At 39.8% G+C, this 227202-nt stretch overlaps 1 protein-coding gene across 8 annotated transcripts; it reads right to left on the bottom strand.

The window, feature by feature from the left end:
* Positions 1-2134: 2134 nt before the first annotated feature.
* On the bottom strand, positions 2135-220258 carry LOC127574054 (microtubule-associated protein 4-like). Of its 8 annotated transcripts, none has more exons than XM_052022658.1 (21): positions 220236-220258; positions 219010-219102; positions 162776-163052; positions 159756-159830; positions 85180-85308; positions 81182-81313; positions 76414-76521; positions 75128-75238; positions 74286-74405; positions 64775-67402; positions 41776-41870; positions 40451-40651; positions 33234-33411; positions 32374-32436; positions 31067-31395; positions 28028-28150; positions 20178-20270; positions 17830-17911; positions 14816-14928; positions 11977-12142; positions 2135-9982 (listed from the first exon to the last, which is right to left on the bottom strand). In XM_052022658.1, exons 3-21 carry the CDS (start codon positions 163032-163034, stop codon positions 9978-9980), a joined length of 5010 nt encoding a protein of 1669 aa, XP_051878618.1. In that variant the 5' UTR covers positions 163035-163052; positions 219010-219102; positions 220236-220258; the 3' UTR covers positions 2135-9977. The 8 variants fall into 8 exon arrangements, with proteins under 8 accessions (XP_051878618.1, XP_051878617.1, XP_051878619.1 ...); XM_052022657.1 differs by lacking the exon at positions 220236-220258 and adding an exon at positions 219498-219646; XM_052022659.1 differs by lacking the exon at positions 220236-220258 and having other exon boundaries at positions 64775-67342; positions 219010-219229.
* Between the last annotated feature and the right edge of the window lie 6944 nt (positions 220259-227202).

Genomic DNA, 227202 nt, shown 5'->3' with positions numbered 1-227202 from the left:
CAACCCTCAGAAAATATTTTATCTTGTCTCTCCTTTAAATAGGTGATCCTTTGTATAATCAAGAGATCACTGTGTTTAAAAACATTCTTCCACAAAAGGAAACATCCTCTTCACCTGCACTCTGTCAGCAGCCCTCAGGTTCCTGTTAGGTTTAATCAAGTCCATTCTTACTTTTCTAAATTGTAGCAGACACAAGCCTAGCCTGTCAAGCCTTCCCTTGTAAGACAACCTAAACCTATAACCTAGTAAGTTCAGAGATGGTTTATTAGTCCAATACCTGGAATTCTTTCCAATAAGGAAATCTAGGGCACTTCCAAAGCATAAGCTTCTCTACTTTAGTTACTATTTGTGAGGGTAATTGGATAAAATGTCAGTATTCCTGATTACTTGCTCTTTCTACATATTAGCCTTTTGTGAATTATGCAGTAGGAAACTTAGATCCCTCGGCACTGGATGTTTTTTTTTAAGACAGACACACACACCCAACACTTCATTTGCCAAATCTTTGTCTACTCACTTCACCTTTATTTCTAAATTTGTAGCCTCTTGACCTCTTCACAGCTTACCTATCTTTGTTATCAACAAATTTAGCAACCAGAATTGATTTGAAGGCACTGAAGGTTTATGAATTAAAAAGCTGAGGACCCAGCACTGCTCTCTGGGGCACATCACACTGAGAAAAAAATATACCTACTTTGCTTTTCCATTTAGCCAGCCAATGTTCTGCCCACAGCAGTATGTTACCTACTTATAGCATGAGCTTCTATCGTCCACATTAACCTTTGATGTAGCACCTTTATCAAATGTCATAGCACATCTATCAGCTTTCTTTTATGCACAGTACATTACTTTCTTCAAATAACTAACAGGTCAAATGTAATTTTTCTTCCATAAAACTATGTTAACTATCATGAGTTTTTCATAAACTGCCCTGCCACATCATCTTTAATAAAAGCTAGTATTTTCCCCAAAGATGTTAAGCTAACTCACCTGTAGTTTCCATCTTTCTGGCTCATATTTCAGTTATGCATCATTCCTCAACCAGGATGTTCTTTCTAGTTGGGTACCAGGAAGAGGAATGGATCTAGACTTTTTTTTTCTGTGATTTGAAATATTTCCTTAAATTCAACCTTTCCATTTCACCCCCAAGAGAGGAACTCAAACAGGGAGAACTGAACTGAAAAATAAGATCTTTACAACATTAAATGTACCATATAAAAGCAAAATTTCCCAAGATACTTTACAGAAGCACAAATATACACATTGGACACCAAGTCAAGAAACTGGTATTAGGATTGGTTAACAATAGTTTTATGAAAAATAGGATTTGGAAATAGCTAGAGGTTAAAAGGGGGAGTTCAAGATTTTTTAGGCTAGGACAGCAGGTGGTCTGAAGGCATGTTCGCCAATGGCAGGATGAGGAGAGCAAGTAATGGACAAAAGATGAAGGGTAGAAACAAGCAGTAAAGTTAACTTCAACAGCAGAGGGGATAAAGATCTCCCTTTCTCCCCATGCTGATAACCCAGATGAACACTTAGTGCAAACATTCATTCAAAAACAAAATACTGTTGATCTTTGGAGGCCCTTTTGGCTCATTGGTGTCCCATAGCAGAAATTCCAGTAGTCCTGTTCCTTATTTCCCTGTATGGCTACAACATATTTGCTCTCACAAATGCCCATCAGTTCCCCTTTTGATAATTTCAGCCATTAACTTACACTACAGGGTAATTTACAGTAGCCAATTAACCTACCAGCACATCTCTGAGATGTAGGAAGAAACCTATATGGTCACAGACAGCACCCGGATCCCTGAAGCTGAAATTCAGCAGCACTAGCTGTTGCATCACCCAGACTGGAAATCTGAAACAGGAAGTGCTCCTTGACAAGCAGTATCTACAAAGAATGAAAGAGTCACCACTTCTCGTTGAAAAACACTCATTATTATGAACAATAGTGATCAGTTCTGGTGGAAAAAAAATCACTGAACTGAGATGTTAACCGTTTTTCCCTCAGATGCTGCCAGATCTCATTGCTTTCACCCCTGAGCATTAGGGAGGGAAATCACCACCAGCTTACCCAGCCCATGGGGCCACAGCACTCCAAAAACGCCAAAACACAAAATGCACACAAGGCTAACATCAACATTTAAGCTTTATTTCAAACCTTTACTTGTACAATAAGGACCAAACAATGGGAATTGAGTTTTGCCACAATGATGTTGCTTATTAGCGGCCAAACAGCAAAAGCGAGAAGAAAATTTCCAGAATATTAAACGTGTGCAAGGACGATAGCAGCAGCGGAAATACTGTACCACTTCACCCAGGTACTCACTGCTGCAGCCAGTTACTATTTTTAAAATCCATTTATAGATTCTAAAAAACCACAAAAATCAACTTGTGTTCCTTGGTCTTCAGTAACAGCTTACTTTTTTCCTAAGTCTCGCTTCTCATCTTGAAATGTAAAAATGACAATTATTTTTTTGGGGAAAGAATAGTGCCTCAAACTTGTGTTCTGTGACTTTAGCGGACGGATGCTTCAAACTTCTTCAAAGGGAAGTGATAATTTCATTAAAAATAGCACCAATGAATCGTAAAGGGTTCTAGCAAAATGAACTGAAATTTCAAGGCCATTAAAGCCTTCCCCCACTTAACGCAGCAAAAAAGATTGGTAATGGAATTTAGGAAAGATTTCTTTAGAAAATAAAAATGATTAGCATAAACTGCCAGACAAATTTGCCTATGAACTGCTGGTCCTAAATGCACCTCAGCAGAGAAGAACAATTTGGGAGGCAAGGGAGAGGAAAAAAAGAAAGTGGGGTCGGGGGGGGGGGGGGGGGGGGAGCAGGGAAAGCAAAAGGAGGGAAAAGAATATTTGGGTTCTAAGTCCCCTATAATGATCTCTGGATTTTTCTCACCTTTTATTACTAAAAAGTGTTTTGGCTACAAATTCCTGCTAATTCCCTTTTGTGTCACTTTTGAGGAAATTACCATTGTGTCGTGCAAGGGTGAATCTTTAGTGGACACAGATCCATCAGCGTATGCAAAATTAAAAGTGAGAAAGCACTAACACTTTCAGTCCTGTGCCATGGGGCAGCAATCTATTTAAACCATTGCTCTCATGAATTGACCCAACAAAAAGGTATTCATTCTGGCAATCCATACTACAGTGGAGGTCCATGATGTGAGGACCCCCCCCCCCCACTGTAAGAGAGCAGAATCAGTCTTTGACTGGAGGCTGAAGGTTAGAAATACAGGTTTCCCCTTTTATTACTTCAGTAAAGCTGTAAGTCATCCAGTCTCACTGCAGGCACTAACACGTTATTACATTCTGGGGGTGGAGGAAAGGGAACAACTATGATGAGGATATGCTGGTCCTGGAGTGGACTACAGTGTTTTCTTTATACAACAGAATCCACATCATTAAACATCAAGCACAATGTCTGTCAAACACACAGCCACTGCGGAATCAGACGCTGGTCACACTGGTTCTACAAACCCCAGACGTACCTGGCACAGAGTGCAAACCATCAGTGGATTGAACAAGTTATTGCTTTTTCCCTTCAAAGGCTGTCAGCTATAATTCCATACAGGGTTGCTTTTTAATCTAAATAGTACATGCAGGTTTTTAAAATTTAGTATTTCAATATTTAAAGGAACAATTCACAATTCAACAGTATTTCAATATTTAAAGGAACAATTCAATTCTCATTTTGGAGAGTACCAGTTGTGGTGTGACCACTAATCACACTGGTCAGTAACAAGAATATTTTTGGGGGTGGGAATGGCAGGATAAGGAAGTTGTGGGTCACATTAAACATCACCTTTGGAACCAGATGCATGTACATTGATTACTGGAATCTCAAATCAAACAAAAGACCTGCATTTATACAGTGCCTTTGTGTCCCTTTCAAACATTTCTGAAGTGATTTACAGCCAAGGAAGTATTTCTCAAGTGTAATCACTGTTGTGGGAAATGTAGCAGTGATTTGCATACATCAACTTGCCACAAAGAGCAATATAGTCATGAGCACTTAATCAATTACCATCAATACATTTAAAGGTCACATTAAAGGCCCTTTTGATTACTGTTTGCAGCTTTCCAGCACCCCACCCCCAACAAACACATCAGCTTCTGTCCCTCCAAGTGGCTCTGTAGATACCCATCCATAACCATATGAAGATTCAATCTGTCCAGACCATACAGAAGGTATGAAACCTAACACTTCCTTAAATGAACATGCATTAGGTACACAGGAGGCTGAGGTTGAATGGGACCCAAGGCTGATTTCACTAATCCACCTACACCTCACCATGAGCTTAAAAGGGCCGAATCCAATTGTGCAGTCCCTATTGCTGCCCCAATTACCTTAATTGTGCAGAGATCCAAAATCAATCCCCATTCCAATAGCTCTCCATTCCTCTCCAGGCAGTACTAGGGAGTATTAATAGCAGATTTTTAAAAGCAAATGAGATTCAGATGATGTCAAGGGTATAATTCCCAACTCCTGACACAGACCAATTCACATTAAACCACACAAAGGTAAGAAAACTAAAAAAAATACAATCACAGCAGCACAAACATCATATTAAAAATGATCTGTCCAACAAGTACACATGCACATAACATCTGAAATTCTCACACCTAGGAGGGTATACAATTCTTTACAAATGGGTGCATAAAATTTTAAGAGCGTTTTTCCAATACAATTGTAAACCTGAACCAATCTCTCTGGGACTGTTGGGACCAGAGCAATCCCATCGTTTTCCTGAAATCAACAGATCAATTCTGTGCAAATGTAATTTTTATGTACTGAAATGAATCTATCAGACGTAGTTCCACATGTAAACGTATTTTTTTTCTGGTAGAAAGGTTGAAGGGAAAAGCAGAGCAGATCAGACCAATTTAAATGAAGCCACTTCTAAAAGTCAACAAAACTCAATAAATGTCATTAATACTTTTCAGTTTCAAATCCAATTTCACCTACATCTGGGTATTAGTGCAGAGATTAAAACAATGATATTATAGCCAGTCATATTCTAGAACTACTCCGAATTAAGTATAAACAGCAATAGAATGTTATATATTTTAAAATACTTGAGTGATTCTGAATAGTGTTTAAAATGTTAAGTACAGGGTCTGAATGCAATTGCAATTGTAAGCTAACAAGGGGCAATGGTGGTACCAAACAAACTGGTACAGAGGCAGTAAATCCCTTTGAAAATGACATATGAACAATGAGTGTTAAGCTTGTTCTTTTCTGAGCAACTTTAGAATTAATAATGTCTGCCAAACCTTGATCAATAAACCAACATTGCTTCTTCAATTAAGATACATGACTTTACTTTTAAAGTAAATCTTTTGGTGTATGAAATCCAGATGCATCTCTCGTGATTCCTCTTTAACCTTTTATCCCTGAAATTTCCATCAAAGATACCAACATCCACCTGTGCACCCTCTGCTACAGTCAGTGCATGTGGAGCAGGGAACAGGTGAATGCCATGCCTCCAGATATGTCCAGACCTCACTCCATGTTTGCTAGAGCCAGAATAAATTAAATGCATTCCCTCCCTCTAGTGGCTCTCCAAAAACAAGGAAGACACTCAGTGGCGACAAAGCTTTACTCTCACTATAGATCATGTGAACAATTTAAAAATTCCTCAGAAATGAACAATGTTACGTACAGACAACTCTGGAGTCAGTCCCCAGAACCCTGCCTCTTTGGGCTTCAGATAACTATACCCTTTACCTGACTCTCTTCACCGAACTACAAGCCCTACCCAACACATGGTGAAGCCAATCTCAACAATTTAACTTTAATCTAAACTGTCCCTTTGGAGACCAATTACCAAACTTAGAACAAGCACTGCTTTGCCAATTATGAGGCCTAAACATACTCTAGTACACAAGTATATGATTGCACTCTGCACAGTTATTGTGTGTATGACCTTCCATTTTAGTATTTAAATTTAAAAACCACACAAAAGCAACACAGGCCCAGACTCCACTCATTTGCAATATTGTCATGACTGAACAACTTTAAAGGTCTCATTCTAGTTTGCTCTTTCCTACATATTGGTGCATTAAGTCTAATTGCTTTCCTATCCTTGACCCTTCATTTCATAAGACTCTGCACAAACATCACTTCTACATGCAGCTGCCATCCTGTTTACCAACCACCAAAAACAATTTTACAAATCCTGGCCGACTCCAACTCAGTCCCTCATCCCTCCTGGAACAACTTTTAAGGCAGTGCTCCATTTGACACAACCTTCAAAGATTATATTGCTTAGAAAAGAGTTAATCGTATCGTCTTTAAATCACTACTCATTATATAATAGTCAGTACTTCATCACCAAAGATTAAACTTGAAGAAATCTACAAGTTAAAACAATTTACAGTTCTTTTTAAAAACAAACTTAAACACTGAGGCGGAAAACAGAAGCTGCGAAGACTGTAAGAAATGTCTCTGGTTTATTCACTAACAGGACTTGTTCTTAATGAAAAAAAAAGGATAGACAATGGCTATGAGCCATATCCAAATGTGACCAATCCCCCTCCTCTCCTAGTTCTCCTCCAAACTGGGTACAACCACCTTGACAGTTGCACAGAGATGACTGCACTTTCATTCCAAAAGGACTTTAGTTGAAGTACAGGGTAAACTGTGTGTGTTTGTGTGAAAGAGACCATTAACACACTGCAGGGATCAGTTCCAGGACCCTTACTGTTGTCTACAGCAACATTCTGGATGTGAATGTAGGAGGTATGATTTGAAAGTTTGAAGATGACACACAAATTGGTGGTAGTGTTGATTATGACGAGGATGGTCTCAGACTACAGGATGATATTGATCAGTTAGTACGATGGGAAGACCAATGACACTTGGTGACTTATTCTGATAAGTGCGAGGTGATGCATTTTGTAAGGACTAATAAGGGTAGGATAGGCGCAAAAAAAGGTAGGACCCTAGTGAATGTACAGAGGTACACCAAGGTCACTCTGTACAAGTCCAATGAATCCCTGAAGGTGGCAGCACAGGTAGTTAAGATAGTTAAGGAAGCATATGGGACACTTGCCTTTATGAGATGAGGGAATGGAATATAAGAACATGGAGATTATGGTACGACTTTATAAAACATTGATTGGGCTACAGCTGGAGTACTATGTGCAGTGCTAGTTGCCACACTATAGGAAGGACATGATTGCACTGGAGAGGGTGCAGAGGAGATTCACCAGGACGTTGCCTGGGATGGAGCATTTCGATTATGAGGAGAGACTAGATAAACTGGATTTGTTTTCCTTGGAGCTGAGGGGTGGAGGTAGGGACTCTCACAACATTTAAGACAAACACTTGAATCGCCAAGGCAAAGGCAGCCATGGGCCAAGTGCTGAAAAATGGGATTAGTATAGATGGGTACTCAATAGTCAATATGGATATGGTGGGTCAAAGGGCCTGTTTCTGTGCTATATGACTAATAATGAGCTGCTCTAGGTCACTTCAAAAGAACGACTTACGAATATCTTGCAAAAGGTGCCTTTACAACAAACCAACATGCTCCCATTGCAACAATAGCTGCTGGGATTGAGGTATACCGTAAGTTTAGACATTTTGAAAGAGAGAAGTGGTATTTAAAATATTAAAATTAAACTTCCTGAGGGGGTGGTGAAGCCAGGAACTCACACAACATTTAAGTACTTGAAGATTCCAGACTGCGTGCTGATAAATGGGATTAATATTGATAGGTGCTTGATGGCTAGCATGGATATAGTGGGCTGAAGGGCCCAGTTATCTGCTGTATGACTCTACAGCAATCATTACCTGGAGCACAGACACTTTAGCCATGCATCCGTGCAAAATACCAAAAAACTTTTCTACTTTATATAACTAGGGACCTTTGCTCCTCTGTATAAGATTTATTTTAAGAATTTTTTTTTAAAGATTTAAAGACTGAGACAATTCTTGTAGACGTGGCATTCAAATGAAGGGTGTGAAGAAGTTGTCTTTGGTTAGAGGGGAGGGGGACAGAGGAAAGAGATTGGGTGGGGGGGAACAAAATTCCACTACTTCAAATGAAAACAAACACAATATCTGTGGACAGAGGAAAGTAGATTAAAGTTTCAATGACCAGTCTTCACAAGTACTGAATGACCTGCTGATTATTTCCAGCATCTTCATGGTTTGCTTTTTGTTTTATCCACTTTAAGCTGCTGTTTCACTTTAGAAGAGGAAAAATGCAGAATAGCAAAGGACATGTCAATGCCTAAGGACCTCGGGGAACCTGCAGGAATTCAGTCAGAATGGATAGATATAGCTCCTGGACCTAGAAGAGATCTCTCTATAGGGTATACAGTGGAAGGGAAAGATATTCTACAATTTAATGGATGAATTAATGTTAACCCTATCTGCCTTCAGTTTGGGTAACAATGAGTGCCCAGGCAAAGATTAAGAGTGTGCGTTTTAAAGTATTTCCACTTGGCCTCTAGCATCCAACAAGCTAGTGCCAACATCTGTACTTCCGCACAGTTCTCAGAAGTAGTTCATTTGATTTAATCCTACTAGCTTTCCATTTATGACTTAGCATCCAGCTCAATGACAGGTAACAAAATAGACCTCCACTGAAGTTCCAGCTTCAGCTTTGCAACAACAATTTCTTGAGCTGGAGGCAAGAATTAAAGGCAGATGCAGGGCTGTGGGGAAAGAGGAAGGAATGAGCCTAATTGTATAGCTCTTTCCAAGAGTTAGCACAGGTGTATTGGGACAAATAGCTTCTTCTGTGGTGCAGGATTCTACAACTCTGAACTCCAGGCTAAGTTGTATCACAGTGCACTGACTGATATTGACAGAAATAAGGCTCTTAAAAAAAATCTCTCAGGGAAGATAATGATTGCAATTTCTTTAAAAAGTATCTTCGGCAACAAACCCTTAAGGCTTGAAGATTGCTCACCAACATTCAAAAACATTTTACTTTGTAATAATATAGTTTTTGTCTTCCTCTACCAACTCACTTCCCCTGCCTTGTCCATTCCAAATGTGCAAATTCAATTTGTTCTAATTATCTGTATTTTTGACATACGATAATATTTACAGGAAAATGAGGCAAATAATGAAAGGATAAATCTAGAATATGGTAAACTTTAACAGAACATGTTGTTCAGAGTTTCATAAGCAATTAGACTCTGGGAGAAGAGCAAAATCACTTAAAACAAAATTTACAGTGCAAGGGCAGGCCATAGGTCAAGGACATTTCTCAAATTCAGAAGGAAAATGAAGAGAAAAGACAAAAACTTAGGGAAAAGATTTGTTTTAAAAAGTATGAGATATTGCCTTCATTCACTAATGCCATTTGAGAATGTGGGGGCAAGATTTACCTTCCCACAGTAGATGGGACTAGGGTGGTTTTATATTCCCTAAATCTATCTACCTTATCTGTCAAACTTCATGGTAAAATGATCCAATGTACTCTCCTAACCAGTCTACAATATAGTATTGCCAATTGTGGTTGTTCCATCCAAGCTTCAAGCCCACCTTATTCCAGAAGAATGTAAGTCTAATAGGTATTTGCCAGTAAGGATATATGTGGCAGAGATAACAAGGATTTGTATAAAGATTTTTTTCTATCTAAAAGATAATAAGGATGTAAAATGGCTCCCCAGCCCTGAAATAACTCAATAGGAACAGGTTCCTTTTAAAGCACAAATCCTGTTAATGATGCTAAACCTCTTGTTTTTGTTAAATGTAGTTTGACACAAACATGAAGATAAGAAGAAAGAATAAATTCACAAGCTCTGCTGTGCTAGAGTGGCAGACACATATCCAGCAGGAATAGCAAGCTGCGGAGATCCAAGGGAGCTGAGGCTTTCAGTTAGTGATGTGCTGCAGAGAGGAGAGGTGTTGTCCGAAACGGGGGATTTGTACACAATGTCTGCTCCGTGGTCTGTCCTGGCCTTGGCATTCTCACGGAACATCAGCTTGCGAGATTCAATCTGCAGAAGAGGAAAAGGAAAGGAGGATAATAAAATTTTCCCTACAAACAGAATCCATGGCACTCACTATCATCCTGGTGGCTTTGTAAATGCATTGTAAACCCTAGTACAGAGACACATTCACGAGGAAATTCCAGTGTTATACCTTTCTTGAATAGCACGTTAGCTGTTGCAGAGGACAGCTCAGTACTCCTGGGCTGGAATATGAAGGATGTGGGCGAATGGGCGGGGGAAGAAAAGCGCAATCACTCAGTAACCTCGGGTGGAAGGTCTATGAATATCAGGTACCGACAAGATCAGGATTTACTCTGATATCATTTGCAATCAAATTGGCTGCTGAAACCTGCTGCTAGGGCTCACCCATGGAAAATGATACAAAGTGACCTGCACACAATATATTAGCTCCTTTCAAGAGAGCAGTTTGTTGCAAAATAACTTATTCCAAAAGTTCATTGGACCAGCCAGCTAATGAACCAGATTTTTATTCCCCATAATCAAACTGATTCTTAAGCAGCTCAAAATTATATCAATACTATATTTCAAAGAAATATATTTCAATAAATTTTCAATGAAAGTATTACTCTGTAATTTATATTTTCCTACTTTGTTCTCTACCAATATTTTTCATCCTCCTCCCCTGCTGATACTAACTCTCACCAAGGACTAAGTTGATGCCCCAGCCACACTCTAGGACCTCATTCAAGTGGCAGTTCTTCAAATGCCAGTTATCATTCAGAGTATTTGACCTTCACAACAGAGATTAATGCTCTTCTTGCATGATGGCAGCAAATATACATTCTCCAACACCATATAACATCAGCAGGACGCCTTCCTCAAATTCTGTCTCACTCTTCTTAAATATGGGGTATTGAAGGAAGGGAACAGTGGGCCACATCCCTCAGCACACCACATATTGAAATATGGCAGTTCCTGGTTTACATAATTCTAGGCCATTCAGCTTCTGTTCTCACAAAAAGAGGTAATAAGTAGCTCTGCACTTAACCAAGTGCTTTAACCTGAAAATAACTTGCATAAATTCAGCAGACTGCTAAGTAATCCAAAGGTGAGTGGGTGTTGTGGCATTTGTAGCCCTGAGCATGTCTTGGAGACAATAAGAATGGAGGCTTTTGATAGCACGTGAGTACAAACATCAAAGAGGTCATTTATATTATCTGCTTCAAATGGTGCAGTGTAATTAGATACTTTTAATTAACACTTAAAATAATTTAAATAAAGGTCCCTCATTTCTAACTTACCTGATGCCTATTTCACTTGTTGTTATTTACTTTATTAATGCCCCATTGGATAGGCACAAGCATGGGTTGCATACAATAAAGGCTCTTTCACTCTTTTACTCCATGGTGGGTAAACCCTGGGTTAGATATAGAGTAAAACCTCCTCCACACTGCATCAAGCACTCCCAGGACTATTACAGCATGGGTTAGATACAGACTAAAGCCCCACCTGCACCATCCAATTGTACACTCCCACACAGGTGTACAATAGGTTAGAAACAAAATAAAGCTCTCTTTGTACTATTCAATCAGTCACACACTTCAGAATGTGAACACAAAAGGTTATGCACAGAATAAAGCTCCCTTTACACTGTTCAATCAAGTTTTTGGGTCAGGTACACCATGGATTAGAAACACGAAAGCTCACTATCAGCTTTTACATGGTTTTACGTGGTTTGATGCACAATCCTAACAACTTTCTGCAGCTCCAACCCCCATTATATCTTCATTCACTGTACAAAGAGCCTCCAGCCTTCCAAGCTGGCACAGAATTTTGTGACTATAATAGAGCCAACATCCATTAGTTTGGCAGAGCACCCACAGTACAGAGGAACATTTCATAACCTATTACCGCGATTCAATTTGAATACATTTCCCAGAGTGAAAGGCAAAGAGCAAGTTTACACTAGCACCTAGTTCCCAACTGGTCAACATTTTTCACGAGACTACACAGCCCTTGCAGGCCAAACTTTCACTTACATGTCTCCTGTATGTGTAACTCTTGGCTGTGAGTTTCGTCAGACCCGGCAGTTGGGTCCACCCCTACTCCATTTTGCTGTGTCCCACTCTCAGCTTGTCCTGTCAGTTCCCCATTTTCTGGAGTCTGACTGATTGTTGCTGATTCTGATTCTTCTTCACCCTCATTCTAAAAATAAAATCATGGGGTGAGGGTACAATGGTGTATTGTTATAGGAGGGTATGAAATGAAATGCAAAATACATACAAGATTTTTTTAAAACCTAAAATGTCATGATTAAAAAAAATCAAATGCACTGAATGACTGAGATAAAAATTGGGAACAATTTTCCAGGGCCATCCCAGGGGTACTGAGGCTAACTGGATTGCCCCTACTTGCTGAGATGTGGTCTATTACACCCATGTATTCCCAAGAATATTGGGACAGATTGGTGAAAGTGGGGAGGAAGAACGAATTCATCAAGCACCTTTATGACCTGAAGAAGTCCCAATGAGCTTCAAGCCCATGGTTTGATTTTCATTGCTGTAGTACAGCAATACTTCACAGTCATATTGTGCACAAAGGCCTCATAAAACAATAAGACAAATGATCAGGTGCTCTATTTAACAGGTTTTAGGTAAATGCTAGCCAAGAATCCTGCAGAATTTCCTACATTATTAAAAAAAATCATAAAATCTTTCAAGGATTAACGCCTAATATGAAGAACCTTAGCATTGCTTGGATTCTCAATTTGGATAACGTGCTCAATGTGGATTGTGTGGGGCTTGATTAAGTTTGTGGAGCTGGAGCCACAAAGGGCAGTGTCAACCTTGTCAAGAGCAAATGAGCCAAAGTAGTAAAAAGAATTGTCACTAAAGTAAGCTAATCTTTCAGATTTTAGGATGACGAGATGTATTTTTTTAAAGTATTATTCGATGGGGAAGAAATGAAGCAAATGGTAGCTCATTGTTCTAACAGAGGGGATGTAACACGAAGAACGAATGTGCAGTCAGGATATTTGAAACTGAGGAGGAACAAGTTCATTAAAGCTTTGGTAACAGACACAAGAAATTTGTGAAAGAGAAAGTAAGGTTGGAATCCATTCACTGAGAGCAAAGTAAAAAAAACTTTTCAGGAATACAAAAAGAGATTGAAAGACTGTGAATATCAGCACAAGATCTGTGGTTGAATGGGGTATGTCTCTCATCTTCAGTCCTCCAGTGCATTTTCCTTCCCGACCTTCATCTTAACATTGTAAAAAGACCAAAAAAACGGACAAAAAGAAGTCACAACAAACAAGATCACAATTGAAGGCATACTCTGTACCGTAATTCCTTAAGTGAAATTACGTGCACAGATTTTGTGTAGAAATATACAAGACCGGCACATTGACTGCATTTAAATAAACATAACACATGAAGATGATAATATTCCTGAATGCAGTAATTATATTGAGACACCAAATAGGCATTAAAATATTTTACACCTACTGACTACTTGAATTTTTCATTGATTTTTTTTATATAAAAAAAGGTTTTCTTGTTCAGGTTTGGCTCTATGCTTGCATTTAGAGTCTCAATGTACCTTGCTTTAGTGTCCATTATTTATGTATGATTAAATATCAGCAGCTATTTGGTCGTGAGGGCTTCGGTACCAGAATTTTACTGATTCTCAGCCACCCAAGTGCATCTCCATTCAGTGTCCCTGGATGGTGATCAGTTGCAGGGATGGTGGCTATTCTCAGTGTTAATCCAGGGTTTCTGACCGTTCTGACCTAAGGCAATAGCAATCAACATGGAATGTGAATTCAGCCGAGAGTTTATCATTCCAGTTTTTGTACTGTTCCAGGGAGCGTGTTTGCCCAATCAATAAAACAGAAAGGGGACTGAAGAACTAACTTCTCTCTTATGATTCAATCTTGTATGTCAGGCCAGATGTTACAATCTAACACCTTCATGACAGAAGTGAAATAATTGAATTTTTTTTTATAAATCAGTCCATAATTTCAAATTAGACCAGGGTGAGATAAGTACTTGTTTGGCAATTTAGTTCCTGATGGTTTCACTGATGAATGCACTAATCCTTGAACCAGCCAACAGCCGCCATAACCTGCAAGATGTGACACAGCCACAGCATAGAAGACAATGGGAAACTATGATAAGAAGCACAAGATGACAATGACGACTTAAGTGAGAGGTACCCTTCTGGAAGATGGAGGAATTTAGACAAAACAACAGAGAGAATGTGGTTAGACCCTACAACATCTCACACTTTGCAGCTTTAGTTTAGATATAGGAATTGGAAAGCAAAGGTGGATGGGTAAAAGAAATTAAGAAACAGTGCATTCGTAAGTAAATAGGGAATTGATAAGGGGATGGGGCACGTATGTAAACATCACAGGGGAAATTTACCACTCTGAACCTTCCCTGCTCAGGAACTTGTATCTGTTCTCATGAAGGCAGTGAGTCTTGCTAATCTAAAGCTTCATAATCCAGGCCACCTTCCTGTGCTGTACTCAAGTAGGCATTCTACCTGTTCGAGCATTGATTAGGAATGACTGCAGTCAACTGAATTACATATAAATTCAATCCTATCTTCATCCAACATCCAAAAAGCACTTTTCAGAAAAAAAGGAGCTGCGTTGTGGTGCATGGGTTGGGGGAAGTGGGCAATAACTGGAAAGTGACAAGGAGCAAGAACTGCAAGCCCAGAGAGGCTGAGGAACAAAGGTGAATGCAAATCAGAAGAGAGTACAGAGAACAATTTTGTTGCAGCATTTTCCCCAAACCAGATGCAGCCAACTGATACTTCCTTAGCGACTGTGCTGGCCTAGTTTATGTTACCCCACTGCATCTACCTCACCTTCACGTTGCCACCTCCTGGGGTATGGTTGACGTTGTCCAAGGACCCAACTTTTGACTCAGCTTTGTTTTTGAAATTGGTCTTGCTGGTCTCGATCTTCACATCCCCACCACCTAAAAATATTTGTGAAGTAAGAATATTATTTACAAAGATTACTTGCTACCTGACACGACTGCAAATTTAGGATAGTTTTCAAAAATAGTTCAAGTTTATTGTTGCCATAGGCATACATACACAGGGTGTAAATGCCATGAAAACTAGACTTTTGCTGCACTAGCAGCACAGAACATTACAAGATGAGGACAAACACAAGATAAATTATACATAACTTACATGTGTTCAAGATAAACAACGACACTAGTGCAAGATTGGGATTCTTGTACATTATAGATAAAACAGTCAGAAGCTGTGCATTCAGCCATACAATGATGGATACAGAACCAACCTGAAGCTTAAGCTTATCATTTACACAACACGGATGTCACTGGCAAGGCTACTGCCCATCTCTACATCCTAGGAAAGGTGGTAGTGAGTTGCTGTATTGAACTGTTGCATTCCTTCTGAAGGTACTCCCATGATGTTGTTGGGGAGGAAGTTCCAGGATTCTGACCCAATGACATAAAAGAAAAGTTGATATACTTCCAAGTCAGGATGGTGTGAGATTGAAAGACAATGGCTTTCCATTATGCCCATTAAGTTGAATAGAGGGAGTAGTGGGTGAGGAGGATGAAGTATTTTGAAAGGATAAGGAAGATGGGGAGAAGCACAAATAAATGTAATTTGCACTGCTTTCAACTGAATGGTATTTTTAAATTTATATAATCTTGTAGTTCTTTGTAAATTCAGTTATATGTGGGGCAATGGCTATCAAGTGGCACCTACTCACCGATAACCTGTTCACTGATGCCCAGTTTGGGTTTGGCCAGGACCAATTCTCCAGGCTCATCGCAGACCCTTTCCAAACGTGGATCAGAGTTGAATTCCAAAGTGAAGGTTCAGTTGACTGCTCTTAGCATAAAGGCAGTATTTGAACAAGTGTGGCATCAAGGAACCCTGGTAAAATTGGTCAATGTGCAAAGGGAAAATAAACTGCTATCTGGTGTCATTCCTTGCAAAAAAGGAATATAATTATGTTTGTTGTACACGAATCAGCTCGGCCTCATAACCACTGCATGTGCTTCTCAAGGCAGTGTATGAGACCCAAACATTTTTAGCTGCTTCATGAAATACCTTCCTTCCATCAGAAAGTCAGAAATGTGAATGTTTGCATGAAGTTCAACTCAATTTCCAAACCTCAGCAAACAAAGTAGCCTGAATGCTGCAAAACATTCAGACATGGGCTAATAATTGGCAGGTGACATTCACATCACAAGAGTGCCAGGCAATGACCACTTCCAATGATAGAGAAGCTAATCACCTACCTTGACATTTAATGACATTACCATCCATTGATTCCCCACTGTCAATAATCTGAAGTCACAATTGACCAGAAACTCCATGCTGTGCCTTAAGAACATATCAGATACTGGGTACCCTTTAGTGAATGGCTCAAAGCCTCATTGGTCAGGAGCACAATGGAATACTTGCCTCTCGACAATTCCAACATCCAAGAAGCTCCGTGTCATCCAGGACCTCTGTAATGTGTACCATGTAAAAATTGCAATGCAGTTACTTGCCTAGGCTACCCAGATAGCACTTCCCAAACTCACAATCTGCACCATCAAGGAAGACACAGGCAATAGACACATGGGAACACCACCACCTGCAGGTTCCCATACAAGTCACACACTGTGTATCATATATCCTACATTGTCTCTGGGTCTAGAACTCCCTACCTGGTAGTACCTTAATCAAAAGGATTGCAGCAGTTCAAAGAGGTGACTCACCACCACCTTTTCACCTGAGCCTTACCAGTGACACCTAGATCCTGGAAATTGAATTAAAAACTTAGGCAAAAAGCAAAGCAACTATTAGGTACCTGCAACATCCTATAGTAATGAAACCATGAACTATTTGTTTTGTTGCTACTGGTTGAGGGAGATATGTTGGCCAGGACATCATAATATCTCCTGCCCTCCTGAGATATAGTATCATAGTTCTGAGGAGAAGCACTTCAGCTGATACAATATTCCCTTGCTTAGTCTCTCAAATCCTGGAATAGATGTGAACCTATAATCTGGCCCAAGATGCCAATTAATGATGCAGATACACAATGAGTTGTTCAGTAAATTCCTCACCAGCGGTTATATTACATAAACTAAGGAGTTCCAATTTTGTATCAAGATCTCTGTTGTTGGCCAACCAGCACAGGAAGGAGCTGGTACACCAACTATTCTTAGTTTCAATGGACCAGGGAGCACAGAGGAGAGGCAACCTTGTACCTGGGAGCTAACCAAAAACCCTGCAGGGAAATGAGCATGGATATCATAACTGTATTGTATACCACAGCCAAATATCACGCTGACGTTGGTCTCACATGCGATGAGACACTGGAAGACCCTGACCACCGAGAACGATGCAGAGACAAAATTGGAAACTCCAGAAAATGGCTGAGGAGTTGGGAAATACATATCGTCTCAGGGTATAGGCATTTTAAAACCACCTTAAAACAAACATATGCTGTTGCCACCATCCTGGTATTACTAGACAACTTTCAACACATAGTTAAATAGAACAAATGGATAAAACTGATCCTTATTCAAAACCTATAATAAGAGTTGAACACATAATCTGTTCAATATTTCACAGGGTGCTGTGTTTTAAATGAGACATTAAGCCCAGGCTGTTTCTTCCAGTGGCTCAGGTGTACATTAAAGATCCTAAGGCTTTGTTCAAAGATGACCAGAGAGCTCATTGTTTTGACCAACATTCCATCCACAACTGTGCTCACAATAACATATTGAAAAAGTCATTATCTCACTACAATGTCATTGTACTTAAAATTATTGGCTGCCTAATACAAGCTTTAATTTTCAACTTTCAAGTTTAGATTATTTTGAATGTACCAATAGTACCTGCTTTGTGTTTTAGATTGGTCTTGGATCCACACTTTGATGATGCACGGCTCACGTCCACTTTGGCTTTTGGAATTTGCACCTACAGTTTTAAAAGTTGGAAAAAAAACACTATCATTGTTTCAATACCTTTAATAAGAAGAAATAGGAAATGTATCTGCAACTCATGCTTCATTAAGGTATATGAAATACTACATTGCTTAAAATGAAAATCCAGATTTCTAATTAAACCAGGTAACTAGGCTTAAGAGACTCATGTAGGATTAGACCCATTAGGAACATAGATGTTATATATTATATAAATACCCACATAATTATAATTTATTCAAAACTTAATGAAGAGAAAATAAAATAAAATAATAAGAGACTGGCATTCACATACTAGCACAGTAGTCTAGTGGTTATGTTACTGGACCAATGCCCAATAAATCTTGATTTAAATCTCACCATTTGGGACACCAGTATCATACCAGTGTGGTTGACTCAATTACTCCTTGGGCAAGTATACCATTTAATTGCGTCAGAGAGGGAGGCAGCACAGTACCACCTCAAGGAAACTAGGGACAGGTAATAAATGTGGAACTTGTCTGATGCCCACATCCTGAGAATGGATGGGAGTGGGGGATGGGGGGGGAAGGTCAGGTCTGTACAGCCTTTACATATTGGAGTATACATTTAGTATAGTTATAATTATATATTTTAGAAATTTTAGTGTATTTCGAAATAAACTACTTTCTGAACTGATCCATGAATAGAATTAAAGGTAACCATGCCAGCAACAGACTTTTCCCCAAGTGCAATTTACAAAAAGGTGGCTAGATAGAAGGGTGCCCAGGACATTCAGTTCCACGACTAGGAAGTCCAATCGATTGAGTGCATTTCCACACATAGCAATGAGTGATTGTGACTAGGACCTGCTGGTTCCTATTGTGCAGTATTCCACTGCAATGCACTGCTTCAGTCTGTTCAATTGACCGGCACTTCAAAAGATGTTCACAATAATATGGAAAAAGTTGGCAGGCTCCCTTTCCTGATGGACATTGATAGGTTACAAATAACTAGCAATTCCACATTTGCTTAAATTTGACCTCTAGGTTGCCAGAACCTCTACCAAAGCCACCACACCACTATACTCCGGGCAATAGCACCACTTCACCAAACTAATTTCTCCGTTTGCCTGGATATTTCCTCTTTTGGGGACTCTGACAAACAAAGGAGTTGGCAATCACTATGCCAGATACTTTTCAATATTACACCATTCTCAAAATGAACCTTAATAAGCATCATTCTTTGAGGTGAGGGCATCTCAGTCAATGCCAATCAAATGCACACAAACACAAGCTCCTAGCAAGAGTTGGTAGTGCAGTCAATAATAGTACCCAACAGTGATAACCTAAGATCAGCCATCACAACACAAATGAGGTGTCAAATCAGAGATCCTGCTGGCTATTTTCTTCCATTCTTACATGGTGATGTCCTGTTGGAAATACAACGTGAACCATGTTCAAAGTAGTGGAAGAACAGTGATTTAAATTACTAGTGGTGAACACATTAAAAGGCAGCTGTAAGATTTAACAGATTATATCCCTTGCAGCCATCCATTAGTACGTATCTTCAACACCACAACAACAAGCAGCAGCCTAGGCAGGAGGATCCAAATCACTGTCTTACTAGGATATTTGGATGTGTATATTTTGGAGCCTTAGGGGGCACTTTAAATTTAAATCTATTTCCCCTTAATTTCTGCCTATCTATTCATAGATTCTTACAACAAAGAGAAGATTCAACCCAATTTATCTATGGTGGCTCTTTGAAAGAGTAAACCACTTAATCCCATTCACCTATTCTATTCTCACAGCCCTGAGAGCTACCGTTCCTAATGAAGCTACAACAAAATGAACAATTCTTGTCTAACTTGCAGACCATAAAATCCAAGTACACTAACCAACAAATATGAAATACAAAGTTTTATGAGTTGTATTCACTAGGTTCAAGGCACACATGTGGCTTTAAGGCTGTAGTCAGGATTCACAGATTGTATAAAATGTCAGATTTTCATATTGTGCCCCATCAGAATTGTGGAAAAACACACAATTATAGATTCTTGCTTTTCAAATACATGGGCAATCAAAAAGGTGCACTTGGATTTGTACAAATATTAACATAAGAGACTGGAGGTCACAAATCCATCACTGGTAGTGACTGTAATGGCAGATAAATTACCTCTCATTGTCTGGTATGCTTCTTGTAAGTGCTACATTTTCATACATTACTAATAGACTAAATAAGCTTCATGAGAGCAATGCACAGAAGATTAGTGTAAAGAGAATCCAAAAGCCAATACTCACATTGCCACCACCAGGAACATGCTTAATGTTATCCTTGGAGCCACACTTAGACTGCACATGACTGTAGTCAACTTTTTTGTTCACAATCTGGACCTAAGACACATTGGACAAATCAATTCTACATCAGTTCCCTTTTTAATAATAACTTCAAGGTATTGTTGAGGCTTTCCTGTTATACATGTCACTAAGAGTTCAAGATTAATATCCTAAAGAAAAAATTTTCAAATAAGCAGATATTACAACTCTATCAACAACATTCCCAATGTACTGCGTGAAGATAATTACGTTTGAGGGAAAAAAAACAATACTATTCTAAGGACAAGAGCAAAAGTGGAAATAATAGTAAATTATTGCTCCATAGGTTTATTCAATATGTAAACACTTCTTCTTGGCCATGCCCAGTTTTGCAATTGCCCTTCCTGGCTCACATTTAAGATTGCCTTTCAATGGTATAGGTTTAGGAATGCCTTTTCTGGCTGTGTTGAGATTTGGGTTCCTCCCCTCCTTGGCTAGATTCAGACCAAACAGTTTTGATAATTTCTGAAAGGCAACATGAACATAATCTTTTTTGTGAAGTAATTCTAATCTCTTTTATCTATGGTGTGTTGGAGTAAAAAATCTGGTAAGGTCATTTGTTTATTTTTGTTAGTTCAAAGCAAATATCAGGACTAAAGCCATGTGCCCAACTTCTGGCTGCATTCAGCAAAACGGTAACCCTATACATTGTGAATATGGCAAAAACTGATCTCTCCAAGAAAGGAACCCAAACTGAGAGTCATGATAGGGAGAGAGAGGCTGTGAATAGAAAAACAAACAACTCTGAGCATTCTCTTGTCCTTTAGATGAGTAGAGCAATACTGGAGATGCCTCTATTATGATGAAAAAAATAGAGGTTCATTTATCTGCTGTGATGGATCAAGAATGCCATGGCATCCTTGACCAGGATCATGAAACTTGACCATTTTCTAAGTCAACATTCCTCATTTGACCAATACCTATGTCACACATCTCATTTTTGTTTGAAATTTGCCTTCATGACATCATTTCTGGACAACATGGTGGTGAGGCAGCTGTTTCATAGCTCCAGCAACGCAGGTTCAATTCTGACCTCTGGTGCTGTCTGTGTGGAGTCTGCACTTCCCCCATGACCATGTAGGCTTCCTCCGAGTGCCCTTTCCTCCCATATCCTAAAAATGTGCAGGTTGTTGGGTTAATTAGCATCTGGACATTAGGGGTAATATAGGTGGCTGATGGGAGAATCAGGGATGGGGAGTTAATAAGCATGTGTGTGAGAGTGAAGGGGACACGGGATTGGTGGGATTGTCCTGACAGCTGGCATTGACTCAATGAGGGAATGTTCTCCTTCTATGTTGTAAGGAAATATGAACAATGGTTACTTCCCTTTTGGGATACAGTAAGGGAGACATGACAGGTGATAATTCTCATGGCCCAAGCTACGCCTATCTTCTTGTTAGATACATGGAATCAGTCCTTGTTTCAGCTCTCTGCCTCAACTAATTTTCTGGTACATTGATAAATTGTATTGGTGCTGCTTCCTACACTCAGAACTCAAGAATGTCATTATTTTCCTGCCAATCTCCACTCATATTAATACCCATTACAAGTCCAAGACTTCCCCTCTATCTTTGGAATGCAGGAGGAAACTGAAGCACCCTGAGGAAAGCCACAATGTCACAGGGATAACAAGCAAACTCCATACAGACAGCACAAGAGATCGCAATGAAACCGGGTCAACATAACTGCGAGGCAGCAACTCTGCTAGCTGCTGCCATTAAGTCACCCTTTGAAGAAAACAAATGTAGATTGCATAACTGCTTTAATTGTGTATCCCACTGACCCTCTGATCTGTCTGTCCGTAGTCTACTGCACTGTTCCAATGAGGTCCAACGCAAGCTTGTGACACAGTATCTCATCTCCCATCTTGGCAAGTTGCAGATGCTCTTGCCATAAGCTTGCACCGGGCCTTGATATCGAATTCAACAATTTCCAGAAAGTCATCTTTTCTGTTTGTATCAGAACAGGCCTGTTCTGTTGTAATATTATGCATCAGTTTTTCTCTCTCCACATACACTCCCTGATAAACCAGGCATTCTAGCTTTCTCTTTTTGGTTTTAGGTTCAGTAACAGCTTTGTCCTGTACATTCCTTAGTTTAATTTTTTTCTTTCTCTAATCATCCTCATTAATCTATTAACCAAATATAAACATGGATTTACCTCAGTAACCCTAGTCACATCCTATCAGAGAGACATTCTCTTTGTCCTATCCATCCCTCCTCCCACATTCTCTGCAACTTAAAATTCATTTTCTCACATCCCCAGTTCTGACAGAAGGATTATCAACCTGAAAGGTTAATTCTGTTTCACTTTCCACATATGCTGCCTAACCTGCTAAGTGTCTCCAGCATTTTCAGTTTTCGCTTTTGTTGAATTTGGCAATTATATTGGGAGGATTTGGTAACTTTCGACCAAAACAGAACATTCTGGAAACACTCAGCATCTATGAAGATAATTATATGTTGAAGAACCTTTGTTAGATCAATGACCTTTCATCAGAACTGATGTAAGGTCATCAACAGAACAGGCTTGTTCAGACACAACTCTTTTTAGATGCTCCCTAATCAGCTGAGTATTTCCAGCATTTTGTGTTTATTTCAGATACTCAGCATCTGCAGCTTTTTGCTTTTCAGCAAAAGAATAAAGTTTGACTTGTATTTAGACAATCCCTTTCATAAACTCATGAAGCCCCAAAGTACTTCACAGCCAACGAAATATTTTTGAAGTCCAATCAGTAGAGAAATGTGGAAAACATTACAGTCATATGGGCATAGCAAACTCCTACAAACAGCAAAGCATTAATGACTAGATAATTTGTCAGCTATTGGACAGGGAATAATCATTGACAAGAACACTGGAGCAAACTCATCACTTCTCTTCAAGAAGTGCTATGGGATCTTTTCAATCCATCTGAAAAGAGCAGACAGGAGTATGTTTTAATTAATTGCTCTAGGTCAGGTCCACGTTGCATGGGCAAAGATTGCACATAAAACTTGGTGCTGGTCTGTTGGTCTTGTTATGGACTGGCATATTAAACAATCCCTTGCATGCAGCTGCTGAGGGAAACAGGCCTAAATTTTAAATTGGATCTTTAGTAAGATCAAGAAATTGGAAGAACTGAAGACTGGAATTGAGTTCTTTCAGGACAATGTCTGATTGATATGGATTAATCAAATTCTTCTGAACAAGGCAGGAGACACATTTATAGAATTCACACTAAATAAATTGGCTGAAAAGCTTTCAGCAGCAGGTTAACAATTAGGATTATAGCAGTTACCATGGCAAATCAAATCGAGCTGTTGCAGAGTTACTGGGAAAGGACTAAAATTTTTCATAATGCAAACTGGAGGTATTTATGTGAGAAAAATAACTGATGAATATGTTAAAAAAGGTGGACAACGAGCTGCTCTTTTACAACAGAATAGGATCAATATTTTCTTGATAGGTTCTTGAAATGTCATTTCAGACCTCTGATTATTGTGAGAGCTCACTCTAGGCATAACCCCACCTTCACCCTAAAAATATCTCATCTGTGCCAAATATAAATGGCAGTGACAGTTCAGTGAGAAGATCATTAAAGTAGAAGGCTGCAGTGCAGTAAATGATTATACATGCAGAGCTGAGTGTTAAATGTATCAATTACAATGGGAGCAGATTCCACCACTAATCCAGCCTCTGAGAAATAACATTGCTTCTAAGGCACTATCTGGATGTTCTCTCCCCCTTCTCCTACCACCTCCCAACCCCCTCCCTCCGCCGCCAACGCACGGGTATTGTTGTCAAATCAGACAAATCTGTGCTAAACAGAGAAGGAATAAGAGCAAGCAAGAATAAGACAGGTCTGTCATCTTTAATCAGTCTAATACGTGACCGTTTATGCACAAACAGACCTAACCCTTTGTGAACTTAGTATCAAATGTTAACTACACCATTCAAAAACATTTAGCAAGAAACAGCATTTTTTAAGAGCCTTATAGTAAGGATTTTATTTCCTTTCCTCTTATTACATTGCTTAAAAGAACAATTATTGGCAAAGAGTCAAATCTGATCATAAAATGCAGCCTCTATCATCTTTGTTTCCTCTTAGACCAATTTATGCTTTCAGATAAAGGACTGCAGCAACTGAATCAGCAACCATGACCATCAAGGAATGGATAGCAACTCCTCTGATCAGTGTTAATTCTGTTAGTTAATCTTAATCAGTACAATTGGTGCACCACCCTGGTACTAGGAATATAATGTAGGGAACAGAAATTATAGCGTGGTACAGCACAAGAGAAAGTCATTCAACCCACTGAGTTTGCAATAGAGGGGATCTCTGTGGAAAAATGTTTAAATATGACACATCAAATTCACAAAGCAATTTTGGAATCCTGGATTTTACAAAGAAGAATAGTAATAAAATCAGGAAGTTATCCTAAACATTAAAAAACACTATTTAGCCCAGCAGCAATGTTTTCTTTGAGGAAGCTTTAGAAAAGATTTCCTTAAATGCTTCCAGGTGTTAAGGATTAAAATGAAATGGGTAGATTGGAGAAGCTGTGGCTGTTCTTACAGCAGAGGAGACTAGGAGATTTGAAAAATTCATGAAAGATTTGTATTGAATTTGTACTGAATAAATAAAACAAGACTCTTTCAACCACCCAAATAATTGATAATGGCAGATTAAAGGTGATTGGCACAAGAGAAATAAACTACACAAGGGAAAACATCGGCACAACAGTTGTTGGGATTTGGAATACACCAATAGAGATATAGATTCAACAACTGACTTCAGGAAAGAGTTGGGGGAATAGGACTAACTGGATGCATCTTGAAAACAGAACACAGCAAAGACTCAGAGTCTCTATTTCCTTTTGTAATTTGGTGGAGTCCATAAAATACACCAAGTAGCATAACAGTTCCTTTATCGTTTCTAATATACAACCAAATATTTTTGTCTTTGACATCTCAAAGACAAAGACTCTTCCTAACAATGTATTTGTCTTAATCAAAATTGCACGATCTTCTTTCTTGCCCAGTGAAAAACACTATGATGCTGGAGGAACTCAGCAAGCCAGGCAGCATCTGTGGAGAAAAGCAGGCAGTCAACGTTTTGAGTCAGGACCCTTCTTCAGGACTGAAGATAGGAAAAGGGGAAGCCCAGTATATAGGAGGGAAAAGCAGAGCAGTGATAGGTAGACAAAAGAAGGGAGGTGGGGGTGGGCACAAGGTGGTGGTGATAGATAGATAAAGATATAGTGATAGACAGGTGCAGGGAAGGAGAGGACAGCAGATCCACTGGGGGATGGATCAGAGGTAAGGAGAAAAAATGGTGGGTAGAAAAAAAAGAGATAGGCTAGGAAAGGGAAGAAAAGAAGAGGCATAGTTGGGGTGGAGGGTGGTGGGGGGAGGGATGTAGGGATTACTTAAAGTGGGAGAATTCAATGTTCATGCCGTTAGGCTGCAAGGTTCCAAGATGGAAAATGAGGTGGCTGTTCCTCCAGTTTGCGCTTGGAATTCTCCTGACAGTGAAGGGGCCTGAGGACTGACATATCTGTGATGGTGTGGGAGGGGGAGTTGAAGTGACTGGCAACGAGGAGATACTTTTCACCCAAAAGGGTGGTTGGAATCAGGAATGCTTTGCCTGAGTGTGTGGCGGAGGCAGGTACTCTCAAAACATTTTAGTACCTTGATGAGTACTAGATATAGAAGGCTACAGACCAAATGGTGATAAATGGAGTTAATATAGATAGGTATTTGATGGTTGGCATGGACATGATGGGCCTGTGGAACTGTTTCTGTGCTCTATCACTCTATGACCTTGCATAGAGCCAGTATAGACATGAAGGGGGAAATGGCCTACGGTACTGCCAACTTCTGTGTTTCTGTGATGGGATGGATTAATTCAGAATAGACTCAAGCTCAAACCAGGGAGCTTCCAATTCTGCATGGCTCAGTGCTGAATTATGTATGAAGATTATCCAATATGTCTCAGGTGATGCTAACACAGCTCCCAGAAGATCCATCCCATTAGTTCTATTCTCCCTCTCCTCATTTCTCTATGGTCCTATTTTCCCCACTTACGCAAATGAAGGGGTAATTTACAGAAGCCAATTAACCTACCAGCACATCTTTAGAATGTGGGACGAACCTAGAACATTTGGGGAAAATGTGTAAATTCCACACAGGCAATATCTGAGGTCAAGATCAAACCCAGATCCCTGAGACAGTAGTGCTAACTGCTGCATCACCATGCCTCTCACGTCAATAGAAGGAATTAATACAAAACAGAAATCTCAATGTTTGAGCTGAAACCCTGTTGATAAAATGTCCCCAATATGAAAGTTAACTGTTTCCCTTTCCACAGATCCTTTGAGTATTTCCCACATTTTCTGTTTTTATTTCAGATTCAGTATCTGCAATTATTCTGATCTTCATATGGAGACAGAGAGTACCAATATACTAAATGGACACTTTGTACCTGTCTTAAGGAAAGAAAATGTCAAAACTAGCAAGGTACATTAACCAGAGGATGCATCTTGAGAGAAGCTCTGGGCATAATCTTTGATTCCTGCTTGAATTATGGGAATGGAGTCACAGCACTGCAAATTTTGTAAGCCGCTCACATAAGGAAACAGATATACTTGGTAACCATAGGCTAATCAATTTATCAGTGATGATAAAATTACTATGAACCATTGTCAAAGACAAAATTAATTCTCACCTGGAAAAGGATGGGTTAAGAAGGAACACTCAGCACAGTAATTCTTAAAAAATTAAGTAATGTCTGAACAACTAGCCCGAGTTCTTTGATGTAATAACAAGTGTTCTGATGAAGGTTGCAAACAGGAGTATTGAATGGGAAAAAAAAAATCACACTAGACTACGTTAAGCTTTGGCTAAAATACAATGTACAGTTCAGGTCCTTGAAGACAGTATAGAGGTGGATTAACAGGATCATACCAGGGATGGGGACTTATTACAAGCCAATGAAGTCTGAATTGTACTATTTACAGCAGATAAGGTTGAGCAGACTTGTAATAAAAAAAATTACTGGTTTTGATAAAGCACATTGGAAGAAAGTGTTTTCTCAAGCAAATGGATTAGTAACCCGAGATAATGAATTTAAAATAATTGGCAAATTACAGACCCTAACCACCCCCATGTTGTCGTGATCTAGAATACAGTAATTGAAAGGTGATGGAAGTAGACTCTGGAAAAGCTTTCATAGAGCTTATGAAGAAATCTGAAATAAAGTTAATAGATTACTATTGGAAAGAAATTTGCAAGGTTTATGAGGAAAAATTGATGATAGAGAATACAACTAAATCAAAGAGTAGAAACAAGTATTAATGGGCTGAATAGCCACCTTCTGTGATTAAGGGGAAAGGATGAGGAAGATAAGAGCCAAAAGATGTCTGCAGGCATTTGGGACAGGAAAGATGGCAGCAGGGGGTGTTGGAGAACAACAACGTGTCCTGGGATAGAAGAGTAGCCAGGGGTAATAAGATACAGCAGCGAGGAGATGAAGGGAGATAGTGATGGAAAGTAACGTTTTCTTGAAAATCCAAAGTACAAGTGCAAGCTGTTGCTGTTCATACAAATGCATAGCTTGACTAGATCTGAAGCTCCTAAAAGTAAAAGTTTAGTGCATTAATTCACTGCACAATTCAGTGATTTAAACAATCCACAGAAATGCTCAGGAAAAATGAATGAAATTGAAATGCTTACGTATGTATGCAACTTAAAAGTGAATATAACAAAAAAATTCATATATACTTTCATTCACTCACTTTGCCATTGGTTTGTTTTTGACTATCTTTCGTGGTTGTGGTTTTAGCTACTCGAATCACAGTGCTGGGTTCAACTTTTCGGTTCAATCTTACCGGCTCGGGTTTTTTCTCTACTGATTTAGCCTAAGTAGACAACCAAAAAGGGATGGAAAAAATAAACAAGTACACAGGCAAATGTAATGAGGGAGAAACTTGAGAGAAAATGTTCTGAAATGTAATAGAATCAAATGATTAACCCAGAATAGTCATTTAAAATACATCATATTAATATAACACAATAGATCAATGTTTTAAGAAATACTTAACACTTTTCACTTCCAATTGATTCGAACTCATTCTGAGAGTCATTTATGTACTCATATTCCAAAATATCTTTAGTCCATAAGATTGGAAACAATTGATTTACTTGCTTCTTGGTTCCCCCCACTCCCCTTAGATAATGCATGCATCTTTTTCATCCTTCTGAACATCCCACCACTCTTGTTCACAGGAGCATTGAAAGGTTATGGAACAAGGGATTTTCATTTGGTTCATCATGTCCGTCCCAGCCAAGATTTGAACTATTTAGGTTACTCCACTTCTCTAGCTCTTTTAGTTTGTGGCCTGTTGAATGCTCTCACAGGTAGCTTTCAAATGCAATGAGGGTCTCCATCTCCACCATCCTTTCGGACAGCAAGTTCCAGACCCTCACTGCACTTTGGATGAGATTTTTCCTCAACTCTCCACTATTCTTTCCATCATTTATCTTAAATCAACCTCCCCTTAATTATCAATGTCTTTGCAAAATGTCTTCATTGTTCACTCTGTCTAAGCCTCTCAATTTTGTAAACACCAATTAAATCTACCGTTAATCTTCTTGTTCCAAAAAGACAGACAACCCATCCTAGCAATTTCTCCTCACAACTATTATTTTCCTGTTTTCATTCATTTCCTTTTCAGCTCTCATTGAGTTTTAAAAGCCTCTCAATCCTCAGGCTTATTATTCATTTTGATAACGCTGCACATTTCTTTTAATCTATTTCTGTCAAGTTCTCTCATGAGAATCAATGGATATACACTTAAGGTTATGAATTATTTGTTTAGGTGTTCTGCATGAATTCTCTGTGAGCAGCACAAGTCTGAAATACCGTTTGGAATAAACATGGTCAAAGTGAAGTCACCATGCCCTGATGATACAGTATATATCCGGGGCTATTAAAAGAAGCAAGAAAGGAATTTATAGCGGTTCTGACCATCATTCACAATCTTCCCTCGCTACAGGAGTGGTGCCAGGAAATGGAGGATTATTTAAACAAGGGCCAGATAGTTTAACATCAGTGGTGGGCAAATGATTGGAATAAAATTCTAAGTAACAGTATAAATCTTCATTTATAAAGCCAAAGATGAGTCAGAGACAATCAGCACAGATTGATTTATGGGTAAGACCGGTCTGACAAGGTTCCACAGGGGAGTCTGGTCAATAAAGTAAGATTACGTAAGGGATTGGAACTAAAATTGGCTCCATAGAAGGAAGCAAAGGGAATTGTTGACAGGTACTACAGTGATGCATAGGATTTCCACAGGGATGGATAGGATTTCCACATTCCATATGGAGGAAGGAAGGGTGGAAATAGTGACAGAGGCTGGGAGGTGATAGGTGGAGGCAATATAGGACTGCAAAAAATGGAATCTGATAGGAACGGAAGTTGGTGCATGAATTCTATCATCTGCACCCTTTTTTCTGCCTATCACCTCCCAGGTCACTATTTTCACCCTTCCCTCCTCCATCTGCCAATTACCCCTCCTCACCTTTTTGGGGAGTGCTACATTTTCTATGATCCTATCATTGCCTTTCTACTGACATATCATCTACTCTCCCTAGGCCAACTTGCCATCATAACACTATGACTAGGCATATTTTTAAAAGTTGTTTTTGAATTTATCACGTTGTTCACAAATTGAATAAAAAATCTTCCCTACTATAATTCTAGGGGATCCTTTACTATAAGATTGCCAGCTAACACTTTCCCATTCAGCAGTCCTAATATTGGAGTTAATCCTATATACTTCTTTCCAGTACTCAAAAACAATTAGCTTTGTATTTACGGACTTCAATTTTGCTGATACTTTCACTTGATTTTAGGGGCCACATTACACAATTTATAATGGGATTAAAAACTTGCAGTGAGGCTAGTTAACAAAAATGGTAAGCATGCCCTACTGGGCTACGAACTCTGCTGGGACTATGCCATAAAAAGCTATATTATTCTCACAACCGTTAAATTAGAATTAAAAGTTGAATATGCTGGAAACAAAATGAAGGTTATTCAGCATCTGGATGGGAAGAGAGTACTTCTTGGGGAGTAGCCTTCACTGGTATCACATTCAGGTCAGACCTGGCAATGATATTTAATCTATTCTTTCAAATGTTATCTGACAAATTTCTTTCAGAAGTATACAAATTTTCAGAAATAATACATATCTACAAAGTACTTGGTTGATATTTCTTAGAATGCTTATAATTTTCAATAATACATCACAAAAAATGGATGAACTGGACAAGGAACGAAACAGAAGACAACTAGAAGGAAGCTCAAAAGCAACACGATGCACAAAATATTAAATCAGAAAGATAAATGTTCAATGAGAATAGTGGGAATAGTACAAAAATTAATGATGAGGAAATTATTATGAATAATGAATATTTAGAATAAGCAGCAAGGCACATATATTAGTACTTTTTAAAATAGAGCTGCACTTTCAAAATTTCCTGTATTACATGAATGTTAAGTAAAAGTACAAATGGCTGTTTTGCATTTTGGGACATTCTGAGGAAACAGAAGGCAATACTTAAACACAAGTCATTTTTTTTTAAATGGGAGAATTAGTATGTTACAGGGTTGAGCTTTGATGAACAGAGGAAGCTTCATTTTCCACTAACATTTTCTCATTTCAAATTTCCGATGCTCACTTCTCATTTAAATCCTCAACCAAACTTATCAAAGTGTGTTTGAAACAAATGACTGTCATTCATTTATCTTCAAATAGGAAACCACTTACCTTTCCTCCTCCAGGCTGGTGCTTGATGTTATCTGTGGATCCAATTTTTGATTTGACATTTTTTAGGTCTGGAGCTGGGGCACTGGTTGGTCGTAGTTGCTTTGGACCTGCTGCTACGGTGGGTTTTGAAGGTGTCCGGGAAATAGGTGCAACTCTTTTGGCCTCAGAAGCAGCTGTTGTCTTCAGAGCCAATGTTCTGGGCGCCCGAGGGGTGTTAGATGATGGAGTTCCAGGACTACTCACGCCAAGAGGTGTGCTTGGCGTACTTGGGGTAGTGCCTGTGCTCTTAATAGAAGTTGTGGAAGTAGTCTTTGAGCGACCAGTCTCACCTAAGATCAAAACAAAAAGCAAGCTATTCTCTTGACAGAAATAAATTGTTTCTAGATCAAGTTGATTTAGTTATGTGTTGAATGGTGATATCATTTCACAACAATGAACAACGCACGACAACTTAATTGACTAGATGCCTAAAAGTATAAAATACTATACTCTGCTCTTTCCTACCCCTCAAACAGCCCTTCACAAATAAACATCCATCTCTCTTGAACTGACTCCATGGGCAGTTTAGGTTATACTACACTATTCAAATTGAGGATTCCCCCCACTGGGAACAGGTCTTTTATCTGGTATAGATGACCACTTACATGGAAGCAAGAACATCAAAAACGAATGTCCAAAATAAAAGCAACAAATTTGTGGTCAACTCTTCAACCCAGCTCCTGGCATTTAGATGATCTGAATGCCACTAACATAAATCCACATCCAGGTTAACATTTGACTATGTGAGTTTATCCTTGGGTAACTGAACCATCAGATCAGAACTTCATGATTATCCCTAGTCTTTACCATTAGCAAGATATAGGAGATGGAAGGTTAGTCCATAAGATGGGAAAAATGTAATTGTCTTTAGCATTGCTGACTAGTGGGAAATAAAGGAGAAAACCAACTCCTGATCACAAAGCAGGAACAATGGTGGAAAGTAGATCAGTGCTCATTGGTTGAGGCCTCAGCAACACCACATATGATTTGAATTGTCCTCCAAAATTTATTCTCCAGTCAAAACACAAGAGGAATGCCAATTTAGATGAAGTACTAGAGGGCAGCTGGTGCACATGTAACTACATCCCAAGCAGGAAGTTAGCACATTCAGGAGTGTGAAAACATAGATAATTATGAGCTAATGCAAAATCATTGGTGTCAAGGATGGTTGGGATGTTGGGGAAGGTGGGGGGGGAGGTGGTGGGAAAGAGTATTGCAAAGAAAGTGAAATGCATAAAAGGAACAGTAATAAAACAAATGCACATTACCCAAGGGAGATTTTGCAGACAGGGACTTCCTGATTTCTGTAGATTTCGGTTCAGTTTTGATAGCTGAAAATTAAATATTTAAAGAGTTGTGATAATTCTACCAATCAGGTGCTAGCTCTAAGCTGTCCCTCCCTACTCTACTAACCTTGCCACTATCCAAACACTTTTTTTGGCTTTGGTAAGAAAAATAGCACCCTTTATAGATTTGGTCACGTGATTCTTGTATAGAATTGCTCAAGGGCTAAGCCTTGGCCCATTGTTATATGATGCAATCGCATGGCGTAAGACCAAAGAATCACAACATTGGTCACCAGCCTGAAAGATTCCATATTTGTACTTTGATACAAAATAGCCAATCCACACTGATCGTCAGTTTGGGAGAGGCAACAAATGGTTTGTGAGAGGCTCACAGTTGGAAGCAGCTAGGAATATTAGGTTGTTATTTCTAAATGTAATTGGAGAAAAAAGTTCGTTCTGAACTTATTAGGTGAGGGCTACTAATATTAATCAAGGAACATTGCTCAGCTCAAGCACACAATACATCCAAAGTCAAGTTACAGCAAAGCCAAAGACAGCAAGAAGCTCTGTCCTCTCAAATCTTTAGGAAAGCTCACTCTACTAAGCATTTTTAAAATTTCTTTTATTAGATATCTTCTGGTTAGGGCAACCAATCAGCAACTGAAAACTAGATTCAATTTGCTGAAACTCATCTTAAACAAAACCACCATAGGAGGAGGAAACTTTCATGTATCATCATAAAATGACAAATCTGAACCCACAATCTATAAGATTAAAAAGTTGCTAGCTTCACTGTACTGTCCCTTCAAATACCCAATTACATGAAAACTTTTTTAACGTACATGTTGGTCTTCTAGGGGTCGAAAGTGTGGTATTTCTTGGAGTTGACCCAGCAGTAGTTGCTACCTTTTGCAGTGATGTTGTACTGCTCTTAATAGTAGTGTTACTGGGTGTTTTTGTCACACCTGCAGATGGTGGTCTAGATGAGGGGGGCTTCGTTGGACTCTTTGCCTCAGTTGCCTGCAAAAATAAACAAAAAAAGATGTATGGCATTTGTAATGTAGCATCAGAATGGAGAAAATAGAGCCAGCTATGGATGACGAAACAGGTGCATCCAATGTGTACAGAATCTCAATACATCTCTCAAGCACATCAAAATAGTTCATACTGTTAAACACTTTTGAGCGTAATGGATTTTTAAAATAAACAATGCATCAATTTGCATACGTTAGGAGCCAACAAACACCAGTGAGATGGTAAGTTACAGTAATTTTTTGCTCTGAAGATTCTGCAGAGGAAATGAGACTGATGGGATTGCTGAATTAAGAGTCAGCAAAGACTTAATGGGCCAAATGGCAATGATTCCATAGTGGTGCTAGCTGAAGGATGAATGATAGATTGAACAGCAAGAAACCTGTTGACCTTTCTCAAATATTGCAATAAGATGTTAACATCCATGCAAATCCAAGCTCAGGAAGGTAGAACCATGGCGTAGTAATGATTTGAAAGACAGCTTCACGAATATTAATGTGCTATTACATTTCTTATCTTCTTAAAATGGTAATGTCAATTTGGGAAGGAGTGATTTTTTATTACATTGTCAAAAAGCCCATTTATTCTTGACATTTCCTCAAAAACCGTACAGATATTACTGGCGGGCATTTATGACAGTATGAGGAGCCATGCCCAACTATTTCTTGAATACCTCCCACTGCTGTTTCCAGTCTATTATTCCTAAAACGTACATCAGCCTAATTAAATTAACCCAATCTTACTCAAGTTCAATCTATGCCCTTTTCCAGAACCATGAATTCTGATCACTACTTCCAAGAAGCACTCCCATTGATATCTCCTCCATCTGCCAGGGTTCATTCCCTTAAACAAAGCCCAGAACTGTCTGGACTTGGTTTAAGGGAAGTTGATCAAGCTGCATACAGATTTTAAATATTTTAAAATCACTATACATTTTGTACAGAGTTAATTCTAAGGCAGTTGAAATCTCCTTTTATTATTACCTATTAATTTCCATACTTGTCAGAAATCTGCACACAAATTTGCCTTTTTACCTTCCTTCCTCCCATTTACCTCAGCAGTGTGCTTGTCCGTTTGGTCCAGTTGAACGTAAAGGGCTTCATTTCTCGAGCTTAATAATTCCTCTTTATAGTTGTAATAGCTTGGTAAACTAATTTTGCTATCTAAGCTTTCTTTCGCATTTCCCTCTTATCTAAAAACCCTGTACCTAAAGTACTATTAAAATTCTACTCTTCAAGGATTAATTGAGCTTCCAACTGAGCCAAGCTGATATACTGGCAAGTCACATAAACCACAATATTATAGGTTAAATTTCCATTCTAAGGTTGCTAGTTATAGTCTACACATTACTTCTGGCTTAAGCACTGCTGGAGAAGAACAACCAGGTTGGTTATAGAGTCGTACAGCATGGAAACTGACTCTTCAGCCTAACTCATCTGTGCCAACCAAGGTACCTAACTGAGCCAGTCCCATTTGCTTGTGTTTGGCCCATATCTCTCTAAATCCTTCCTATTCATGTACCTGTCCAAATCTCTTCTAAACATCGTAATTATTCCTACCTCTACCACTTCCTCTGGTAGCTTGTTCCATTTACCCATTATCCTTTGTTGTGTGAAAAACTTTCCCCTCAGGTCACCTTTAAATTTTGCCCTCTTACCCACCCTGGGAGAAAGACTGTGACCATCCATTTTATCTATGCCTCGCATAATTATATAAAGCTATATCAGCTGATCCCTCAACCTCTTTTGCTCCAGGGAAAATGGTCTCAGCCCATCCAGTCTCTCTTTATAACTCAAGCCCTCAGTCCTGGCAACATTCTTGTGACTCTTTTCTGCAGCCTCTCTAGCTTAATCACATCCCTCCTTTAATATGTCTAGATCGGCACATGATACTCCAAGTGTGGTCTCATCAATGTCCTGTACTACTGTAATATGAAGTCCCAACTCTTGTACTCAGTGCCCCGAATGAAGGCAAGTATACCATATGCCTTCTTCAGCTCCCTGTCTAATTGTGTCGCCATGTTCAGGGGACTATGTACTTGCACCCCTAGGTCTACAACACTCTCCAGGGCCCTGCCATTCACTGTGTATGCCCTGCCCTGATTTAACTTCCCTAAATGTATCACTTCAAACTTGTCTGAGCTAAATTCCATCAGCCATTCCTTTGTCCATTTTCCCAGTTGATCAGGATCCTGTTATAACCTTGGACAACATTCTTCACTGTCCACCACACCATCCATTTCAGTGTCAACCACAAACTTACCTTAGCCTGATCTTACAGCCCTTCTTAAATAAAGGCACAGCATTATTCATCCTCCAATCTTCTATTACCTCACCTGGCTAATGAAGATACTAAAATCTCACCCAGGGCCCCAGCAATTTCTTTTCTTGGCTCCCACAACATCCCAGGATACACTTGGTCAGGCCCCGGGGATGTATCAACCTTTATGCACCTCAATACTGCCAACACATCCTCCTTCATGATGTTGATATGTTTCAAGACATCACTGTTCTTTTCCTTGAACTCCCTAGTGTTCATGACCTGCTCCACAGCAAATGCAGATGAGAAGTATTCACTTTAGATCTCTCCCGTCTCCTGTGGCTCCACGCAGATGATCACACTGATCCTCACGGGGACCTATTCTCTCCCTCGTTACCCTTTTGCTCTTAATATACTTATAGGATCTTTTAGGATTATCCTTTATCTTATCTGCCAAGGATATCTCAAGTTCCCTTTCTGTCCTCCTGATTTCCTTCTTAAGTGCACTCCTATATCCCTCATACTCCACAAAGGATTCGCTGCAATCCCAGTTGCCAATACCTGACGTATGCCTTCTCCTTTTTCCTGACTAGAGTCTCAATATCCTTTGTCAACAGGGTTCCCTAATCCTGCCAGCCTTGCCCTTCACTCTAACAGGAACATGTTGGCCCTGAATTATCCCTATCTCACTTTTAAAGCCTCCCATTTGCCAGGCTCCCCTCTACCTGCTAACATCCTCTCCCAATCAACCTTTTCAAGTTCCTGTCTAATGCCTTTAAAATTAGCCTTGCTCCAATGTAGGATTTTAACTTGTATACTAGTCTTACCTTTTCCCATAACTATTTTAAAACCAATAGAATTATGGTCACTTGTCCCAAAGTGTTCCCTCACTGACACATCAGCCACTTGCCCTGCCTCATTTCCAAAGAGGTTAAGTGCTGTCCCCTCTGTAGTAGGGTCATCTACATATTGCTTGAGTTCTTGGTTCTGATCACTATGGGTAATCATTGCGACTTTAGTTGTGACATAAGCATGGTTGAATGCCAATTATTTACAGCGGCTGTTTCAAACAGGAGCGCTCTAGTTGTGTTAAAAAACAAAATTCAATCAGGCATATCAACTAGACAAGGACATGAACTCTCTATGGACTAAAAGGCTTTCTCTATATTTCTGTCTCATCCAAGATTTGGTCTTCTCCAAGCCTGATATTTGCAATGCATTTCCCATCAGCATCATGAAAATGCTATTTTACTTGACTTCTTAAGCCTATAATTCGATTGTTGTTTATTTCTCCTGTACAAAGGAGAATCATTCCAACCCTCACTATTCTCCTAACTCTCCATGTTCCATTGTGTCAGTCTTTAACCGTGGGTCTTTAACACTGGCTCATTCTTCTCCAACTTTAACCTCAGGTCTTGGCAATACAACCTCAGTCTAAGAAAGCCCCGTCCTCCACAACAAGAAAGATTTATTAGTCACATATGTCTACATTCTAGTATATTCTTCCTAAATATTTCCCCTCCATTAAACCTCGCAAAACCAATTTCTTCTATTTTCCTTTACCTACGTACTTCAAGCATATTGTTTTATCCCTTTTCCTCAAACTGCCCTAATGCCCAGATATCACCCCCCTAAAGACTTGATCATACACAAGAAGCTGAGCAGCCAGACAACATTCATAGCTTTTTATGTCATGGGCCATTTAAGATCACAGAAAAGTTACAGCATGGAAGGAAGCCATATGGTCCATGCTGGATCTCTGCAAGAGCCAGTTCATCTTGGATACCATGTACCTTAAACTCTGGGCCACCCCACAAAGTGGGACCTTGTCAAATGCCTTACCGAAGTCCATATAGACAACATCTACCACTCTGCCTTCATTAATCTTCTTACTTACCTCCTCAAAAGTAATTAATCAATTTAGTCAGGCAGGACTTCCCCAAAAGAAAACCATGCTGACTATCCCTGATCAGCCCCGGCCTTTTCAAATGTGCATAAATCCTACCCCTTGGGATCTTCTTCACTAACTTCCTTAACAATGACACAAGTCTCACCAGCCTGTAGTTACCTGGCTCATCCTTGCTGCCCTTCTTAAATAAAGGAACACCAGCTATTCTCCAGTCTTCTGGCACTTCACCTGTGGCTGACAAAGATGCAAAAATCTCAGTCAGCGCCCCAACTATCTCCTCCCTTACTCCAGCCCTGGGGTTTTATTAACTGTTGTATGTCCCATAACATCCAACACCTCCTCCTTATTCTTAATATTGATCTGCTCCAGATTATCCATGTACCCCTGCCTGAACTCCCATCTTCCACTTACTTCTCCATGTTGCCTGGCTCCACACATAGATCACCCATTTCGTCTGTAAGGGGTTTACTCCTGGTCCAGCTACCATCTTGCTCCTCATATACTTATAGAATGTCTTAGGATTCTCCTTATTCTTACCTGTAAAGGATACCTGCCCTCTTTTGCCCTCCTAATTTCTTTAAGTTCTCTTCAAACACCTTATTCCTGAAGAGGCTCCTTCAATCCCAGTCGCCTATACCTGCCATATTTCTTTTTTTTTTACACAGAGAGAGAGGTGGATATCTGAAACTCGCTACCAAAGGAGGTGGTGGGATCAGATACAATCACCATGTTTAAGGGGTATTCAGACAGGTACTTAAAGGCATAGAAGGATACGGACCTAGTGCACACAAATGGGATTAGGGTAAATAGGCAAAGTGGTTGGCAAGGATATGGTGGGCCAAAGGGCTTGTTTTGGTGCAGTACAACTCTCTGACTTGGAGAAATTCATTCCCTTGCCCATCCTCCACAACCCTGCATTTCGTTTCCTCTTAACCACTTATACTATTCCCTTTTCAATGTCACAACTGAACCTGTCTCCACTAACCCCATAACCACCCACTTCCCCACCAACCCCACCCAAAATGTTTTCCCTTGTGTCACTTTAGGTTCTTTTCCCAATTACCTTCATTCAGCGGCTGCTGATTTTTTACTTTTCTGCTAATGGGAACATACAATGATACTGACAGACCTGCTGAGTGTTTTCAGCATTTTCTGTATTTCAGATCTCTTGCATCTGCACTTTCTTGATTTTCACTTACCCTTAGACATCTACTATTGCACAATCAGAATGGGCATTAAGGCAAACAAAATAACAAAAGCAAAATGCATAAAAAAGCTGCTACTGAGATAAAGCAAATGTTTTTATTCTTCTCAGGGAGTTCCTCAGGATCAAGGATAATTTGCTTCCAGTCCACTGCGCTGTGGATTCTAAGGTAACTGATGAGGTCAATGTAGGAGCCACAGAGAGGGCAGGTGGTGTCCAACAGGGTGGACTAAAAGGTAGTTTGCAAGGTGATGCGTTCCTTCTGCTTTTCATTCTGTGTGCTTCTGATGCATAGCCTCAGCGCCATCCTGAATGCTCCATTTCCACTTTAACAAGTCATGGGTCAAAGATTCCCAAAAGTAAGTGGGAATATTGCATTTTTTCTCCTCAAGGCGATTTAGGGAACAACCTTGAGTCATTTACTTTTTCCTGTGACAGAGCTTGGAACAGACCACTTCGTAAGCTGGTGTCAGAAATTCAAACAACATGACCTACCCGATTGGAAGCTCCACCATTCCTCAAGGGAAAAGAAACAGTTCTACAGGCACATCAAGGCTGTGACTCAGGACAAAACTTGTTCTGTAAAGAGCAGCTGGCCCAATAATGCACTGACAATCATGACGTGCACAAGTTCTTCAGTGAAAGCCATCTGTGACCTAAACACTCAAGGTTCCATCCCATTGAGAGCCAAGGCTGGAAGTGAACTCCTCAAAAACAGGCAGTTAGGGTTGTTTGAGCACTCTCTGAACATGAGCAATCTTGACCTGAGTGACGTCAACTCCACAGCATAGCACGGTAACTTACGCAGTCCACTCTTGCCATCACTCCTAACTGACAAGAAGTCAAATGCTAAAAATTAACAAGCTTTGGGAGCCAACAGCGTCCCTGCTGAAATTTCAAACCTCTGTGGTGAGACCTTCAATCACAAATTTCCAACCTTGCCATTCACATCTGGAAAAGAGGAAAATATTCCAGGATCTCAGAGAAGCTGTAATTGTGACCATCTTCCAGAAAGGAAACAAATCAAACCATGGTTATTGCAGTGGGATCTCCCAGCTGTCTGCTACCAGGAAAGTCATTACCAGATCCTCGCCAGCCATCTTCTGCCAGTGCCTGAAGAGCTGTGCAGATTTTGTTGATTTAGGGGCACAGTGGACATTACTTTCACCACTCAAGAACTCCAAGAGAAATGGAGGAAGCAGCATCAACTTCTCTACACAACCTTTTCCTGCCTTTTGACTTCATCAATCAGGAGGGACTAAGGAACACACTCCTCAAAATCAGCAACCAATGAAATTCATCTCCATCTTATGCTTACTTCATAACAGCAGATAGGCCACAATCTTAACTGAAGGGACCACAACAAAGACAATCTCAGTGCAGTCTGGTATTAAACAAGACTGCAATATGACCAAAAAGCCAAATCAAATTCCATTGAATCAAGGGGATTCAACACACAATGAGTGGGAGACAAAAGTTTAGCCTTTTGCCCCCTGTTTCCATCACAGAAGCAGAGTTGAATTGTAATCCATATTACTATTCCTACTGAAGTCAGTTTGACTTAACCAACCTAAGCCAATGAAGGCAAGGGGGAATAATTAATTAAATTTAGGAAAATGAAAACAAAGCAATGACACCCACCTCCCCACCCTTACCTTTGGTTTCACATCTTTGTTGGTCGCAGAAGAAGACCGCGCCAGACTAGAAGGAAGTCGCTTGGAAGTGGTAGCTGCCGTCATAGTGGATGTATTGAGTTTTTTATTGGGGCTCGGAGCAGCTGCCGCAGGTCGCTTAAGGGAAGCTGAAGGCTGTGGTTTAGTTTTGGTTGGTGAGATCTTTGTAGTCAGTGTGCCCGGCTTTTAGATACAGCAAAAGGGAATAACACAAAAGTCGACAATGCCAAAGGAAACATGGAATTAAAAGAAGCAAACAAAAGACAAAGTAAAAATGGCCAATGGTAATTTTACACCAAGTAAATAAACTCTGTGGATCCGAGACAAATTTTAATTGTACAAAGCTAAATGTCATAATGTTCTAGGTTCCCTACAACACCCCTCGCCCCTGCTAAATAGATGCCAGGTCAGGAGGGGACAAGGTCTGAAGGGGAGGGCCAGAGACAAAAGAGTCAGGGGGAAAGAAGGAAAGTGGGAGGGGAAGGATGGAAAATGGTTCAGGAGAAAATAAGCAAAGAGAAAGGGAGGGAAGAGAGGGAGAAAGGGAAGAGATATTTACTATGCTTCTAATGCTTGGAAAGTCCAGGAGGTGGCACAAGTGAAGCACAGCCTTCAGTTCAGATTAATCATACTGCACTGCTCCAAAATTAAATAGGACAATTTCCAGACATAAAGAGGGCCAGATTTGGACACAAGCCATGGACGTCGAAGTTCAAGGGAATTAAGAGCAGACAATTTAAAATAAACCTCAAAGAAGCATTTTACCATATTAAGGGGAGTATAGGGAAGAGAGAGCAAGGGAAGGGTGCTGCTGGGGAGAGGCAAGGGAAAGGGGGGAATAGGAGAGATGCAAAGCGAGGGGATGTGTTTGTTCTGGGGAGGAAAGGGGAGGAAATTAGTAGGTAGGGAGGGAGTTCATCACCCATTACCTTGTTTATAAGCCCATGGGTGAGGCTCAAGTTAAGCATTGGATCTTTCACACCAACTTAATTATTCTTCTAGAAGTAGTGACAATATCCAGGCATATACAATTGGGCCAAATTTGGATACATTCTGTGGGGCTTTCAGTTTCAAAATATACAGAAGATAGCAGTAGACAGCAAGGAGCCAGTTTATAAAAACCTTGAAAGATGCATTTTACTATTTGTCTGACAATGTTAAAATACACAGACCAAAACCCATTTGCCTCAAAAGCACAGACTTTAGGGTTGCACTGATGACTAAAAAATGTTAACAGAAATATGGCTGTATTAAATAAATCATACAAAGCATAGGAAGATTGTTTTACAACCGCAATGTGTACCTACCTTTCCTTTTGCATCAGGGGTTTGTGGGTGCTCTTTGGAGACTGCAGCAGTCTCTTTTTTGTTCATGTCCTCTGTCGTTGCTTCCTCTGGTTTGGCTGCAGATATTTAAAAAAAATGTACAATGCATTCAGTGAAATTCCAAGGATAAATGGTTTACCCTTTGCTGCAAATCCATAGGTGAGAAGATTTAGAGACTAGTTTAAACAAAGATGTAGCGTGTCTACTGCGTATCTCCGCAGTGACAAAGAAAATATGTTTATTTGGTATCACCTCTGAAACTGGTAACCTGCAATATCTAGAAAGGCAGAGAACAGACGAATGGTGTCATCTCCTTCAAGCCTTCCTCCACGTTTCACGTACAGGTTCTCCCCAGGTTATGAATGCCCAACTTATGGGCGGCCCGTACATATGAACGAGCGTTTGGGAGATTGGAGGGATGGATTTGCCAGCTGCTGCAGGGTTGCAGGCTTCTTCTGCCGGGTTGGAATAGGGCATTTCCGCATTCCTTCTCTCCGCACTTCCCCCATCCCCAAGCTGCAACAATCAGGGGCTGGGTTGACCCAAGCAGAGCTAGGAGTGCTGATTAGTCAGTGAGGCCAGCTGGCATCCACTCTTCCTATGCCTGCTCTCTCTCCCATCCCAGCTGTTTCCATGATCCTCTCCCACACACCATTTTTGTTCATTTACAAATGTTATACAAACAGTCCCCAGGTTACGAACTGTTCTCAGGAAAGGAACCATGTCGTAATCTGCGGATTGCCTGTATAACATTTGAAACAGAAGCAGAAACCCACACAGCCCTTCTAAACTGCTCCACCATTCAATTAAATGATGGCTGATCCTCCACTCCAGTCCACATTTTTATCCAATCCCCTTTTTGAGTTTCCGAAGTGTCTACTGATCCCAGCTTTAAATGCACTCAAATGATGGAACATCCATATCCCTCAAAATGGAGAATTACTAGTATTAAAACATTGAGTAAAAAAATCTCATTTCAGACCTAAAGAGCTGAACTCTTGACCATTCAGCCAGAAGAAACAGGTGCTTAAAATCCATACTGTCAATCCTTTGTTGAACTGCACAATTTTGATGAGATCATTCTTCTAAACTTAAGTCAAGGCACACATCCCTCATCTTTGAAATCAATCTACTGAGTCCACACTGCACCACTTCCAAGGTGAGTATTTGAGAAACAGCCTCTTCTTTGCCACAATGATTCTATGACTATACATACTTCCATTGGTAGGCTAGAATTGAACAATATTTCAGGAGTTTGCAGTCCAGTGAGGTGTAGTCTTTCACAGACTCTGCACAGTTACAGCAAGATTTCCCCACTATTGTACTGCAATCCCTTAAAATTAAAAGACCTTTCTAATTGATAGCTTATAACTGCATTTTGACTTTCTGCATTTCACATGATATTCTTACATTCCTCTAAACCAATATTTACCTTTTTCTCACAATTTAAAAATATCTGTTTTGCTGTTCTTCGCCAGAACTAAAATAAATAATCACACATTTTTGCATAAATTGAACATCCTGCCACTTTGGAACCTTAACCAATCCATATCTTTTGCAGATCCTTTGCATCCCCCTTGCATCTCACCTTCCCCCTATGTATTGTACCATCAACATAACTGGACACATTACAATCTGAACTTTCATTTGATATTAATATAGGCCAAGGACCTAGCACAGATCATTGCTATACTTTTACTGCAGGAATGCCACAATTTGAACATGATGCAACTGACATTACCACCTAAGACAGGAGGTTACAATGCAATCATTCCTATGCATTGTTCATACACTGGAGTATGATCATCCCATACATGGGATGCATTAATGCAACCATCCAGGCACTAGTAATGCATTATTTCCACCAGCAGAGCAAACACCAGCAGTGATACAATGTCTTTTTCTCAGCTGTAATTCCACAGCGAAGGGTTCAAATTCCAAGAAACAAATTGAAGTTTTTAATAATTCTTAGATTGGGCACACTGGGAAGGCTGGAATTTATTGGGCACGCACAGTTGACTTGAGAGGCGTTTGATAAAACTCAGTAACTTGCCACACAAAGCAAGGTGTGGGACTAGAATCACAAATTACATTAGTGAACCAGTGGGAACCTCTATGAACTATGAAAAATTACCGGAAAAAGCCAATGAAAAGGGACTATATATAGATCCAAAGCACATCTAAATATCCTTTTAAGAATACGATAAGGTCCTAGGGAGTACTGAGGAATGGAGGGATCTTGGCATACAAGTCAAAGATCCTTGAAGCTGACAGTGCAGGTAGATAATGTGGTTTAGAAGGCACGTGGGATACTGGCTTTCATTAGTCGGGGCACTGAATACAGGAGCAGGGAGGTTATGCTCCAATTTATAAAACATTGGTTAGACCTCATCTAGAGTATGGTGTGCAGTTCTGGTCACCAAACTATAGGAAAGATTTGATAGCATTGGAGAGGATGTAGAGGAGATTCACCAGGATGTTGCATGGGACGGACCATTTCAGTTACAAGGAAAGAGTGGAGAGACTAGGTCTGTTTTCCCTGGAGATGAGGAGGTTAAGAGGGGACATAATTGAGATATATAAAATTATGAGGGGTATAGATAGGGTAGACTGCAGGAAACTTTTCCCCTTATCAGAGTTGAGTAAAACTAGAGGACATAGATTTAAGGTAAAGTGCAAGAGAATTAGAGGGAATCTGAGGGGAAATTTTTTCACCAACAGTGGTGAGTACCTGGAATGTACTGCCGGAAAAAGTGGAAGCAGAGTCACTCGCAGTATTTAAGAAATGTCTAGACGAGCACTTAAATCCCCTAGGCATAGAAGATGACAAGCCAAGTGCTGGAAGATGGGATTAGTACAGATGGATGCCCATTGGTCGGCCTATTTCTATACTGTATGACTCTATGACTCACTTCTATGAAATGAGATGCACGGGGTTACTATGGCAGGGATGGAGAGAACCAAAATGATATTTTTCTGGTTCCTGGAATTCTTTTATGTTATGGTTACCATGTTGCTTATCTGTTTTGACAACCCATTTTTATTAAAATAATTGCTCAACTTGCAATCCAAAAATGTCAAAACCATGTCTTGTAAAGTTCTGGGGATTCATTTTGGTCTGGAAATTTGAGGATCAGATTCCTGTGCAGTTGACTGTGACTATATCAAGCAAGAGAAATACTGCATCAAAAATTTTGTGATCTTATTACTTTACCATTTAATTGGTTATTTCTATTGCACTGCAAAACATTTTCTGTGTTAATGGAACTGGTTTCCTTTCAGTAGCCAAAAATGTCTTTCAGAAGCAGCCTAATTTTAGCTGGGACTACACTAACAAGTCCAAAGAGGGAAAGGTTCTCTAGGAATGGGTCAATGCTTGTACAGATTCTTCAGGTGAACATTCAAACCTGAAAGAAGAGGAATGGTGTGTGTGGAAGGTGGTTGGGGTCCTATAATAGTGCATAATCAAAAGCTTCAATCTTTATGGGGATTATAGGGGTAAGAGGGAATGAGAAATTTCCTTAAGAACTTCAATCTACATGCACAAGGAATGAGATCCCTTGGAAAAGATCAATATTTGCAAAGGAGAGGAACTCTGCAACAATTTTAGTACTTGTAGGAGGGGTGGGGGGGGGGCAAAATATCAGATGGGTTTTACAGGATAGCATCAATATTTGAGAAAGGAGGGGACCTCTGGGATTGCACCAATATTCTCAGAGAAGGAGCATTGAGCATGGTATGTATTCATCTTGGGCTTTCTACAAAGCTTGATAAACTTTTGAATTATCAAACAGGTTCAACTATTTAATGCACATGAAATGGCATCGATTTCTCTACTGGGTTCCTGTGAAGTATTCATTTGAAAATACAGTAATGCCTTTTTATACACTCAAAGATATCACAATCCACTGCAAAAACCCACACTCTTAATGGGTTAAATCCTTCACTACAGCCTATCTGTAGCATTGTTCACTTTGAGCAGCACGCAGAACTGACTGATTAGCACTTGTCTTTTCATTGACTAAAGGATTATTCCACATGGTTAAAAGTGAGAGCTCACACACCAATTATCAGTGCAGCAAAAATTAACAGGGAAGTTTTAGCTTTAAAATAGAGCTAGACCAACAAACAATACCCATTCATATATTATATAAAAATGGGTTAGTAACTTGTATATTCTATAGTTAAGCTCTTTGGACTAGTATAGAACTGACTTAAGGAATAAGTTTTGACACATTTTCTCTAAAAGTGATTCATCCTTGACAGCAACTCTCAATAGTCTATTTGAGATAATTTGTTTTTCCATTTCTTCTCTTAGACCCCTGTTGATCACATCAGAACCTCGCGCTAGTGCCTGTTCTTCACAGGACAAAATAAAAGACAGATTATTTGACCAAGTGAGGAAGGACATCAAGCTCAAAGCCATCTACATTTAACCACTTGCCTTAAGCAAAGAACACAAATAGAGATCAAGGACAGAAAATCACATGGTTTTTCCCTCTCTCTAGCCATGATTTACCGAGACATTTCAAGCACACACAGTGGCTGATATCGGTTAGCTCAAAATAGAGAGACCAGTCAGTGGCTCTCTTAATTTATATGATTTTTTATGTTCCACTCAGTTTGCTGCTGCAAACAAATAAGTGAAGAAGCTCATGTCACGTCATTTCAATTATGGGTCCACACAATCTGATGCCACCTGAGCTGTGGCATTAGCTCGTGCACTAAGGTCAAAACACTTCAACAGTCAGCACCAATATACTCAGAATGGAGTGGAACTGCGACTCAAAGAAATAATAAAACAGCTCATTCATCTCACAAGGCTAATAACAGCAATTCTTGAGCTGGAAACATAACAGTAATTTACTATGCAAAGTTATGAGTGCAAACTGAATGCACAGGTCATCCTTTAGAACCAACACACAGATTTACATTTCTATGACTCGTCACTTTAACATTTTGGTACGTGGTTGTAGAGATTGCACAGTATCTTTTCATGCAACATATTTTTCAACATATCAGTCAGGAGACTGTGCAATGCACATGATATCAGAGAAGAGTCTAAATCTTTTCAGAGGCACAGCTGCATATACAGCTTCCATCAGGAGCCATGGCTACTCTTCCTTTCCTTTGTCCCAATTATACCTCAACTGAGAAAACGTAACTCAAACACAAAATATTTAAAGTAATTTTCTGTAAGAATTTAGACTCCTTATTCTGCTACATAATCTTTTATAGCTTATGATCCCATTTCTCCTCACCTTGAATGTAGTCCAGCTTGTGGTAGGTGGCCATAATAGAATTGGGGGTTGGCTCCTTGTCCTTAGATCCTGTGGTCTCACTTAACTCTGCATTCTTCCCTTTTTCTGCCTTTAAGCTTTCAGCAAGGCCATGGGGAGCACTGGATACCAGGGGCTGCTGTTGTTCTGAAAAACTGGCATCAATTTTCATGCACCCGGTTTCTTGCTGAATACTTGTCTGTGCCAGTTCCTGTGGCGTTTGTGCTGCCTGTTCAGGCTTGTAATGTGTCATTTCAATTTTCTGAGATGTTTCACTGGCATTGCAGATGGTTCCAGTAAAGGCAGAATTAATCAACATGGGGTCATGTGGATTTTCTTGCAGCTGGTAAAGAGGAAATGTCTTGGCATTATTGACTTCAATTGTTTCTCCCCCCAGTGAAAGAACTTGATCTGAGCCCACTGAGGTTTTCTTCTGAAGGTTAGTGCAGAGACTGGTCTGCTCTTTTTTGCTGTGAAGCATTTCTTCTGGGATCTTACTGCTGCTGAACTCGGGGATTTTTTCTAGCTTCCCATGATAAAATGGAGCAGTAACACCATCTTTTGTGCCTGGAGTAATATCAAGTTCCTTATTTCTCTCTTTCCCATGTCCTTCATCAGCAAGCTGGTCAAACTGTAATTCTGCTGCAGTTTGATCATTGCCAAAGCTGTAAGCTGGGATTTGCTCCTCTGCCACAGTCATTGATCGTTTTATCTGTGATATTGGACACTTCCTGCTACTGGTAGCTGCAAGCTGGGTGCTGGGGGAATTTTCCGAGTGGTCCACTGAATTGCCTGGAGATTCGGTTAGCAAGGGTTCTGGATATTTCTCAGTGATGCCAAAACTTGAGGGAACAGACAAGTGTGAGCATTCTGACATTGCCCGCCGCATCATCTTCCTCTGTTGGGTAGCCCTGTTAGCTGTACCATCATTTACTAAATCAATCCTCACACCTTCATTAAGTTCAAGAGACTCATTCAAAGGATTGATATCAGATAGATCTTGCTCATAATCCACCATAGTTGGGGTTTCAGACTTTTGTATTGTTAATGTATATGCGGGAACGTTTTTGGATTGGATGTCCATTTCATTCAAAGTGGACTTCTCACCGCCCTTAAAATCTGCCATTTGCTTGCAGCTTAAGTCCATATTGTCTGGCATAAAATTAGGGTTCCACACACTAAACTCATCTTTCTTTATATTCTGGGCAAGATTACCAAATACAGTGGATGGATGTGTCATTTCAGCATCCAAAGGGTAAACTGTCAGCTCTCCATTCTTGTCAGTTCTCTCTTCCGTGATGTTCTTTTCCACTTCCTTCTTACCTGTCCTCTTATCCACAGCACTCACCTGCTTGCCTACAGCAGCCTGGCTCCATTCATTTCTGACCGGATTCATTTTCTCTATGTTTTGGTCTGAGACAGCGAGATTAGCAGAGGAAGAAGCCCAGCTTCCAAAGAATTCCTTAGACTGAGCCTCACCAGCCATGTTTTTCTGTTCTATGCCTCCTGCTGTCGTTCCAAAGAAGCCCAGTTTGTCTTCATCAGTGAGAGCAACATGCTTAATCAGACCATCTTTAGCTGGAGCCGATGCTGCTGAGCTTGACTCAACTTTCAGATTGCTGCCGAGCTGCTCCTCTGCCCTGTGCCATTCCCATTCAGACTGGCTCCAGTTCTTTTGAGGCTGCGTGCACGGATGTTTCTCAGAGAAACTATCAGCAGGCTTAGGTTTGCAGAGATCGCTGTAGTCGGTGCAAGGAGCAGGCGGCTGGTTACTGACAGACATCTCAGCAGGCTTCTTTTCTTTCTCTTTACACAGCACAAGCAATGCAGTCTGTACGTTTGCCTGACTGGTTATGTCTGAGAAGCTGTGACATCACAGCACACCCCCAGTATTCCTACAACAACTATTTTTTTTGCCTTTAATACAATGTATCCCTCCGCCAAATAAATCCAGCTGCTGCATTTCACTGTATCATTCTTTCTCCACATCCTCCCCCAATCAGTGTCTCTGCTTTCAACCTCTGGAAGCCCTATTATCATAAAAAGCTTCCAGAAAAGCACACGATAGCAAGGTACAGATTTACATATTTAAATTGCTATTGTGTAAAACAAATTAGATACGGAGAGGCCTCACTAATTTCATGCTCTTCACCTCAACATCAGCCTCATTTGTTTTCAAGATGGCCAATAATGTGACACAGCCAGCTGGCCTCCAATTAACCCTCTGAGTGCTGAGCCTCAATATACCATCATTTTTTTTTAATCTATTGAACATAATCTAACACGAGGTATTCTGTGGCAGCACCACATTAAATAACAGCAACATTCTCAGATAGAACACTTCTTAATACGTCTTTCTCAAATCATGCATTATTTAGTCTTTTCTCATTGCAAAATATTCTCCCCTCCCCCATCTCCTTTACGTGAGGATTTCTTTGTACGGTGCCTGGAAACAAGGCCTGTTATGGACACATACTTTAAGAGAAACTACAGAATTATACTTAGAAAGTCAGCAAGTGCTTGGTAAGTACAGCTTCTCTTTGATGTAGATTTACTCTGCCATTGTGCTAAAGCCATGTAATCTCAGTGCAGGCTGGTATCAAGCAAGGCTGCATCATCACCTCAACAATTTCCTTAGTCTTTCTCACTGTTATGCTCCACCTCAGTTCCAACAAGCTTCCCTCTTGGAGTAGAGCTAATTTTCAGAACAAATTGGAAGCTGTTCAACTTATGTCATTTCCTCATTGTAGAACTAATCATAGAGCTGTAGTACAAAGGTGATGCTTGTGTTTGCCCACATTCACAGGTTGAACTCCAAGTCATTGTCGACCCATTCAGTGAAGCATGCAATAGAATGAGTCTTACACTTAACATCCACGAAAACCAAAAGTCCTCTACCAACCTGCTCCTGTTCTACACCATTGCTTCCTGATAACAAACATTCACAATGAGACCCTGTAAAACATGGGCCATATTCCATATCTTGAGAGCCATCTTTCAACAAAGGTAGAAAAAGATGATGAAATTCACCATAACCTTCAGTGCATCAGCTCAACCCTCAGCCACGTGAGAAAAAGAATGTTTGAAAATCAAGACCTCAAACCCAACCCAAGGCTTGCGATCTACCAAGCAGTAGCAATCTATGCCATTCTGGGACATGGACCTCCTATAGAAGGTACCTCAAAACACTGCAGAAATTCCAATAATGCTCTGCAAAGTCCACCAAACCCACTGGCAGGATAAAGTGAAGCAATAAAGACCTGTTCTAGATCAACATCCTGAACAATGCGGCCCTGATAACACCAGTCAGTTCCAATGGGTAGACTGCATCATTTTTTGTGTCCAACATGCAACCAGATTCCCAAAACATACACCGTATTCCAGGCTCTGCCATGGCAAGAAATTACTAGCAGGGCAGAGAAATCAACTCAATGATGTTCTCGAAATTTCCTTGAAAAGGTGTAACATTCCAACTCATGGGAATCCCAGCCCATCTGAAAACAAAAACAGAAAATGCTGGAAATACTCAGTAGGTCAGGCCGCATCTGTGGGAGAAGAAACAGTCAGCGTTTCAGGTCAGAGAACCCTGATATGTTGACTGTTTCTCTTCCCATAGATGCAGCTTTACCTAATTTTCCCAGCATTTCTGTTTGTGTTTTAGATTTCCTGCATCTGCAGTTTTTTGATTTTCAATCTGAAGTCCATGACTCCTCAAAATGGAGGAGGAGCATTTCAGATGGCACCAAATGCCACTGTTATCTCCATCAAAATGGGACAAAACATCAATATCAACAGAAATGCTGCCACAAGAAAAATCAGTGCTGGAACTCTCATTGACACTGTGAATGAGGCTCTTCTTAGGCAGCACCTCACAGACAACTGTTGAGTTCAAACCAAAGGAGATGCAGAGTGTCCACTGCTTATGGACTGGTTTGGTCTACCATAATTGTCACCTGTAAACAGACTCTTGGCTTCTCTACCAAGAAAAAGCAGGATAACTATATAAACTGGAAACAACTAAGGGGATCTTAAAGAGGTACTTAATATGAAAGATGGAATATGGGAACAATAATAAACTATTTACTTCCTCAAGCATATTCCATCATTCAAGTACTCTCTTTCCCCTTTAGTCTTTAATGATCTTGAAGGTATATTAGTCTCAAATTTAAAACTATTTATAGATCTTGTATCAAGTGATATTTATACAAGAAAACGAACTTCTACCACTTGGTGTGCACAGCAATGCTTCCTAATTTCACTTCTGAAAGGCTCGATTCTAATTTAGTCTGGATTCTGTAGCTCTAGACTCACCAACCAGAGAATACCTACCCCATTAATTTCCCTTAATATCTTAAAAACATTGATCAAGCCACCCTCAAATATCCCCTCCAACAAATACAGACAGTTAACATTCCTCATAATTTAACCCTTGGAGTCTAGATATTATTCTGGTAAATCTAATTGCACTTACTCCCAAGGCTAATGAACAAAATCTAGATATGGTATCAGAACTTTTCACAGTATTCCAGGTGTGGTCCAATTAGACCTTTTGATAGTTATGGGATAACCTTCATCTCTTCTATTCCAATCACCCAAATATAAGAGCCAGTATTCTATAAGTTTTTTTGATAATTTTCTGTGATTGCCCATATTTTCACGATCTTGTACATGTACTTCACGCTTTCTTGCACTTCAGCTTTTATCCTCTCATCATTTAGAAAGCAGTATTCTTTTTAGATCCAATTTTGATAATATCTTATTTGTCCATTGCAAGTTGAATCTGCCACAACTTTGTCATTCATTGAATTTCTGATATTTAACATTTTCATCTACACTGCTTACAATGCCTATTTTTGTGACATTGGTAAACTCAGATATTTTTCTTTCTATCCCAGCAACTAAGTGTCTTATAAATACAATGAGTAATTGCAGTCCCCACACATCCTTGAGGGATACTACCAGTCACATCCTGACAATTTGATAAATCTGCCCATTATCCATGCTCTGTCATCTTCCCCTCAGCTAACTTAACTAAGTTGGTAATTTTTCTTCAATCCCATAAGCTTCAACATTAGCTTCTATTCCATGAGCTTCAACATTCTAAAAAGAAGAATTTTATCATTGCCTTCATGCAGTCCATGTAAAATGCATCCAGCAATTCCCTTTCAACCACCCCTTCAGAAAATTCACTCAGGTTCATCAGGCATGTCTATTCTTTATGGTCAACTTCATTTGCAGTCACTTCATCATCAAATTATAAACTCTTAATATTTTCCCACCACTGTTAAGCTAAACTGTCCATAATTCCTTGGTTTCCCTTGCCCCCTTTTTTAAATGGTCGAGTAATATGCACAATTTTCCAATATAAAGAGAGAGTTCTATCACAAAGCAAATTTGGAAGATTATGATTATGTTCCTATGTAATTCCTCTAGAAAACTGGGACTTTAATACTATTTTGTTTATGTTAACTTCATCAAGTCCCTCCCTATTCCTGATTCCCCAATTATTAAACACCTGCCGTTTTCATTAACAATATCAATAACAGGTTGTATAATGTCCCACTATCTTTTTCCCTAGTACAATGTAAACATTTTAAGATGATTTTGATATCCTTTGCAAAAGCTCTTTTCATACCATCTCTTGAATCTATTATTACCTATTTAATCATTTTGTTTTAAAATTGTTCTTTATATTTCCTGCAATTGCTAGATCTGTGTAAATTTCTGGATTGTTGGTGGCTTTTTCTTTTAGTTTTAAAATATTCTCTTATCTCTGCAGTTTTTTTTTGTTTTGACACTTTGGAATATAAAAAGATTCAGATTAAATTAAATCATTTTTGGATACCTCCCACAGATTTTTCTGTTTCGTCAATTAACAATATTACCATTAACCAATTTGTTTAATTTACTACATTTCTGAACTCTGTCCTTTGACACAAAAGTCAACCTTATTTAAATCTCTATGTATTTCTCCCTTTCAAACATTTTATGCTAAACACACATCTTTCTCGCATGAACTAATCTATCCCAATCTATATGAAAGATAAGTCTGCTTACTTTATACACTTGTTTACTGTCTGAATTTATCCTGCTGCCACCACTAGGTCTACACAATTCCCACTGAATCTAAGTTCTTAATTATTTCCAATAGCAACCATAAACTCTCCACCCTCAATTTTAACTCTTTTTGCATCTTCTCTCATCACTGTATTTTCATTCTTAATCACCAAGGCTGCTGCTACTCCTCTACTATTTTCCCTATCTTTCCTAACAACCTTATAACCTAACTAATTTATTTCCCTGTCCTGAACGTCCTGCAGCCAAGAAACTTACTTTGTTGTCAAGGATTCTGTGAACTTTTTTTATAAAAAAAATATAATTTTGGCCATATCTCTAACCTATCCTTGTGCATTAATATTTTACTCAAAAATCCAAACCCGAGAACCTGGGCCAAATCAGAACAACATAAAAGATTTTTTTCTGGTCAATTTTCTACTGCCAGGCCTCAAAACATCAGATTCATAATTTACAATGGTGACATTGCAAAACATATCCTTTGTTTTGCTAGTCCCACAGCAAAACTATGACACTCTCAATTCCTCCACATATCTTTTAGATAAGCCGTCAAGAGTCTTCGATTCAGTGCTAGGCATATAAATTGCTGTTTGCATATTTAGACATGTCAGGGCCATAAATCAAGAGGGCACAGAATTAGGGGTGGAAAAAAGAATTTGCATTAAAATAACAGCTTTGAATGAAGAGTGTCTCAAAGGACTTTACAGTCAATTACGACTTTTGTTTTATGTTTATAACTTTTCAGGAACTGGAGATAGAGACAAGGCAAGCATTTATTGTTCATCTCTAATTGCCCTAATCATCTCTAACTGCCAAAGGTGGTGGTGATGGCTTTGTGAACTGCTGTAGTCTTTCTTGTTAAGGTACTCACAGAATGCGGTTGGGTAGGGAGTTCTAGGATTCAGACCCTGTCACAACGAAAATCTGGCAAAATAATTGGGCGGGTAACTGCAGTGCTTTGTAAACGAGTGAATGACTGCAGCCACTATACTTGGTGGTGGAGGGAATGAATGTTTATGGTGGTTGATAGTCTGCCAATTAAGCAGGTTGCTTTGTCCTGGATGGTGTTGAGCTTCTAGAGAGTTGCTGGTGCTGTGCTCATTAAGCTTTTTTGGGGCCACTGGACTTGAGACTGATAAACCAGTATAATACACAGATGATTAAATGTTCTGGAATTTTCCTGTGAGGTACCAGATGCCGCATAATTGGGAGTAACACACTAATTGGTGTTGTGGCTTTTAATAGCTGGTGACCCTGGATTGTAAAATGTCAAGATAAATGTAAAAAAAATTTCCAAGTTCTCCTGATGGTATTAAAAGAAACTAATTATAAAAATAGAAGGGGTGTAAAGGCAAAAGTTATCAGTAGAGGGGGAGACACGGGATGGGTTAAAGGACAGATACGCGGGAAAAGACAACAGAACCTGAAAAGAGGGAGGGCAGAACCAGGAAAAGGAGAACATGTTAAGAGAAGCAGAGAATGAGCAGAGGGAGAGAGGCAGCAGGAAAGGTTAAGGGAGGAAAAAGGGCAGAAACTAAACAAAGTAAAATAGCCAAAGCACAAGGATAAAATGAGATGAAAAGAAATAAAAGGGACAAAATGAGAACCCTACAAATGGATATCAATAATATGAATAGAAGTGTAGAATATCCTTGTTTGTGCTATGTAGTATGACTCTTGATAATTCTCACACAAGGACATTGCAGACCCGTTGAGAGTTACTATCTACAACAATGACTATTTATTACTCTACCTCTACTTCCCATGTTTGCAACAATACAAAAGAAATCCACAGGCATTACACGGGCATAGAGTGGGGCATGCTACTGCTTGAGGAAGATACAGGACTGTGACCCAGTATGAGGAAAACAGTGTTGGGCTAGACAGCTTTCACACCTAGTCTGCATTAGCGAACATGCTAGGGACGCAGCTGCACACCACCATGGCCTACCACCCTCAATCAAACGGGTTGGTGGAACGTTTCCACCGCCACCTGAAATCAGCCCTGATGGCCCGCCTGAAAGGCCCTAACTGGGTCGATGAACTGCCTTGGGTCCTGCTCGGCATACGCACTGCCCCCAAGGAAGATCTCCACGCTTCGTCAGTTGAACTTGTGTACGGTGCGCCCCTGGTTGTCCCAGGGGATTTCATACCGGCCCTTCAGGGCCAAGAGGAACAACCCACGACAGTCCTGGAAAGACTGCGCGAGAAGCTCGGCAGCTTGGCACCGATTCCCACTTCACGGCATGGTCAAGCCCCATCCTGTGAGCCCAAGGAACTACAAGACTAAGTTCGTTTTCGTTCACAGGGGCACACCCTGGGCACCATTGCAATGACCATACAAGGGGTCGTTCCGGGTCATCAGGAATAATGGGTCCACCTTTATTTTTGATATTGGGGGCAAGGAAGAGGTCTTCACGACGGACCACCTCAAACCGGCCCATTTAGATCTACAACAACCGGTTGAGGTCCCAACACTCCGATGCAAAGGCCAACCTCCTAAGCAACGGCTAGCATAGCCCGCGAACCTTGGGGACCGTATCGCCGGTTCTGGGGGGGGGGGGGGTTGGTGGCTGTGTAGCGACTCACCTTCCGAGCAAGCGAGCTGGCGCTGAGCCGGGTTGCGCGTCGTCAAAGCGGTGAGGCCCAAGATGGCGTTGGGCCTTCATCTTCCCCGAGAGATGGGGATAACCCACACACGGGATAAGTTTGATGACGTAGCGCATACATCATTTCTGTTTTCAGTGGGTGGGAACTGTTCCTCTTAAAAGGCATGCACAAGGCGGGAAAATAAATCAGTTTTTGTTCTGCAGCCCACCGACTAGTGTTTTACTTTCACATCGCGGTAGCAGCCACTACATACCTATGTTTATCTGCTAATGCTTGCAGCAACACCAAAGAAGTCCACAGGCACAATTAGAAGATTTGCTTTTAAACCAAACCTCTTATCTGATTAAATCTACGACTTTGTGGCATTCAATCAGATCTTGTAATTAATTTTGAGACCCACAACAGGAAGAATCCATCAATCTAGCAAATTAAGTAACATGGAATCCACAGGCAACCAAAGGAATAACCATTCTAGTATATTCCTATATTTTTAAAACAATGACTCAAGTGAATGAGATTACAACATGGGTCCACATTCCATATCTATTTTGATTTACACCACTTCTTTTGAAAATTCCTTGCTTTTCTCTCTCCAATCAAATTTCCATTCCCATCCCTGTAATTAAATAGTCCTAAGCAAAGTCAGGGACATCCTATGTCACTGTGATGCATCATATCTTCACCTTTGACACTCCTTCCAATACTTCTGGTGTCCAGCTCTTGCTTGGCTCCATAAATCTATCCAACTGTAACAAAGTAAACCTCTTCCCACTCCTAGCACATTACATATGCAAGGTGAGGAGAAATTCTGCAATCAATACAGGACTTGCTGGTTTCAAGTTCAGAGAGTTACTTCAGCAAAGATTCAAAAATCTCATTAAAAAAATCTATTGGAGAACCTCTGGTAATATACACGAGGCGACTAATGGTCAAGGTCAGCTTTCACCCATCCGGTCTAGCTAAAGAGAGCTAATCTTGCTGGCCTTCTGCACCCTCAAGTCAGGCAGCGAGATCTTGGTGGTAGTTAGGCCTCTGGCAAGAGTGCTCAGTCTGAGCCACTGAAATGCCCTAGAAAGATATTGATAGCAAAGGTGAGAGCAGAGCTATGGTTTCTGGCATTTTAATAATTTTTAAGTGCCTCTAGCATTCAAAGACATTTGGAAACAATTAAAAATTGAAGAAAGTAAAAATTATTTAAGTTAATTAAAATTAATTTTCATGGTCACTTAGCTGACATCCGTTTCTGAAAATATTACCCCGACAACTCCAATTTATAAGAGCACATGAACATGAGAAAACAGGAGCATAAGCAGGCCATCTGGCCCTTCAAGTCTGTTCCGCTATTCATTAAGATCATGGTTGATCTATCTCAGTGTCACTTTCCAGCAACATCACTATATCCTTTGATTTCCTAAATGTCCAGAAATATGCTGATCTGCATTTTGAATGAAACAACGACTGAGCCTCCACAGCTCCCAAGGGTAAAGAATTCCAAAGCTCCCCACCCTACGAGTTCACTTCACTTTGGTCTCCTACTATGCAGCAATTCCTCAGTAGCAACCTAGTAAGATGGCTCTGGAATAAGACAGCTCTAGAGTAATACAGGAATCCGTTCGTCCAAGTTATGAAGAAAGACTGGAAAGGTTTGAACTTTTTAGCCTAGAAGAAAGGCAAAATAAACTTGATAAGAGATTCAAAGCAGTAAAGGATGTAGAAAAAATTAAGCATTTCATTTCAAATTACACTGCAGGCATAGAACTAAGGGGCAGAGGTCCAACTAGTAAAAGACAGCGTTGATGTTAGAAAATAAAATCAACATGTAGAACAAACTTCTAGATAGGAACAGACAGTGCCCCTGGGATAATTTAAGCAAAACAATTGTATTCTACAATGCCTCAGGAGAAAGGAATACGAATCTCTCAAGACAGCTGTTAAAAAAGAACAAGTAGTCTGTCTCATCTGTAATTATCCAGCATAGAATAATTTTCAAAAGAGCAGAATATATTTCTCATTTTTAATGGTAATAATGGATTGGTAACCAACTGGAATAAATGTCAATTTAACATCTTATCCAAAGAAAATACAGTATACCCTCAAATGAGATCCTATATTATGAACTCATTGGGGTGAAAATTGCTGGGTTGGATTTAAATGGTTCTGAACAGAATTGATGACCTTGAGCTGTTGAAATTTTGGTAGACCTCCTGCACTACCAAATACAAAATTCAAACCTTAAGCAAGTGACAGATGGCATTGCATCTTCATTACATTCCATCCCATTGCTAGACTTCATATGAAGTCCAACAACAGAGCCCTCTTTCTGGGATTCCCCAGCATTATTCTGGCCGTTAACTCATCCAACCTTATGTCAAATCAAACCTGACATGTGAATGGGACACTGCTTATTTCAATGGGGATTCTAGACTTGCAAATTAGTAGATAAAGGGGAAAATAAGTGACTTCTTGAAAACTTAAATAGTTTTTATTTTCTTCAATTACGTAGTTCTATTTTTAATTGTTTTCAATTGTTTTTGAACACTAGAGACATTTAAAAACTATTAAAATTTCAAACAGCTTTGTCGAAAGCTGAAGCTCTGCTCTCAGCTTTGCTGTCAACATCTTTCTAGGACATTCCAGTGGCTGGGACTCAGCGGTATATCACCAGAGTGTTAACCATCACAGAGATCTTGCTGCCTGACTTGAGAGTGCAGAAGGCAAGCCAGACCAGCTGGGTGCATGCTGACTTTGACCATGGACAGGTCAAGTAAAATGTAGCTCATTAATTGCATGACTTCCTACGATGCTGAACTACACAAATGCTCAGCTTCTCCTAAACACATTGAGATTATATTTCTCACTACCGCAACCCTCCTCTCTTCCCCACCCCACCCATATCTTCAAATCACTTGGCCAAATCCTAATTCTGCTTTCTTTAATTGTCAAAAATCTGTTTTTCTGCACATGCCTCTCTTTTTGCTCCACCATTGGTCCAAATAGCTACACCTAATCCATTGGTACTACTTGAACTCAACTCCACCTCTATTCTCCTTCCACCTTTAAAATCCTCTTAAAAGCTTTTCCTTCAATTAAGTTATTGGTCAGCTCTCCCACAGGAGCTAGGCATCTGGTCTTTTGACCTTCTTCGTAAAAGACCTTTAAACTTCACATCTGTTAATAATTACTGTATATATGCAAGCTCCGATGCTGCAAGATCACGCATTCATAGCTGCTGAATGCCTTGAATGAAAACAACTTGCTGGTCGGAGGTTTAGGTTCTGGATGGCAAAGCAAAAACTAGTGCAGAATGAGACAGCAAAATGTGATAACCAGTGGCAATTACATTGATCATTTACATTGAACCAACTGGGGATGAAAGGACATGAATTAACATGTCACTAGCCATCTTATGTTACAATGCTGCTGAACAGAGAAGAGATAAAATGAGTTATAGGATAAAAGTGCATGTCAGTAGAAAATATTAATAACTAGCTCTTATTTCTTCATTTTTCACAATGTGGACCTCATTGGCAAGGCCAGCATTTATTGTCCATCCCTAACAGACTCTGAACAGAACGATTTGCCAGACCATTTCAGAGTCAAGTACATTTCCATAGATCTGGAGTCATAAATAGGCCAGACCTGATAAGGATGGCAGATTTCCTTCCCTGGAAGACGACACTAATGAATCAGGTGGACTTTTAATGACAATCCAGTGTTTGTGGTCTTTACACAGACTGGTGTTGTTTCTAATTTACAGATTGAAATTAAATTCAAATGCCATTTCGGATTTAAACTCAAGTCCCTGGTTGTTGGTTGAGACCTCTGGGTTTCTAGTCCAGTAATCTGACTATTGTGCCATCACCCAAGGCTGTGTTGAGACCGTGCAGCTTGACTTGCTGCCAGCAAGATTGGCCCTCCACATCTGGACTGAGTGAATGCAAGCAGGCGCTGACCATGGGGCAGGTATGGCAAGATTCAGTTCATTATTGCACCTGATTTTCTTTATTTTAAAGTAGTTTGTTCTTGACATATGGACAAGAGTAGCAAGGGAACATTGACCATCTTTCCCTCATTGATTTACAGAATGAAAAAAAGCTTGGACCTAATGCAAGGCCACTATGAAGGGAATAACCTAAAGCTCAGCTAAAAAGATAGATTTAATTTTTTTTAATGTTATGAATGAGATGGGTCAATTTGTAAATTTGTAATAAAAAAAATCCAAATCACAATTTTATAAGGGCTAGAGTGGCAAAGACAACAAATTGAGTTAATTCATATACAAGCTGTATCTTATTCCCTCAAACAATATGCTGAAGGGCTGTAATTTTTGCTGAGATACAGAACTATTACTTTTTTCAGACAAAGCCCCAAACCATTACTCATCCACTCTAAATGCTATTTCTTAAAAAAAAATCTGAATTCACTCACTTGTGTGATGAGATGTTGCCATAGTGATGGCATTCATTTGCCTCAGTGCAACACAGTTCTATACTTCAAGAGAGACACAACCCCCATAATTAAGTACCTTCACCAGAGGCTGTCAGCTTAGCAACAGTCTTCCTGACAGTTCCTTTAAAACATCAAATAAATTGAATGCCTCATTCATTCTTTTACAACCAAAAAAAGAGACGATCCACACATCCTAAACTCTGTTTTATCCTTAAGAAACTAGCTTATTTGTCCGGCACCAAGTTCTCCAGCCTAAACATTCACTCCCTCCATCACAGGCGTACAGATGTTGCAGTGAGTCTCATTAAGTGCAACATGCCAAGGTTTCAACCACAGTTGCCAAATCTACATCCTCTACTACCCAGAAGGTGCATGGGAATACCATCATTTGTTTGTTCCCTTCCAAGTGACATTCTATACCAACTTGGAAATATATCACCATACCTTCATTGTTGCGGATTTAAATACTGGAACATCCTAACAATACTATGGATACATCTTCACCAAACGAACTGTAATATAAGTGGCCTCCATGCTACAGCCATTCAGTGTATGGAAATTCACCCATACAGTATTCACAAATCACTACCAAAATACTTGAGATATGGAATAATTTCTAGGAAAGCAACACCCCTGTAATGTGGGGGTCACCTGTATTTCAAGGCGGCAGCTTACTACCCTCCTCTCAAGAACAATAGAAAAGGGCGGCACGGTAGCATAGTGGGTAGCATGACGCTACTGCAGCACCAGTGATCAGGGTTCAATTCCCGTCGCTGTCAGTAAGGAGTCTGTACGTTCTCCCCGTGCCTGTGTGGGTTTCCTCTGGGTGCTCTGGTTTCCTCCCACATTCCCAAGAAGTACAGGTAGGTTAACATGGGTTTAAATGGACTGCATGGACTCGTTGGGCTGGAAGGGCCTATTACTGTGCTGTATAAATAAAGTTTTTTTTTAAAAGTATTGTTCTTGCCAGCAATGCCCATATCGTGTGAAAGAGGGAAAAAAAAACAGGATTTCAAAATAGCGGATGTCTACATGATATCTTTCTGAGCATGAAGTTTTTATTTGACTTCGATACATTCATTTCAATACATTCATTGCATCAGAAAGGTCAGGAAGATAGAAATAAATTGACTAACATTCTCTACATTACAACAATGATTCTCTTTAGTAATGAAAATTCATGAAGGGAGTGTATATGAGTGAGCTCCTACTTCTTAATCTATAATCAGATGAGTGTACAATGTTGTGCGTTAATAATCAGGCAACTTTTCTTAATATTTCAGCACAAAAGTAGACCAAAATGTTTGGGGATTAGCAAAATTATACAAAATTACAAAAGATACCAAAATATTTTATTTTAAACATATAATTTTGTTCAACCACCTGCTCCCTGCATTTCAGAATTCAGCTTTGGTTTTAAGAGGAGACACTTCCAAGTTTATTTATATCAAAATATAAAACCTGTGTACACTTCTGTCTGCAAAATTACAGATAAACAATGGAAGGCTGACCGTGATCAGCAAACAGTGATCCATCTGCTCATGTGCTACTTGAACTGTAAACAGAGCCACTTAACATTCAGAACATTGTGGATGGCACGAAATGTAGTGAACCACATTGGGAGAAGAAAAAAAGATCTGATGTCACTGGACTTTGCAGAAAAACAAAATAACAGAAACAATATAATTCTGCAAAGAAAGCATTGTTCAGCAAATTATCTCCCTGTACCTCAACTAACTACTAAAACTTTGGCTTCCAAGACTAGCAGATTTCTTTCTGTTATATGCTAAAAACTATATGTGTGAATCATGCATTCTATATCCTTTAACTTTTATGTATTCAATAACTTAGTATAACTTCTTATTCATTTAGCATTTACTTTGTTAAACTCATCCTGGATTTTGGATGTTAAAAATTACAATTTCCTAATAATAAAGGAGAAACTTCCAGGACTCAGTGGGTATGCCAGACCACCAGTGGGGTGTCAGAAAGAGCACGTTAAGAGTGCAATGGGTAGAGGGGACATAGGATGTGCCTTCTACCCATTGCACCCTTAACATGCTCTTTTTATGTTGATTATGCACAGTGAGGTTTGAAAATGTAAGATTGAAGGGCAGTGGTGGTATGTTTCCAAAAATTGCTACAGGACAGAAGGCAAAGATTATTGGCGAATGGCTCTTTGTGAGACCGAAGAGAAATTCACAGACATAAGGATTAAAATCATGCCACAGCATATGAATGACCAAAACTTTGGTTTATAAGGCAAACTTGGAAATGTTGTTAACAGTAAAGAAGATAGTAGCAGATTTCAGAAGGACAAGCACTGGTGAAATGAACAGATATAAAGCAGCAGAAATGTATTACCCTTAAGAGAATTTCAGCTTCTCTTGTCTCTCCCTGTTCCAAGTACCATTCAGGTAAATCAGCTCTGCACCCCAGCCATTACAAGTTATGGGGGTGAACAAAGTTCAGGGTTTTAATAGGGTTGTAAGGGGAATTGTGTGGCTATTTATTCAAGGGCCAGTTAACAGAGGACGTAGATGTACAATAGTTGCCAAAAGAATTGACAATAAGGGGTGGATGGAAAAATGGAGACAATTTTTTCCTGACACAGATTATTATGATCTGGAATGCACTGCCTTTCAAGGGGAACACAAGCAAATTCATTGGTGACTTACCGCAGGAAAATAAGTACATAAATAAATAGGAGGAATTTGCAGGGTTGATAGAAAGAGCAGGGGAGCAAAACTATATGGATAATTATTTTCAAAAAGACTGGCATGGAATGATGCCCAGCATCATTTTGTGATTCTGTAAGTGCAAGGAGCATCTCAGAGGTGTCAATGTTCTCAGGGATCACCACGTACATGCAAGTTTAAATCTACTGCTACACACCATTCCACTGAACATCAATCTTTCAACAGAGAAAGTCCAGCAAGTAAGATTAAAAAGTAGAAACAAAAATTCAATTTTCAAGATGACAGGAAGCTGCCCAACACTTTCAGGATACAATAGACCATACAGCACGGCACAGGCCCTTTGGCCCACAATGTTGTGCCGATCTAATTAAATTAGTAATGAAATCCCAACTAAACTAATCCCTTCCGCCTAAATATCCATATCCTTACATTTCCTGCACATTCATGTGTCTAAGAGCCTCTTGAATGTCCCTATCATATTTGCCTCCACTACCACCCCAGGCAGCACATTCCAGGCACCCACCACTCTTATGTTCCACAGCATATAGCCTAAACCATACTCTTTTTTAAAAGGCTTCATCAGTAAATGAGCTGTAATTTTTGTGACTATTTAAAGAGCAGGCCCCATTAGGAGATTGAATCCCAAAACTTCTATGCATCGTTAAAACTGACAAATAATTGGTCCAAATTGCTTTAATCTGTACAAATTGAACTATTTACTTTTTACTTATCAAAGGTGACTGACAAATATAGCACCTCTTGGTTTCTCCAGATGTCAACTATGATTTAGATAAAGTGCAACAGGCCACCTTCAAATTGTCATGCCTATATCAGTTATTTGGTAAACATTCTAAAATCAAACCCCATCCCCTTGGTCCTATATCTTAGCCTGATTCAAACATTTCATCCAATTTTACCTTAAAATCTCAACATCAGTCAGAATTCCTTCTAATCCTCCCCATCAATCAGTCACATATTTAAATTGATAGTTCATTATTACTAACTCCTCAGTGACTGGGTCACATGGCAGATAGGAAGAAATTAGTGAACTAAGGCAGCTAATCTAAACTTTATACTGATTTTGATTAAAAGGCAAAGTCAGCTGTTAATGGGAAATGCCTTTGTATCACGAATACAAAACACATGTCAAAGTAAAGCCTCAGTAATGCCTCATCATCCTTCCTGATTCATTGTCATTACTTTCATGGGACAATTTTTGTAAGACATTTTTTCTGTGTTATCTGTTAAAGTCTTTACTTAAATTGTATTGTCTTTTCCCCCCTATAGTTCCAAAGTCCAAGGTTTACAGTATTAATATGTGCAACTTTTTGAATTCATGATTACTGTATGCATGAAGAAGTCTCTACTACTGTCGATAACTAAAGTTGTATTGCCAAAAAAATTCTGAACAACTTTCCATTTGAGAAAGTGAGACACATTCCATTTTTCAACATACAAGTATGTAACATCCAGTTATATGGTTAGACACTTACCGTTTTTATTCTTCTCTTCTGCCACTCCCCTTAAATCAATGTAAATGTGAACTTAACTTCACAAAATAAGCAAATGCTATCAAAATCACTTTAAAACCAACCAAATGCCATGCTGTAGGTTATAAAGATATCCACTAAACACAAGCTGCTAATTTCATCCAACAGAATCCTTGTGGTTAGTAAGCAATGGATTAATTACAAGTTCAAGAGAAATAGTGCATGCAAAATGATGGGTGCTTTAGTAAACCAAAGGAAGATATCATGCTGTGCCATTACAGTCAGTTTGAAATTCCGATGACAGGATTTTGTAAGTTGAAGCCGGGGACAGGGATGGGGAAAGGGGAAGATGGAGAAGAAAAGTGCTCTTGGAACACACCTTCATCTTGACGAGGACCTTCATCCAGATGCCCCTGGTCAGACTGTGCATTAACATTTCCAAACTCCTTTGGTTCTAGAGGGTCATTATCTCCCCGTCGTTGGTTTGGAGCCTTTGCTACCTTCGGTTGCACCGAAGTCTTCAAGGCCCTGTGCTGTTCAGGAGACACTTTTGCACCAGTCTCCTTCTGTGAAATACCTTTAGTGAATCCTCGCTTTTGGAGGAGCTTTGCACCTCCTTTTCTCAATGGAGACTTTGGACTTTTCCCCTCATTATTATCCAGTGGTTTTGATGCTTCATGCTTCAGTGATAGGGGTGCAACTTGGTCAGTGCACTCTGAGAGTTTGATTTCAGTTTGACATTCTAAAGGACCCTCCATCATCTCATTCACCTCAGAACTTTGCTGCAATTCAGGGAAAGCAGATTCACTCTTCCAACATTCCAGTGGACTCTCAAGTTCTTTTATCTCAGATCTCTGCTGCGATTCAGTGGAAGTAAATACAGTACTGCAATGCTCTAAAGGAGTATCCACTACCCATTTCGCTTCAGCAGTATGCTGTAAATCAGGGGGAGTCATTTCTGTATTCACATGTTCCAGAGGGGTCCCTATCACATCCATTACCTCTGATGTCTGCTGTGACTCAAGAACACCTGCTTCTCTCATCAGAGGGTGTTCTGCTATCTCCTTCACCTCAGTTGTTTGCTCTAACTCAAGGGAGCCCATTTCTTTACTCGGATGTTGCAGAGGGCTCTGTACTATCTCCTTCATCTCTGACATTTGCTCTGGTTCAAGGACACCTGCCTCTCTGTACATACTGTGCAAAGGGCTTTCTGCTAACTTCGTCACTGCTGATGTTTCCTCTGACTGGTGGGGGATAGCTTGTTTAGCAACTTGCTCCAGAGAATGCCCATCTACTTCCTTTACCTCAGGCAATTTATTTGATTCAAAGGGAGTATCTACATTGTCTATAAGCATCTCTGCCATCTCCTTCACCGCAGGCATTTGTTGAGAGTCAAGGCCACCCATCTCTCTACTCAGGTGATACAGAGGGATCTCTGCTGCCTTGTTCATTTCAGATGTTTTCTTTGATTCAGGGGGAGCAACTTTTCTGCAAACAAGTTGAGAGTTCTCTACCATCTCCTTCTCCTCAGGCATGTGCTCTGACTGAGGAGGAATATTTTGACTAGCAACATTTTCTACACAAGGGTTTGCCATCTCCTTTACCTCAGGTACTTCCTTCCACTTGAGGGATGAAGTTTCTCTACCTAGGTTCTCAGTTAGGGCTTCTGCCATTTCTTTTACCTCAGATGATTGCTGCAACTCAGGGAAAGCATTTTCTTCACCTCCAAGTTTCAGAGAGGTCTGTGCCACTTCTCCCACTTTAGAGCATTCCTGCGACATAGGGACAGTAATTTCTCTATTCCCATTTTCTAGAGGGGTCTCTGCTATTTCATCCACCTTAGATGTCTGCTTTGATCCAGAGGGCGCAGTTTTTGGATCCACGTGTTCTATATAAGACACCTCCATCTCCTTCATTTCAGGCACTTTCATTGACTCAGGGGGAGCATTTTCTATATCCCCAAGTTCTAGAGAAGTTATTGCTAACTTGTTTACCTCAGACTTTTTCTGTGACTTGCAAGGAGCATTTTCACCACTCCACTGTTCTAAAGATGGCTGTATTACTTTTTCTACTTCACCTGTTTGGAGAGATTCAGGTATTACTTTTTCTACTTCACCTGTTTGGAGAGATTCAGGGGAGGTAACCTCTCTGCTCCAAGAATCCAAAGGATGCTCAGTCCATTCTACTTCTGAAATCAATTCCACCTGTGATGTGCTGTCTGAAAAAGCCACCTCTCCTCTCTGACTCCCTACTATGTCTGCTCTACGAACCTCTGAAGAACCCTTAATATCTTGCAATGGAGCACATGCCATTTTATCCCCGGCACTTCCTGTTGCCCAAACACCGCTTTGACTTGATGTGTTATCCACCTGTCGTGCTTTTTCCTTCATTCCTGATGTCTCCTTAAATGATCTCTCAGTGTTCAAGATGATTTCTTTGTGCTCTTGTATCACTCCAGCAGGCAGCTCTTCTAGACGTTGATCAGAAATAATTCTATGAACATCTTTAGCTTTAGCTGGAACATCCACTACAGGCTGAGATGCCTTTGGATGCGAACGCTTTTTCTTTTTCTTTTTCTTCTCCACAGCTACTTTTACTACTTGGGGTTCTTTGGCTTGTGCAATTTCTTTTACTTCATTTGCAAACTTGTCTTTCTCAGGATGTTCCAAAGGTGAAACTTCTGTAACTGGGGCAATTGTGCTTGTGGTGGTGCTGGTAAGTACCCCAGTGCCCTTTGCAAAGTCAATGTTTCTGGAGGTGGGTGGGAATGGTTCCGTGAACACAGGAGTTTCAGTACCATGGCCGAAGTTCTCCTGTTGCACGGTGCTCGGTGAGTTGTTTATTGGTGCTTGCAGTTGAGCATTAACTGTGACCTCTGTCTTCATCATGTTTGAAACTAAGTGATCATCCATTATGCCAGCACTGCTCAAAACTGGATCACTGCAGTCTACAGGGTGGAAAGATGTTTCAACTTGAGTCAAGCTGGTGAATGGTACACCCAATTCTTCTACACAAGGGAAAAACAGCAGCTAAATACAACAATATCATTATCAACTCAACAAACAAATGTATTCAGCGGTTTTTTTGCTCTCCTATTCTGTATGCTTCTACATCTGTGACACCAGTGTTAAAGAAGCAAGACCTGGCATAATCTTTTAAAGACATAGAAGGTAAAAGCACTGATTTCAATAACATTAAGCCATACCAGAAAGGCCCAAGTTCAATCACTACTATTTATTTAATTACTAATTTCATCATGGCAGCTTTATGGCTCAATTATTGAGCTCAATAGTGTGCTGAGATGTTGATAAACTAGTGTTTGTGCTCCTGATCTCTGGATACCTGCTGAAGATAGGGGTGTGCACTACTCTAATGCTTGGCCACTTGAAAGAAATACTAAATGCAGTATTTGTCTAGGATTTTCAGCAATGAAAGAGGTATTTTACTACTCGAGAAGAAATGAAAAATAAATTTTGACTTGGACGAATGGATAAAGACAAATGTGTCCAGTTTGCCCAGGGATGAACGAAATAATCTCCTTCCCATCTCCCAACACTGTTCGTATATATAAATTCTGTTAAAGGCAGCAATAAATCTAAACATAATTATTAGCATGGTTGGATGGTCAATTATGATTCAAACTGCTCTAGCTGACCCAATTAGAATCTGTCATGTGTGTCGGATTCCAGCTATTACATTAGCTCAAATAGTACTACACTCATTCAGATATCACTGCCTTCGTATAGCACAGTCCAATGGATTTTTATTTGACCAAGGTATATGCCCTCGTACTCTATTGCAACCAGTTTCTGCCGCTTCAGGAATAAAGGACATGGATAAATAACCAGCTCCTTTATAAACCAATTGTTCTTGCCAGTTCTTATAACTCTGCCTGATCATGTACTCAACTGTATAATTATGTGCCTTGATTTTTGGAGTACGAATTAAAATCAGAAAACATTGGAAATACTCAGCAGAAGATGCAGATTCTGTGGAGGGAAAAATAGAGAACATTTTATGTCATCAACGCTGAGTATTTCCAGCATATATCATTCTTATTTCAGATTTTCAGCATCTACAGTATTTTGCTTTCTGATTCATACAGAACATGAGTGAAAACCCCCTTTGATTTTCCTCTTCCACCTTATCCACTGTTGGCAATTCTACTTCTGTCGCAATTCATACCAGCTATCTCCTGGTGTGCATCACATGCCACATTGGGTAGGAAGTGCATCCTGGTGGCTGAGGGCAAGATGAGTGATATCACAATGGATAAAGGGAAATTTTTTTAAAATATGCAGTGGTAGACATAGCTTTGCAGACAACAGGATAAACCACAAAATTTTCAGGGAGGTAACATGAAGGTCTAGTACTCATTTTGATGAGTTTATTTAATAAATATGGAACAGCAAATTTTAGAATCTCCAATTGATGAAACCACAAAGAAACTCGTGGCAGAAGGAGCTGAGAAACTGGCATTTACTTAGCCATGATGTTAGGATGTGTCAAAGTTCTGCACATCCAATTGATTACTTCTGAGGTATGACTTCCCATTGTAAAGCAGGAAAAAACTTGCAAGATACAAGAAATACCAAAGAAATGAATTGATCATTTCAAGTATACAGTAGCCTACGTTACTGGACTTGACATTGAGAGATGTGAAGCATTGATTTGAAGATAAGCTCAAATCCCACCAAAACAGCTTGGTTAATTTTAAACTCTGAATTAAATGACAATTAAATATAGAACAAACAAAAAAAAACAGATACTTGCAATGATGAAATTGTCAGATTGTTGCTGATGACTTGTGGGGACAGAGATCTGCAGTATTACCTTGCCTAACCTATATGTAATTCCATACCCATAACAATTGGCTTCCCTCTAAAATGTCCTGACAAGTCAATCAGTTCATGGACAAAAACAGAAGGATGATGATGTCCACAGCCCATGAATAAACAATAGAAAGCACAAAATAAATTCACCATTAAGTACTGAGTTACTCAGCAATTAAACAAATACCTGATAGAAGAAAGCCAACATGCTTTTGTTTAGCACATTCATTTCAACTAATCGAGTCAATTTCTTTTTTTAAGGATGTCTTTATGAGGGTAAGCAAAGGTATACCTATCTATACTATCCAAATGGACTTTCAGAAGGCACTCAAAATACCACAAAAAAATTGCAAATGGAATTGGAATTAGCCTTGGACTTGAATTATAAATTCATTAGGAGAGGTAAGCAGTTTGTATCCAAACTGGCAGAACATGCTGCCCTTTTGTGGGATAAGTAGAATAGTTCTTGTTTTCAATCCTGTTCAGGTCCCCTCCCTCACCCCTTTTTCTGATACGAGGATGACTTTATTGGCATGTTTTCTACGCTTGTGGAGAGCTCAAAAATTTCATTTCCTTTATTGCCACTGATGTGTTTAGAATTAATTGAATACTGTAAATTACCCCTTAGTGTAGATTAAAGGCAAAATGAACCAAAAGGGGAGTTAATGGGCATGTGTGAGAGGCAATAAATTGTAGGGATATAGGGGGGAAAAAAGGGAGTGGGAACAGGACTAATGGGATTTCTTCGCTGGGAGCTGGCATGGACCAATCAGCTGAAAGGCAGCCTCCTGTGAGAATAAATAAAAGATTCATGATCAAATCCATCACAGTCCCACAGCCAACTTGACTACACCTCCTCACACCTTGCTTTCTGTAAGGAATCCATTCCATTCTCCCAGTTACTCCATCTTTGTCATACCTGTTGCAATGCTGAGACTTTTCACACTAGTGCTGAGATTTCTTCAGCTTCCCCTATTTCATAATTGACAGAGCTCTCAACAGCCTCTGCTCGATTGCCTGCACTACCTCTCTCTCACTCTCCTCTCAAGCAATCCTGTGCAAGGACAGGGGTCCCTTTGTCCTCACCTTTCACCCAGCCAGCTTCTACATTTAAAGTACCATCTTCTGTGAACATTAACCGCCTTCAACAATATCGCAACATTCCATCACCAGACACATTCTCTCCTCACCTTTTATCATTTCGAAGAGACCATTTTGTCTGCGACTTGGCTCTTCCATCTCCACCAACCACTGCCCTTCTCATGATACTTTCCCCACACAACTCAATAAGATACTATACATTCCTTTTTGCCTTTATCCTTTGCAACATCCAGGACCCAAACACTCTTTCCAGGTGAAGCAGCAATTCACATACCGTTCATCTAATTTAGTGGATTGCATTCTGCAATCAGGTCTACACTGAAGAAATCAAACACATATTGGGTGACTGCTTTGCAGAACACCCCCAATTGATCTTCAAGGTGACCCTGAGCTTCCAGTTACCTGCCACTTTAATGCTCCATCTCACTCAGATCTCTCTCCCTTTGGCCTCCAACAATGTTATAATGAAGCCCTACACAAGTGAATTAATGGAGTTTTAATGTACTTGATTAGTGACAAGTAACAGACTAATACGGTTTGTTGTAAAGCCACTAAACCGCTTGGGGTAGAGGGGGAGGAGTTGCTGTTAGAGACTTCACTAAATAATAAAGCTGGAGACTGGAAAGGGGCATTTACAAAGCAGGCAAAACTATAACAAAGTGCCTTCAACGTTAAAATGTGCAGGAGAAAGGAACAAAAGATTACAGGAGTTCAGTGAGACTTTAATAGCATTGAGATAATTTAATACAACAGTTCACAAAAAAAGTAGAAATAAATAAAAATGAACTTAGCACAGTAGTTGTCCTGGTCATAGGGTGCTAATAGTCCTGAGAGCGGCCCAAAACCTTAAAAAGAGCAGCCTGTGACATCATTAGGCATTTATAGGAGCAAGAGTATTTTACTGGAAATGAACATTCTAAAAGACTGAGAATCTCTGTGCCACACAATGGCACGTGAGATGCTATTCTAAGCTGGTTTAGCAGAGAGCTAACCCCAATTCAAACTTAAGGTTCAAGCAAGGCAGTGTCACTGCTTCAACTTACTTTTCTCTCTTTCCTGTTGCAATAGGTACCTTCACTCAGGAATCATTTGGAAACCAGGCTCCAAGTCATTGTTGACTTTTTCACTGAAATGTATGACAGGATGGCCTCTACAGTCATCTAGACAAGGGAGTATTTCAACAAGCTTCTGATTTATGCTTTGACATAGTGAAAACGTTTAGGGGAAATCAGACAGCAAGTCACTCCCACAGGTCATTGGTGCTGACCTGCTCTTGTAGCCATAGTATTTTAGCTATTCTAAGTCTCTGGCCAATGGTAAGCACAGCATGCTGATATGGTGCACCTGTCAATGGCTGTATATTAGAATGCAAAGGGGTGGTGGTTACTTTTTGTAGATGATAGTCCTTACCTAACCCTAGAGTGATGCGGGTGTTACTTAGCACTTATCAACCCATGCTAAAACACTGTTTTAGTCTTGTTGCATGCAGACATGTATCATTCCATTCATATTCCTCAAATAATAAATCATTATGAAATTATCAGTGAATAACCACACTGCTGATGTGCAAGGAAGGTCTGTATTAACCAATTGAAATTAAGAGCTTAATAATTGAACATTTAAAATTAGAAGTAGGTGTGACAAGGGAGAGAGCAGCAAACTCTTCTTAATTTATTAGAAGAGGCCACATATAAAAGGTGAAATTTTAGAAGAGACAGCTGGAGAAGCTACAAATATTTGTAGCGCATTAAATTCTAGCATTTGTGGTTAAGACAAATTATGAAAAAAATCATGATCAGACTGGACACGTGTATGAAAGAATTGGGGATATGGAAATAGGCAAATAACTGTTGAGGATAAATTTGGCCACAAACCGATTAGGCTATATGAACTGTTTCCATGTTTTAATTTCTATTTAGTGTTTTTGCTCATTGGTCCTTTCCATGACGCAACTCAGCAGCTTACCATTTTTTTCACAACTGAGTATCATAACAGGATGCACCCAAACCAACAAACTATTCAGGGAAAGGAGGGGCAGGCGATATAACAACTTAAAACCTGGCTCTAAGCCTATTTTTCCCCACTTCCTTCAATTTTATATACAGACAAAAATAATGTTTTTTTAAGTCAATGGATAGAAAACAAATTACCCTTCACATCCACTCCTTTCCTCAGCACCCCATTAATACCAAGCAAATAAAGGAGGACATAATACAAGTTATATTAAGCTATTGACAAGCTCTGAGCATTTTATTTTTTAAACAGTGGGGCAATCACTTAAGTAGGTCACAGTTAAAATCCAAAATGAATAACAGTCATTCCTCAATAACACTCACCAGATGCACACTTGCCACTGGCTACAAAGTGCACATGATATTGCTCAGTGACTTATCCTCCCTTCCACTGATGCAGCCATACCTAAGTCAATGCTCTGAAACTGTTCTTCATACAGTAAAGCTTGTAATGTGTAAACTTCTATCCTTCCACCATCATTCTTTGGCACATCATGTAACACCAGCTCACTGCACCACAGGTGCATACCCTCTTTCCTCCACCTAGTATGTTCTCATTATTGCCTGAAAGGCTAAGCTCTGATGAAGATCATCTTACACACAAGCAACTTTCCAGTATTCTCCCTATGCAGTCATTGTTCACTTGTACCTAGCCTAGGTAAATGCAGAAGATATCAGTCATGTGCCATCTGTCCTCATCAGATATCCATACCTGCACATTAGCAGAAGTAATTTGCTTTACCCCCTTCCCTAGAAAGTAAACAACACTCCCTTGGCCTTGACATTAGCTAGCTCAGGAAATACAGGGAAACAGCCCCGTCTGCATAGCTTAATACTGTACCATATGGCACATTTGCCAACTGAACTCATTATGACTATGCTCTGAAAAACAATCCTCACTACTTTATGACTGCAAGACACTGTCAAACCCAAATTCAGGTCAACCCTAATTCTACTACAGGTTTAAAAAGTTGTTATTTAAAAAACCCAAAGAGAAAGTGTTAAGGCAACTCTGACTGAGCTGTGCAGAAACATGAATAATTAATGTTTGGAAAAGGTATGCTGGTAAGGCCACTTTTAATTCCCTGAAGAAACTGAAGAAATCAGTCACCTTTTGCAGGTCGAGAGGCGCATACAGACCAGAATGGAAAAGGTGGAATGCTTCTTTCCTTAAAGGAAATTAGCATTGGCATTGAATTGTCACAACAATCCGACAAGTTTGATAGTCAATTTTCTGATGGCAAACCAGACCTAAAATTTAATCTCACAATTTGTCATGGTGGGATTTGGATTCCTAAATTCTGTGTAACTGAGTTCGTATCATTGTAATTAATGTATGAAGACCCAGTAATAAAAGCAATCCCTACAGCTAAATTAGGGAGAGAACAGTACATATAAAGTAAAACAAACTGAAATGCACTGTTTTAGTTTGATGCCATTCCCTTCCAGAGATAATTTTCTTTAATCTTTGTGCAGCATCCCTACATAAACATGGGCCCAGTAGCAAAACAGGCTAACTCTTGATTTCTGTTATTCCTTCCAAATGTCAACTCTTTCTTTTGAAGGCAAACATTCCTTGCTAGGTTCTCAGCGTATTAGTGCACCCACGATGAAGGCAAGTAGAGTCTTTAGATAAAAATCGAACACAGTAATATTGAAATCACACCCAAATCCAGAGTGCACTTGTAAGGTTAACCATCACAGCAAGAACATGGTTAATAATAACTCTCCACCCAGCCATCCCTACCCCACCACCACATTCTTCTACAGGGATGCAGAGATCAACTGAAACTTTAACTGCTACCTGAGTTGGTTATACTCAATTCAGCATGAATATGGGATTGAACCAAAGCCTTTCTGATATGTATGGCTCAGAATCATAATGGGCAAAAGTTCCTAACCAAATATGTCTAAGTCATACGAAATGTTAAATTTTATTCCCTACCTTCTATTGTCTGTGCAGACTCTATGGGCTCCAGAGCTGGTGTCAGCGGCAATTCAGCCTTTACCAAGTCTTGTTCCAATGGTTTTACTTCTGCAACCAGATTTCCTTCAAGTTCTGTAACTACAAAAGATAGATATTTACAAAACAAATCTTTGCAAACCATTTTTGGTCACATGGTTATACAGAGAGATGAAAAACAGTTTGTGATTTAATGTTAGTAATTTAATGTTAGCACTTAAAACTATAAATGTTTACAGCCTGGAAGGCCATCCAGCACAATGTGACTGCCCCAGCCCTACATCTTCTTTTACTTTAAATACTTATCTAATATTCTCGTGATAATACAATGCTCTCTGCCTCATTGGTCTTCATGATAAACCATTCTTGAATAATTTCCTGAAAATTTAAAATTGATGGCCACACATCAGTGAGTGTTTAGTGCCCACTTATCAACAATTAGAATTTTTTCTTTAAATAAAGTATTTTTGCAGATTATCATGCATTACAGAGCAACCAGAGTGGTACCCAACTTCATCTTTACCCAATGACATCTGCCTTTTCTATTCAGAAGTCATTCAAAGGCAACACCTTGAATCCTGGTTATCTTTCACAAAGAATTGCTGAGATCACTGCATCCCCTTTGTTACCCTGTCAGAAATCAGAGTTCCATGAGTCATATTTCCTAGAAACTCATTACCATGTAGCCCATTGAACTTGGCTCTCAATCATTTGGAAACTCAAGCCATTTAACAATCTTCTAAAGGTCTTCACCCAAAACAAGTACTGCTTCAAAAAAGATGTCAGCAACATGTGGAGAGTTGCTGTAATGTCATTCTACCTACTAGATTCCACCTCTGCTGGTGAAAGTGTCATGCTGCTGTTTGTGACTTCCTCCTGATTAGCGCAAAGGTCTTCTTCAAATGCTAAGGGTGCTGTAACTGCAGCCATGGAATCTGCACAAGCACAACAGAGAGTTGTAAGCCAAAGGAAAAGTAAAATGTGACTGTACAAGAGCACTCTCTTGAATGGCATCAGGAAGCACCAAGTAGTACAGACCTGAAGTCCAGAGTCTGATCTGGCTTAGGTAGATACAATCCAATACAACCAACCCACCACATTCTCAAGAGCATTTTCTTTCAAAAAAAAGTCATTACCCCTGTTTCAGCCATCACCCAGTAAGCTTGCAGGAATATGTCTGTGTGTATATGCAGTGATGAGAGATTGGGTTAATATAGGGTGCATGATCCACTGACTTGGCCCGACTTCCTGTAGGAACAGCCACTTAGAAAAGCGGTGCTGAGCTGCACAAGCTCTGAAGTCAGACCCAGTCAGGTATATCATCTTTAGGAAGGACTGAAAGAAAATCAAAGAATAGCTCCCAAACTCTCAATGTCCATGCTGCCCAATCTACCAGAAAATTCAAAAAGGACAGCCAACAATTCAGAATGGTGCTCTATGGCAAAGAATAGAGACACAATGGAGGCAAAGAGCTGGCACACTTTCACCTAAAGGATAATAAAGTTGTGTAATAAGTTCCTATGGAAAATACCTAAAGCAGACATACGAAATGGGTATATGTCTTTTGTAACCTCACGAAAATATATCAAACTAAAAGGAAGGAAAAGCAAGAAGCACTGTATCTTGCAATACTCATCAATAGGCAGACAAGCAAGGTTGCAATAGCAGCAGGGCATAGTTTGCAGGCTGGCTGCAAGGAAAAAAGATAAGTTTTTTCCCCAAAGACTGTTATCAAGATGTCAAAGACAGTTGTTGGAAGAAACTGCCAGATTCAGTGGCAATAGAAAGGTTAAAGACAGAATTGGGTTTAAAGAGTATTAAAAACTCAATAACAAAATAAGCTTGCAGCAGGAAAAAGTGAACAGAGGTGGCTTAAAATAACGAATGAGATGTGTGCTCCATTTAAAACAAGACAAGGTGTTCAGACTGAGAGAAACAAGACTGGAAAAAGATCCAAGGAGAAGCAATTCAAGGTTGAGATAGTGATTGTTAGATGTGAGAAATGAAGAATCTAACTTTACCCAAGGTAGAAAACTGAGAAACATCCGAGTAATCAGTACACAATCATAAGTCAAATGTTGAGTTCACTTCAACTTTTTCCTCTTTATACCTCTGGTTTTAAGAGTAGTATCAAGCATTTCTCCTTGCTGAGAAGCCACTTCTTCAAAAGAAAGCTGGACCAATTCTTGGCTTCCCTTTTCTTCAAATGTTGGTTCTTCTACAAGATGTTGAGGGGGAAGAATTTTCTTTTATTAAAACTTGGGTGACAGTATTATCATTTAAAACACATAGCTTACTTGTATAAAATTTATCTTCACCTCAGAGTAAGATTTTTTCATAACATAGCCCCAGCATTCTATTTTCATAACTTTCATAAACAAAGGCACAGAACACTAAGGTGAGGAGAATATGACAAACTTTTAGAAAACACTAGTTCTGTCACATCTAAAAGTATGGATCAGATTGTGCTGATCATCTGCACAGAACTGACAACTTGCCGCAACAGCTGATCAGCTTGTTCCAAACTTCTGTACCTATGCATTGCAACACGCAAATCAGGAATGCGCTGGATGTCAGATATCAGCCAGCTGACTTCTTACTCTGCTGCTGGATTCACCACCAAGTCCAGGGGTGGAGCTCAGTTGTGCTGAGCCAAGGAACAGCAGAGCTTCTAGACCAGCCCATGGCTGACATATGCAGAGTGACCTCATCAATTTGAATGGCGTCACCAGCCTTTTCTAAAAAAATAATTGCAGGTAATTGTTTGATTTTTAAATGTTACTTATTTTAAGCACCTTTTAAATAAATATATTCTAATATTTTTATTATATTTTTAAACATGCCTGATTGACATACCAGAGGCATTTAGAAACTGTTTAAAAAGGCCTTTCACAGCATAACCTATCAAAAGGCCATTAGTATGGTCCAGAAATAGAACAGGATCCACCACCAGAGGCTTAGATGCCACTTGGCATATATCATTCCGCCCCCTGCAGGATCCGATCCAACCCAACTTGAAGGCCTTGGAGAGGGTGCTGGACAGATTTCCTGAATATAGGATTTCTTTTATAAGGCTAGAAAAGCAAAGATTATTCTCCTCAGAGCAGGGAAAAGTCAAGGGGAGTTACAATAAAGCAATTCCAAATAATATGGGGTCTAGACCAAAATGATAACAGAAAGTGCTCCTATTAATGGAAGAGTTGAGAACTAGATTGCAAAGATTTAAGGTAAGTGACAAAAGAATCAAAAATGAAGAAGATGACTTAAAAAAAAATCACATGCAGTTGGCATTTGGAAACACCGTTTTATAGGATAGTGGAGGCAGATTCAATCATGGCTTTTAAGGGGAATTAAAATCAGTAGAAGAAAAAAATAGCATCTCTATGAGAAGAGGGCATGAACCAGCATTAGCTATATTGCTCTTGCAGAGAATCAGCACAAACTCAGAATGGCCAAATAGTCCCATTCCCTGCTGTAGCCATTATTCTGCAACTATTTGTTTAATGTTAGCCGGGAACAGCAGAAGAACATGGAAAAATGTTGGAATGGCTGTGCACTTCTTCCACCACTCACGTGGGGATTTTGTGCTCTGTATGAATGGATTCAAAGTTGTCGATACCATCCTGAATCGTCCTCCTCCACTTTAAGTAGCTATGGCCAGAGATCCCAAGAGTCAGTAGCAATGTTGCACTTCTTCTAGGAAGCTTTGAACACATCCTGGAATCTTCTGCTTGATCTGCTTGGTAATCTCCACCATGACAGAGCTTGGAATAGAGTGTGTGTTTTGGGAGTCTAGTATCAGGCACATGAATGATGTAGCTGGCTCAATGCAGCCAGACAGTAACCAGGACTTCAATACTGGGGCTGTTGGCCTGGGAGAGGCGTTACATTGATTCACCTGTTCAAAGAATATGGGAAAGCAGGAATAACTGCTGCCTGGTAGACCATGAGTTTTACAACAGGCCAGGCCGAGCTGGGGTAGGTCAATAAAGGACCCGTCTTATAGATGTTGAGTACAAGATCCATCCTCCTATGTTTTGGTAAACAATTTGGCAATATGTGGGAGTTCAGCTTCAAATGCAAGCATTATTTGCATACTCCAGGTCGACAAGATACTGCAGGGTGACCTTGATTCTGGAGTATAGTTGCCATAGGTTGAACAGTTTCCCCATTAGTTCTGAAGATTAGGTCCCTCCCTCAGGAAATTTGTTGGAAATGAGGTGCAACAAAGAATGAGAAAGATGGAATTTTCTAAAATACTGCTCTCCCACTAACCATGCTTGAATCTTCAGGTGCCATGAACATTTCAATAACTCACAAAACAGCCAGTGCACAGGAACATTGGCAAAATTAAGGAGGCTAAAACTGGGTAGATCCCCTGAAACTCAAGTTTCAAAAATAGTTGATAGCAGACATAATGGATGCATCAATAATGATCTTCCAAAATGTCCCAGGTTCCGAAATAGAGCAACTGGATTATTAACATGGCTACTTAAAAACCAAAGGAAAGTAATAAATAGAAAATTACAGATCACTTGGCCTAGTAATCAGCGAAATGCTGGAAACCATTATTGAGGTGGTGAATATTCGAATTAGGCAGCATCTACTTGGTTTTATAAAGGGAAAATAATGTTTAACTGCTCTATTGACATTCATTGAAGGCATATCTAGCAGGATTGAAGATTGAAATGGCAGAAGCCAGTGAATTTTCAAAAGGTATTCTTATTGTACAAGAAGTTATTGGACTGGGATTGTATGACATTAGCATGGAAGCAGCAACTTTTCCCCCCAATTTTTCCACAAAACATGGGCATCCCCAATTGCTCCTGAACGCAGCTTATTTCAAAGAACAGTTTAAAGTCAACCACATTCTTGTGGTACAGGAGTCACATCTAGACCAGGGAAAGGATAGCAGATTCTCTTGCAAGAAGGAATAGAGCATAAAAACTTGTGAATTTGAAGGACGAGAAGGCCACTCTGCCCCTCAAGGCTTCTCTACTTTTCAATAATTTCATGTTAGATCTCAAGATAGCTTCAATTCTACATTCCAATCCACCTATTTTAAATTTTCACCTACTTATTGAGGATCTGCCTTAAAAAATTTCTGCTGACAGTCCTTTGAGGAAGGGAGCCCTAAACACACACAATCCTTAGAAAAAAATTTCACCTCGCATTTGTCTTAAATAGACAATCCCTCTCCTACAGGAGGAAACATCCTCTTCATAACCACTCTCTCATATTTCAGGTATCAAGCTGATAAACCTTCTCCAAACTATTTCCAATACATTTACATCCTTCCATAACTAAGGAGACCAATATTGCACACAGCAATCCACAATATATTGAAGAATAAATTCTATTCTTAATTCCCTTCATAATAAACAATAAAATTATTTTAGTTTTCTGGTTACTTCCTGACCATAGCAGCCTTTGGCAACCCTACACAAGAACATCCATCTTGGAGCTCTTGCTAAGACTACACTTAAAACAGGGCAGGCACGGTAGTGCAGCGGTTAGCGTAACACTTTACAGCGCCAGCGACCCGGGTTCAATTCCGGCCACTGTAAGGAGTTTGTACGTTCTCCCCGTGTCTGCGTGGGTTTCCTCCGGGTGATCCGGTTTCCTCCCACATTCCAATGACGTATGGGTTAGGAAGCTGTGGGCATCTATGTTGGCGCTGGAAGTGTGGCGACACTTGCAGGCTGCCCCCAGAACATTCAACACAAGAGATGCATTTCACCGTGTGTTTCGAATTACATGCGACTAATAAAGATATCTTATCTTAACACCTTGGTGAAATTACACTTGGAGCACTGTGTACAGTTTTGGTCTCTTTACCCTAAAAAGAAACATATAATTGCCATAGAGGGAGTGCAGCAAAGATTCACCAGACTGATTCCTGGGATGGCAGGAATGCTGTATGCAGAAAGATTAAGTAGACTAGGCTTGTATTCTGTAGCATTTAGAAGAATGCAAGGACATATTGAAATGTACAAATTCTTACAGGGCTCAACAGACTAGGTTCTGGAAGGACGTTTCCTTTGGCTCAGGAATGTGGAACCAGGGCCTAGTGTCAAAACAACAAATAAGATGTGTGGGGCATTTATGATTTTGAATTCAAATGAACCCAATAACTGAGCGTCCACAGCCTCGTGGGACAGAGAAGTACAAAGATTCACTACTCTTTGCATAAAGACATTTCTCAAGTTCATTTAAAATAAAAATGAGTGTTGTTTCAATGGTTTACATTTATTTTTAAATATTAAGGGATTCAAAGGATATGGGCATAATGTAGGAAAATGGCATTGAACAAGAAGATCTGCCCTAATCTTGATGAATTGCAGAGCAGGCTCAGAGGGCCAAATGACACTTGCTCCTGTTTCTTATACTTGTTGTTAGCCAGCTAATCTTCAATCTGTGCCAATATGCAAGTTCCTGCACCATTTAATTTGACAATAACCTTTGATGACACAATTTCCAGAAGGCATTTGTAAGGTAAGTGCTGTAAATCAACAAGTACCCCCACATTCACAGCATGTTACTTCTTCAAAGAATTCCAATTAACTGTATGTCTCAGTCATGTTTGACTAACATTCTAAAACAAACTTTTATATTTAGTGCCTAGATAAAAAGGCAAACATTTGCTTTTTAGAGCAAATAGTTATTACCACTGCTTCTTTAGTGACCTGTTCCATTTAAAATAGTGTATGGCAAATCAATATCTTGCAAGCAATTTTCAGGAGAGCAGATTATCCCTGAAACCACCTGATTAAAATGGACTAAAATCAGAATTTGGTATTTGAATTTGGGCCTTTATGCATGAAACCAAAAGTACAAATCAATGCAAGATGATTCTACAGTCTTGTCACACTGCCTACCTGTAACTTCAGTCGGAGAGCTTAGGTGTTGCAGTTCTTGGCAAGACATTGTTGGGCCCTTTTTTTCGTGTGCAGGAGACAAAATAGGTTCAAAGTTCAATAGCCCCTCTGCACCAGGTCCTTCTATAGTGCCTGTAAAAACAGCAAAAATTTATTACAAATACCAGAAAGGCTCTTTTGGCAACCCTATCTTCTCAGAGGCAAATGGTCTTCAGCTGTGACTGGTTTCGTACTGAAGAATGATATAATATCAGGAGTGACTGGTTTAAGTTTAAATATTAAAGAATTTATGGCATTAACATCTAGGAGAATCACCACCTGCTTTTCTGACACTTTTTCCATTTTTCCATCAAGTTGCTCATTATCTTCTATAACTGGCCAACATGCACACAGTTAATGCAAACAGTTCCTAACCCCAGTTCCTGTTCTTCTCCACTTCAAATCAGCCATAATCATCCATATCCTCAAAACTTGCACATTTTACTTATCTGGTCTTGCAAATTATGTCCATTCACCAACTTTGCTTTGTTCTCCAAAATCCTTGAATGTATTGTTTGGCTTAGAGAAATAACATTAATGCTGATGTCCAGTGCTGTATGCGTGGAGTTTGCATGTTCTTCCTCGTGACCGTGCGGGTTTCCTCCAGGTGCTCTGCTTTCTTCCCACATTCCAATAACATGCAGGTTAATAGGTTAATTGGCAACTGTAAATTGCCCCTGGTGTGTGGGTGAGTGGTAGAGTATGGGTGCAGTCGATCAGAATATGGGTAGGATAAAAATGGGATTGGTGCTGATGGGTACTTGATGGTCAGCGCAGACTCAGTGGGCCAAAGGGTCTGTTTCCGACTCTATGGCTCTATGACCCCAAGCTTACTATCAACTCTCTTCACCTTCACTAGCTCTTCATAAAACCACAAGTCTGTTATTCATTTCTGAATGAGTTTGAATTTCTAACCTGGGCATCCTATTTGGCACTATGTTTAAAGTCTTATAGTCTTCAGGAGAATCATTTACTTACTTCCAACTTGGGACTGTTGCAAGCATTATACCTGCCCCAAGCTAATTTCTGCTGAAATCTTCATACATAATAGCATAAAGTTCATCCCTTCTTGCCTGCTCCACCTTTGGATAAGTCAACTTCTGATCTTTTACCTTATCACTGCTTCCCTAGGCTACCTCCATTTCCTTTCACTCTCATAATATACAAAAATCCCTCAACACTCTTGAATAAACTCAATCTCTGGTCCTCCAATATCCTCTGAGTAGAGATGTCTAAAGATTCATTGTCCTCTGGATGAAAGAATTATTTTCTCAACTCAGTCCTGAATTGGTGACCCTTTATTTTGAAACATTGACCCCATTTCGAGAAAACCCAACCAGGGGAAATATCATCCTTGCATCTACCCTGTCAAACCCTTTAAGAATTTTGTATGTTTCAGCAAGAGCTCTCTTTTTAAAAAAATTCAAGAGAATGTAGGACCAGCCTGCTTAATCAGTCATCAAACGACAATCTCCTCTATCCAAGAATCAATCTGGTGAACTTTCATTGCATTACACCAAATATATCCTTTATTAGATGGGACATCACACCCGTACACAATGTTTGAGGTGCAGTCTCACCAGGGCTCTCTTTTATTTCAATAAAATGTTTACTTTTGCAATCAAATCCACTTCTAATAAAGACCAATATAGATTTGCTTTCAGAATGGCTTTCTGTAACTTCAAGTTAGATTTGTGCTCTGAACATTAATTCTCACCATTTAAAGTAAAACTCTGCTCTTTTATTTTTTCTGCTGAAGTGGATGACATCATGCTTTTCCACATTATACTCCATATGCCACATCCTCACCCACTCATTTAGCTTGTCCATATCCCCTTGAAGCCTCTCTGTATCCTCCTCGCAATGGACACTGTCACCCTGATTTATAATATTAGCAAACTTGAATACATTATGCTTGGTCCCCTCTAAGGTCAGAAATCAAAAGATTTAGAACATTAAAGAAATCAAGGGATAAGGGGCTGGTGCAGGAAAATGGCACTGATGTGAAAGATCAGCATGATCTTAATGATTAGTTGGGCAATATGAGGAGTTGAATGGCCTGCTCATTCTTATGTCCTTACTATATTCATCCAATTCCTTAATCATGACTTTCCCTCCACTGTAATTGATAGGGCTATGTCCCATTCTTACACTCAAAGCAAGTCTTCGACTTTCATCTCACCAGCCTACACATTTCGCTGAAACTTCCACCACTTTCAGAGATGCCATCTGCTTACATGATGGTCACCACAATTTGATGCAATAAATAATATGCAAAGTACTCTGAAGGTTTTTCCATCAGGCATTATAAATAAAAGCCTTTTTTTTAAACTGAATATCACAAAGATACCAGAGGACATCAGTTTAAGGTCAGAGGAGGAAAGTTTAAGGGAGATGCCAGTGGTAGGTGTTTTTTTTCTTTTTGATATATATACACACAGAGAGTAGTGGTGCCTGAAAGGCAGTGCCAGGGGTGGTGGTAGAGACTGATACAATAGGGACATTTAAGAGGCTCTCCCATTCCCCATCATCCTGTGCGTATTCACCTATACCAGCTCCTGACTGAGCAATGCCTCAATTTTAAAATTCGCATCGTTTTAAAATTCTGTGTGATCTTAACTTTCTCAGTGTTACCTTCTGTCCTATGACTACAGTTATTTAGGGCCCTCCAACTTGGGACTCTTGCATAACCCTGATTTCACTAGTTTCACCCACAATGGCAGCCTAGCACTGAGGTACTACACACCAGAATTTTAGTTCATGGTCTGTACCTTTCCACCTCTCTTTCCTCCTATAAATTGTCCCTTAAAGCCTATCTTTTTATTCAAGATTAGGTCATCTGCTTTAGCATTTCTTGTGTGCCTCTTAATTAAAACTTGTCTGATAGTGGAATTAAAACAGAAAATGCTTAAAACATTCAGGCAGCATCTGTAGAAAGAGAAACAGAGTTGACACAAGAACGGGGTGGAGAATTAGAGTGGCTTTACTTTAGTTCTCTATCGCACGCTGGTCTCTGGCCTTCTGCACTGTTTATAATGAGGCCGAACACACGCTTGAGGAACAATAACGCATCCCCTGTTTTGGTACATTGAAGCCTTGCAGGCTCGATATCTAATCCTACAACTTCAGGTAACTCACTTTCTATACAAGTGCCCATTTCTACTGCAAGTCATTCATCTGTGATACTGGCTCAGTCTTTCTCTCCACATTAGTATAGTCTAACCTGCAGGACCCGTCCCACAACCTTGCTTTTTGCAACACATTATGCTTCTTTGTCTGTTTTAATCATCATCTAACCGCCCCCATTAATCTATCTGACCAGAGGATCTCTGCAATTTATCCCCACTGCAACCAAGACCTCACCCTACCACAAATATTTCCTTTGTCCTATCCATCCCTCCCCTCATCTTCTCCAACTTAAAACTAATTTGTTTTTCTCTTTCCCAATTAAAATGAATGTTTTTTGACCTGAAACTTTAACTCTGTCTTTCCACAGATTCCTCTGACCTGCTGAGTGTTTCCAGAATTTTTATTTTTATTTCAGATTTCCAGCATCTGCAGTTTTCTTTATTTTTGTTTTTATTTGATATAGTTCCTAGGGATGTATACAATGGTAAATGCTCTGCATAAATGCAAGTTCTTTTCTTGGAAAAGGATAGCATAATAAAAAAAAACACAGATCTTTCTTCCCTTTCCTCAGCTCCAAACCCAAACAAAAATGCACAGGAAATCTTGATGAAGGGTTCTGGGATGGGCGAAGGGGAAATGATGACTTCAGAATAACAAACTGCGAGAGAACCTTGCATCTTAACAACTCACTCAATTGAGGAACAAGGGGTTACAAGGCAGTGGGAGAGAAATATTTGAAAACATTTCTTCCTTACTTTTCTTCTCCAACATCCCCTACCAATCAAATAAAAAATAAATCTATGATCCTAAAATTTGACATGTATCCTTACCAAGAAGGCTGAAGGGAGATTCTGTGCTCATCTGTGCTGACTGCGACATCATATTCATTGCCACCTCATCTTCATGATGTTTATTACCAAAAGGCAACAGCTCTGCGCCAACTGAAACATTGTGCATTTCTGTAAAAGTACACAAAAGTTCAAAGTTTACCACCTATCCTGTTTCTCAAAAGCACAGCTAGTGAAAACAAAATAATTTTATAATAAATTTCAACTTTTTCAGCAATCTCTGCTTTCTTTCCCCAACAGAAGAGTCATGAAGATGTGCTACGATCTGTAATACAATTTCATCCCAATAATGGCCTAATCAGGTTTGCCTGGCAAACTTTCCAAGTGGAATTGTTTACTGATACTGATAGAGTTCATATATGAAAAATGGCAAGGAACCAGCTAACAGTGTTTGCCAACTTGGAACAGAAATAAAAACAAAAATTGGGAAAGCAAGATGCTGATTTTAAAAAATATCCACATGATGTAGGTATCACTGGCAAGGTCAGCATTTAACATTTCTCTTCATTGCCCTTTTGTTGGGTAGTTTGCTATTTCTAAGGACAGTTAAGAGTTAACCAGATTGCTGTGGATCTGGAATCACAAATGGAGAATTTAATCAAACCACTTGGGTTTTTACAACAATCCATTATTTATTGAATTTAAATTCCTAGCTGCCATGGTGGGATCTTGATTCATCAGCCCAATAACTTGACCATTAGATTAGAATATAGTCTCAGACACAACCATGGATTAAGAACTCATGAGTGCCTACTGACCAGTTCTTTCAAAGAAATTTTCCGCAGTGATCAACGAAAGTATATTCCAGCTAAAAGCAAAGACAGTAAGGGTGGGGAGATCCAGCCTTGGATAACTAATGAAGGCATCAAACTAAAAGCTCATGCATACAAAGTCGTCAAGAGTAGTGGGAAACTAGAAGATTGGGAAAACTTTAAAAAGCAACAAAGAACCACCAAGCAAGCAATAAAGAAAGGGAAGATAGACTATGAAATTAAACCAGCACAAAATATAAAAATAGATAGTAAGAGTTTTTATAATTATATAAAGCAGAAAACGATGGCTAAGTGAACGTAGAGCCCTTGAAAGATGAAAAGGGGGAACTAATATTGAGTAATGTGGAAATGGCCAAGGCTTTGAATGACTATTTTGTGTTGGTCTGCACGATGGAGGACGCATCTAACATGCCAAAGAGAGATGTTATGGATGTGATGGCAGATGAAGACCTCGATACAAGTGATATCATTAAAGAGGTAGTGCTGAACAAACTAGTGGGCCTAAAGGTAGGCGAGTCCCCTGGTCCTGATGCAATGCATCCCAAGGTACTGATAGAAATGGCAAGTTATAGTAGAGGCGTTTGTGGGAATTTACCAGAATGCTCTGGACTCTGGGCAGGTCCCAGTGGATTGGAAGACAGCAAATGTCACGTTACTGTTTAAAAATGGATGTAGGCAAAAGGCAGGTAACTATAGGCCAGTTAGCTTAACATCTGTAGTCTGGAAAATGTTTGAAGCTATCATTAAAGAAGAAATAGCAAGATATCTGGATATAAATGGTTCCATCAGGCAGACACAGCATGGATTCAGGAAGGGCAGGTCCTGTTTGACAAACTTACTGCAGTTCTTTGAAGATATAATGAGTGCAGTGGATACAGGGGAACGGGTGGATGTTGTATACTTGGATTTCTAGAAGCTGTTCGATAAGATGCCACATAAAAGACTTATCCATAAGATAAGGATACATGGAGTTGGGGGTAATGTATCAGCATGGATAGAGGATTGGTTAACAAATAGAAGGCAGAGTGTTGAGATAAGTGGGTGTTTCTCTGGTTTGCAATCAGTGGTGAGCGGAGTGCCACAGGAGTCAGTGCTGGGTCTGCAACTGTTCACGATATACGTTAACAATTTGGAAGAGGGGACCAAGTGTAGTGTATCCAAGTTTGCTGATGACACTAAATTGAGTGGAAAGCAAACTGTGCAGAGGATGCGGAGAGTCTGCAGAGAGATGTAGATAGGTCAAGTGAGTGGGCAAGGGTCTGGCAGCTGGAGTACAATGTTGTTAAATGCAAGGTCATCCATTTTGGAAGGAAAAACAGAAGATCAGATCAATATTTAGATGGTGCAAGATTGCAGCATGCTGTTGTGCAGAGGGACTTGGGAGTGCTGGTGCATGAATTGCAAAAAGTTGGTTTGCAGGTGCAACAGGTTATCAAGAAGGCAAATGAAATGTTGGCCTTCATTGCTAGAGGGATTGAATTTAAGAGCAGAGAGGTTATGCTGCAACTCTACAGGGTACTGGTGAGGCGGCACCTGGAGTACTGCATGCACACTTGAATATTAGCTTTGGAGACGGTACAGAGGAGGTTCACCATGTTGATTCTAGAGATGAGGGGTTTAGCCTACGAGGAGAGATTGAGTCGTCTGGGACTAACTGGAATTCAGAAGGATGAGAAGGGATCTTATAGAAACATATAAAATTATGAAAGGGATACACAAGATATCCTTTGTGTATATCTCGGCAAGGAAAGTTGTTTCCACTGGTAGGTGAGACTAGAACTAGGAGACATGGCCTCAAGATTCAGGGGAGTAGATTTAGGAATGGAGATGAGGAATAACTGCTTTTCACAGACAGCAGTGAATCTGTGGAATTCTCTGCCCAAGGAAGCAGTAGCAGCCACCTCATTAAATATATTTAAGATATTTATTTATTAGTCACACGTACATCGAAGCACATAGTGAAATGCATCTTTTTGCGTTACTGAAAATGTGCCGGGGGGCAGCCCGCATGTGTTGCCACTCTTCTGGTGCCAACATAGCATGCCCACAGCTGTACATCTTTGGAATGTGGAAGGAAACCAGAGCACCCGGAGCAAAGCCACGCAGACACAGTTAGATAGATGTTTGCATTGTAGGGGAATTAAGGGTTATGGGGGAAAGGGAGGTAGGTGGAACTGAGTAGAGAGCAAGAACAGCAATGATCTTATTGAATGGCGGAGCAGGCTCGATGGGCCAGATGGCCTACTCCTCTTCCTTCTTAGAACCCTAAGTGGTTACTGATGGCTGTGGATCTTAGGACAAAAATATTTTCACTTTTCTATTATATGGCTTTGGCGAAAGACTTAGTGCAAGTTGGTCAATCTCACAAACACAGTACAAAACTGAAGTTTGAGCTAAAAGGTGGCCATTCAACAACGAAGAGCAAAACATAACCAAAGCAAATGCACTACTCTGCCAGAAGAACTGGACTTACTGTCAGCAATATGTAGTCTATACATTTTTCTCCTTACATAGGTCATTAGATAGGTTTCATTGAGAATACTAGAACATAATCATAGGATTGTCCACAAAAACCATGGGGCCAGATTTTACTGAACTGGCTCCCATACCTAGTGTCATTCCCTCTGTCTCTTCACATCTTTTTTTCACCAGTCTGGATGCTTATGGACAAATGCACTAGCTCAAAACATCCAAGATTCCTGCAGCATAGTCTCAGCAGGTACAAGACCTTTGCAAGGCAATGAAGCAGCCCTGCCCCTGAAACAGTTCTAAATGACAGTCAACAATGCTGTTGTCATTAATTACATTCAGAAAAATGTAAAAGAAATATTGAAATAAATAAGTTAATCAAAGGATAATTAAAACAAATTTTTAAAATTAAAAATATTAAACTAAAGCAAAATGATTGCAAAACAAAAACTACTTTTGCCTTTGCCTTTTAATCTGTAACCCTACTATCCTCATTGATAATCAATAGGATCTCAGATTGTGTGTCAGATTTCTTAGACCCAACTGGCTCATCTTTATGTGGATGCCCACTCTCTCTATACGTCCATCCCAGACCAGGATGGTCTGAGGAGCCTTTACTTCTTCGTTGAACAAAGTCATATTCCATCACTACTCACCTTCATCAGGCTGAATTTGTTCAGCAATTTTTCTTTCAACTCGACTCACTTTTTCCAAGCCAGAAGTGTAGCTATGGGAACTCACATGCACCCAAGCTATTCCTGTCCTTTTGTTGGATACTTGAAATAGTCATTGCTTCGGTCCTATTCAGGCCTCCCTCCCTCCCTCAACTGTTTTTCCAATACAATGCTAACTTACATTATTTTTGCTCCCAATTTCCACCCTGCTCTCACGCTCTCCTGGTCTATTTCTGACTTTTTCCTTCCCTTTCTGGGCATTTCTATCACCATCTCAAGCAATAGATTAACTACCCATATCCATTACAAGCCCACTGATTCCCACAACTATTTTGACTACATCCCTCAATCTGCTTCCCACAAGGATTCCACTCTGTTTTCCCTGTTTCTCAGTGCCTGTCGTATCAGTCCACTTTTCAGAAGCCGTCTTTCTTCTCCCTTACCCATTGTTTTTCCTTTATTACATTTGACTGGTCTCCTCTATTTTCAGCCCCTTTCCTCTCAACCAGAACAAAGACAGGGTTCACACAAGAGATTCTGCAGATGCTGGAATCTGAAGCAACACACACAAAATGCTGGAGGAACTCAACAGGTCAGGCAGCATCTATGGAGAGAAATAAACAGTTGATGATTCGGGTCGAGACCCTTCAGCAGAAAGGAAGAGGACAGAAGCCAGAATAAGGAGGTCAGGGGAGGGGTAGGAGCACAAGCTGGCAGGCGATAGGTGAGTCCAGGTGGGTAGGGGAGACGTGGATGAAAGGGAGTGATGCAAGAAGCTGAGAGGTGTTAGGTAAAAGTGGCAAAGGGCTGAAGGAGGAGGAAATCAGCAGAAGAGGACAGTAGATAATTAAATAAAGGGAAGGAGGTGGGGAATGGATGGGCAAGTCATGAGGGCAGGGGAGGGGAAAGAGAAGGGGTGAGGGGCACCATGGGAATGAGGGAAAACAAAGGGGTGGGAGAGAAAGGATAGGGTTCTCCGTGCCCTCACCTACCATCCCACTCCACTTCACATTCAGCAGATCATTCAAAACTTATGCCACCTTCAAGAGGATTTACCACCAAGCATCTTCCCTTTCCCTCCCAACATTCTGAAGGGATTGTTCCCTGCACAATTCCATGGTCCACTCTTCTGTTTCCACCAACTAACCGCCTTCTTGCATCATTTTTCAATGCAATAGTAGATGCAGTACCTGTCCTTTTACCTTTCCCACCATGCAGGCACACAAACACTCCTTCCAGGTGAAGCAGAAAAGCAGTTGCATTTCTTCCAATTTATTGTACTGCATTTGGCACTCAGGGGATATGGTTTCTCCTACACTGGAGAAATCAAATGCAGACTGGATGACTACTTTGCAGGACACCTCCATTCAGTCTGCAAAGGGAACCCAGGCTTCCGGTCACCTATCACTTTAGTTCTCCATCCCACTCCAACAGAAACCTCTTTTGTTTGGTCTCCTGTATTATTCCAATATTAAACTTGAAGAACAGCACTCTGCTTTCCAAATAGAGATGTTGGATGTTGAACTTCCTCCTCTTAAACATAAGTGAGGACTTGTCTATAGACCCTGCCATGAATTCCACCCTCACCACCAATTCCTCAATGTCTATTTGCAATCTCTACATTCTTTTCAGCAGAGATTAATTTTGATAATACACTTTCAAGCAAAAAGATTGCTACTTTCATCTCCATAAAATCATACTCTTAACTCCCACCTCAGCTCATATTCTGCTGAGAACCTCAAACACATTTATCACCTCCAGACAAGTTTAATCCAGTATTCACCTAGTTGGTCTTCTTTTCTCCATCCTCCCAAGGATCAGCTTATACTACATTCTTTCCGGACCTATTATTGGGCTGCAGCTCTTCTAATGCCCAACATCTTAAATTTTCATCTGTAACCATCTCTAGCACAAAACTGAGGAATTTTCACAGATTTTTTTGATGCTGGTCTCTTGTGCACATCATCCCCATCACCAAACTTTAGCAATTTTTTTGATACCCCATACCCGTGCTCCAAGATTTATTTTCTCATCTCCTCTCACTCCTTTTACAGATCCTCCCAAAACTCATTTCTTTTACCAAGGATTTAGTTACCCTTCCTAAAGTCTCTTTATCTTTTATCACACCTATGTGAAATGTCTTGGGTCATTTTGAGTAAAAGTTCTTTATTCAGTGATTTGTTCATGGAGGAGTCTACATCTTAAAGTTGAATATCTGAAGTTTAAGCAGTAGGCCCTGCAGAACCCATCCATGCACCCTCCACTACAGCATTCTACAACTCCTGTGCCCCTCCCTCCCACCAATACTTTCCAATAACCTGAAAAATTACCATCTCAGTTAGCCTGCAAAATTTTGTGCCCCCAAAAAATACATGATGAACATTAAGAGGTGCAAGAAATATTTTAATGATAGTACTGCAGACCAAGTTTATCACTTTAAAATTTTGAGTTGACAAGAAATGCAGTCCACATTGTTTCTAGTTCATAATACTGTAGAAAAAGGACAGATCTTACATATACTGTATGTCAAGTTCAGATAACAGAGCATAAATCTGCTTATGGAAGCTGCTCTTTTTAACCTGTAAGTATACAAGGGAGGGTGCAATAGATCTCAAGTTGCAACTGAGGTGCACTTCACCTTGGTTGTTTGGTATTCCATGGCTATATTTTAAGAGCAGGGTTTTTTTGGTATCTGACCAGAATTTCTCCCTCAAACATCACAAGAACAAAGAAATGTCTACATACATTGGCACTCTTAAGGAGGAACTACTGAAGCAACACTGTATACCAACACTGCATTTTGAATGCATTTCTCTATGTAAAACAATTCTCAATATGACAGGTGGTTTAAAGATAGTTTTGAATATTTTAATCTTAAATTTAAAAACTCTGGCTCCCAAGATCTTGTTTTCTCCACAAAAAACACCAGTAGCTCTACTGCTTATACAGAGCCCAAAATATAGCCCCTGATACTATATTATTATGCAGTTGCACATATCCATTTACAGTCAAGCATTATGGATTACCTTCTGTTTTCCTTCTGTATCCATATGTGAAAGCACTTGAACTCAATTGTAGAGATGTACTAAGCTTGTTCAAAGGCTCAGTAGATAAATACACAATTAACAAGCTACCTACCCAAACCGAAGTAAAGGAATATTTTAACTTTATGAGGAAATTTTTCAGTTGCCAAACTAAATAATACAAATTTTGGGCAGTAAATATGACTAACTCCAATCTAAGGTGTCACATTAGACATGGGCTGTATCTGCTACATGTTCATATTCTCTCACCCAAAGCTGCATTAGAGTCAACAAGTAGAAGTAACAATGTAGACAGCCAGAGTTTATGTCCATGCTTATTTCTTTTGGATCTATATGCCTGCCATCCCATTCAAATGATTTATTATCTAGGCATGAAGTCTAGAAGATTTACTTACAATTTATTGATGCAGTTGTTCTTCCCCATTAAGACACCCTTTTCCCTTTGTAAATTCAAAGTATTGTTCTTCTATTCATTCCCTTCTGTAGTTCAGAAAATATTATTTTCCCATCATCCAGTTAACAAAAACATTATCCTTCCATCCTTCCCCCAATATCTAAACACACTGCAAGTTCTCAAGAGGCACAAAGGCAGGTGGATAATTAAACCAAGCCACATAGTACGCTGATATTAGATGACAAACCATCAGGTTGAAAAGTATGGAAACACCTGGATGAAGCCCAGGAAATAATCCAGACTAATTGGTCCAACTTGCTACAATATCTGTGCTATTTTAAGTAAATGTTTCTTTACTTATTATCAGTGAGAGGAAATGGTTTATTAAAAATATTTACATGTTCCTTATACAACTTTATACAGAAAAAAATGTTAACTGGATTCTGGTTATGCCTCCTTTTAGAGGTAAATACTCATACAATCCCCCTATCAATCATGTGAAATACGAGTCAGAACCTCTGAATTACTTTAGATTTTATTTAGAAAAAAACTCAAGATATTTTGCAATCAAAGCAACATTTATGTGCTTTAGCAAACTGAGAAAAGATAGATGGTCTGCAGATTGTAATTACAATTTTTCAGAAAATGTTAGGATCATAAAGGATCTGTTTTTGCTCTATTCCAGATGTGCAAATGTCACTATAAATCTGCAGCTATTAATCTCTGCTGTGAGTACATTAATCAAATAAGGACAGCTATCTCATCAACAAGGGCATCCACACCACTGCAGGCAATTATCAAACAGAATACACTTAAATGGATAGCCAGAAGTATTATTTAGGCCTATTGAGTTTTTAAAGTCAGAGTAAGATCCAAAATTATGGCTGTTTGCTCTGTAATAAAATTTATCTTCACAGAGCAATGCAGAAAGTCACACAATTTAAATACTAATATAAGAATTTACAAAATTTATAGTCATGAGAAGACTAAGTGGTTCTACCCAGCCTCAAATTTGAGTTTTTTTTAAATTGATGCATCATGATATGGGAACCCTCTAACCATCTGGAACCATGTAAAATCATCTGACCACAGAACAGTCACTAAAACTACTCAGCAGTGATATGTGGACCTTTTTTTTTTAAAAAGGACAGATCAAATGTCTGTAGGCAGTGCCACAAACCCAGTGTTAGCTGGACATGTGACTCAAATTTGAGGTTTTTTTAAATTGATGCATCATTAAAATAAGGTCTCATTTATCATATACCAGTAATGCTGATGCACATCATTTAAATAAGTAACTAAATTTAATTCACTTGGGTATGGATTTATTACAACTCCAATACAAAGTAAATTCCAATGATAATGTTTCAGGTTGCTAATGTAACTTTCTTTCTCCACAGATGCTATATGACCTGCTGAGTATCTCCTCACATTTCTTTTAAATCTAAAAATTACAGCTCTGTCCAGACTTGAACCATATAGGTTTGTTTCCTCACTTCTTCCATGTTCTCCAAATCACCATCAGATTCCTGCTGGGGACCATGTGTTTATGAAGACTGGGCCAGTATCTGCCATCCCAGCCACACAAAGTTTTCACATGGTCATACAGGAATTTGCCCACAGAACTGAATACCACAGAAAAAATAAAGAAAATAGAAAAATAAAGTCACGAAATTGAAAGAAATAAAGCCAGAGAAGAATAAAAATCAGAAAGTTATTTGACATTGCTTTTTTTTTTAAAAAAACAGACAAGTCAACAAAACTAGGAAGGAAACAACATAAATAGTATAGAATTTAGGATGTTCAGTTGAAAATGAGGAAGTTAAAGGTGAAAAGCATGCCATGCACATAGTAATGTCACAGATGTTCTATGGTACTCTCACCAGCAGAATGCCACAATCTCATGAACACATATTGCATGAGGAGAAAACCTCGGCCGCCATTCCTAGTGCAGTATGAGATAAAAGCATGCTGGCGGATGTGTTGTCCTGCAGTTAAGATGTTAAATCAAAGCACCATTTATCGCCTGCCATGCATGTAAAAGGTTTCAGGAAACTATTTCAAAGATGTTCAGGTTGATCTCCCCTCTGTTCTGGCCAACATTTGCACTACAATCACTACAATTAAAAGTTGTCTGGTTGATAGTGCATTGCTATTTGAGGGATCTTGCCAGCATAAATTATGCACTATGCCTTTTTCTAATATCGCTATGCTAAATATTAACTGCACTTCAAAAATCAATGGGTTTAAAGCTCAGGGTGTATCTAAATGTGTTGAATGAGCTCTATAAATGTAAATCTTTCCTTCTTTCTCAGGAGAGAAAAGAATGTAGTACAGTTTACAGTTCAGCAGGAATAAAGATAAAATTCAGAGACAGTGTCAAAAAATGCATCAATAATAAAAGTACTGTGATTAGAAGAATCTCCTTGAATTGAAATAGAACACTTTTGTTCCAAACTCAATCCTTCTAAGAATTCATAAAAATTAAGTGACAAAAGAGGAAGAAAATAAGGCTAGTCAACCCAAAACAGATTATAAATTAATGCCAAATCCATCATCTTTTATATCCATTTAGCACTTCTCTGTGTCAATCAGGAAACAGCAAAATCTAAAACCTTGAAGAAAGGGTGCCATACAGCAAAAACTCACAACCAGGTTGAACCTAAAGAGTACAGTGTAATGCCAACAAGATGTCTGGATCTAAATAGTTTCAGTGCATAGATGATTCTGCTTGATCGTACCTTCTCCCACCCTGCTTCCTGCAAGGACTCCATTCCATTCTTGCAGCTTCTCCACCTCATTTGTACATTTTCCACACCAGTGCTTCCAAAATGTCTTTCTTTATCCTTAACCATAGCTTCTCCTCCATTACAGTTGACAAGTTCTCAATTGTATCCATTCCATTATCATACTCGTGCTCTCACCCTCACTGCTCCATCTATAGCAAGGACAGCTAATTCCAATGAAAAGTCATCTGTGATGTAATTTTTTTTCTCTCTTCATAGGTACTGTCTGACCTTCTGAGTTTTTCCCAACATTCTCTATTTTCAGATGTTCAACAACAGCAATATAATCTCACATTTCCAGAATTGCCTTTTCCTCTCGCTCCTCTGTCCTCATCTATCTCCTTCTATTTACATGTCTTCCAGCTGCAATCAGCTGCAATCAACAAACCACCAATCCCTGCCAGCTGGCCCCACCATGATATATCATTCAGTCTCTCATCCTATCACACAAATTCCCTTTTCCCTTCTCTAAAATTTGGAAATTTGATTTCTAAATGTTCCTAGTTCTGATGATAGATCTTCAATCCAAAACAGTAATTTTGCTTCTCTTTCCACAAATGCTTCCTGATCTGCTGTTTTCCAGTATACTGCTTTCTTTTTAATTTTGTCTTGGAATCTCTGCTTTAGCTCTCCCATGTGATAACAGGGCTGAGGTACATTTTGTTGTGCATGGACATTGAAGAGCTTGAATTTTTCTCCACAGTGCAGATTTGTTCAAAATAATGAAGAGCTCTGTCAAAACTAGTGAGAAATAATCTCCTCTGGAAAGGAGCTCAGCAACCAGATGCCATTGATTTAAAATAATTGGCAGAAGAACTGGAGTAGAACTACTTTCATGCAGAGGGGTGTTAAGGGATGCATAACACACTGCCTGAAAGGAAATTTCAGAAGTAATTTTTTTCATAATTCAATAAATTTGGGAGGTTCTGAGGAAATTGCAGGGGTGTTGGAATAAATTGATCAGCTCTATTAAAGCCCTGGCACAAGCCCAACGGGCTAAATGCACCCTTCAGTTCTATAAGATTCAATAATTTAAACATATAAATTAGGTGCCAGATTAGGCCATTTGACTGCTCAAGACTGTGTTGCTGTTCAATAAGATCATCAATGATGTAACTGCAGCCTCAGTCTCCATTCCTGCCTTTGCCAGTAACTTTCACTGGCTCTCTTATTTACAACCTATATACTCTTGCCTTAAAAATATTTCAAGACACTGCTAGGATTGCGCTTTGAGGAAATTGCCTCATTTCTGACTTAATTGGCCAAACCCTTATTTTTAAGCGGTGACTTCTGGTTCTAGATTCTCCCTCCTGGAAGCATCCTTTCTCCGTCCATCCTGTCAATGCACCTCAGGATTTTATATTTTTCCAATTAATTTAGTTTCATTCTTCTAAACAGATACAAACTTAGCCTGTTCAACCTTTCAAGATAACTCATCCATTCTAGGTATTAGTCTAGTAAACCTTCTCTGAATTCTTTCCAAAGTATTTATATCCTTCCTTAAATAAGGAGACCGTCACTGTATACACTACAACAGATATGGTCTTACCAAGGCTCTATACAACTGAAATCAAACATCCCAATTTTTGTATTTAATGCTTCTCACAATGAACAATAACATTCTGTTAACTTTCCTAATTTGCTGCAACTGCATAGTTGCCTTTTGTGAATCATGCTGTAGGACACCCAGATCACCCTGCATCTCAGAGTTCTGTATTCTCTCATTATTCTGATAAAGTACTTTAATTTTTCCTGCCAGAAAGGACAATTGCATACTTTCCCACATTAGACTCCTCTTGCCAGATCTTTGCCTACTCATTTAATCTACCCATGTCCTTTTATAACCACTTTATGTCCTCTTCACAAGTTACTTTCCAACCTAGCTTTGTTCATACTTTCAACTCATTCATCTAAGTTATGTATATAAACTGCAAAAGGTCAAGGCCCCAACACTGTTACATCTTGCCAACTGGAAAAAGTCTAATCTACGCCCACACTCTTTTTTCCTGATAGCCAGTCAATCTGCTGTCCATGCCAACAGATTACCTCCGGTAGCAGGAACTTCTTAAATTCCACAAGAACAAATGATGTGGCTCCCCATCAAATGCCTTCTGGTAATCTAATTATAGTATGTTCACTGGATCCCTTTCATTCACAGCACACGTTACTTCTTCAAAGAACTCTAATTCATCAAACATGATTTCCCTTTCATAAAACCATGCAAACTTTACCTGATCACCTTGAATCTTTCTGTCTTGCTATGATGCCTTTACAACAGCTTCTAACATTTCCCCTTGACAGATGCTAACTACCCTGTAGTTTCCTGCTTTTTAATCACCTTTTAAAAAAAAATACAAGTAGTTACATTTCCTTTTTCCAATCTAATGGAACCTTACCCAAATCTAGAGATTCCACCTCTGACAGGGTTAAGACTGGTTGGGCTTCAATAATTAAGCCACACCAGAGCAAAGCTTAATAATCTGAATTAAGTCAAACTCCCTTAGTTAGTATCATGGGATAAGCCATGAAACATCAGCAGAAACAAACAGAACATAAATGGAACATTACCTTTGTTGGCCTTTGCACATCATCCATGCTATAAAATTCCAGACAGAGAAGTCACTCTACAAACTGTGCTTGCATAAGAGACAAGATAATTATAGAACTACTTTCATCTGTAACAACCGTATAACATGAGATATTTTGAAAAGACTTCACCCATTACTGCAGAACGCAATTTGAGAAGCTAAAAATGTGAATCATTCACTGTTCAATTGAAATATAAATATCTGAATTTCCTTGGAATGGCAGTAAATAAGCAAAAAATCACATAATTATGGAATTGTAATGACACAGGAGAAATCCATTGTATGCCCATTTTGTGTTAACTCCCAATAAAACAATCTAGTCAGTCTAATTCCCCTGATCTTTCCCTTTGCCCCTACAAACTATTTACCCTCAAGTGCGCATCGAATTCTCTCTTGAAAGCCCTGATTCATTTGGGAGCAGGCTCTTCAACATAAAAAGATCCTTCGATATCCTTTGTATCTTTATCCAAATTTTTAAATCTCTGCCTGCAGCCCTTAAACTCCAATGGAAAAAAAATCTATTTAACTTATCTAAACCAGTTAACTCTAAATATTGTTAACTTCATTTTTTCCACCATCACATGCTGCTGACAGCTAGCATTTGTTGGGTTTTTTTTTGATTTTCAATTAGAAGTAAAACTGCCATGTTGTTTGGTACAATATTCCAACAAAATGGGATACACTCAGAAAAGATCTGGTGATTCAGAATTAGGAATCCATGATTTGCTGTGAACCATCAGCAGCAGAAATGTACACAACTGCAATCTGTAACATCATGGCCTAACATATCCCTCACTCAACCTTTACTATCAAGCCAGAAAATCAACCCTGATTCAACTAAATGTTCAGAAGAGTGTGCCAAGGAGCAGTACCAGGCATATGTATAATGCCAGCTGCAAATTAGGACTACACGCATGCTGAACAGGATGCAATAGATAGAGCCAAAGATCTCTCAATAAATGGATCAGATCAAAGCTCTGCAGACCTACTACATCTAGTGGTGAATGATGTCAGACAATTATACGCTATCAGGAGGAAGAGGCTCCCATGTTATCCCCATCATCTGCAATAATGCCAGGGCCCAGCAGGCAAGTATTGAGAGAAACATTCAGCCAGAAGCACTGAATAGATATTCCATCTTGGTTTCATTTTGAGATCCCCACTGTCACAGAAGCCAATCTTCAATCAAGTCAACTCAACTCACTTTACGTGGCGTCAAGGCCAAGAGCACTGGATACCATAAAGGCTCTAGCTCCATACATCACAACTGTAATGCTGAAGACCTGAACTTCAGAATTAGCTGTGACTTGAGCCAAGATGTTCCAGTACAGTTACAACACTGGCATCCATCCAACAATGTGGAAAATTGCCCCAGTATATCCTGTTTAAAAAAAAGTGTAAATTAAATTGGCTAGTAACTGCTCAATTAGGCCTGTCTTAATTATCAGCAAAGTATTAGAAGGTGCAATTGACAGCACTATCAAACAACATTTACTTACCAATAACCTGTCTCACCGATGCCTAGTTGAGGTTTTGTCAGGACCACTTGTCTCCACACTTTTCACAGCTTTGGTCCAAATTTTGACCAAAGAGCGACAACAAAGCAGTATTTAACCAAGTATAGCAAAAAGATGCCCTGATAAAAATGAATTCAAAAGCCATCAAAAGGGAAAACACACCAATGGTTGAAGTCATGCATGCTCTTGACCCCACTATGCAACAACACAGACTCACTGTCTGGACCACAGTCCCACTTTCATGTTGCCTCATTTTGGTGCTGCATCAGAAGACTTTTATCCTTCCTTACAGATGTCAAAGATCACTAACATCAACAGGTTTCTAATTCCAATACTCTACCAGATCTTTCTCCCCCTTCACTTTCCTCTGACCTTATCTCTTTCTTCTCAACTCTACCACCTGCCACATTTTCACTATCAATTCTGATCTACCCTTCTCAGATCGTAAACCCTCTCCTCCTGACCAGAACAAGGACAAAGTTCCCTTGGTCTTCACTTTCCACAACACTAGAATTGCACTTAATGGTTTATCCTTCACAATTTCCTCATCTTATACTTATTATAGCACAGAAAATAGCCACTCAAACAATCGGTCAATGCTGGCAAGCAATCCTATTAGTTTTATTCTCTCTCTCTCCTTATTGCCCCAAAACCTTGCAACTACTCTCTCACACATGCCCCAAGCTCCCCTGTGATTGCTTTTGCCATTAATTTACACTAAGGGATAATTTACCTTAGGTAATTAACCTGCCAGATGTGGGAGGAAACCAGAGCTTGGAACATCTGGGGAAAATCGATGCAGTCAGAGAGAGAACATGCAAACTCCACACAGATAGCACCAAAGGTCAGGATCAAATTCAGGTCCTGTGGCTGTGTAGCACAGTAACTTCTGCATCCTTGTTCTGCCACTGACAGTGAGTTTCCATCACCAGACATATCTTCCCCTCCTAGTATTCCAAAGAGACCAGTCTTTCAGAGTCTTCTGGTCTGCTCGTCCTCTCAAAAGAAGCAGCTGGTGGTTGTTGGAGGTCAATAATCTGATAGCAGAGGGGAAGAAGCTGTTCCTGAATTGTTGAGTTTGGGTCTTCAGGCTCCTGTACCTCTTCCCTGATGGAAGTAACCAAGGGCATGTTCCAGATAGTGAAGGTCCTTATTGATGGATGCACCTTCTTGAGGCACTACCTCTTGAAGACGTCCTCAATGGTGGGGAGGGTTGTGCCCATGATAGAGTTGGCTGAGTCTATGACGCTCTGAGATCCTGTGTATGAGCCTCCATACCAGACTGTGATGCAACCAGTCAGAATGCTCTCCAACGTACATCTGTAGAAATTTGTAAGAGCCTTTGGAAACATAGCAAATCTCCTCAAACTCCTAACAAAGTAAGATAAGGTAAGATATCTTTACTGGTCACATGTACATCAAAACATACAGTGAAATGCATCTTTTTGAGTAGAGTGCTCTGGGGGCAGCCTGCAAGCGTCACCATTCTTCCAGCGCCAACATAACATGCCCACAATTTCCTAACTCGTATGTCTTTAGAATGTGGGAGGAAACCGGAGCACCAATCTTCTTCTTGATTGTATCAATGTGTTGGGCCCAGGATAGATCCTCCGAGATGTTAATGCCCAGGAACTTGAAGCCGCTCACCCTTTCCACCGCTGACCCCTCAATGAGGACTGGTGTGTGTTCTCCTGACTTCCCCTTCCTAAAGTCCACAATCAGTTCCTTGGTCTTGTTGACGTTGAGTGCGAGATTGTTGTTGCAACACTACTCAACCAGCCGATCTATCTCACTGGTGTGCTGCCTCATCACCATCTGAGATTCTACCAATAGTGGTGTCATTGGCGAACTTATAGATGGTGTTTGAGCTGTGCCTAGCCACACAGTCATGAGTATAGAGAGAGTAAAGCAGTGAACTAAGCATGCATTCTTGAGGTGTGCCTGTGTTGATAGTCAGTGAGGAGGAGATGTTATTACCAATCCACACTGACTGCGGTCTCCCAATAAGGAAGTCAAAGATCCAGTTGCAGAGGGAGATACAGAGGCCCAGGTTTTGAAGCTTGGTTATTAGTAGTGAGTGAATGGTGGTGTTGAATACCGAGCTGTAATCAATAAACAATAGCCTGATGTATGTCTTGCTATCGTCTAAGTGCTCCAAAGCAGAGTGGAGAGGCAGCAAAATTGCGTCTACTATAGACCTGTTGTGGCAGTAGGCAAATTGTAGCTGGTCCAGGTCCTTGCTTAGGCTGGAGTTAATTCTAGCCATAACCAACCTCTCAAAGCACTTCATCACAGTAGATGCAAGTGCTACCAGGTGATAGTCATTGAGGTGGCTCACCATGCTCTTCTTGTGCACCAGAATGAGTGCTGCCCTTTTGAAGCAGGCGGGAATCTCACACTGCAGCAGTGAGAGATTGAAGATGTCCTTGAACACTCCAGCCAGTTGGTCAGCACAGGTTTTCAGTACCCGGCCAGGTACACCATTGGGGCCCCGAGACCTTGAGGGTTCACCCTCTTCAGACATCAGCCTCCGAGACAGAGATCACATGGTCGTCAGATGCTGTGGGTATGCACAGGTGCATAAAGGTGGTGTTAAAAGTTGGGCCGAAGGGCCTGTTTCTGTACTGTTGAGCTCTAGGACTATAACTATATGACTCTAACTTGCCTCAATTACCATACTCCGACACAGTTTCCTTTACTCACTGCTCCCAAGCATTTTTATGATTATTTCCATTCATTATCCAATTTGAACCTCTGGATTTCTTTCATTTTCATCCCTTTGGCCAATGCCTTTCATTTATTTGAATGGGAAGTGCTGCTCATGCACAGTTTAACCTAGCACAAGCACAGTGGGCAGGCATTCAAACCTGAGAGCTGGGAAGTCTGCAGAAGTCTTCCCTACCACTTTGAACTCTACTGTAAAGTCCACCGATGCAGTATAGGAGCAGCCGCAGCCAAAAGCAGCAGAGTGGAAGGTTATGCTACCAGGATCATCACAGGATCCAGAAACTGCCAAAGACATATCTGGGTAAATCCCAGCATTAACTCTGGCACATATCTGCAAATTCCAGGCTAGTACTTTGTAGAAATTAGAAATCCCCTTTTTAAAATGATTTTACATATCAAAAAAATTAAAGCAATAGGAACAACGAGCATCTTGTTTTACTCTTTCTGGTCATGCTTAGCAACAAGACACTGCAGTTCATTTATTTAACACACAAAGATGGTCACGAATAGCCTTCTTATGTGCATTTACCAAAATCACATCTTTCCATTAACAGGTACAAAACAAAGCTAGCAAGTTGTCTTTGACATCAAACAGATCATAATTATTCATTAACAGAAGTTTAGAAAGACTGTCTAAAGTTGAAAAGCCGTGTAATTGCAGTATGTATTTTGTAAAATGATGATTTGCTGCCCCAGTCTTCAGAGCTGTTCATATCAAAGCAATTAAACTTCCTTCTATTTATCAGAACCAACATTAACACTTCAGTTAACAATAGCATTGCCTTTATATTATTGCATATAAAATATATACAGGTTAGGAGTATACCAATGCTACTTACATTTTGCTAGAACAATGAGCTGGTGACAGACGTCAGTCAATGAGCTCATGCTCTACATCTATAAATACCCCCTCTAGATCTTAGCACCTTGAACCAAAAGGAGCATTTGAAATTAGAAGTACTTTTATGAGGAATCTATTTTTTCAAGTCAACGCTGGAGATGGCCAACATCTGATACTTAGCTGAAGCTTACTAATCTTATCCCATCACAAAAGTAAAACACCACAGATGGTAGGAATCTGAAATAAGAACGCAAGTTTTTGAAAATACACAGAAGGTCGGGCAGCATATATGGACAGAGAAACAGCCAATGTTTCATGTCAATATCCTTTTCATCAAAATAAATTTGCCATTTATAAATTCGCCGATGACACCACTATTTTTGGCAGAATCTCAGATGGCAACAAGCAGGCGTAGAGGAGTGAGACAGATCGGCTGGTTGAGTGGTGGCACAACAACAACCTAGCACTCAATGTCAGCAAAACTAAGGAACTGATTGTGGACTTCAGGAAGGGGAAGTTGGGAGAACACACACCAGTCCTCATTGAGGGGTCAGCAGTGGAAAGGGTGAGCAGCTTCAAGTTCCTGGGTGTCAACATCTCAGAGGATCTGCACTATTATTTATTGATTGGTAACTTATAGTAATTTTTATGTCTTGTACTATATTGCTGCCGCAAAACAACAAATTTCATGACGTGTGTCAGTGATAATAAATCTGATCCTGAAAAACACATGAAAAATGCTGGAGGAACTCAGCAGATCATGCAGTGTCTATGGAGGGAAATCCATCATTTAGTCTCAGCCTAAAAAGTCAACTGTTCATTTTCCTCCATAGATGCTGCCTGACCTACTGAATTCCTGCAGCACTTTGTGTTCATTGCTCCAGATTTCCAGCATCTGCAGTCGCTCGTGCCATCAGCAATGCGCTGCTTCTGAGTTTTTTTTTGAGGAGCAAATTTTCTGACATTTCCTACAGTGATTACATTTCAAAAGTATTCTAATAACTATAAAGCATTCTGGAATATTCCCAATGCTTGGAAAGGCCAGACGTCTTTTTCCTTGTTTCTTCTTCTAAAGGTTTCTTTCATCCGACTCATTTAGACTTGTTGGATATTGCCTGTTTTCTCTCTTACCCAAATTCCACATTTCCTGTTTGCCATTCACTTCAACTCCCATTTTCCACTTTAACATGGCATGTGCAAAGTAAATTCCACTAAAAGAAAGTAAGCCTTCCAGATTTGTTAGGACTTTGGAGTACGCTGATCTTCTGATTACCAGTCTTACCAAGTCACAATACCTTGGCAGCATTGGCTAGTATGACAGACCCACATGCTATGGTCTGACATCATTATATATGGTCTGACATCATTATATTAACACAAAAAAAGCACCCATGGGTGATCCCTTGGGCAAGATAAAGGGCCAACAGCACCCAAGTATCCTATTGTCAGAACACCTTCATGGAAGGAGAGGGGGAAATTGCAGCAGGAAATACAATAAAACGCCTACATAGTTGGTCAAAACCATAATAAAACACTAAAGAGATTCACTTTTGAAACATTTCTAGTTAGAAATGTAGAGGAATTAAGGTGGACATCATTTGAAAACACGATTTTCAATTTTCATTCAGCTCCAGCTACCCTACATATGAATGTTGAATCTCTTAAAAGGTTAGTTGAAAAAAAATCAAGGATATTACATAAATGGAAATTTAACAACCTGGATGGAAAGTTAGATAAATTAGGGCATTCAAGTGTTGTCGGGAATGGAAAAAAGGTAGGTCGAGTATACTAAAAGTCATTGCTATTCCCAACTGCCCTGGGTTTTGAACTTTGATATGAAAACAGAAATTATCAGACAGAGGTGGGTTCAGCTAAGAATAAATAGTATTTTCTCAAGTCAGCACAATTAATGAAATGGATAAGTGGGTGGATGAGGCAAATTTAATGTGGATAAAGAATGGAGACACATATCTATCAGCATCCATTTGCAAAACTGTAAAAACCACGAGGTGGCGGCTGGGAACATATGTATGGATGCAGCAAACAACCTAGCTATTGTACCAGAAAACAAAATCAATCCATACATGTACCAAAAAAAAAACTTTAGTTAAAAAGTAGAGGTATTTTATGAGTAGGCTATGAAGGATGTCGATGAATATACTTTGGTGTTCAAATCTATGCTGTATACCATAAGGCCTTTGACCTGAAACATTTACTGGTTTCTTTTTCCACAGATGCTGCTTGGCTGAGTTCTTCTAGCATTTGTTTTTGTTCCACTTCACTTCTGCCTGGCCATTCCAGACACCATCTGCCCCTCATTTGGGTTGCTAATAGCCCCTGGGAATCGCCATCTTCTCAGAGGCCTATGATGTCATCAGGAGAGGCACATAAAGGCTGCGGCTGATTACCCAAGCTAGAATTTGACTCCTCTTGTCATCTACCCAAGTTGCTAAGGCTCTCCCAATGTCAGGCCTCTGACATGCTCCATAATGAGCATAGAACCATGTACACTGGGATGACATACCCTGGGACCAGAAATCATTTTGGGCTTGATTCAATATTTTGTGCCTGAATTCAGATCTAGGTCCAGATTGTACTCTAGACCCAGGTACACTGTACTGGTTAGCATGTGTCTATCATTATAAAGTGGATACCATACTAGTCAGTACAGATCTGTCATCACATAACACTGCAGTACAGTACTATTAAGGCAATGGCCTGTCACTGTACATTTCTGGGGTATAGTGATTGTGAATACAGGCAGAAGGGGCTGGCAAGCAAAGCTGCAAGAACTATGGTATTTCTGCTTTAAACATAATCAGATGGTGAGATTTTTAGTTATCTACAATTGAAATGAACATTTTTTTTTAAAACGAGTGGCCCTTGGATCGCAAAACTGGCCTTGCCCACGATATAGCTGTGCATCATCTGTTCTAAAACATATTTCCTTGAAATTGCAAGTTTTGATAAATAAAATCAAAGAATACAAGAGTACAAAACATTGATGCAGCTTTGTATGATTCTGTCTGATGATGCCATATCAACATAATAGAGACTAAATCTCTGACTCCTGCAGGTGCAAGGCCCGACCTTCTATGAATCACATATCTACGTCAGGAATTATGATTACTGTGCTGCTGGCCTTGCAACAAATTCAGTGCGAGTCTGCAGCAAGCTGCACATTCACTAAACGAACTTTACTTCAGAACTACTCTACCTGGTCTCCAGTATCATCAGGAAAACTATTTTTATTAAGCCGTTTAAACCTTAACTGGCCATCTTTATTCTGAAATACCACCCCTATGACAAAGGACAATTGAGAGGCTTGTAAACAAACCTGCATTAATCTGCTCTGGAAGATCAATGGATCAATGAGAAAGCAGGCAACACCAGAAAAACTATAATTTATAGAGTCAGAGTACTACAGAACAGAAACAGGCCACTTGGCCCATCTAGTCCATGCCGACCTGATCTTCTGCTTAGTCCCATCTATCTGCACCCAGATCATATCCCTCCAACCGCACACCCCCCCAACCTGAGGGGAAAAAGCCTGCATACGTTCACCCTATTTATATCCCTCATAATTTTGTATACCTCTATAAGATCTCCCCTCATTCTCCTGTGCTCCAGGGAATAAAGTGCTAACCTATTCAACCTTTTCCTATAATTCAGGTCCTCAAGTCCTGGCAATATCCTTCTAAATTTTCTCTGTACTCTTTCAAGCTTATTTATATCTTTCCTGTAGGTAGGTGACCAGAACTGCACACAATACTCTAAATTCAGCCTGACCAACTTTTTGTACAACTTCAATATAATATCCCAACTCCTGTACTCAATTCCCTGATTTATGAAGGCCAATGTGCTAAAAGCTCTCTTTATGACCCTATCTACCTGCAATGCCACTTTCAAGGAATTATGGATCTGTATTCCCAGGTCCCCTTGTTCTAGTGCATACCTCACAGCCCTACCATTCACTGTGCAAGTCCTACCCTGGTTTGTCCTCCCAAAGTGCAACAGCTCACATTTGTCTGCATTAAATTCCATCTGCCATTTTCAGCCTATTTTCCTAGCTGGTCAAGATCACGGTGCAAGCTTTGATAGCCTTCCTCGCTGTCCACTACAGCCCCGAGCTTGGTGTCATCTGCAAATCTGCTGATCCAGTTTACCACATTATCATCTAAATCATTAATATAGATGATAAACAACAACAGACCCAGTACTGATCCCTGCGGCACACCACCAGTCACAGGCCTTCAGTCAGAGAGACAACCACCTACTACCACTCTCTGGCTTCTCTAGCTAAGCCAATGTTGAATCCAATTGACTACTTCTTCCTGAATGCCAAGCGACTTAACCTTCTGGACCAGCCTCCCACGTGGGACTATGTCAAAGGCCTTGCTAAAATCCATTTAGACAATGTCCACTGCCTTTCCTTCATCAACAGTCTTGGTAACCTCCTCGAAAAACTCTTTATTGGTTAGGTATGACCTACCATGCACAAAGCCATGTTGACTATCCCTAATCAGGGCATGTCTATCCAAATACTTATATGTCCTGTCCCTTAGAATACCTATCAATAATTTACCCATGACTGACATCAGACTCACCAGCCTATAATTTCCCAGCTTATTCTTGGAGTCCTTTCTTGAACAACGGAAGGACATTAAGTATCTCTGCTAGGGGCCCTGCAATTTCTACACTAGCCTCCCACAAGGTCCAAGGGGACACCTTGTCAGGTTCTGGGGATTTATCTGCCTTAATTCGCCTCAAGACAGCCAGCACCTCCTTTTCTTTAATCCAGATACAGCCCATGACCTTACTACTCTTTTACCTCAGTTCTATAGTCTGTCTCCAGAGTAAATATGGATGTAAAAAATTCATTTAAGATCTCCCCCATCTCTTTCAGCTCCATGCATAGATGACCACGCTGACCTTCAAGAGGAGCAATTTTGCCCATTGCCACCCTTGTATACAAAACAATCAATTCAAAAACATTGTAGATATCTTAGAAATATACAAAAAGAGACACCATGAAGTCCCTACAGCAAAATAACACTCCAGTCAAAGCATATGCAAGCTATTGTCTATATTCAGTAACAGAAGGGATGAAGATGACCTAGTTTTCTTTTAACATAAAAATAGGATTTTACGGCTTGCAAATGAGAAATCTTTACTCCCATTCGTGCACATTATCATCCAACCACAGCAACAGCAAATAGCTTTTTGGATAAGTAAAACTAGAGCCCCCTCTGCTCTCTCAGCTGCATATAAAGATCCCATAGCACTATTTCACAGAAAAACAGAGGAATTATATTACAGTTATCACATGGTGATGCCAATCAACATTTATTTTTTACTCAACATTACTAAACAAAAATTATTTAATAATTACATTGCTATTGGTGGGAGTTCACAATGCATTAAATGGCTACTGTGTTTTCCATATTACAACAGAGACTATACTTCAAAAGTACTTCATTGCTGGGAGACACTGAAATGTGCAAAGATTATGAAGGAGCTCTAACAGTGCAAGTTTAGGAACAATGACAAAAGATTTTTTGATCAATGCCCTAGTTGCTTCAACTGAAAATTCAAATATCTAGGAATCTACCTAAATTGTGGGTTGAACTTCAAACAAATGCAGCCGAATTGTAGGCAAGGCAGACAAAATTGCAGAAAGTAGTATTTTACTTTTGTTAATTGTAGCAATTTGCAAAAGTCACTAGGCATATTTCTTTCTGTGGGGGACAATTCTTAAACTACATAAGCACATTTTATACTTTTACAAAATATTGAAATCATGCCATTTAATCACATCTGTGGAACACCTTACTTTTGTAACTATTGTTCATGCTTCCAAGGTTGTTGTGATAGTTGGAAGCCAATCATCTCAGCCATAGGACACCTTTGCAGGAATTCCTCAGGGTAGTGTCCCAGGCCCAACCATTTTCAACTGCTTCATCAATAACTTCAATTGCAAAGTCAGAAGGAGGGGCATTCACTGACGATTGCACAATGTTCAACACCATTCGTGACTCCTCAGGTAATGAAACAGTCCGCATACAAATACAGCAAGACCTGGATAATATCCAGGTCTGAGCTGATAGTAGGCAAGTAACATTTGCGTCAGGTAATGATGATATCCAACAAGAGAAAATCCAGCTATCACCCCCTGACATTCAATGGCATTACCATCACTGAATTCCTCCCTTCCAGGGAGTTACCATTGACAAAAAAAACTGAACTGGAGAAGCCATTTACACAATGTGGCTACAAGAGTAGGCTTAGCTTAACAGAAAACCAATCATTGTACTGTGGATTTGGCACAAAACACTCAAATATATTACTTAATCCAGCTACAAAATGTCTACTCAGAGTTAAGAAAGATAAACTGAATGTTGAGGAAAACACTTGCACTTATGCCGTGTGCCTCAAATTTCAAACAATCTCACACAATCTAGGAACACATGAACTCTTTCGGACCAAAAGAACTCCTCCAATCTGTTCAATTACATCCTGGCTGATCTGTATCCAAACTCTATTTACTTGCCTTGACACACTTTTTCTTAATACTTTTGGCTATTTGATCTCATACCTTCCATTATCTGGACTTGTGAAGCAAGCTCCATACTTTGCCTTATTCACCTCCACCAGTGAAAAGGTTCTCCATCTTATTCTTTTCAAAATCTTAGCTATTCATCACTTAAACGACCTTGATATATCCTTTACCTTGTTTTAAAATGGATGACTTCACACATTCCTGCAATGAAACCCATTTTCCAGCTTTGTTCACCCAATCTATCAAGGCATGATATGGAGGGATGTAAAAGAGGTAGGGGAGTTGCACTACTGATCAAGGAGAAAGTCACAGCTTCACACTGAGGAATAAGAGAGGTGCAATCACTATGATGGGATATTAAAGCCCTCCCAATAGCCAGTGGGAGCTAGAGGAACAGATATGCAAGCAGAGATCATCAAAAGATGTAACAGGCTAGTTGTAGTGGGAGATTTAACTTCCCCAATAATAGACTGGGACTTCCTTAGTGTCAAGGGCTTAGATCAGGCAGAATTTATTAGGTGGATCCAGGAGGGTTTCTTGAAACAATGTGTATGTAATTCAACTGGGGAAGGGGCCATACTAGACCTTGTATGGGAAATGAGCCTAGCCAGGTGATCAAAGTTTCAGTGGAGAAGCATTTTGGGAACAGTGATCATAATTCCATCAGTTTTAAGATAGTTATGGATAGGATAAGGCTGGTCTTTGGGTGAAAATGCTAAATTGGGGGAAGGCTAATTACAGCAGTATTAGGCAGGAATTAGGGAGAGTAGATTGGGAGTGGCTACTTGGGGGTAAATCCACGTATGACTTGTGGGAGACCTTTAAAGGCCAGCTGGTTAGAGTTCAGGATTCAGCATGTTCCTGTGAGGATGGAAGATAAGGACGGCAAGGTTCAGGAATACTGGTTGACAAGAGATAATGTAAGTTTAGTCAAAATGCATATGGAAGGTTTAAGAAGCTGAAATAGGACAAGGTATATAAAGGAAGCAGGAAAGAACTTAAACTTAAACAAGGAATTAGAAGAACTATATAAGGGGCAATGAAATATCCTTGGCAAGGAGGATTAAGGAGAATCTCAAGGTAATATAAATAACACTAAGAACGTAGCTAAGGAAAGGGTAGGTCCAATCAAAGACAAAAGAAGGGAATCTGTGACTGGAGCAAGAGGACGAGGTCCTAAATAACTACTTAGCATCTGTTTTCACCAAGGAAGACCTGGATGATGTCAGGATCTGAGAGGGGTTGATAGTTTTAGCGCATGTTGATATTAAGGAAGTGGTGATGTTGGGACTCTTAAAAAACATTGTCGATAAGTCCCTAGGGCCTGATGGAATCTATCCCAGGATACTGAAGGAAGTGGAGGAGGAGATTGCTGGGGCCTTGACAGAGATTTTTGTATCCTATTTAGCCACAGATGAGGTCCTAGAAGAGTGGAGAATTGCCAATGTTATCCTTTTGTTTGAAGAGGGCAACAGGGACAAACCAGCAAGTTATGGGCCAATGATGCTTACATCAGCGGTAGGGAAATTACTGGAGAAGATTCTTAGGGTCAAGATTTTTTTGTATTTGGAAAAACATGGACTTATTAGGGAAAGTCAGCATGGCTTTGTGTGGGGATAGTCCTGTCTCATAAACCTGACTGATTTTTTTTGAGGAAGTGACAAAGATGATTGATGAGGGTAGAACCGTGGATGTTGTCTACATGGACTTCAGTAAAGCATTTGATAAGGGTCCTCATCGTAAGCTGGTCCAGAAGGTTAAGTCACATGGGATTCAGAGCAAGTTAGTAAATTGGTAAGTTATATACAAAATCAAATTGGTCATAGAAGACAGAGGATAGTGAAGGAGGGGTGTTTCTGTGACTAGTGGTGTTCTACAAGGATGAATGCTGGGACCTCTGTTGTTTGTGATGTATATAAAAATGTGAAAATGTAGGTGATCTGATTAGTAGGTTTCCAGATGACACAAAAAATTGGTGGAGTTGTGCATAGTAAGGATGGTCATCAAAGGATACAGCAGGACATAAATCAGTTGGAAATTTGGGCAGAGAAATGACTGATGGAGTTTAATCCTGACAAGTGGTCAGGCATTGCATTTTGGGAAGTCAAATGCAAGAGGAAAATACACAGTAAATGGCAAGTCCCTTAAGAGCTTTGATGTTTAGAGGAATCTTGGGGTGCAAATCCATAGTTCCCTGAAAGTGGCAGCATAAGTGGATATGGTGCAATAGGTGGCATATGGCAAACTTGCCTTCATCGGTTGGGGCATTAGGTATAAATATCGGCAAATCATGTTGCAGCTGTATAAAACTTCAGTTCTGCCACATTTGGAGTATTGTCTATAGTTCTGGTCATCACTTTACGAGGAGGATGTAGAGACTTGAGAGGGTGCAGAAGTGGTTCACCAAGATGTTGCCTGGACTGGAGAATGTTAGCTATAACAAGAGGTTGGGCAAACTTGATGATTGTTTTCCCTGGAGCAAACCAGAGGGGCAACCTGATAGAAGTATACAAAATTATACGAGAGGCATAGGTAGTGTACTCACAATCTTTTTCCCATGGTCGAAATGTTAAATACTACAGGGCACAGGTTTAAGGTGAAAGGGGGGAAATTTAAGGGAGATGTGCAAGGCAAGTTTTTAATCCCCCCATACACACAGAATAGTAGGTGCCTGGAACACATGGCCAGGTGAGTTGGTGGCAGTAGATACAAAGGCAATGGTTAATAGGCATTTAAACAGACACATGAACAGGCAGGGAATAGAGGGATACAGACCACATACAGGCAGATGGGATTAGTTACATCAACATCATGATCAGCACAGGCATAGTGGGTTGACACACCTGTTTCTGTGCTGTACTGTTCCATGACTTCTTTGTATTTTTATGCTCTCATTTTAACTACTTACTATGCAATCAATCTGAGGGTTCACTGTGGTATTATCTAGATAATTGATAAATGCAGAGATAGCACAAACCCTTGCAAGGTACAACTTGTCACTGCCTTCTAATCTGAATACCTTCCTACTATCTCTACTCTCTGTCAAAATATCCAAAGCAGGAGTGCATCATTCCAGAATCAGATATATTATCACCGACTAATATGACATGAAATTTGTTTTGCAGCAGCAGCACAGTACAAAGACATAAAAATTACTATAAATTACAAAATAAATAGTGCAAAAAAAAAGAGGAATAATGAGGTAGTGTTCATGGACAGTTCAGAAATCTGATGGCAGAGGGGAAGAAGCTGTTTCTGAATCGTTAAGCATGGGTCTTCAGGCTCCTGTACCTCCTCCCTGATGGTAGTAACAAGAAGAGGGCATGTCCTGGATAGTGAGCATTCTTAGTGATGGATGCATTCTTCTTGAGGCACTGCCTCTTGAAGATGTCCTCGATGGTGGGGAGGGTTGTGCCCATGGTGGAGCTGGCGGAGTCTACAACCTTCTTGCGATCCTGTGCATTGGAGCCTCCCTACCATGCTGTGATGTAACCAGTCAGAATGCGCTTCACTGTACATCTGTACAAATTTGTGAGAGTCCCTGGTGACATACCGAACCGCCTCAAACTCCTAACGAAGTAGAGCCGCTGGCATGCCTTCTTCCTGATTGCATTATGTGTTGGGCCCAGAATAGATCCTCCGAGACATTGACACCCAGGGACTTGAAGCTGCTCACCCCTCAATGAAGACTGGTGTATGTTCTCCCAACTTCCCCTTCCTGAAGTCCACAATCAATTCCTTGGTCTTGCTGATGTTGAGTGCAAGGTTGTTGTTGCGACACCACTCAACCAGCTGATCTTCCTCCTGTACCCCTCCTCGTCATCATCTGAGATTCGGCCAACAACACTGGTGTCATCAGCAAATTTATAGATGGCATTTGAGCTGTGCTTAGCCACACAGTCATGAGTGTAGAGAGAGTAGAGCAGTGGGCTAAGCATGCATCCTTGAGGTGTGCCTGTGTTGATTGTCAGCAAGGAGGAAATGTTATTACCAATCCACACTGACTGTCATCTCCTGATAAGAAAGTCGAGGATCCAGTTGAAAAGGCAGAAACAGAGGCTGAGGTTTTGAAGCTTGGTGATTAGTATTAAGGGGATGATGGTGTTGAACACCAAGTTGTACTCAATAAATCAGTCTGACATACGCTTTACAGTTGTCTAGATGCTCCGAAGCAGAGTGGAGAGCCAGTGAGGTTCCTTACTGAAATGCACAAAAGCTATTTTCCTCACTATGTATTACAACCTGAAATATGACAAGTTATCAGTTATCTGTTCATCTGTTTAAAGTCATGTTATTTGCAAGAGAAATTTTGAACAGGACCCTGAGAACTACTTGCTTTTATTTAAATATTGCCATGGGATTTTTAACATTCACACAAACAGATAGCAAAACATATCTCTGGAAAGTTCATGCCTTCTCAGTACTGCACCCAAGCATAGCCTATGTATAAAATCCTAGATGTTGCTTGAGATATTGCAGGATGGCAAAATACAAGTGACTCCCATATTACAGCTGTTCAGGTAACAGCAATTTGCCCTTACAGATTTCACAAATAACCAACCAAAAATTTGAGATGCAGAATAAAACTCGTTCTCACAGAATTTATATGGAAAAAGTAAATAATTTTTTTCAACTCGCATTTCTTGACACATGCGCAGATGACATGGAAAAGTGCGATATGGCCGCTTTCCTGGAACACAACCCCCATAATGTAGGGACTTCCTATACTCTTATTTCTTGTAATTTCTCTTGTATTATTAAAATATCTAATAAAATTACTACAGGCCTAGTTATAAATCCTGAGCATTTTAGTAAATCAAGAAAGTAGATTAACATATTTTGCCAAATCTAAACACAAGCTGAAAATTTTGTGGATTGATATGTGGCCAACATACAGTAGATGAGGCCCTGGGGTGGATGCTTATCCCAGGTTACTGTCTGAAGAGTGTGTAACAAAAAATAATCCACAAGATCATCAGCATGGAAATGGAGAGCGTGAGGGCAGGGGTGTTGGGGTTGGTGGGGGTGGGGGGGGGGGGAAGAAGGTATGTGGAAATGCTCTAATTTTGAAATTTAAAGTTATAATTTTGCATTTGAAATTTAATTTGTAGTACCCTTTAAGTTTCAGTCAATATTAAACAAACTGCACACAAAATAGCAGTTAACAATTAATTAGGTGCCATTTACAATTGCTTGCCTAAATAGGTGGCAATTATTGTAAATAGATGCTGAGTCAATTATTGAGTAATTTTGGTGGGGGTTATAGGTGTAAATATTGCAAATATTTTTCACTGCTGCACAGAGTCCTCACAGAGCACATCCAATCTGAAAATAGTGCAAAAGTCAGGAATTTGATCAGTGTGGAAATCAGGTGCTGAAGGGAAAGAGTGTGCTGCTTCATGCCAATGATACTTGGAAATGGTTCAGTTAGTGGCAGGAAGAAATTTAAATTTCGTCAGGATCTTAGAGCACTTGATCCAATGGTAAAGCTATTATCTGGACCCCTAATGACTACCAATGTCTTTTACTTACAATCCAGTTTTCTTTTTAACTAATTAGCTAATCTATTAAAAGTTAACGTCAACATAAACTGTAAAGAAAATAGTCTAGTTTACACTAAAGACTAAAATCAGATCATTTCCAGATGTACCCTCTCTCCCCCCAACACTGGTAAACAATTCACAGCATATACTGTATATTCAGGATGACAATCTTTTATAATAACAAGCTTCTGAAACTGTTCATCCCATGACCACCCCAACACCAATCTCAATTGAAATCTATTCATTAGACTTGTTTGCACTTGTCAATATATTGTTTTGTTTAATTGAATGGTTACAAGATGGAGTAATAGTTCAGCATCTCATCTGAAAAGTTAATACAGGCACCGATCTGAATACTTCATTCATTAAACACCCAGTTCCTAAGTACAAGACTTTACTAGCACAGTAAATATGACATGGAGATGTGGGTCATAAAATCACAATATCAACCCCAAATATTCTACTGAAATTCATTGATCAGATGTGTGTGGTGTTTAAAGTGAAATAATATGTATCCAAACTTTTACTGCACAGACGCATTTTTACCCTTTAGCAAAGTAACCCCAAAAGTAGGAGACAGATAACATAGTTATCTGACCATTTAATTTGAGGCACAAGGCTAGTTTCAAAAGAAAAGTACATCAAAACTTTAAGACAGTAAGGTGCATGCATTTAAAAGTGCTCTTGACCTACTTTCACAAAATAGAGCAGGCATGAAACTGCAATAATATATCAATGTCACTCTTGACAAACTTTAACTCTCTTATGCTTTTCATTGATCCAAGCTATGTAAAGGGAAACATACAGTATTTATTTTTGAAAAGATGTGCAATGATACTGCAGAAGGCAGCTCTTGAATTCAAAAGAGCCCAATATCTGTAGTTATCTTCTGCATTTAGTTAGTAATAACATCCTATATTTTTCCTGAACAAAATAAGCTGTTCAATTATAGCTTGCAACTCTATATACAACAGTAAATTTGGTATCTGTAGGAACAGTTCTTTTCAGCACAAGACCACCATTTTGTCCACTACAAGAGGCTACCATTTGGCACATTATGTCAATACTTACTCTCACAATGGTACAATCAAAAGTTAATTGCAGTGCTTTCTCCCTATATCCTAATGTTTTGCTTAGCTTCAAATATTTAAATAATCTTTTCTTTAAAAAATGTAATGACCTTTGTTTCAACTGCTACACACAAAACATTCCAGGATTCAAAGACTTATGCATAAGGAAATCTCCTAACGCCTCTTCTTATCCTTAGTGACAATTTCAAACACTTTATTACTGACTCTACAAAGAAGATGTGATGTGTAGTATCATTTCCCCTTCAGAGAATTATTATGTACAGGAGGCAGCTATTTGGCCGCTTAAGTCAATTTCAAGTCTATCTCTGGAAAGAAAGCCATTCAGGAGAACTAAACTCATTCAAGTATTCATGACTTATTTAAGTACAGGCGACACCCATGTTACAGAGGGTTTGCATTCCTAGAAAACCATCCTTAACACAAACTATCTGTAATGTGAAACCCTATTTCCCATTAAATCCCATGTTATAAGTGGAGATGCATTCCTCTGGGATGTTTTTTCCTCTCAAAAGTAATGATAGTACTGCAGCTGCTGCTTCATAGTGGTGGGCAGCCACTTAAGAGATTGCCTTGTCAGTTTCCAAAGCAAATCTCTTAAGTGGCCAATTGCTGTGTTTGCGAGACAGCAAAATGAACCTACTGCGCTAAACAAAAGTCACATTATCCTGTGCATGCATCAAGAAATGCGAGTTGGAAAAAAAAGACAAAATTTATTGTTTCTATTGCATTTTGTGTTTAACCTTTAAATTAATTTTTATTAAATTTTTCCCCACATAAATTCCATAAGAGGGAATTTTATTCTGCATCTCAGATAACGATTTGTGAATCCTACAAGGGTGAATTTCCATAACCTGAATGGTTATAACGCAGGGGTCGCCTGTATTCATGATTTCTGCAGCTCTCAAATTCCAAATGACAATAAAATTCAAAAATACAACTTTCTTTCACTAGCATTTGTTATTTTAAAATGCTTTTATTTTTCTATTAAAAAAACCTTACAATTTCTCCACTTTTGGATCAGGCATTTCCACTGCCTCTCAGGAAGTAACTTGCTCCAAAGCTTCTCCTAGTGCATTTCTATTCCTAGTTATCGACAAATACAGAAAGAATTTCAACGACAATAATCTATAAATTTTCTCTAGTGAAAGCGTACAACTTATACAGATAGCAAAGTTCATTCTCCAACTCCATTAAAAGCAAAATATCCCAGATGCTGAAATTCTGAAATAATAAAATACTGGAAGTATTTCAGCAGATCAGGCAGACTCAATGAACAAAGAAAGAGTTACTGTTTCAAGTTGATTTCTTTACAAAGATGCCTATAATTTCTTCCTACAAGTTATAACTTAATTTTCAGAATAACTCTCTCACCATTCATCTTGCTGCATTACATGAAAAGATTACAAGAGTATAGTTGGAAGTGTAATAAAATATTTGCATCAAAGCTTTGGTAGCTAAGCCATTATTTTAAAGAGTTTCAATCTTGGAGGTAATTTTATTAATTACAATGAAGGCCAAATCAAGTAACTGTCTCACCCCTCCCTCTCTCCTCTTTATACCGGCTATCTCCTCCCTCCACTCTCAGTCCTAATGTCGGGTCTCAACCTGAAATGTCAACAACTCCCCCTCCCCAGCCCCCCAAGAGATGCTGCTTGAGCGGCAGCAGACTGTTTCGCCACATTCCAGCATTTGCAGTCTCTTGTGTCTCCAAATCGAGTAACCGTTGAACAGATTATTGTAATCCAATTTAAAAAAAAACTTTGGATTTTGCAGATATTTACTTATATTCCTGTAGACAGAACTTGCCTAAAGAAAGACTGGCATTGAGACAAGTCATTTTCTCACTGAAGATTCATCCAATAGCACTAGGCTGAAATCACATAAACCAGAATAAATATGGCAGATTCCTTTTCTTGAAGGGCAGTATAAAGTTAGTGGGGTTTTCACAACAAATTAGCAGCTTTTATAATCAGTGTTCTGGTGGCACCTACTGAATTCAAGTTGTCACCAACCTGGCGTAAGTGGAATCACAACCTACTCCCTTATAGGCAGTTATCAGTATCACATCTCACTCTCACAGAATAGTAATAAAACTGAACACTTCTAGGTTTAAATATGGCTTCTCCCAGGAATTGCCTCTGTGGTTTTATACAAAGGAAATGTACTTTAGCACAGCTCACAGTGCCCACTGAGTACAGTATCTATGGAGTGTGAACTTCAGTGAAGTAATTTAAATTGTGCAACTTTGTTTTAAAATAATACTTTCTTCATTTATTTAAGAACAGACAGGGCAGGTGATTTGTTGCTGCTGTGGTACAAGGGAGCCGATGGAAAACATTGTGATCACATCTGCAGCCCGAGGAACTTTGGCTCAGAGCCGATGAGCTGGAGTCTGAGACTTAGATGCCGCTATGCATCAGGGAGGGCAATGTTATCCGAACACATTATTCCAAGAGGCAGTCACACCCTTTGGATTAAGTACTGCAGAAACGATCATTCAAGAGAGACAAAAGGGTGAGGCAGGGATGAGAATTCAGGAGGTAGTACTGCAGGAACCACAGCCCTTATCAGTTGTCCAAGAGATACAAGATTCTTGCAGCTTGTGTGGATGTGAGCAAAGGTTGCAGGGAGAGTGAACAAACTGACCAGAGCAGTATGGTACAGGGGGCAGGAGTAGGAGTGGGACAGGCCAAAGACAGGGGTCAGTTCAAGACTTAAGCTCAATGAATTAAAAGAAAAGTAATGTAGTAGTGATGGGAGTCAGCACTGTTGGGGGATAAATATTATTCCCTGCAGCCAGAAGCATGAATCCGCCAGGCTGTGCTGCTTGCTCAGTGCCCAGATTAAGGGTGCCCACTGAGCCAAAAGAGAAACATTGAGTGGGAGGAAAGATCCAGTTACCATTGCCATGTGAAAACCAACAACACAGAAAGGAGAAAGGAAGAGGATGTGCTGAAGGAGTATGAGTAGCTACGGTCCAAATATAAAAGGCAGAACTCTGCTTTACTACTGGAGCCTCATGCGAATTGGCATTGGGTCAATAAGTTCAGAGAACTGAATGTACAGCCCAAAGATTGGTGAGGGGGAAAGGGGTTTTAATTCATGGGGCACTTGAACACACATTGGGGAAAGAGTTGTTGAGGCAAATTGAAACCAAAATATCCAGCACAAAAGAAGATTAGTTACCTGAAATTGTTGAATTCAGTATGGAGTTCCAAGGGCTTCATTGTGCCCTGACACAAGACAAGGTGCTGTTCCTTCAGCATCTTTGGAATGATGTAGGATGCCATAGATAGAGAGGTCTGAGTAGAAGTGGGACAGGTCAAACACAGAGGTCAGTTCAAGGCTTAAGCTCAAGGAACTGCACATCTTCCATCTGGGCACCTTGCAGCCCTCGGGGTACAACAGAGGCAGTCCCCACATTACACAAGGGTTCAGTTCCTGAGAACTATCTGTAAGACTATTTCTTCACAAGTCAGAAATATCCATTTGCTAAAGTAGCCCATATCTACATAAACTTGTTGTTTTTTCATCTCACTGATTTATCACCCTAATTAAACTAATGGAATACATACTGTAATGAATACCATGAAACATTTTATTATTACTAGCTTGAAAATGCTCTAAAAATGTGAGAATTTGCGTTAAGTCGGGCTTCCACAAATCAGGTCATTTGTAACCCCAGGAGCCCCTGTATCAAATTTGACAGTTCCAGGTTACCAGTGTTTTCTTGCTGGATATTTCAGCTTCACCTTGTTCCTTTGTTTCTTTTCTCTTCTGCCACTTACTTCCAGTATTTAAATTTATGATTATTTTGAAAACACTGACCTGGATTCTATAAAAGATAATCTCTCTGTTCTCTCCACCCCTCCCTCTCTTTCTGCAACTTAAAATGTGCTTGTTTTCTCACTTCTCCAGTTCCGATGAAGGGTCACTGACCTACAATATTAACCATGTTTCTATCTACAAATGCTGTCTGACAGGCTCAGTGCTTCCAGCATTTTCTGTTTCTGCTTTGGATTTCTAGCATCTGCAGTTTTTTGATCCAAATAGGGAAATTATTTTTCAATTATACAGGGCATTGGTGAGACTACATCTGGAGTACTGTATATAGCATTGGTTTCCTTATTTAAGGAAGTATACAAAAATATTGGAAGCAGTTCAGAGGCAGCTGACTTATGACAATAGGTTGGACAGGTTAGGCTTCTATCTGCTGAAGTTTAGAATAGCAAGAGGGGAATTGATTGAAACAAGAATCTGAGGGGCTTAACAGTGTGAACATGGAGAGGATATTTCCCCTTATGAGAGAATCTAGAATTAAGGGTCACTCATTAATGCCAGAGATGAGGCAATTCACCACCCCACCCTCTCCCCTCCCCCCACAAAAGGTTATTGAGGGAATGCAGACTTGAGGCTTTCATGACCCTTAGGAACATATAATGTTTCTATCGAGTCATCCCTCACTCTTTTAAACTCCTGTGGACACAAGCCCAGACATCCTACCATTCCAGGCATTAGATTAGGTAATGGCCAGAAACCAGACAGCAGGAATAAACTGATTAACAGGTTGGGAGGCTGTAACCAGAGGGGAGCTTCAGGAATCAGTCCTGGGGCCCCAGCTATTCACAATCTGTATCAATGATTTAGAGTGACTAAGAATGACGTTCAAGTTCGTGGATGAGACAACATTTGATGGCAGTGTGGTTTGGGAGGAGGAGGGCCTTCAGGAGGGGTACAAACATGCTCAGTGAACAGACAAGGACATGGCAGATGGAATATAATGTGGAAAAATGTGAGGTTATTCACTTAGGTGGAAAAGGTAGAAACAGTTTTTTTTTTAATAGTTCCTCAAAAGTCAGGTGTCACAGGTTTATTAAGCATAAAGTATGTGCAATAGTTGTTAAGCACTCAAAAGGCAGTACCTACAACCTCAACAATTGTCGTACCTTTACAAAATCAAATACATTACAAACTATGAGTTTTTAGGAACTTCTCTCATTCTATCATATCACTCACACTATAAGACTTTTGCATTACAAACGTATACAAATACTAAATCCACATCAGGGATATTAATTATTAATAATATTAATAATGCATACTTTGTTAACTTACTGATAGTCTTACAGAATTGCTACTTTACCAGGTGAAACAGACCATCAGTCACAATAAAAAAAAGGACAATAAATACCCAGAGGTTTTTCTAGCCATAACTATTTTTCCATATTTTATCTAACAATGGAAGCTCTCTGAAAAATATAGATCAATACTTAGTTAAAGCCTCTTTAGTTTTTCTTTGAAAATGACTATTGTTGCTGTCAGTAATCTAACAGCCCAGCTATACTTGACATAATCCCTTGTTTAATTGACGAGGTTAAAGTTACATCTTTTTAACATCAACAGTATAACAGAGGACCAGCATAACCTGATTAACCCTTTCTTTACAGATTAAGTCAAATATAAATGATACAAATCTTAAACTGACACATTTCTCAAAAAAAATTTAAAAAGTGACACCCAATCACCACTGATCCATTTTGCATAAATTAACTGTATTCTACACCAGCACTAAAGAACTAGATTTGAAAATTATTTGGGTAACATCAAAAACCCACATCACCAGAAAGAGAGTCATCAAATGACTGCATTCGATAGCTTTGTTGTAAGCTAACGCAGGGCAGAGGATTTCAGGCAGAATCTCTAACACTCTGGGGAGAACTCCCACGTCACTGAATGTCAAAATAGAACAATGCAGCTCGTTAACAGCTCTATCCCATTAATACACATTTATAGAAAAATGAATTTATCGAAAAATCATGAAGCTCTGTCACAGGCCATATTTAGCAAATCACCACTAATATTAGGAATTGTTTCTTTATATTAAACTACACATTTATATCATGTCATAATCTTAGCTGATGATCTTAAATTCATGCACCCAATACTACACCAGCGACAAACAAATCTGGCAACAAACCCCGCAACCATTAGTATTCCACCTCTACGTAATGTTCAAAATATTCCCTAGAGACAACTTAAGTTTGAAGGTCAAAAAAAATCTACAATTTTTTAAAAATACTTAGCATATATCCACTTGAAACAAAATATTTAATATTAAATTTATTAAATCCCTGACAACACCGCACAAAATTGGGGGAAAGACTCAGACGGCCATTACAGGTTCTCAGTACACAAACAGTTAAAGCAAGCTCAGTGATAGCAGAGGAGCTTTGGCGTATTACACAAAGTACTCAGTGGGGAAACATGACAGACAGCGAGAAAATTGCATTCTAAAAATAGCAACTGCAGTGCAATGACAACCTGAAAACTTCCATTATAAAAAAAACTGCAAAGAGAAATTGAATGCTGCTTGCTAAAATTCCTTAACTCTCGAGGTGCTGCATCAATTTTCAGTTTCTAAAAATCTGTTCTTTGGTAATTTCTTCTTGGCTACCTCTAGGACTATGTAAATAGAAAATTACAAACCAAATACTTTACAGGAAGATAAATTTATATAAAACAAATTTTCCCCCAAGTCTACTTTTCAAGTCTGTGCAACAAAAACAATGCCAATTTTATTGCTCATTCCTAGTTGCCTAAGAAAATGTAATGGTCAGTTGGCTTCATGCACCAAGACAATTTGGACAGTCTGAATCTGTTACATAGAGAGTTCTAGCATTTTGATCCATTGATGAAGAAGATGGCGATATATTTCAAGTGAACAGGTTCATGACTTGAAGAAATTGGAAGTAATAATGCACTTGCTGCCCTTGACCTCAGAATGGCAGGGGACCAATGGCTTGAAAGGGGCTTGAGAGAATAAGGCTTGATGAGCTACTACAGTAGATCCTATTGGCAGTATACATGCCATGGATGGGCTGCCAATTGAGTCAACTTCCTTGTTCTGGAATAGCATCCAGTTTGAAAATTGCTGCACCTGCACTAATCCAGGCAAGTGGAAAGTATCATGTCTTGTAGAATGGTGGTCAGTGGGCAAGTCACTCTTCGTAGAATACCTAGTCTCTGACAGTCTCTGGCCTACTCTACTAGATTTAAAGTTGATTTATCATCATTGCTGACCTCAATATATGATTATGGTAATTGCATTATTATTACTGCACTTTTTTTTAAAAAGACCTCCGAACATGTCTTCTACCACCTTGTCTGGACAGTCTCCACCTAGTGCCAGCACATACTTTGCTAACTACATGCTAATATTAAGTCCTGACCACACATTTCCCCTGCATTCATTGATCTACACTACCTCTCAACCCACCAATGCCTTGATTTTAAGATTCTTATCACTGCCCTCAAAACCCTCAATATCTCATCCTCTCTAGCCCCAATATTCATGAATCCTACAACCCTCAGATCCTCAAGTTCCTCCAAATCTGGTCTCCCCTAGATTTCCACTTTTCTTGTCTTTTCAATGGCAATTGTGCCCTAGATCCTCTGAGATGTTGATGCCCACAAACTTGAAGCTGCTCAGCCGCTCCACCGCTAACCCCTCAATAAAGATTGGTGTGTGTTCTCCCGACTTCCCCTTCCTGAAGTCCACTATTAATTCCTTGGTCCTGCTGACATCGAGTGCAAGGTTGTTGTTGTGACACCACTCAATTAGCTGATCTATCTCACTCCTGTACGCCTCCTCATCGCCATCTAAGATTCTGCCAACAGTGGTGTCAGCTCTACTTCATTAAGAGTTTGAGGAAATTTGGTATGTCACCAAAGACTCTTGCAAATTTCCACAGATGTACAGTGGAGAGCATTCTGACTAGCTGCATCACAGCCTGGTATGGAGGCTCCAATGTGCAGGAGTGAAAGAGGCTGCAAAGGGTTGTAGACTCAGCCAACTCCATCATGGGCATAACCCTCCCCGCCATTGAGGACATCTTCGAGAGGTGGTGCCTCAAGAAGGCAGCATCCATCATTAAGGATGCTAACTACTTGGGACATGCCCTCTTCATGTTACTACCATCGGGGAGGTGGTAGAGGAGCCTGAAGACCCACACTCAACTTTTCAGGAACAGATTTTTCCCTCTACCATCAGATTTCTGAATGGTCCATGAAGGCTACCTCATTATTTCTCTTTTGCACCACTTATTTATTTTTATAACTTATGGTAATTTTTGTGTCTTTATGTCTTGCACTGTACTGCTGCCACAAAACAGCAAATTTCACAACATATGTCAGTGATAATAAACCTGATTCTGATCCACCTAGGTAGTATCATTTTTATATAAACCAGATGAGAGGAGAAACTGAGTGCCTTGATACTCTTATATCAAAGACAGACATGGGCCCAGTGATCAACGAGTAGACTGGGCAATAGATCTGGACAATTGTATATTCTGCAACTTAAATAGAATTGGAAGATATTGTAATGACAGGAGAGGTGATAAAAATCAATTGTGCAGCACAAGGAAACCCATTCAGCTTAGAATCCACATTGGATCTTTCAATGTTAAGCCAAATAGTTTTCCCCATTACTGTGCAGTTTTTGTCCCTTCAAGTATTTATTCAAGTATCTTTTGAAATCTTCTAGTGTGTCAATTTCCAACACCGTGCATTCCAAATTATAAACACATTGTTTAAAATTAGTTCCCTCTTATTACCATTGCTTCTTTTGCCAATCATCTTAAATCCATGCCCTTTAGCTGAAGGCTTGAAAAATGAGAATATTTATCTTGACTAAATAAAATCACTTCACTATTTTAATTACCTCTATCAAATTGCTTCTTAGACTACACCTATCTAAAGAAAATAACCTCAACCTATCCACACAACTCTAATTCAGGATTCCAGAACAATAGAAAAAAGTTCTGGCAAAAAAAAACTACATTCAGAGAATGGAAAGACGGTCGCAGTTTCTGATTCCAGTGAAAGTAGATGATTGGATAACCATTCATGTGAAGAGCATTGAAGACTAGAACCCATGAGCCTGCACCAACTTTCAACAAGATCAAACAGAACTTTTCTATAAATTCCACTGTCCCTTCATCTCTTCACGTCACTCAGTCCCCTTAGTTCCCAAAAACAATCTTCCCAATCTTGGAAATACTCAAAAACTGGGTTACAGAATTCCCAAGTTTCATGAGACCATAAGCCATAGGAGCAGAATTAGGCCACTCTGCCCATCAAGTCTGCTCCACCCTTCAATCATGGCTGATTTATTTTTCCCTCTCAACCCCATTCTCTTGCCTTCTCCCCATAACCATTAACACCCTTACTAATCAAGAACCTATCAATCTCTGCTTTAAATATACCCAATGACTTGACCTCCACAGCTGTCTGTGGCAATGAATTCCACAGATTCACCACCTTCTGGCTGAAGGAATTCCTCCTCATCTCTGTTCTAAAGGGATGTCCTTCTATTCTGAGGCTCTGCCACTACTGGAAACATCCTCTTCACGTCTACTCTATCCAGGTCTTTCAATATTCAGTAGGTTTCAATGAGATCCCCACCCCCATCCTTCTAAAACGCCAGCAAGTATAGGCCCAGAGCCACCAAACACTCCTCATATGTTAACCCTTTCATTGGCTGGATCGTTCTTGTAAACCCCCAATGCCAGCACATCCTTCCTTAGATATGGGGGCCAAAACTGCTCACAATACTCTAAATGTAGTCTGACCAACACCTTTCAAAGCCTCAGCATTACATCTTTGCTTTTATATTGTCCTCTCAAAATGAATGTTAACATTACATTTGCCTTCCTTACTACTGACTCAACCTGCAAGTTAACCTTTAGGGAATCCTGCACTAGGACTCCCAAATCTCTTTGCACCTCCAATTTCTGAATTCGCTCCCCGTTTAGAAAATAGTTCTCTCCTTATACAGATGATCAATGTTTTGATTGCTCAACTTACATTATAAATGATGAATGTATTCACATGTTGGATACCGCCAAAGCTGTGAACAATTATTGTCATTTTTAAAAATTGCAGCATATTTGAGCTTAGTTCACAAAGTTTAATGATAAAATCATTACAAATGCTTTCCAAAAGATTAGTGAATAGGGCTTTAATCAAGTGTTAACTACTACAAAATGAACACAGTTGAACCTGATTTGGTCCCACTAACATTTTTTGTTTTCTACTTTCTCACCATTTAATCCTTGGATCTGCCTTTCTGATTAATGAGCCAGATGATGACAGGGTTAATAAAACCTGATTGTTCTATAATGGAGTAAGAACCATCTCTGTCAGACCAGTAGGACTGAAAATCTCTCTATAGATAAGCAAGGCACCCAGAAATGTGTCAAAATTGCTTGATTCTGTATTAAGCCCATTTCCAATAATCAAGAGCATTTTGTTTGGAGATATGTAAAGGAATTTTGGAGGCCAACATGTTGGCCTGGAGCTGGTGCTATCTGTTTTTTTTCTTGAACTGTTACAGTCCATGCAATGAAAGTGTTTACGCACAAAGATACCATGAGACAATTCCAGAATTTTGATCCAGTGATGAAGAAAAAAATGGTACGTCAGAGTCAGGGTGACGTGGTAGAGATTGAGAGTTTGAAATAAGTTTCTGAAGAAACTGTTCGTAAGGGATGTCCTCTAAACAGTATCTATTACAGCATCAATATATTGATGACATAGAGCAACAGGTGCTCTTCGTCACTAGTATATTGGAGGAGGTGGCTTTACACTGCCACCTCCAGCAGGTTACACCTTCCTGACTTGGAAATACATTGCCTTTCCTTAATGTTTGCTGGGAGAATCAACCGAGTATGGTGGAGATGCTTTTGGTAAGTTGGAAATGAACAATTCTCAGAATAATAACCTTAGCACTTGTCTCTGCTGCAGTTAAATGGTGAGCTCTCGTTTTGGCACTGGTTATGTCATTGCTTGTCATGGGGATATTCTCTCTTACTGGTGATGGTCATTCACTTGGACATGTCGCTTAACTGTTAACTACCACAGTGCCCAAACTTGAATGTTGCTCAGATTTCATCGTAAATAGGCATCATCTCATTTCTTATGTGAAAAATGGAGCTAAACTGTGCAATCATCAGTGAACAATCTCACTTCAGACCTTCAGAAGACTGCTGATGTAGCAAATGTAAATTGGAATTAGAATACCAGACAGTTTGAACTAGAACAAGGTAATAAGGAACCACTGCTTTGGACAGTTGAGTACTTTGTTAGGTAGAAAGCTCATTAGCCCAACGAGAGTTAAGAACTCAGAGTCAGAGAGTTATAGCAGGAAACAAGTCCTTTGGTCCACCGAGTCCACACCAACTATCAAACCCATTAGATAATATATTCCCAGGTCAGGATGGCATGAAACTTGAAGACAGCAGTGTAACCATGCAACTGCAGTTATTGTCTTCCACAAGTTCGGGAGGTACTGTCAAAAAGAAAAAGTGCATCTTGTAGGTATTCACAAGACTCAAGATATGACAATAATTTAAACTGGCAAAGGGAGTATCAATCTAGTTTCTTCCCCTGAATGGTGTCAAGTTTCTTGAATATCATTGGAAATGCATTCATCTAGGCAAGTGGAAAATATTATATCACATGGCAGATATGCTTTGTACCTGGTGGAAAGATTTTGGGGAGTCAATGGCAAAGCATTTGCTGCAAATTACCCAGTCCCTGACCTTTTAAAGCCACAGAATTTATATAGCCTGTCACCAATCGGAAATTTCTAATCAAAGATAATCGCTAGGATATTGATTCTGGGATGCTTCATGTCAAGAGTAGAATAGCACTCTATGAGAGCATGTCAGTTGTTGCCAATTAGCACATCTTGCCACAGTCAGCCAATTACATCTTAGTAAACTGGAAATTGTTAATTAATTGAAAATTATGCAATCTGAATATCCCCACATCTAACCTCATCATGTAGGGAAGGTTAGTGATAAAGCAGCTGATAATGGTCAATGCCTTGCACACTCCGCTGAAGAATTCCTCCAGCAATGCTGCCCTGAGAAACTTCCACAACAATGTGCTTGGGGGCCAAGGTGACTGACCTCCACAACTATGCCATCTTCCTTTGTGCTTAAAATGAATTTTACTGGTGGAGAGTTACCCCACGCCATCATCATTTGAATTGATATTTCGTTACTGTGGCTCCTTAATGCCCCATGGTTAAATGCTGCCAAAAGACATTCACTTTCACCTCACCTATGCAAATTGGACCAAGACTATATCAAAACCTGGAGCTGAATGGCCTTGACAGTCTTGATAACTAAGTGCCAATTTATGGAAGGCATCATCAGCATCCTTCAACACTTTGGAATGTCAGGGTAGATTGCTGTGTGGTAACTGGCCTCATTGGATTTACTTTCTGTCGAAAAGACATAACTGGACAATTTTTCCTTTTGGCATGTAGGTAAATGTTATGAAGCGAATCAAATTTTCTAATAAATGATTTCTGTAATGATAGGAGTATTGTATTCAGCTTTGGTTGCCTTGCTATAGAACAGATGGTATTAAACTGGAAAGAGTACAGAAAAGATTTACAAGATGTTGCCAGGACTTGAGGGACTGAGTTATAGGGAGAGGGTGGACAGGCAAGGACTTTATTCCTTAAAGTATAGGAGACTGAGGGGTGATCTTATAGAGGTGCATAAAATCATGAGGGGTATAGATAGGCTGAATGCATTCAGTCTTTTTCCCAGGGTTGGGGAATCAAGAACTAGAAGGCACAGGTTTAAGGTGAGAGGGGAAAGGTTTAAAGGGTGGTATGTATGTGGAATGATCTGCCAGAAGAAGTGGTTGAGGCAGGTACAATAACAACTTTCAAAAGACAGTTGGACAGGTACATGGATTGGAAAGGTTTAGAAGGTTATTAGGTCAAACGCTGGCAAATAGGATGAGCTTGGATGGGGCATCTTGGTCAACATGGACCAGTTAAGCTGAAGGGCCTATTTCCATGCTGTATAACTGAGTTCTATGATTAAGAAGGTCCCAGGATGGAATTTTTATATTTATTTGTAGGTTGCAAGTGCCACTGGGATTTCCATTCCAATTGCATCTAGACCGATGCAGGTTAACTTAACCATATTAATGAGGGTGAGGTGAAAAAGATGAGAATAGATATTTATGACAATCTGATAGTTCCATGGTGATCATTGCTGATATTTGCTTGTTTTCAATTTCATACTTAATCACATGAATAATTAATGCTGCCATTATGGGATTCAAACTTGCATCTCCAAATCAATACTAGCCCAGTAGCTGGAAATGCAAAGTTGATATTAGTCAGAATAGCCGTGACCTTATTAGATGACAGAGTAAGCTTGAGTGTACTACTACTGGTAAAATTGTACATAGCACTCTTGATGTAGTCTCACCAAAGCCCTATATGACAGTAACAAGGCTTTCCTTTCCTTACTATTATAATCCAACTCTCTTACAATAAAAGCTAAATTAGCATTTACCAATTTGCTTAAATCCCTTTTGCGGCATCTTTGTGTCTTCTTTACAAACTTTGGTTTGCCACCTGGTTTTGACCAATTGATAAATTTTGAAGCATGAAACCTGGGCTCCTCAAAAGTCATGATTAAACAGAGCCAACATAAGAACTTAAGTGTCTTGTACAAGTTATCAAATAAATTCTATTATTGTCCCTACTACTGATATCAGGCCAATTAGTCCCTATTCCCCACCACCCACATACCCCCCCTCCCCCATTCCCTTCGTTTTTTGGAAACTGGCTATGTCTGCTACCTTCTAATTCGCATTCTAAGATCTAAGAAATTCTAATGGTAAAAGCCAAAATATTCACAACTTACACGGCTACCTCTAAAATCCTGGGATTCAAGTTATTAGGCCCAGGCATGTGTCAGATTTTGGACCATTAATTGTTTCAGTACTTTACTTGTATTAATATTAATCACTTAGCTTATCAGAAGAACTGCAGTCCCACTAGTTCTGATATTTATTTTAATACTCTCTAAGGAAATTGTCAAAATATTTGATTTGGATTTGTTAAATTTCCTTATTGCCCAATATAATGCAAGGGCAGAAGAAACAAAAGCTGGAGTAGGATACTCGGCCCCTCATGCCAGATTCGCCATTCAATAAGTTCTTGGCTAATCTTTTAACTCAATGCCATTTCTCTGCACCAACCCCACATCCTTTGATTTTTCTCAATATCTAAAAATTTATTGATCCCCATCTTGAACATATTCAGTGACCAGGCCTCCTAGGCCCTCTTTGGTAAAGACCCACAAATTTCTGGATAGAGAAATTTCTTCTCATTTCTGCCCTGGATAACTAGTCGCCTATTATGAGACTGTAACACTTAATTCCAGATATCACAGCCGAAGTAAATCTCAACTCCACATCTGCCCTATTAAGCCACATCAGAATTTTGAACATTTTAATGATTGGCTCTGATTCTTCTAAACCCTAGAAAATATAGGCCCAGCATCCTTAATCTCACCTCATACAGCAATCCTGCCATTCCAGGAATCCTTCACCACATTCCTACTGTTATAAGTGTATCCTTCTTTAGGAAGGTGAGATCTGTACACAATATTCTAGCTGCAGTCTGGAATTTTTCCAGATAGTCAGAACTTTTCAGATAATTTCTCTGCCTTTAAGGATTCCAAACTTATTTTTACTAATCACTTCCTTTTGGGATATTCATAGAGTCATAGGGTTATACAACATGGAAACAGGTCCTTCAGTTCATGTCAACCTAGATATCTATCCAAGCTAGTCCCATTTGCCTACATTTGGCCCATATCCCTCCAAGTCTTTTCTATCCATGTACATGTCCAAATAGCTTTTAAACATTGTCACTGTACCCACCTCTACAACTTCCTCTGGCAGCTTGTTCCTTATACCCACCTCCCTCTGTGTGCAAGTTTCCCCTCAAGCCCTTTTTAAATCTTTCCCCTCTTCACCTTAAATCCATGTCCTCTAGTTTTAAACTCCCCTACCCTTTGAAAAATACTGTGACCATCTACCTTATCTGCACCCCTCATGATTTTATACATCTCTAAGATCACCTCTCAGCCTCTTACGCTCCAGGGGAAAAAGTCACAGCCTATCCAGCCTCACCTTACAACTCAAGCCTCCAGTCCCAGTAACATCCTAGTGAATCTTTTCTGCACCCTTTCCAGCTTACAATCTGTTTCGATAGTTCTGTGATTCAGGTTAGAGGGGAGATGATAAGGTGAAAATAAAAGCAAAATACAAAGCAGTGACTATTTATTTGATGGCTTGTTTTAGAATTATTCAGGCATTCGAGTAGAAAGTTCAGGTTGCGGTCAATCTCCTTTCTCCTCCCATTACATGGGCTGTATGGAGCTCGAAGCCAAATCAGTGGAAATCAGTGGAAAGTGCTGCACAATGAAAGGCTATTAAATACTGTGCCTTCAGACTTCTATGCAACAGCATTGTTTTTCTACAAAGGAATTCTGAATCCTGTCAAATAATTCAAAATTCTCCAACAATAATTTGCTGAGTTTCAAATATTTTATTTTGAAGATTTTCCCTTGGAAGATGATGACACATTGTTGAGCTCTCAAATACTGAGGAATTGCCTGATACATTACCCATAATCATTCATAATGTATACAATTTTGTAAGGGGAGATCCAAGCTAAATTTGACCCTTCACTAACATTATTGTCCGTATTTGAAAGGTTATCACAATCTTAATTATTTTGCAGTTCATTCTTCCCTTTTAACCTACAGAATGGCTAGATAGATAGATAGGATGAATGTACACTTTTTTCCCCCCAGGCTTGGGGAATAAAGAACTAGGAGGACATGGGTTTAGGATGAGAGGGAAGAGATTTAATAGGAACCCAAGTGGCAACTTTTTCACCCAGACGTTGCTCAGCACAGGAAGTCCCCGACTTACGAACGCCCGTACATACGAACCGACCTTTGTGGTCTTAACGACCTTCGGTTTGTAAGCAGGCCCGGACCCCAATCCTACCACGGCGGCGGTACACCTTCTTTGGCCCAACCCTGGGCCAAGTGCGCACGTGTGGCCAAGAAACACTGGACCAAGTACGCATGTGCGGCTGCGATCCCCGGGCCAAGTGCCCATGCGTGGCTGCGATCCCCGGGCCGAGTGCCCATGCGCGGACACTGTTCCGAGTTACAGACAAAATCAGCTTACGAACAGTCTCAAAAATGGAACTCATTCGTAACCCGGGGACTTCCTATATATGGAATTAGCTGCCAGAGGAAGTGGTTGAAGCAGGTACATTAACAACATTTAAGAGGAACTTTGATAGGTACATGGTAGGAAAGATTTAGAGGGATATGGATCAAATATGAGCAAATGAGACTAGCTTAGATGGAAATCTTGGTCAGCATGGACCAGTTGGGCCAAAGAGCTCATCTCCATGCTGTACGACTATGAAGATGAACAAAGCACAAATGTGATTTGTGCAGCTCACTTCCTGATGCTCAGATCAACTACTTATACCATTTCATTTAAGAAGCAAAATATTTCACCTATTCTTTTTGCTCTTGGGCATCTCCAGCATTGTCAATTTGGAAGCACTCACTGCCAGCAGCAGCCAGTATGGGCCCTGACACTCCAGTGTCATTAATTTTCAGGTCTGCGATTCAGGAGGCAAGTTATTACCCACTAATTAATGGGTTTGAACTTCCACAGTCACTGTCCTGCTGTTTATATTAACTAACACCTTTTATAGGGTATGCTAAGTAGCATCAAGTGCCCTAGCCTGGCATTCAGTTCATCTCAGTCCCAGTTCAGCTTACCAGAAGTGGCCCCCTGGGGGCACACATTCCATGTCTGGTTCCAAACCAATAATCTGGCTTCTTAACCATTTAATATTTGAAAATGGGTTGGGCTCATTTCATCCCAAAGACTTCTAAATATTCCTTTTACTAAATTAAACTGTGTAGAATGAGTGCCAGATATCCCAAGAGAAGCTACAGAGGGAACCAACTATTAGGTCATTTTGCCCTGTAACCAGATCATGTGAGTGAGTGACGTGGGTGTTAAAACCAATTGCAGACATTCGCCAGAACATTCACTGGTTATGCCCTTCCAGCTAACTGTCCTTCATCAATTTATTTTGAATAAAGTGCAGTGGTACAGTTGTTGAATTACTAGAGAAAGAGCCAGAGTTTGATCCAGAAACATGATTTTGAATCCCACCGTGATAGCCAGGGAATTTAAATTCAAGGAATTAAGTAAACCTGGACATTTTTTTTTAATGAAAAGTCAGCTTCATTAGCTGCAACCACAATTTTACCACATTGTGGTAAGAATCCATTTGGTTTACTAATGCCCTTCAGCAAAGGAAACTTAACTACATTAGGTGGGTCTGGAGTTGCATTTAGGTAACTTTTAACTGCTTCTCAGTTCAAGGATAATTTAAAAACCCTCTTTGGCAGCAATTTCATAGAGTCATGCTGTGAACAAATATTTTTTTTAAAAAAAAACCATTCCAAAGACTTCAGTTGCCTTACCTGCTAGTTTTTTTTCCCCCCATTCTTCTGCCAGAAATGTACATTGCTGGCAAGGTCAATATTTATTGGTTTTGCTGATTGATCTTGATCATATGGTGAGTAGCTGCCTTTTAGTGAAGGTACTCTCAGTGTTGATAGAGAAGGGGTCTTGAACTTGGACTCAGTGGCAATAAATGAACAGCAAAATTGTTCCAACTCAATGCATTCCAACTTAAAGGAGAACCTCCTAGTGATAGTGTTTGCCTGCTTCCCTTATTCTTATTACAGGTAGGGCTTTTGAATTTGGGACGTGCTGTTGGACTAGCCCAGATGAGTAACTGCAGTGCAACTTAATGATGACATACATTTCAGGCCACTGAACTGAGGCTATGCATCTGGAACACAAATAAACCCTGCGGAAGCAGCATTAGGAACACCACCTCACAAACTACCAAACTTTCCACCCTATCAGCCTGCGGATCCACAATGGCCTCATTAGCCACCTCAGAATCCACATAAATGGAGCAGCAGCAATTCCTTCTCAATTCTGAGGAACTGCCTGTATATATAAAAAAAGACAACCTCATCCAGGCAAGTAGAGAACATTCTACCACACTTTTGATATGGCTTGTAGATGGAAGCTTTGGGAAGTCAGGAGATGAGTCACTCATTGTAATACAGCAATCCTCTAACCAGTTCTTGTAGCCACTGTATTGGAGTTGCAAATGGAATTTAACATTATTTGCTAACACTGTTAGCAGTTTGTGCCTCACCACTTCGAGCCTTAAAGTGAAAGCAAATGTCATTGATAAAGCAACTGCAGATGATTGGACCTGGGACACTGACTTGGAGAATTCCTAGAATGGAATTGACTAGCCTCTAAAAACCATAACCACCTTCCTTCATGAGAGATATGATTCCAACCACCTTGACCCCAATGAGTGCAGTTTTACCAGGACTTATTGCCACACTCAGCTAAATGCTCCCTCATGTCAAGAGTAGTGACTCTCACCTCATTTCTGGTGTTTAGCTCTTTAGTCCATCCTTAGATCAAAACAGTGAGGAGGCCTGTTGAGAAATGGAGGTGAGATGGTTTTGGCATGTCTGAGTGAATATGGTCGCAAATGCTTCAAGCTTTGCTTTTCATATTCATGTAATGGATCCACCATTGTTGGAGATATTCTTAGAACCACCTCCTCCTGTTATAACTTAATTATCCACCACCATTCATCACTGAATGTGCAGCCTGCAGAGCTTTGATCTGATCTTTGTTTTGTAGGATTGCATTGCTCTATTTCATGGTGCTTTTGCTCTTTAGCAAGATATGCAGTCCTGCACGGAGGCATTACACATTCATTTTAGGTAAAGCAAGCAATAATGCAAGGCCATTAGGGTAGAGATTGTGGTAGAATGCTGCTCTGCTACTGCTCATCCACAATGCCTCACAGATGCCCAGTATGGAGTTGCCAGATATCCATTTCCAGTCCAAAATTGCAATGTCAGAGTTATACAGCATAGAAACAGGCCCTTTCATGCTAAGGTGTCTTCTGGAGCTTGTCCCATTTGCCTGCATTTGACCAATATCCCTCTAAACCTTCCTATTCATGTACCTGTTCAAATGAGTTTTAAACATCCCAATCAACCTTTGCAAGTTCCTGCCTAATGCTATCAGAGTTAGCCATGCCCCAATTTAGGACTTTAACTTGTGGTCCAGTTCTATCTTTTACCAAAACTATTTTAAAAATCAGAATTTGGTCACTGGCATTAATGTGCTCCCCCACTGACACTTCATCCATTGGCCTAGACTTATTACCCATGAAGTCAAGTATTGCCACCCCACCCCACCTCTAATAGGGCCATCTACATGTTGCCTCAGGAAAGTTTAGTGGACACTCTAAACAAATTCTGTTCCAGTTAATCCCTTAACACAAAGGCAGTCCTCTAACTCCCACTGACTAATGGGGGGCCTATAGTACAATCCCAAAGTGATCACCCCCTTATTTCTTTCCACCTATATAGTCTCACTGGACAGTCTCCCAGGAATATCCTAAGTACTACCATGACATTCTTCCTAATCGGAAACACCACTCCTCCTCCTCTCTTACCTCCACCTCTATCACCAACTGTATCCCAGTACATTGAGCTGCCAGTCTTGCCCATCCCTCAACCATGTTTCTATAACAACTGTAACATCCCAGTCCCACGTGCGTATTCATGCTTTGAAATGTCCTGCCTTGCTTGTCAGGCTTTTTACATTAACACAAATGCAGTTTAGTCCATCAGGCCTTCCTCACTTCCTGTACTGCCTAGTGAACTTGCTCACTTTAACTTCTAACTTTGCCTCAACTTTCTCATCCGCCACACTACTACTTCGGGTTCCACCCCCATGGAACTATTCCCATTTAGCTAGAGAACATAATGGAGGATCTCTTCACTATGACAACAGGATTATCCCAGCAAAAAGGTAGATTAGTGAATACTCCCAAAATCATTCCCTATTACCAGTGAATCATAGTGCAGTTAACAATGCAGCATACCAGGACATACCCAGGATCTGAAGGTGGTGTCTGGGATTTGGCTGAAATGTACAAGTTCATATGTACTACTAATATCATGCTTTTCTAATCTGTAGCTAGCTTGCCCAGTTCCCTGCAAAGAGGACTTTGCATGGTTAGTGGAGGAGTACCTAAAGCCAGCAAGAGGTGCTACAACTGGTTTTATCCTCGTGCTTCAATTTACAGTTCTTGATTGAACAGAAGAGCTGACTAGAAAGTATTGGTTTATTATTGTCACTTGTACCTAGGTACAGTGAAAAACTTGTCTTGCATACCGATTGTACAGGTCAATTCATTACAAGATGCAGTTACATTGGGTTACTACAGAGTGCATTGAGGTAGTACAGGTAAAAACAATAACAGTACAGAGTAAAGTGTCACAGCCACAGAGAAAGTGCAGTGCAATAAGGTGCAAGGTGACAACAAGGTAGATTGTGAGGTCAGAATCCATCTCATCATATAAGGGAACTGTTCAATAGTCTTATCACAGTGGGTAGAAGCTGTCCTTAAGTCTGGTGGTATGTGCCGTCAGGTTCCTGCATCTTCTACCCGATGGAAGAGGAAAGAAAAGAGAATGACCTGGGTGGGTGGGGTCTTCGATTATGCTGGCTGCTTTAGACCACACTTAGAGTACTGTGTTCAGTTCTGGTCACCTCATTACAAGAAGGATAAGGAAGTGTTGGAAAGGGTGCAGAGGAGATTTACCAGGATCCTGCCTGGTTTGGAGAGTATGCATTATGAGGAGAGACTAAGGGAGCTAGGGCTTTAGTCTTTGGAGAGGAGGAGGATGAGGGGAGACATTAAAGAGGTGTACAAAATATTAAGAGGAATAGAGTAGACAGCCAGCACCTCTTTCCCAGGGCACCAATGCTCAATACAAAAGGGCATGGCTTTAAAGTAACGGGTGGGAAGTTCAAGGGAGATATCAGAGGAAGGTTTTTTTTTACCCAGAGAGTGGTTGGTGCATGGAACGCGCTGCCTGGGATGGTGGAGGGGCAGGTACATTGGTCAAATTCAAGAGATTGCTAGATAAGCATATGGAGGAATATAAAATACAGGGATATGGGGGAGGTAGAGGTTAGATAGTCTTAGGCGAGGTTTAAAGGTTGGCACAACATTGTGGGCTGAAGGGCCTGTATTGTGCTGTACTGTTCTATGATTCTATGAAGACAGCGAGAGGTAAAGACAGAGTCCAAGGAGGGGAGGCTGGTGTCCGTGATGCACTGGGCTGCGTCCACAACTCTCTGCAGTTTCTTGCAGTCCTGGGCAGAGCAGTTGCCGTACCAAGCCTTGATACATCCAGATAGGATGCTTTCTATGGTGCATCGATACTAGTTGGTGAGAGTCAAAGGGGACAAACCGAATTTCTTTAGCCTCCTGAGGAAGCAGAGGTACTGGTGAGCTTTCTTGGCCGTGGCATCTAATTGATTTGACCAGGACAGGCTGTTGGTGATGTTCACTCCCAGGAACTTGAAGCTCTCAACCCTCTCGACCTCAGCACCATTGACGTAGACAAGTGCATGTACACCACCTCCTTTCCTGAAGTCAATGACCAGCTCTTTTGTTTTGTTGACATTGAGGGAAAGGTTGTTGTCATGACACCATTCCACTAAGCTCTCTCTCTCCTTCCTGTACTCCGACTCGTCGCTGTTTGAGATACGGCCTACAACAGTGGTATCATCTGCAAACTTGTAGATGGAGTTAGAGCAGAATCTGGCCACACAGTCATGAGAGTATAGGGAGTAGGGTAGAGGGCTGAGGACGCAGCCTTGTGGGGCACCAGTATTGAGAATAATCGTGCCGAAGGTATTGCTGCCTATCTTCACTGATTGTGATCTGTTGGTTAAAAAGTCAAGGATCCAGTTACAGAGGGAGGTGTTAAGTCTTGGAGTTTGATGACGTTTGCTTGGGATTACTGTATTGAAGGCAAAGCTGTAGTCAATTAACAATAGTCTAATGTAGGTGTCTTTATTGTCCAGATGCTCCAGAGCTGAGTGTAGGGCCAGGGAGATGGTGTCCACTGTGGACCCGTTTCAGAGATAGGAGAATTGCAGTGGGTCAAGATAGTCTGGGAGGCTGGATTTGATGCGTGCCATGACCAACCTCTCAAAGCACTTCATGATGGTGGATGTCAGAGCCACTGGTCAGTAGTCATTGAGGCATGTTACCTTGCTTTTCTTTGGTACTGGGATGATAGTAGTCTTCTTAAAACAGGTGGGAACCTGAGATTGAAGCAGGGAGAGGTTAAATATGTCCACAAATACTTATGCCAGCTGATCAGCACAAGATCTGAGCACACGGCCAGGGACACCATCTGGGCCAGATGCTTTCCTTGCGTTCACTCGCTGGAAGACTGATCTTACATCCTCAATGGTGATCACAGGTTCAGTAGCATTGGAGGCCGTCAGGGTGGGTGGTGACAATCCACTTCCCTTCTGTTCAAAACGCGTATAGAATGTGTTAAGTTCATCAGGAAGGGATGCGCTGTTGTTACCTATGCAGCCCATCTTCGTCTTGTAGCCTGTTATGGCATGTAAGCCCTGCCATAGCTGATGGCTGGTCTGGGACTCGGTATTGCCTCTTGACATCCCTGATAGCTTTCCGAAGGTCATATCTGGATTTCTTGTACAGATCAGGATCACCAGATTTGTAATTGAGAGAGTCAACCACAATTTTGTGCATTTGAAGCTGGATTGGAAAAGCACGTTGATATGGTAGAAAAAGCTGAAAGTGATACGTCTCTAAAATGTGTTATTTGTAGTGGGGGACAGGGAAAACAGAAATCACTTTAAGGAAATTAAAGAATGAAAAAATATTCAAGCTCGTTTTTAAGCACACAGCTTTTCAGTTTGGGGGTCTCTGACAAGGTTATCTATTGCACACCCCAGTTTGTTTGATAACTGGCAAGTCCATGAGTGGTTTACTGTGCATCTTTGTAAAGTTAAGGGTTATCGACTATTCATTTCATTACATTTTCTTCACTTGTACGTTCCATGGTGTCAGCTGCAACAAGGGCTGCAAGGAAGCCAAGAAACTGCTTTCTGTTTCACTGAATGTTCAAGACTTGTTAATGTCAAACTCCGATTCCTAAGGCATTTCAACTGCCAGTAGGTCAATCTCATCGAAAGATCTTTTTTTTAAAATTCCTTGGAAGCATAAAAGCATATTTTTGCCCTGATCCTTTTCAAGAATTTATATTATGCAGGAGATAACATCAGGCAAGAGAGAATGCAGGAAAATTAAGGAGTGCTTTCCTTAACTCTTAATTTTGCAGCTAAGCTAAACTTGATATAAAAAAAATTCATGTAGCTGATTCTCCATTATTTAAAACTAATTTTGAAGGCATTCCATTTGCATCCCTCACTGCAACAATCCCAAGCTAACAGTACTGATTGATTCAAAAGCAAATGTACTGAACATGACATTTGCTAGCAGTAGACTTCAGGTGGAAGTATTTCAGAGTAACCATGTATGACCCATCAGCTACCCTTCACCCCGTACCCCTTTTAGGAGTTTTCTCCTCTTCTGACTAACAGCAGTGATTCATGCTTCAGTAAAGCTGTATAAATTCTGGCAGCCCTCCTGTACACAACTTAAGTAACATACGTCATGCATGATGCTAGAGCAAACAAAAGCATGAACAGGATGTCTGATTGCAAAGGTGTCACTGTTAAACCCAAATATGAATCTTCTCTTGCCCAACTTCCATTGGCAGATGAAAAGTGAAACACATTACCATCCTGCTCTTCGTTTCCTGCATCCTGATGTCTAAACTGAGTAATATCAGGATTAATTACAGTTAACTGAGTTACAGAAAAACTAGTGATTTTGGAAAAACATATCCTAGCATAAATACAGTCAAACTATAATTTAATTGCCAGACCATGTAATACCCATTCACCCATGTTATTTAATATAATTTTTGAGTATTAATATATAATTTGATGCAGTCCTGTGACAGAATTATTGGAAATTTAAATATCGGCTATTTGGGAGTTGTGCATCTTGAAATCAGGATAATCAAGCCAGGGCATGAATTATAAATACGAAATTCTTTCAAGATCAGGAAGGTACTAAATGGGTAACTATCTTTATTAAAATACCAGACTACTGAATTCCACACACACCATTTTCCTTTCTGTCCTCGCTGCTCTCCCTCAGCATACAAATTAGCATTCATTGGACAGGTGTTAAATTGCCTTTTACGTTTCTTTCCTGTCTTGTGCTTCTATAACTTTTCACATAAAGCATTCCAGATATTAGCAAATATTTGCCAAGATTTTTCATTTCTGCAATTGTTATAAATTTGTGTCCTCTGGTTACTGACACACTTGTTAGAGCAAGGAGTTTTTTTTCCTTATTTCACTTTTTTTTAAAATCCCTCATCATCATGAAGACCTCCAATGAATTGCCCTTTAATCTTCTGTTCAAAGGAGAGTAACCCTAATTTCTATCCACATAACTGAAATTCCTTATCTCTGGTATCAACCCAGTAAACCTCCTCTGCACTTTCAATGATGTCCTTAAGGTGCGAGATACCTAAAACAAGTTCTCCTCGTTTCTGAATTCTTTGCTCCCTTTTACAAAAGGCAAACATGATTTCTTAACCATTTCCATCAATCTTCACTGCCACCTTCAAGGATTAGTGAACACAAATATTCCTAAAGTCCTCTTCTCTACACCCAGACAGGTTATTTTACAAAAGCATATGATTTTGATTGTGTGTGTTCTTCACAATGTACACTGCTTCATACAACTCCACATTAAATTGCACCTGCCATCCAACCAACCCAAATCCCTCCTAATGTGTTTCAACTATCCTGCCCACTATTTAAGATCATCAATCTTTGAATCATTCAGAGACTTCAAAAATGTACTTCTTACATCCAAGTTCTCTTTCAAATCCAGCAAGTTATTAGAAAATGAAGTTCAGCATGTATACTTGGCAGATTCTGTTCCTTTCCTCTAGTTTGCTGGTCAATCTTACAAATTTAGGAAATGGTTAGACTCAGCAAGAGGCTTGGTCATAATCAGTTATCTATGGTGAAGCACTTGAAAATAAAAATAGTGTTAATATTACCTTTAGCCAAGACAGTGATCATTTATATAATGTAGAAAATATGTCCCAAGGCATTTCATACATGTACAAATCAGACAAAATAACACTGAGCCAGGGGGAGTATTAAGATTATTGAAAAAGTGTGTACAGAGTGGTGGGTTTTAAAGAGCATCTAGAAAGAACAGGGAGATGGACAAATGGGAAGTTAAGGGAGAGGATTATAAACAGGTCAGGGAAGGGGTGATGTTACAAAGATCAGATTTTTTATACGATTATGTAGCTAGAGGAGATTACCTGGAGAATTGTACACAAGGATTTAAACTGATGACATTGGAAGACCAAGTAGAAGACTTGGTGCAGGGATAGACTATGGGCAAAAAGGATTACACGAGTTGACAGCCAAACAGGATACCTGATTGGACAGGACTATGTAGTGGCAACACCTCAAAAGGGAATCAACTGATATTTTTTCTTTCAGGTGCCTAACTAGATCAAATCTTACTACTGCTGCTGGGTAACTTAACTTCACCTAAGTAAATAATTAAACCTGATGTTAGCGATGGTGATATTGAAAACTAATCAGGACCACTGTAAAATAACCTATCTGGTTCACTAATCTCCTTTGGGGAAGGAAGTTTCTGTCACTTCACATCCAAATATAGATTCTTAACTCTGTAGAATGACTCATTCCCACCCTGATATGGCTGATAAATCCACTCAGTTGCTTCAAAAATCACTACTTTGAAAAGATTAAAAAGTACAGACTATTCTGCATCATCCAAGGCACCAACTTCAATATATCAAAAGCACACATTACCCAGTCAGTTCCACAAGGTCCTCCTGAGGTCATTACAAAATTGTGAGGACTACCTGACATACAATGATTAAGGGTGGGGGGTGGGAGGAAAGAGGGAAGAAGTGGCCCTGAAATCTTCAAAATTGACTCCAAACTACAAGGTTTTGTGGTCAAATACTGGCAAGGTAAACTCCTGATTCCTCATGTTCAACGCCACTTTGAGGAATCATTAAAAAGGTAGCAAGAACATAGAGTGTACTTTGAATAATGAACTTCAGTATCCAGGAGTGGCTTAGCAACACTATTACCTACTAAGCTGTCCATCTTAAAGCACGTTGCCTACTACTTTGGACCTATGGCAGGTGGTGAGAGAACCAGGAGGGATTTAACAATAAACTTGATCTCTTTCTCAACAGCTATCTTGACACAAATACATCTGTCCATGACAATTTTGGTTGGGCTGAAACAATATCATCCTTGCAGAGACAAACGCTCCTCTTCACCCCCATCATGCAGTGTTGCATTACCATCGTGTCAAATGGGCATATTCAAAATAGATCCAGCATTTCAAAACTAGGGCAGTTTTGTACTGGGACCATTAATACAGGCCCTTCCCAGGTACAAACATCTGACTAATCGACACCTGTGCATACGAGCAAGCTCCCATAAATACTTGTTAACTCAAACAAAAACCAGTCTTCAAAAAAAAACTGGTTTGCATGCAACCTCCCCCAAAGTGATGAGACACCAATGCTTACTTGGAACACAGGTTGTCAGTTTCACTGCAGGAGACCACTTGAGATTTGTTTTGGAAACTGACAAGCCAATTGATACTTGAGACTTGTGCAATGATACTCTATTAAACAATGTAACATCCATTGATACTTCAAGGCCACTGAAACCAGCTACTGAGTGTGGGACATGCTGATTCTGTAATATTTTAACTAGGCAGGGGAAGGCAAATAAACATTCATGTTAATTGGACTCATTGAAACCCCCATGAAGAGATCAGTAATGGCATTAAATGGCTCTCTCCTGTATTAACACATCGTTTAAGACATCTCCCTGTCAATTTATACACTGTTCAGGAAATGACACATTGGATATACAAACAAACAGTCAGAACATTAATTTTGTCAATTAATATTCTGGCTGTTTGTATATGCAGGGATCCATTCATCAACACTAACAAAGGTGGTATATGTTGGGTGTCTGGGGTTTTGTGCTCAGAACCTCTTGGACCAGCCACCAGTATATGAATATTCAAAGAGGCTCTGCAAGTTGGGATGTAATTCTGCAAAGTTACCTGTCCACTCTCAAAATATTAAAGTAGGTAATTATAACCACTGAAACTACTTATTTGCTTATTGTTATGTGTTTGAAAAGTATAATAGCTTACTGTACTGCAGAGCGTCAGGAAAGGAGAAGTAGATTCTCCAAAAGATCTTTGGCTGAATAAAGACCTCTTACATCTACCAACTTCAGTCTCCAGTGGCTTATTCACAGTTACACCACCATTCGTTGCAATACTGTGGAGGTATGGTTAGTATAGTGATTTTGTGGATTTTCTGACTTATGGACATCCGTAAAAACAGAACACATTTGTAACCCAGGAAAAGGTAGTAGCAAAATTGTATTCAACTATAATAATGCAAACTCACAGTTCCGAATATTTCTCCCTCTGCCATCATTACTTCAAGGACTAATCCCAATTTAAAGAGGACTGTAGATGAGCATGCCAAGTGCATCTACAATTTAAGCTCCTGCTTGATGAACTAGTAACATGGGATTTTGTGAATGATAAAGTGAACATGATGCAGACAGGGCTGTGTGATCTTGCATCCAAAGCAAAACAAAGTTTTCCAGGCCTGTCAAACCCAGTGATGGACAATTAAACAGCTTATTGGAGAGGGCAGCTAAATCATCATCTCCATTCTCATTTGGGAGCTTCTGTTGTGCAAAAAAAATTAATATTACTCTACTTCAGGAGATAACCATATACCTCATAATACAAATGCACCTCTATGTTAGAACTATCCATGGAGTCCCTTTCCCCTTCAAGGACGTTAAAAGTGTTTATTTTTAACCTCATATTTGCATTTCAAAGTTGGCTCTCACAATCACCTTCTTACTTTAGAAATCAATATATTCACACTATTATGAGCACATTTTACCATGCAAAATAGCAATATGAATGCATCTTTATTACATTCACTTCAAATGGAGCAGTTTTAATGTTTTCTTTTGTATTTGGGAGATTAGAGGTAGAGTTACAATTTGCCAAGTGTTTTTTGTTTAGAAGCAAGATCCTGGTCACCTTCCAGCTCACCATTTCAAGATCTCCTACTGTCATTCTAGTGTTTTATTACTTTGCTTTCTATATTGCTTCAAACAAATTTCAGAAACAACAATTATTTTCCATATGGGCACTCTGCAGCATTCTATGCAGAATTTAAGTGTCTGTACATGTAGCTGCATTATTTTTAAATCCAGTTTCTCCCATTCAAAATGTATATTTTGAAGCACCTTTACATAAAGATGTCTGTACATCATCCAATATTTTAGGATCACTATGACCAACACTTTTTATACTGTGTTTCCAATTTCATGTCCAAATCATTTATTTAATATAAATACTAATCCCAGCAATGAATCCCATTGTACTCCATTTCCCACTTGTCAGTGAAACTATTTTACTTTGGTTTTCTAAGTTTCCAGCCATTTTGCTGAAATTTCTACATCCATTAGTCAAGACTGCTGTGTGGGATCTTATCAAAAATCTATGCCCACATACACTACTTATCAACATAGTTTACTCAGTTACTGTTTCAAAATATTTAACAAGGTAGACCAAGACATTTCCTTTGAAATGCAATGCCAATTGCTCTATTTTTGGTTTCTAAATGTTTTGATTGATGATTTTTTATACATTCTCCCTGACCACCATTAAGGATTTTGAGTAGATCTCCCTTTTTGATTGTAGAAATAAAGATAACTGTTATCCAGGTTAACTGTCACTGGGGCTTTATTCTCTTAATCTATCTTGTTTATTAACAACCAGTCCTAAAGATCTTGATATCCTTTGACCTCTAACATTGTCTGATAGAGGTGAAATAATTATTCAACACTTCTGCCATTTCGTTGTCGTAATCTCATCAGTTATCCATGCATCTACGAAAGGACATATCCAACATTAATTTTGTTAAATCAGACTTTTTTTTTAAAGAAAAAGCTTCTTTCATAATCTGTTTGTCTTCCATTTAATCACCCTTTGCTTCATCTAGTTAACTTGAACTGGGTCTTCTGCTTTAGTTTCAGATTTTGAGCTTATTTATCACTCAGGTGGCCTCATCATCAGTTAAGTCAGTGTGAATGGTTTAAAGCAGAAAATGTATTCCTTTTTTTAAAAAAAAAGGACACCAGGAGAAATATTTCACTCATCTTCCCACTTTACTTTCTCTAGGTTCTTTCTCATCTCCTCAATGAATTTCATCCCCACTATTTTACTTTCCTGTCAACATTCCTGCATAGCAGAAACTGGAAATGCACGTTGTTTTAAGATCAGTTCTTAAAATATACAAACAGATTCCAAGGAATGAAAGAGAATAATTTTCCCTTTCACACTGCACTCCTTGCAATTTCAACCAGCTACACATCTCAGCCTTCATCGATCTTTCATTTTCTACTATTTGACTGGATGTGGCAACCTAATGATGCAAACAGCATTCCCATGAAAGACTCTCAAGTTGTATTTTAATCAAAATCTTTTAAAGAGAAGACACATGATAGCTGTAGAAAAGTGCATTTTGAAATGTCTCAAAAATGATGCAAATCAGTTACACTAATCAGTTCTCGCCAATTTAATTGCTAGGTTTTTATTTGATTGATGTTAGGTTAAAAGATCCACAGCTGTTTGTACAGTTTTGCCAGCACTGAATACAACAAACAATTTCCTCCACCCCAGAGTCTCCCAAGTGACTCCAAGATAACTCATTTTGGATTGAGAGAGAGATCATGTGTCAAATAATTTATTGATTTTTCAGTCTCTTCAGCTCAAACAGAACCTCCCACTCATAAAGGTCAAAGAACACAGAACTTAATGTTGAAAGTCACACATGGCATTCTTTGCAACAGCAAAAGCAGCTTCCATTCAACCTACCTTGACCTATAAATAACAGTATATGGAAATGCTCCCTAAAACAGTCTCTCTTAACACTTAGTTAAATGCAAGCAATTTTAGTTAATTTTTTTTCCAGCTGTCTGTTCATCCAACTTTAAACATCGAGTGATTTTTCATACTCAAGTTCTCTGATCATTTCAGATCCCCCACAATATCAACCCTATTCTCCACTTAGTGTCCAAATTCCTCTACTTTTCCTGTCCTGATTCTCCATTAACACTGATCAGTACTGGATTTCTGTAAAATTACACGATTTGAAAATTTATATTCCTGAAAACACAAGATAGTACTCATGAGTCATTGAACTGGACAATTTCTGGTTGACACAGAATAGTTAGTATAATGGATAGATGGACAACGTACAGTACATCAGTACATTTTGGCAGAAAGAATATATCAATTTTTAGAAACAGCAAGACCAGAGGAAAATACAATAAAGCAGTAAGTTAGGTAGCACATAACTTGTACAAACCATTTGAAAGACAGCTGTTAAGATACTACATCTAGCTTTGTATACTTACTTTGAAGGATATGACCAGGATGCAAGATTTGTTTTAATGAGGTTTAATGACAACGAAAGATGAAAGAAACTGTATTAACAGGAGATCTGATGGAGATGTTCACTATTCATTGGACAGAAGATGCCATCCATATTGAAAGATAACCAAAATGTATTAATGCGGGATGCAGGGTAGGGGTGGGGTTTGAGTTGGAAGGTGGTAAAGGGAAAAGCTGTAATAGAGCAAAGCTGTAATAGAGCAAGGAAACAATTTCCTAATGTGGGACCATCAGAGCAGAAAATATCCCTGGACACAATTCTACAATTATTATCGAAATACATATCCATACTTGTTATCTCCTAAAATGATTTCAACAGTTATCATGACTCCCAATAAGTTTAATCACTTCCCCTTGATATTCAGTGGCATCACCATTTCAAAGTCCCCCATCACCATTCTAGGAGTCATTGACCAGAAACTCAACTGGACCAGCCATTCAAAAACAGTGGCTACGCAAGATGTCAGAAGCTGGATATCCATGGCAACTGATTTACCACCCAACTCTCCAACTCAGAAGACTGATGACATGCTCTCCACTTACCTGGATCTTAAATGAATAAATCTTCTGAATGGCACTTGTTAGAAGTTCAACAGCCCTTATTTTGTCCTGTACTTAAAGGTTATTAATAATAGAAGCAGGTTTTAGCTACAAGCCTTTGCTGCCTTGTACTCTCATTTAATAGAATAAAAAGGTAATTTCACTGAAACATACAAAGTCCTTAAGACAATGTAGGATAGATGCAGAGTTCATGTTTCCCATGGCTGTAGCAACCAGAGCCAGAGGTCACAATCTCAGAAGGGTAGGTCAAATCAGATAGGGACAAGGGGGAATGTCTTCACCCAAAGAAGAAAGCTTTGGAATTCAATAATCAAACGGGTAGCAAGGCTCAGTCACCAAGTATATTCCAGACAGAGATTGATAGAATTTTAGATATCAAGGAATTCAAGAGACATGGGTTAGTTCAGGAAAGTGCCACCGAAGTAAGAATAAAAATCAGCTATGACCTATACAAAGCAAGGCTAATGTACCCTTAATGAAGTTCAGTGCCCAAGATCATACAGTGGAATCATCAACTTCTGCAAAATTGAGTCTTGGTCAGATGTTCTGCATTTAAAGACCACCATTCCAATCAAATTTTTACTAAACTTTATATAACTGTGCACTAACTTTTATTGAAATGCACCAGGATGCCCAAATCATTTTAATGCTTCACAGTTCAATCTTTCACCATTAGGGAAACTCTTTCATGGATGACCTCACATTGAATTGCATTTGCCACAGTTTCTCCCCTCATTTGGTCTATATGCTTCCATAAGTATCTTCTTCTTTCTATGTAACTTCCTTCTAACATTGGCATTTGCAACTTGTACATACAATTCTGTTCCTTCATGCAAAGTCTGAGACTCCAGTATGCATCTCTGGTGATTCATTCACCCACCAATGCTATCCTTCTCAACTTTCAGTAGTTCTTTAATCACAATGTATTTCCTTTTTTTTTTCCTCCTTACTTGTACAACCTCCACCTACTCATGTTCAGGTCTATGATCTTTGGGCCTTCAACTCCATTTTCCTGTCATTCACTTTTCACCACCATCTGGAGTAGAGCCACCTAGCTCTATCTAGAACTCCCTTCAGATCTCCTTCTCTAAATCTCACCCCTTGCATTCAAAAGCTTTACTAAATGCTATTTTTAGAACCCAACTCGCTCTTGAATACATCCACTGAAAGCTTAGTCACAACTCCCTCTGCTAAAGCACAATAGGATATATAAATTACAATGATGATAGTGCACATTATTGTGGCATGGCTTGAATGTCATCCTCGTATGCAGCATTTAAGTCAGCGTTGGGCAATGCATTACCACACGTAGTTAAATGTGAATCCAGATTTTTTAAGTAGAAACAAGTATTAATGGTCACTGGGTATGTGATTTCAATTCCCATCTTCACATGCAGATTAATTCATTTTGTCTTACTACTTAACAGTTAAAACACAAACGATATAATTTTTTTGATGGTTATGGAGTCAGAGCTACAAGTGCTCTCCTTCCCTGATTACTGACTTGGAGTAGATATTTAAGTGCATTTACCTGCACTATCAGTACTTAAATAAGTGCAAGCGATTAAAATAGTGATGCTACAGCCACATGTGAATATTCAGCAACTTCAATTGGATAACACTAATTTAAGCTTGTGATTCAATTACATGTTAGATTCAGACACAAGTACAGTAATGAAAGACAGATTCCAGTTGTTCAGCTCATTAGTAAATAATATTTATTAGTGTTGTTAGTACACTATGGACCAGCAAAAGCACATCTTACAAACAGTAATGAATAAGTATTTTACAAGAGTTAAAGTAACCTACACACAAAAAGGCCTGAATGCTACATCAAGGTAAAAGCAGGTTCATGCCAAGATTTTCACCTTTTCTTTAAAAAAAAAGCATGTTAAATGAGATTAAGTAGCAACAGATGTATTTTAATAAGTGTTTTTTCTTTAAAATAAAGACATCAAGGAATTTATTTACCTTCTCTTTGGCTAGGAACCTTTGGATCTAATAATGAACAAACTATCAACTGGTGAATAAGAATGATTTCTAATAGTCTACATTTCTGGGGAGTTTAAAGAGGTCTTTTCCTACACTTACTGGTCAGTTTCTCATGATGTTGGTCACGAGGTATCATTAGTCCAGAGTGTGAGACAGATGTCCAGAGTGTAAGTGTGGCTGGCAGCTGGAGATCTGGAGTGCAAATGGGACCAGAGTCCAAACTGTGGGCCAGGTGTGTGGCTGGAACCAGGGATAGGGTCTAGAACAGCAGGGGTCAGAAACATAGGTAGGTTTGTGGCTGGAGCCAGGGTCTGAGTGCTTGTATATTCCCCATTTCCTTTAAACTAATCAGATTCACAGGAAAATTATACTGCTGTGTAACATGCAAAAAGAGTGAAACTAAAAGGTGTGTTTGTATATTAATAGTACTAACATAATAGCCTGGAAAATCTGCTAGTTCAAGGGTGCCAGGTCTTGAGTTTTACTGTAATTTGTTATCCAATAGTGAATTAATCACAATCATGGTTACATGTTCGCAATATGTCTGAAACCCTACTCCACTGATTAAATGCTGTCATGGGGGTTGGACAAAAGTTAACAGTATAGTTGTATTTTTGATTAAAATGCTCAAAACTTAGAATGTGGGGAAAGAGAGCAAACATGACAGAACCTTATTTCTTTAAATTAAATCTTTAACCATTAACACAGTACCAACTGTTGATGTTCATTCACCAACATGAAATGATAACATATGGTTCCTCATACACATCTCAAACAGGAGAAGGGAAGAATCATATAAAAAACAATTAAACTGCTCACTTTCTTGAGAAATTAACAAGGCACCGAGAAAGTTTATCTTCTCTATTCATTCTTCTTTCATTGTGCATCAATACACAACGACAATTTGCAGGATTACTACTGGATTAGAGGAATGGAGTTTTGAAACCCAGAACAGACTGTACAGGTAGTAAGACAAGAGCTTTTATTGATTTCTTATTACCAATAGAAATAATCCATTCCCAAGAATAGAAACAACTCTCCAATAGTACATGAGAATCCAAATTAAAACTAAGGAAAAGAAGATTTCCAATTGCAGTTGCAAAGCAAAATGTGTCTTTGACATAAGCAAGATCCTGGGCTAGACTGAGGATGCTATCTTCAAGTCAGTGTTAGTTGGTATGCAGACATTGAAAAAAAAATAATTTATATAGTGTTAGTTTAAATATAGAAAAGTAAAACAAAACATGCAGGAGTTAAAAAGAAACCTGAGCTTGTTAAAATCAGAATGGAGCACAGATAATAATGCACTGTCTAACAAGGGATCACAAAAAAAATTTAAAGTATACTGTGTTTTCCCACCCCAAACCCAGGGCACCAAGACAGATTACAACAGAAGTTGAGACCAATTATATATCATTGAACAACAGGGAAAGGACAAACAAGGTTTACTATCTAGAAAGGCAACAGTATAAAAAAATTTTTTTATATATTGAAGTGCAACTGGAAAGAAACTTCAGCCAAATCATCAGAACGTACATATTGGTTAATAAAATTCATCTGTTTTCCCTTTCCATGTCTTTTAGTAATTGCCCATGAAATATGATTTAAGACTGTAAATGAATATAGTTAAACTGCTATGGCTACTAAACAAAATCTGGATCAGCAGTTGTGAGGAAAAGTAAAACTCAGGCATAAATTATACATGCTATCCCCTAAATAAAAAGTTTGGAATCTCATGTAATAACATATGGAGTTGGATAACAGCAAAATCCAGCGATCACAATACTGGCAGCACTTCAGATTAGTACTAACAAAATAAACCTTTGGCACTTCAACTGCTCTGATGAATTAACTAAAATGAGATTAGAAACTTCATTACTGTTGTTTCAGTAACTCCACAGTTCAGTCGCCATTGCAATTAACATTCCTATGCAGTCTAGAAAAATCAAAAGTTTGTATTCTGTACCAAACAGAATCTCTCTCACCTAAACACCCAACCATTCTTCCTCTTTCTCGATACAAAGTTGTAGCCCAAATAATGAAAATCTAAGCAGACTTGGAATGGTTGGGTATAAATCCAATGAATTATCTTTAAAAAGTATTAAATAAAATTATACCAATTAATTTTGCTGAACTTCACCCAATTCTGGACACAATTCAATGCACAGCAGATTCCAAAACATCGTAAAAACAAAACAGAAGTGGCCAAGTAAAAAGATGCTCTTTGGACCTTTAATGCTCACCAAAAGTGGAACTGGAAATAATTGGCAAAAACCTTTTCAAGATGACACTTTCAGAGCTGTAGAGGCGTGTTGTGCAAACATTTAATCACTGGAGCTGCTCTCATGTGTTGAGAAGTGGGCTGAGTGATAAAAAGCTCCATGTTATGCTGCCAGACATAGATAATCAGATAAGGGTAGAGAAAAATGGGGAAAGGAGAAAGGAAGCAAAAAAGAGCACAGGAAGTTAGTGTACAGAAACTGACAACAGATTATTTTAAATAGACAAACTTCCCAGAAACATTAGATCACAAACCAACTGAAGCACACAAAATACTCTCCAATCTTCTCCCATCCCTCTTAAGTCTTCAGCTCAATTACACAGCGAGCAACTGCCATGTGGTACTTCACTTAATTGCCCATTTTTCATTTACAAGCCTCAACAGCATCAGAAGGCGCTCTCAATATGGAGAAGACGGCAGAGCTTAATCTAACATTCACACATGTGCTCTTCCAGCAAATCAATCATGAACAAGAAAACCAGCCCAATGTTTCTATATTTGCGCCGTTAGGGCAATGACCACGTGTAGCTTCTGCACCATTAACTCAACACATACTGGGTATAAAGCCTTGTAGTCTTGTTTGTGTTTCTGCATGACAAAGTTCTCAATGCAATCCCATAGACTGCTATACATTTGAATAGGGTGGCTATCTAAATAACAATTGAAGTATTTACTTTTGGTGCCAGTACATTACACTAAAGCAGAAAATCAACTTAAATTTCACTATTGTATATAATCTCTTCCTTGACGCCGAGAAAAGGTTGTTGTATTTTAAGTAGCTCAACTCCACTTAATTTGGCCAGGTGCCCAAATAACCATCATCTGCAAACTTTGTTTATCATCAAGTTATTACAGACAGTATAAATACTGACTATGACTCATTATTCACTGCTGTTTTAGGGGGTAACATGTATACTAAACTGTTTCCAAAAAAACATCTAAGTTAGTGCCATAGACATTTAATTCATGGCAAGCAAGAAGAATTTTCTGATACAAAACCAAATGGCTGTTTCTCACCATTTCCTACCACCCTCTAGTTGAACATAGAGCCTAATTGCAACAAACCTTCTACCAACCTCAAATTAGTTAACTTGGAAACAGCAAGGATAAAGCACATAACCATTCATTTGCAAAACCACAATGCCTTCCCCAAAGATTGAGCCAATCCTTTAGTTGTAAAATTTGAGGAAAAAAACAAGGAATTAGATATAGACTTTGCAAGGACATTATCGAACATAAAAATATCATGTCACATGAGATATTGGAACAGATGACCAAAGCTTAGTCAAAGAAGTTTCTAAAGAACATTTTAAATGGAGAAACGAGAAGTAGGAGGCTTAGAAAGTGGTAACTAAATACAAGGACACCAAATAAACTTGGTGATGACTAAGAGGTCAGAAAAGAAGTGTGCGTATCTCAGAGCTATAAGCCTAGTAGGGAATAGAAACCAAGAAAATAAAGAAGGATTTGACCTTGGTTAAAATATGTGCTAGCTGTGGTCTCCTCACATGAAGTTTTTTTTGAAGTCACTAGAAAAGTTGCAAAGGAAGAGCACAGATAAATTAAGGTTGCCAAAAAGGGAAGTGTAACCCAGTTAACTTGTTTAATTAATGATCTAGAGGCCTGGAAAAATAATCCAAAAACATGTACTTAAATGTGGAGAATTAGAAGTGTTAATTTAGTAATCTGGAATTAAAAACGAGCATCAGCACCAGTGATTATGAATCTACTGGACTGTGTTAAAAATCCATGCAGTTCACTGATAACCTTTATAGAAGGACATATCATCTTTATCCAATCCACTCAGATTGTAGGACAGTAAAACTCCAATAATCCAGCACCCCTGGGATATGTGATGGTGGTCTAGCAGATTTTCCAGAGAAATTGGTATTACTCTTATTAATACACCAACACATTTTGTTTTAAAAAATGTAACACAGCACTACAATAAATTTTGCAGTGAACCAGGCTAGGTTAAAGAGAGCATGGGGAAAAACCTCAATGAGTTTAAAAGAAGTGTGGGAACTGGGCTCAGGCAAGTTTAAAGTGTGCACAGTAAACAGAACCAGGTAAGCCAAATGTCAAACCATCAGAATTTACAAACAATAGGGTAATGGATTATGGAGACAGAAGAGACTGCAGATGCTGAAATCTGGAGTAACACAATAGGCACTGGAGGAACTCAGCAGGTCAGGCAGCATCTATGGAAGGAAATGGACAGTCAATGTTTCAGGTTGAGACCCTTCATCTGGATTGGAAAGAAAGGGGGAGGTAGCCAGTATAAAAAGGTGGAGGAAAGGGGTGGAGCAAAAGCTAGCAGATGGCAAGGTTGTTCCAGGTGAGGGGGGTGATAGGCAGATAGGGCGGGAATGATGTCAGAAGCTGGGACGTGATAGGTGGAAGTGAAAAAGGGCAGAAGATGATGGAATATGATAGGGGAGGACAGTGGAGCATGGAATAAAAGGAAGGGAGGGGGGAGGGGAATTGGTGGTAGGAGTGTGAGAGTGCTGGGCAAATGGAGAGGGATAGGATGGGGGAGGGGAAAGAGGGGTAATGGACTATCAGAGTTTTACTGTATTACAAATCAGTTCCTAACTGCCCTCTTAAAATGGTCCAACAACTTATTCAGTTGTAACTAAACAAAATATTAGAGGAAACAAAACAGGTAGACTATCAGGCAGCAGCATGGGTCTTAGTTGACACTGCACAAACACTCTCTCAAATGTCTAGAAACTTGTACTTAAATTAGAACTGTCCCACAGACAACTCAAACATCAGTCTGAGGATGATTCTATGAACATGACTGTTTTCAGTCAAAGTCCAAGACTTCTACATTCTAATGCTTGGCATGTTTAGATCTTACCAGCAGGATTCACTCAAAAAAAAATGACAGCTTTGTCTCGTGTCATCAGGTCAAATATGGGCAAAGAAACTTCCTGCTGAGTGCTATTTAATGCAAGCTGATGAATCTGCATTCCAACAGTTAAATATGATTTGAAAGAAGCAGAGTTAAAAAGGCATAGAATTTACTTGCATTGGGGGGACATCATTATCCAACAGCAAGAGGGATGAGTAACTAAACAACTGACCAGGAGCTGAAGGGCACAACTATGTTAAAATGGGACAAATTCAGAAGAGATCAGGCAGCTCAAAACTAGACATTGACAAGATATTGAAGGTCACCAGAAGTACTTCACTGTTTTCTTCATGACCTGATTTTATTCTCATCATACCATTAAGCCAGGGAACCAAACCTAATTCAATGAGAAATGGGCAGGCACGGTAGCATAATGGTTAGCATAATGCTTTACAGCACCAGCGACCCGGGTTCAAATCCGCCCACTGTCTGTAAGGAGTTTATACATTCTCCCCGTGTCTGTGTGGGTTTCCTCCGGGTGCTCCGGTTTCCTCCCACATTCCAAAGACATACAGGTTAGGAAGTTATGGGCATGCTATGTTGGTGTTGGAAGCGTGGCGACACTTGCGGGCTGCCCCCCCCCCCCCCCCCCAAAAATCACTATGCAAAAGATGTATTTCACTGTGTGTTTCGATGTACATGTGACTAATAAAGATCTTATCTTATATATTGCAGAGAATTCTAGGATCAGCAATAGGCATACCCAAAAATGAGATACCAAAAATGCAGTTGAGACAGTACATGCCAGCTAAATAGTGGAAGCATTGCAAGTAAACTATATTTTAAAAAAAAATTACAATTAAGGAATCCCACAACATCAAAATTATGATCCTGCCAGTCTTGAACAGTAGTGCACAACCAGAGTTTATGGAAGACAGAGGCTTAATATCCCCCTGCTCAGTGACAACAATGCATCACTGTAAACAGAAGTAGCCAGTGGATGATCCCACCTTGGTTTCCTCCCAACATCCTCAAGCTCTTCATAATCAGTCCAGAGCAATTAAATTCACTTAAGGCATAAAGAAACAGCTGACTGCGTTGGATACACTAAAAGCTATGGACACTAACAATCTGTAGTACTGAAAATTTATTCTCTAGAACTAGCTGATTCTTTAACCAAACTGTTCCAGTATAGTTATAGAGCCAGGATCTTATCTGACCATGTAGAAAAGTGAGAGGTAGGTCTTGTCGACAAAACAAAAAGCAGCTAATCTAATCTTATCAATTGCTGCCTCATCAAGAATTCCAGAGGCATGGCAAGAGTGACACAAAGGCACCATTAAATGACATCAAGAAGCCTTGTAAAGTTGAAGTCAGAAGGAATCCATAGAAAATACTCAATGGTTGAAGTCCTACCTAGACCTAATGAAACTGTCTGTCATTGTTAGGAACAAAATTTCTCAACCTTGGGAGATTGCTTGATTATGTCAATGCACCCCCGACCTGTTCTCTATATTCTACTTCCTATAAATCTGACATCCAAATCAAGTGCATAAGTACTAACTCGTTCCAAGTTCAATTCATTCATCACCACTGCAATCCCTGTTAAATAACACCCTATTTTAAAATACTCATTCTTGTTTTTAATGGACCTTCATATTAAAATCTCCTCCAGCCTTATAATCCTCTGAATTTGAAGGAGTGCAGGTAACAGTCTCTTGATCATTCCATTTTCATTGTTCCAGTACTGGCAATCTTGCCTTCAGCTGCTAAGATCCCAACTCCAGAATTCTCCCAAATCTTTTTGCATCTCTCTCCTCTATATTTTTTTTAAAAACAGTGAATTTACCTCTGACAAAGTCATCTTCTTGGGACTTTGTGTACAATTTCATTTAATGATGCTACTGGAAAGCACCTTGGGACAGTTTACTACATAAATGCAAGTTGTTACATCTTTTTAAATTACCAGATTGTGGAACATCAACCTTCAATCTCACGTTGCCAGTACCATAGAAACAAAGGACTGCAGATGCTGGAATCTAGATGAAAAACACTGATGCTGGAGGAACTCAGCAGGCCAGGCAGCATCTGCGGAGAAAAGCAGGTGGTCAACGTTTCAGGTCAGGACCCTTCATCAGGACCTGACGGGTCCTGACCTGAAATGTTGACCGCCTGCTTTTCTCCACAGATGCTGCCTGGCCTGCTGAGTTCCTCCAGCATCAGTGTTTTTGCCAGTAGCATAACCACTCCACTGCCATAGTATTTTTCTCCAAATCCTCAACAAAATGTAATAATCATTAGGACTTTACCAGAACAGCTTTTGTGATCTAGTTGGGTCTCATGTTCTGTATGTTAATAAAAAAGACTAAAAACACTAAACAGGAAAATGTTGTTGTCGCAAGTTTAAATTAGTACTTTGCTCAGCTTTGAAAATCTTTAAAAATCTGTAACATTGTTCTTTAAGAAAACACTTTTAAAGAACATCCTTGAACATATGTCCAATGGCTCATCTGATTAAAGCAGAGTACACATTACTCTCTTTTAATCAGCTGAGCTATTGGACGTATATTAGGAGGTTGCCAAATCATAGAACATAACAGCACAGTACAGGCCCTTTGGCCCACAATGTTGTGTCAACCTTTTAACCTACTCTAAGATCAATCTAACCATTCCCTTCCACATACCCCACCATTTTTCTATCATCCATGTGCCTAAGAGTCTCTTAAATGCCCCAATGTATCTGCCTCTACCGGCACCCCTGGCAGTGTGTTCCATCCACCCATCACTCTGTAAAAAAAAATTTACCTCTGATATCCCCCCCATACTTTCCTCCAATCACCTTAAAGTTATGCCCCCTCATGTGAGCCATTTTCACCCTGGGAAGAAGTCTCTGTCCACTCAATCGATGCCTCTTATCTTGTACACCTCTATCAATTCACCTCTCATCCTCCTCCTCTCCAAAGAGAAAAGCCCTAGCTCACTCAACCTATCCCCATAAGACATGTTCTCTAATCCAGGCAACATCCTGGTAAATCTCCTCTGCACCCTCTCTAAAGCTTCCACATCCTTCCTATAGTGAGGCGACCAGAACTGAACACAATATTCCAAGTGTGGTCTAACCAGGGTTTTAGAGCTGCAACATTACCTCGTGGCTCTTGAACAATCCCCCGACTAATGAAGGCCGACACATCATACGCCTTCTTAATAACCCTATCCACCTGCGCGGCAACTTTGACGGATCTATGGACTTGGACCCCAAGATCCCTCTATTCCTCCACACTGCTAAGAATCCTGCTATTAACCCTGTATTCTGCCTTCAAATTCGACCGTGAATCACTTCACACTTTTCCAGATTGAACTCTATCTGCCACTTAACTTATCAGTCTGTTTTACGCTGTCCTCACAAACACCAAGGTCTCTCTCACAAGTGAATACTGAAGCAAAGTATTCATTAAGGACCTGCCCTACCTCCTCTGACTCCAGCCACGGTTCATCCTCTATCCCTAATCAGTCCAACTTTCACTCTAGTTATCCTCCTGTTCTTCACATACAAGTAGAATGCCTTGGGGTTTTCCTTAATCCTACTCACCGAGGCCTTCTCATGCCCCCTTCTAGCTTTCCCAAGTCCATTCTTAAGCTCCTTCCAGGCTACCTCGCAACTCTAGAGCCCTGTCTAATCCTTGCTTCCTAAGTATGCTTCCTTCCTCTTCACTAGATATTCCACATCTCTTGTCAACCATGGCTCCTTCACCCTATCATGCTTTTCCTACCTCAATGGGACAAACCTATCCGGAACCCCCTGCAAGTGATCTCTAAACAACCTCCATATTTCCATTATGCATTTCCCCGAGTACACCTGCTCCCAATTTACATTCCCAAATCCTTGCCTAATAGCATCATAATTCCCCCTCCCCCAATTAAATACTTTCCCATACCGCCTGCTCCTATCCTTCTCCAAGGCAAGGGTAAAAGTCAGGGAGTTGTGGTCACTGTCTCCAAAATGCTCACCCACTGAGAGATCTGAGACCTGACCAGGTTCATTGCCTAGTACCAGATCCAGGATGGCCTCTCCTCTAGTCAGCCTGTCTATATGTTGTGTCAGGAATCCTTCCTGGATACACCTAACAAATTCCACCCCATCCAAACCTTTTGCACTATGGAGGTGCCAATCAATATTAAGGAAGTTGAAATCACCCATGACAACAGTTATTTTTGCACCTTTCCAAAATCTGCCCCTCTGTGTCTCTGCTGCTATTGTTGGGGGGGGTTGTTCTATAGAATACTCCCAATAGAGTGATCGCTCCCTTCCTGTTTCTGACCTCCACCCCTCCAAGAAGTCTTCCCTTTCTGCAGCTGTGATAACTATCCTTGATTAGGAATGCCACTCCCCACCTCTTACCTCCCTGTTCCTTTAGAAATATCTAAATCCCAGAACATCCAGCAGCCATTCCTGCCCTTGTTACAGCCAAGCCTCTGTAATGGCCACAACATCGTAGTTTTATGTACTGACAAACCCTTGTTCCTGATACTTCTTGCATAAAATAGACACACTTCAACCCATTCAACTGACTGCAATTTTGCCCTATCAACTGCCTATCCTTCCTCAGTATCTCTACATGCTGCATCAACCTGTACACGAACTGCCCCATCCTCTGACCTATCATTCAGGTTCCCCTCCCCCTGCTAAACTAGTTTAAACCCTCTGCAACAGCTCTTGCAAACCTGCCCGCAAGGATATTGGTCCCCCTCCAGTTCAGGTATAACCCGTCCCTTTGCTACAGGTCATACTTTCCTGAGAAGAGATCCCAATGATCCACAAATCTGAAACCCTGCCCCAATTTCTCAGCCAGACATTCGCCTGCCTAATCAACATATTCTGAGAACAGCAAACTAACCTCTTTTGTAAGAGCTCATTAATGCAGCTATAGGAGCATGGCAAACAGCCTCAGAAGATCCTGGGTTTAGAGGGGAAAAATGGTGAAGTGTTTCTGGATCTAAAAATCTTCAGAGTCCTTAGATGAAATTGAACCATGCAGACACAGGCCAAAACAGGTCAACACCCTACTGCAATGCCCAGAAGGTGGAATGATTTGGTCATTCATTGCTCCCATCTTCATTATGATCAACATGAAGAGATAAAGATACGTTTTGAATGATACTCTAATGAGAATCAGGAGAAAATTGATAGAGTAAGAATTTTCCTTCCCCCAAAACAAACTCTTTCCCAAGACAAAGACAACACATTCAAAATTGTTAAGGATGCTCAGATGGATTCCTGTGGAAAGCAGGGACATGGAAGTTTCCAGTTCAAACATACCTGTGCTATCAGCTTGTCTTCCACCATGCTCCCCATTGGGCAGCTCCACTGGTCCTTGCTCACTTGCTTCAGAACCTGTAAAAGTTTCACATACAATAGTCAGGTACTCCACAACATGAATGGTATGAATCACAGCACTCTTAACAATAGTTCTCAAAATAGCCAGATAACCATCTGCTGGTCTAAAATGGGAAGAAAAACAAACGGACTATTAGAGTTTCTGGAAAATGTATTTAAGGTAAGCTTACTGCAAAGAGCAATTAAGAATAGCACAGTTAGTGCACAACTCTGATTCCATGGCCAGCAATTTTGCAGTTGTGCACTCATCAGGGTGTCACAACTAGCAAGACGGACTTGAATGACTAGCCACATCATGATGAATCTTCAATCACATTCACTTAATTATGATGGCTAGACAAGTCAGATCTAGTGTTTGTCACCTGGGTTTCTAGAGTCCAAGAATACAAAGTGTCACTGTTATCATGGTTATGCACATGGGAGTCAATAAATGTCATTATTCCAACTTCTTTCTCCGTCCATTATTCAACCTTGATCTTCACTGGGATTTCTCTGCCCATTCATTACTCAACCTTGATCTTCACTGGATTTCTACTTTATTGCTCATGTGTGCGTCCCCTCATTTCTTTCTCTTTTGGAGATGCTGTTTTGAGTAATGCCTGCAGTGAAGTTCCACGGCTATGATATTGGACCTCAAGCAATCAAGCCATTACAATAGGGACCAGACGGTTTTCCATTTGACCACCAACCACCTCAATTTTGCTGAGGCTACTTTGATATGCTTTTATGTCAAAGTCAGATGATCTCCCTTTTCCTATTAACAGCAATATTGTATTCTGTCATCTGAGCAAGCAATCTGTTGAAGAGAGGTGATCAGGAGAGGAGGAAATCACCAACACAAGAAGCACATCAGTCCACTGCAGCTTTGTTTCCGCTGGCAGGTTTTTCTCTGATTAAATCCATCACATTCAGCCATTATTGATTCCATTCCTCAATCTAAGCTGCCTTTAATCTCAGTCCCTATTTGATTATGAACTTCCAATTATATATATTCTCAAACACGAAGTGCCTACTTCTGTCTCCGTGGCATCAGGCATTTCTGGTGCTGCGTCTGCTCATCTGTTGCAGAAATATTCATTCATCATTTTGTACTCTCCAGATTCAACACTTCCTACACATTCCTCCCATCTATAAATGTTCAACTCCCACACCTCTGGTACTCAATATACTAACCCGTTATCCAGTACTCGTACATCATTCTGATAATTGCCAACCTACAATGCTTCCTGGTTTTTTTTGGGAACTCTGAAATACTCATGAACTCTTATGCATTTCCTGCTCAAATTAATCCTCCACTGGAAGTTGTGGCATCAGCTCCTTCTCCATAACATACTTCCCTCATGTCTCTCTACCAAGACCATTCATACCTCACCCTCCAAATGGGTTGCTTGGTTCAGTCTGCTCATGTTTTTCTGAATACACACACAGTGCCAAGAGATGTACTGACATCACCCTATCAAGAAAAAAGTCATTAAAAGACTGCTAAGTAAGCAATTTAAAACCAAGCAGCAGTGTGAATTCAGTCATGCTGAGATCAACATCCACAAAGCTTAAGGGAACATACACACAACAGTAGTAGGGCAATTTCAGTTGCAGCACTACATTGGCTTCTGTGCAGCTGAGCTAAAGAGTGACAAAATAATTCTAAGGTTTGATTCATCATATCCAGTGACCTCCTCCAAACAAAGTGAACAAAGGATCTGGCTTAGATGACCTCAGGCAAGCCAAAGCAATGGCTAATGTGCACACAAAATATTTTATGGCTAATGATGGCAAGACAGCTGCAGTACCCAATGGCTCTGCACTTAAACCACTAAAAACCTTGGAAAGATTGATGCACTAATGCAGTCATCCTTGTGCACTAATCCTGCTGCACCAGTGTGCTGATGCCAAATTCTCCCACCCACTCTCCCAAACAAACCTCTGCTCTCAAGCACACCCATAATCAGAAATCCCAGAGAGGAGCTATTCTCAGGAAAACCAATAGAACATTTGGTCATTTGCGCTAAATACTCCACAGCCTGAGAGTCACTTCGAGAAGCGCTCTGCTCTCTAAGCCAAGAGAGAATGAAGCAAATAATGAAACCACTACCAGCAGGCACTGACCTTCAAGGAAATATTTACACCTCCTGTGGGAGAGTCCGTGGTTCCAAGATTAGAGTCATTTCAGTACCCACATGGTAGTACAGATCATCCTCAAACCAAGTGAATATGATGAGGAGGATAAGTTGCTCAAAAGCACATAGAATCATGAAGCTTTACGAAGAAACCACATTAATATAATGCAGGCTATGCAGGAGTGAGACAGGAAGGCACTAACCCTCTCTCCCCCGGACCCCTCCCCTGCACAAACATGCGTGCACACACAGGAGAATGTCGGAAATCTCAAGTAGCCTCCTAAAATACTGCTGGTTCTGTAACAACTGACATTTGACAAATAGATTTTTGTTAAGTAATAATATCATGGGATGTGAAACAAAGAGTATACTCCAACTGAATGTCAAGAGGCTAAATTAGATGAAAAGCTGCTGGAAATCCAAAACAAAGAAAGAAAATGTTAGAAGCAATCAGCAGGTCAAGCAGCATCAAAGGAAAGAGAAACAGAGTCAACATTCTGAAATCAAGAACTCTTCATCAGAACTGTTAAAGCTGTTTTCTTATTTTCATGCTTGAATTTCAATTTGTATTCAGTACCTTGCGCAGTTAAATGAACTGTATATGTTTGGTAGTAGTAACAGATATAATACACTGAATAGTCATTTTTCATTTCAATGCCTTCATATCTTCATGCAACTGCAACAGACACCAAAAAGTAGTTTAAGATAGCCTGTTGCACACAGATGTTCATAAGCAATCAAGTTACAAGGTTCAACAGACAAAATGCTACAGTTAGACTTCCATACACACGCCAAACCCAAGACCTATATTATCCACACACTCACATTCTGCCAATTGTCCTCCATCAGCTTGTTCAGGTACCGTTTCTCCATACAATTGTGCCGCTGCTTTCCCTTCAGCCTCTGAAGGAGGCAATTTTGTCTCATCATCCAGTAATGGAACATAACTTTCTTTCGTCACGCTTTCTCCAACAACATCATCATATTTTTCTGCCTCCAGAGAAGAAATGAAGTCTCTTTTAACTTCCAATTCAACACTGGGTGTACTTTCATGTAGTGCATCAATCAGATTGAAGTCAGCCATCTTAAGTACAACTGTGTCCTGAAAGAAGACAAAAAGAAAGTTTAATATTTTATCAAATGGTGCATTATTGAAATTGCTTTATCAAAAGAAAGTGTCTCCATTTAAAAGTGGGCGATGCATCCACTTAGCAAACACACAAGGTTAGCAACAACATACGTGGTTTTACAAATCTTGCAGTAAACTCCCATCTATTACGTAAACAATGGATATTGACAATACTCTATCAACCAATGAGTTGGAATTGAGCCTGGGTATTTGACTTGCAACAAACAGGATCATTGTACTGTATATAAAATCAATTTACTGAAGAAAACACAAGCGTCTTTAAAGAACAGTGAATTGTGTACATACAGTAGTTCCATATGTAACTAAAGCTTGATTAACAGGGGAATTAATCAATCATGTCCACTCTGGCTAGCTATTGCTCTCACCACATGCACCCTTTAGTAAAATATTTCCTTTCACCCTTATAACTTCTTTCTTACTTTACTCATCAAGTTACAAAGTGGAGATAGCATTGAACAAACTGTTCTCACTTACGATTGCATTCCTCTCCATCACAGTCTCTCAAGTCAGAGGAAAACAGTGGAAAACACAATTTGATTTGAATTGTCCAAAAGATACAAGTAGAACACTTCCAGAAGTACATTGGGACTTTCAGAACATTCTTTGTGGAATTTCAAAAGACAGAGTTAAAAGGAGGAGGGGATTAAAAAAAATGCTAATGGTAACTTAGAAATAGTGCCCTATACAACAGCTTGAATCAAACTAGCAAGCAAAATTTATCCAACCTACAATGACTCTAATTCACCATTTATAAAATGTAAACAGCAGATTTTCTGCATTGTTAGTACTCTACTTGGTCAGCCTAAATTACCTAAATTTATCCATATTTAGCACAACACCCAGCAAAAAAATTCTATGCTTCAGAGTCCTCCATTACATTATTATTATATTTTTTATCTCAGAAAATACAAATACTGTTTTGGTGCAATTTCACAGGCACTAGCCATTCATCTGTACCTCTCCGAAAAGTCCCAAGTCAGAAGATTATGGGGTACACGTCCCACTCCAGAGCCTCAAGCACTTAATTACTCTGGTGTAATATGATGTAAATGCTAGAATGTCATTGATGTCTTCTTTTAGATGAACATCAAGCTGAAGCCTAACTTGCTTTTACAAGCTGCAAGGACACTGGAAAAACAAATTTATTCCTCAGCCCTCAGATGTGGGACTTCTTTCACCATTGCCTGAGTTTATTCTGCACAAATTTGCTGCCAACAGTACAACAATGCCAAACACAGAAAGAGTTCAGTGTGTAAAAAAAATAAAATTGTCGTCAGGAGATTAAGAATGATTGCAAGTCTTCTCACCTTTCTTGAAAATACTATTCAAAGCCTTCAATGCTTTGGTCACAATCTTAAAATGTCTACTGCCCTGGTCAATAAGTTCCCATGCATACAAGCGATTTGAGATTTATGATCCAGTGAAAAGATGGTACAGCAATCACAACAAATCATGACTTAAAGAATTTGAAGGTTTTCTACTGCCTTGTTTGGGAAGATTCTGACCCCGACTTGGAGCATTGAATGTGTAGTGGATGTTCGGGCTAGCGAATGACTTGCCAAATCAAGTGATTCGTTCAACATGCAGGCTTCTATTTCTCTGCACGTTATCTTGATTTCTCAGATTCCTCTGAATTATGACTAATTTAAATGAGCTGGATCAGACATATTAGACGCAAAAAGACACTTAGCAAGGTATGTTGGGGAGGTTGCCAAATTCTCCAGGGAGACATTCAAGCTCAGTCACATAGAAACATGCAAGGATCTGAAAATCTTACATATTGACTTTCCATCAGAGAAGACTGGATGGCAGTTAGAAACAAATTCTCCACCTTGGTTCCCCATTTCTAGCATTGGTGTGCCAAAACCATTTAAAGTTCCTCAACTGGTATGGTTTGAAATTCCACAGAAACCCATGAGCCTCTTACAAAATCAAGGGTCTTCATTTCACTAGAATATATTTAAAAAAAATAACTAAGATATAAATTTTTTAAGATTTTACCCAAATGATGATCATTGTGCTTATGCCTAGACTACACAATCACATTTCAGTACAAAAGGGGATGGAAGGAAAGAGAAGAAATAAAAAAAAACTGGTCCCATGAACATCCTTAATCATAATATTAAGTATGGAGTTAAGGTGACAAAGCTGGTTCCAATTGTTAAGCAGGCATCCTAGAAGAAATGTTCATATGGATGGTCAACAGATCCATACACATCTTTAATTTCTTGCAGAGCCCAGAAGTTTCTTGATCCCATTCATTATCAATGTAGGAAGAATGAGGCAAATTGGATCACAACATGAATGAAATTTCAGCTGTGAGAATGGCTATATTTCTACAAATGCTACAGCACATCCTGCCCTTTAATTATAGAATAATTAACCCCTACGCACTTAGATGCCCTTAATCACACTCAGATGAAGTTATCTCTCTGCCATGCCAATAACAAGCTGTGCAGTTAAGATTCATTGCAACATAGCCCTAATCCTTAAAGGGGTACCAAAGGCAGCTCTGCATTGCAATCAGCTCAATATACATAATAGCAAACTGCATCTGTGGCAGAATTTATTTTCACTATTAACAAACCTGGTGATTTCTCTTTATTCATGTGTGTATCTTTTCTGGCATGCCTTGCAGGGGTAAAGTACCAACTTCTTCTCTTGAAAGAACTGATGTTTGGCATACAACAAATTCACCATACGTCCCAAATCACACTGAAATGCTATAAAATATTACTATTGCATTTCTTAGTCCACTTTTTAAAAATGCTTAAGCATTTTACTGTATATTGCTGCAAGTTCATTCTTTCTTCCTTTTAAAATGGGCAGCTTTACATTTTAGTAGATTTTTCAGCATAATAAGAGGAAAAAAAAACACAGGTTAAGAAACTGCAATGCTCACTCAAGGTCCTATTTAACAACCATGAACATCACCCTGATGAACAAAGGAAAGGGGTGAAGGATGTTTATGTACACTCCAACCTACAAGATACTAAGACTTATAAACAGAAACTGAATATTTCAAGTGCACCAGGAAAAGAATAAGCCTTTCATATTGATGTTAAATCAAACCAAGTCAATTTTAAACCCTTCAGATTGTTAATGCTGTAACTGCAATTTGGGAACTTCAGGTAAAGCATCTACAAGTGTGCTAAAAGTTTGAAATTTTAAACTTAAGGCATTTTTACGTTTTGAAGACATATTTCTTGATTAGATGCATCTGATTTAGTCATCCATTTATCCTCACAGGAACTTGGAAAATTAAGAGTTAATGCTTAAAAAAAGTCATTCATTCTCATTATGCCAGAATTCTGGAATTCACCACCCAATACCATTGTGGAATCACCAAAATTTCAAAGTGCTGCAGTTTAAGATTCAGAGAAACCCACATCAAGAACTTTTTTTAAAAAAAAAAGTTGATTAGAGATTTCACCACTGACATTTATTTTTCTTTTAGTAATGCTGTGAGATTTATAAAACACTACAACTTTATCACCATACTTGGTTTCCAATTTCGTAGACAATTTCTACATTTAACACTTTTTCTGAGTCTCAACTTATTTGATAGCACTTCTGCATAGAGCATCTGAAAGTCCAAATATTGAAAAACATCATATCCTAAAGAGATTCCAACAAATTTGTGCATGACATGCCTTTTATAAACCTGTGTTGGCTTGGACCACTTCAATTTTGAATTGCTTCCTCTATGAACAAATTCCAATATTTTTCTTGCGACTGATGTCAAGCTAACAGTTCTTTATTGAAGATTATTCTTCTGACCTTTTTAAAGAGTTGGAACAAAATCATTTTTCCACTTGTACCCGATAAGAAATTTTTAAAAAACAAACCTTGCCCTATTTATATCAGCCCAATAACTAGTAATTTTTAAACTAGCTGTGTTTTATTTCAGATTCTATAAAACTAATGCTTTGAGTTTTTTTCTACTAAATAAATCCAACTTTGAACCAAATGGAAAGCTTATACAATTTACCATAAGAACAAGGGAGTCAAATTCTGATTTGTAAATATTTGCTTAATTTATTTTTTTTCTTTTGTATCTGATCAAGCAAGGGCAAGGCCAGCACCAGCATTTATTACCCATCCCTAACGGTCCTCAAGATGGTGAGACTTATTGAATTGCTCCAATCCTTTTGAAGTTCCTAGCCCCTAGCACTGTAGGAGAGAGTTTCAGGATTTAGACCCATCGACAATGACAGAATATTTCCAAGTCAGAGAGATGAAGGCAAAATGCAGATGGTGGTGTTCCCATGCCCAAAAGCTTACCCTTGACCATAAAGGTTGCAGTGATAGACAATGTTTAGGGTGATGGATTAAGTACTAATCAAGCAGGCTCCTTTGCTCTGAATGACAGCTGATGAAGTCTCATTTATCCAGGCAAGTGGAGAGTATTCTATCACACTCCTGATCTGTGTCATGTAGGAGGTGGAAAAGCTTTGTGTGTCAGGAGGCAAGTTACTTGCCACACAATACCTAGCCTCTGACCTGTTCTCATAGCCACAGTATTTATGTTGAATTTCTAAACAATGACAAATCCAAGATGTTGAACATTACCAAACAAATTGGTTTCTTTTACAACTCCTGGCAGACTTGGTGATAGTGTTGCCACTGGAGGCCAACAGTAGGAGGTCAGACTTGTTGGAGATAGGAAAAAAAACCAGCAAATGCTGGAATCAAGACCAAGAAATTAGCTGCTAGAGGAACTCATCGGATCAGGCAGCATCCATATAGGGAAATTGATAGTTGATGTTTTGGGTCGAGACCCTTCACCTGGGCTGAAAGAGGGGAAATAACCAGTATAAAGAGGTGAGGGGGAGAGGTGGGGCAAGGAGCCCTCAGGCAATAGGTGGATCCAGGTGAGGTGGGGTTGACTGGCAGATGGAGTGAGGTGAGGGAGGGAAGGGTGGAAATAAAAAGAGACTGGGAGGTGATAGGTGGAGGCAACAAAGGGATCCAATGATGGAATCTGATAGGAAAGGAAGGTGGAGCATGGAACCAAATAAGTGTGTTAGGATGGGCAAATGGGAACAATGGGGGAGGAGGGGACTCAGTGGGTGGCACTTGTATGTGATGGGCAGATGCAGCAGTTGGAGGAGGGGAAAGAAACTGAGCAAAAAGGGGATGGGTGAGAGAACCTGGGTAGATCAGGAGAGAAAGGAACAGAACAGGAGCAGGTGACCGGAAAGTGGAGAATTCAATGTTCATGCTGTCAGGTTGTAGACTACCCAGGTGGAATACGAGATGCTGTTCCTCTGGTGTGTATTTGGCCACTTTAATTCCCATTCCTACACCAACCTGTCTGACCTCAGCCACCTCCACTGCCAGGGTGAGGCCATTCAAGTGGCACACAATCAGCAAACTGGATATTGGTGAATATGTTATTGCCGAGTGCATGCCACTTGATTGTACCATCACCAACACCTTCATTCACTTTGCAGATTGAGAGTAGGCTGTAATTAGTCAGATTAGATTAATTATGCTTTTTGGTACCATATTTTGGAAACTTTCAAGCTATCAGTTAGATGGTGGTCTTGTAAACAGCTTGGCTACAGGCACAACTAGTTCTGGTGTGCAAGCTTTTAGTAATATACTCAGGATGCTGTCTGGTTGCATGGCATTTACTGCATTCAGTGTTCTTATATGTTCCCTGATATAACACAAGGAAATGAATTCACTTAAAGACAGTCTTCTGTAATGGTGGGATCTCAGGAAGAAGCTGAAATGGATCATTCACTTGGTGCTTCTGGCTTAATGTGATTGGGAATGATTCAGCCTTTTCTTTATCACCCATATGCTAGACCTCGCCATGACTGACAACAGGGAGATTCTTGAAACCATACCCTCCCAGTAGCTATTTATGGTCCAAAGCCATTCATGTTTAAGTGTTTTAGGACTAGAGCTTCAATCCGATAACATAGTTGCATGATCACTCAGCTGTCCTTTGCATTATTTTAGCATGCATGAAGTCCTGCGTTATAGCTTCACTTGATGTGTGCCTCTTAAGGATGTTTCCCAAATTAGCTGACTTTGAAATTAAAGGGCAAGATAAAACCATCTCTAGGTACATTTCATCAGTTGTGTCACCTTCTTTCAAAGATACATAATTGAAGGATTTCTTTTGCATCACAAAATCAAATTCATTTCCTAACAATACAAGTAACAAAGGAATATCAGCACCAAAATATAGTTCACATTTCTGCCCTTCCTTTCTCCCACACATCTTCCCATTTCTTGGGCACTTCATAACCTTATTTCCAAAGTCTATTTTTCCCCGCTAAATGGTTGCTCCATCTCCATCCTTCTCCTGATTTAATTTTTCTATTTTGCTCCAGATTTTTGCCTTTATCATAAAATATATACTTGTGTTCCCAAAACACTACTTTTAAATTCTTTACATTTGTTCTGGAACGTGGGCGACTTTGGCGTTCATAGCTCATTCCTAGAATCCCAATGGTAGGCCTTTATTAAAACAGTTACTAAACAGCTTGCTAAACCACTTAGATAAAATAGAGTGTATGAACTTGTCACAAGCAAATATTCCTGCCCTGAAGAACATTACCAAACAAATTTGGTTTCTTTTACAACTCCTGGCAGCTTTCAACGTCCATTTCTCACAAATGCCAATTTGTAAATTAAAATTCCTCAGTGACAAATTGCCACATTGATTCAATTAATGTTAATCGATTAGAAATCCAAAAACCTGGTAAAATTTATGGAATGCAAAGTCAAAGATCACAACTGGGATTTTCAGATTTTTTGTTTTACAAACCTGGATGTAAAAAGCTGGTACTTGCAAGGACAACTTCTTCCATCCCTACAGCATATTAAATGCAGCAAAAAAAAAGTTTCAGTAGCATGCATGGGAACATTTTCAAAGAAAACTGATGAAAGGCTTCAAGTGGTCCTAGCAAAACCCAAACTGGGCAATGGTGTGAAGGTTAACAGTGAGCAAGTGCATTTTGTTTTATTGACCTTTACCCCAGGCCCCCTTTGGTACATTTCCTCCTTCTTCCACCCCCCCCCCCCCCCCCCCGCCATTTGTTTTCCTGATCTTTCTTAATTAACTATTATGATATTCTCAATATTTTTAAAATTAAAATGCAACCCTTGCTGATTGCTTTGGCAACGTCACCTTCCATCACTTTGCAGATGATCTAGAGTAGGCCGATTGGGCCATTCATCCTTGTTGTTCACATTACTATCATCAGTAATTTTTTTTACCTCACCCAAGTGTTTTCCAGCTCAAAATTTTTTCAAACAATGCAAAATTTACAATGATGAATTCTATTAGCATTTTGTTTTTTTAAACAAGGGTAATTTGTTAGGGTATGAAAGAGTGCATAAAAGTGAACTAGTAAATTAATTTAAGGGATCAGCAAATTGAAATGCAGCGGCAGACAGGGTTCCCCAGAGAATAGGTATGTTCCAGCAGAAAAGTATTCCAAGGATAGGACCCATCACCTGTGGTTAACCAAGTTAAATATTGTATTAAACAAAGAAAAAGCATGTAATTGTGCAAAAGACAGGCAGCATAAGACTGGACAGAATATAAAATACAGCAAAGAATCACCAAACAATTAATGAGGAAGGAAGAATTGGAGACAAGAGACTGCAGATGCTGGAATCTGGAGTGAAATACAAACTGCTGGAGGAACTCAATGAGTTAGGCAGCATCTTAGAGGGAAGCGGACAGTTGACATTTCAGTAGAGATGTTTCATCTGGACTGATGAAATTGAAGTACATAGTAAAACTAGTCAAACATGAGGATAAGAGTTTCTGTTGATAATATTTTTTTTTAAATATCAGGTATATTAACTAAGTGAGCAAAAGGTCTAAGCGAGCCTAGGGAATTAATAGTGGAAAACAAGATGACAGTTCATCAAACAGGGATTTTGTATCAGTCTTCATTATAGAGATACAAGTAACACTACAGAAATAGCTGCGAATTCAGAAATGGGAGGGAAGTGGTATTGAGCAAATTGTTGGAGCTTAGGGCCTGAAGGACATGATCCTAGAATGTTGAAAGAAGTGCCTAGCAAGATAATTGAGGAGTCAATTTTACTTTTTTTTTAAATTTTCTGGATTCAGGAGAAGATACCAATACCAATTCTATCAAACTGGAAAAAAGCAGATGCAACTCCTTTATTCAGATCGCAAGGGTCTGAGATCTGAATATCCTGGAGCATAATAAATAAAAGGTGTGTATGCAGGTAAAGTAAATAGGAAGGATAATGGAATGTTATCACTTTTTTGCTAGAGGAACAGAATAGAGAGGTTAAGTTTTAATTATATAATGCAATGGTGGGATAACATCTAGAGTATTCTGTACAGTATTGCACTCCTTATCCAAGGATGTTAATGCATTGGTAGTTTAGAGAAAGTTTACCAGACTACTAACAGCAATGGGCAATGTCTTATGTGGAAGGACTGGACAGGCTAGGCCTATATCTGTTGGAATTCAGAGAAAGGGGCAGGGGTCTTGATTTACACATAGTATTCTGGTGCTCTTGATAGGGTGATTGAGAAGGTTTTTCATAATGTAGGAGAACCTCCAACTAGGGGTCACTTTAAAAATATGGGGTTTCCCATTTGAGAGAGACAAGGCAAAATTGCTTCTGAGGATCATGAATTTTTGGACCTTTCTTCCTTAAAGGGTGGGTGAAGCAGAAATTTGAATATTTAAGATAGAAGTAGATGGATTCTTCATAAACAAGAATGTGAAAGGTTACTATATAGACTGGAATACAGAGTTGAGATTACAAATCATATCTTACTAAATGGTAGAGGAGACTCAAGAGACTGGGTGGCCTAAGCCTGCTCTGGAATTTGTATATTCATATGTTCACATGAATGTTTGTGAATATCAAAGATGATGAACTGTGGTCAATGCCTCACCAGCTATCAAAACTGTCCTCTCAACACAGAGGTCCTGTGCTGCCCTAGGAACTAATTTCCCAATGGAATCTGAAAACAGGACAACACTGACAGAAAATCTAGACCAGGGTATAGGCAATCCTCAATCCCACGGCAGCAGCAGATCTTCCCCAATGAAATGAAATGAAACCAGGCTATTCTTTAACATGAGATTTAGTTTAATTTGGCACACAGCACAGACGTAGTAGGCCAAAGAGCCTGTTCATGTGCTGTACTGTTCTACATTATCTCATCAGGCCCTTGCGATTTATCCAGCTGTAAACTCACCAAGATATCAAAACCTCCTTCCTTTTAATAACGCTCTAGAATTTCCACAGTCCCCTTCTTGAATTCTCCAACTCCAGCACTCTTCTCCTTAGATGAAAATATATTCACGCAAGACCTCACCTCCGTTCTCAGGTCTCCAATGGATTCTACTCTGCCCCAGTTACTCACTTACCCTTAATATACTTATAAATGTGCATTTGGATTTCCTTCATCTTATTTGCCAGATATTTTGTGCCCTTCTAATACCTCCCCGCACTTTTTATACATCCGAAGGACCTCCCTCATTTCTAGTTCTCCATACCTGGCATGTGCTTTCCTTTTTATTTTAAATTCAATTCTCAATGTCCATTGATGTCCAGGGTTCCTTGGACTTGGTCCTCACCTTTCTCTCTCATGGAAATATTTTGGCCCTGGACTCTCATCATTTCACTTTTAATTGACTCACACAAGTAGACTGATCTGAACCTAGCTGCAACAAACAAAATGCTGCAGAAACTCAGCGGGTGGGGCAGCAGCTGTGGAGAGAAATGGACAAATTGATATGTCAGGTCAAGACCCTTCATCTGGACTGAAAGACAGAGGGGAAATAGCCAGTATAACAAGTTGAGGGGTAGGGGTGGAGCAAGACCTGGCAAGCAATAGCTAGAGAAACACAAAATGCTGGAAGAACTCAGCAGATCAGGCAGCATCTATGAAGCGAAATAAACAGTTGACGTTTCAGATACAGACCCTTCATCAGGACTGGAAAGGAAGAGGGCAGAAGCCAGAATAAAAAGGTAGAGGGAGGAGCACAAGCTGGCAGGTGATAGGCAAGTCCAGGTGGGTGGGGGACGAAAGTGAGTGATGCGAGAAGCTGGGAGGTGAAAGATGGAAGAGGCAAAGAGTTGAAGGAGGAGGAATCCGACAGGAGAGGACAGTAGGCCATGGAACAAAAAGGGACGGAGGTGGGGAACCAGAGGGAGGTGATGAGCAGATTGAGAGAGCAGGGGAGGGGGCCACAGGAATGAGGGAAAACAAAGGGGGGGGGGGGGAGAAAAAACAGAGGGGAGTGGTTAGAGAAATCGATGCTAAGATTGGTAGATCCAGGTGAGGAGGGGTGAGAAGCAGATGGAAGGAACAGTGGAAATAGTGACAGAGTCTAGGAGATGATAGGTGAAGGAAACAAAGGGCTGCAGAAGATGAAATCTGATAGGAAAGTGGAGCAGGGAATCAAAAGGAAGTAGGGTGGGCAGATGGAAACAGTACGTGGAGGGGACCCAGTGGGAAGAGCACGTGGATGACAGGCAGATGAAGTGGATGGAGGAGGTTAAGAAGCAGGGTGATGGGAGGCTGGGGGAGTGGGGGAGAGAGAGGAAGGGAGGTGAGGTGGTAGGAGGAACTGGGTAGTTCAGGAGGTGAAAGAAATGAGAGAACAGTTTACCTGAAATTGGAGAATTCAGTGTTCATGCTGTAGGGTTGTAGACTACCCAGGCAGAATACAAAATGATGTTCCGTTACTTTTAGTCTCACCCTGGCAATAGAGGAGGTAGAGGGCAGACAGGTCGGTGTGGGAATGAATGGGGAGGGGAATTAAAATGGTTAGTAACTGGGAGCTCCAGAAGGCCAAGGCAGATGCTCAGTAAATCTGTCACTTAGTCTGCACTTAGCCTCACTGATATAGAAGAGGCCACATCAAGAGCATTGAATGCAATAAGGTTGGAGGAGATACACGTGAATCTCTGCATCACCCAGAAAAGCTGTTTAAGGCCCTGTATGGTGGCAAGGGTGGTGGTGTAGGAATAGGATTTACACCTCCTACGATTGCAGAACAAAGTGCCTGGGCAGGGGGAGGAATAAGAGAACCAGGTAGTCATGGAGTTAGCGATCCCTGCAGAAAGCAGTGGGAAGGGGATTCCCTTTGGGTAGTCTACAGCATGAACATTCAATTCTCCAGTTTCAGGTAAGCTGCTCCCCGTCCCTTTTTACTCTCCTCCTGATCCACCTAGCTCCTCCTGCACCCCACCCCTCCATCACCGTTTCTTTCCCATCCTCCACCCACTCCATCTACCTATCACCCACATGTTCCTCTCACTGGGTCCCCTCCCAAACTGTTCCTATCTGCCCAACCCACATTCCTTATTTGATTCCCTGCTCCACCTTCCTTTCCTATCAGATTCCATCTTCTGCAGTCCTCTGTTCCTTCCACCCATCACCTCCCAGCCTATCACTATTTCCACTCTTCCCTCCTCCATAGACCAATCACCCCTCCTCACCTAGATCCATCTATTGCTTGCCAGCTCTTGCTCCACCCCTTCCCCTCACTATACTGGCCATTTCCCCTCTATTTTTCAGTCCAGATGAAGGATTTCCACCTGAAATGTTGATTCCTTCCAATAGATGCTGTCTGACCCACTAAGTTTCTCCAACATTTTGTTCGTTGCTCCAGTTTTCAGCATCTGCCGTTTCTTGCATCTCCATGAAACTAGCTTCTCCCAATCTACATATGCCAATCCTGTCTTATAATATTGAATTAGTTCTTCCCCCAATTCAGGACATTAAATTCCAAATCATCCTCATCTTTTTCCATAATCTTGCGCCAGTGCTTTGAGAGGGCTATCCAAGTGGTGTCACTAATGACTCTTTCACCACAGTCCTGATTTGATTTCCCCTTTTAAAGTTTATAACCAATTTCCTTTTTATTATTACTCGTGCACCTATACCAATATTTCAGACTACACACACACACACACACACACACACACACACACACACACGCGTGTCTTTTGCTCTTTTATCAATGACTTTAAATCTGGGTCTCAGCTCCCAAATATTCTGCTAACAAATATTTCTCCTTGCTTACTATGGACACAAGATATGGGAGCTGGAGAAGGCGATCCACATTCTGCCACTTATCAAGATCATGGCTAATACTGTTCCTCAGCACCATTTTCCAGTACTATCGCCATATCCCTCAATTCCCTTAGTAAGTAGAAATTGATATATCCAAGAAGAATGAACTCAACAACTGAGAATCCAGAGCCCTTTGGAGTAGAGAATTCCAAAAGATCCTCCAGCCTCCAAGTAAAGACTACCCAAAGGGAATCCCCTTCCCACCACTTTCTGCTTTCCACAGGGACCGCTAACTCCATGACTATCAGCTTCCAAATGAGCAAAGCATTTCACCACTAAATACTGCCTGGAAACAAAAATGGATGAATGTTAACAATACCTCTACATCCACCACGCCATTAAAGCACAATATTTTTAGAGAGGAATAACTTTTGAACTTCCAAAAGGAGACTGCCAGATGTAGAAAGATCTGCTGAAGCACATTTGTAAAGTATTGCAATTATAAAGTCGAATTCATTGTTATATGCACAAGTACACATATGCACAGGTGGAATGAAAAACTTACTTGCAGCATTATCACAGGCATATAGCATCAGATACCAAACACTGACAAGGAAAAAATAAATTATACAAGAAAGGACTCATTTAAAACAAAGAATACAACTTGAGAAAAGACAGAATTCTAGCTGTAGGCCTAATTAAATACAAGCCAGGTGACAGCAAGTTGGAACAGGGATGGCTTTCCATTATAAAAAAATTATAAAGTCAGTTTCAAACATTCAGCGGTGAAGGACAAATCTACATTTGCCTCAGACCATGAGCATTTACTTTCTGGTGGCTCTTATGTGCACACAAGGATGGAAGAATGGAAAACAAATACAATCACAAGAAACCCAAGAGATTATGTACATCCAATACGATCAACGTTTATTCTTTTCTTCACCTTGTCCTCAAAACACTAAGAAAATCAAGATGGGATACCTTGCTGTTTTTCTTAGCCTAGGAGAGTGAATGCCAACTGCATTTCACATACCACCACATAATCTAACATCTTTTTGAGCAGTGGAAGTCACAACTAATGCACTAGGAAACAGTTTTTATTCAAAAATGATAGAAAAGTAGAAGTATAAACTAGGATTTATCATTCCATTTGGTGATCAGGCTACCACATCATAGTGCACCCCCTTAGGAAAATGGAAGTTCCAATTTGTATATCCTTCTCATTCTCAGAGAGCATAGAAACGTAGAAAACCTACAGCCCAATACAGGCCCTTCAGCCCACAAAGTTATGCCGAACATATCTCTACCTTAGAAATTACTAGGCTTACCAATAGCCCTCTATTTTTCTAAGCTCCATGTACCTATCCAAAAGTTTCTTAAAAGACCCTATCATATCCGCCTCCACCACCATTGCCGGTAGCCCATTCCATGCACTCACCACTCTGAGTAAAAAACTTACCCCTAACATCTCCTCTGTACCTACTCCCCAGCACCTTAAACCTGTGTCCTCTTGTGCCAACCATTTCAGCCCTGGGAAAAAGCCTTTGACTATCCACACGATCAATGCCTCTCATCATCTTATACACCTCTATCAGGTCACCTCTCATCCTCCATTGCTCCAAGGAGAAAAGGCCAAGGTCATTCAACCTGTTTTCATAAGACATGCTCCCCAATCCAGGCAACATCCTTGTAAATCTCTTCCGCACTCTTTCTATGGCTTCCACATCCTTCCTGTAGTGAGGTGACCAGAATGAAAACCTGCAATGATTTTACAGCTTATTTTCTGAGGAGCTTGTACTAATAGCAATATAGTGCCCACCACATCTTAAAAGTCAGTTACATAATATAACACCCAAATAGAATTATTTCTGACCTCTTGCACTGTTTGGATTAGACAATATTCTATCTATTGAATTAACCTCAATTCAATAAAAAAAACATTCAAGACATCAGCTGGCACTACTAGAAAGGCAGGTACTAACAAAGTGAAGCTACCCTACAGAAGCACACGCCTGCTAAAAAGCAACAGCATACTATAACCAGAACGAAACACTTCCAATTTATTAGATCAAATCAGACCTGCCAAAACCAGTAGTGAAAGATACTGGGCAACCAACCAAAAGGCAGCAGCTCCAAAAGGTCCGTTGACAGAGGTCAACATGGCTGAAGGCTTAATAGAGTGTCGTTACAAACATGGGCAAGAGCTGTATCTTAGAGAAGCGATGCATCAAAGAACACTAACAAAATACAAGTAAAGAACATTAGAAGGAATAGGTCTTATAGTCCTTCATGCTTTTGCCATTCCACAAGATCACTGCAGATCAGATCCTTAGCCTTAATTCTAAAATCCCCAAAATCCTTCCTTTCCCCAGAGTCAAAAAAATCTCTCAGTTTTAAATACACTTAGCGGCACTCATCCACAACTCTCTGGATTGAAGAAGTCCCTTGATTCACAACCTCAGAAATTCTTCCTCACCTCCTGCTCTAGTGATGGAATTTCCAGATTTGGGAGAAGGACAACTAGGTACTGAAGGTGCAGCACTATAAGCAAATGTCAAAGAAATTTAAGTTGAAAACAAAGCCTCATTTTTCATCAGGGACTATACTCCACCATCACTAGACAGCTTCCTGTGTCTCTTCCAAATTGATATTCAATTTGGGTTGAGGAAGGTTCTCATTTGACATCAACACATTCCAGACAACTCACTAGATAACTTTCAGGCTATGAAATTCTGACTGATTTTTGCCCTCAATAATCCAGCAAAGGAACCAAATAAAATCACTTTGATATCAGCTAACACAGCACAGACTGAGTATTAAACCTTGTTTCTATTCTATGAGGTTTATGCCTCTGAGCTGCTAAGGAAATGCAGCATTTTCTATAGTTTTCTACACACTTTTCCATATTCTTCCTTTAACTTGAATTCTACTTTCTGGCATTAAATGATGTTGGTAAGTTGTTCAATATCAAATATTTTTGAATATTTGAGGGAGTCTCAGCCCGTTTTGTTCCTGGTATTTGGTTGATTGTTATTTGTCTTCAGAGGTCCGTTTGATCTCACGTTTTGCACACCCAGGTCAATCTTTGCTGGATTTCTGCTGCCAAATGGAATGCTGTTCCAATCAATTGCCATACCTACTATTAGTCCCAGAAAAGGAGGTTCCTTTGAGGGCAGATGAAACATCTTTGTTGGAACTTGGAAAAAATTGTGTAATGGTGTATTTTATTTAGCAACTTTTTTTTTATTTAATGCATTTCTAAAATAGGCTACTGACACAAAGCTTTAACACCGTTCGTATACAGTAGTTAGTTTACTTCCAGATGTACCCAAGGCAACACAGTTGGATAAAGACAATGATTTTGCAGTACCCCCACAACTAATTGCTATATAATACAAACATGATTTCAGTTGTCCATCAATTGTTTGCCTACCCCAGCTTAGAACGAAGCTGAATTTGCTCTGTCAGGAAGGCTGTGGTAGTTAGGAGATCATTTACATTAGTTTAACATATCCTCTCATCATTCTCCAGAATTAAGCCAAAGTATTTGTCAGCACCTTTGTGTAGGAAACAACTTATAACTCAAACTATCACTGCAAACGTTATGTGCCCATAATTCAGATTTCTGAACAGTCCATGAACACTACCTCGTTATTCCTTTTGTTCTGCACTATTTAAACCTGATTCTGATTCCATACTCAATAAACAATTTCAACTATCACATTGATAGCAAACACCACCATTATTTAAGTTCTGTGTGCATGCTAACTTGTACATTAAAAAATTAAACTTCTGTGATTGTACATAGGCACCCAGCTAATAGATTGTGATTGCAGCAAGTACAATAACAACATTTAAAAGACACTTGGACAGGTACAAGGATAGGAAAGGTTTAGAGGGATATCAGCCAAATGCAGGCAAAATGGAACTAGCCTAAAGGGGCATCTTGGTCAGCATGGACAAGTTGGGCCAAAGGGCCTGTTTCCATGCCATATTACTCTGACTCTATCTGGAACTTATACAAAAAGCTTAAGTATCCAGATTGAACAATACCAAAATTGTGAGATACACATTCCACATCACATTGGTATTGGTTTATTACTGTCACTTGTACCGAGGTACAGTGAAAAGCTTGTCTTACAAACTGATCGTACAGGTCAATTCATTACACAGTGCAGTTACATTGAGTTAGTACAAAGTGCATTAATGTAGTACAGGTAAAAACAGTAACAGTACAAAGTGTCACAGCTACAGAGAAAGTGCAGTGCAATAAGGTGCAAGGTCACAACAAGGTAGATCGTGAGGTCATAGTCCACCTCATTGTATAAAGGAACCATTCAATAGTCTTATCAGAGTGGGGTAGAAGCTGTCCTTAAGTCTGGTGGTACGTGCCCTGAGGCACCTGTATCTTCTACCCGATGGAAGAGGAGAGAAGAGAGAATGTCCTGGGTGGGTGGGGTCTTTGATTATGCTGGCTGCTTCACCAAGACAATGAGAGGTAAAGACAAGAGTCCAAGGAGGGGAGGCTGGTATCCGTGATGCACTGGGCTGTGTCCACAACTCTCTGCAGTTTCTTGTGGTCCTGGGCAGAGCAGTTGCCGTACCAAGCTGTGATACATCCAGATAGGATGCTTTCTATGGTGCATCAGTAAAAGTTGGTGAGAGTCAGAGTCAAAGGGGACAAATCAAATTTCTTTAGCCTCCTGAGGAAGTAGAGGCGCTGTTGAGCTTTCTTGGCCGTGGCATCTACGTGATTTGACCAGGACAGGCTGTTGATGTTCACTCCCAGGAACTTGAAGCTCTCAACCTCAGCACCATGATGCAAGGTTATTAACCCAAAACACTGATTGTATTTCTCTCCACAGAAGCTGCCCAGCATACCAAGTACTTCCATCACTGTTTTTATCTCCCATTACCTCGAGCAAACTCAAGAAATCGGAGACTCAAAAAGTTAGATCACTAATGGGAGGGCAGGAGATACTTCATGCCTGCTATAAAAAGAAGCAATCTGGAAGTGAGTCAGCAGCAATATTTAATTTATTACTCAAAATTCAGCTGTCAAAAGTAAACATGGGGGTTACTGAACTGCTGCATTGCAATGGTTGCCAGGTTTTTCCAGAAATGAAAAAAAACTGCAGATGCTGGACATTTGAAATAAAACTGATGAAAGTTCTTCAATCTAAATGGTTAACTGCTTCTCTTGCTCTGTTTCATCCAAGTGTTTCCAGCATTTTCTCTTTTTAATTCAACCACAATGGAGGGCTAATATGCCATAAAGTCCAACTAGGTGGTGGATTTCATCTCTTTCCCTTAAGGAAAAAAGTGAAACAGTCTGATTGTTTTTCAGCTTTATGTTTGCTACTTTTGCTTTCAGATCTTAAGTCTGAAATTCAAATTCTTAAATTTGCAATGCTTGGGTAAGTTCCCATTCTCTGAATTAGTCCAGGTTTCCGAATTAGTAATTCAGTAACATAACTGATTGTTACCATATTAACTATTTTACTTGCAGCACAAATCCATCAACAGCAGTTAGTTGAATAACTAATCTACTTGCAATAGTTATAAGCAGGAGAAATTTGGCCAGCATTAGTTCTTCCTTCACTTCAACAATACACTACCCCTTAGTTTACAGGGATCTCAACACTCATGTCAAAAGCAGTGTCCTGAAAGCATTCAAGTTTTGCATACAAAACGAGACATTTAAAGCATAAAAGGACATTTTCTCTGCACCTTTTAATATCTAAAAGAAATTAAACTGCATATGAAATTTTCAAACCAAGTTCTCTATGATTCTACAGTACAGTATGGTAACTACAAGTTTTTATGTTATGATCATGCTCACCAATTAAAGTCCAACTTTGTTCACACATTGAAGTAAGCCTCCAATATTAATTCTGTTACTTTATAGATATCTTTCAGATTTGAATAATCAAGCTAGAACCCAAAGGACAATAACATCTGCTACTTTGCGGAAGTCTCAAAATGAGGTGGCCTTTTTGGTGATTTTGGTAATTTACAAGTTCTTTAAAATCTTGTTTAATTATCAACCATCAGTAAACAGTGCATCAAATTAGCTGACTTGTACTAAAGCAAACCCATTTAAAAGTTGGTGAATGATTTTCCTCTAGTTATCACCAAAAGAGCCACTCATTTTGAAACTTTTGGATTCCAGCACAATTACTCAGAACAGGAAGATATCCAAAAATACCAGAACAAATCTTAGAGGCTTAACTCATTGGGTGAACCAAGCTGGGCCTTAATCGGTAGGGTATGATCATAATGTCAAAATTTGTAGTTCCTTTACTTCAATCGTGCAAAAAAAATCAAAGTCAGAAAATTTGGTTTGAGGGAATTCCATATCATACAACTTTATCTGTAGCTTTTCTAACAGCAGTTGAATCTACTACTTTATCACCTGTTTCAATAAACCAGACAACGCCTTTAATCTTCTGCTGGAGTTCAAGCATTCTAATCTCCACATCTATTGATGTACAATCGAAAATCTGGTTTCATCTCATTAGGTACATCTAGAAACAGCCACTGGAGAAAGCATCACCAAATCAAAATATGCAGTCTTATCATTCAAATACAGGCTATGAGAAACTTGAAAGTGAAGAAGAAATTAGTAAATTTTTGGACCTCCTTCAAATCTCTACATTCCTTGGTTCACTTTTCTGGTGCAATGCGAAAACTCCATTTTACTGCTACCTTGAAGCTTCCACCCTTCTGACCACTACTAACAACTTCAAATCTATAAATCTTAGAACATGTCAGACTAGATATTGTTGCCATATTCAAGTAATCTCTTCCAACAACTCTCTCATTGCTGGCTAGAAATACTAGAACTGATTTGATTTTTAGCTCCAATTACACTCATACACATGTTAGTTGATTTGGTCATTTGTTTTGTTCTGGTAATGATCTTCTTCCAAGGAGCTGCAAAAGGAGAGGTCAAGGGGATATTTGAGGTAGAACTAGGTTTTCACTTTCATGCAGCAAAATGAGAGTTGGAAGCTAACTTTGAGATAAATAGGATATCAGTGCTGCAGATATGAATGAAATACAAGTTAGGTAATAGAGCTTGTGGCAAGGTCTGAGGATAACATTTTGGTTTTCCTGAACTGTCGGTAAATTCAGCTCTTCCAAGATTTACCTGTCATCACAGAGATACACTGAAGGGTGATATAATGTTGTATCTGTAGTATTTACCCAAGAGGCACTTTGCTAATCCAATATCGTTCAATCAGCAAAAGAAAATGAAGCCTATGATAAAAAGCTAGATTAGGATTTTGCAGAAAGAGATGAAGAGGTATATACATCTCATCTCTTTCTGCAAAATCCTAATCTAGCTTTTCTCACTTATTACGTCACACAAGTTACTCAGCCCAACAGATCCATACGGCTCACAGCAAAACCCCATCTGTCCCATTCCCCCTTTTTCCCTGTAATTTATACTCTCTCACATGCCAATCAACTTCCCATCAATTCTTTTGCCATGTATCTATATTAGAGGACAATTTATAGCATCCAATTAACATCTCCCTTCAGTTTATCTGCAGAAAAAAAATACTAAAAAGCCATGTCAATTGTACAAGACACTGGTAAGTGTCAAGAGTAAGTCCAGATTAAAACCAGCAAAACCATAATACTGTACCAAGAGTCATACTGCACTTCAGTGACAATTTGGGCCAGTATAGTGACACAGCTAATAGGGCTGTGTGTGGTTTGCATATACTCTCACTGACCAATGGATTTCCTCCCACATCCAAAAGAATATACAGATTGGTAGGTTAATTGGCCACTGTATATTGCCCCTAGTGTGTAGATAAGCAGTAGAATCCGAGGAGAGTTGATAGGAATATGGGGAGAACAAAGTGGGATCAGTCTTGGATTTGTGTAAATGGGTGGTTGACGGTCGGCACGGAAATGGTGGGCCACGAGGCCTGTTTCCGTGCTACATCTCTCAATAACCAGTTATAGACTTCCATTCCCAAGAACAGATTGCTACAAAGGATCACAGGCTGGTCATAGGTTAGTATTTTATTATCATTATCTAATATGCTGCTTAAGTAGTACCAAAGCTACAATAGTATGTGGGAGATCATGTTTCAAATTTGATTGAGTTTTTTTTAAAAAAGTAACCAAGAAGGTCAATGAGGGCAGGGCAGTAGACATAGTCTATATGGACTTCAGTAACGCCTTGATAAGGTTCTGCATGGTAGGCTGCCATGGAAAATTAGATTGCATGGGATCTAGGGAGAGCTAGCTAATTGAACACACAATTGGCTTAATGGTTGGAAGCAGAAGGTGATGGTGGAAGGCTATTTTTTGGACTGCAGTCCTGTGACAAGTGGTGTTCCCTGGGCTCAGTGCTAGGCCCATTGCTATTTGTTACCTACATCAATGACTTGGATGAGAATGTCCAAGGCATGGTTAGTAAGTTTGCAGATTGGTACTTGTATTTATTGTCATTTGTACTGAAGTACAGTGAAAAATTGTCACTTGTACTGAGGTACAGTGAAAAACTTATCTTGCATACCATTCATACAGATCAATTCATTACACAGTGCATTGAGGTAGTACAGGGTAAAAACAATAACAGAATACAGAATAAAGTGTCACAGCTACAGGGAAGCACATTGCAGGTAGACAATAAGGTGCAAGGTCATAACAAGGTAGATTGTGAGGTCAAGAGTCCACCTCATTATAGGAGAGAACTTTTCAATAGTCTTATCACAGTGGGATAGAAGCTGTCCTTGAGCCTGGTGATATGTGCTCTCAGGCTCCTGTATCTTCTGCCTGATGGGAGAAGGGAGAAGGGAGAAGAGAGAATGACCCAGGTGGGTGGGGTCTTTGATTATGCTGGCTGCTTCACTAAGGCAGCAAGAGGTAATAGACAGAGTCCACAGAGATGAGGCTGGTTTCAGTGATGTGCTGGGCTGTGTCCACAATTCTCTGCAATTTCTTGCAGTCCTGGGCAGAACAGTTGCCATACCAAGCCATGATGCATCCAGATAGGATGCTTTCTATGGTGCATCGGTAGAAGTTGGTGAGTGTCAAAGGGGACATGTCAAACTTCTTTAGCCTCCTGAGGAGGTAGAGGCACCAGTGAGCTTTCTTGGCCGTGGCGTCTACGTGGTTGGACCAGGACAGGCTATCAGTGATGTTCAACGGCACTAAAATAAGTGGTGTCATTGATGAAGATGGTTATCAGGATTTACAGAGGGATCTTGATCAGCTGGGTAAGTGGGCCGGGGAATGGCAAATGGAGTTTAATTTGGATAAGTGCGAGGTGTTGCATTTTGGGAAGACAAAGATCAGGGCAAGACATTCAATCAGCGGTAGGGCCCTGGGGAGTGTTTTAGAACAGAGGGATTTAGGAGTACAAGTGCATGGTTTCCTGAAAGTGGTGTCACAGGTAAACAGCATGGTGAAGGTGACTTTTAGTATGGTGGCATTCATCAGTCAGGGCACTGAGTATATAAGTTGGAATGTCGTGATGCAGTTGTATTTGGAATATTTTGTTCAGTTTTGGTCACCCTGCTATAGGAAAGATTGTTAAGCTGGTAAGAGTGCAGAGATTTACAGGCATGTTCCCGGGATTCAAGGGACTGATGGAGAGAAGATGAGCAGGTTGGGACCATTTTCACTGGCGCATAGGAGAAAAAGGGGCGACCTTATAGAGGTGTACAAAATCATGAGGGGCATAGATAGGGTCAATGTATAGTCTTTTTCCCAGGGTTGGGGAATCAAGAACTAGAGGGCATAGGTTCAAGGTGAAAGGGGAGAGATTTAATAGGAACCTGAGGGGCAACATTTTCACCCAGAGGGTGACCAGTATATGGAATGAGCTGCCAGAGGAAGTGGTTGAGGAAGGTACATTAACAACATTTAAAAAGGTACTTGAACAGGAACATGGATAGGAAAGATCAAGAGGGGTATGGGCCAAATGCAAGCAAATGGGACTAGCTTAGATGGGAATCTTGGTCAACATGAACCAGTTGGGCTGAAGGGCCTGTTTCCATGCTGTATAACTATGACTCTAATAGTGATGCAGAGAACCCAAGTCTATTTAGATTCTTTAAGCCACTGTATAAAGTGACAAGAGGAGGAAAAAAAAAGTATTCAACAAAACTAAAGGATTAATAACAACCTAATGGCAATATTTACTCTCAGACTGCCATTACTTGGAGCATTCAGAAGCACAAAAACAAATGTGCATCAAAATTAGTACAGCCAAAAGTTCAGATGAGTCACTTGACAATGACAGTTTGTACATCAGTAGATGTTCTGAGCACAATGAGTTGTTCAAGCTATGGCTCAGAAAAATAAAGGTGGTAGGGTAACATTACAATAACACAGCATTCACTCAGACAAAAAGAGACATAGACAATGATATAATGTAATTGCAAAGGGAAGGCGGCAAAATGATCCACTGTTGAAATATTAAAATTCCACTTTATTGCAGAATCACTGCTTCCTAATTTTCCTCTACACTGTAACAACCATAATCCTACCCTGCTTGAAAAAGGTATGAAGTTATGCAGTTACAATGATTGCAAGAGCCACCAGTAAATTTTGAAAACTATGGAAGAACTGATAATCAGCTATCATTCCGTAAGAGTAGTAGTCTGATATCCATCACCTTTCAACAATTGAAGGCATATATGAAATACTATTCTGTATTAATTGACATCTGACAAATGTGTACAGTTGCCAAGAGGTAGCAATCAAGAAAAAATCTAGTTTTATTTTTTTGCTTGAGTATTGGATCCAGACAGACCAAAGTAGTACAGCACAGATGTAGTCCATTGGAAGGAAGCTAAACCAAGCAGGTCGACCCATTAATATAATAAAGGATCTTATGGCTCTCTTCGAAGTGTAACAAGAGTTCTGCCCAAAGTCCCAGGAAATATTTATCTTTTAACTTTATTGTTTTTATTAACCAAGAGATTATCTGGTCATTATTGCTGGTTTACAGAAGTTAATTTGTAAATGTTGGTGGCCACTTTTCATAAACCTCAAGTGTGACCAGAACTTTAAAGAAAAATCACTTTGGGATGTCTCAAGGCCATAAAAACTACTATATATAAATGCTGATCTCTTTCTTCTACCGAGTCCCAGCCAAGAATCCCGCCATTTGCATCTAGGGAAAAACCTCAGGAAATTCCCACCCACTTCCACTCAAAGAATTGGTGTTCGAGTCTTAAGAGCTTACAGGCAACTTAATAGGAGCGAGGATTTTTCAGCATAAATTCTGGCCACTAGCCACAGGAATCCAGAAAACAGCCTTCATAACCAAACTCTGATAATTCTGAGACACAAGAGACTTTAGATGCTGATAATTTTTATTCCCCTCAGAGAAAGATATGCCCAAGATACTCAAACTTCAAAACTACAACATTCATCTCAACAATTAGCTCAGATGCCACTCCCAAGTGCTCTGTTCTGTTGTGTAGCACCAGAGAAAAAGAGCACTTCATAAAATGCAGCAAATACCTTCTGCTAGAGAGTGTGTTAAACCCAGTTAAAACAAAAGAAATCACCCCACCAAAAAATAATCTTTTTCACTACACTACAGGAAATATTTCCCAGCCAGATTTTGCAGGTCATATCCAAGCATTTTTAAAATACCAAACCTCTTCCCACACATACTTGCAGGCACCAGGGATATGGCATTAATTTCATGTTTTAAAAAAATCCCCATTATTTTCTGAACAATTAGCCATTTTCCAAACAAGAAATCACTATCAGGCACAGATTATTTAAGAACCACCATCATGGTTTTGTTAAAGCAAAATAATCTCATTTGATCAAACTCTTTGGTTTCCAAGTTTGACCAAGGTAGGGCAGCAAAAAGCAGACTTTCAGAGGGCATTCAAAAGGGCTCATCACAAATATTGAAGTCAAAAGGCTCAGTAAGGTGTTGGTCTGGAAGTAGATTTAGTTCAAAGAGAGAGGAGTGCATTTGCAGGTGAAGGTTTTTAAAAATGGCAGGTGCTCCAACTGGTGTTCTGCAAGAGCAAAATTTATAAAGAGCAACAGACCCTAAACTTTCTAGATCGAAGTAGCACTATTATAATGTTTGCAAAATGTATGTCGTTTAGCATAGTAGATGGCAACAGCACGTGTAGACATCACAAAACGTTGCCAAGATTGTTAAAATGGCAGAAGTGTGGCAGATTTAGTTCAATATGGAGAAACGAGAAGTGTTACACTTTGGGAGGATTAATATGGAAATCAGAATGCAATAACTGAATTTTTAAGGTGGTGGTAGTGAAAGCCGATTCCAGTTTTGCTCTTAAATAAAAAGGGAGACGACCAATTATTCAAGGATGAAGCATTTACAGATAAAAACAAGTGTCAGGGACCAAGCACAACTGTTCCCTCAAAAGACCAGCTCATCAGGCCAAATGTCCTCCTCCTACATTGTGAAACTCTATAGCATTGACAAGCTTGTGTTGTCAATAAATATGCATGTCAAATAGTCACAAACCCTATTAAATGTAATGACATGATGACCAATGCAACACTAGGCAACTTCAGAGATGTCACATCTCCTCAAATCATTGAAACATTTTTGTTTAAAAAAAAACTTCTATTCAAGATTCTATTCCATTCTCCTAAGCCTAATAACCACCTCTGCATCCAGCAAGGTCACTGGGCCATGTGATACCACGGCCAAGCCTAATCCTATCCTCACTAATTTCTACATGGCTAACCTTTACCTTTATCAGTTAGCAGGAAGAAATCATTAACAAAAATTTGGTTGGTCTTGACTCAGGGAAAATAAAGTCAAATAGATTTCAAATGCTGCCTGGTCTGGTGAGTTCCTCCAGCATTTTGTGTGTTGCTCCAGATTCCAGCATCTGCAATCCCTTTTCTCTGAATTTCACTGGCCTGGCTGAAATCAGCTAACTGAAAGATTGGGGATCAAACCTTGGTCCTTGTGCATAATATGGCATTTTAACCCACAATACATACAATAAGTAAAATATGCAAATCAATTTTCCCATCATCTTAAGAGTTGTATAACTTCCCTAATGTTCAGTGCAATAGTACCAGTTTAAAACAAAATTTGACCTTCTAGTTCTTAGTGTTGGGCAGGCATGGTAGTGTAGCTGTTAAGAGTAGTGCTATTGTAGCGCCAGCAACCCGGGTTCAATTCTGGTTGCTGTCTGTAAGGAGTTTGTACATTCTCCCCTTCTGCGTGGATCACCTCCAGGTGCTCCGCTTTCCTCCTATATTCCAAAGATGTGCGGGTTATGTTGGCGTCGGAAGCATGGCGACACTTATGGGCTGCCCCCAGAACATCCTAAGCAAAGATGCATTTCGATGTACATGTGACTAATAAAGGTATCTTAATCTTAAGAAACCAAGTGGAAATTTTACTTACAACATAAACAATTTCATACAAATTTATGGAAGGATTACATGCAAGTTAAGTATCCAAAGTTTCAAGCAGTTTTGCCGAATTAGTCAGAGAAGCAGATGAGATATTACAGATCGCTAAAACTCTTGGATTAATGGGGGTTAAATTGACCAGACTTCCTGGGGCTGACCATCCAAAAGACACATACTTCTTCGACCAAATCAGTTGGGTTGACCGGTCATCCAAATTATCAGACAATACTCCACATCTAGGCTCACGAAAAGGCTGGCCATTTGGGTTAGACATTAGGTGGCAGTGTTCAAATTACTGACCTCATTCCTGGGTCTCCAGGGTCCAGCTGAAAACTTTGCATGGCTGTACTAACAAGTTATTTTAGTAAGGGGCCATGGAGAAAGGATAGGATTGTTGAGTCATTAATGTACATAAAGGTGATCATTTGGCAATTTGACCATGTCAGATATCTATAGAGCAATTTACCAACAACCCTGCAAATGCCTTTCCATTTCCATTCTGAAAACCCAGATTCACCTGGTCTCAAACACACTAATTCTATATACTCACTACTTTACACAAAAAAACCTTTCCTCCCAGATCTTTAGCCCATTAGACTGAATTCACGTTCCTTAGTCCTTGAATCAGCCTTTTTTTAAAAAAAATATATTATTTACAGTGTACCTCTATGCCACCTCCTCTCAGACTTCTTTGATCCCGGAGAACCCCAACCTGGGACATTGTAAGTGCCCTGGCAGAGATATTTGCATCACCTTTAGGCATGAGTAAAGTACTGGAATACTGGAGCATGGCTAATGTTGTTCCTTTATTTAAGGCTGCAAGGACAAGTCAGGGAACTACAGGCCAGCGAGCCGAACATCAGTGATGGGAAAGTTACTGGAGGGGATTCTGAGGGACAGGATCTACCTGCATTTGGAAAGACAAAGGACTGATTAGGAATAGTCAGCATGGCTTTGTGCATGGGAAATCATGTCTCACAAATTTGATTGAGCTTTTTGTTTTGAAAAGCTGACCAAAAGGAGTGAGGGCAGAGCAGTAGACATCTACATGGACTTTAGCAAGGCCTTTGACAAGGTCGTGCATGGTTGGCTAGTCTAGAAGGTGAGATCAAATGGGATCCAGAGTCATCTAGCCAATTGGATACAAAGTTGGCATAGTGGAAGGAGTCAGAGGGTGGTAGTGGAGGGTTGTTTTTCCAGATTGGAAGCCTGTGACTAGTGGTGTGCTGCAGGGATTGGTACTGGAGCCACTGTTTGTCATCTATATTAACAACTTGGATGACAATGCTGTTAATATGGCATGTAAGTTTGCAGATGACACCAAAATTGGTGGTGTAGTGGACAGTGAAGAAAGTAATCCAAGATTACAACATGATCTAGATGAACTGGAGAAATGGGCCAAGGAATAGCTGATGGAATTTAACTCTGACAAGTATAAGGTGCTGTGTTTTGGTTAGTTAAACCAAGGAAGGACTTGCACTGTAAATGGTAGGGCCCTGGAGGGTGTTGTAAAACAGAGGAATACAGCTATAGTTCCCTAAAGTGACAACATATGTAAACAGGGTGGTGAAGAAGGGGTTTGGCATACATGCCTTCATCAGTCAGGGCAGTGAGTACGGGAGTTGGGATATTATGTTACAGTTGTACACCAGATGTTGGTGAGATTGTACTTGGGGTATTGTGTGCAGTTCTGGTCACCCAGCTATAGGAAAGATGTCATTAAGTTAGAAGAGTGTGAAGAAGATTCACAGGGATGTTACTGGGACTGGAAGCTCAAGTTATAAGGTGAGGCTGGGACATTTTCTCTAAGGTGTGACCTTAGAGAGGTATACAAAATCTTGAGGGTCGTAGGTAAGGTGGATGGTTACAGTCTTATTCTCAGGATAGGGGAGTCTAAAACTAGATGGCAGTGGTGAGAGTGGAAAGATTTTAAAAAAGGTACTAGAGGTACTTTTTCACGTAGAGGATGGTTAGTATGGAGTGAGCTGCTAGAGGAAGCTGTAGAGGCAGGTACAATTCTAACATTTAAAAGACATTTGGACAGGTACATGGATAGAAAAGGCCGGGGGGGGGGGGGGGGGGGGGGGGGGGGGGGGGGGGGAGATGGGAAATGGGCCAAACGCAGGCAAAATGGGACTAGCTCAGACAGACATCTTGGTCTGCATGGATAAACTGGGTTGAGGTGCCCGCTTCCATGCTTTCCCACTCTATAACCTCACCAATCTAACTTTGTAGTGGAAATCTCTTGCTCTGGAACCTATTTTTTCTAGAAACTTCACTTCCTTCCAAAGGTGTGGCAACCAGAATTCCACCATGCCTATCAACTCTATGCAATATTGCAGTTGTGGCTTAGCTAAATATGTTGCCAAGGTTCAACGTAATCATTTATGAAGCCCAGGATCCCTTATATTTTACAAAGCATTCAAAGATTTATGCACATAAACATCCAATCCCACATGGATCTTTTAGAACTAAACTACTTAAACCTATACTGTCTCTCCTCTGCAGCCAACATCCAGCAAAATGTACATTTAATTCATGGTAAACCAACATTGATAGTAAATTGACCAAATTTCTGTTCCAGCATGCCTTGAGGAACCAAGAAGTTTTTATAATTTTTTTTTTAAAAAGAACAGGCTCTGAGCTGAAGCAGCTAGTCATACAAACACATACAGAATAGTCTCATATTTCATTATGACAAAGGAGGTCACTCAGCCCATCAAGTCCATGTTGGTTCCCATTGCATTTCCATTAGTCCCATTACTCCACTTCCCTGTAACTTATTCTTACTCACATATCTTTCAACTCCTATTCTCCTATGACCCACATACACTAGGGGCAATTTACAGTAGTTCATTAACTCACCAGCATGTCTCTGGATATGGAGGGAAACCAGAGTACCCAGAGAAAACTCATAGGTCCATAGGAAAAGCATGCAAACCCCACACAGACAACACAAGAGATCAGGATCAAATCCACATTGCTGTGCCACCATGTTGCCCATTTGGAATTTAACTGTCCTTCTCCAAGCTCCAGTGATGGAACTATTAGGAAGGTCTACAAGTCAACACACAAGTTACAACCATGATTCCTGCGAGCAGAGACATATTCCAAACAGCCAATGAAAGCAGTAGACTTTAGAATAGTCACTTATCCACCAACTTTTCAGAATGCTAATAAACTCAGACCACTCACCATTAAAGCAGTTTTGTTGTGATAATCATTAAACATCAAGCAGAATAATATACAAATTAAGAGTGGGGGTAAGCCACTTGGCCACAAGCCTGCACTAGTATTCAGTACAATCATGCTTGATCTGACTGCAACTTCAACTCCCCATTCTTACCTTACCCCAGTAACCTTCCATCCCTTGCTTATTGAGGAACCATCTCAGAGAAGATATTTTCATTTGTCTGTCTCTTAAATGGACAAACATTTTCAAACAGTGAACCCACCCCCCTCATCCAACACTCTCCCATAAAAGGAAACTTCCTCTCAACACCTTTCAGGTCACCTCTTCATCAAGTCACCTCTTCTAAAGTCTAGAAGATAAGCCCAGCCGGCCCAACCTTTCCTGAAGTCAACCCACCCTTTCAAATTATTAGTCTAGTAAATTTTCCTCCCAACAGCTTCCAAAATATTTACATCCTTCAGTAAGGAGACCAATGCCATAAGCAGTATTACAGATGTGGTTGCACCCATGTCCCATAACTGAAGCATCAACTCCCTACTTTTGTATTCAATTCACCCAAGAAAATAAAATGAGCCTTATTAGCTTTCCAAATTGACCACTGCTACACAACCAATCCCCCACCCATACTTTGGTAAATCAGGCCACCAGGCTGTGCTCCTCCTCCCTGCACACAAACAGAAGCTGAAACATGAGGATCCAGTACAGAAGGTTGTACAGTGCTGGTCTGAGGAAATAGACAAGCTTCTACACAACTGGTTTGAGTCGTTAGACTGGTCTACGTTCAAAGACTCAGCAGCCAGCCTCGATGAGTGTGTCACCACTGTCACAGACTTTATCAGCAAGTGTGTTGAGGACTGTGTACCAAAGAGGACAGTCCAATGGGTGTTCCCAGACCTACTCAAGAAATCGAGATACGACTCCCGTAAGCCATCAGGGATGCCAAGAGAAAATACCAGTTCAAAATTGAGTCCCAGACCAGCTGTCAGTTGTGGCAGGGCTTATACACTACAATGGACTGCAAAACAAAGTCGGGCAGCATCACCAACAACAGCACATCCCTTCCCAATGAGCTTAAGCATTCTATGCATATTTTGAACAGAAGGGGATTGGAACGTCACTGCCCACCCTGACAGCCTCCAATGCACCTGACCCCACAGTCACTGTTGCAGAGAGTGAACCCACAGAAAGCATCTGGCCCAGCAGCTGGCAGGGGTATTTACAGACATTTTTAACCTCTCCCTACTCCAATCCAAGGTTCCCACCTGCTTTAGGAAGACCACTATCATCTCAGTACCGAAGACAAACAAGGTAACTTGCCTTAATGACCATCACCCAGTGACTCTGACATCCACCATCATAAAGTGCTTCAAGAGACTGGTCATGGCACACATTAACTCCAGCCTTCCAGACAACCTTGACCCACTGCAATTCGTCTAATCGCCAAGACAGGTCTAGGGCGGACGCCATGTCCCTGACCCTACACTCATCTCTGGAGCATCTGAACAGTAAAGACACCTATGTTAGACTGTTTACTGAGTACAGCTCTGCCTTCAATACTATAATTCCAAGCAAATTCACTTCCAAACTCCTAAAGCTGGGACTCAACACCTCCCTTTGCAACTGGACCCTTGACTTCCTGACCAACAGACCACAAATCAGTAAGGATAGACAGCAACACATCCGCCACAATTAGTATCCACACTGGTGCCCCATAAGGCTGCATCCTCAGCCCCCTACTCTACTCCCTATACACTCACGAATGTGGGGCCAGATTCTGCTCTAATTCCATCTACAAGTTTGCAGATGATACCACCGTAGTGGGCCGTATCTCAAATAACGATGAGTCGGAGTACAGGAAGGAGATAGAGAGCCTAGTGACATGGTGTCAAGACAACAACCTTTCCCTCAATGTCAGCAAAACAAAAGAGCAGGTCATTGACTTCAGGAAGTGTGGCCAAGAAAGCACATCAGTGCCTCTACTTCCTCAGGAGGCTAAAGAAATTCAGCACATCCCTGTTGACCCTCACCAATTTTTTATATAGATATAGATGCATACTATCCAACTTATCAGCTTGGTATGGTAACTGCCCTCCCTGAGACTGCAGAGCACTATGTACACAGTTTAGCACATCTCAAAAACCAGTGTCCTCCCCATGGACTCTCTCTACACTTCTTGCTGCCTCAGTAAAGCAACCAACATAATCAAAGACCTCTCCCTCCCCGGGCATTCTCTTCACCTCCCTCCCATTGGGCAGAAGATACAAAAGCCTGAAAGCACGTAACACCAGGCTCAAGGACAGCTTCTATCCCACTGTTATGTGACTATTTAACTGTTCTAGTATGATAAAATGGGTTCTTGACCTCACAATCTACCTCGTTAATAGCCTTGCTCCTTATTGTCTACCTGCACTGCACTTTCTCTGTAACACTTTATTATGCATTCTGTTGTTGTTTTACCTTGTGCTACCTCAGTGCACTGTTGTAATGAAATAATCTGTATAGACTGTATACAAAACAAGATTTTCCACTGCACCTTGGTACATGTGACAGTAATAAACCAATTTACTAATCAGCCTTTTGAGAATCATGCACTTTGGAACTCTGCACACCTCTCACCATTTAATATACTTCTTTATCTTTCTTGCCAAATGGACAATTTCGCATCTTCACACATTATGCTCCTTTTGCCAGAAATTTCCAACTGTATTAAAGTACAACTACAACATGTAAAAAGCCAGAAGGCAATTTATGGCCCTTCAAACCTGCTCCACCGTACATTAAGACCAAGGCTGATGTTCTACCTCAGTGCTACTTTCCAGCACTATCCATATAAGCCCCAAATTCTATTTATATTCAGAAATCTAAATCAATCTCTATTTTGAATGAATTCAGAAAATGAACATCTATAGCCCTCCAGGGTAGATAATTCCAAAAGATTCACCAAGCACCGTTAACAAATTCAAGTTTCTACGTGAATTCTTATTATCTATTTTTATATCTCTACAATAAAATTTTTCACCAAATCAACCAATTCATATACTTAGAACAAACAGAACAAGGATGGTACAATAAAAAGGCAGGGCTGATATTCTGCCAATAAAATTGACACATTTCCAAAAGATTCACCAACCACTTTGTTAACAAATTCAAGTTTCTACATGAACTCTTATTATCTGTTTTTATATCTCTACAATAAACTTTTTCACCAAATCAACCAATTCATGTACTTAGAACAAATAGAACAAGGATGGTACAATAAAAAGGCAGGGCTGATATTCTGCCAATAAAATTGATGCAATTGTAATTCTGGCATTAGAGTGCAGGACAAACTCTGACAACTATCAAGGAGGTGCAGACAGATTCGAATCCCCTGTATATGAGGGAACAGATTCTTCCAAGTGATCATCGGGATGAGTTATGCACATACCAATAATATTAGAGGGGAGTGTGCAAGGAAACAGGGATACGGGTGATCACCTGTACAGGTGGGTAAGGGCTGCTTCCAGTGATCCTCAGCGTGAATTACGATCAGAGTTAAGAGAAGCACATGCAAGTTGGAATTATATTCAGGGGTTAAAACTGTGTAATGTTAGAGTACATAAGTCATATTACTGCAAAATATGTTGGAGTATTTATTAATCTTCAATGGTTTCTGTGATACCTTCTGTTATATTATTTGCAGGCTTATTTTAGCTGTGGTGTTCGCTTAGATCTTAATAAACCAGAGAGAGAGGTTTAGGCGGTACTGCTTTGAGTCGAGTAATTTTACCCCAACTGGGACAGGAGAAATTCTGAGAATGGGTGCAAGAGCAATCTACACCTCTTTTTTAAATAAAATGATTTGCTTCATACTTCTTTGTCTATCATGTCATACTTCTCTCCTGCCCTATCTAGCAGCCTCACTCTTAATGATGGTGTAGTGGAACAGTCCTTTAAGATCTATCTCAAGTATCAGCAGGGTAACATGGGATAAATGGAAAGACAAGTTCAAAACAATTTCTCTCCTTATTTAATTCACTAAAATTAATCATCAAAAACAAAGACAAGAAGGACATTCAACCCATGTTTATTAAAATTCCAGAATCTGGTTCTTGAATTAATGTCAAGGGGCATTTTACGTCTACTTTAATAGACACACAGGACCTTGCAAAATAACATCACATCTAAAACTAGGCATCTCCAACAGCATTTCCTGTCTTCCATCAAAATTTTTAGTTTATTAGCTCATCTGCAACAGAATGCAAAGCCAAGAGTTTCACTCAGAGAAAAGTTTGAACACTATATGGAACATTCTCAGATCGAAAGTCATGTTGATGAATTCATTCTATGTATAAAGATTGACAATGTGCCCATTGGAACAGCAGTCAGCAACTCCTGGAGAGCAAAGAAAACGCATGTAAGGCACATCCCAACATATCTGATGAACCTACAGATCAGTACTCATTAAATTTGTCAAAATATAGTGCCATTCCTGTAACTTTTTACAAAATAGTAATGGAATCCACCACAGGTCAGTATAAAAGCATATAGAGAAACCTATAACAATCTAGTTAAAATGAGCAAAACAACATGAATTTTGGTACAATGATATAAAGTGAACAATGGCCAAGTTACAAATCATCAGTACAACAAACTTGGGAAAAACATTCAGCCATTGTAATACAGACAACAGTTCTTGAAAAGAGGTAGAATTGAAGTCTAAGAGAAAAGTGCAAACTTCAAAATAACTGAAGAGAGCTGGAACCAGCCAAGAAAATAAAATGATATAGCCAGAATCCAAGGATTCACCCTCAGAGTTGTAACATTTCCTGTCCTACAGCCCACAACATCTGTGCAGAGTGGAAAATACCAAAAGTTGAATAAAATTTGTTTGGATAAAGAGGTTGGTCCTAGGTCACAATAAAATCAGAATCAAAATCCATTGACAAAAAAACATAGAAATACGACCAAAGCTGTCTTGAACAGTGTAGAAATTCTAGATTGAAAAAACAATTGTACCTGACTTTAAAACAAATCAAGTGCTGGGTTATTAAATGGGTGTTTACACGAAGATTACAGTATCACAACAAGTGATAAGTGAAGTAAAGCCACCGTCATTTGCACATCCCATAAGGAAAAATAAGCAGCAACTATCAATCAACACACCGAGTTATTACACTGTTCTTTTTAACGTTACAGCTTCATATGTGAAATACTATACAGGCCTAGCATTCCAAAGGATCACTGTATTGCATTGCGCTTGAAGGTGTGAGACTATGTGTGCTGCTATGGATCAAATCAAATGGACTGAGGAGAATCATCTTCTGATTGTTCTTGTCTGCTGCCCAAAAGCCAATTGGCCACCATATGAGAGCTATACAAAAGAATCACCCAATTGTCACTTTTTCCACATTCCAAGTATAATACATTACAACCGGAGGGGGTGCTTTAGAAATGAAAGCTGAAAAAAAAACTTGTGTGTGTGATCCCACAGGCTTGGCTCTTTAAAAAAAATCCTGGACACACAATGAAAGAGCAGTCTGGGAATGCAACAGACAGAAAAATACAGCTGCTGCAGATCAGTGCTGGAACATTCAAAATAATGAATACCCGAGGAGATAAACACATACACAACATACCTACCCTTTCTTTGGCTTGGTGATATTCCCACCACAAGGCTATCAAAATATAATCAGTCATTTACTACTGAATTATACAAGTGAATAATCTAGTAATTGATTATCAAAGATATATAATGCACTTCAAATTGTGTCAAAGTTTACTCTATGCACTTGCTTTCCACAAAAGGTGAAAAAGTGCCTGCAATTTTCTTTTACTCCATAGAGGAGCAACAGAAAATTTCAAAGAAATATGCATGCTTTAGAGTTTATAAACTTAGAAGCATAATGGAAAAAAACAAATCACCATTTATTAATACTCCAGTTCCTCCATAGTTCGCACTTTTAATGTAATTAAGACATCTATTGCGTGACTGTTTGATTACAAAAGTTAATACATACCATTAGTGTCTAAACAACGGCAATGTACCACTTATACCTTGCCAAACATTTTATTTTAGTGTTGGTTTGGGAGGGGGATTGATTGAGAACCAAATCACTATTTAACTGCATTTCACTTAAGAGGCAGTTAGTCATTATGAATAAACCTGTAGCTGACAAAGCACAAGATGATTCCACAAGAACACTTCCAGCACAATTCTTTCCCCTCTTCTTCTGAAGATAACAATTTACAGCTGTTACAATTCCAGGCACCATCCTGCAGTTCACCCACCTTCAGATGTGCACCCAAAATTCCATGTTGAGTGGTTTAAAGAATGGGAAACTTGTAGCTCCACAATAACCTATTCCTCCTACATTTGTAGCAAGGGTCATCCTACATCGTTAAAGGGAAATCCTCAGATCTTCCTTCCTCCTCAATTCAGGACTAATTGTCTAGTTGTAGTGCCCCCAGAGGACTCCTGAGACAAGCCAACTCGACCTTGAATATCTGGAATTTATTTCCTGTTATTAGCCAATATGGTTCAGCACCACGGACAAACTGGCCTGCAGAATAGACAATCTCCTACTCCCAACAGTTTTCTCCACCACTCTTTTGAGCCTCAATGAATCTAGCAGCAAGTCGGACAAAAGGCAATTTGTCAGCATTACACTAATACAGAAATAGTTACTCAGTCATTAGCTATTTGGGCTAATTCAATAATTTTACACTTAGCACATTATTTGAGAAGACAATAAGACCTATAGGGCATAAAAACATTCTACTATTCAGTCTTCACCTGCTCCAAACACAACAATCCCACAGTCCCATTCCCCATTCTTTCCTTGCAGTGCTGCAAATTGTTATGAAGTAACAGTTCAACTCTCTTTCAGAGAAGATACCAATGTTGCCACTATCACATGCAACAAAACCCTGATCAAATTACTCAGTATAGAATCTTGTCCATAATAAATCCCTTGTATCATTTGCCCCAAGTTTTAAATCCATGCCCCTCATTCTTTCTAAAAGAAAGTTTCCCCACTATTTTCCTTCAGCAATCTGATGTTTTGCTTGAAGAATATCATTTTACAGTATTGATGACAGTCTAAAACAGTCCAATTTCTTTTGTGCTTATTTCTGTTGTTACAAGATTCATTTAGTTTAATTTGAGTTTATGACAGCTTTCCCAATTGTTCGGCAACTATTTAAACTGCCATTACGTTGCCAATGCTGACTTGGTGTTAAGCGACTGAAGTCAAATACAATGGTGATTTTATAATGAAGAAAAAAATAACATAGGTAAAATTCTTAAGAAACCAGCTACTGTTAACAACTCTTTACACAATCCCAACAACAATTCAAATTCTAACAATGTTTTTGGATCTGTTGAGTCTTTATAAATCCCAAGTTAAAGTATAAATTGGTCAATATTCTTGACTATTTTTAGGTTAGTGTACGTTTATACAGTAGCCTGAATCTCAGCAGTACCACATCAAGGAAACATGCTGCACATGAGAGTCAACAATCCATTAAATAACGAAGAACACAGTCAAACTCTCACCTGATTGTTTTACAAGATCTTTCAAGAAACAGCCAAAAGATAAGTGGCAACTTTTTTTAAAAAATGCCTTAATACACAAGCAAAATTTCTAACATCCTAATCACTTCCTTACTGAAGATCAATTAACCCAGTTTACACCAGGAATCTATTTGTATGACTCACTTTGAACATACATTTTATGAAGGACTATCAGAAAAATCTCAAAAAGCAGCCTTTAAGTGCCCCCCCCCCCTTTTACATGCAATGTCATCACCAATATCTCAAAAGCAATGTCCTTTAAATCTGAAGCATTGTACTTTCCCTGTTGAATAATGGCAATCCACAGGGCACACTGAGCAGAAACAAGGCACTCATTTCTACAACAATACCCTCTGATCCCTAACATACAATTTACACTGCAGTAACACTAAATTGTCACCAAAATGGAACAATTGTGCTGGGACCAGTTTTAAGCTATACAAGCATACTAAGATCTTCAAACCATACAGCTAAGGCTCAAAATTGAGACTGAAGTCACTGCTCCAAAAAGTTAAAGTAGAGCTTCTGCATCAGAAGCAATTCATAAAATACCCTCATGAACTTCCTGCCTGTGCTAGTGCATAACAGCAAGCATGGGTCACTGTCAGAATGTGCTCACTTCAGGAATAGAGTTAACCAAACAGCTTTCTTGCGCGCTTTCTGGAATCACCCAGTGTCTACTTCCTAGCTCTGGGTAATGCTTCCTGGTTGACGTGTAACCCATATTCAGATTATCTATTACCAAATGTTTGAGTTTAGGCATACTTAGTACAATTTATGAAGCCATTTTGTGCACAAAAACCTCAGGAGGAACAAACTGTCCACACGACCCCCAATATGTAAATTTAATTCTACTCTTCTCCTGAAGGCAGCAATTTATGCAAGGATACAATACCCAGGCCCTTATCACATGCACCTAGTGCAACCATTCAACAAGACAGGACACCTGTGGAATGGAAACAGAATTAACAGTTCAGATCAAAGACCTTTCATTAGAACTAGAGCAGAAAGTACCTTAAGGTGTGTGACTCACTCTCTCTCTCTCTCTCTCTCTGAGACAGGGTAAAACCATTGTGACCATGGAAATGATCTGTAAACAAGGTTATCTGGACAATGAGTGAATGGACAAATAACTTTGTTTACAATTTACCTCCACCAGCACCGTGCTGCATTTTTTTTGTTACAGAGACATCACCCCTTCCCCACCCTCCCTACAGTTTAACAAGCTTCTTTTCTCTCCTTCCCACTTCTGATTAAGGTTCTTCAACCAGAAACAGTAACTGTTCCCATTCATGTAGCCTCTCCTGTTGAGTATTTTCAGCATTATGTTTTTACCTTAGAATTCCTGCATCTGTGGGGTTTTTTTGTGGATTTTCTAATGCAACCATTTATTCCTGTAAGATTCTGGAAATTACCTTTGCTGCCGAGATTATCATATTTACCAACACTCACATTGACTTTTTCTAAAACATACTAAAAAGGATCCTGATTGACTTTACCAGCCATATAGCCCTCGGGTATCTTTGTTGCTGAGTGGCTAGAAATAAGCTAGCTCAGCAAAAGCTTTGCTCAGTTTGTAAATTACCTCCTTATTCAATAAAGGAAACATACAAGGAGGACCATCTGAACCCAAGTAAGCGCCTTCTAGTTTGACATCTGCTAAGACTGAGTGCTCAACATCCAGCTTGTGTATTTTGCAACACCAGTTATTCTTGCAATCCCATCAGGATGGTCAGGAGTTCAAATTCAACCCATGCTGAAGCAAGCTTCACACTAGACATAACAGTTATGACATCATCCTCAACACAAGCCCTCAAGCACAGCACTAACATACAGGAGGAAGTCTCTCAATTATTTCAGGCTTTTTGAAGGAGAATGTGGTATGTAATTATAATAAATCTGACAAGACATGACAAATAGAAAAGCTAATCCATGTGGAAAGGCAAATTTCAGCAGTAATTGCTATATCTTATTGGCAACCATTATGTTTCCAGTGCCAGCTAATTTCATTGCAGCCAAGAAATGAACAGAAATTGTAAAGGTTACTCAGTTTTACAATTCTCTTTGTGGATACACCTTCAAGCCCAAGCAGCCCTTTGCTGTTTCACCCAAAGACCGGTATTGATAAATGATCCAGATACTAAACACATCAAAAGCAGAGAAAACATTAGATCCAAATTTATACACCTTTATAGGGGAAACTCACCAGGCAAACCATAACCTTTTGACACAGAGTTGGAATAGCAGAAGAGTGTAGCTTAAACCAAAGTCTGGTTGATATGGTACTTCTTCCTGTAGATGTTGCAACACATGAATTTCCTTTTTGCAATTTTACTGAGATGCCAACAGCGGCATTTATACCATGTATATTACATCAGTTGGAATGGATTTTGAAAAGACAGCAGATTAATCATTAAACTTAGAACTCAGGTCAGGGTACTGCAATACAATCTTCCACAAGTGAGTTACTAAATTACAAAATAAATTTTATATATGGTACTAACCTGTGACCCATTTGTTTTATGGACTACACACCAGGGAAAACAATGGAATTCTGGTCTACCTTAACATCATCTGGAATGCTTGTTACACCCAATGGCTCCTCTTTCTCTTATTCCATCTAGCTCACTCTACCCCTCCCAACTATATACTCACACAACAAAATAAACTGATGGCCAAGAATGGGGGTTGAAAACACTTTTGTGCTGCACTAGTATCGAGTGACAAAAAGCAAACCACTGGAGAAACTCAACTGGTTGGAGCATCTGTGGGCAGGAAAGGAATCATTAATGTTTCAGGTCGAGACCCTGCATTAGGACTGTGGAGAATCCCAACGCAAGGTCTCGACCCAAATCGTCAACAATTCCCCCCCCCCCCCCCCACAAATGCTTTGAGCAGCAGTTTGTTTCTTACTCCATACTCCAGCATTTGCAGCCTTGTGTATCCAATGACAAAACCAGTTACTTTGTACCTGGTTTCCTGCTCCATAGCCATAGGCCAGACTGTAGTTGTTAACCAGGCTAAGCTAGAAGGACTTCCAATAAAGTTACAGCGGCCATTTCATACCCTGGTGCAAGCCACGCAGCTCAAATACTGACATTTGTCCTTTTAGCTAAATATAGGATATCAGTCATTGGTAAACAAAAACCAGTATCTCCCCATCCTGGCCCTGACAGGCCTTCACTGCACAGATTGAGCTGGTTTATACTACATGCAGTGCAAAATTATTTAAAATATCATACAACATCTCACTTATTTAGCCAGTAGAAGATAACACATTTTAACCATTCAAATCAAATACACATCAGATATATACACATCAGTTAATCTGTAGGTTCTTTACCTGTCTCTGGGCATGTTAAAGTCTATAGTTAATAGGATATTCAATGCAGTGACTTACAGAACCGCCAAGGACTTGGAATGTGACATTCTACACCAGCTGCTGCCATCGTCATCACTGCAGCCAACTAGTGTCATTCTTTTTAAAAACACACACACATGTATAGCTACTTCCAAATATAGAAAGATGAAAACTTAAAGGCAGCAAAACATGGATTAAAATGGACAATGCTGGAAATACTCAGCAGGTTGTTCAGCATCTTTCAGGTTATCCTTTTAGATCCAACCAAACTGGGAAAAGATTTTTAAAAATTAGTTAGAGATAAACATTTTCACCCTTAACTTCTCATTCCTCTTAAGCCCGACATCAGTAGTAGGAAAAAAAATTCAGGAAGTGGCAATGGCCCACTCAGAAAATGATAATAAGATTGTGCAAAGTCAACATAGACTTATGAATGGGAAATCACATTTGACAAATTTGTTAGAGTTCTTTGAGGTTGTAACTGATAAAATATAAAGGCTGAATTGATAAGGTTGTATCTTGACTTTCAGAAAGCCTTCAACACTTGGGGAATTATTAAACAAAATTGGAGTTCACAGTATTGGAAGTAATTCAGCATGAATTGACATTTGGTTAACAGACAGAAAACAGAAGGAATTAGTGAGTCAATTTCAAGTTGAAAGGTTGATCTGTGCTGGACCCCAGCTGTTCACAATCTTATTTCAAATGATCTGGGTTAGGGGATCAAGTGCAATATATCCAGGTTTGCTGATGGAAAACTGGCAGGTACTGTGGACTGCAAGGAGGGTGCAGAGGCTTCAGGGAAATATTGAATAGGCAAGGAAAAGGCAGATGGAATACAGCAAGGAAAAATGTGAGGCCATCCACTTTGTTAGAATAAATAGTGCCTCTTAAAAATAAAAGGTGAGAGATTAAAAGGTATTAATATTCAGAGGGACTAAGGTGCCCTTGCACACAAATCACTGAAAATTAACATGCAGGTATAGTTAGCAGTTAGGAAGGTATATGACATGGTGGCCTTTAGTACATAATTTAAGTACAAGACTTCAATTATAAAGGCCACTAGTGAGACTGCATCTGGAAAAATTGTCTATTATCCAAATTGCTAATATGACAAATAACAATGGATTCAGTATCGATCCTTGTGGCACACCACTGGTCACAGGCCTTCAATCTGAAAAACAGCCCTTCACTACCACCAAATCAATTTTGTATCCAATTGGCTAATTGACCCTGGATCCCAGTGATCCAACCTTCTGGACCAGCCTACCACATGGGACCTCTTCAAAGACCTTGCTAAAGTCCACGTAGACAAATTCAATCAAATTCACAAGACACAATTTCCCCATGCACAAAGCCATGCTGTATATTCCTAATCAGTCCTGGACTTTCCAAATGCAGGTAGACCCCATCTCTCAGAATCTCCTCCAGTAACTTTCCCACCACTGATGTTACACTCACTGGCCTGAAGTTCCCTGGCTTGTTCTTGCATTACCTTAAACTACTGTGGAAGCTCTCTGAAGGCAGAGATCAATTGATATTTCAAGTACAAGGGATATGGGATGAGTGCAGGGAAGTGACGGTTGTAAATGTGATCAGAGAAGATCAAATCAATGGCACAACAGGTGTCTGCCTGATACTTCTTATGTGCAATTCTTTTATAATAAAAAAAAGTACAGCTCAGCGTGAAAAGCAAAGTATGAATTGGGAGGTATAAATCTGTAGAAAAAGCATTTACTTTTCCCTCAGCTGATTCATTACCCTTACCATCGATTCTGAGAGTGTATTTTGTCCTTCCAGATAGAATACAGTGGATAAGTTACTAAAGTAAAGCCAGAGTTCCAGACCATTGAATCCCACCATGGCAGCTTGAGGAACTTAAAAACGCAAGTAATTAAATAAATCTGGAATTAAAGCTATACTCTGTAATAGCAACAATAAAACTATCTGATTCACCAATGTCTTTCAGGCAAGGAAATCTGCCATCCTTACCTGGCCTGCACATTATGCAACTCGAGATGCAAAATGATTGATTCGGAACTGTTTCCCAAGTTTATGGGCAATGAGGGATTGGTGATAATGTTACCAGTAAATATCCACACACCATTAGAAACCATTTCAACAGATAACTTGGAGAGAGAATAAAAAAATCATGTCTTTGCAGCAAATTGTCTGACCCACTTGTGCTTACGAGGTGTCTACCTCCATCCCAGACACTCTCAGGATCTCTGACCACTCTCTCAGCCACTTCTGGCTTTAACTTCTGAAGAAGCAGTTATTTTTTTCCCTACTCCAAGATGTTTCCTGTACTTTCAGCTTCCCTCTACCACCCCCAAATTTATATCTCCCCATTCATAATTTGTTATCTGCCAAAATCAAGGTTGAGTATCACAAGGGCTGTGGACCCTAAGAAGTGGGCTCCACGGATATGCTGAACCTAGTGGCCGCCTTCTGTGTCATTTCTTTGATTCCATGATGACAATACTGCAGTTAACAGGTGAACGTTTTCAAGTGTCTAGTACTGAAACTACTATGCAATGTGGGAAAATATTTTCTTTCTCCAGACTCAGTGCACCACATCTAGATTAGCACAAAATACAAGCCATAAAAATACACTAAAAACCTCAATGCTTCAGCTGTATTTCAAACCAACCACCAGCAGGAACTAAAATCACATCCCCATCATACACTGGATCTCAGATAACATGGCAGATTTTTCAACAAAGCTAATAGAACAACAGAACTCAATATCATTCATGTGCAAATCAGACAGCTACCCCCTGCAACTGTGCATGTGCAGTTGAATACATAAATCAGGAAGCTGCTGCTTTCGATACAACATCCATGCAACTTTTAGAGAAATGAGCATCTCACCAAGAGGCTTGCCAATGAAATACATTATACAACAAAGCTGTTGAAGAACTATTCCATTGAATAAGGTAGATAAGGGGGCTAGTTTGTACACACAAAGGGTAGTGAATATCTGGAACAAGCTGCCAGAGGTAGAGGAGGGGACAAAACACATTTAAAAGGCATTTCAAACAGGTATCTGGATAGGAAAGGTGTAGAGGGATACTGGCCTAATGCAGGCAAATGGATTAGTTTAAATAGACATCACAGTCAACATGGACAAGTTGGGCTGAAAGGGCCCTTTCAATAAACAGCAACTGTTATTTCTCTCCATAGATGCTGCCTGACCTGCTGAGTTCCTCCAGCATTTTGTGTATGTTGAAAGGGTCCTTTATTGTGCTACGTTTCTATGATTCGTATGAATATTTTTCAATAGTGTGTTAATTCTTAATTACTGCTAACAGTTGCTCACTGGATTTCAGAGACTCATTTCTGCAGGTGAGAGAGTTTTTCTGAGTAAAAAGTAGTGTGCTTTTTATTCTCTTATAGTCCAATTTTTCTTCCACTCACAACTAGGGCAGAAGCTCAGGACTCCTGAGCATAGCCTAAAGCAAGTGCTGACCTCAAGATACCTGCACCATGCTAGCAGACCCCTCAGACAGTGCAGACTTCCTCAGATTTCCCAGTTTTTAAGCCAAGTGAGGCCACCTTCTAAATGAATGGATAAAACTGCTGCTAGGATTGCAGTAAACCAATCTTTGTAATTGATTCAATTTGGTTCGCTTAAATGTGTTTAATTTTCTTTAACTTTTGTTAGATTTTAATAATATCATCTTTGAATGGTTTGAGAATTTTTGAATAATTTAATATCATAGACATTCAATCAACAACAGTTTTGACAGCCATTGAGCCAGAGGGCAGACTGCATCAAACTGTCAAACCCATTATGGAAGCACAGCTGGCTTTGTACTCAGAGGTGCCCTACACTATGCTGAGCCTCAATCAGTGGAAGCCAGCCTCCCAGACAAAAGATTGCACGAGGGACCACACTGGATGAAACAGTGTGGTCCAAATGCAGGCAAAGGTGGGTACCACAGTCAGAGGAAAGTCCCAATTATTTCACTTTTCTTCACTGGATTTGACATAGTTTAATATTCTGAAACTTTCTGTTCAATCTGCTGCAAAAAAATTCAAATAGCTTTACACAAGTATGTTGTATTTTTAAATTAAAATCAGCATAATATAAATACAGAAATCAAGGACAATATTTTCCCCCACAGGCTTTAGTCATCAAAATTGAGCAACTTTATAACCCCTACCAAAGTTTGTCTTTCATTTACAGTTTGATTCCAGGACAAATAGACAAACTATACAATCTTAAACAGACATGTTACCTCGAGACCTGGTATCCTGCGTCATAAGAACTCTACAGCAAACAGATGCACGAATCAGTTGGAATAGTCCTAACCCCAATTCCCAGCATATTAGTTTTTCAATTTAGGGCCTGTAGTGAAGAATGAGTCATCAAGCACCATGTGGAGGAATTCAGTAGGCAACATTCTCTTGATTAGACAAAATTCATAAGAGACTTCATGCAAGCAATGTAATAGACATCCGAGTTATACTGCAAGATTAGGAGCAGATGTTCACTGTTCTTGGGCAGGAAATGATGCTCAGGGTATGATGTAATTTTATACTTTGCAGACTGAACACATAGCCAAGATAAATACTACCAAAATTTAGATATGCTTGCAAAGAGTCATTTCTGATCATGTATCTGCTGGCACCAGTGAGAAACCATAGAGGTGCTAGATGGTTTTAAAAACTCACCTGGTTTACTAAATCTTTTCCAGAGAACATTCTATCTCTACATAGTCTGACCTTCACATAACACTAGTCCTATACTACATAGCTGACTCATTGATTTCAACAAACTAGGGAGGAAAAGTAAATCAAGAGGCAGAATGGTGCAAAGGAGGAAATAGAACATCAGAATTTTCTGGCACAAGTGGTCATAGAATCACACAGCACAGAAACAGGTAATTTTGGTTCAACTTGTCCATGCCTACCAGGGCACCCTTCCATACCATTCCCAACCCCCAGCAGTTGGTTCATAGTCTTCTATACTGAAGTGATTCAAGTGCTCATCTGACTACTTAAATGCTGTCAGCAACCCAGCTGCATCAACTCCGTCAGGCCGTGCATTCCAGGTACTTAACTCTCCAAGTGAAAGAGATCTCCTTCATATCCCTCTCAAATCTCTTCCCCTTTACCCTAAAACTATGGTCCTCTAGTTTTATCTACTTCTGATACAGGGAAAAGTTCCCTGAAGTTTACCTTACCTCTCAATTTTGTATCCCTCAATCATTTCCCTCTTATATTTCCTCGGCTCTAGGGAGAACAGTCCTTGCTTCTCCAATCTCTTCTGATAACTGAACTGCTCCATCCCAGGCAACATCCTAGTGAACCTCCTCTGCACTCTCTCCAGTGCTATCACATCCATCCCATACCTTGGTGACCACAAGTGCACACATCTGAAGTCTGAGCAAGGTTTATAAAGTTGGAGCATAATCTCCCTACTTCTGCATTTGATGTCCCACCAAATGAAGGGCAGAATACCATACGTCTTCCTAACCACATTATCTACCTGCATTGCCATCTTCAAAGATGTATGGACTTGTATTCCCAAGATCCCTCTGTTCATCAATTACTCCCTAGGACTTGCCATACATGGTGTTTGTCCCACCCTCATTAGTGCTCCCAAAATGCATCACCTCACATTTGTCTGGATTAAACTCCACTTGTCATTTTTCAGCCCATTTCACCAACACATTAATATCTCTCTGCACCCCAAAACCACTTTCACCACAATCAACAACTCTGCCAGTCTTCAAGTCATCCGCAAACATTGATCTTGCCTCCCACATCCACACCCAAGTCATTCACATATATTACAAACAACAAGGGTCACAACAGTTGTGGAACACCACTAATCATAGACATCTAATCACAGAAACAACCCTCTACCATCAGCCTCTGTCTCCTATTACCAGCCGATTTTGGATCCAGTTTGCCAACTTGCCCAAGATCCCTTGAACCAGTTTCCCACATCAAGCATTAAAGGCTTCACTAAAGTCCATGTAAATCACATCTACTACTCTGGCCTCATCGATACACTCCAAAGAATTCAATCAAACTGGTCAAACAGGATATTCCCTTTACAAAACCACACTGGCTGTCTCTCATTAGCCTACTGCCTTTCCAAGTGATTCTCTCCCTCAGAATTTTTTTCCCCAGCATCTTCCCCTCAACTGATATTAGGCTCACAGGTCTATAGTTACCAGGCTTTTCCTCGCTGCTTTCCTCGAAAAGGGGAACCACATTTGCTGTTCTCCAGTCATCTGGTACTTCAAGTACACAGTAAAGCTTTGAAAATCATAGCCAGCAATCTCTGTTCTTGCCTCCCATAGCAGCCTGTGATTAATTCCAGGTGGTCCTGGGTACTTATCCACCTTTAAGCCTTCCTCTTTATTTATGGAGACCTGTATAGACCTTTCACCTACACCCAACTGAATTCTCCAACTACAGAGTCTGTTTCCTTTCTGAATATCAATGAAAAAGTATTCATTTAGGACCTCGCCTATATTTTCTGGTTCCAGATTGTCCATTGTCCCTAATGAGCCCTACTTTATCCCCAAGTATTCTTTTTCCATTTAATATACTTATTAAACACCTTCAGATTTACCTTAGTCCTATCAGCCAGTGACTTCTCATGGCCCTGCTTAGCCTTCCTAATCTCCATTCTAAGTACCTCCCTACCCTTTTTAAGAACATAACAGCACAGTACAGGCTCTTCGGCCCACAATGCTGTGCTGACCTCTTAGCCTACTCCAAGATCAATCTAACCATTCCCTCCCACATACCCCTCCATTTTTCTATCATCCATAAGTCTCAGAGTCTCTTAAATGTCCCAATGTATCTGCTTCTACCAGCACCCCTGGCAGCACATTCCATGCACCCACCACTCTGTGTAAAAAGTTACCTCTGATACCCCTCCCCCCCCCGTACTTTCCTCCAATCACCTTAAAATTATGCCCACTCATGTTAGCCATTTCTGCCCTGGGAAAAAGTCTCTGTGGTCTAAGTGTGGTCTAACCAGGGTTTTAATAGAGATGCAACATTACCTCATGGCTCTTGAACTCAATCCCCCAGCTAATGAAGGCCAACATGCCATACACCTTCTTAACAACCCTATCAACTTTGCATAGCAACTTTGAGGGATCTATGGACTTGGACCCCAAGGTCCCTCTTTTCCTCCACACTGCTAAGAATCCTACCATTAATCCTGTATTCTGCCTTCAAATTTGACCTTCCAAAATTAATCACTTCACACTTCTCCGGGTTGAACTCCATCTGCCACTTCTCAGCCCAACTTTGCATCCTATCAATGTCCCATTGTAAACCTCAACAACCTTCTACACTATCCACAACACCACAAACCTTCGTGTCATCTACAAACTTACTAACTCTCCCTTTCAATTACTCATACAAGTCGCTTATATGTATTAAAAAAATCACAAAGAGAAGGGGTCCCAGAGCAGATCCCTGCAGAACACCACTGGGTCACCAACCTCCAGGCAGAATACACTCCATCTACAACCACTTTCTGCCTTCTATGGGCAAGCCAATTCCAAATCCACACAGCCAAGTTTCCCTGGATCCCATGCTTCCTGACCTTCTGAATGAGCCCATCATGGGGAACCTTATCAAAAGCCTTACTAAAGTCCATATACACCACATCCACTGCTCTACCCTCATTCATGTGTTTTGTCACATCTTCAAAGAATTCAATCAGGCTCCTGAGGAATGACCTGCCCCTCACAAAGCCATGCTGACTATCCCTAATCAGACTATGCTTCTCCAAATGCTCATAAATCCTGTCCCTTAGAATCTTGTCCAATAATTTGCCCACCACTGAAGTAAGACTCACTGGTCTATAATTCCCAGGGTTATCCCTACTCCATCTTGAACTAAGGAATAACATTTGCCACCCTCCAATCATCTGGTAATACACTTATGGCCAGTGAAGATACAAAGACCATCGCCAAGGGCTCAGAAATCTCTTCTCTCGCTTCCCATAGTATCCTGGGATATATCCCGTCCAGCCCCAGGGACTTACCTATCCTAATGTTTTTTCAAAAGCTCCAGTACATTCTCCTCAACATAGACATGTTCCAGCTTATCAGCCTGTTTTACACTGTCCTCACAAACACCAAGGTCTCTCTCACAAGTGAATACTGAAGCAAAGTATTCATTAAGGACCTGCCCTACCTCCTCCGACTCCAGCCACGTTTCATCCTCTATCCCTAATCAGTCCAACCTTCACTCTAGTCATCCTCCTGTTCTTCACATACAAGTAGAATACCTTGGGGCTTTCCTTAATCCTACTCACCAAGGCCTTCTCATATCCCCTTCTAGCTCTTCCAAGTCCATTCTTAAGCTCCTTCCTGGCTACCTTGTAACTCTCTAGAGCCCTGTCTGATCCTTCCTTCCGCAACCTTAAGTATGCTTCCTTCTTCCTCTTCACTAGATATTCCACATCTGTCAACCATGGTTCCTTTAACCCTACCATCCTTTTCCTACCTCAATGGGACAAACCTATCCAGAACCCCCTGCAAGTGGTATCTAAACAACCTCCACATTTCCATTGTGCATTTTCCTGAGTACATCTGCTTCCAATTTACACTCCCAAGTTCCTGCCTAATAGCATCATAATTCCCCCTCCCCCAATTAAATACTTTCCCATACAGTCTGCTCCTATCTCTCTCCAAGGTAAGGGTAAAGGTCAGGGAGTTGTGGTCTCTGTCTCCAAAATGCTCACCCTGACGCCTGACCAGGTTCATTGCCTAGGTGCCAATCAATATTAGGGAAGTTGAAATCACCCACGACAACAACCCTGTTACTTTTGCACCTTTCCAAAACCTGCCTCCCGATCTGTTCCTCGGGGGGGGGGGGGGGTCGGTCCAATGGTATATTCCCAATAGAGTGATTGTTCTCTTCCCATTTCTGACCCAGTAGACGACACCTCCAGGAAGTCTTCCCTTTCTGCAGCTGATACAGTCCCTGATTAGCAATGCCATTCCCCCACCTCTTTTACCTCCCTCCCCATCCCTCGTGAAACATCTAAACCACTGAATATCCAGCAGCCATTCCTCCCCTTTTGTTTTTGATATACTCTTGACAGGCTTTCCCCCATCACTAGCTCCCTAACCAGTCACATGCTCCCTCTTTTCTTTTCATCCAACCTTCAATATCCCTCAACATCCAGGGCTCCCTATACATGTTACCCCTGGCCTTTACTCTTACAGGAACATGTTGGCCTTGAACTCAAGTTATTTCACTTTTGAATGCTTCCCATTGTGCAGATGTAGACCTGCATGAAAGTAGATGCTCCCAATCCATCTTTACCAGCTTCTCCCTTATGTTAATGAAATTGGCCTACCCCCAAGTTAGAACTTTTATTACTAATCCATCCCTATCTATAACCATTTTAAAATACACAAAGTTATGGTCACTATCTCCAAAATGATTCCACTGACACTCCCTCCACTTGACCAGATAGATTCCCCTAGATAAGGCCCAGTAATGCTTCTTCCCACAAAGGGAATACATACTGTATTAAAAAGCTCTCCTGGACACCTCAGAAATTCCACCCCCTCCCCCCCCACCCCCGAGCATTTAATGCTAAGGCAATCCCAGTTAATATTTGGAAAATTGAAATTCTACAGAAGAATACCCCCATCTTTATTGCATCTCTTAAATCTGCCCCTCCATCACCTGTTGGAAGGTCTGTAATACATGCCCAGCAAAGTGATGACACCCTTTTTGTTTCTAATCTCTACCCACATGGTCTCCTTTGAGGGCCTTCTGGAATATCCTCCCTCAATCCCTTCAGAATCAAAGTTGCCTGTTTAAAGTCCATTCCAGGACTGGCATTCCTGTCTGCTTCTTTAGCAAATTAATAATTCTACAGCCCAATTCAAACAGCAAGAATTCTCTGAGTGCCAACTGTTGTGTCCAACATTCCTCCTTCAAATACCACAAAAATAGATTAACAGGTCATTTCACTGGATGGTTATCAATGAAGCAACCTCCTGTACTGATTGTTTACTAATTCACAACACTTCAAAATAATTAGTTCTGGTACGATTTTTATAAAGTGCAAAAAGATTATATAAACTTAATATAAATTATTTCAGTTAATAAAACTCAAATTTCTGTACAGTGTTTGAAAGCACATTAAAATTTGCTTGGCATTTGCAGTCAAATTCTTTCTGGTTTCATAACCAACAACAGTTGTTCAAGAAAGTATTTTTACACTTTGGCAGGCTTGGTCAGATAAAATGGCCCAGAGAATGATTACAAGAATGACTGTTCCATATAAATTAATGTACACAAATAACAATCCTAAACAGATTAATCTAAAAGGGAATTAAAAAGGTGGAACAAAATTAAAATTTGTGGTAATCCAAAAGAACAGAATACTTCAAATACTCAGCAGCATATGGAAGTGCCAGGTTAACATTTCAAGCAGAGCCCTTCCAAGAACCTAACAAAGAAGCCCACCCAAAACACTACTTGGTCTTTTTCCCAAACAATGACATACACCTATGAAGTTCTAGCATCCCCCTCCCTTGCACACAATGGTTCAATGGTTATGTGCGAGCTCATGTGGAAATTTGGCATTTGCTGATCAGAAAACTGATGCAACAGTTTCTGTTTCTTTACATATATTTAACAAATTATATGAACTACACAGGCAGATTTTGCTGGTTTGTACAATAATATACAATATCAACCAGAGAGCTAACACTGAATTGAACTTCCTGACACACAACTAGTAGTCATACTTTGACAAATAAAGAGTCTTTACTAAATTCCAGAATACAAATCTAAAAATGGTGCAACATTTCTGCCTCAATTGTAGTGATTTTCAACCTTTTTGCAAACGTGAGCCACACTTGCTGATCAAAATATAGCATATGGGTCACACTCATACAACTTCTCCTGTATACATTTAAAAATATCTTGTATGGATGTCACTTGGTTGACAATGTGATGACTGGCCATATGTGGCCCATGGATTGAGATCAAATGAATTAGATTAATTTGGCAGAGCAACAAAAAAAATTTGTAACATTGCATTCAGAATACTGTACAAAAAGGATCTTAGTCCTTTTTGGGTTTATTGTCTCATTGCTGAAAATTACATAGAGAACAATAAAATGTAAACGCTATACTTTACAACATTAATATGCCTGCCGACACTCGCTGTCTGAGCTCATGATGGGTAAGACAATATGTAGTTATCACAAGCCCTTGCCAACTAGAGAGAAAACAAAAAGAAAAACAAGGAGTCTACTGAAAGAAACAATGGCTCACTTAAAAAATGAGAAACCAAGAACTGTATAAAAATCATTGGATTGGGGGTGGTGGTGAAATGAAGCGGAGCTAGATGGATTAAAATTTTAGGTCTCTGAAGTGTACAGAAGGGTGTTGACTTGTAGACTACAAGTTTTATGCTGGATCTGAGATCTTGATCTTCAAGCACTTTTCCTCAGCTGGCTAGAGGCTTTGCTGGTGCTCTGAAGGTTATCATGAATTTCACCATCAGATATGGAATATGGTCCACATTTTCCAGAGTCTTGTCATGGACCTTTACAGTCCAGAGCAGTGGAGACAGAAATACCATCTCCACAAACTCCTCTGGCAGGACAAGTGAACCAATGTCAGTGTCCTCTCACAGGCCAATATTCCCAGCATTCAACTGATCCCAATGTAAAGGCCACATCATTCATAACTTGACATCAAGTTCCATAATAGACAATATTCTGAGCTCCATCACATCAAGAGATTTCCAGGTGGACATGGAAAATAATTCAAGGATGTTCTCAAAACCTCCTAGAAAATGTACAATATCCCCACTCCCTCCAGTGAATCCATGGCACAAGACTACTCAAAATGCATTTCAGCATTTGAGATGGTATCAAGAACCTTGAGTCCATTCATCAGCAGTGCACAGAAGCCCAGTATAAACAGCAAAAGGAGTGCACCACCTAACAAACTACCCACCCACCTGCCCTGTCAAACTCTTCCTGTGGCAGAGTCTGCAGATCCAACATTTGCTTCCTAAGCCACCTCAAAACTGTAGTGCAAGTAAATCATTCTCAAAAACAAGGTACTGTCTAAGAAGAATGCATGTCCTCACACTTATCTGCATTGAAATCAATTTCTGGTTCTATCCAACAAAGTCTTAGCAATGTTATGCTCCTGTCTACAAATTTTAAAATCACCTTTTCTTTCTAGTGAGAAAGATAGATATATATTTCTCTTTTGCTTATCAAAGTAATTAATAATGATTGTAAATTGCCAAGGCCCCCAATAGGGGGATTAATATTATTTTTAAATGCCCCCTGGTTTTGATTGTTATCAACCTCACTTGTGAACTACAGACAAATACAGGTGAAGGTTCAGATGTGACTCCTAACTATAGGAAGGATATTTGTAAGATTGAAAGAGTGCAGAGGAGATTTACTGGAATGTTGCCGGGTCTTCAGGAGTTGAGTTAGAGGGAAAGATTGAACAGGTTAGGACTTTATTCCTTGGAGCGCAGAAGAATGAGGGGAGATTTGATAGAGGTTTACAAAATTATGAGGGGTATAGACAGAGTTAATGCAAGTAGGCTCTTTCCACCTAGATTAGGAGAGATAAGTATGAGAGGACATGGCTTTAGAGTGAAAGGGGAAAAGTTTAGGGGGAACTTCTTCACTCAAAGAGTGGTGGGAGTATGGAATGGGCTGCCATCTGATGTAGTGAATGTGGGCTCACTCTTGAATTTTAAGAATAAATTGGATAGATACACGGACAGGAGAAGTCTGGAGGGTTATGAACTGGGTGCAGGTAAATGAGATTAGCGGAATACTGTTTCGGCACAGACTGGAAGGGTCAAATGGCCTGTTTTCTGTGCTGTAGTGTTCTATGGTACACATTTACACTCACATGAGCAATAACCACTTGGGCAGAATCTAACATAACTAATTTCAGTAGAACCATAGTGCAAACTGCAGAGAGGTAGATGGGAAAAAAGTGAAGTTGAACTGGCCTCTCTAATACAAAGAAGAAAAAAAATGCAGCTGAAGAAAACTCTTCATGGTTAAATTAAAATAAATTTTAAAAAATGATTAAAGCAAATAAAATGCATTTATAGAATCACAGAAGTCACTGGACCAAAGATAGGCCATTCATCCCACTGAGTCCAGATTGACTCTACACAAGACCAATCCCACTGGTTCAACTCCTCTGTCCTCTCCCCATAACCCCATATTTCTTTTTCCTTTCAAATACTTATCCAGCACCTTTTTAAACTCTGCATTTGCATCCGCTTCCACTACTGCCCATGGCAGTGCATTCCAAACCCTAAACATTAGCTGCTTTTACAGAAATTCAGCTTGCCAGGATTAATCGAAGTAGAAATATATATTTTGTTATGAGCCAGGTTGCTACTTGGTGAATGTCCCTTTAAGGCACCTGGACAGTAGTGTGTGTGTGTGGTGTCATCTGCAAGACGGCACTATAACTGGAGCGCACTATTGCACAGGGAGTTGGAGAGACAGGGACAGACAGTCTCTGTATCTATGGTTGAAGAACAATAACTGTCACTATACAATCCATGTATGGATTTTTGGAGCAATCTGTGGAGCCCACTTTGTTGTTAACCTGTACTGGAAAGCAGGTATTTCTGTGGGTGGCCACGTATTGAATGCCCTTGGTGTGGCAGATACTTCGGAACAAAGTAATGGAGATCATCGGTGATTAAGGTGTCGTATGGGTTCCATTGTGGAACACGAGGATTTCTTAAATCCTCTCTACAATCTACTGAGGTTTTCAAAAGCCTTTGCTCATTGTTCTACCTTATGACTTGCCGAACTGAACTTTGAGAACTATTCCTAGACTTGGGGTTTGAGAATTTGCCACATACACACTTTGAGTTTATTTTTGAGGTCAATGTTTAATATCTAATTTTTTTTATTTCTCTTATTATTAATACAAGTAGTTATTAATAAATAGATTCTAACACTTATACATGGCTCATTGTGTTTCTATTGTTGCTGGTACGTAACAATTTAAATTGATAATTCAATGTCAGGGAAATCTTTGCAAAATACATCCATCTTGGGATAAAGCACTGGCACCAGAAAAGTTTAATGTACTTCTGCTACTTATGTTGTTCGTACTGCTTCTCTGTGCTAAGGCAGCTGGCACTTAGGATAATCAAAGATTAGGACATCAGAGGAGAACAACACCTTCCTGACCAATGCAACCAGAGTGCCCAGTTTAATTGAGCTCAGTTACATAACTTATAAATTGATTTACTACCAGTAGCACTACCAGTTTTTATCCTTTTTTAAACATGCTGGGTAACAACATAGACATCATAGAAACACAGAAAATAGGAGTAAGCCATTCAGTCCTTCAAACCTACTCCATGAACATGCCTGATTATCCACATTTAATACTGTTCTTGTTTTCTCCACACATCCCCTGATCTTTAATCTTTTTAGCATTAGAACCATATCCAACTCCTTCTTGAATGTATTTAATGACTTAGCATCAACCTGCCTTCCATGGTTGAGAATTCACAGGTTTGCTGCTTTTGGGTGAAGATATTTCTCTTCATATCCTTAGAGTGTGCCCCGTTTCTGGACTTCCCCACCATCAGGAACATCCTTCCTGCATCTAGTCTGTCTAGTCCCATCAGGATTTTATAGAAGTTTCAATGAATTCCTTTTCATTATTTTAAACTTTACTGAATACAAGCACCTTCATCTCACTCTTTCTTCATACATCAATCCTACCGTTGCCAGGAATGAGTCTAGTAAACATTCCAATCTCTCCATAGCAAGATCATCCTCCCTCAGATAAAGAAACCAAAATTACACATAATATTCAAGGTATTATTCAAATATGCACTCTACAACCGCAGGAAGATATGCCTGCTCCTGGACTTAATTCCACCTGCTATGAAGGCCAACATGCAATTTACCATCTTAACCACGTGCTGCATCGGCGTGCTTACTTTCATCAATTGGTATACTTCAAGGTCTTGTCGCACTTCCCCCCCTTTCTAATACACTTCCTTCCCATTTGTCAGAGTGGATAACTTCACATTTAGCCACATAATACTGCATTCAGTTTGTCCCAATCACAATGGAAACTCTTTGCCTCCTCCTCACAGCTCACCTTCCTCCAGCTTTGTGTCATTTGGAAACCTGGACATATTACATTTAATCTCCTCATCTAAAACTATTAATGTGTTATGAATAGATATGAAGTATGCATTTATGCAATGTTGACAATGTTAAATCTGCCTTAATCTTCACAATTTATTAATATTTAGGCTCTCACTTCTTCCTTCCCCACACTATACTATTCATGCACCCATATGAAAAGAGGCCTGCATTACTGCTCAGCCAAATGATACAAGCCATTCATCATACCCAGGTACTACAGATAACCAGAGAGGCTGATCAGAGCCTGCCAGTTCAGCCTGCCCAGTCACTCATCTAGGATTCATTCAACCCAAATCAGAAAAATTACACAAATTATCCTGAACTACTACTTTCATGTACATCTATTCACATTTGTTTTTTTTAAATTGCTGACTTTCAACTCTGAAGATGGATGAATAAACAGGTTCTCCACTCAAGGGGCAAATTCATACCATTCTAGTCACTTCAATACCCCAGTTCTCAACAGCTGAATACAGACCTGTGTCTAAGAGGCAATTCTAGTCATCCTGCAAACTGAATAGAGGCAAGGAAACAAGCATGGAAATACACTAATGATATTTTCCAATGGATAAAATTAATAAGTGTATGAGAGATGATTACATACTAATGGAATTTTAACCTCTGCATTGTCATCATCCCTCAATAGCAATGGGAAGTTCATTTCAAACTATTTTCATCACCACCCATAATCCTTGAAAAAAATTATAAAAAGTTTTAGTCAGTCACTTAGCTATGGCCTCTTTCTCCACGATATTTAATACAACCTATTAAATTTATGCATTCAGTTGGACAGTCTGCAGGGCATGACATAATGCTTTGCTTCATGTATTGCCACACCCATTCTAACACAACTGCATTCCCACACCTCCAAAAGACACAACAGAACACACAACAATATAACACAATGGAAAGAAAACCATTAACAAGTACTTCCAAGTATAAAATGCTTTGGTATTATGTACGTTTAAAAAAAACTCCAGTGCTCCAGACACCATCAACATACGTTCATTCAAATACAAATGAAACAAAAAAAACTAGACTACATTTTGACAGGTTCACTCAATCACAACAGAACACACCCTCATAATGCAATACCCAGGCAATAAATTTTAAACTATCAATTGCAATTTTTAACCTTTTATTTTACCTGTACGTAATGTAAGTTTCTGTATTATTATGCTAAAGTCGCTCCTCAGAAGTTGAGGCCTCTATTCGTGTATTGGGGCTACAAAGATCAGTCCTTAAACAGAGAGGGTAAAAAAGCAGAGATAAGTCAGTGCTGCAAAGTTAGTCAGCCTGATACAAGTGGGGAGGGGCTGCTACAACCTACGTGATAAACCGTCGCAGGCACGCGCACGCGTATCTCCCTTCGCCTCAACCGCTGATGGACGTACAAGGCACCAGTCCAAACCAGAAACAGCGCCCGGCGCGAGTTTTCCGTCCAATCGACGTCAAAACTTGCGCCAATATATTCGGGCAGGACTTCGGTAACAAGTTGCGTTGACATGAAGGACGCCACCCTGAATATCTGATGAGGAATTTCTCTTGTACCCAACCCAACTCCCCTCTCCTTCTTAAAGTAGCGGAATTTTGTGTATATTTTTAATATCAGTTGTCGTACGAAAGTTGACTTACGTTTTGCCGATTGGAAATCTTTCTACGTTAATTTTATTTTTTTCATCCCACTAACTTTATTGAATTTCTCGCTTCCCTCCCGTCTGATTAATTAATGGCTCTCGAGCTTGATTTCAGGCTGGCGACCGCTAAAAATCCTTGCTTCAACCTAATATGGTCGCGCAGGACGTGATTGCCACGGCCTCTGACCAATTGCTTGGTGCGTCAGGGTTGCGTGATCTCCGGATTGTGATGCGGCGCAGCCAATTGCCTCGAGGGGTTTGTGGCAGCGCCGGGAGGGAGGCGGGACCTGTGCTGGAGCGGAGAAGCTGTCCATCAAACTGGCAGGCAAATGAGTTCCAGCACACCCAGCCCATGTAGCGGGAAAACAGGCTCGTTGCTGAACGTTACGCAGTCTCTTAAAAAAACAATTTTAGCTTAATTTCCATTGTATTATAGCATGCTACCTTTATTATGAACCAGTGATCTAAATGTCTCGACTAGCGTGAACTCAAATCCCACAACCTTTTTTATTTAATTAAATTTAAATTAAAGTTGAGAAAGACACTGGTAATACCACCGATGGTTCTGAGACTCTTGGTTTGCCAGAGACAGTCGTACGGCATAGAACTAGGCTCTCCGGCCCACCGTCTCCATGCCATCTTTCCACGTACCTATCTTTACTAATCCTATTCTCCAGCACTCAACCCGTCTCTTCTACGTCATGGCATTTCAAGGGCTCATCGAAATGCTTCTTACCTCACCAGGCATAGCGTTCCGGGCTGCAAAAATTCTTCCTCTACCTATTATCCTCTACTTTCACCCTCTGGTTATAGACACGGTTGCTAAGCACAAAAAAAATCTTTCTTATCTAATAATCATGCCATCCCCCAACCTTTTCCTCTCCAAAGAAAACAAACCAACAAACCAAGCCTGTCTGGTTTATCCTCATTATTTGCAATTGCAACATCCTAATCAATCTCTTCTACACTCTCCATTGCAATTGCATCGTCCTTCCAATGAGGCAGCCAGAGCTGCACACACTGCTCTAGCCTAAATAATGTGTTATGTACTTGTACCATAACTTTCCTGCTTTATATTCTATGCCCCTGCTAATGAAGGCAATCTGTGCTGCTGCCTGCAAGGATCCTCGGATGTGTACACCAATGTCCTTCTGCTCCTCAGTACTTACTAAGAGTCCTTACTAGTGTATTTTGTAGCCTTGTTAATCCTCCCAAAATGCATTGGCCATTACTGTGCCCATCTTATCAGCTCATCAACATTGTTCTGTAGCCAGGGACCATCCTTACTGTCAACAACATTACCAGTTTTTGTTATGTGCAAACTTAATAATCAGGATAAAATGTTGGCACAACATTGTGGGCTGAAGGGCCTGTACTGTGCTGTAGTGTTCTATGTTCTATACCTGCTACAATCACATCCTGATCATTAATGTATATAACAAAAAGCAAGATTCCCAGCACCAATCCGTGCTCATCATGGGCCTCCAATTGTAAAAAGAACCCTTGACCTTTTATCAAACCAGTTACAGATCCTATTCGTGAAAGGTCCAACCCGTGCTGAAGCATCAGCCTTTAGTTCTATTGGGCTGAAGTGCATTGGAACATTTTACTGTATGAAAGGCATTACAAGAATACTAACCAAAGGGTGACCATATATCCCTTTATTTTGGCATCAGTTCCCAGAAGAGCTACTGAGTCGCAAGGAAACAATGTCCCCAGTTCGTTGATTGCATCCCCAAAATCTGACTAGTAAACTGCGAATTAGATGTTCTTCAACACATACTCGCATCTCTGGGTTGCTCAAATATTGTCCCAATTCCCACAGCTCATCCCCACTATCCCAATACACCTCAAATGCATACCTGATATTTCAGTTCCACACGTAACTAATTGGTCTCTACAGTCTACACCATTGGTCTTTCTATCATCAACTCAAATTGCACACAGCATCCCATGGGTTTGCATACTCTGCATTGCTCCTTTGAGTGCAGTGCACCATGACAATGATGCTAGCAGGTCTTAAAAGTTATTATTTAAACATGGTTTTCAAATGCAGTTCAACAATGCAATTACATTGATGCAATAATTATATGCAGACTTGCTTTGCCTTTGTAGTGTATATATGCAAAATTTAAAATAAAGGTTGCTAAATATATCTGCTTTGCCGCACTCTCCCACTTACATTTCACCATGCTCCATGAAAATATATTCATTCCATTATTCTGGCAGCCAGTGGATGATGATGAGGATGAGAAGTTCAAAGTAAAGGAATTATTTTCAGATGAATTAGGGATAAAAAGGGTACAATGGCAAATATGTTTAGCAACCTATATTTTAGTTTGTGTTGGCCTGGTGCTGCAGCCATTAACTCTGTTACATCACAACTCCAGGGACTCAGCTTCAGTTCTGACCTCAGTTCATTTGCACATTCTCCCTGTGACCCTCTGCCAGGTACTCCAGTTTCCACCACGTCCTAAAGATTAGTTGGTTAATTATCAACAATAGATTACCTCTTAGTGTAGGTAAGTGATAAAATAATCAAAGAGATATTGATGAGCCTGGGAGAGAAAATAAATTGCAAGACTACAGAGAAATAAGGAGAGTAGAAATGGGACTGATGGAATTGTTCTATTGGGAGCCAGCATATAGACAATGGGCCAAATGGCCACCTGCATTGTAATAATATTGGTCAAACAACAAATCACAGCTATGAGAAGGACTGATGTCTTCAATTGATACTTTTCAGGTTGAACTAAGGAATAAAAATGGAGTAGCCACACAAGTGGGAGTGTACTTTGGACTTCCACATATTACTAAAGGAGATAGAAACAAATTAGGCAAATTTCTGACAAGTGCAGAAGCACAAAGACAGTAATGATGGAGGATTTCATTCACCCTAATATCTGGGATACTCTCAATGTAAAAGGTACGGTGAGCACAAAATTCCTAAGTTGCATTCAGGAAGCTTTTTAGCTAGTATAAACCAATTCAATGAGTTGGAGGAGGGGGATATGCAATTCTGGATTTAGTTTTAGGGAATGGAGCTGAACAGATGACATGAGGATCAACGGAAGCACACTCTTGGGATACTGATCATCATTCAGTTAGATTTAGCATTATTATGGAAAAGTACAAAGATTAAATAGGAGCAAAGATTCCAAATTAGTATGAAGCCAATTTTAATAGATTGGGAAGTGATTTAGCAAAGGTTGGGTTTCAGGGTAAAGTATAAAGAAAAAGGTTGGGACCACCAAACCTAGAGCCCCCTGAATGACATGGTATGTTGAGTGTAAGATAAGGCACAAAAAAAAAGCTTTTGTTAGACCATGAGAAAGGCTGAAAAAATATAGAAATTATTGATGTAAATATAAAAGGAAACTTTGGAAAGCAAAGAGAAGGTATGAAAAAATATTGGCAAGTAAAATCAAAGAAAATCCAAAGGTGCATTATAAGTACATAAAGAGCAAGAGCATAACTAAGGGTTTATTAGCAGCCAAAACAGTAAACTGTGCATAGAGGCAGAGGAAATGGTGAGGATCCAATTTAAAGTATAACTTAGTCAATGAGAGAGCATTGAGGATGATAAAGAATAGCTCAAACTTCAAAAAAAGGGATAATAATAAATAAAACATAAAGTGTATTTTTGAAATGACCAGGAGTAAGATAGCACTGGTGACTGTTAGATGACATTTAAGATAAATGAGAAAAAAGGGACCAAAATATAGGGTCAAAGAGAGAGCAAGTGCAACCAGAGGAAGAGAATCTGTCATCAACACTACATAGCAGGAGGAAGAGAGACCATGCTACAGTCGCTTAGAGGTTGAGCCTTCAAGGTTTCAAGGAACAGACTCTGACTATACCCATAACCTGTGGTAGTTCATTATAATCACAAAGTCTCTGGAGTTAGTTGAAATTAAGTCTTGAAAGTAAAACAAAACTGTGAGAGGGAGGAAAATGGACCTCCCACCCTCATCTCTGGTCCATCAGTTCCAAGGCTACTCAAACTTGCTGAAGGTTGGTAGCTAATAGTTCAAGAAGTAGCTGCATTTTAACAGAAGCCACAAGACAACACTATTATTAGCAAATGCAATATGTTCTTAAAAATTTGTAACCTCCAGAAATAAATATGCTTTATGTCTGTTATTAATGAAAAATGTATATTTTTCATAACTTGTCTGTCCTGTGTGCAACAGTTTATCTTGCAACTTATGTGGAACCCTGATAATGTATTTTGTTCCAATTATTTATATTCCAAACAGGATTATTTTAAGCAATAGAGAAAGACTTGAACACAGTTCAGCAGGAATCCTTTTAGCTGTCGCTGTTGTGATTTATTCATTGCATATTCCAAATTACCAAATATACTTTTATAAAGACAAATAGTGATAGTACATTAAAAGGTTACAGTTTTATCCTGTTTACCCGTGAATTGCAATTGGTTGCGACTGAAGCTTGCTTCTTCCAAAGTTCTGAGTAGACAGTAGAGACTGTTATAGCATCTGTCAGCTTCAGCCTCATCAGGTAGTCGGAGGTTTTTATTTCAATTAAGCATTACTACTCAGTCCCATGTCTGCTCCATTATAATCAGTCCCTTGTATAAAAGGGGTTAGCTGGGCGAAAACTGCAGTGACCAGCCTAAAACCACTAAAATGCATTCCCTGACTCTGCCTGGGTACTGCCACCCAGTGTTAGTTATAGTGACTGCAAGCCAGCTAACAGACCTTAAAAGCACAAAAAAGTGCTGGAAGAACTCAGCAGGGCAAGTAGCATCTGTGGAGGCAAAGGGACAGTTGACATTTTGGGTTGAAACCTTGATGGAGCTTGACCTGCTGAGTTTTCCTGCAGTTTATTTTTTGCTACAGGTTCCAGCATCTGCAGTCTCTTGTGTCACAAACCTTAAGTTGACGTTAAAGATCCCACTTCTGTTTAAAGTGACACGGGATCTTTAATGTCAATTTAAACCAGAGGTACAGGTAAACACATCTGAATGCCTTTTCTAAAACATATTCAGTATAGTACTCTGTTGTCAACTTATAGGTTAGGGTTTTTTGGGTGTCAGATATGACTCAACTGACAGAAATTTAATCTGAATCAGAAATGTGTTCAAGTCCCACTCCAGAGAGTTGACACAACCTAGGTTGAGATTTCAATGCAGCATTGAGGGAGTATAGGATGTGACATTAAATGTTGGCTCTATCTCAGGAGGATATAAATATTCTCTGGCCCAATTTGGAAAAAGCAGAATAATGCTGGAAATTCTCAACAGATCAGGCAGTATATGTGAACAGAGAAACAGAATTAATGTTTTAAGTTGCTAACTGTCCATCATTTCTGGTTCTAGTATATGTTCAGCATTTTCTATTTTCTTCAGATTTCCAGCATCTGATTTTTTTTCAATTACTGTTCTTCTGGTGACTCAAGCAAGACTTATCCCTCATCCAGCATCACTAAAGAACAATTACCTCTTCTGTGCAAATGGACTACCTTATACCTTATGTTAATATAGTGATCCATCTCTGTAAGTACAGCATTGGCTGTAAAAAGCATGATAGGTGTTAAATAAGTATGTTTTCTGTTTTAGGATTTGGAGCAACAACCTTATGACTTGATAATGAAAGCCAATAATTTTAACAATGGCAAACCTTATTCACCCTTCCCCAACAATACACTCTCACACACCCACAACACAACGCATTTCAAAAATAGCGTACCTACTTTCAGATAGGTCTCATGAATAGAAATCAAAATGCAACATTTCGTCAGATTTTCTACGAACTTGATAACGCTGTTTCCAATGATACAGCAGCCTAATCAGCTAACATAATGGAGAGGACATCAGTTCTTCACGTTCCGAATAGATGGAAACATGCTGTATTTTCCCAATGAAGCATCACAGGAGCTCATTTATCATTTATCCATGTTGGTGATTGCTGCAGTGTTGCTGTTCCCACCCTCAAGCTGTGGTGCAGAAGCAAATGAAAAGATCCTTCCTTAACAGGGTGTAGGTTGAGCTTCATGTAGAGAGCAATCTTCCTATCAGTGCTTGGGTACCTTTATATTAAAAATTGCCAAATAATGATAAAATATTCATAATTCCTTTTCTTATTATTATGGTAGAATGCTGGGTTACAAGAAATAGATTCCTAGTGACAGCAGATTAAGCTCAGCTAAAAGACAGTCCTCTGTCACATTTTAATATTAGCCATTGTTTACAATGTAAAAACATGTCAAAGTCACATATTGCTCCCAGGCTAAAAATATTCCCATCAAAATGACTAAATCTAAAAGAAAGTAACTACTGGGAATAAGCAAGTTCACCCTTTGCTGACTAGAGAATGTGTAGTGCCCTCTGTTGAAATTTCCTCTATAAATATACCAAATATTTTTTATGATAATAGGAAAAACTGTAGATGCTGGAAATATGAAATAAATGAGAAAATGCTGGACACCGAGCAGGTCAAGCAGCATCTATGGAATAAAAAATAAACAGAGTTAATGTTTTAAAACCAGAAGCCCTTCATGAGAACTAGGAAAGAGAGAAAACAAGTTAGTTTTATGTTGTTAAGAGGGTGGAGGTTAAGGGGTAGAACAAAGCAGATATCTCTGGTAGGGCGAGGCCATGCTCGCTGTGATGATAAGCTGTTGATGAAGCCATCTAATTGATAGATTTATGAGAGCAGGAGAATTCATCTGTCATTTAAATTGGGCTACTGGATATTTATAGCTATCTGAGACAGGGAAGAAGACTCTTTTGAATGATCTCTGACATGAAACATTGAAAATATTTTTAATTGCTCTAAGTTTGTCCTCGCCTCTCCTCAATGTGTCTAATCTTGGTAGGGTGTGGTTCCATGGGCAGCAATAGCACTCACTGCCTCTTTTAAAATGTCATGTGGAAGCCTGAACAAGTCCACATGGGGTTGTCACCAGTGAATTTGGATTGTTCTCTACTGTTTCTTTACACATACACACACAATGTTCTAACAAAGTCACCAGATAGGAAATCAGGAACAGGAGATCTGGCAGAGTTTTTACCATTCTCTCATTATTGTCACAAGTCCAGTTGAAGAGCCACAGTGACTGCCCCGGTGACAACATCCGGTTTGATTTTTAAAGCGATAATGGAGTTGTTGATCAAAATGAAAATAAGCCTATTAATTAGACCGCAGCACACATGAAGGTGACCCAGTGGTAGAGTCTGGAACAATGTCTAAATTAATCTGCTTTTTCCACCCACGCTTGATGTGCCACATAACATGCTACAATTTATTCAAGTACTTTATCTCAAAATGTTAGATTTTGCAAGAAGCATTCCAATTTACATTTTAATGAATTAGTAGTGTTTACCTTACCAGACTAGCATCCAGAGTTCTGGACCATATTTCTATATTTCCTAACAGCACAGAAGGATGCCATTCAGCCCATTGAGTCTATGCCAACTCACAGAGCATTCCTATTCCCACCATTAATATTCCTTATGATTTATTCTCTCCACAATTCTACAGACACCTACACTAAGATCTACACTCATTTAACCTATCAACCTGCACATCTTTGAGATGTGGGAGGAAACCAGAATACACGGAAGAAAACCCTATGCAATCACAAGGAGTAGGTTAATTGATACTCTCTCATTAGCTTCATGTGCTTTCTTCCTAACTTCGAGCTGCGACCGCTCCAGTTCATGGGCATTTGAAATGGAA

Source organism: Pristis pectinata, chromosome 9 (genome assembly GCF_009764475.1).
Source record: "Pristis pectinata isolate sPriPec2 chromosome 9, sPriPec2.1.pri, whole genome shotgun sequence".
NCBI lineage: Eukaryota > Metazoa > Chordata > Chondrichthyes > Rhinopristiformes > Pristidae > Pristis > Pristis pectinata.
Note: the sequence above shows the minus strand (reverse complement) of the source record. Positions and strands in the feature narration are given on the sequence as shown.

Coding starts and splice junctions, on each gene's coding strand:
- LOC127574054 (XM_052022658.1), bottom strand. CDS start 163,034: ATGGCTGACTTCAATCTGATTGATGCACTACATGAAAGTACACCCAGT. Junction 40,652..41,775: donor CCCCTGATGCAAAAGGAAAG/GTAGGTACACAT, acceptor TGTATCTAAAAG/CCGGGCACACTGACTACAAA. Junction 12,143..14,815: donor CAGGAGGTGGCAACGTGAAG/GTGAGGTAGATG, acceptor TTTTATTTTTAG/AATGAGGGTGAAGAAGAATC.